A 259,996-nucleotide genomic window follows, 5' to 3' on the forward strand; every position below is an offset into this window, starting at 1 on the left:
TATTTAAAGCCATGATGACGCCGAGCATCGTTGACCAGCACGGTAATACATTGTTAGCTAGTTAGCTGTAGCGTGTGAGGATGAGCACTGCGCTCGACGTGAACCAGGGTTGATAACTCGTCATATAAATATGATTGGAAGGCAAACGCCATGGACTTAGCTATATGTTTGACTTTAGCCAGAGTATCTGAATTTACAATATACAAACAAACATTCCTGAACCTACAGACTCAGAAGAAGCCTCATGTGGAAATAGTGAAGCCACAACCTCAGAGCCCAGCACCCTCAGACAACCTGAGCTCTGCAAACCCCTGAGCTCTGGCAGTGGCAGTGTTATGAGACAGTGTGGATCTATGAATGTATATATAAAACTGTCAAACTGATTCAATTAATCATATTCTGACCCAAGACCTTTATTATTTGCATCATTGGTATATCTGGTTGGCTCCACACTGGAAAATATTTAAAGAAATTTCATGAGATAATACAAACTGCACTCACGCTGACTGCGCTTAGGTTTGCTTTGGAGTCTGTACCTTATCAATCCTGTACACCATTACGTCTGCCTATATACACTACAAAAGTATGTGGACACTCTTATTCCAAAATTATGGGCATTAGTATGGAGTTGGTCCCCCTTTGCTGTTATAACAACCTTCACTATTCTGGGAAGGCTTTCCACTAGATGTTGGCACAATGCTGCGGGGACTTTCTTCCATTCAGCCAGAGCATTAGTGAGGTTGGGCACTGATGTTGTGCAATTAGGACTGACTCACGGTCAGAGTTCCAATTCATCACGAAAATGTTTGATGGGGATTAGGCCAGGGCTCAGTGCAGGTCAGTCAAGTTTGTCCACACCGATCTCAACAAACCATTTCTGTATGGACCTCGCTTTGTGCACTGGGGCATTGTTATGTTGAAACAGGAACGAGCCTTCCCCAAACTGTTACCACAAAGTTGGAAGCACAGAATAGTGTAAAATGTCACTGTATGCTGTAGCGTTAATATTTCCCTTCACTGGAACTAAGGGGTCTAGCCTGAACCATGAAAAACAGTCCCAGACCATTTTTCCTCCCCCACCAAACTTTTTTTTTTTAAATCTTTATTTAACTAGGCAAGTCAGTTAAGAACATATCCTTATTTTCAATGACGGCCTGGGAACAGGGGCAGAACGACAGATTTGAACCTTTTCAGCTAGGGGGTTTGAAGTCGCAACCTTCCGGTTACTAGTCCAACGCTCTAACCACTAGGCTACCCTGCCACCCCATAATGCCAACTTTACAGTTGGCATTATGCATTCGGGCAAGTGTGCATAGTTTGTGTTCACTGGTGGTCAGTCCATTTAACCTGTGTGCTTTTCCTTTCTTTAAACTGTATCAATAGTTGTGTCTTTCGATCGGACATTAGGTCTCACCCGTATACAACCTATAAGCTATTTTCCAGGGGTCGTAAATCCCTAGTCAGCAGCCTATTTTTCTGTTGTTACTTGTTCTTTTGACTTTAATATCTCGTATCTCACACTGCTATATTAGGCTTTCCTTTTTTCTACATTTTTGGACAATTTCAAAAGACAATTTCACTATTGTCTTTTGAATTGGATCTATGGTTAATTCACTTTTGTTAATTGACCATTTGAGTTATCTTGTTCGCATAGAATTACCGTCCTATCTCACCAAACCTATTTTATATCTTCGCCTCTCTTCAATTTAGGAATTTATTTAGGCATGTCTTTTGAATTGGATCTATGGTTAATTTACTACTGTCACAATCGTGAGGAGCAGGAACAGGGCGTACTGGACTGCCGAGGCGCACTGTAGGCCTGGTGCATGGTGCCGGCACTGGTGGTACCGGGCTGGGGACACGCACTTCAGGGAGAGTGCGAGGAGCAGGAACAGGGCGTACTGGACCCTGGAGGCACACTGGAGTCCTGGTGCATGGTGCCGGCAATGGTGGTACCGGGCTGGGGACACGCAACTCAAGGCGAATGCGAGGAGCAGGAACAGGGCGTACTGGACCCTGGGGGCGCACTGTAAGTCTGGTGTGTAGTGTCGGCACTGGTGGTACTGGGCTGGTGACACACACCTCAGGGCAAGTGCGGGGAGCAGGCACAGGATGTACTGGACTGTGGAGGCGCACTGGAGGTCTGGAGTGTAGAGCTGACAACCTGTCCTGGCTGGAAGTTTATTTTTGCCCTGCAGGGCGCTGGCACAGGACGCACAGGGCTGTGCAGACTCACCGGAGACACAGTACGCAGAGCCGGCGCAGGATATCCTGGTCCAAAGAGGTATACTGGAGGCCAGGAGCGCTGAGCCGGCACTCTGCTTCCTGGCTGGATGCCCATTCTAGCCCGGCCAATGCGAGGACCTGGAATAGAGCGCACCAGGCTAGAATAGCGCACTGGAGACACCGTGCGCTCTATCACATAACACTGTGCATGACCAGTAACAAGCTCACCACAGTAAGCACAAGGAGTTGGCTCAGGTCTCCTACCTGACTCATGCAATCACCTCGTAAGCCCCCACCCCCCCCCCCAAAAAAAAAAAATAATATTGGGGCTGCCTCTCGAGATTCTGTGCTAGCCGTGTACCTTTATATCCTTGGCGTTCCTCTATTCTCCGGTATTTTTCCTCGTAGTATTGCCGTTCCACTTTCGCCTCCGCTATCTCCTCCTTAGGACGGCGATACTCCCATGGCTGTGTCCAGGGTCCTGCTCCATCTAATATCTCCTCCCAGGTCCATTTCCTCATTAAGCGCTGTTCCTCCTTTTCACGCTGCTTGGTCCTGGTTTGGTGGGTTGTTCTGTCACAGTTGTCATAATGAGGAGATCAAGGCACAGCGTGATAAGCGCACATAACTATTTTAATGGAAATAGTGAACACTGAACAAAACAACAAAACGAACCGGGAAGCTATATGACTAGTGCAAACAAGCAACTAAACATAGAATATAACCCACAAAACCTAAATGGAAAATGACAACCTAAATAGGATCCCCAATCTGAGACAACAATAAAAAGCTGCCTCTGATTGGGAACCAATTCAGGCCACCATAGACCTACATTTGCCTAGACAAACCAAACCCCATAGATGTACAAAAAACCCTAGACAAGACAAAAACACATACCACCCTCGTCACACCCTGACATAACCAAAATAACAAAGAAAACAAAGCTAACTAAGGTCAGGGCGTGACAACCACATGTTAGTGAACCATTTAAGTTATCCTATTTGCACAAAATCACTGTCCTATCTCACAGCACCTATTTTATATCCCTTGTTAATAACCTCTCTGCCTTTTCTCACAGACCTCAAATATTAAGTTAGTTTTATTTATGGTAGTGCACATAAATACCTGAATGATATTGTTAATACACAAAGTATTAGACCGTCCCGGTGAATCTGTAAAGAATATCTAAGTTCCGATCCTTGATTAATTCTAGGTGTTTAGAATATCAAGTCCAAGATGTCTTAAAATATTCCCCCAAATTTGTGAATAAAGACTTACTGACCATGTCTCAATGTCGGTTGGATCACGTCACCGTTTCTGTCGCATACCAGTTCGCCACCGGCCTGTAAAGAACCCTCAAAGGGGCCAGGTCTTTAATCTACGGATATTTCATCTGCCCATGCACAGTTTCGGTGTCTCTCTGGACCGACAGAAGCAGGTATTGAGAAGCAGGTATTGAGATCCGGCTCGAAGGACCAAATTGATAGGAGAATTTTGTTATCAATGTTCATAAACTTCAATTAACCTACTCAATCTGCAACCCAGAGTTTGTCAGATTCCGGTTGAATGAAGCAGACAAGAGTCCCAGCTTACAAAAAATCAAAGTGTTTATTCACGAGGACGTCCAAGTCCGTTGTACAAAACCATTCATTTTATACTGGCTCCTTACACACATACCTTCACACACAAACAGTAGGTATCCTACGCACATACTGTATCACTACCCAGCCGACAGTTCCATTCCACCAAGATTTGGGAGACCTTGAGAAGTACTCCCTGTCCAATCCCAAATCTCTCAGAGGCCTAGTCAGGTCGGCGCCGAAGCTACGCCTTGCTCAGACAGTCTGTGTTTTTCCACTATACAGACACATGGTTTAACCTAATTCTGACTAAAACTACACACATCAGATTATAATTTTATGATTCTGATCAGTTTCATACAATTACAAGGTTTCAGAGTGAGTTATTTCATCATTATCTTTCAACATTAAATTATTTTATCAGGAACCCTGCTCTACACAATGTTCTCAATGTTCTCAACTATCTCCACTGAGTGCCACTGACAGCCAGACAATTACATTATATGACCTGCTATATATATTGTCTGGCTGTGCTTTTACACCTGCATTGTTTGCTGTTTGGGGTTTTAGGCTGGGTTTCTGTACAGCACTTTGAGATATCAGCTGATGTACGAAGGGCTATATAAATAAATTTGATTTGATTTGATTTGATATGACTTGCTCAGCAACTACACTAGGCTTATATGACTTGCTCAGCAATTACACTAGGCTTCTTCCCAATCTTCTTTCTACTGTGAAACCACAATTGAGATTTCGAAGGGCTCGTACCATGAATGTGATAGATAGCTGCTCAGGTACTGTAATAACAGCATTCTGACTGCTTTCCTTGTAGGAATATTCACCTCGGCGAGGGTTCGTCTTTAATTGTAATAGAACGGGCTGACAGGAAGAAAAAAGGTTGAGGTAAAAAGGGGACGCTCATATTCTGTCGGTTCTACGTTTCTCATTTCAAAGAATGGATGGGCGCTTTAAAGTTCAACTGCCCTTTAAAACCAACTTCTCTGGTTTTAACAGGCTTATGTGTCATCAATGAATTATAGTGTAAAACAAAATACTACAAAGTTGGATAATTTTTGTCATAAAGTCAGTCACGTCCAAACAGAGTTTTTTAAGTGAGTCACGTCTTACTGTAGGTTTGGGTATGCATTACTTACATGCCTACTTTAGGAGAATGATACTGTAGCTAGCGAAATACATCAGCCTACTTTACAATGTGATGTAGCATATCAGAAGAAGATGTGCATAGCTCACGTTAGCTAACTACTTTGCTAACAACAGCTAACTGTAGCCCATTGGCATTTGGGGTCTATACAGGGCAGGCATTTGGATACTAGCTTCCTAGCTAATAATAGGATGTAGCCATTATCTTTCATTACCCGAACTGGCTAGCTAATGATAGCTAGCCAGCCAACTAATTTCAACCCAGATTTGCAAGTTAGGTAGCTAGCTATCTAGCATTTGGGAGCTTCATCTGCTAACCCAAAATAACATGCCAATTCTCATAAAAGTTTATCATGTATTTTCTAGGGTAAAAACAAGTAAAGGATTGTACAAATATAACTATAACTCTAGTAGCAAATAGCTAAATGAATCAGCAAGAATTCAGCTACTTACACAGCTGATTGCAACGGCATCAGAGTTCTGTAGTTACAGTCCCTCTTTTAGCATATAAATGACCTCCAAACTATATGTTATAGCTATATATTTATTGGGTGATGATATTTAATTTAATTCACAGGCTGGTTGATTTGTTGTTCAGCAGCATCATATGGGAAACCTGCTACCACATCAGGAGCAGTTACAGAAGGCTGAGACAATGGCCAGACACCAGTCCCGCTTCAGAATAATGGAGGACACTTGAATTAAATTTGTAACATTTGATCTGGTCAATATACTATCTTCCCTGGAAATCAGCTAACCACCAACGATAATATATTTATTATTTAACTAGGCAAGTCAGTTAAGAACAAATTATTATTTACAATGACAGCCTACCAGGGAACGAACGGTAGATTAACTGCCTTGTTCAGGGGCAGAATGACAGATTTTCACCTTGTCAACTCAGGGAATCAATCAAGTAAGCTTTTGGTTACTGGCCCAAAGCTCCAACCAATAGGCTACCTGCCGCCTCAAATGTAATCAGTGCTGTGTGTATTCACATACAAAACCTTCCTAATATTGAGTTGCTCTCCCTTTTGACCACAGAACAGCATCAATTCGTCGGGGTATCAAAATATTTCCACAGGGATGTTGGCCAATGTAGACTTCAATACTCCAATACTCAAATTGGCTGGATGTCAGTTGGGTGGTGGAGCATTCTTGATACCAAACGGGAGTGTGAAAAACCTAGCAGCATTGCAGTTCTTGATACTCTCAAACCGGTGCGACTGGCACCTACAACCATACCCTGTTTAAAGGCACTTAAATATTTTGTCTTGCCCATTCACTCTCTGAATGGCATACATACATAATCCATGTCTCAATTATTTCAAGGCTTAAAAATCCTTCTTCAACCTCCCCTCTCCTCCCCTTCATCTACACCGATTGAAGTGGATTTCACAAATTACATCAATAAGGGATCATAGCTTTCATCTGGATTTACCTGGTCAGTCTGTGTCATGGAATGAGCAGGTGTTCTTAATGTTTTGTACACTCAGTGTATGTGTATCTTGTATGTTGTAAGTAGGTGCCAATGGACTACTCTTGCACCCGAGTGAGTAATGCCAACCAGTCAGTGCCATGCTGGCACGTGTCCCTCATGAATTAGCTGTGAATCACAGTCTCTGATTGGCTATGTTAAACAGTGTACTGCTAGCTTCCATGACTGTATGGTGACAGTCTCTCTCTCTCCCTCCCTCTGTGATATTAAGGAAAGGGGATACCTAGTCAGTTGTACAACTGAATGCGTTCAACTGAAATGTGTCTACCACATTTAACCCAATCCCTCTGAATCAGATAGGAGCTGGGTCTTATATAGGAGCCAAAGTTCGTGAGAGGAGCCTGGAGTTAATCTATGCTGCCATAACCATCAGGCGTTCGCAAACACCTCGGAAGGGACAAAAGCTGATTACTAATAAGACAGTACATCACAAATGTTTAGTAATATCACCCTTTAATTAGTGTCACTCATCAACACTTCCTAATTTGTTCTACAGACAGGCAGAAGAGATGCTTTCGAAGTCAATCCTCTGATTGAATGACAGGTTGATACTGACGTATGAATTGGGAGAGCAATACAATTATGCAAGACATCTATTACTTTTCATTGTCGTTTGTTATCATTGAACCTAATGGTACTGTATTCTTGTCAGCGAACTCCTGTCTTATTTACCTGGAACTGTTACACTTGAAAGTTATCAATACATTGTTCAGCAATTGCAATCTTCTCATATACTCTGTAGGCTACTGACCAATGCAAAGATTCCTCCTGCATTAAATTGTATACAGTAGTTGGAAGGGACGTCATCACCCACTGGAGACTTTAAAGACAGAACCTCACAAGAGAGCTGTACATGTCAGTGTGAGGTTTGAAAGCCAAATCCTTATTTTTGCTCTAACAGACAAATAGAATGCCATTCTAGTTCTGGTTAGACAGCTGAAGTTGCCATCTAATTTGTTTACTGTGAAATTGCATTTTTTCCCCAAAGTTTAGTAAGGGTTGATAACAGGCTGATTGGTCGACTATTTGAGCCAGTAAAGGGTGTTTTGTTATTATTAGGTAGCAGAATGACTTTTGCTTCCCTCCAGGCCTGAGGTCACACACTTTCCTGTAGGCTTAGATTGAAGAGAGGAGTGGCAATTTTGGCCTCTATCATCCTCAGTCATTTCCATCTGTCACGGTTTTCATGTGGTGAAGGAGAGTCGGACCAAACTGCAGCGTGTATATTGCGATCCATGTTTAATCACACAACGTAAACACGAATAAACACAAACACTACAAAACAATAAACGAACCGAAAACAGCCTATACTTGTGTCAACTAACACAGCACAAGGACATCAAGACACTCACGTCACCTCGCTCCTCTGCTCTCTCCACTGGCTTCCAGTTGAAGCTCGCATCCGCTACAAGACCATGGTGCTTGCCTACGGAGCTGTGAGGGGAACGGCACCTCAGTACCTCCAGGCTCTGATCAGGCCCTACACCCAAACAAGGGCACTGCGTTCATCCACCTCTGGCCTGCTCGCCTCCCTACCACTGAGGAAGTACAGTTCCCGCTCAGCCCAGTCAAAACTGTTCGCTGCTCTGGCCCCCCAATGGTGGAACAAACTCCCTCACGACGCCAGGACAGCGGAGTCAATCACCACCTTCCGGAGACACCTGAAACCCCACCTCTTTAAGGAATACCTAGGATAGGATAAAGTAATCCTTCTCACCCCCCCCCCCTTAATAGATTTAGATGCACTATTGTAAAGTGGCTGTTCCACTGGATGTCATTAAATGTAAATGTAGGACAATCACCCACAATACAACCAAAGAATATGGCTGCCTAAATATGGTTCCCAATCAGAGACAATGATAAACACCTGCCTCTGATTGAGAACCACTTCAGACAGCCATAGACTCTCCTAGAACACCCCACTAAGCTACAATCCCACTAAGCTACCACAAACAAAAACCCATGTCACACCCTGGCCTGACCAAATACATGAAGAAAAACACAAAATACTTCAACCAGGACGTGACACCATCCAAGTTGTCAGGCCGGGGTGGATTGTCATTGCTGACAACAATACTTTTTCCACCTTCTCCACACTCACTTTACGGAATTCAAAATTATAATGCTTGTCTTTATACAGTAATTTGGTCAGTTTTGCATATGGATGTCTAGGTTCAGAATTTGTGGTTGACAGGGCATGCCTAAGTTTGCTAATTTTGCCAATTAACAAAATAATTAGTAAGTAGTTGGCAATATCATTGGGTTTTGTGATGAGTGAGCAATCTGATTAAATGAATGACGGAGCTGAGTTCACTTTTGCCCAAAACTTAATTTAAGGTGCTCCAAAGCTTTTTACTATTGTACTTTATATAATGTATGTGTTTGATAGTATAGTTTATTCTTACTTTAGTCACATGATTTCCTAATCTACAGTACAGTCGTGGCCAAAAATTTTGAGAATATTACAAATTTTAATTTCCACAAAGTCACTACTGCTTCAGTGTCTTTAGATATTTTTGACTGATTACTATGGAATACAAAATTAGCAGGGGATCAAATACTTTTTTCCCTCACTGTACATTTGTTTTATTTGATGACTTTATTATTTAATTCCAAGTCATCTCATATCTGTAGAGCTGCTGCCTATGCTGTCTGACAAAATTATTATTTTGTAGTGCTTCAAAGTAAATAAGGCATACTTTTATGACTGCTGGGGGGGGGGCCATAAAAAACTGATGTTATCAAGAGGGGCCCCAGTGGCTCGTGGGTCTGCCACTGGCTCCTTTTAAAGTTATTTCCTGCAATTCTTTACATTTTGCCATCGGATATAATGTGCTGAAATTCTACACATTTTGCCATGGGGTGGAGGCAAATGTTTCCAGTTTTTAATATGATAACTGATGATCAATGGGCCCTACCCCGGTCGGTATTTCAACCATGTTTAACTTACTAATCTAAAAGAAAATTGCTGACATGGGCTAATTGATTGACTACTGATGCGCAACCAAATTTCTAAATTGCACCTTGTGTATTTTTTATTCTTACTCTCAACTGTAAATTGAGATCCTGACTGAGTCCCCCCCCCCCCCCCCCCCCCAAAAAAAAAATGGTCCACGGACCTACAAAAGGGGGGCCATCCCTGACAGTTGCCCATCCCTAACTTAGATCATATATTTTCAGGGAGAGATACCTTGCGAAGCAACAGTTGCTCCTTATATCAACTCACGAGACCATGCATTCTTCTCTTTTCTGTAGCAGGCATAAAAGAAACACAGACTGGAAAAAATAGATGTGCGATGGATTTTGGCAATTGTAGTTCATTACCACGTTTTATGTGCTAATCTATGTCGAATTTTGGCCATTTCCTGCCATTTCCTACTACATTACACAGTTCAGGCTGGATCTGATTTATCTCTAGAGAAACTACAATGCGGGCATTGAGCTCACAGAAAACCCCAACAAAATGGAATTCAAATAATACAGGTTAATTAGTTGTTTAAAAAATGAAAAATAACCAAAAAATTACCAGAATGTCAGTTAATAACTCAGCACTAGTTTGAAGCTTTTTCTTGAGTGGACTGATGAAACCTCTCTGTTGATATCACATACAGTACATTACCAAGCATTTCACGCATAATATCCAGATACGGACCGTTACCACTTGGTGGTCTATAGCAACTTCCCAACAAGAATAGGCTTTAGGTGAGGCAGAATTTGACATGAGATCCTCTCAAAGCTTTAAATGAATATGACTCTGAATATGTGTGCACATAGAGTGTGCACCACTTCCTTGCTCTCTCTCTATGCTGAGTCCACTGAGCCGTTGGGCCTGCCCTGCTACCTTATTGGATAATGGTGGGCAGGCCTCTTGCTAGCTGTCACTTCAAATTGAGCGGCTGTAGCTCAATGGCTAGAACTCGAATTGCTAGGGGGCTGACCCACATGGGGGGACATGTAGGGACAATGGCGTGGCACAGATTCAAGAAAACAGTTGCTTTCAAACTAGGAATTAGGTGGCTAATTGAGTTAAGACACTACTTCTGCTCATAGATAAGGGGTCTAGGAATTCCACATTGACACATCCAGCCCAAAGCGGGAGGTTTAAAAAATGCTTTCTTAGTCACCAAAGTACCGGAGCAAGACAAGAACGGGTCAATTAAACAACTTCAAAAGTGATCTCTTTGATTTCCACAATGCTTCCCTAAGACCCAGTCACACTCTCCAACCTTTACATGACAACAGCCAATGGATGCAGCAAGACCAATCCGGACCAGACCTCATGGGTTCCAAAAGTATTTGTTTTACTACAAACAGACATGATCTCCCTTCATTACATTGCCTCTCATGACATGAATATTGCCCTTGAAATCGCCAATGCAATCCAGTAAGTACACAACCTTGTTACAGTGCATTCAGTGTGTTGAATATAGGCACATAAAACTGAGGTGCCTCTCGACTTTATATCGACTTAATATCATCCGAGCCTTTGGAGATGCTTATGATATATTTTTCTCTCCAAATGTATGACCTTTGCACTAGGGACTCTTGAGTGGGACCTGACATGAATATTACAAAGTGCAGTACATCAATGAGACTATGAGGCTTGACTGAGATTTTTTTACGGGGTTATCTCTATGACAGTCACCGGCACAGCACTGCTGGAACGGTGCATGTTATTGGAGTTTCCTCGTCATTAGGCGGTAAACGTCAAGGAAATACCACCCATTTAATCTCGCTGGGCGTCGAGCCAAACTACTCTCCTCTTTGATTTTCGTTATTTTCCGTCAGTTCTCTCTCTTTCTTCTTTATTCTCTGTTTTTTTTCTTTTAATCATTTGTCCTTTTTTAAAAACTCTCTCTGATGTGTAGCGGTGGCTTCTATGCCGGATTTTCTCTCTGATATTGTCTCTGTTGCAGTCTCTCGTTCTTTCTTTCTTTCTTTCACTCTCTCTCTCTCTTACCCATAGTAATTCACAGGTTGGTAAGACAGGTCACATGATTACATCCATCTCTCCATTCACCCCTCTCTCCGTCCGTCTGTCTGTATGTTCATCTGTCCATGCGTTCATGCGTCCATCCATCCATCCATCTCTCCATCCCCAGTAATGGCATCTGTTCCTAGTGACACTGCACCTGTTTTCTCTCTGGAGTTCCTCAATGGGTTCTGAAAGGCTTCATAACTCAACAGATTTCCTGCAGGTCATTCAAGCTGTTCATTCCACTACTCACATCATTTCCTCTTCGGAATTGAACTAATACACTGCACAAAAATATAAACGCAATATGGAAAGTGTTGGTCCCATGTTTCATGAGCTGAATAAAAACAATAACAGAAATGTTCCATGTGCAAAAAAAAGCTTAACTTTCTCAAATGTTGTGCACAAATTTGGTTACATCCCTATCAGTGAGCGTTTCTCCTTTGCCAAGATAATCCATCCACCTGACTGGTGAGCATATCAAGAAGCTGATTAAACGGCATAATCATTACACATGTGCACCTTGTGCTGGGGACAAGAAAAAGCAACTTGTGCAGTTTTTTCACACAGATGCCTCAAGTTTAGAGGGAGCGTGCAATTGGCATGCTGCCTGAAGGAATGCCCACCAGAGCTGAGGGGGTGCTGACGAGTATTTCTGTCTGTTATAAACTGGGCCTGGCTCCACAGTGGCTGCACCGCTGACCAGTTATGTGACATCCATAGATTAGGGCCTAATTCATTTACTTCAATTGATTGATTTCCTTACATAAACTTGAACTTAGCAAAATCATTGAAATTGTTGCGTTTATATTGTGGTGCAGTATGTATACAGTATATGGCACTGTTAGTCTTGACATAACCAGCAGTGCATTATCTATTTTATTTTATTTTGTTTTGTCTCCCACGATGAAATCGGGAAGGGGCCTGTGGATCTGTCTCCATTCGACCATAAGTACTTTTGTACATTGGGCGGCAGGTAACGTAGTGGTTAGAGCATTGTGTCAGTAACCGAAAGGTTGCTAGATCGAATCCCCGAGCTGCCAAGGTAAAAATGTGTCTTTCTGCCCCCGAACAAGGCAGTTAACCTACTGTTCCTAGGATGTCATTGTAAATTTAACTTACTTGCCTAGTTAAATAAAGGTTAAATAAAAAACAAATAAAATTGAAGTTATTCACACGCAAAGTCTCAGACAGCACTGGCCCGATTTTGATGAAACACGGGTGAATGACACGGCTTGCCGCAGAGATCAGGCTCAATTTTGCCTCAGGGACCCATAAGGTTCACCATGATGGATTTTCCACCATTTGGAATTTTGTGAAAAACACTTCAAACGTGACTCTTCTGGCACCGAATGAACGATCTGCACAAAACTTGATATGTATCTATGGACAAAGGTTGCTCAACGCAATAATAATAATATATGCCATTTAGCAGACGCTTTTATCCAAAGCGACTTACAGTCATGTGTGCATACATTCTACGTATGGGTGGTCCCGGGGATCGAACCCACTACCCTGGCGTTACAAGCACCATGCTCTACCAACTGAGCTACAGAAGGACTAGTACCTAAAACACTATTGATCAATAAACATTCACGTGGGCGTGGTCTAGCACAAAAATGCATATAAATCAGGATATTTGTATTCTAACACAATTTGGTACACATGTTGCAAACACTGTCAAGACTCAACATATTCAAGAACATTCATATCAGCCTCTTGGTTGCGCTATAACAGGCACGTATTTACATCTCTTGATCTGTTTTACTCAGAGCGCTGAAATTTGGCACACATGCTCAGGGATATAACCCACTCGATATCTCAGACACCACTAGCCCGATTTGTACAAAATTATACTGATTGACCCAAGGATGACCCTGCAGCATTTGTGTTGTAAGACGTGTTTACTGTTCACTTGTTTTTTTTGCGCGTTGGCTGATTTGGTATGATTGGGAATAACATTTGTAGGACTAGAAAATTAATGTACAGATATAGATGTTTACAGGCTGAGATATCAGCTATTCAATCAGCCAAGGAATTTGGCATGAGTCCATGTAATTGATCAACTCCATAGTAGTCTACTAGCTGATCAGCAATCCCCTACAGGAGCTGCATGAGAGCAATCAGCTTTATAAGAGGGGTGTGTGAAAATTACCATCACAGTACTGTCACATACTTTAGCATAAAATCACTTAATGTAAGCAAACCCCACTGTTATCAGTCATCACATGATCATTGCATGATTTCAGTATGTGCATTGAATAACTTAGCTTTAATTTAATTAGATGACTTTGGCATAACATGCCTACAATGAGATTGTGTGGACACATTCCCCTACTATTTTTGCCCATTTGCATAAAGTTTTCAGGTGAAATTCCTTCATATGGGGAATGCATGACCAGAACAGGAACACTCTGGGTGAATCTCTTTTGTAATCAATGTGTCTCCTCTGCCAGCTATGTATACAAGGAGGCAATTTACAGAAAGGGAAAATGCATATTGTAATGTCATACACATGCTCCTCTTACAAACACCAGGTGGTAAAGATTTAACCTTTTGGACACTGCCACATACAATTAACTGGTACCAGTTAATTGCATATGGCAGTGTCCAACGGGCTTCAAAAGACTAGTCATTATGGTTGTGTAGAACCGTTATAATTCAGCCCAATTGCTAGATGTGAAAGAGCAGCTAATGCATTGAGCGTTAATGCTGGTCTTTATCGTTGCTCACCAGCTTTGGTGGATTATTGTGAAGGATTTGTATCCTCTAATTACTTTCGCTATTGATACCAATGACCTTTATAGTTCAGTGCTTTGTCACATGATGTGATTGTGTGTGTGTGTGTGTGTGTGTGTGTGTGTGTGTGTGTGTGTGTGTGTGTGTGTGTGTGTGTGTGTGTGTGTGTGTGTGTGTGTGTGTGTGTGTGTGTGTGTGTGTGTGTGTGTGTGTGTGTGTGTGTGTGTGTGTGTGTGTGTGTGTGTGTGTGTGTGTGTGTGTGCGTGCGTGCAACACTATGGATAATTAACAGTAACACAGGGCTTTCATGTCATGGTACAAAATCAACAACAAAATATTGCATCTGGGCTGAGTGTTTGTCAACATCTGTTAGAAAACTGAACGATGCCCACAGATCGAAAGATACTTGAGCACACACACGCACACCCATATGCACACAGATAAAGTGTCATTTCGAGTGGGATTTGTATGAACATCGAGCATATCTCTTTGAAACGATCACGACCTGAAAGGTGCTTGGAGTCTAATTCTAAGGGCTTTATTTAGTATGTCTGTTGCACATTAATATGGCGCCATAGAACACAGTACCAAAACAATGCCCAGATGCTCAACTCAAAATGGGAATGAATTTGAAAAGGAAAAAGAGATTACACTCTCAAAGTAATATCCAGGCAATAGGATAGCACTTTTCATTGGGTAGTTATTGCATTTAAAAAAACGAATTTCCAGGAAATATGCAAAATTAAGACATGAAAATAGATAATAAAATAAATAAGTAGCAATAAAACCTCCCAGAAAGTGCTTTACTGAGTTGGACAAAGCCTTTCTTTCTCTGGACAAAACTTTTCTAAGGGTGTGGGTCGAACAGTTTATGTTGATATAAATGCCAGAAATGTATAAATCCAATGAGCACAGCTTTGAAATATATATGCTTGTGCAATCACAAGGTAGAGAGCATATGTGAGCTAACATGCTGCAATGCTCACAGAGATTGCTAACCCACTGCTAAAAGTGCCAGGTTGTTGGGTCTTTATGTACATTTAGTTTATTTCTATTAGATTTTTTTTAATGTAACCTTTATTTAACTGTACATAATGTACAAGTCTATTAACATAAGTATATCTAGCTCTCATCTCCCTGTCTGTGCACATTCTCAGCCTGCCACAGAAAAGCTGTCTGGTAAACCTGGGAACAATTAATATTTCAGTCTAAATGGATATTTATAGAAAGAGCCTCCAGGCCTTTTCCTTATAGCTTAGTTCATTAATATCTGACTGCAGCCCTAACATGGACACAGTTTCCCAGGGGGAATGTACAGTGTCTTCAGAAATTATTCTCACCCCTTGACTTTTTTCACATTTTCTTGTGTTATAAAGTGGGATAAAAATGCATTTCATTGTAATTTTGTTGTCAATGATCTACACAAAATACATAACAATATATATATAGAGATATCTATTCAGTGGGGCAAAAAAAGTATTTAGTCAGCCACCAATTGTGCAAGTTCTCCCACTTAAAAAGATGAGAGAGGCCTGTAATTTTCATCATAGGTACACTTCAACTATGACAGACAAAATGAGAAGAAAGAAAATTGAGAAAATCACATTGTAGGATTTTTTATGAATTTATTTGCAAATGATGGTGGAAAATAAGTATTTGGTCAATAACAAAAGTTTCTCAATACTTTGTTATATACCCTTTGTTGGCAATGACAGAGGTCAAACGTTTTCTGTAAGTCTTCACAAGGTTTTCACACACTGTTGCTGGTATTTTGGCCCATTCCTCCATGCAGATCTCCTCTAGAGCAGTGATGTTTTGGGGCTGTTGCTGGGCAACACAGACTTTCAACTCCCTCCAAAGACTTTCTATGGGGTTGAGATCAAAATCTCATGATACATGGCCCCATTCATTCTTTCCTTTACACGGATCAGTCATCCTGGTCCCTTTGCAGAAGAACAGCCCCAACACATGATGTTTCCACCCCCATGCTTCACAGTAGGTATGGTGTTCTTTGGATGCAACTCAGCATTCTTTGTCCTCCAAACACGACGAGTTGAGTTTTTACCAAAAAGTAATATTTTGGTTTCATCTGACCATATGACATTCTCCCAATCTTCTTCTGGATCATCCAAATGCTCTCTAGCAAACTTCAGACGGGCCTGGACATGTACTGGTTTAAGCAGAGGGACACATCTGGCACTGCAGGATTTGAGTCCCTGACGGCGTAGTGTGTTACTTACTGATGGTAGGCTTTGTTATTTTGGTCCCAGCTCTCTGCAGGTTATTCACTAGGTGTGGATCTGGGATTTTTGCTCACCATTCTTGTGATCATTTTGACCCCCCGTGGTGTGATCGTGCGTGGAGCCCCAGATCGAGGGAGATTATCAGTGGTCTTGTATGTCTTCCATTTCCTAATAATTGCTCCCACAGTTTATTTCTTCAAACCAAGCTGCTTACCTATTGCAGATTCAGTTTTCCCAGCCTGGTGCATGTCTACAATTTTGTTTCTGGTGTCCTTTGACAGCTCTTTGGTCTTGGCCATAGTGGAGTTTGGAGTGTAACTGTTTGAGGTTGTGGACAGGTGTCTTTTATACTGATAACAAGTTCAAACAGGTGCCATTAATACAGGTAACGAGTGGAGGACAGAGGAGTCTCTTAAATAAGAAGTTACAGGTCTGTGAGAGCTAGAAATCTTGCTTGTTTGTAGGTGACCAAATACTTATTTTCCACCATAATTTGCAAATAAATTCATAAAAGATCCTACAATGTGAATTTTCGGATTTCTTTTCTCATTTTGTCTGTCATAGTTGAAGTGTACCTATGATGAAAATTACAGGCCTCTCTCCTCTTTTTAAGTGGGAGAACTTGCACAATTGGTGGCTGACAAAATACTTTTTTTGCCCCACTGTATGTGTATATAAATAGAAACTAAAACATTAGATACAGTATGTATTCAACCCCCTAGGTCAATACATGTTAGAATCACCTTTGGTAGTTATTACAGCTGTGAGTCTTTCAAATTTATTTTATTTTACCTTTATTTAACTAGGCAAGTCAGTTAAGAACAAATTCTTATTTTCAATGAAGGCCTAGGAACAGTGGGTTAACTGCCTGTTCAGGGGCAGAACGACAGATTCGTTCCTTGTCAGTTCGGGGGTTCGGGGGTTTGAACTTGCAACCTTCCGGTTACTAGTCCAACGCTCTAACCACTAGGCTACCCTGCCGGCCCCTCTAAGAGATTTGCAAACCTGGATTGTATATTTACCCATCATTTTTTTATTTACTCTTCAGGCTCTGTCAAGTCATTGCTAGACAGTCATTTTCAAGTCTCGACATAGATTTTCAAGCCAATTTAAGTCACAACTGTAACTAGGCTATTCAGGAACATTCAATGTCATCTTGGTAAATAACTCCAGTTATGTTTGCCCTTGGGTTTTAGGTTATTGTCCTGTTGAAAGGTGGATTTGTTTCTCAGTGTCTGTTGGAAAGCAGACTGAAACAGTTTTTAATTTATCCTAAAAAAAACGCTCTATCCCTTGCCGATGACAAGCATACCCATAACATGATGCAGCAACCACCATACCATAGTGATGTGTTGTGTTTCCCCCCCCCCCCAGTATTGATTTAGTGCTTTATTGCAAACAGGATGAATGTTTTTTTCTGATCAAGCTTCCGTATTTTCACACTGTCATTTAGGTTAGCATTGTGGAGTAACTACAATGTTGTTGATTCCTCCTCATTTTTCTCCTATCACAGCCATTTAACTCTGTAACTAGTCTAAAATCACCATTGGCTTCATGGTGAAAACACTGAGCGGTTTCTTTCCTTTCCGTCAACTGAGTTAGGAAGGACGCCTGTATCTGTGTAGTGACTGGGTGTATTGATACAACATCCAAAGTGTAATTAATAACTTCACCATACTCAAAGGGATATTCAATGTCTGCTTTTTATTTAATTTTATCCCATCTACCAATAGGTGCCCTTCTTTGAAAAACCTCCCTGATCTTTTGTTGTTGAATCTGCGCTTGAGATTCACTGCTCGACTTTGGGACCTTACAGTATGTGTGGGGTACAGAGATTGGGTAGTCATTCAAAAATCATAAACACCATTATTGCACACAGTAGTCCATGCAACTTATCATCTGACTTGTTATGCACATTTTTCCACCTGAAGTTATTTAGGCCATATCAAATCAAATCAAATTTTATTTGTCACATACACATGGTTAGCAGATGTTAATGCGAGTGTAGCGAAATGCTTGTGCTTCTAGTTCCGACAATGCAGTGATAACCAACAAGTAATCTAACTAACAATTCCAAAACTACTGTCTTATACACAGTGTAAGGGGATAAGGAATATGTACATAAGGATATATGAATGAGTGATGGTACAGAGCAGCATACAGTAGATGGTATCGAGTACAGTATATACATATGAGATGAGTGTGTAGACAAAGTAAACAAAGTGGCATAGTTAAAGTGGCTAGTGATACATGTATTACATAAGGATGCAGTCGACGATGTAGAGTACAGTATATACATATGCATATGAGATGAATAATGTAGGGTAAGTAACATTATATAAGGTAGCATTGTTTAAAGTGGCTAGTGATATATTTACATCATTTCCCATCAATTCCCATTATTAAAATGGCTGGAGTTGGGTCAGTGTCAATGACAGTGTGTTGGCAGCAGCCACTCAATGTTAGTGGTGGCTGTTTAACAGTCTGATGGCCTTGAGATAGAAGCTGTTTTTCAGTCTCTCGGTCCCAGCTTTGATGCACCTGTACTGACCTCGCCTTCTGGATGATAGCGGGGTGAACAGGCAGTGGTTCGGGTGGTTGATGTCCTTGATGATCTTTATGGCCTTCCTGTAACATCGGGTGGTGTAGGTGTCCTGGAGGGCAGGTAGTTTGCCCCCGGTGATGCGTTGTGCAGTCCTCACTACCCTCTGGAGAGCCTTACGGTTGAGGGCGGAGCAGTTGCCGTACCAGGCGGTGATACAGCCCGCCAGGATGCTCTCGATTGTGCATCTGTAGAAGTTTGTGAGTGCTTTTGGTGACAAGCCGAATTTCTTCAGCCTCCTGAGGTTGAAGAGGCGCTGCTGCGCCTTCTTCACGACGCTGTCAGTGTGAGTGGACCAATTCAGTTTGTCTGTGATGTGTATTCCGAGGAACTTAAAACTAGCTACCCTCTCCGCTACTGTTCCATCGACGTGGATAGGGGGGTGTTCCCTCTGCTGTTTCCTGAAGTCCACAATCATCTCCTTAGTTTTGTTGACTTTGAGTGTGAGGTTATTTTCCTGACACCACACTCCGAGGGCCCTCACCTCCTCCCTGTAGGCCGTCTCGTCGTTGTTGGTAATCAAGCCTACCACTGTTGTGTCGTCCGCAAACTTGATGATTGAGTTGGAGGCGTGCGTGGCCACGCAGTCGTGCGTGAACAGGAAGTACAGGAGAGGGCTCAGAACGCACCCTTGTGGGGTCCCCGTGTTGAGGATCAGCGGGGAGGAGATGTTGTTGCCTACCCTCACCACCTGGGGGCGGCCCGTCAGGAAGTCCAGTACCCAGTTGCACAGGGCGGGGTCGAGACCCAGGGTCTCGAGCTTGATGACGAGCTTGGAGGGTACTATGGTGTTGAATGCTGAGCTGTAGTCGATGAACAGCATTCTCACATAGGTATTCCTCTTGTCCAGGTGGGTTAGGGCAGTGTGCAGTGTGGTTGAGATTGCATCGTCTGTGGACCTATTTGGGCGGTAAGCAAATTGGAGTGGGTCTAGGGTGTCAGGTAGGGTGGAGGTGATATGGTCCTTGACTAGTCTCTCAAAGCACTTCATGATGACGGATGACGGAAGTGAGTGCTACGGGGCGGTAGTCGTTTAGCTCAGTTACCTTAGCTTTCTTGGGAACAGGAACAATGGTGGCCCTCTTGAAGCATGTGGGAACAGCAGACTGGATTGATTGAATATGTCCGTAAACACACCGGCCAGCTGGTCTGCGCATGCTCTGAGGGCGCGGCTGGGGATGCCGTCTGGGCCTGCAGCCTTGCGAGGGTTAACACGTTTAAATGTCTTACTCACCTTGGCTGCAGTGAAGGAGAGACCGCATGTTTTCGTTGCAGGCCGTGTCAGTGGCACTGTATTGTCCTCAAAGCGGGCAAAAAAGTTATTTAGTCTGCCTGGGAGCAAGACATCCTGGTCCGTGACTGGGCTGGGTTTCTTCTTGTAGTCCGTGATTGACTGTAGACCCTGCCACATGCCTCTTGTGTCTGAGCCATTGAATTGAGATTCCACTTTGTCTCTGTACTGACGCTTAGCTTGTTTAATAGCCTTGCGGAAGGAATAGCTGCATTGTTTATATTCGGACATGTTACCAGACACCTTGCCCTGATTAAAAGCAGTGGTTCGCACTTTCAGTTTCACGCGAATGCTGCCATCAATCCACGGTTTCTGGTTTGGGAATGTTTTTATCGTTGCTATGGGAACGACATCTTCGACGCACGTTCTAATGAACTCGCACACCGAATCAGCGTATTCGTCAATATTTCCATCTGACGCAATACGAAACATGTCCCAGTCCACGTGATGGAAGCAGTCTTGGAGTGTAGAGTCAGCTTGGTCTGACCAGCGTTGGACAGACCTCAGCGTGGGAGCCTCTTGTTTTAGTTTCTGCCTGTAGGCAGGGATCAGCAAAATGGAGTCGTGGTCAGCTTTCCCGAAAGGGGGGCGGGGCAGGGCCTTATATGCCCATTATATATCAAAGGGTTGAATTCTTATTGACTTATAGACATTTCATCTTTTAATTTTTAATTCATTTGTAAACATTTCTAAAAACATAATTCCACTTTGACATTATGGTGTATTACATGTAGATCAGTGACACAACATCTAAATGCAATCTATTTAAATGTTTATCGCAATCTCTTCATTCAAAATCATGGACACCCCTACTGACAGTTGTGGCTGCTTTGTGTGATGTATTGTTGACTCTAACTTCTTGCCCTTTGTGCTGTTGTCTGTGCCCAATAATGTTTGTACCATGTTTTGTGCTGCTACCATGTTGTGTTGCTACCATGCTGTGTTATCATGTGTTGCTGCCTTGCTATGTTGTTGTCTTAGGTCTCTCTTTATGTAGTGTTGTGTTGTCTCTCTTGTTGTGATGTGTGTTTTGTCCTGTATTTATATTTATATTGTATTTAGTTTTTATTTTTCATCCCAGGACCCGTCCCCACAGGAGGCCTTTTTCCTTTTGGTAGGTCGTGAATTGTAAATAATAATTTGTTCTTAAAGGGCTTGCCAGGTTAAATAAAGATAAAATTAAAATTAAATGCAGGCTGTGACGCAACAAAATGTGTAAAGAATCAAGGGGTGTGAATACTCTCTGAAGGCACTGTAATTACTTATTTATGATCAGCGCCTGAATAGGGGAATACGAGATTACAGATGAGTTAGAAATGGAAGAGCTGTCACGTTCTGACCATAGTTCTTGTGGGTTTTCCTTGTTTTAGTGTTGGTCAGGATGTGAGCTGGGTGGGCATTCTATGTTGTGTGTCTGGTTTGTCTATTTCTATGTTTGGCCTGATATGGTTCTCAATCAGAGGCAGGTGTTAGTCATTGTCTCTGATTGGGAACCATATTTAGGTAGCCTGTTTTGTGTTGGGATTTGTCGGTGGTTGTTTCCTGTCTTTGTGTTTTATGCACCAGTTAGGACTGTTTCGGTTTTCACGTTTATTGTTTTGTATCCTGTTCATGTTTGAGTTACCTTATTAAATTAACATGAACTCTAACCACGCTGCATTTTGGTCCACCTCTCCTTCCCAGGAAGAAAGCCGTTACAAGAGCATGTAAAGATTTCAAGTAGAATGAACTTAACATACTAATGTAAATGTTCTAACTCTGCATGGGCTCAATCGTCAAGTCTTTGCATAACATGTATTATATGTTTTGTAACTTATTAGGCCCATGTTTGCTTCACTAATTTACCTCTGACTGTCTGTCTCAATGTTAATGTCGACAACGTATGTGTCACGCCCTGACCATAGAGCTTTTTATTCTCTTTTTGTGTAACGTTCGTCTTCCTCCTCTTCTGAGGAGGAGTAGTAAGGAAGGATCGGAGGACCAATGCGCAGCGTGATAAGTGTTTTTATTTTTAACAACGTAATGAACACTGAACAAAACAAATAAAAATGACAAACGAACAGTCCTGTACGGTGAAGGAAAAACACAGAACAGAAAATAATCAACCACAACTCAAGGGTGAAAACAGGCTACCTAAGTATGGTTCTCAATCAGGGAAAATGATGCAGGTTTTCCTACTTACAAAGCATGTAGAGCATGTAAAAATCCAGAAAATCACATTGTATGATTTTTATGTAATTAATTTGCACTTTATTGCAAGACATAAGTATTTGATCACCTACCAACCAGTAAGAATTCCGGCTCTCACAGACTTGTTAGTTTTTCTTTAAGAAATACTCCTCTTCTCCATTCATTACCTGTATTAACAGTACTTGTTTGAACTGGTTACCTGTATAAAAGAAACCTGTCCACACACTCAATCAAACAGACTCCAAACTCTCCACAATGGCCAAGACGAGAGAGCTATGTAAGGACATCAGGGATATAATTGTAGACCTGCACAAGGCTGGGATGGGCTACAGGACAATAGGCAAGCAGCTTGGTGAGAAGGCAACAACTGTTGGCGCAATTATTCGAAAATGGAAGAAGTTCAAGATGACGGTCAATCACCCTCGGTCCGGCTCCATGCAAGATCTCACCTCGTGGGGAATCAATGATCATGAGGAAGGTGAGGGATCAGCCCAGAACTACACGGCAGGACCTGGTCAATGACCTGAAGAGAGCTGGGACCACAGTCTCAAAGAAAACCATTAGTAATACACTACGCCATCATGGATTAAAATCCTGCAGCGCACGCAAGGTCCCCCTGCTCAAGCCAGCGCATGTCCAGGCCCGTCTGAAGTTTGCCAATGACCATCTGGATGATCCAGAGGAGGAATGGGAGAAGGTCATGTGGTCTGAGACAAAAATAGAGCTTTTTGGTCTAAACATTGCTCGCCGTGTTTGGAGGAAGAAGAAGGATGAGTACAACCCCAAGAACACCATCCCAACCGTGAAGCATGGAGGTGGAAACATCATTCTTTGGGGATGCTTTTCTGCAAAGGGGACAGGACAGGACGACTGCACCATATTGAGGGGAGGATGGATGGGACCATGTATTGTGAGATCTTGGCCAACAACTTCCTTCCCTCAGTAAGAGCATTGAAGATGGGTCGTGGCTGGGTATTCCATCATGACAACGACCCGAAACACACAGCCAGGACAACTAAGGAGTGGCACCCGTAAGAAGCATCTCAAGGTCCTGGAGTGGCCTAGCCAGTCTCCAGACCTGAACCCAATAGAAACTCTTTGGAGGGAGCTGAAAGTCTGCTTTTCTTTTGTATCAAATACTTATGTCATGCAATAAAATGCAAAAGAATTACTTAAAAATTATACAATGTGATTTTCTTGATTTTTGTTTTAGATTCCACCTCTCACAGTTGAAGTGTACCTATGACAAAAATTACAGACCTCTACATGTATTGTAATTAGGAAAACCTGCAAAATCAGCAGTGTATCAAATACTTGTTCTCCCCTCTGTATTAAGGTAGCCATTTCCCCATTGTGCTTTGTGGGATCTTGTCTAGGTATAGTTTCCTGCGAGCACTACTTTGAGCGTCACGTTGCGGTTGTTCGCGTTATTGTTTTTCTTCTTTAAGTTTCTCTTCCAAATAGAAGGATGGAAACATACATCTTGGTCCATTCCTTATAACGATCGTGACAGTACGTAGAGATTAATCCACTTCAAACCTAACCATTAGGTATGCGTTCAGTTGGTCACCAACAACAACATTGTCCTGTGACACTCTAAGTTAACTTAGTTAAAGAGTACAATCTAATCTTGTTTTTGTAGAGATCATTCCACTTAAAGGGATTGGAGGAGTTGGTTACAAATGGGAGCATTGTCCTTTGACACCAAATAATTCTAATTTATAGGATTTTGTTAACTTTGCTTTAATAAAACATCCTCAACTTATTTGATGTCTAATTTTAGTAGACAAATCCACTTAAAGGGATCATCTGAGTTGGTCACAAATGGGAGCATGTTCTTGTGACACGCTCATACTGTCTCCTACCGTTGAATCCTAATTAAAAGGATATGGTTCATGACAGGGTCGAAGAAGTTCCTTGTTGAGGAATGAGGCACCGACTGTCAACACTAATGCACATGTAACACTCCCCAGGATCGAGGCAGAGCAGGCTAAGATGTGTGGGGGTAGCTCCAGGGGAAGCAACACCTTAGACCTAGCCCATTAACACTTCTCATCTCTATTACCCACTGAAATGTAATGAGTTGTTTCAGGCACCGCTGTGTTTTGACTTTTACGGTGACAACCATTCGTAGTTACCCATGTACTAACTTTGGTTGTAGTTACTGTAGGCCTACCAACTTTTACAGCTATTCTATTTGCAATTGATTTAGGTCATTTCTCTCATTTCTGCTGTATTAATTGTTGTTTTTCCTTTGATTTTCAGATCATAGAAAGGTGTGCACGAGTACAGAAAAGTACAGTATGTGCCTGCAGCATGTTGAAGTGAATAGGTTCAGTGCAGTACAGTTTCCTGAAAAGAGAATGATTGAGGACCAGTGCTTTTTTTAGTCACAGTACATCTATGTCTATGCTATTGAGGTGATCTTGAACATGCTCATTATTACACCTTCATTGTAAAATATCCACTACAGACCACTTGACCAAGATCCACTTTTTGATCGAAAGATGGTGTAGGCCTAACTAGCCTAGATACAATTAAGTGGTGGAGCAGTTGTGTGTGCAGGCCCTACTTTCTTTCTACAAGTTTTCTTTGGCCCAGCACCTCCTAACAATTGATGTGCATTGTTCTTAGACTGTTATGTCCGGAAGGATCCAATAGGGACAGTCAGTGGAAGATGACCGTGTGCTGGAAAAACAACTGCTCTGTCTCCTGTTGTCAGCTACGTCCCCCCAATTACTTCCTATCCAAAACGGTCTTTGTTCCTGCCTAAACTAAGCTCAATTCCACTTATTTATGAGGGATGTTCTGCCTGCACACTGTCTCTCACTGCTCTAAGCTTTTCATTTCAGTACTGTCAGATGTATTATACTGGTGGTTGCAAAGCTACCATCAGAGAGGAAAACAGTTGTTTGCCCACCATCACTGCTTCACCAGAAGTGTTCTAGCTGCCCATTCGTTGAGCATCATTTAAAAAGGGATTAGCCACGCAAATGAACCCCTATCCCTTTAAGTGGGCTGAAAGTTCAGCAGCAGCTGAGTTCTTCTCTGCTAATTACAGCTGAATGACTGCTAAATTAAACAGCAAATTAGAGACATTTAGAGACATCAGCTGCTTAATATGATTCACAACCAATTTCCTCCTTGATGTCTGTCTCTTCTCTCTATAGCTGCAGATTTTTTTCAGCCTCTACTGTGATCTCTGAGAGATGACGCATTTACTTTTCTTTTAAGACCTGATTCTAAAGGGAGTAGGCTACTGCATACTTTTCAGGATGTAAGTTGACTTTAGGTGGCCACTCCAGGAATTGACCTGCTGCCACTTATCATATATTTCTTGGTGTTGTGGCCGTTAACAATGGTTGTCCAGTCGATTTTTATTTTATTTTACCTTTATTTAACTAGGCAAGTCAGTTAAGAACAAATTCTTATTTTCAATGACGGCCTAGGAACAGTGGGTTAACTGCCTGTTCAGGGGCAGAACGACAGATTTGTACCTTGTCAGCTCGGGGGTTTGAACTTGCAACCTTCCGGTTACTAGTCCAACACTATAACCACCCCAGATGAGCTACATTCTACTATAATAGGCAGATCACACTGGCTAGCTAAACCTTATATCTTTAGAGTATGCCTAGCTTGCCACCTGACTAACACACTAGAATGGTGCATCATTGGTGATTCCAAAGATACCTCAAACCCTGAACTAAAAGAAACCCAAAAGAGTCTATTCATTTACATTCTCAGATACAGAATTGTATCACTGTGTTGTTAGGTTTTTGCAATCTAGGTTCAAAGGCCTTGCTTTCATCCCTTACCCCAGGCAAGAGTGAGAGCTGTGAGCCTATGCCATTATTAAGGGTGGATATTCATTCATGGGCACAGGAAGTGGAATGATCACAAGACCCCACTTATCTGAACTAAGGGCTGATTTGACTTCAAAGGTCCATTCACAGTTGGTGGTATTTCTGGTTCTGAATCCTGGGTCTGCCTCCACTTCTCCACTCTGGACTGTTATCACCTAGTGTGTGTCCCAAATGGAATCCTAGTCCATATATAGTGCACTACTTTTGACCAGGGCCAATAGGGCTCTATATATGAAATAGGGTGCCATACTGTATGGGATGCAACCCTACACTGTTCAAATACCTCTGGTCCAAACCATGAAGGCACCGGCAGCCCCATGTTTTATTCAAATTTGTTATTTTTTTATTTTTAAATATGACCAATAGCTATGAAATGTATCCTTGTGTGTGTGCACTTATGTAAAACCAAAGACCATCAACAAAGGCGGGTAAAGGCTGTTGGGATATTTATTTATAACTCTGAGAACTGATTGTAACTTTTTTGTTCCTCAAAGAATATTAAATACTTACCAACAGTAAATGCATTCAAACAGAATGAATGAGAGCTTATGGCAAATTGCTTTTCAAAACAAATGAAAGACACACGCAAGGAATTGTGTTTGTTATTTTCTAGTTATCTTACAGGAGCGCATGAGTAAGCCCAAAGCTTTTTAAATGTTTTAACACATAATGAAAATGCATAGCAAACACTCGTAATTATTCACGATAACACTACAAATACTTTTCCTTTTCATCGTCTTACGCTTTCTTACAATATACAGTGCAGGAGTATATGGATGTAGTGGAAGGTATTGGTATACAGTACAGGACTGTATGGGGTAATGGAAGGTATTGGTATACAGTACAGGACTGTATGGGGTAATGGAAGGTATTGGTATACAGTACAGGACTGTATGGGGTAATGGAAGGTATTGGTATACAGTACAGGACTGTATAGGGTAATGGAAGGTATTGGTATACAGTACAGGACTGTATGGGGTAATGGAAGGTATTGGTATACAGTACAGGGCTGTATGGGGTAATGGAAGGTATTGGTATACAGTACAGGGCTGTATGGGGTAGTGGAAGGTATTGGTATACAGTACAGGACTGTATGGGGTAGTGGAAGGTATTGGTATACAGTACAGGACTGTATGGGGTAGTGGAAGGTATTGGTATACAGTACAGGACTGTATGGGGTAGTGGAAGGTATTGGTATACAGTACAGGACTGTATGGGGTAGTGGAAGGTATTGGTATACAGTACAGGACTGTATGGGGTAGTGGAAGGTATTGGTATACAGTACAGGACTGTATGGGGTAGTGGAAGGTATTGGTATACAGTACAGGGCTGTATGGGGTAGTGGAAGGTATTGGTATACAGTACAGGACTGTATGGGGTAGTGGAAGGTATTGGTATACAGTACAGGACTGTATGGGGTAGTGGAAGGTATTGGTATACAGTACAGGGCTGTATGGGGTAGTGGAAGGTATTGGTATACAGTACAGGACTGTATGGGGTAGTGGAAGGTATTGGTATACAGTACAGGACTGTACGGGGTAATGGAAGGTATTGGTATACAGTACAGGGCTGTATGGGGTAGTGGAAGGTATTGGTATACAGTACAGGACTGTATGGGGTAGTGGAAGGTATTGGTATACAGTACAGGACTGTATGGGGTAATGGAAGGTATTGGTATACAGTACAGGACTGTACGGGGTAATGGAAGGTATTGGTATACAGTACAGGGCTGTATGGGGTAGTGGAAGGTATTGGTATACAGTACAGGACTGTACGGGGTAATGGAAGGTATTGGTATACAGTACAGGACTGTATGGGGTAATGGAAGGTATTGGTATACAGTACAGGACTGTATGGGGTAGTGGAAGGTATTGGTATACAGTACAGGACTGTATGGGGTAATGGAAGGTATTGGTATACAGTACAGGACTGTATGGGGTAATGGAAGGTATTGGTATACAGTACAGGACTGTATGTCACGAATCCCGTTTCCTGAGTCTGTTTTTTTGCCTGTGTTCTATTCTGGAGTGTTTTTTCCGGCGTCCTGGAACGCACCCTGTTTGGTTGCCGGGCAATGTAGCCAGTTGGGAGTTCTGATTACCCGCACCTGTATCCCATCAGCTATCTGCACACCTGGTCCTGATCATCATCTCTCCTCTTCATAAGCCCGGACCTGACATCCATTCCCTGCCGGATTGTTAGCCATGAACAGTATGTTGTTGCATAGTATCAGCCTCAAGTTGGATAGAATTTGTTTTGTTGTTTTTTTTACGTAGTGCTTGCCTTAAACTTACCTCCGTTTGTTCTGTCTTCAGTTACTCACCTGGATCATTTACCCCATTCCCGCCTGGTCGTCGTCGGATTCCGCTACCCCATTGAATCCACGTTTTTACTCCCATCAACTCACCACTGCTGCCCGCTACGCCACCTGGATATATCTACCCATTCACATTCACTTGTAAATAAATACTCACCTTCTTCCTACTCTCCTTGTCCTGGTCTGCTTCTGGGTTCGATTTTGAAAGAACGTGACACTGTATGGGGTAGTGGAAGGTATTGGTATACAGTACAGGACTGTGTGGGGTAATGGAAGGTATTGGTATACAGTACAGGGCTGTATGGGGTAATGGAAGGTATTGGTATACAGTACAGGGCTGTATGGGGTAGTGGAAGGTATTGGTATACAGTACAGGACTGTATGGGGTAGTGGAAGGTATTGGTATACAGTACAGGACTGTATGGGGTAGTGGAAGGTATTGGTATACAGTACAGGACTGTACGGGGTAATCGAAGGTATTGGTATACAGTACAGGGCTGTATGGGGTAGTGGAAGGTATTGGTATACAGTACAGGACTGTACGGGGTAATGGAAGGTATTGGTATACAGTACAGGACTGTATGGGGTAATGGAAGGTATTGGTATACAGTACAGGACTGTATGGGGTAATGGAAGGTATTGGTATACAGTACAGGACTGTATGGGGTAATGGAAGGTATTGGTATACAGTACAGGACTGTATGGGGTAATGGAAGGTATTGGTATACAGTACAGGACTGTATGTCACGAATCCCGTTTCCTGAGTCTGTTTTTTTGCCTGTGTTCTATTCTGGAGTGTTTTTTCCGGCGTCCTGGAATGCACCCTGTCTGGTTGCCGGGCAATGTAGCCAGTTGGGAGTTCTGATTACCCGCACCTGTATCCCATCAGCTATCTGCACACCTGGTCCTGATCATCATCTCTCCTCTTCATAAGCCCGGACCTGACATCCATTCCCTGCCGGATTGTTAGCCATGAACAGTATGTTGTTGCATAATATCAGCCTCAAGTTGGATAGAATTTGTTTTGTTGTTTTTTTACGTAGTGCTTGCCTTAAACTTACCTCCGTTTGTTCTGTCTTCAGTTACTCACCTGGATCATTTACCCCATTCCCGCCTGGTCGTCGTCGGATTCCGCTACCCCATTGAATCCACCTATTTACTCCCATCAACTCACCACTGCTGCCCGCTACGCCACCTGGATATATCTACCCATTCACATTCACTTGTAAATAAATACTCACCTTCTTCCTACTCTCCTTGTCCTGGTCTGCTTCTGGGTTCGATTTTGAAAGAACGTGACACTGTATGGGGTAGTGGAAGGTATTGGTATACAGTACAGGACTGTATGGGGTAATGGAAGGTATTGGTATACAGTACAGGACTGTGTGGGGTAATGGAAGGTATTGGTATACAGTACAGGACTGTATGGGGTAATGGAAGGTATTGGTATACAGTACAGGACTGTATGGGGTAATGGAAGGTATTGGTATACAGGACTGTATGGGGTAATGGAAGGTAATGGTATACAGGACTGTATGGGGTAATGGAAGGTATTGGTATACAGGACTGTATGGGGTAATGGAAGGTATTGGTATACAGGACGGTATGGGGTAATGGAAGGTATTGGTATACAGGACGGTATGGGGTAATGGAAGGTATTGGTATACAGGACTGTATGGGGTAATGGAAGGTATTGGTATACAGGACTGTATGGGGTAATGGAAGGTATTGGTATACAGGACTGTATGGGGTAATGGAAGGTATTGGTATACAGGACGGTATGAGGTAATGGAAGGTATTGGTATACAGGACTGTATGGGGTAATGGAAGGTATTGGTATACAGGACTGTATGGGGTAATGGAAGGTATTGGTATACAGGACTGTATGGGGTAATGGAAGGTATTGGTATACAGGACGGTATGAGGTAATGGAAGGTATTGGTATACAGGACTGTATGGGGTAATGGAAGGTATTGGTATACAGGACGGTATGGGGTAATGGAAGGTAATGGTATACAGGACTGTATGGGGTAATGGAAGGTATTGGTATACAGGACGGTATGGGGTAATGGAAGGTATTGGTATACAGGACGGTATGGGGTAATGGAAGGTAATGGTATACAGGACTGTATGGGGTAATGGAAGGTATTGGTATACAGTACAGGACTGTATGGGGTAATGGAAGGTATTGGTATACAGTACAGGACTGTATGGGGTAATGGAAGGTATTGGTATACAGTACAGGACTGTATGGGGGTAATGGAAGGTATTGGTATACAGTACAGGACTGTATGGGGTAATGGAAGGTATTGGTTTACAGGACGGTATGGGGTAATGGAAGGTAATGGTATACAGGACTGTATGGGGTAATGGAAGGTATTGGTATACAGTACAGGACTGTATGGGGTAATGGAAGGTATTGGTATACTGTACAGGACTGTATGGGGTAATGGAAGGTATTGGTATACAGTACAGGACTGTATGGGGTAGTGGAAGGTATTAGTATACTGTACAGGACTGTATGGGGTAATGGAAGATATTGGTGTACAGGACTGTATGGAGTAAAGGATGACAACTAACAGGGTGGAAAATAAACAAAGGAATTCAAGTTAATTTCCTAGCTACAGTGTGTTCCACTTCTACATTACATCAGCTGTTGCTCTAGTCCTCTTATTTGTCATAGATAATGAATTGCATTGATTGATATCCTTGACATCTCTGCAAATGAGTTCATCCCGGCATGGTCAGAGCCCCCCCCCCCCACCCCACCAATCCCCCTAAAATAAAATTGAATGTGTCAGCCAGACAGCCACTCACATACTATAGATTACCGATCGCTGCCCATGATGCTGAAATTGCGATATGTCTATGCAGCTGCCTATCAAATTGATGATAGGCTTTCTGTGGTGCCAGGGCATGTAGCCTATAGTTTTGCTTTAGCTAATGGATACAGGTTTATTGGTAGGCCTATTTGGTCATCATTCTCATGTTAAGCCTAACATTTCACGGAGCTATGCACGGTGTCGCAACACTGACATTTAGACTGCTGACCGGCTGCAATAATGTAATTTACTTCAAACAATGCAGATTGTAACAGCATACTAATCAGCTACCAATATTTTATTTTATATACTGTACAACAGTCCTGTATAAGCGTACCTGAACCTGCATGACGTAAGCAATCCTCTTGCTCTCTCCCAACTTGGATAGAATGTTGTGGTGCGTCAAACCAGTCTCTTAATGCTAAATAATACAGTCAGTCCACTCTCAAACACTAGCTTACTAGGGATCGATTCATTATGCAGTATAGCCTACTATCTATAGGTACAGTATATACAGTATTAAGCTGCTATTTAGCTGCAATTTATACACTTTTTTATAAAAATGTAACATCAAACAGTCAAGCAATTTTCCTGAAGTATTCCTTGCTGTCTCTCTCTCTCTCTCTCTCTCTCTCTCTCTCTCTCTCTCTCTCTCTCTCTCTCTCTCTCTCTCTCTCTCTCTCTCTCTCTCTCTCTCTCTCTCTCTCTCTCTGTCTCTTTTCACTTTTCTTTCTCGTAGGAAAAGGTTTCTGCGTCAATACTCTTTCTTTCTACGTAGAGGGCTATAGTGACTACAGTATGCAACTGTGTTGCCTTTTACGGCGGCCTGTAGGCCTAAGTTGCGGGCCTGACTGTTTTCTATACTAAGTATTGACAACCCAGACAGTCTTTTCTGAGACGTGTATTATATGTACATTACGCGGCACACAATTTAAACTGAGTCTTGAATGATGTATGACAAGATAAGGGACTGTTGCTATTGCAGCCACACAACTGAAAAACCCGGTTCACCAGTATGAACAAAATCACAAACCACTTTTTGTTTGAGCCCTCAAGAACCGTTGTCCACTAAAGATGATACTCTGTTTGCATCTACAAATTTATTGTCTGTCCTCTATCCAGACGATCTGTCCACAGAGCTTCCTTTACAGTTAATCTCTTTCCGTAATGTGTTGAGGCCAAGTAAAGCTGTTGCAGAACCAACCCAGCCAGCCAGCAACTGCTTATTTCAAGCACCACTCCCTTCTGCCCAGTTTGTTATGGCAATCAAGCTGTTTTTAACCCTCCCTGTAACTGTCGCTTCTGCAGAGAGATCGTTTTCTAAACTAAAACTAATAAAGGACTACATTAGAAGCATTAGACTATCGGTCTGATATGTGCCTTTGAAGACCTGATTAAGGACCACAATGCACTGGTGCCGTCGCAGACTTGACCACGGCATTTGTTCACTGATATCCCCACACTTTCAATCAGTTCAATGATATATATTTCGAGCACTGAGGCACTTTAATCAGTCACATTCTTGAAGCCCAAGAAACAACACTTAGCTTTCTAGTATATATGTAAATTAAAAAGGTTTATGAATAAGTTATTGGAGGGTTACTGGCAAAATGATGTGTAAAAAAAAAAATTTCACTTCAATGGCAGGCGCATGGGCCCCCCTGCCTTGGCTGCGGGGGTGTCCGGTACGCCAGTGTCATGACAACGCTGAGAAGGATGAGTTCTTCTCCTCTTTTCTGGACTCCTTCCTTTGTGGTTTATAGTGCTATTGATCCAAGCTTCATACAATCTGTGTCTCCAACACATTGCTATTACTGCTGCTGCCTTTCGACTAACCCAGATTTGTCTCCCCTGTTTTTGATGCTCCTATTCTCAAAAAACATTTTTCTTGTGCACAGTTATTTGTGTCATAAGTGAGCATTTTGTAAAAATATATATTCTCTTCTATCCTTCATTTATCTTAAGGCAGATATGAAGTATGTTTGCTGTTTTTCCCAATTGTTTACACACTAAAATTGGCACGAGTGCAAAGGGTCCTACAGTGAGGGGAAAAAACTATTTAATCCCCTGCTGATTTTGTACATTTGCCCACTGACAAAGAAATTATCCGTCTATAATTTTAATGCTAGGTTTATTTGAACAGTGAGAGACAGAATAACAACAAAAAAATCCAGAAAAACGCATGTCAAAAATGTTATAAATTGATTTGCATTTTAATGAGGGAAATAAGTAATTGACCCCCCCTGCAAAACATGACTTAGTACTTGGTGGCAAAACCCTTGTTGGCAATCACAGAGGTCAGACGTGTCTTGTAGTTGGCCACCATTTTTACACACATCTCAGGAGGTATTTAGTCCCACTCCTCTCTTAATATGCTTCTTCTTGAGCCACTCTTTTGTTGCCTTGGCTGTGTGTTTTGGGTCATTGTCATGCTGGAATACCCATACACGACCCATTTTCAATGCCCTGGCTGAGGGAAGGAGGTTCTCACCCAAGATTTGACGGTACTTTGCCCCGTCCATCGTCCCTTTGATGCGGTGAAGTTGTCCTGTCCCCTTAGCAGAAAAACACCCCCAATGCATAATGTTTCCACCTCCATGTTTGACGGTGGGGATGGTGTTCTTGGGGTCATAGGCAACATTCCTCCTCCTCCAAACACAGCGAGTTGAGTTGATGCCAAAGAGCTACATTTTGGTCTCATCTGACCACGACACTTTCCCCCAGTTGTCCTCTGAATCATTCAGATGTTCATTGGCAAACTTCAGACGGGCATGTATATGTGCTTTCTTGAGCAGGGGGGGATCTTGTGGGCGCTACAGGATTTCAGTCCTTCACGGCGTAGTGTGTTACCAATTGTTTTCTTGGTGACTATGGTCCCAGCTGCCTTGAGATCATTGACAAGATCATCCCATGTAGTTCTGGGCTGATTCGTCACCGTTCTCATGATCATTGACACTCCACGAGGTGAGATCTTGCATGGAGCCCCAGGCCGAGGGAGATTGACAGTTCTTTTGTGTTTCTTCACCTTCTCACCAAGCTGCTTGTTGATGGTCTTGTAGCCCATTCCAGCCTTGTGTAGGTCTACAATCTTGTCCCTGACATCCTTGGAGAGCTCTTTGGTCTTGAGAGGGGGTCAAATACAATTATATAACATTTAAGCACCACTCCCTTCTGCCCCAGTAGGGCATTTTTGACATGTGCTTTTCTGGATTTTTTTGTTGTTATTCTGTCTCTCACTGTTCAAATAAACCTACCATTAAAATTATAAAGATAAAAAAAATACAATAAACAATCACACAAAAATAACATGGGGGAACAGAGGGGTTAAATAATGAACAAGTAATTGTGAGATTGAAATCAGGTGTGTAAAACGAAGACAAAACAAATGGAAAATTAAAAGTGGATCGATGGTGGCTAGAAGGCCGGTGACATCGACCGCCGAACGCAGCCCGAACAAGGAGAGGGACCGACTTCGGCGGAAGTCGTGACAGCGAGGCACAATGGCCCAAACCTGTAATTCATTTAGCAGAAACCTACATCAAATCTACAATACTACAATACTGCTTCACACTCAGATTGCAATTCAATAGCAAACATTTAGCAAAACACAACACACTATTCTCTACCTTTGGTACAACCTTCACAACTGAAATGTATTTTGTGCAAATACAAATAAACACTGTTCAACAAGCTAAGCTCAATTACCAATTGATCACTTTCACTCTTCACTTGTGCAAACACTAATTTTGTGAATGCAAAATTAACAATCAGACCTTTTGCGTGAATGAAAAAGACCACAGGTGTTTGGAGAACAATGGAAGCAAACTTGGCAGAGTAAAGAGAGTAAAGGTAAAGGTGGAGGTGGGGGTAGAGGTAGAGGAAGACCAAGAACAAGGGGACTAATCTCTGATGAAATGCGGGCGACTTTGATGTACCATGTGGTCAACCAAAGTTTGACCTTGATAGAGGCTGGGTAGAGAGTGAAGCCCAATCTGAGCAACTTCACCGTAGCATCCATCATCTGGACGTTACAAAATGAGAATAGGTATGTACTGCAGACATTGGACTTATCTACTACTTTTTACTACTTGACAGTAGTACAGCATAAAGCACAGAAACGACTGTAGATTCCAATACATACTGTAAAGGGAAACAAAGTAACTGTTTAATGTATTACTGTATGTATGAAATTAGGAGCTATACTACTTTGTAACAGGTTTGTCTTGTATACTGTATTACTGTAGTGTTTACTGTACTGTATGCTATTTTGTTTTTGTAGAACGCGTCTATTTACAGACGAACAGCAGGCTGCCATTGTGCAAATGGTAGTTGAAAATAATGCCATAAGACTGTGGGAAATCCTAAAACAGATTATCGAAAACCCTGCCATCTTCCACGACATCAGAGTGAGCTTTTCAACCATAGCCCGCATCCTGCATGTGTGTTCCTTTCTTGTTTGAGTATAACACAAATACAGGATAACAACAGCTTAGTCTTTACACTAAAATAACTTCTGCTGGTAGTGTTTTGAATATGTACAATTAGTGTGATCTCGGTTGTCACTAAGTTAGAGTGTGTGTGTGTGTCATTTGTATGCAGAGTTTCATTTTAAGCAGAAAGTACATGATTTTAATTGCTGTGTTTTATTGTGCTAGATGTTTGGGGAAATTGGATAACTGTTTTGTTTCGATTTTTGTGTACCTGAGACGTAGTTTCAGCAAACGTGTGTTTTAACAATTGGGGAAATCTGTAATATGCCAGTGTATTTTTTGACTTACTTTAAGACATTTCGATAAAGAAAAAGGGTTTGGTATTCATGTAACTGTCTGTCTTTGATTGTGTTTGTATGTGGGTGTGTCCCTCCCTGAGCACTAAAATATCTACAGTGCCTTGCAAAAGTATTCATACCCCTTGGATTTCATAATTTTTTTTATTGTGTTACAAAGTGGAATTAGAATTTATTTAATTGTAAACAGAAATGTCAACAATCTACTGAAAATACTCTGTAATGACAAAGTGGAAGATTGTTTTGTTTGTTTGTTTTTGATCAATAAAAATGTAATAACTAAAATATAGTTGCATAAGTATTCAGCCCCTTTGTTTAGGCAAGGCTAAATTAGTTCAGGAGTAAAATGTGGTTGAACAAATCCATAAGTTACATGGACTCACTCTTTGTAAAATAATAGGGATTGACATGATTTGACATGATTTGTGACCCTTCCTCTGACCCCAATACATACATCTGTAAGGTCCCTTAGTCAAGCAGAGATTAAACTACAGAGAGCAGTGATTGGCAGATGGATAACATTATCAAATCAGAAATGGAATATCTAATTAAGCATGGTCAATTTAATAATTATGCCGTGGATTATGTATTAAACCACCCAGACATATCAAATACACAGTCGTCCTTCTAAACTGAGCTGCAGGACAGAAATGAAACTGCTCAGTGACGATACCATGAGTGGCCAAAATGTATCTTGCACCTGGGCTGGAATAATACATCATGGTCTTTCTCTTGTATTTCAAAGATTATGGTACGAAAAAAAATACAAAAGAACGGTTGTTTTTATCTTTGTATTATCTTTTACCAGATTTTTTGAGTGTTATTCTCCTACATTACTTTCACATTTCCACAAACTTCTAAGTGTTTCCTTTCAAACGGTACCAAGACTATGCATATCCTTGCATCAGGGCCTGAGCTACAGGCAGATAGATTTGGTTATGTCATTTCAGGCGAAAATTGAAAGAATTGGCAGATCCTTAAGAGGTTTTAATATAATATAAAATGTAGTCATTGCATAACATTTTCTTCCACTTTGACATTATTTTGTGCAGATTGTTGACACAAAATTACAATTAAATCCATTTCATCTCACTTTGTAACACAATAAAATGTGAAGAAATCCAATGGGTCTGAATACTTTTGCAAGGCACTGTCTGGTCGTCCCTGTTCTGTCTTCCTTGTCATCAGCAGCACCAGCCACCTGCGGGCATGTTTCCTCTCTCATCTCACCACCATCCCATTCCAGAACTATTAAAAAGCATTGGCTTGTAGGCTTTGAGGGCCAAAAGCCATTTTAATTATTTGAATTAGTCTTAGTGGCAATCAAGAGCTAACCTTTCAGACTGCATCATCCCTTCAGGGACGTATGTGTGAGGGGAGGCTTTGCAGGGGTGCTGTGTGTGTGTGCGCGTGTATGTGTACGTACATGCATACATGCTTGTGTGTGTGTGTGCGTGTGTGTGTCTGAGGTTGTGACTGGTCACGGCAGGCCTCTGCACACACACACACAGGGTATTAATAATCTCATTCTCTCATCACCTAACATCAACCAACCGGATGTCAAAAAGCTCTGCTGTGATTTCAGTTGTATTAATCAAAATAATCCAGTAGATGGGATTGATATAGAGCCAAATATGCTCCACAATAATGCAGCAATAAGGTCAAATGAAATAGCAACAACAACACAGTAAACGGGATGAAAGATCGAACAGAGGAGGCAGGAGCAAACAAGCAAGGCAACCACTTCCAGCCTAAGACAAGCATTTCGATTGTTTTGGCCAACGGAATACCGAAATGTCCCCTTCCAAGAAGAAGAGGAGGAACAGGGTTAAATTCACTAGTGTATATCGAACCAGATATTTGCACTCAGATGAGTTTTGTTTGTACTTCATCTAATTGCCACAGGGGACAGGGAACTGATGGGTTGCACCTGTACAAAATGCACATGACATAATGTTATTATCAGTGATGTAATACAGCATCACCTGATTTCAGCTAAAAAGATGCAAAGCACTGCCAAACTGAGGATTTCATTCTTCCACAAGCAGCAATTTCATAGCAGCCACGTCAGATGCAAATTGCCTATGTTTAAAAAAAATCAAAAATAGCTCCCTATTTCCATAGCCTGTGAAACATGAAATCGTTCCACTCTATAATTGCGCGATAATCAATACAAATGTAGGACGTTTACAGATTATTGAGGCACAAGACTTTTATGGGAGCCAATCATTACATTGTTGTCTATGTCCTGCTAATGGTACAGCCAGTCAAGGAGTAAGTCTGCAGATCCATAGAATACAGATCATGTATTCTAAGAAGAGCTATAGCAGGAAGTCAGCATACGGTGCCTGGAGCATACAGATGTTTCTGTCTGTGACTCGGTTTATCATCTATCCCCAAATGGAACAATGACATATTAGTGCTATTCAAGTAAACAAGTTGTACTACTTTGAGATGCATCTCCACCAAAGGGACCCTGATCCATTATGAATACATTATAGCTATAATAAACTTCATAGGTGTTCAAGTTGGAGAGGATTTCAATTGAACCATTATTTTCTAGATCCTTCTTTTTCCATTTCAAAGCTAGGTGTTCCAAGTTCACATATTGATCGTTGTTCAGAGGCCTTTTAGTGGAAACAGAACACTCACCATGCCCATCAATGTTCTGTCTATCATCTGCAGTAACTCACAGCTAGGCCTCTGATAGGCCGTTGTCCTCTGAATGCAGCTGTGGAAACCACAACGTAGTATTTTTCTCTGCTCTAATGTTTCCCCATCCTCTTGTAATGATAGCATATAGTAAAGCACTAGCACACACACATACAGTTGGCAAACACTAGTGAGAAAGATGTGAAAATAGCACAGATTTCTTTTGAGGAGATAGGCTTGGTACTCTAGCACAGCCCCAAGATAGTCAGATTGTACCTTAGAAGGGTGACCCATATCCATCAATGTAGCATATATACTAAGAAGCTGTTTGTGTCTCTATAACTACACTAGATACCATTTTGAGTCCCTTTTATGAAGATCAAGCCCTACTACAGCTGACGGTTTGCATAATTATACATACATGATTTAAAAAACACAAATAAACAGGCTAATGAGCATGCAGTTTCTAATCGTCAGAAAACCCCCATGTGGCTCACAAATGTGTATTACATGGTTAAATGATTAAACAATGATTGACACATGAGCCAACCGCTGAAAACAACTGATCTTAAATTCTTTCCGCTGTAGCATCTCTAAGCTACAGAATGTGTGTGGCTTTACCATCTGGTACAGTAGATCTACAGGTAACTGTCTAAATAAAAGAAACACTTAAGTAAATGAGGGATACAAAGTATATTGAAGCAGGGTCTCACGACGAGAGACGAGTCTCAGAGGAGCGTAGGGGGTTTAAGGGTGTGTGTGTGTCAATTACATACCAAATTACACCATTACCAAATTACACCATTCATGGCATTAATTGACTCATCAAACAATGAGTCAATGACATTGGTGTTAAAAATTCCAAATGATGTTATATCACTTTCCCATGTATCACTCTATAAAAAAATTTTTTAAAGTGGAACCCCTCCTCTAGCAATGTCCGCCTTTATATAATACCAAACATATTGCTGCCTGTCATCAACTGAAACACTTCACTGCGACATCCTAGCTAATCTGTGGAGAGATTAGGATGCGTAGAGTGGAGGAGCACATCGGAGTGGCCTCTTCCTGCTTTTATCTTAGACAAAAGACAGCACCTTCCCAACAGGTTGTTCCTCAGAACAAGTGTTACATAGCTTTGCTCTATTCTGGGTTGTGTCTCATTACGGTTGGATGAGTTTTGTGTGTGTGTGCATGTGCGCGCGCGTGAGCGTACATCAGACAGAATGATGAATAGGTCTTCCGGCCCCCACAATTTCCCTGAGCCTTTATAAAGCAGGTGGCTTCAATCTGCTTACAACAAATATGCCCCATCCAGTATAATGTATGTAAATGTACAACAAGTATGGCATTGATTAGGGTAATCAGATGCACCGACCCAAAGCTCACACATGAATGAGATTTAAACCCATAATTAATTTATGCAGGATGCCAGATTTATAGGTCTAGCTTCTCATTATACAAGTTGATTTGGGGTTCAGGAGTAGTATGGCAGAGTTATTTATACATATGGCACAGTGCTTCCACGGTGTATCTTCTTGCTTATCTCTCACATGCGAACTGGAAGGGGACTAGCCATATGACATCCCGTGGGAGCGATGGTTCCACTGAAGTACATCTGGCAGTTTTTACAGGTGAACTGTTAACATCCCCCTTCCACTTTTTCAAAGTGCTGCTGCATTTATCCAGTCAAGCAACTCAACCTAGTGCCATGGTTGAGGTCAATTGAATTTCAATTCCAGTCAATTCAGGAAGTATACTGAAATTACATAAAAAATTCTCGTCAACATATTTCAATGAGGAAAATGTGGAATTGGAATTTGGTTATTTCTGAATTGACTGGAATTTAAATGGAGTTCACCCCAACCCTGTCTGGTGCACATCTTGTTTTAGCGGAGTAGCCCTACTTATTAAAGCCATTGCACGGGTCTGACTGTGTTGCCAATTATGAGATTGAGATTTACGTTTGCCAAATGTATTTCTTGCTTGGCTTGAAATCATTAGGAGTTGTGGTAGTTAATCTAATTTGGTAATGTACCTCATCTGGTGAATACCTAGCCTGGTATAGTCCCGTCTGTTTCAAATCAAATCAGTGTATTTTGTGTTTGTGTATTTGTCACGTGCGCTGAATACAACAGGTGTAGCCCTTACAGTGAAATGCTTACTTACAGGCTCTAACCAATAGTACAAACATACCCCCACCCACAATATTAAAACCAACGTGTACTTTACACATTTTATTACATTTTTATATATTGCTACTACAAATTTGAAAAATCACAAATAATATTTTATATTATTAATTTCAAACAACAGCATTAACATGAGAAGAACTTACCAGTCCGAAAAGATGACTTCTCCGTCCCCAAAAAATTCCTCCATTTGGGAATCAAAGCTATGCTAGCTAAATGAATCGTCCACCAACATTCTCTGTCTCACTTTCCCGATCAATTTCTTCTAAAATTGTGTGTACATCTGTATATCTCGACTTAGATTTAGCTTTCCCTGACTTAGTCGCCATACTGATTGATATATAAACAGCTGAAGATGCGCTTTACGAAAATAGTGCGTAACATGAGTGGCTCCTTCCAGTATCAATCTTCAATGGCGAATGACCCTCTTTATGCCGGAGTTTGCTACATGGGTTGGTCTTCCAACACATAACCATTACATATTGCCGTTTACCTCAGCTCTTTGGCTATCGACCATGCTAGATTTCAAGACGATCAGTGGTCATTGGGTTAAAATACAGTCAATCAATGACACAGCGGTCATATCATTGGTGCACAATGATGTCATTACTTGTTGTCTTCAAATCGTTTTCTTTCAGTCAATATGTCCCGCGAAATCACCCATCAGTTTGGTTGTGTAACAAACAACCTGGAAAAGTCACGTTTAGTGTGTGTATTTACATCGAATGTGTCGTCGAAAATTGAACGAGACGGAATTCACGACACAAGCGGTTCACAAAATGTTTCGTGTTCGGCTATAAAAATCGATTTTATCAAACAAAAGAGCATTCATTGTGTAACAATGAGCATTGGGATTGCAAACAGAGGAAGATCGTCAAAGGTAAACGATTTATTTTATTGCGCCTGTGCTGGTTGAAAAATCTATATTTTTTATGGGGCTCTGTCCTCAGATAATCGCATCGTATTCTTTCGCATTAAATCCTTTTTCAAATCTGACAACGCAGTTGGATTAGCACGACGCTAGGCTTTCGAAACTTGAGACACTTGTATTTTCATGAATGTTTAATATGACTATTTATGTAGCAATCACCGTATGTTGTCTAATTTAATCCCGCTAACGGGTTCGTTGCGCAGAGTTTAACACAGTGTCCAAAGAAGGGCCAGAGATATACAGAATGGTGTCGTATGCGTAGAGGTGATAAATAAGCATGCCCCACTTAAATAATGTAGAACTAAGAACAGATATAGCCCTTGGTTCACCACAGTCTTGACTGCCCTTGACCAGCACAAAAACATCCAATGGCGTTCTGCATCAGCATTGAATAGCCCCCGCGATATGCAACTTTTCAGGGAAGTCAAGAACCAATATACACAGTCAGTTAGGAAAGCTAAGGTTAGCTTTTAAAACAGAAATTTGCATCTTGTAGCACTAATTCCCAAAATGTTGGGGACACTGTAAAGTCCATGGAGAACAAGAGCACCTCCTCCCAGCTTCCCACTGCACTGAGGCTGGGAAACACTGTAACCACCGATAAATCTACGATAATCGATAATTTCAAGAAGCATTTCTCGACGGCTGGCCATGCTTTCTACCTGGCTACCCCTACCCCGGCCAACAGCTCTGCACCCCATGCAGAAACTTTTGAATCCCACCATACCTTCTCCACTCAGCCACGCTCAAGGTCCTAAACGATATCATAACCGCCATCGATAAAAGACAATACTCTGCAGCCGTCTTCATCGACCTAGCGAAGAGTTTCGACTCTGTCAATCACCTCATTCTTATCGGCAGAATCAATAGCCTTGGTTTCTCAAATTACTGCCTCGCCTGGTTCACCAACTATACCTCAGATAGAGTTCAATGTGTAAAATCGGAGGGCCTGTTGTCCGGACCTCTGGCAGTCTCTATGGGGGTGCCACATGGTTCAATTCTCGGGCCGACTCTTTTCTCTGTATATATCAATGATGCCGCTCTTGCTGCTGGTGATTCTCTGATCCACCTCTACGCAAATGACACCATTCTTTATACTTCTGGCCCTTCTTTTGACACTGTGTTAACAAACCTCCAAATGATCTTCAATGCCATACATCCCTCCTTTTAATTGGTAGTAAAACTAAATGCATGCTCTTCCACCGATTGCTGCCCTCACCTGCCCGCCCGACTAGCATCACTGCTCTGGACGGTTCTGACTTAGAATATGTGTACAACTACAAATAACTAGGTATCTGGTTATACTGTAGATTCTCCTTCCAGACTCACATTAAGCGTCTCCAATCCAAAATTAAATATCGAATCGGCTTCCTGTTTTGCAGCAAAGCATCCTTCAATCATGCTGCCAAACATACCCTCGGAAAACTGACCAACCTACCAATCCTTGACTTTGGCGATGTCATTTACAAAATAGCTTCCCACACTCTACTCAGCAAACTTTATGTAGTCTATCACAGCGCCATCCGCTTTGTCACCGAAGCCCAATATACTACCCACCACTGCAACCTGTATGCTCTCGTTGGCTGGACCTCGCTTAATATTCGTCACCAAACCCACTGGATCCAGGTCATCTATAAGTCTTTGCTAGGTTAAAGCCCCACATCTCAGCTCACTGGTCACCATAGCAACACCCACCCGTAGCACACACTCCAGGAGGTATATTTCACTGGTCATCCCCAAAGTCAATACCTACTGGGGCTGCCTTTCCTTCCAGTTCTCTGCAGTCAATGACTGGAACAAACTGCAACAATCACTGAAGCTGGAGACTCATATCTCCCTCTCTAACTTCAAGCATCAGCTGTCAGAGCATCTTACAGATCTCTGTAACTGTACACATCCAATCTGTAAATAGCACACCCAACTACCTTATCCCCATATTTTTATTTATCTTTTGTTCTTTTGCAGCCCAGTACCTCTACTTGCACATCATCATCTGCACACTTATCACTCCACTGTTAATGCTAAATTGTAATTATTTTGCCTCTATAGCCTATTTATTGCCTAACCTCCCCAATCTTCGACATTTGCACACACTGTATATATACGTTTTTCTATTGTGTTATTGACTGTACGTTTGTGTATCCAGTGTGTAACTCTGTGTTGTTGTCGCACTGGTTTGCTTTATCATCCCCCAAGATCATTCATTCGTTCTTTTGACTGTCCATCAACTCCTGGCTGAACAGTATGTCACAGCCACTGACAAAGTACGTTCCTGCACTCCTTACTTTGTAGTGTAGCAGGAGTTCCATCACTGTAGCATATTCAGGAATTGATTTATGGCCATTCATCTAAAATGCACTTTCTGTTTGTCACAGACGGACAATATTAATATAAGATGAAAGGTGAGTTCCTAATGAGTTCAGGATGAGGGCAGACATTTTTATCAAGAGAGACCTTTAAAATAATATGCACATTTTCTCTAACAGTAAATATACAAATGTGTATTTTACAGTTATAAGGAAGGTGAAATCTTATAGTTAGATGTTTTATCATTTAATTATACTATATTGTAACGAGTGCGCTGAGAGTCGGGAAGCAAGTTCAGGGAGTGAGTGTTTTAATAAATAAAAGAAACAATGAACACAAAACACAAACAACACACTGACATGAAAATAGAGTCAATAACAGCTGAGGAAAGAACTAAGGGGAGTGACAGATAATCAAGGCGGTGATAGAGTCCAGGATGGTCATGAGGCGCAGGTGCGCAAGACAATGGTGAAAGTTTTGTTGAATAAGAAATATAGAACATTATAAAATATTTAATATTTTCACATTTTTCTAATATTTGTACTGTGTACTTGAGCTTGTGTCCTCAAAAGTGACTACATCTCAGCAAGTTATAACTATATGAGGTTATATTTAACTGGTTTAAAGCATGTTGGGAATATACAACACCATACTGTCACCACTTCTGCTGAAGTCGATGCCTCTCCTTGTTCGGGTGGTGTTCGGCGGTCGACGTCACCGGTCTTCTAGCCATCATTGAGCCATTTTTCAGTTTCCATTGGTTTTGTCTTGTCTTCCTACACACCTGGTTTCAATCCCATCCGTTACCTGTTGTGTATTTAACCCTCTGTTTTCCATCATGTCTTTGTCAGAGATTATTTCTTGTTTCAGTTTCATGTTGTTTGTATTTGGTGCACGACGGGTCCTCGTACCCAATTTGTTTCATTTGTATTTATGGTTTTGGAGTTATGTTTTGTTTTATTAAATTACTCCATTTACCGAGTTTATTCTCCTGCACCTGACTTCCCTGCCACCTGTGGTCCTTCTGTAGCTCAGTTGGTAGAGCATGGCACTTGTAACGCCAGGGTAGTGGGTTCGATCCCCGGGACCACCCATATGTAGAATGTATGCACACATGACTGTAAGTCGCTTTGGATAAAAGTGTCTGCTAAATGGCATATATATACCTAGATCCTCTCAAGCTCTGTCAGGTTGAATGGGGAGTGTTGCTGCACAGCTATTTTCAGTTCTCTCCAGAGACATTCAGGTTCAAGTACAGGCTCTGGCTGGGCTACTAAAGGACATTCAGAGACTTGTCCCGGAGCCACTTTAATCCATTTTATAATAAGGCTGTAACATAACAAAATGTGGAAAAAGTCAAGGGGTCTGACTACTTTCCTAAGCCACTGTATAGGGATTATTGTCTTAACTAATGCACTGATGTGGTCCAATTTTACTGCGGCTCTCTAATGATTTATTACCTTTCTTTCTTATTATTCTTTGGAAGGTATTTTGTCTTAACTGCATTGTTGGTTAATGGCTTGTAAGTAAGCATTTCACTCTAAGGTCTACCTACACCTGTTGTATTCGGCACATGTGACAAATAACATTTGACTTGATTTGACTATATGAAATAGGCTGTCAAGAATCACTACATGACCAAAAGTATGAAAACCTGCTCTTCGAACATCTCATTAAAAAATCAAGGGTATTAATATGGAGTTTAATCCCCCTTTTCTGCTATAACAGCTTCCACTCTCATGGGACTGCTTTCCACTAAATGTTGGAACATTGCTGCGGACATTGATGAGGGCACTGATGTTGGGCCAGTAGGCCTGACTTACAGTCAGTGTTCCAATTCATCAGAAAGGTGTTTGATGGGGTTGAGGTCCGGACATTGTGCAGGCCAGCCAAGTTCTTCAACACCGATCTCGACAAACCATTTCTGTATGGACCTCGCTTTGTGCATGGGGGGCATTGTCATGCTGAAACAGGAAAGGGCCTTCTCAAAGCTGTTCCGATAAAGTTGGAAGCACAGACTCATCTGGAATGTCATTGTATGCTGTAGTGTTAAGATTTCCCTTGACTTGATTGGGGCGGCAGGTAGCCTAGTGGTTAGAGAGTTGGGCCAGCAGCCAAAAGGTTGCTGGATCAAAACCCTGAGCTGACAAGAGAAAAAAATGTCATTCTGCACATGAATAAGGCGGTTCCCCCAGTAGGCTGTCATTGTAATTAAGAATTTGTTCCTAGCAGACTTGCCTAGTTACATAAAGGTTCATTTAAAAAAGGGGGCCTTGCCCAAACCATGAAAAACAGCCACATATCATTATTCCTCCTCCACCAAACTTTACAGTAGGTACTATGCATTTGGGCAGGTAGCATTCTCCTGACATTCACCAAACCCAGATTTTTCCGTCAGACTGCCAGATGGTGAAGCATGATTCATCACTCTAGAGAACGAGTTTCCACTGCTCCTGAGTCGAATGGCTGCGTGCTTTACACCACTCCAGCTGACGCTTGGCATTGTGCATGACAATCGTTGGCTTCTGTTTGGCTGCTCGGGCCATGGACACCCCTTTCATGAAGGTCCTGACAAACAGTTATTGTGCTGACTTTGCTTCCAGAGGCAGTTTGTACAGTGTATTTTCCCCATTCTATGCTTGACAAGTAGTTCCCTTATTCCACCGCTTGGCACTGTGTGTAGGCCTAAATTTACGCACACTTTCAAGCGAACATTCATATTGATAAATTTCACACTTTGCGTGGAAATGATCCTATGAGCAATTCACGCACAGATTGTGCCTTCACATGGTTGAAAAATAAGGCCCCTGAACTATAAAGACGGAAATTGTATGTTGTATAATCCACCCTGAAGTCTAGGCTCCCTTTGTGGTGAAACACGTTGATATGCATGAAGATGAATATTGAATGGGAAGGAGAGAGACAAATGGAGACAAATGTGTTGATATCAAATTTGCAATAAAGGCGATATTGTGAGAGCTAGCCAGTTTAAGGGCTTTATACCAATTCCATGGAGTAGATCTCTGATCAAAGGAAATCAGTCATTTGTTGTCGACAATTAATCAAACAGCTGCAGTGGCAGGTAACCTAGAGGTTAAAAACGTTGGGTTCGAATCCCTTAGCTGGCAAGGTGGAAAATTCTGCTGTTCTACCCCCCCAATTAACTCACGAACCCACGGGCACTGATGATATTGATTAAGGACCTAGAAGTGCTCAAATATAATGTTGCACATCAAAATAATATCACTTTATATACGCATCGTTTGTAGACAGGTTTTCAGTGGCATTGCGAGATGCGAAACATGTTTGACAGGTTCTTTCCCACTCTGATCTAAAATGTTGACTGACAGAACGAACAATGTCCTATACGATGTGCTGTAGTCTAGCCTGGTTACAACAGGATGTTAGTACCTTGACCTCACACCTCACTGTCAGTTATTCCTAGTATCTATACGTTTGATGATGTGTCTAGATCTCCCATTTGAATTTCCTCCAAGGGAAATGTGTTTCCAGATATCCAGAACAGATGTTTCCTAAACCAAAGCCGTGTCCTGATTTCATTAGCGTGCTCTGCCCTTCTCTGAACCCTAGATAGAGATACAGTCAGAAGGCAGTAGTGAATCACTTGGTACATGATATCTCCCTTTGTTGCTAAGACAACCAGAGAAGCTAAGCAAACCAAAGTGCGACATCAAACTTTGGATGTAATTAGTCACATCTAATATGGAGTGATATTAGTGTCAACAGAAATGTAATCTTTTAAATATGTTTTCCAAAGGTGTGTAAATGGATAGAGAACACATCTTCAGGAATTGAATAATTGAGTATGATTTCAGTTGAAGCTAAGCTCACTTCCGAATCTCAGATCTCAGCAGATCTTGTGCAGTGTACTTGACTCAGCTCTGTGGAGACTTCTGCTATGGTGACAGGCAGGGTGAAAACCGTTTCAAGGGAAAATGCTGACATTGTCAAAATAACACCTGCCCACAGAATGAGCTCACCCCAGTCTACTCCTCTAAAGTAGAAACTTGCTTGCTGTTTACAAAGAAAAGTCAATCATTGCCAATTAATGACCCTCAACGTTAAAAGACAGTGTTAGACGCTGAGATAACAAACTCGATAGTCCAGCTGTTTTCTCCAGTGGCTCAAATGTGTTGGCATTTGTAACACGTTATGTTACCTTTCATGGGTAAATATAGTTATTTATGAAGTATTACCAACACTTATTTCATTATGTATAAACCTTTCTAAGCATGTATATGTGTTTACTATGGCTTGTTCATTAACGTTATTGTAATATGATACCTTGGCATTGTATTTGCATGTTATTGCAATGATAAATATAGTCACATATTTGGTACTACATTTTAAATTATAATTCATAATAATTTATTTAATTTGGGGATTTTATTTATTTCACCTATATTTAACCAGGTAGGCCAGTTGAGAACAAGTTCTCATTTATAACTGCGACCTGGCCAAGATAAAGTAAAGCATTGCAACACAAACAACAACACATGGAAGTTACACATGGAATAAACAAATGTACAGTCAATAACACAATACAAAATAGTCTATATACAGTGTGTGCAAATGGCGTGAGGAGGTAAGGCAATAAATAGGCCATAGGAGCGAAGTAATTGCAATTTAGCAAATTAACACTGGAGTGATAGATGTGCAGATGATGATGTGCAAGTTGAAATACTGGTGTGCAAAAGAGCAAAAATGTTCATAAAAACAATATGGGGATGATTTGAGTAGATTGGATGCGCTATTTAGAAATGGGCTGTGTACAGCTGCAGCGATCGGTAAGCTGTTCAGACGCTATCCAGGGCGGTGCAGCCAACGGGTTTCTCCACGCATCGCGCCGACAGAAACATACATCTCTCTGGTAAGAAGAGTGGCGGGGGCGTATGCCTCATGACTAACGGGACATGGTGTGATGAAGGAAACATACAGGAACTCAAATCCTTCTGTTCACCTGATTTAGAATTCCTCACAATCAAATGTAGACCGCATTATCTTCCAAGAGAATTCTCTTAGATTATAATCACAGCCGTATATATCCCCCCCCCCCAAGCAGACACATCGATGGCTCTGAACGAACTTTATTTAACTCTTTGCAAACTGGAAACCATTTATCCGGAGGCTGCATTCATTGTAGCTGGGGATTTTAACAAAGCTAATCTGAAAACAAGACTCCCTAAATTTTATCAGCATATCGATTGCGCAACCAGGGGTGGTAAAACCTTGGATCATTGTTACTCTAACTTCCGCGACGCATATAAGGCCCTGCCCCGCCCCCCTTTCGGGAAAGCTGACCACGACTCCATTTTGCTGATCCCTGCCTACAGGCAGAAGCTAAAACAAGAGGCTCCCACGCTGAGGTCTGTCCAACGCTGGTCAGACCAAGCTGACTCTACACTCCAAGACTGCTTCGCGTGAAACTGAAAGCGCGAACCACTGCTTTTAATCAGGGCAAGGTGTCTGGTAACATGTCTGAATATAAACAATGCAGCTATTACCTCCGCAAGGCTATTAAACAAGCTAAGCGTCAGTACAGAGACAAAGTGGAATCTCAATTCAATGGCTCAGACACAAGAGGCATGTGGCAGGGTCTACAGTCAATCACGGACTACAAGAAGAAACCCAGCCCAGTCACGGACCAGGATGTCTTGCTCCCAGGCAGACTAAATAACTTTTTTGCCCGCTTTGAGGACAATACAGTGCCACTGACACGGCCTGCAACGAAAACTGCAGCCGAGGTGAGTAAGACATTTAAACGTGTTAACCCTCGCAAGGCTGCAGGCCCAGACGGCATCCCCAGCCGCGCCCTCAGACCATGCGCAGACCAGCTGGCCGGTGTGTTTACGGACATATTCAATCAATCCAGTCTGCTGTTCCCACATGCTTCAAGAGGGCCACCATTGTTCCTGTTCCCAAGAAAGCTAAGGTAACTGAGCTAAACGACTACCGCCCCGTAGCACTCACTTCCGTCATCATGAAGTGCTTTGAGAGACTACATTTACATTTACATTGAGAGACTAGTCAAGGACCATATCACCTCCACCCTACCTGACACCCTAGACCCACTCCAATTTGCTTACCGCCCAAATAGGTCCACAGACGATGCAATCTCAACCACACTGCACACTGCCCTAACCCACCTGGACAAGAGGAATACCTATGTGAGAATGCTGTTCATCGACTACAGCTCAGCATTCAACACCATAGTACCCTCCAAGCTCGTCATCAAGCTCGAGACCCTGGGTCTCGACCCCGCCCTGTGCAACTGGGTACTGGACTTCCTGACGGGCCGCCCCCAGGTGGTGAGGGTAGGCAACAACATCTCCTCCCCGCTGATCCTCAACACGGGGGCCCAACAAGGGTGCGTTCTGAGCCCTCTCCTGTACTCCCTGTTCACCCACGACTGCGTGGCCACGCACGCCTCCAACTCAATCATCAAGTTTGCGGACGACACAACAGTGGTAGGCTTGATAACCAACATTGACGAGACGGCCTACAGGGAGGAGGTGAGGGCCCTCTGAGTGTGGTGTCAGGAAAATAACCTCACACTCAACGTCAACAAAACTAAGGAGATGATTGTGGACTTCAGGAAACAGCAGAGGGAACACCCCCCTATCCACATCAATGGAACAGTAGTGGAGAGGGTAGCTAGTTTTAAGTTCCTCGGCATACACATCACAGACAAACTGAACTGGTCCACTCACACTGACAGCGTCGTGAAGAAGGCGCAGCAGCGCCTCTTCAAACTCAGGAGGCTGAAGAAATTTGGCTTGTCATCAAAAGCACTCACAAACTTCTACAGATGCACAATCGAGAGCATCCTGGCGGGCTGTATCACCACCTGGTACGGCAACTGCTCCGCCCTCAACCGTAAGGCTCTCCAGAGGGTAGTGAGGACTGCACAACGCATCACCGGGGGCAAACTACCTGCCCTCCAGGACACCTACACCACCCGATGTTACAGGAAGGCCATAAAGATCATCAAGGACATCAACCACCCGAACCACTGCCTGTTCACCCCGCTATCATCCAGAAGGCGAGGTCAGTACAGGTGCATCAAAGCTGGGACCGAGAGACTGAAAAACAGCTTCTATCTCAAGGCCATCAGACTGTTAAACAGCCACCACTAACATTGAGTGGCTGCTGCCAACACACTGTCATTGACACTGACCCAACTCCAGCCACTTTAATAATGGGAATTGATGGGAATTAATGTAAATATATCACTAGCCACTTTAAACAATGCTACCTTATATAATGTTACTTACCCTACATTATTCATCTCATATGCATATGTATATACTGTACTCTACATCATCGACTGCATCCTTATGTAATACATGTATCACTAGCCACTTTAACTATGCCACTTTGTTTACTTTGTCTACACACTCATCTCATGTGTATATACTGTACTTGATACCATCTACTGTATGCTGCTCTGTACCATCACTCATTCATATATCCTTATGTACATATTCCTTATCCCCTTACACTGTGTATAAGACAGTAGTTTTGGAATTGTTAGTTAGATTACTTGTTGGTTATCACTGCATTGTCGGAACTAGAAGCACAAGCATTTCGCTACACTCGCATTAACATCTGCTAACCATGTGTATGTGACAAATACAATTTGATTTGATTTGATTTGAAGAGCTGATATTTAAAGTTAGCGAGGGAGATATAAGTCTCCAACTTCAGCAATTTTTGCAATTTGTTTCAGTCATTGGCAGCAGATAACTGGAAGGAAAGGCAGCCAAAGGGGGTGTTGGCTTTGGGGATAATCAGTGAGATATACCTGCCGGAGCGTGAGCTACGGGTGGGTGTTGTTATCATGACCAGTGAGCTGAGATAAGGAAGAGGTTTACCTAGCAAAGCCGTATAGACGACCTGGAGCCAGTGGGTCTGGCAACGAATATGTAGTGAGGATCAGCCGACAAGAGAATACAGGTCGCAGTGGTGGATGGTAAATGGGGCTCTGGTGGCAAAACGGATGGCCTGTGATAGACTGCATCCAGTTTGCTGAGTAGAGTGTTGGAGGCTATTTTGTAAATGGTATCGCCATATTCGAGGATCGGAAGCATGGTCAGTTTTACAAGGGTATGTTTGGTGGCATGAGTGAAGGAGGCTTTGTTTCGAAATAGGAAGCCGATTATAGATTTAATTTTGGATTGGAGATGTTTAATATGAGTCTGGAAGGAGAGTTTACAGTCTAGCCAAACACCTAGGTATTTGTAAGTCAGAACCGTACAGAGTAGTGATGCTAGTCAGGTGGGCGGGTGCGGGCAGGGATCGGTTGAAGAGCATACATTTAGTTTTACTAGCGTTTAAGAGCAGTTGGAGGCCATGAAAGGAGTGTTGTATGGCATTGAAGCTTGTTTGGAGGTTTGTTAACACAGTGTCCAAAGAAGGGCCATATGTATACAGAATGGTGTTGTCTGCATAGAGGTGGATCAGGGAATCACCCGCATCAAGAGCGTTGATATATACAGAGAAAAGAGTTGGCCCAGAAATTGAACCCTGTGGTACCCCCATAGTTCCCGGACAACAGGCCCTCCGATTTGACACAATGAACTCTATCTGAGAAGTAGTTGGTGAACCAGGCGAGGCAGTCATTTGAGATTTCAAGGTAGACAAAGAGGAATGTGTTTGCTCAAATTCTTCTTCTGATATGATATTGACACTGAACTATTGCCAGTTGTCTTTCAGACAAAATGTTCCTTCTCTATCCTCTAAGATGCAGCATGTTCTTTTTCATTGTTTGTCTTGCTTGAAAGGTCAGAAATGACTGATAGTTTTAGGCCTCAAAGCTAGAGATGTAACCTGTATCCCTTAGAAGAATAAACATCCAATTGACTTCATACGGTATGTACCAAAACCAAAGTACAAAGTCAGTTGGTGGTATTTTTTGGGAGTGTCTGAGCAAATTCATATGTCAATGTGGTGTCATGTGAGAACCCCTTCATCTTGCCAGCATTACATCAACAATTGCTTTCTTATAATACTGTTTATTTTCCAAGATAGATGGCTCAACCCCTGTCTAAGTCCAAGGCCCATACACACATAAAAATGTATCAGTGTGATAAACCGATAGTTTTGCTGTTATAACAGAACCGCTTTAAATCAATATGTTTTCCCGCTTGTCTTAAATGCGGTGGTATGCTCCCCCGTCTGTTTATGTTAGGCAGGGATGAAGATTTACCGGTGTTCCGTCTTTCTTGTAACTGAAGAGTGCTTTTCTACAATGATTAGCAAAGCAGACATGGGACCTATTTTTTAATAGGTCTCATCCACAAAAAATGTCAGACGTCTGCCAACTCAGAGGGTCTCGTAGACAGTGATTGTTGTTTAAACGCTTGACCACATTGCTTTATGTTCTTTCTTTTTTTCTTGGTATCCTTGAGACAAACTACGCGATGGCGGGGCTTTTGAGGTGGAGGGAGAAAATCTCTGTAACTATTGACAGCTTACTATATATTTTCATTTTATATACTCTCAGATTTATATTGTGACAAAAACAACATTTAAGTGTCCCATTAGATACACCCCAATATATTGTACTAGGCTGATTTGATACACATGTTCAATATTATTGTAACGACCGTTGGTGGAAGAAGGTGAGGACCAAGATGCAGCGTGGTAAGTGTTCATCATTATTTTAATAAACTGAACACTAAATACATCAAGGAACAAAAGAAACAACCGAAACAGCTCCGTCAGGTGCAAAACACACTAAACAGAAAATAACTACCCACAACCCATAGTGGGAAAACAGGCTGCCTAAGTATGGTTCTCAATCAGAGACAACAATTGACAGCTGCCTCTGATTGGGAACCATACCAGGCCAAAACCAGAAATACAAAACATTGAACAAAAACATAGAATGCCCACCCCAACTCACGCCCTGACCAAACTAAAATAGAGAGATAAAAAAGGAACTAAGGTCAGGATGTGACAATTCTACATATTTAGGAACATAAGAACATTGTCAACACTGTTATTCTGTAGCTCCCCCTCTCTCAGTGAGATCATGGAGGCCTCAACAAAAACATAAACATATCTTGTGTTTAAGACCTGTAAACAACTCTTTTATAAAACCATCCAGTGCTTGACTTGGACTGAGATATGTACCGGTACTGTTTACATCTGGGTGCAGGAGATCCACAGTATTTGAAGCTTCTATTCGAGGTGTCGGTACTCAGCTTCGGTGAACCACTGCCCTGAAAATATAACCTTGTTTTCAGGAGAAAACAGCCCTATTGAACCCTAATCCTCAATCCCCTTTCATTAAATGTAATTTGTCTCTCATCTCGCACAACAGCGCACACAAATCCATCGAATTGCGTCTGTATCTTATTTAAAGGTTTGAAGTTAGGCTGCTGAAAATAGGTGTAGTAATTGCATTTTTAAATGCTGACACATTGTGATATTCCTCTACCTGGGAAGGAAGGAAATCACCACAGATGAGTCCCCATGCTCAGGTGATACCCTCCGAATGCCTGAGGAATTGTAATGACTGCTCAAAACCTATTTCAGTAATTCCTTCCCCAAAAACATTGTTTTGTCCTGTAAATGCTGAATATGAAGTGTACTGGATGAGATTCCATAACACGCCAATCAATCAGGTAGGTCTTTCGGCCTGATGGCCACTCATCAGCCTTTAAAAAAAAAGGAATATACTGTAATATTTGTACATATAGTAGCTCTATAGTCAACCAATTCAATAAATTCATTAAATGTGGCACATTACAAAACAAAGCAGTTCAATCATTCTCATAGATCATTATATGATGTTAACATCCTAGATTAAGGGAAGGAAGGGGTTAAGGTGTGCATTTCTTAACATTGACATTGAGGTCAATGTTCAAGCATCTTCATGAGTAGACACATACATGAACGCATATAGCCTACCCATATAAATACGTAAACATCCGGTGCCCCTGGACACAGACCAGGACCAGTCCATGTCTGGAAAACCCAGCCCTCAGGCATCCACATATCCATCCTCTCAGTTATTGGTAGAGATGGGCATCAGAAATCAGGCCTGTAAGTGCATCCCACATCTTGTTACGATGTAATTCAAAATTCAGGACAGTTTTTCCAAAATAAGTGTGTCAAGATCAGTTCTGATCCACATTTCCTCTGACATAACATCACTATTCTTCCAATTCAGTGACGTTTAGCGCACATACACGAAAAGGACATTCAACTTGTTTCCAAGATGGTTCAATAGACATATCCAAAGGGATCTATATTCCGATGTTCCATTCCGATAAGGGCTGAAACTGATTTCAATACCATGGACCAGTATCGGATTCATTTAGGGTATTTCCAGATCATATGTATAAATCGTCCATTGCCACCACTACAGAGCTAACATTTGTCAGAACAGTTGTTCAAGCAATCTCATATTGTTGTCATCAAAGAAATCAGAGTCCGTGGAAATGGCCGCTCATCAGCCTGATTGCAAAAAAACATGATGTGTCCTGTTGAGTCAGAGACTGACTCCGAAATAGTTTCCTCGCATCATGTCCTTTCTGTCATTACCACTGAGAAGTCATAGGACTGGATAGATCTACACCAGACCTAGAGTGCCAGATGGGTGGGATTTGCACTTTTGGGACTATTGCACCAGTTGCACCAGGTAATATAAATCAAGCCGATTTGAAGCATCCGCAATGAATTGATTAGGCATGCTGAGCTCCTTCCATCAGATGTATGAATCGGGTGGTTAAAGACCATTGTGTTTGAGAGTAAGAGGTGGATCATGAGGGGTTGGTGGCTGCTGAGTGCTAAATGAAGGAAGAGGTAGATGACAGTGGAGAGGGTGCATCAGGGTTGCCTCTGGGGGTGGATGACAGTGGGGTGGGGACATCATTAATGACTCCAGCTTTCTGAAGCTTATATGGATGATGACGCACATGATGAGTGGTGACCTGCCAACGTCACCGTAGGTGTTCATCTTTATCACAGCGGCTGCTTGCCAGTAAGGTGGCCATATGTCACTAAGCACATGGATGGATCGGCACAGCCTGCGCCCTCTGAGGGTACAGCCCACCTACCCAGCACAGAGGCCTGAGGTCTGTTCAGGAGGGTGAAACTGTAGAACTTAAAACTTAAAAAAAAAACAGAGCACACATAATTGGACGAACTTGCACATTGTTTGGAGTTTTGTGGAACAGAAGAAATGTACCCTAGAACATCCTGAACATTGTATCATATTGTTTGTTGTGGTTTGTGTGCTGTTCAGTACCATTTTAAAAAGAGATTTCACCTTGTCATTTCAATTTAAAATAAAAACTGTAATTTGGAACTTACCTCTGACTCTCTGGTGTCTGTGTTGGTGTGGCCGGTAATCCTAAAACCTGAAAGGAAAATACATATGTTTAGTAACTGTTACAAACCATAAGTGAAAAAGTTTGATCTTCACTGTATTATCTCCAAAGGGAATTCTAGCAAGACGATGGAAGACGTTTGGTGTCTTATGAAATCTTTTATGTCATCGCCTTCATGACAATGCTTGTCTCAAATTAATTTGCTTACTTATCCCTTTTGTCAGGTGAGACCTCTAAACAGGGTAACCAGAGGACATAACATAATAGAAACCAGGGAATCCTTCAACAACCTGCAATTCATTGCTAGAAAACATTTAGGCCTAGGCTACAAGCTGTGATGTACACGGTGACAGTCGGTCTGTATAACAGTGTTATGTTGCAGCTTTCTGGGCGATGTTAATTCACTGCTGTATGCTTATTTTTAGAGCAGTCCTCTTGGAATTTCTTCTCTGAGTTGTTGCAGATTTTTCTCAATGACTTCCCTGAGGAAGGAAGACACCATGCAGATTAGTTCATCCCTGGCACATAGGGCTCTGGTCAAAAGTAACGCACTATGTAGGGCATAGGGTGCCAATTGGGACATAATCCAAATATTTGATTCCTCAGAACAATTAACCAATAGGATAGTCTATAGAAGTACATTAATAGCTTTTGAAATATTTTCTTTTTCTTTGTTGCGGCGGTTGTTGTTGCAGTGAAGTGGAATCAGCAAAATCGAAACGAACACACAATTGCCCCTAAAGCATCCGGCTAGAACTGATGGATAAACCATTCCATATTATAGCTTTAATTTCTAAGGCAGGAGGATCGTACAGTAAACCTCCCGCATGCATTCAACTGTTAAATGGCTTATATTCCCTACTCTCTGTATCCACAACACACCAGACCTGAAGTACTGTCTCAGCTCTGTCAAGGGGATCTCATGGAGAATGCACATTGAATATGTCACTTAAAAAGTATTTCTCTCTTGGTACTATAGGCTTCTATAGTCCATGTCACCTCCTTTCAGTCGTGATTACGGGTGATATTTTTCCAGGATTTGTCCAGGATTGTTCCGGTTTTGGCCACTAGATGCCCCCATTGTGCCTTTTTGACCCTTTTGTTTTCCCTTGTTTCCAGTTATTATTTACACCTGTGCCTCGTTTCCCTTGAATGTATTTAAACCCTTAGCTTTCCTCAGTTCTTTGCTCTGTGTTGGAATGTTAGCACCCAGCCCCAGCAATGCTGTGAACATTTGTTAAGCCAGTTGGACTCTCTTGTACTCTTGTTTTTGTTCTCGTTTACTTATTTTGTATTATCTTTTAAGGCTTTTCCCCTGCTGTACCTACCACCTTGTGGATTTTCCTTTTGACTTCATGACTTTTATCTCTTGGAATTACTTTTGACGTTGTGGATTTATATTTTTGCCTGAAGAACCTTCCTTTCTTACTTTATTAAAACACCGTCTCAAGTACTGCTGTGTCTGCCTCATCTTCTGGGTTCTGCCGAATATTAGTGGCTCAGTTTGCTAAGTGCCTGTTCCTCACACCGGAGACCTGAGTTCATAACCGGGTCCTGACAATATTATGAGTGGGCTGCTCCCCTCTGTCACCTATATGATGTGTGACTGTGAGAAGTTGGAGGGGGTGGTGGGAGGAAGGTAGATGGTCAAAGGTGTAGCCCTGGTTTACACTTCATTAGTATTCAGGCTTCTGCACATATTAAAACCTGGTTTAGTTGACTAATTGGGTTCAAGCACAGGTGGAGACTTTTGTAGGTATTTAAATTGGAGCTGAAGTACAGGAGATGTGTTTTTAGGGGGGTTATTAATATTGGGTTAGACGTGCAGGTGTGAACCTGGTCTGTAAGAATATTGGGTCTGAAACATAGCTGTGGGAAGTAGTTTGGGGGTTCTGTTTTAACAATATAACCCCTAGGTCCTATGGCTATGGGATGAAATACAAGTGTAGACGTGGTTTGTATTAATTTTGAGGCTTTGTCGCTGGCTTAGACCTGATTTATATGAGTATGCGCATGGATTTACATGGTAATGGGGTGTAGGGATACACAAAGCTCACACAGGTAATCTATTTCCCATTCAAATCCTTTCTGGCAGCAAGTTTGTGTTAGTAACAAAAAGGTGAATGGGGCTGGGGCACATGTGTTATACCCCTTCACTATGAGTTTATCTATGAAATTATTAGCGTATACAGGTCAGAAGCCGTAGAACTAAGATGTGCAAATAACAAGGTTGGTATGTGCAGAAAATAGCTGGATATGGGTTATGCTTGGTGACTTTGGAAACACAGGCCTAAGTAAAGTGGGTAACAGGGCTGAGATAGGAAAGAAACAGGGATGAGGTGTATTGGCAAAGGAACTGGGGTCTATGAGTAACAAATTCAAAGATCACTATTTTCTGCATCAAATAACACTATTTTCTGCATCAAATAAGCTTGTTGACTCATCAGCTTGTTGACTCATCGTCACTATTTAGACATTGAGACCACATGTGCATTTGCCTAGCAGTTAAGAGTGTCGGGCCTAGTAACTGAAAGGTTGCTGGTTTGAATCGCTGAGCCGACTCGGTCAAAAATCTGTTCATATGCCCATGAGGAAGGCACTTGTACTTAGTTCCTCCTGTAAATCGCTCTGGATAATAGTGTCTGCTGAATTACTCAAATGTCATGTAAATGTCTCTCTCTACGTTGGTGACCAGGGATCCTTTTGATATATTATTATATTATTATTATTATTATATGCCTATGAGGCCTGGGCTCACACATTGTCCTAGAGAGAAGCATGTGTTGACGACAGTTCTACAGTCTCCATTAGAGGCCCAGGCTTTTGGCATAGTTGGTCAAGCTCTCATTTCTGCAATATAGGATTGTGCCTTCCATAGCACTTGATATACATTGATTGGTAGGTTACACTACTGAACAACAAAAAAATAAACGCAGCACGTTTATGATCCCATGTTTCATAAGCTGAAATCAAATATCATTTTCCATATGCACAAAAAGCTTATTTATCTCCAATTCTGTGCACAAATTTGTCGACGTCCATGTTCGTGAGCATTTCTCCTTTGCCAAGATAATCCATCCACCTGACAGGTGTGGCATATCAAGAAGTTCATTAAACAGCATGATCATTACACAGGTTCACCTTCTGCTGTGGGCAATAAAAGGCCACTCAGTTTTGTCACAACACACACGCACAGATGTCTCAAGTTTTGAAGGAGGATGCAATTTGCATGCCGACTGCAGGAATGTCCACCAGAGCATTTGCCAGAGAATTGAATGTAAATTGTTCTACCATAAGTTTCCTACAACATAATTTTAGATTTGGCAGTACGTCCAACCGGCCTCACAACAGCAAACCACGTGTAACCATGCCAGCCCAGTACCTCCACATCCAGCTTCTTCACCTGCGGGATCATCTCAGACCAGCCACCTGGACAGCTGATGATACTGAGGATTATTTATTTTGGTAATGTGAGGAAGAACATATTCTGTGCCCCTGCCCAGCCAGGACTGGGCAGGGGCACAGCCATGGGTGGGCCTGGGAGGGCATAGGCCCACCCACTGGGGAGCCAGGCCCAGCCAGCCAGAATGAGAAATCCATAGATTAGGGTTTAATGTGAATTTATTCCAATTGACTGATTTCTTTATGTGTAAAATTGTTGAAATTGATGCATGTTGTGTTTATATTTTTTATCAGTATAGATACTTCAAATACAGTCAGAGACACATTGGCTGTTTGTCTCGGTACTCAATACATGGTGTCACCTCGTTAATCAGTATGTGTTGCACCTGTGCTGACTTGTCCATCTTGTTATACGGAAGGTGTTTTACCTGTGCTGGCTCAGGTGATATTTAAGAGTGGCTGGCCTAGTTCTCCAATTGTCTTGAGAGATGTGGAGACTGCAGCTTTAGTTGGCTTTCCCTATTTGATTTCTAGAAAAACATTCCTTTGATCTTCCCTGTTTTCATTTTGCTCAACTTTTTGGTTTGCTTCCTGTCTTTAAGTTTGCTGTGGGATTTTTTTGTTGCCTCTTAGTGGGCAAATTTGGTGGTTGACTTTTAGAATTGAGGCTGTTCTGAGGGCAAAAGTGTGTGCGACTCAATATTAGGAAAATGTTCCTAATGTTTTCTACACTCAGTGTATGATTGAATGTTTCTTGAAGCCTGCAGTTAGTTACTTGAAATAAGACGCACAAAAATCAGCTCCTCCCTCGACGGGATCGATCAACTTCACGTTTAAAGGCTTCGGCCCACCACCTAGCTGGCTAGTTATTTTCATAAACTGAAGTTCAGTTTCATGAAGAGAACAATGTTTCTTGAAGCCTGCAGTTAGTTACTTGAAATGAGACACACTGTAGAATCTTGACAAAACATTACTCAACTATTGAATTCACTGACAGAGAGAGCTAATGAAACACAAATTGACGTGTACAGTAGCTGGCTAGTCTAGTCTCTAACGTTGGCTAGCTTTCAATAAATTGGATAAATGGTCAATGGAGTTACCTCGACAATTTGTATTGAAAGCTGCATATTTGAAGCGCACAGATATATCTTATTTCATTCTAGGAGATAGCTAGCTATCTCTGTTCATCTTCATCAGACAGCAGCTCACATTTTCACAACATGCTGTGTTTACATTGTACTGGCTTGCCTTTATCACGAGGGGTGCGTGTGGGAGTTCTGATTGGTTCCAAGTGTAGTCGTTCGGCAAATTTGCCTGAGTGTTTGAGTTTTGAAATATACTTTATGGTTAATCTGCAAGAATTGAAGGAGCCAACAAAAGTTATAGTCATAATGTTTTACTGTCGTGTACAAAAAACAATCTTCTCCCTCGACGGGATTGTTCAACGTCACGTTTAAAGTCTTCAGCCCACCACCTAGCTAGTTTATTTCATAAACTGAAGTTCAATATCATTAAGGGAACAACAAGTGGCTGCCCAGTCACATGGATTCCTAAACCATTGCTAAGAAAATGTAACATTATTGCAGTTTTCAGATTGGTTACATTGGTGCTAGTGCTACGTAGGAACCAAACTAAAGCTAGCTAGCTACAATCCTTTCTGAAAGTATTCACACCTGTTTTTTTTGTCACTGGCAATACCCCATAATGTCTGTGAAATTGTTTTCCAAAATTTAAAAAAACATGTATAAATGTAAAGCTGAAATGTTCTGATTTACTAAGTATTCAACCCCTTTGTTATGGCAAGTCTAAATAAGTACAGGATTAAACTTTTGCTTAACAAGTCATACGTTGAATGGACTCACTCTGTGTGTAATAGTAGTGTTCAATGTGATTTTTGAATGACTAAATTATCTCTGTACACCACACTTACAATTACCTGTAAGGTCCCTCAACCGAGCAGTGAATTTCAAACACAAAGACCAGGGAGGTTTTCCAATGCCTCACAAAGAAGGTCACATATTGGTAGATGGGTTAAAAAAAAAGCAGACATTTAAAATATCCTTTGAGCATGGTGAAGTTATGAATTACACTTTGGATGGTGTGTCAATACACCCAGTCACTACAAAGATACAGGCGTCCTTCCTTTCTCAGAGGAAGGAAACTGCTCAGGGATTTCCCCATAAGGCCAATGGTAAGTGACTTTTTAAAACAGTAAGATTTAAATGGCTGTGATAGGAGAAACCGAGGATGGATCAACAACATGGTAGTTACTCCACAATACTAACCTAATTCACAGAGTGAAAAGGAAGCCAGTACAGAATAAAACATATTCTAAAACTTGCATCCTGTTTGCAAAAAGGCGCTAAAGTAAAAAATGTGGCAAAACCATTTTTTCCCTTGTCCTGAATACCAAGTGTTATGTTTGGGGAAAATCCAATACAACACCTTCCATAATACCACGCTCCATATTTTCGAGCAGGGGTGTCTGCATTATGATATGGGTACGCTTGTAATCATTAAGGACTGGGGAGTTTTTCAGGATAAAAAAAGAGAAAGGGAATGGAGTTAAGCACAGGCAAAATCCTAGTGGAAAACCTGGTTCAGTCTGCTTTCCACCAGACAGAGATGAATTTACCTTTCAGGAGGACAATAACCTAAAACACAAGGCCAAATCTACACTGGAGTTGCTTACTAAGAAGACAGTGAATGTTCCTGAGTGGCCGAGTTACAGTTTTGACTTAAATCTACATGAAAGTCTATGGCAACACCTGAAAATGGTTGTGTAGCAATAATCAACAGCAAATTTGACAGAGCTTGTAGAATTGCGGAAAGAATAATGGGCAAATGTTGCACAATCCAAGTGTGGAAATCTCTTAGAGACCCAGAAAGACACACAGCTGTAATCACTGCCAAGGGTGCTTCTGCAAAGTATTGACTCAGGGGTGTGGATACATATGCTCAACAAAAATATAAATGCAACATGCAACAACTGAAGATTTTACTGAGTTACAGTTCATATACGAAAATCAGTCAATTGAAATAATTAGGCCCTAACCTATGGATTTCACATGACTGGGAATACAGATATGCATCTGTTGATCACAAATAACTTTTTTTTTTTAAAGGTAGGGGGCGTGGATCTGAAAACCAGTCAGTATCTGGTGTAACCACCATTTGCCTCATGCACTGAGACATCTCATTTGCAGAGTTGATCAGGCTATTGATTGTGACCTGTGGAATGGTGTCCCACTCTTCAATTGCTATGCGAGGTTGCTGGATATTGACGGGAACTGGAAAACGCTGTTGTACACTTCAATCCATACCACCCCAAACATGCTCAATGGGTGACATGTCTCGTCAGTATGCAGGACATCGAAGAACTGGGACATTTTTCACCTTCCAGGAATTGTGTACAGATCCTTGCAACATGGGATCGTGCATTATCATTATGAACATAAGGTAGATGACAGGGCATGGCAGGGCCCTTGAAATTGCAATCTATAAAATACAATTGTGATCGTTGTCTGTAGCTTATACCTGCCCGTACCATAACTCCACCTCCATCATGGGACACTCTGTTCACAACATTGACATCAGCAAACCTCTCACCCACACACGCCATACACACCATCTTCCCGGGACAGTTGAAACAGGGATTCATCCTTAAATAACACTTCTCCAGCATGCATACTAATGGCCATTGAAGGTGAGTATTTGCCCACTGAAGTCTGTGAGGAAGACGAGCATGCAGATGAGCTTTCCTGTTACGGGACAGTTTGTGCAGAAATTCTTTGGTTGTGCAAACCCTCAGTTTCATCAGCTGTCCTGGTGGCTGGTCTCAGACTATCCCGCAGGTGAAGAAGCTGGATGTGGAGGTCCTGGGCTGGTGTGGTTACACGTGGTCTGTGGTTGTGAGTCCAGTGGGACGTACTGCCAAATTCTCTAAAACAGCTGAGGCGGCTTATTCTCTGGCAACAGCTCTGGTGGACATTCCTGCAGTCAGTATGCAAATTGCACCCTCCCTCAAAACTTGAGACATCTGTGGATTTATGTTGTGTGACAAAACTGTACATTTAAAGTGGCCTTTTATTGTCCAAGGTGCACCGGTGTAATGATCATGCTGTTTAATAATTTTCTCTATATGCCACACCTGTCTGGTCGATGGCAAAGGAGAAATGCTCACTAACATGTAAACAAATGTGTGCAAACATTTTGTGATGTGATTATAGAAAATGTAGGATCTTTTATTTCAGCTCATGAAACATGGGACCAACACTTTACATGTTGCGTTTATATTTTTATTCAGTATAAATGAGATTTCTGTATTTAATTTAACAAATGTGCAAAGATTTCTAAAAAACATGTCTTCACATTTGTCATTATGGGGTATTGTATGTAGATGGGTGAGAAAATAAATCATTTTAATCAACTTTGAAATCAGGCTGTAACACAGCAAAATGTGGAATAAGTCAATGGGTATGAATAATTTCTGGAGGCACTTTAGCTACCCCAGAAGTTGCTAATAACATCTGTATAAACTATATTTGTGAGTCACTTTGTTATGCTGCAAACCGAAGTCAATGTACTAGGGACAATGTTGGCAAAATGATTGATTGATCATTTTTCTGTACTTTGACTAGCTAGAATGAATCAGGTGCAACTGTTTGGGATGTGGCTGGCAGGCAGAAGCATTTTACATGTCAAGTAGTGAATATTTATTGTCCCGCAAAGACCCAAACGAAGTTCCATAACCTGATGGCATATCTAGAACAAGACTACAAGATGCCATGTCTAAAACTAATGTTGTTATGATCTAATGTTGTTATGGTCTAATGGTCTAATGTTGTTATGGTCTAATGGTGTTATGGTCTAATGGTCTAATGTTGTTATGGTCTAATGTTGTTATGGTCTAATGTTGTTATGATCTAATGGTCTAATGTTGTTATGGTCTAATGTTGTTATGTTCTAATGTTGTTAATGTTCTAATCTAATGTTGTTATGTTCTAATGGTCTAATGTTGTTATGGTCTAATGGTCTAATGGTTATGGTCTAATGTTGTTATGATCTAATGGTCTAATGGTCTAATGTTGTTATGGTCTAATGTTGTTATGGTCTAATGGTCTAATGTTGTTATGTTCTAATGTTGTTATGTTCTAATGTTGTTATGGTCTAATGGTCTAATGTTGTTATGGTCTAATGTTGTTATGATCTAATGGTCTAATGGTCTAATGTTGTTATGGTCTAATGTTGTTATGTTCTAATGTTGTTATGGTCTAATGTTGTTATGGTCTAATGGTCTAATGTTGTTATGATCTAATGGTCTAATGTTGTTATGGTCTAATGGTCTAATGTTGTTATGGTCTAATGGTCTAATGTTGTTATGGTCTAATGGTCTAATGTTGTTATGGTCTAATGGTCTAATGTTGTTATGGTCTAATGTTGTTATGATCTAATGGTCTAATGTTGTTATGGTCTAATGTTGTTATGGTCTAATGTTGTTATGTTCTAATGTTGTTATGATCTAATGTTGTTATGGTCTAATGGTCTAATGTTGTTATGGTCTAATGGTCTAATGTTGTTATGGTCTAATGTTGTTATGGTCTAATGGTCTAATGTTGTTATGTTCTAATGTTGTTATGGTCTAATGGTCTAATGTTGTTATGGTCTAATGTTGTTATGATCTAATGGTCTAATGGTCTAATGTTGTTATGGTCTAATGTTGTTATGGTCTAATGTTGTTATGTTCTAATGTTGTTATGGTCTAATGGTCTAATGTTGTTATGGTCTAATGGTCTAATGTTGTTATGATCTAATGGTCTAATGTTGTTATGGTCTAATGGTCTAATGTTGTTATGGTCTACTGGTCTAATGTTGTTATGGTCTAATGGTCTAATGTTGTTATGGTCTAATGGTCTAATGTTGTTATGGTCTAATGTTGTTATGATCTAATGGTCTAATGTTGTTATGGTCTAATGGTCTAATGTTGTTATGGTCTAATGGTCTAATGGTGTTATGGTCTAATGGTCTAATGTTGTTATGGTCTAATGTTGTTATGGTCTAATGGTCTAATGTTGTTATGGTCTAATGTTGTTATGGTCTAATGTTGTTATGGTCTAATGTTGTTATGGTCTAATGTTGTTATGATCTAATGTTGTTATGGTCTAATGGTCTAATGTTGTTATGATCTAATGTTGTTATGGTCTAATGTTGTTATGGTCTAATGGTCTAATGTTGTTATGGTCTAATGTTGTTATGGTCTAATGTTGTTATGGTCTAATGGTCTAATGCTGTTATGATCTAATGGTCTAATGCTGTTATGATCTAATGTTGTTACGATCTAATGTTGTTATGATCTAATTGTCTAATGTTGTTATGGTCTAATGGTCTAATGTTGTTATGGTCTAATGTTGTTATGATCTAATGGTCTAATGTTGTTATGGTCTAATGTTGTTATGGTCTAATGTTGTTATGGTCTAATGTTGTTATGATCTAATGTTGTTATGGTCTAATGGTCTAATGTTGTTATGATCTAATGTTGTTATGGTCTAATGTTGTTATGGTCTAATGGTCTAATGTTGTTATGGTCTAATGTTGTTATGGTCTAATGTTGTTATGGTCTAATGGTCTAATGCTGTTATGATCTAATGGTCTAATGCTGTTATGATCTAATGTTGTTACGATCTAATGTTGTTATGATCTAATTGTCTAATGTTGTTATGGTCTAATGGTCTAATGTTGTTATGGTCTAATGTTGTTATGATCTAATGGTCTAATGTTGTTATGATCTAATGTTGTTATGATCTCTAATGTTGTTATGATCTAATGGTCTAATGCTGTTATGGTCTAATGGTCTAATGTTGTTATGGTCTAATGTTGTTATGGTCTAATGGTCTAATGTTGTTATCGTAGAATGTATGCACACATGACTGTAAGTCGCTTTGGATAAAAGCGTCTGCTAAATGGCATATATTATTATTATATATTATATATTATTATATTATTATTATATTAAAACAGTGATTTCCCGGATGGAGAAATGGTACAAACATCCATCATTGCTGAGTGGGTAGAGGACAGCAGGAAGGTGAGTGCCATCTGGTAGCCATGACTGCAGTAGATGGAACTGCAGTGCTCCCTAGCAGTCATGCATGGGGCCATATCTGCATTGTGAATTCACATGTCATTTTATGATTTTTTCTTCTTATCCTTGAGTAAACATTTAAGTATATAGCTTGGACACATTTGTGACTTCCAGGTCAAAAAGGTCAAACTCGGCGATTAAAGAAATCTTCCTTTCCCTTGAGCTCCACTGTGCATAGGAAGTTAATGTACCGCTACCACCAATCCAGTCCTGAAAGCATTTGGTCACAAAAATAACATTTTTTAATGATTTTATTTACAGTTTCTCAATCGCTTTGGCTCATTTTTTTTAAAGCACTCTTAATAACATTCTCTAAACTGTAAGTGCAATTGTCACAAATGTTTTATGGGATTTCACAACTCTATTGCATGTCTGCAAAATGTGGTAACTCACCCAAAACATTGAATTCATGCTTCAACACCTAGGTATTGTGTCAGTAAAGTGGCCAATGCCGCCAAAATGTTTTTTTTTCTTTCTGTCATCGTGTGAGTCGTACTGGTTTAAAATGTTTAGATGTTTTTTCACCACGGCAGTCAACCCTGGTAATGTTTGTTATATACAGCTTTTTAGATACCAATTTCAACAGTAGGTCAAAGTTTACTGGGAAAAGTCTATACTGTACAATACTGTAGTACACAGAAAACTATATGTAAACATAAAATTCACATTTGCATGTCCATTTTTACATATTTCTTACATGTAAAGGCATATATAGTGAACAGAAAACTGGCCACAAAATGGCATCCACGCAAAAACAAATACCCACAACAATGAAAAAACCTGCTATAGTTCTGTAAAAAAAACAATGAATTGTACTTCCTCACAGTATGTAACACTACAAGTTCCCATCTTCTTGGTGGACATCCTGTCGCTATTGTTGGTCTGGCCAGAGATTTGTCAACGTCACATCTGATGTTTTCACATCTGAAATCTCCTTGCGTGGAGCAACCATCCCCTGCAATGTCCTCACAAGCAGTATTAATGGCATCTAACAGGGACATCTGATCTTGTGTCCGATAGTCATATATTCCACCTCCATGCTGAAAAAAAACTCTATCGTATTCAGGAACGGGGAGCATGGTGGAAGGAACTCCATTGTTATCCTTTCATGCGCAGAAAACAACTTCCCCAACAATGTTGGTTCTGGGGAAGCTGACATTATCAAATCAAATCAGATAACATCAAATCAAATTATGGCCACCATCCTCCCCATCTCTTTTGTGTTCTGGTACCAGGTGAAGTTGAGTGTTATAGGGCCCAATGTGTGGAATATGTGTGCTCACACCATTCTCAGAAATGGTAGCACACATTTTAATATTGCCCCCACGTTGGCCTGGTGTGCCAATTGTGGCTCGCAATGAGATTGCGGCCACGTCTCCTGCCTTTGGCCAGATTGAACCCAGCCTCGTCCACAAAAACAAGAATGTGGGCCATTTCATGTCCTTCCAACTACATTATTCTCTACATAGTAACACAGACACAAAATATAAATTGAGTTTTGTACAGCCTATTCTAGAATCAGACAGTTCAGTAAAGTAGAAATGTTTTCTGTTCTTATGGGTATCTACAAGTTCAAGAAGTATATACAGGCATCATTGAAGTACAGAATTCCCTCCTAGTCATTTGATTTTTTTTCACAACTCTGTTGATATTTGCGAAGATATTGTTGTCATTTAAGATTGCACTTTGGATCTCTCTTAGCCTGATGGAATGGTTGGCTATGACCATGTTGCACATTTCTTGTTCTTGTTGATGGCTGAATACTGCTGCTCTGCCACCAGCAGAGCAGCAGGTCGTTGTGCAGTCCTATATATGACACGTAGAATTCACAAATAGATCATGTTACAGAAGTATATTGTATTCAATTTGTGCTGTATTGCTGTATATTCCTCATACATATCTTACAGTACATTGTCATTTTCAGACTTGCATTTACCTTTACAATAGTGGCTGTATTGTTGTGAATTAAATTATGTAACAAAAGTTTAAAATATATATATATATATATTTAGCATGTAGCATGTAGCTGCTGTTCAGGGTTGTGATGTTCCTCCATGTACAAAAATGGTAGTGTTTGTGCCGTGGGCAAGCTCCATATATATGCTTCCAAACTTGATTGGTAAGATTGTGATTCCTATTTCATTACTATGTCACCTGGCACCAATTTAGCAGACATCACAAACATTCCATGTCATAGATAATTATAGAAAATACCTGTAAGTGCATCGAGGACGTTGTCCCCACAGTGACTGTACGTACATAAACCAACCAGAATTCATGGATTACAGGCAACATTCGCACTGAGCTAAACAGTAAAGCTGCCACTTTCAAGTTGTGGGACTCTATCCTGGAAGCTTATAAGAAATCCTGCTATGCCCTCTGACGAACCATCAAACAGGCAAAGCGTCAATACAGGGCTAAGATCGAATCATACTACACCGGCTGCGATGCCCGTCTTATGTGGCAGGGCTTGCAAACTATTACAGACTACAAAGGGAAGCACAGCGGTGAGCTGCCCAATGACACGACCCTATGCTCGCTTCGAGGCAACCAATACTGAAGCATGCATGAAAGCGTCAGCTGTTCCGGACGACTGTGTGATCACGCACTCCGTAGCCGACGTGAGTAAGACCTATAAACAGGTCAACGTTCACAAAGCTGCGGGGCCAGACGGATTAGCAGAACGTGTGCTCCGGGCATGTGCTGACCAACTGGTAGGTGTCTTCACTGACATTTTCAACATGTCCTTGATTGAGTCTGTAATACCAACATGTTTCAAGCAGACCACCATAGTCCCTGTGCCCAAGAACACGAAGGCAACCTGCCTAAACCTGCCTACTATAGACCTGTAGCACTCACGTCCGTAGCCATTAAGTGCTTTGAAAGGCTGGTAATGGCTCACATCAACACCATTATCCCAGAAACCCTAGACCTAATCCAATTTGCATACCACCCAAAATGATCCACAGATGATGCAATCTCTATTTCAGTCCACATTGCCCTTTCCCACCTGGACAAAAGGAACACCTATGTGAGAATGCGATTCATTGACTACAGCTCAGCGTTCAACACCATAGTACCTTCAAAGCTCATCAATAAGCTAAGGACCCTGGGAATAAACACCTCCCTCTGCAACTGGATCCTGGGCTTCCTGATGGGTCGCCCCCAGATGGTAAGGGTAGGTAGCAACACATCCGCCATGCTGATCCTCAACACTGGAGCCCCCCAGGGGTGCATGCTCAGTCCCCTCCTGTATTCCCTGTTCACCCACGACTGTACAGCCAGGCACGACTCCAACACCATCATTAAGTTTACAGACGACAACAGTGGTAGGCCTGATCACCGATAACGACGAAACAGCCTATAGGGAGGAGGTCAGAGACCTGGCTGGGTGGTGCCAGAATAACAACCTGTCCCTCAAAGTAACTAAGACTAATGAGAGGATTGTGGACTACAGGAACATGAGGACCGAGCATGCCCCCATTCTCATTGACAGGGCTGTAGTGGAGCAGGTTGAGAGATTCAAGTTCCTTGGTGTCCACATCCCCAACAAACTAGTATGGTCCAAACACACCAAGACAGTCGTGAAGAGGGCACGACAAAGCCTGTTCTCTCTACTAGCGCATGGCAAGCGGTACCGAAGTGCCAAGTCTAGGACAAAAGGCTTCTCAACAGTTTTTACCCCCAAGCCATAATACTCCTGAACAGGTAATCAAATGGCTACCCGGACTATTTGCATTGTGTGCCCCCTCCCAGCCCCTCTTTTTCGCTGCTGCTACTCTCTGTTTATCATATATCCATAGTCACTTTAATTATACATTCATGTACATACTACGTCAATTGGGCCGACCAACCGTCTGCATTGTGTCCTGCCACCCACCACCCGCCAACCCCTCTTTTACGCTACTGCTACTCTCTGTTCATCATATATGCATAGTCAATTTAACCATACCTACATGTACATACTACCTCAATTAGACTGACTAACAGGTGTCTGTATGTAGCCTCGCTACTTTTATAGCCCCGCTACTGTATGTAGCCTCGCTATTGTTATTTTTCACTGTTGTTTTTATTTCTTTACCAACCTATTGTTCACCTAATACCTTTTTTTGCTCTATTGGTTAGAGCCTGTAAGTAAGCATTTCACTATAAGGTATAAACTTTGATTTGATGTCTGACAGATTTTGATAATTTAATGGATCATGTTGCATGTGATTGTTCACATGATTAAAGAATGAGTTGTGAAGAGTGACATTTTCACTGAGAATCAATTAATCAGTTTTGATCAGCAAGCCATGTGCACGTAGTAATTGTGCAAATTGTAGACAATTTACTTACTCTTTTGCACACGTGCCAAAACTTGTGAAATTTGCTTAAATGAATAAAAAAATTACATCTGGTTTGAACAAGAAACTTATTGTTCAGAGATTTTAAAATATTGCTTTGAAAAAAAATATTCTAATTCGAGAATTGAGCCAAAGCGATTGAGAAAACTGCAATAAAGGTTTAAGTCTATAGCTTGGATGTATTTGTGACTTCCAGGTTTAAAGGGTCCCCCCTCCCTGTTTTTCCACATAAACATGGTTGACTGAAATTTCCAGCCCTCACTCTTTGAGATAGCCTCTCGGGAGGACATTTTGGAAATAATCCCTGAATATCCCTACTGATTTAATGTCCTTCTGGTCATAAAGAGCCAGTTGATGATGAAGAATGGACTAGAAGACTGGTCTGGACTGGAGTATCCTCTCTGTCCAGCGTCCAACACAAACCTGTTTTCCTGTCAAAACAGGGAGAAGATAACAAGTCTCTCTCCAGCATAAACAAGCTGAGGGATTTATTGAGTGCCTGCTAAATTTGTTGGTTCCCCATTATAGAAGATCCTCATTCTTGAAATAATAATGAAAACACATTATGTATGTGAGTGGAGTGTCATTGCATAGTATGCCTACAATACATACCTGGAACTCAGCAGGTACAGTATATGACGGGCAGAGAGGTCTAGCTAAATATTACATCATGTTTAGCAAGTCTATCCAACACCATGAGACAATGAGTATGTGTTGTATTTCAACTTGAACTCTTCACAGTGATATGACGCTTCAGGGAGGATCCCAAGTATCACCGTAAAGTGGTTCCAAAGAGCCAATGTCTCTCATCGAGCTCATTGTGATTGGTTAATGGGATGTGTAAGCTCCCATGGCTGTTCCAGTGACATCTCTGGGGTTTGTGTACTTTGCAGTATTCCCACTATGTCGAGCATGTAGTTTTACCACAGAGGATAGCGTTTTTTTTGTAACCACTTTGTCAAAAGTGACTACATGTAATATGTAGCATGATAAAGGCTACCAGAATGTTGTGAATAATTGTGCAAATGTATCTGCTTTTCTCTTAATGATGAATATAACATTTGACAAATACGGACATGATGGTTCTCCATGTGCTGAACGTGTCCATTTAAGACGGTAAGTTGATGAAAATTGAACGTAAACATTTTGAACAGTTTGGAAAAAAGGACAGATCAAGAACTATTGAGCACTCTGTTCCAATCAGTGGCTTTATAGATATAGACAAGCACAGCTCCTCAAACTGAAGCAACTGAATGGAGAGGAGTGACCGATAGAAGCCCTAATATTCTGTCACAGTTCACTGTAAACCCTCTCTAGGCTTCTGCTGATGATCACCGTCTACCATTTAGCCATAGGAAACACTCTCACACAATTGACCAGTTGAACAACACCCATTGGCGACACTACCATTTATTCAGCAATTAGATCCTGGTCCAGTGTCATCGTGATGCGGACCGAGAACGGGAGACCTTGAAGGCCGGGAGCCTCAACCTTGATCGTTTTCTGAGGCATGCGACTTGCCTGCCAACATAAACTTCTCTCCACTTCAGCTCTTATTTCACTGTAATGTCCGAATACAATACTGAGCGAGGCGCCATAGGATTGTTTTGTGTTCCGCTGGATCACTGCTTTTTCTCTATCCAGCAGCCTTGCCTCTCTTGCATTCTTCCTGTCTCAGTGTCTCTTTCTCTCTCTCTCTCTCTTGTTGTATCGTAAGTCACATATAAGAAATATGAACTAACGCATTGTACAATTACTTGGCTTTTCATTCCATCTTTATAGATTCACATGTGCCCTTTAAAAAAAGATCATGGATACTCTGAGTTGTTTTGATTAGGCTCAATGGAGCAATGGAGCTCTGTTTTAAACGAGTGCAGATGTTACCAAGGTGATGTCAATTACGTGCAGACTTACTGTAGGAGAGGGATTCGCCGTCTTTTGGGGATGAAGGGACTCTCAAAAGCGTGTTTTTAGCACAGTTTATTTGCAAAACAAATCTGGAGCACTACATCAATGTACAAAAGAGGTTAATGAACTACACTGTATTTTGAGAGAGGACCTGACGAGTGGATGATCAGTTCAGTTAAGTGTTGTAGTGCTGGGCTGGAGTAAAAGCCTGCTTACTGAAGGTCACCAGAACAAGGTCCGGTGAGTACTACTACAGTATATCTGACTGAGTTGGTGATTTTTCAAGGAAGCAATGTTGCCCTCTAGTGAAAATGGTCTTTAAAAGCATGCTGTTCAACTTGTCCTTTTGAGCGTGTTTACTGGCTTTCTGAAAGCCATCTCCCATAAAAAAGGCAAACATGGGCGTAGGCTGAATCTAAAGGAATGTTATGTCCAGCAACTCCGAAACAACCCTTTGGTGATCCTCCGTCCAGCTCCGACATTGAAGGTTTAAGAACACATGCAGACATGTACGCACACACACATTTTAAGCAGTCATCCATCTCCCCACACTATGCTCTTAAACCCTTTTCTCCTCATCCCTCATTTCCATTAATAATATTAAGGGTGTTTGACTGACGCATAGCTAATGATTTCACGAACACAACTTAAACCGTATCGCCGCTGAATGGTTATTTAGCGTACCAAACATAGCATGAAAACAAGCTAACATTGACATTTTGCCACATCTATGATGGGCTTACTACAGCACACAAGCCTTGCCAGTCGTGCAATAAGAAAGTGTTTATGATTCCTTCATTAGATTAGTTTAACTGCAATAAAAATAAATAAATAAAAACCAGAGAAGCTCGATAATAAATTCCCTGCTTCAGAAAACACTCTTTTTCATTAACGTCTGACCATTTCCATCCTCAAATGGTGCTGGCAGTGTGCATTACGACTTCTGACTCGGCTGCCAAGGTCATATAGCCATCAACAAAATAAAACTTAGCTGCTAAATGATGTTGGCTGCGTCGCAAATGGCACCCATAGCCCTTGGTCAAAAGTAGGAGTGCTCTATGGACACTGGACAAAATAAGTGCACTATGTAGGGTGTCATTTGAGACGTAGGCTGTGACTCAGTGTTTCCAGCCCAGTAGAAAGACATAATGAGACAATCAGACCATGAACAGCACATTGGAACAGGTGTCATCGGAACTAATCACGATTTACAAGCCGTTTGCATTTGGCGTAACCCAACCCAGGACAGGCCAGGGGCCCCCGAACAGGACCCATGTCAATGAGATCGTTGTGTTTTGTTTGAAGGTCCCCCAAGGTAGAATCCTACACAGCTACAGTGACTTCGGAAAGTATTCAGACCCCTTGACTTTTTTCCACATTTTGTTAGTTTACAGCCTTATTCTAAAATGTATTAACAAAAAAAAAATCCCTCATCAATCTAGACAAAATCTTCTTGGGTATGCCGCTACAAGCTTGGCACAACTGTACAGCTATTTTTAAGTCTCCGTTCATCTTTGTCTCGATCCTGACCAGTCACTGCCACTGAATAACAGACCCACAGCATGATGCTGCCACCACCATGCTTCACCGCTGCAGAGATGGTTGTGTGACCCTGATTTAGCCCACTGCAGTAAAAGGTTAATGAGGGGGAACACCTTAATCGGTATAAGACACCGGTTTGTGACAGGCCACCCATTGGATTGGGTCATGAGCAATAGAATAGACCAGGCAAAATGTTTAAAATATATATATATAAAATGTCATTACAATAAATACTTAGGACTACAATCACATTACTGTCACTTTTAAAGCAAATGTCATATATTCATTATCATAACAAATCTCCTGGTGAAGCCACCTTCATCAAAAGTATGGAGGAGCACAGGGAGTGGTGCTTCGAGCAAGAACTACAAACGATAGCCTACAACCCTGAACACGGCGTTGCACCATGGCCACGCTCCTGCTCCCCGCACTGCCCTAACAGCTGTGCACCACAGTTTATATAGGAGGCAGAGGGTGTTAACTGCAGTGAAAGAGACAGTAGTTTAGGGGATGCTCCAATCAGGAGGGTGGTTAAAAAGTTCAGACCTTTAGGACAATCAGCAATCAATTAAGGTCAATCATTTGTGAGAGCATGCAAATATCAGTGGAAATTCTATTCATAGAAGAGCTAAAGTCCACCCTATTATTTATTGAACTGCATTGTTGGTTAAGGGCTTGTAAGTAGGCATTTACAAGACCCTGCTAGGTAAAGTCCCGCCTTATCTCAGCTCGCTGGTCACCATAGCAGCACCCACCCATAGCACGTGCTCCAGCAGGTGTATTTCACTGGTCACCCCCAGGGCCAATTCCTCCTTTTGGCCGCCTCTCCTTCCAGTTCTCTGCTGCCAAAGACTGGAACAAACTACAAAATTCTCTGAAACTGGAAACACTTATCTCCCTCACCAGCTTAAAGCACCAGCTGTCAGAGCAGCTCACATATCACTGCCCCTGTACATAGCCCATCTATAAATATCCCAAACAATTACCTCATCCCTTACTGTATTTATTTATTTATTTTGCTCCCTTGCACCCCAGTATTTCTACTTTGCACATTCACCTACGGAAAACAATAAAATAGAGTGATTTTAATTGCTATATTGTATTTACTTCGCCACCGTGGCCTTTTAATTGCCTTTATCTCCCTTATCTCACCTCATTTGCTCACATTGTATACACACATGTTTTGTGTTGTATTATTGACTGTATGTTTGATTTACTCCATGTGTAACTCTGTGTTGTTGTATGTGTCGAACTGCTTTGCTTTATCTTGGCCAGGTCGCAGTTGTAAACGAGAACTCGTTCTCAACTTGCCTATCTGGTTAAACAAAGGTGAAATAAATAAATACATTTCACGATAATGTCTACACCTGTTGTATTATGCGCATGTGACAAATACAATTTGACTTGATTGGACATATACACACACGCCTTTATAGGGCCTGTGGTGCTTCATAGATGGGAGGCCTGTCAGAAACTCATGGAGCTCGCTGGTTCTCACTCCATCAGTCAAAATAATGACTGATGGCTTTAGGCGCCACTGCCAATCAGCTCTTACAACTGAGTTATGAATGATTAACAGCAAACATATTAATACTGTACATAAATTCATGAAGGCCAAGACATTTGTACAGTCTAAGGGTTTGGGGCCCTGAACAAGACTGGACATGATAGCTCATCTCACCCATGGCTCTTTCCGAATGATTTTCTATGATGAATTGGCACTAAAGAGTTTCACATGGGCATAGAGGGAACACTGGGTTGTTTGTGGGCACAGATTTTTGGCGCTGGAGAAAAACTGATAGCCCAGGCAAACGCATGGCGCCAGAGTGTAGCCTACCAGACACCTCTTCTCTCTAAAGTAGGCCAACGAGATGCAATGTCCCCGTCCTTTAGAAAAATATATATAAAAGAAGCAGTGTAGGCCTACCTTTGAGAGATGTTGGAATATCGTTCACATTTTATAATCCTCCTGTTTTTTAGTTCACAGGGTAAATATGTTCCCTTTTGGCAGCAATTACAGCTGTGAGTCGGTTGTACAGCTGTGAGTCAAGATGGTTGTTGATCATTGCTCGACAGCTTGCCGTACATTTTCAAGACGAATTAAGTCAAAACTGTAACTAAGCCGCTCAGGAATATTCACTGTCATCTTGGTAATCAACTCCAGTGTGTATTTGGTCTTGCATTTTAGGTTATTGTCCTGATAAAAGGTGCATTTGTTTCCGTGTCTGAACAAGCAGACTAAACCAGCTTTTCCTCTTGGATTTTGCCTGTGCTTAACTCCCTAGTCCTTGCCGATGACAAGCATACCCATAACATGATGCAGCCACCACCATGCTTGAAAATATAAAAAGTAGTACTCAGTGATATGTTGTGTTGGACTTGCCCCAAACATAAAGCATTGTATTCAGGACAAAGTTAATTTCTTTGCCAATTGTTTTGCAGTAATACTTTAGTTCCTTATTGCAAACAGGATGCATGTTTTCAAACAGGCTTCATTCTTTTCACTCTGTCATTTAGGTTAGTATTTTGGAGTAACTACAGTGTTGTTGATCCATCCTCAGTTTTCTATCATGGCCTTTAAAGTTCCCATTGGCCTCATGGTGAAATCCCTGAGTTGTTTCCTTTCTCTCTAGCAACTGAGTTAGGATTAATACAATACTGGCCTCTTGCTAGATTGATGACTAAAGCCATAGATAAATGCATGTCAGCTCAACTGGATTCATAACTATTGCTGAGTGTTGAATTATACAAACAAAAACAGAAATATGTTATTTGGGGTCTCCTCACTGCTTAATTTTCATGCAAGGAAAACTGGGTCCGGTTTTGTAAGGGTTAAACACCATATGACGTGATTAGAAAAAATCTGGGCCCATCATAGCCCATATAAAACAATTTCACAACTGATTTATTACAAGGGTCCGCAGTTGTATCTGGTTAGGTTAGCCTACCAGATCAGGAAAAACTCTGGGCCCCATGAACATAACCTCACGCCTCAAAATGTTGCGATGGTATTGACGTTTATATTTTAAACAATAGGTGGTGGGAATGGGCATCCATACACTAGTGACATCTGCTGGTCAGGAATAAATATAAGTCTATTTGATGTTTACCAGTTCCTTCAGAAAGTATTCACACCCCTGGACTTTTTCCACATTTTGTTATGTTACAGCCTATATTTGTCTAAATATTTAGAAAATAATCAAACATTTTAAAGCTGAAGTTTCTTGAGCCAATACGTATTCAACCCCTTTGTTATGGCAAGCCTAAATAAGTCCAGTAAAAAAATCAATTTTGTGGAACTAGTTGCTCTCGTTCAGACTCACCCCAAATCAAAGCCTTCAGTGATTGTCCAGAGGTTCAAACTTAACTTCCATTTTCAGAAATCAGGTCAGTCTGTTGCTAACTTTGTTGCTGAATTATGTGAGCTCTCTGAACATTGTGAGTTTGGGGCTATGTTATAGAGGACATGCTCCGTGACTGATTAGTCTGTGGCATTAATGAGGACAGCACACAGCGCCGTTTGCTGGGAGGAACACTGACTTTCAAGAGAGCATTGGAACTATCTCAAACGGATGGAAATGGCCGCTAGTAAAATATTCAAAAGACCAACAGCGTCGGTTGTGCAGTGCATCAGGTGACAAGAGGCGGCAGGAAAAAGGGGAAAAGCAATGGAAAGTTTCAGATGTGGGGGAACACATTAAGCGAACAACTGTAAGATCAAGGATACGGTCGATCACAATTGCAGCAGAAAGGGATAATTAGCTAAACAATGCATGGGTCCTGGGAGCAAGCCAGATGGTGGGCAGATCATGTTCACAGCGTCGAAGCAGTCAGCAGCGCACCACCTAGAGAACGCAGGGGAAGAATAGCATTGTTCCTACAACATGTTTAATGTGAGTGAGCTGCGTGCAGAGCCTATCGATGCTACAGCGGAGGTAGATGAGGATGGAGGTTGACACAGGGGGCCTCTACCTCTGCTATCAGTGAGGAGACCTACAGACAAATGTGGGGCTGGAAACGGGCTTCTGCCCTCACACCGGCAGGAATCAGACTGTGTACATACACCGGGGAGACCATACCATTGCTGGGGGCTCTGGAGGTGGACATTGCATACAACAGCCAGGAAGCGAGAGCACGGCTCCTGGTGGTAAAAGGTCATGGCCTTAGTTTACTAGGGTGTGACTGGCTCACCAAAATACAACTGAACTGGCGTGAGAGAACACACACACACACGTGAGATTTTCAAAGATGAACTGGGCACACTACAGAGCACTGCAGATAAGCTGTTCGTGGATCCTCAGGCCGAGCCTTGCTTTTTCAAGCCCAGGACAGTGCCATACACCACGAAAAAGAAAGTGGAGTGTAACGTTTTTCTTCCGTTGAAGGAGAGGAGGACCAAAATGCAGCATGGTTAGAGTTCAACATGTTCAATCAAGACCGTACACGAGAACACTACAAAATAACAAAACAACAAATGTGAAAACCAAAACAGTCCTATCTGTTGCAATGACACAAAGACAGAAGACAATCACACACCAAATATCCAAAGAACATGGCTGCCTAAATATGGTTCCCAATCAGAGACAAGGATAAACACCTGCCTCTAATTGAGAACCAATCTAGGCATCCATACACTTCCATAAAAACCTAGACTAGGAACACCCCATAAACATACAAAAAACCCTAGACCAGACAAAACACATAAATCCCCCATGTCACACCCTGACCTAACCAAAATAATAAAGAAAACAATGATAACTAAGGCCAGGGCGTGACATTGAGGATGAGTTGGAGCGGCTGCAGGAAAAAAAACATCATTACTCCCATTCAGTTCTCCCACTGTGCAGCTCCAATCGTTCCCGTTCTGAAAAGTGATGTCACGGTGCATATATATTCCAGTGTGTCCCATGGCCATGCCAATGTCAAAAGTGAGTCTAGAGTCGAATGTGTTAGTGTGACCACTGCATGGGGAGTATTGGCAGGCCATTGAAAGTTCAGAACCCAATCTCATAATTTAATCTCTGTTAGCTACAAACTGAGACAGAGTCCTCTTAACGTTTCTGGGGAGTGGAGAGGAGAGGGACTCGCAAATAAGTGGGTCATCATCGGATACATGGGGAATGGGCCAGGCATGGGAAACAGATTAGGCACACGTAGCCATCTGAGAGAATCGGTCCCATAGAAGAAAAACAAGTTGCTCGACCTTTGCAGAAAAGCAAAGGAGGAGGGAAAAGTAATAGGAACAAGTGCACAACACCTTAGATTCTGTTGCTGCCAATTCCCTGTGATGGTGCCATGGCACACGTGACTGTCACAGTCCAAATCCCCTATACCCATTTATCCATTAGTGGTAAGTACTGAGGGCCACTCAAAGCTGTTTTAATCAGGGAAGGGGGTGCATAAAGGAATTCTTTGTCAGTAAGGAAGGCAGGAAAGCATTCTGAAAAAACCTACACTCGATCCCTCCGATGTCAACAACTACTCTTGAACGTGCCGTCCTTGGCCAGCTCTCCCGCTATCTCTCTCAGAATGACCTTCTTGATCCAAATCAGTCAGGTTTCAAGACTAGTCATTCAACTGAGACTGCTCTTCTCTGTATCACGGAGGCGCTCCGCACTGCTAAAGCTAACTCTCTCTCCTCTGCTCTCATCCTTCTAGACCTATCGGCTGCCTTCGATACTGTGAACCATCAGATCCTCCTCTCCACCCTCTCCGAGGCTCTGATCAGGCCCTACACCCAAACAAGGGCACTGCGTTCATCCATCTCTGGCCTGCTCGCCTCCCTACCACTGAGGAAGTACAGTTCCCGCTCAGCCCAGTCAAAACTGTTCGCTGCTCTGGCCCCCCAATGGTGGAACAAACTCCCTCACGACGCCAGGACAGCGGAGACAATCACCACCTTCCGGAGACACCTGAAACCCCACCTCTTTAAGGAATACCTAGGATAGGATAAAGTAATCCTTCTCACCCCCCTTAAAAGATTTAGATGCACTATTGTAAAGTGGCTGCTCCACTGGATGTCATAAGGTGAACGCACCAATTTGTAAGTCGCTCTGGATAAGAGCGTCTGCTAAATGACTTAAATGTAAATGTAAATGAGACAAGGAGGCAGGAATCAGTAGAGATGATGGAGGATATCAAATCAAATCCAATTTTATTTGTCACATACACATGGTGAGCAGATGTTAATGTGAGTGTAGCGAAATGCTTGTGCTTCTAGTTCCGACAATGCAGTGATAACCAACAAGTAATCTAACTAACAATTCCAAAACTACTGTCTTATACACAGTGTAAGGGGATAAAGAATATGTACATAAGGATATATGAATGAGTGATGGTACAGAGCAGCATACAGTAGATGGTATCGAGTACAGTATATACATATGAGATGAGTGTGTAGACAAAGTAAACAAAGTGGCATAGTTAAAGTGGCTAGTGATACATGTATTACATAAGGATGCAGTCGATGATGTAGAGTACAGTATATACGTATGCATATGAGATGAATAATGTAGGGTAAGTAACATTATATAAGGTAGCATTGTTTAAAGTGGCTAGTGATATATTTACATCATTTCCCATCAATTCCCATTATTAAAGTGGCTGGAGTTGGGTCAGTGTCAATGACAGTGTGTTGGCAGCAGCCACTCAATGTTAGTGGTGGCTGTTTAACAGTCTGATGGCCTTGAGATAGAAGCTGTTTTTCAGTCTCTCGGTCCCAGCTTTGATGCACCTGTACTGACCTCGCCTTCTGGATGATAGCGGGGTGAACAGGCAGTGGCTCGGGTGGTTGATGTCCTTGATGATCTTTATGGCCTTCCTGTAACATTGGGTGGTGTAGGTGTCCTGGAGGGCAGGTAGTTTGCCCCCGGTGATGTGTTGTGCAGACCTCACTACCCTCTGGAGAGCCTTACGGTTGAGGGCGGAGCAGTTGCCGTACCAGGCGGTGATACAGCCCGCCAGGATGCTCTCGATTGTGCATCTGTAGAAGTTTGTGAGTGCTTTTGGTGACAAGCCAAATTTCTTCAGCCTCCTGAGGTTGAAGAGGCGCTGCTGCGCCTTCTTCACGACGCTGTCAGTGTGAGTGGACCAATTCAGTTTGTCTGTGATGTGTATGCCGAGGAACTTAAAACTTGCTACCCTCTCCACTACTGTTCTATCGATGTGGATACACACACACACACACACACACACACACACACACACACACACACACACACACACACACACACACACACACACACACACACACACACACACACACACACACACACACACACACACACACACACACACACACACACACACACACACACTGTAGTTGTCACACCCTGACCATTTGCTTTGTATGTTCTATGTTTTGTTTGGTCAGGGTGTGATCTGAGTGGGCATTCTATGTTGGATGTCTTGTTTGTCTGTTTCTGTGTTTGGCCTGATATGGTTCTCAATCAGAGGCAGGTGTTAGTCATTGTCTCTGATTGGGAACCATATTTAGGTAGCCTGTTTGGTGTTGGGTTTTGTGGGTGATTGTTCCTGTCTTTGTGTTTGTTACACCAGATAGGGCTGTTTTTGTTTTTTTGTATGTTGTTTTATTTTCATATTTATTAAAGATGTATCAAAATAACCACGCTGCGTTTTGGTCTGCCTCTCCTTCAACAGAAGAAAGCCGTGACAGTAGTCTCCCTGTTTTCCATTTGATGAATAATGTCCTACTATGACATTCCCTGTCATCTACATTCATCCCTATCTCCACATGTTGTTGAAACACCATCTCTCCATATCATATTTTACACAGTTATCCCTGTCCTGACTCAACCAGCCTCAGGTACTGTATCAATTTCCATGACCTTGGTAGGAAACGATCTCTGCAGGGGAATCTCAGTATAACTGTACTGCCATTGTTCCTAACTGACCTTCACATGCTTTACTGTGGTCGTGTTTAGTTCCCTCACCCTCTCTTAGTCACCCTGTTACACTAAAGCTTCCCTGGCCACTCTCTGTGATGAGAGAGCTCCCTTTGAGGGGATTAAAAATGCCTCTCTCTTGGCATGCTTTACCTGCTACGCTGGCTTAAAAGGCTGTATCTGGATTGTTTTTTGGGTGGACAGTATCTTGATCAGTTTATTTAAAATGATCTTAAACTCTGGTTGACCCCAGGTCAGGAAAGTACAGCTTTTCGATTCATCCCAGGGCACCACTAATTGCAAATCAGTTAGTTGGCTTTGGCTTGTTCAGCTCAATCCTCAGCCACACTCCTCTTCTACCTGGAAGATAGAAAGCTTCAGGTAACCATTTAATCCTCTCTGGTGAAGGACTTTTCTTTGAGAAACAGAGGCAAGGGGGAATGTGAGAGGGTTGGAGGAAGGAAGAGGGGAGACTCCCCAGCTGCAAAGAGAGACCAGAAGTTAGCGCCCCCTCGCTAGTGGCCGCTCATTACCTATGGGTAAATCTGTGGCCCCCCGGAAAGAAGACACCACTCGACATTTACCGGCAGCCATCTGAGAGTACAGGAAAGCAGAAAGCCAAAACATGCATTGGCTAAGCTAAGCCTCCCCACCTCACCTCACCTCCACCCTTACCCACCTTCAGAACACATCACAATACAAGCAGTATACTGAGGGGACCGGTAAATAATCGCAGCGGGGAAAGAAAGAGGCCACCTTCCTGATATATGCGTCACACAGCGGTAGATGCCCCCCCTATATAGGTTCCCATTGCAGTCCCTTGTGGTTGTTTGGTTCTGCTGCTGCTGACTCCTGGATGTGTTTCATGGCAGAGCAACAAACAAACAGAGAAACAGGACAACAGAGAGACAGAGATTCATTCATCCATCATGCAAGTCCTTTCCAGTCTGGCGTTGGTTCTGAAGAACATTTGGACACTTTCCTTCCTCCGGGATCTCCTGTGTGAATTTGTGGGCACTGCCATCTTCCTCTTCACCAGTCTGGCCTCAGTGGTGCTATGGCCCCAGCTTCCAGCCTGGGATGGGAGCCTCTCCAGTCCCACCAGTGATTATCATGTCCATGACTTGTCCTCAGAGTCCGACCCATCCCTTCTCTCTGACTCCCAGCCCCTCTCCCAGTGCCACCCTAACCCCCTGCATGTGGCCTTGGCATTCGGGGCCTCCGTGGCTGTGGTGTCTGTGTGCCTGGGTCCTGCTACCTCTGGAGGAGGGGTCCACCTGAACCCGGCTGTGACTCTGGCTCTGGCTGCAGGACTCAGGGTGAGCCCCTGCAGAGCTATCCTCTACGTGGGGGCACAGCTCCTCGGTGCACTCTGTGCTTGTGCACTTCTCATGGGAATGGTGCCTGCCCCGCTCAGAGGGCATCTGGGGTTGAACGAGGTCACGAGTCACGTCTAATACATTTTTATTTGATTCTAGGTTGTAGTGAAGTATTGTTTTTCTGTAGTATTGTAGCTTCCGAACAGTCATTATTAGAAATGCTTTGCCAAAAAAGTATTTGTATTTTTGTATGGGCTTAATTGATTATGGGTGTTTATAAACATTTTAACTTAATGAATCCAGGTCTGATATCTGTAAAAAAAAATATTTTTCCAGGTAGGCTTGGGTGTCCACCCATGCCAAGCCTTCACAGTGGAGACAGCCATCACCTTTCAGCTGGTGGTCTGTGTCCTCGCCACGTCTCGACCCACATCAGCCTTCCACCTCCTGGGTCCTGTAGTGGTCGGCTTGTCTGTCGTTCTGGGGAATCTCGTGGCAGTAAGGAAGATGCCAGATCCTATTTGTGTTTGTTTAAATTCTGTCTGACCATAATAGAGTTTCTATGGGTAATTTGATGGATTTTGTCTATTAAAACATTTTGTAGATCTTTACATTTTTCCTATGACTTATCTTTTGATTTCATTCCCCCCCCCCTCTCTCTCTTTTTCTCCCCCTCTCTCTCTTTACCTTCAACCTTTGACCAGATTGGGTACACTGGCTGTGGGATGAATCCTGCTAGGTCTTTTGGTCCAGCTGTGGTCACTTTAAAATTTCAAAACCATTGGGTGAGTCTGGCCAAACACAAGTTGACTCCATGAAATTACAAAAGTATATTGACACTATTTACTGACATCACACCACAGTTCACACATACAAATCTACTTACAAAAAAAAGTGTCTCTCTCCTCTGCAGGTGTATTGGGTGGGGCCGTGTGCGGGGGCATTACTAGCTGGCCTACTACATGACTTGGTGCTCTACCCACGGTGGGGTTGCCCTGGCGACTGGTTGGCTGAGTTTAAGGAACTGTTTCCCAAGGATCCACTCAAACAGCCCACCACCTTGGAACACACAGTGGAGTAGAGATGGAGGCAGTTATCCTACCATTGTCTGACCATTGACCAAAGGGGACCACACACACCATTCTCTGATATCTGACCATTTGCCACTGGTGTACACAAGTGGTCATGCTAGCTGGGTCCATCGTTGAGTACCACTGAGTGAAGAAACTCAACATTTGTACACATCTACAGTATTCCTGCACATCTACAATGTAGCTATGATAACATACTCTGCTGTATTCTCTGGGAGACTGCTTTCTCCTCTCTTTTCCTGAGTGTACTGGATAGTACCCTTTCTGGCCAGTTATCTGATATTTCAGAACTGAACAAAACACTAATCCACCATCTCAGGTTCTTCACAATCATGTTGTTTGTCAGTTTGACTTCACTTTGTGCATCTGTGTACCTCTCTGAGATGTTAAACCATCCATAGAAGCAGATCATGTCTATGCAGACCAAAGCCTGGACATGTCAATGAGTGTCCAAGGCGATTTCATTCAGGTCAGTTAAAGTACGGGTACCAGCTGTATAATCATTGACATTATGCGACAGATCACTATAATATGTGTTTTTATATACCACTATCATGGTGTTTGTCTTGTTATACATATTTAAATAACGGCTGTATGACTCGGTAAAATGTTCTTTATTATATCATGAATTTTACATTTGTTTTTCACTATATTGAAACGGAACGTAATGTTTTTCATGTCCTCTGTGCAAGAGTTTATTAAAGCTGAAAACCGAACTGAGTTGTCCTACGGTGTTTACATGGGAGGGGGGGGGGAGTGTAAAGTGGGTGTGAAGCTACAGGAGTCATTTTGTGTTCGGTCCACTTACATGTTCCATCTGTTTCCATGAAATGTCATGCCCTGGGGAGGACTCATCTAGGAAGGAAGGGCTTGGGTGGAATTGACCAGTGTCTCCATAATCTCTCAAACCCAACAACCCAGCCCTGTGCGTGTTTCTGTGTGTCTGTATCTGTGTCTGTGTGTGTCTGTGTCTCTCTCTTTCTCTCTGCCAACGGTGAAAAAAAATAGAAGAATGTGTATTTGGATCTACGTCACGATAGTTTTATACCTTGGTAACGCGCACTCTTGAATCGTGTACTTATTTTTTTCATTTATGTACTATGAGACATTGTTTACGGGTTAATATAACACTATAAATATATGTCCCAATGTGTCTGAGAGCTGCAGTTCTGTTCTGACAGACTGACATCTCTTCCCTTCATGTCACAAAATATTCTCTGCAAAGTCCTATCTGCAGGAAACAGTTAGTTACACTCCACTCAACACAATGCAATGAGAGCCGCAAATACATTTTGCCTAGCAAGAAAAAAAATCCTTCAACTCACATCAACAACTCTGCCCTATCTATGACAGCCCTCTCGGCGTTACTGTGTAAGTTCCCCGACTTGCGAGAAACAACTGAAGATAAGAATTACTCACATAGGAAGAAGACATTTGGATTCCAGTTTCATTGGCAGTGAGGGAGACATAGAAGAGCTATGAAAAAGATGGAGGAACACCGGATTCATAGATCAATACAAATGATGGGTCTCCTGCTATTTGCTCTCCCACATTACTCTGACACCTTAAATCTAAACCTGGTTAACTTCACTGAGTTCTCTGGCCCCGAGGGAAGCTTCTTTGGCTTCTCTGCAGATTTCTATCAGTTTAGCAACAAAACGTGAGTATTGCAATATACTATTTGGTAAGTTTTGGCTTTGCTTCATTCAGTAAGCTTTGCATCATTTTTATGGTATCTGTTAAACTACACTGTATAGTTAAAAGTATGTGGACACCCCTTCAATTTAGTGGATTCAGCCATTTCAGCAACACCCGTTGCTGACAGGTGTATAAAATTTAGCACACAGCCATGCAATCTCCATAGACAAACAATTGCAGTAAAATGGCCTTACTGAAGAGCTCAGTGACGTTCAACGTGGCACTGTCATAGGATGCCACCTTTCCAACAAGTCAGTTTGTCAAACTTCCGTCCTACAAGAGCTGCTCTGGTCAACTGTAAGTGCTGTTATTGTGAAGTGGAAACATTTAGGAGCAACAATGGCCCAGTCGCGTAGTGCTAGACCACAGGAACTCACAGAACGGGACTGTCGAGTGCTGAAGCGCGCAAAAATTGTCTGTTCGCGGTTGCAACGCTCACTACTGCCTCTGGGAGCAACATCAGCTCAGGAAGTCTGTGTTGGGAGCTTCATGAAATGGGTTTCCATGGCCAAGCAGGCGCACACAAGCCTAAGATCACCAGAAGGAATGCCAAACGTCGGCTGGAGTGATGTAAAGCTCGCCTCCATTGGACTCTGGAGCAGTGGAAACGTGTTCTTTGGAGTGATGAATCACGCTTCACCATCTGCAGACCGACAGATTAATTTGTGTTTTGCGAATGCCAGGAGACCTGCCCAATGCATTGTGCCAACTGTAAAGTTTGGTGGAGGAGGAATAATGGTCTGGGGCTGTTTTTTATGGTTTGGGTTAGGCCCCTTAGTTCCAGTGAAGGGAAATCTCAACGCTACAGCATACAATGACATTCTAGACGATCCTGCGCTTCCAACTTTGTGGCAAAAGTTTGAGGAAGGCCCTTTCCTGTTTCAGCATGACAATGCCCCTATTGAAATCCAGGCTGTATCACAACCGGCGGTTATTGAGAGGCCCAGCGTTGTCCGGGTTTGGCTGGTGTAGGCCGTCATTGTAATTAAGAATTTGTTCTTAACTGACTTGACTAGTTAAATAAAGGTTACATGTAAAAATGTCAACAACAACAACAAAAATTGACAAAGCGAGGTCCGTACAGAAATGGTAACTCGAAATCGGTGTTGAAGAACTTGACTCTCCTGCACAGAGCCCTGACCTCGACCCCATCGATCACCTTTCTGATGAATTGGAACGCCGACTGCAAGCCCGGCCTAATCACCCAACATCAGTGCCCAACCTCACTAATGTTCTTGTGGATGAATGGGAGCAAGTCCCCGCAGCAATGATCCAGCATCTAGTGGAAAGCCTTCCCAGAAGAGTGGAGGCTGTTACAGCAGCAAAGGGGAGAACCTCTCCGTCTTAATGCCCATGGTTTTGGAATGAGATGTTTGACCAGCAGGTGTCCACATACTGCGGGTCATGAACTGTATATATGCTGGTATTACTCTCATATTAAATTGGGCAAGGTATGTGGAATTTGAATGGCTTTTCATTAGATTCTTGTCTGAAATCCCAAAGAGAATATTTGAACCATAGTATTTTCTGTCCCACAGCATCAGTGTTGTGGTTGGGGCCCCTAGAGCCAACACCAGTCAGCCAAGAGTCACTGAGGCCGGGGCTGTGTATCTCTGTCCCTGGGCACAGACAGGAGGGGCCTGTACTACCATGACCTTTGACACAAAAGGTAAGTCCTATTCATGCATTTCTCAATGTTTTCTAAAGCTGTGAACATATTATCATACTGTAGATCAGTAAGTAAGTAAAGAAGATATTTATTTATTCTGGGCTCAATTACAAAAAAGGTTGACAAACTGAGCTGTCTGATGTAACTACAGGTGATGAGGTTTATCCTCACCAGAACTTAGTGATAAGCTCTTCAAAGTCCCACCAGTGGTTTGGTGCTACTGTGCGATCCTCCGGAAACTACATTGTGGTGAGTTTTCCCAGCCGTTGTGGCACAATACTGTTACCACTCTCTCACTCTTTGAATTCTCATAAACCAGTCACTCATTTTGCTGTGAGTCTGAAGGCTGCTGTATACAGTCACTGTGCAGTATAGAATGCATCAGATATCAATCCTCTAAATCTTTTACAGAACCTCTTTCCCTCCCTCAATTTATTTTCCTTCCTCTCCCAACCACCGATCCCCTCTCTCTTTCTACCAATGTGTGTATGCCGCTTCTTAATTTGACTTTCTTTCTCTCGCGGTTCTCTTCATCACTTTGTGTTACCCTTCTCTATATCACGTTCCTTCTCCCCCTCTTTCTCTTTCTCTCCTCCCTTCTCTCTCTCCCTCCCTCCCCCTGCGCCAGGCCTGTGCCCCCCTGTTCCACTGGAATGTAATAGACTTGGGGGAACGTGAGGAGGCCCAGAACACTCCAGTGGGGACCTGCCTAGTGTTGAATACACTGACGGGGGAAACGGTCAACTTCTCCCCCTGCAGAGACGTCATGACTGAGAAAAATTACAAAGCCCTGAAGTACAGTAAGAGATATTAGTCATGCCAGTAGTACCTGTACAGTACAGTAAGAGATATTAGTCATGCCAGTAGTACCTGTACAGTACAGTAAGAGATATTAGTCATGCCAGTAGTACCTGTACAGTACAGTAAGAGATATTAGTCATGCCAGTAGTACCTGTACAGTACAGTAACAGGTTCCTCTGTTGTCCACTCAAAACTTAAAGGCTGCATTTATACATGCAATCCAATTTTGATCTTTTGCCACTAAATGTTATTTTGACCAATCAGATTCGGCAAAATAACAGAATTGGGCTGCCTGTGTAAACACAGCCAAACAAGCATCTTGTCAGAACTCTTTTAGTAATTGAATATCATTCTCACTGCTATGCCACAAAACACCTCGGGTATTCCTTCTTAAAATAGCAGTTGACTTCATGTTCAAACATTTGCCTGCTGGTCTTTCTTTCTACTCTGCATGTTTTCATCTTTGATCCTCATCTTGATTCTCAGCTACCGACAGACGATACTGTGAAGTGGGATTTAGCTCTGACATAACAAAGGTGCCCGCCCTCCAAACATTTCTCGTCAAACTTTTTATTTTTGACTCATATAATGTTATATACTACACAGCAATGTACAGTAGCAGAGTAGATAAGTTAGATCCACATAGTTTATGATACTGTAAGGTAGTAATTACACCAACAGTGTAATGATACCATCTATAACAATAATTTGATTTGTTTCTTGCTGTACTATTCTAGGAGGGAAGGCTCCTTATCGGTGCTCCTGGAGGCTACTATTTTCAAGGTAACATGTGCCATCTGGTGCCATTATTAGCCTGGTTAAACTAGATTTCACGCTACACCTGAGGTAAATCTGCCTGGGCATAAAATTGGTGGGGCATAACATTTGCTGCTGGGGCATTGGAGCTGGATGCCACACTTTCGGAGGCTGCTGGGGGCTGGGGAGTTGGTTGCTTCCGCTGCTGGGGCATTGGAGCTGGATGCCACACTTTCTGAGGCTGCTGGGGGATGGGGAGTTGGTTGCTTCCGCTGCTGGGGCATTGGAGCTGGATGACACACATTCTGAGGCTGCTGGCGGATGGGGAGTTGGTTGCTTCCGCTGCTGGGGCATTGGAGCTGGATGACACACATTCTGAGGTTGCTGGGGGATGGGGAGTTGGTTGCTTCCGCTGCTGGGGCATTGGAGCTGGATGACACACTTTCTGAGGCTGCTGGGGGATGGGGAGTTGGTTGCTTCCTGCTGCTGAGGCATTGGAGCTGGATGACACACTTTCTGAGGTTGCTGGGGGATGTGGAGTTGGTTGCCTCCGCTTCTGGGGCATTGGAGCTGGATGACACACTTTCTGAGGCTGCTGGGGGATGGGGAGTTGGTTGCCTCCGCTTCTGGGGCATTGGAGCTGGATGACACACTTTCTGAGGCTGCTGGGGGATGGGGAGTTGGTTGCTTCCACTGCTGGAGCACTGAACAAAAATGGGGTGGACAAACACTAAAATACTAAGAACAAGAAATATAAAATGTCACCATTCATGGTTCTTAGGCTGGTGGCTTCCGTAATTATGGTGGCTTCCATTATTGCATTGTTCAACACTCATATGATAAATGTATCCACTAATAGCCCTGTTGTTGGAACGTCTCCGGGAAGGTTGATGATGACTGAGCATGATTAATTATCATATTGTCATATAGTCTCGCCAGACCTAGGGCAACAACATGTCAGAACATTGTTAAAGTGGGAGGCAACCTGCCTGATTAATTTTACAAATGTTACTGAAAATATTATGAAATAAATATGTATAAACATTACTAAAGTGCCTTCTCCAAATGATGGTTGCGGTGTTTAACCTTTCTGTTGCAGGTCAGATCATCAGTGCAGGACTGCCTGACATCGTCGACAGTGCCAAGAGCCAGAATGCCAAACCTTATGTGGCAGGACAAACCCATTCCCCTGAGACTGGTGGATACGATCATTACCATGGTAAGAGGGTGACACGCAAGACTTGTAGTCTAATGCAATGGTTTTCAAGCCTCTTCTCAGAGAGGCCAAGATGTTTCACAATTCTGTTGCAACCCTGAACTAGCAAACCAAATTCACCGGATTAAGTGCTTGATGATTAGTTGTATCAGGTGTTCTAACCCGAAGAGAGGTTTGAGAACCACTGGCCTAAAATACTCAGTACAAAGATATTCAGTGACATTCTTCTCAGTTCAATAAACCCGAAAGGTTTCGCCAACAGGGTATTCTGTGGCCACTGGCGAGTTCACTGGAGACTCAATACCAGGTGAGAAAGTTCCCGTCAAAAGTGTCCACACAACCAGGTAATTACTAGCCCGGTCCCAGTTTGTCCTATCATTCCGACTCATTGTCATGCCAAACATTTATTCATGTTTTGCATGACAAAGAATGGCAAGAAAATTGAATATTAGCACATAGCACTAGAGAATAACACTTCCTACATTTTATGTGCCTGGTGGTGATGGTGACAGCTGTACAAAACCTTCAAACATTTACATTACATTATATTTAAGTCATTTAGCAGACGCTCTTATCCAGAGCGACTTACAAATTGGTGCATTCACCTTATGACATCCAGTGGAACAGCCACTTTACAATAGTGCATCTAAATATTTTAAGGGGGGGTGAGAAGGATTACTTTATCCTATCCTAGGTATTCCTTAAAGAGGTGGGGTTTCAGGTGTCTCCGGAAGGTGGTGATTGACTCCGCTGTCCTGGCGTCGTGAGGGAGTTTGTTCCACCATTGGGGAGCCAGAGCAGCGAACAGTTTTGACTGGGCTGAGCGGGAACTGTACTTCCTCAGTGGTAGGGAGGCGAGCAGGCCAGAGGTGGATGAACGCAGTGCCCTTATTTGGGTGTAGGGCCTGATCAGAGCCTGGAGGTACTGAGGTGCCGTTCCCTTCACAGCTCCGTAGGCAAGCACCATGGTCTTGTAGCGGATGTGAGCTTCAACTGGAAGCCAGTGGAGAGAGCGGAGGAGCGGGGTGACGTGAGAGAACTTGGGAAGGTTGAACACTAGACGGGCTGCGGCGTTCTGGATGAGTTGTAGGGGTTTAATGGCATAGGCAGGGAGCCCAGCCAACAGCGAGTTGCAGTAATCCAGACGGGAGATGACAAGTGCCTGGATTAGGACCTGCGCCGCTTACTGTGTGAGGCAGGGTCGTACTCTGCGGATGTTGTAGAGCATGAACCTACAGGAACGGGCCACCGCCTTGATGTTAGTTGAGAACGACAGGGTGTTGTCCAGGATCACGCCAAGGTTCTTAGCGCTCTGGGAGGAGGACACAATGGAGTTGTCAACCGTGATGGCGAGATCATGGAATGGGCAGTCCTTCCCCGGGAGGAAGAGCAGCTCCGTCTTGCTGAAGTTCAGCTTGAGGTGGTGATCCGTCATCCACACTGATATGTCTGCCAGACATGCAGAGATGCGATTCGCCACCTGGTCATCAGAAGGGGGAAAGGAGAAGATTAATTGTGTGTCGTCTGCATAGCAATGATAGGAGAGACCATGTGAGGTTATGACAGAGCCAAGTGACTTGGTGTATAGCAAGAATAGGAGAGGGCCTAGAACAGAGCCCTGGGGGACACCAGTGGTGAGAGCGCGTGGTGAGGAGACAGATTCTCGCCACGCCACCTGGTAGGAGCGACCTGTCAGGTATAACGCAATCCAAGCGTGGGCCGCGCCGGAGATGCGCAACTCGGAGAGGGTGGAGAGGAGGATCTGATGGTTCACAGTATTGAAGGCAGCCGATAGGTCTAGAAGGATGAGAGCAGAGGAGAGAGAGTTAGCTTTAGCAGTGCGGAGCGCCTCCGTGATACAGAGAAGAGCAGTCTCAGACATTTGTCAGTAAGATACAAAAGGTTGAAACATTTCTCAATAATGAATTCATTAAGTCTGTTTTACTGTGTTTTAAATCCAGTACAAGTATTTCTTTTCTGTTACAGATTATGTGGTTGGAGTGCCGAACGATCGCAACACAGCAGGCTCAGTAAGGGCTCCCAATGGCGTCATGATAATTTACTTTTCATATTAATTTATTAGAGAGTGATCTAAGCTAATGCTGTGGCTTTGTATCCAGGTCAAAATCTATAATGGACACACGTCTGGCTTTTTGGGAGTTAAACGCACATTCTTAGGCTCTCAGGTGAGACTGCATTTCCATCATTTCCATCACATTTTTATTTTGATTGACTTGTTTACAGGAGAGTGATGAAGAAGTGTCTGTACAGATATGACTTTGTGTTGATATCTGAGTCATGAGCAACATAAGTCCACTCAAAACCACATGCAACTTTCATCTTGCAGGTGGCCTCTTACTTCGGCCACAGCGTTGCAGTGACTGATATTAACAATGATGGGTATGTCAGAACTCTCATACTTACTTTTTTTTTGGAAGTATTAAACATGAATTAACCACCTGATAACATCTAAGCCACTGGTTGTTGGCTTGGTGTCTCAAGGAACCATGAAAGAGAGCTCAAATGTCCAGCCATTCTTGCTCTGTCCTCTGTCCACTACAGAATAGACGACATCCTAATCGGGGCGCCCCTCTTCATGGAGCATGTGTCGGGCCAGCAGTTGCAGGAGGTGGGACAGGTGAGTGAAAACCTGATGAGTCCTGTGTGTTCTAGCACATGGGAGCATAGTGTGCAGTCTAGCACATGGGAGCATAGTGTGCAGTCTAGCACATGGGAGCATAGTGTGCAGTCTACATGGGAGCACATCTAGCACATGGGAGCATAGTATGCAGTCTAGCACATGGGAGCAGTCTAGCACATGGGAGCATAGTGTGCAGTCTAGCACATGGGAGCATAGTGTGCAGTCTAGCACATGGGAGCATAGTGTGCAGTCTAGCACATGGGAGCGTAGTGTGCAGTCTAGCACATGGGAGCATAGTATGCAGTCTAGCACATGGGAGCATAGTGTGCAGTCTAGCACATGAGAGCATAGTGTGCAGTCTAGCACATGGGAGCATAGTGTGCAGTCTAGCACATGGGAGCATAGTGTGCAGTCTAGCACATGGGAGCATAGTGTGCAGTCTAGCACATGGGAGCATAGTGTGCAGTCTAGCACATGGGAGCATAGTGTGCAGTCAGCACATGGGCACATGGAGCATAGTGTGCAGTCTAGCACATGGGAGCATAGTGTGCAATCTAGCACATGGGAGCATAGTGTGCAGTCTAGCACATGGGAGCATAGTGTGCAGTCTAGCACATGGGAGCATAGTGTGCAGTCTAGCACATGGGAGCATAGTGTGCAGTCTAGCACATGGGAGCATAGTGTGCAGTCTAGCACATGGGAGCATAGTGTGCAATCCAGCACATGGGAGCATAGTGTGCAGTCTAGCACATGGGAGCATAGTGTGCAGTCTAGCACATGGGAGCATAGTGTGCAGTTTAGCACATGGGAGCGTAGTGTGCAGTCTAGCACATGGGAGCAGTCAGTCTAGCACATGGGAGCATAGTGTGCAGTCTAGCACATGGGAGCATAGTGTGCAGTCTAGCACATGGGAGCATAGTGTGCAAGTCTAGCACATGGGAGCATAGGGAGCATAGTGTGCAGTCTAGCACATGGGAGCATAGTGTGCAGTCTAGCACATGGGAGCATAGTGTGCAGTCTAGCACATGGGAGCATAGTGTGCAGTCTAGCACATGGGAGCATAGTGTGCAGTCTCCATTCACCTTTTTTTTACACCCAGCTCCGAGACAATGGATGTGTGTAATCCTTTCCCAGGTGAGTGTGTACCTGCAGAGAGAGCGCTCCACCTTCCACTCCAAGCCAGACCAGAAGCTGACAGGTTCCCAGTTGTACGGACGCTTTGGCAGCACCATCGCCCCCCTCGGTGACCTAGACAAGGACGGTTTTAACGGTGAGGCTCTGATATACAATAATTTGACTTACAATATAAGTATCTTCCCTTCTAATATATTAACTGCCTCAGGGGCAGCAGAATCAGTAGTATCTGATTTTCTGGGTAACTTAAACAAGGCATGATATTAAATGTGAAAATATCCTCTTCAAAACACTTTGTTTCCGAAAGGAGATTAATCTTTTAGTTAATGATTCCCTCTTGAAATGCTACATTTTCTAATGGTGAGGAATGCTTTTGTCATAGCAGTGTTTCAATGCACTCCGTCCGTGGATTACTCATCAATCACTATAAAGTGTTTCTGTCTCTCTCAGATGTTGCCGTGGGAGCCCCATCCTCGGGCGTTGAAGGGAGGGTTTTCATCTACATGGGGACTAGTGATGGACTGTCTCCCCAGTATACCCAGGTCATCGAGAGTCCCTTCCGGTCCCTAGGCTCTCCAGCACATTTTGGCTTCACCCTGAGAGGGGCCACTGACATTGATTCAAATGGCTACCCAGGTTAGTCTGAAAACGAACTCTTCGGAAACTGTAGGCTTGTTTACCTTGATTTAGAATAGATGTGGATTTGATTATATTGGGTGTTGTGATTTGACTTTCTGTTTTGACTTGAAGTATTTGATTCTAGCCCAAAAAACCTGAAATAATAATCTCATCAAGATTTGAGAAGTTATGGAACAACAAACCTTACCCCGGCCAACAATTCCCAACAATGTCCCTACCTCTCTTGTTAAGCCACAGTGTCAATCCTGCCAAGACCACTTGGAGATGTCAACCTGTAAGATCACGTGGAGGTCACTCTCTTCCCTTACAACTCCACAATCAGCCTCTGGCGCAGTTCAACAACAGCAGCAGCAACGATTTCTGTTGTCTTTTTCATTGTAGTTGACTACTACCCAAGGACAAATTGCCACTACTTAACAAAGTCCTTTCAGTCCCAGTAAAAACGTCCTCTGACATGTTGTTTGTCTCCCCTCCCCCTGGAGACGAAGGCAAAGTTTCTCGGACACACGAGAGAGAAACGGAAAGGTCACTCATCCAGTAGAGTGGCCAAGAATTTGTCGGGGGAGAGCACTAAAATGGAGATACATTTAGTGTCCCTTGGAGACTAGTGAACTACTCTCAACACAGCAATGCTTTTTTGATGTGCAACACCTCTGGCTTTTAAAGACACTCATGGCACTCTTTGTCTCTTGTTCCCCCAGTGAGCCTGTTACAGTTCAACTCTTTGAGACAAACTGGTCACTGTGAAAACTTCAGCTGACCTCGTTCCCTGAAAATAGTTTAGTTTCCGACTTTAAGTTTCTTAGGAGTCACTGTGATATGAAAGCAGAGGTCCTGGCTGTTACCAAAGGGCAATCAATCCCATGGACTATTTTTTGATAGCACTTTCTCATGAAAGGGTATCAATCATGTCATTTTTTCCCAAAGCTGTTTCATGACTTTATATTTCAAGACTAGAGAAATAAGCGCTTGCAACTTGTTATTGTCAATCTTTGTTGCCTCACAGATCTAATTGTTGGTGCATGGGGAGTCAATAAGATTGCCGTGTACAGGTACAGTAGTGTGAGACAAACAAACAGTTTATTTGTTACTGTAAATTAACTTGAGAAATGTTACCTGGAGCAAGATTAACATTTGCATTCGCAATGTACCCACACCGTCTAATTCTCTGTTTGTGTGGGGTGGTACCAGGGCTCAAGCCGTGGTGATGGCCAAGACCCAACTCTCCCTCTACCCTGACTTCCTGAACCCAGATGTGAAGGAGTGTCAGCGCCCCACCACCAACGAGCCTGTGGCCTGGTAAAGATTCTGCTCATACCAGAGTATCATACCATTAGTGTGGGCATTATCCATAGCCGTGGGAAGTTGTTTGGGGGTGCGGGTGCTGTGTTAATTATGATGTATATTTGATATTTTTGTATTTTCAAGGGGTGGTTTCAAGGGGTGCTGAAAAAAACAACATTTTGCCTGCCCGACAAACACTATATCGGTCCGCTAATACAGCACGATTAAAGGTCCAGTGCAATACTTTTGTGACAAATTTTCTTTTCAATCAATATTATTTTTTATTACAATTTTCAGGGGGTGCTGCAGCACCCAACTGGGAAGAACATTTATGATGGACAAATGTTGGTGGGCACGGCAAACATGCACGTGTTGTCACTATGCAGAATTGCTGTAGTATTTGTTCTTGTAAATTCAGAATGGCATTATGACTGATGCGGTCTGTCTCTCTCCTTACAGCTTCACAGTTATGATGTGCATTAGTGTGTCTGGCCACAGCATTCCAGAGGAGATAGGTAGGAGACGCATACTGAATTAATTTATTCCTGTGGAAACATACACATTCTCCTTGAGTTTGAGTTTTCTGTTTGTTCAAGACACTAAATCCACTCTTGTAGTTCTAGATGCAGAGCTTCAGCTGGACAAGATGAAACAGACAATGGCCAGGAGAACCCTATTGCTGCAGACCAATCTGCCCCAAGAGTATTTTCAGCTAACCATTCAGAGAGATGTGGGAGTGGTCTGCAGGAACCAAACCGCTTACCTACGGGTGGGTTGCTTGTGCCAGTTTAGCCAATTTATAGACCTGTATTTTGGTTTACAACAGTCAGTGCTCAAAACCTGAAATAAAACCATAATGGTGCAGCAGTGTTCTTATCAGGCTGATGCCCCCAAGTGGCCATTCACTGAAGTGACACTACAACAGGCTCCAATCACAATACCATTAGTAACCTCACAAAAAGGTTGTGACCACTGCCATTGTCAGTGGCAACAGACAAACCTGAAAGAGGAATAGATTTATATTGCCTTAATACTACGTGATCCACTAAACTGCAGTAGATATTTACTGAATTTCAACTGAATTGAGGGTTAATTGCATCAATGTGGTCCTTCTGTAGCTCAGTTGGTAGAGCATGGCGCTTGTAACGCCAGGGTAGTGGGTTCGATCCCCGGGACCACCCATACGTAGAATGTATGCACACATGACTGTAAGTCGCTTTGGATAAAAGCGTCTGCTAAATGGCATATATTATTATTATATTATTATGTCAGTACTGCGTCCTGTCTCTCTTTCCAGCATGAGTCAGAGTTCAAGGACAAGCTCAGCCCCATCTTCATCTCCTTGAACTACAGCCTGTCCAACTCCCAGGAGGCCATGCTGCATGGACAGAGAGCTGTGGTCGCACAGGTGACATCACCCATTACATTCTAAATGTATTAAAACATTTTCATTTGCAAAGGAATAACATTTATAAATGGTAATTACACAGTCGAAACATATGAATTAGCGTAGGTGTTTGTTTCTTTGGGTATAAAAATGTGTGTACGTGTCTGTGTGTTGTGCAGACCAGGATCATTCTGGACTGCGGAGAGGACAACATCTGTGTCCCTGACCTGAGGCTGACTGCTGAAGCGTGAGTGTCAAACTCCCCTGAGTTCCTCATCACTCAGTCGTGTCATCTGTTTTCTTGGTCATTCTACATGTTCAGGATTTTGACCAAGTAAGGTCTCGTGGGATCAGTGTGCGGAGAAAATAGGGTTTAGTTAGAGCATGTTATTCCGGTCTACTAATACAACCCTTTGACCCATCCTCAGCGGTACTGACCGTCTTCTGATAGGGGATGACCACCCTGCCCTGCTGGTCATCACAGCAGAGAACAGAGGAGAGGGGGCCTACGAGACCGAGCTGGAGATACGCCCACCAGCCAACACACACTACCAGAGTATGGTGACTGACAGAAAGGTGACTGTGACTCTCCTGTTCATAATGAAAGGGAATTGTTAACAGAGTGGCATCAACTGTCCCACACCTGCAGGAAAAACTACGAGCCCAGAGTTTTGCTGGTTAGGTTATTTGGTCGGCATAGCCAACCGGCCCGACGTAAAACACACTGTCTGCATCTGAAATGGCACCCTACTCCCTATATTGTGCACTACTTTTGACCAGAGCCTCATGTCTGAGTGTGCCATCTCTCCCAGGGCTTCAGCAAGTTGATTTGTGCTCAGAAGAAGGAGAACCAGATGGTGGTGATGGTCTGTGAGCTGGGGAACCCTATGAAGCAGGGCCAGAAGGTAACCACCGTGTTATTAAATATAGTGTAAGTAAATACCCTCGCAAGTGCCTTGCATGAGTCAGAACGGCTCATTGGAGCAGGAGCCTATCTCCTGTTTCTGTAGCATGAGGCAGCTTGATGGACAGGACACTAATCTATCACCTTAATGCTGTCTGAGTGCCAAGCAGAGACTCATTGGGTACCTTTTTCACAGTCTGTAGTATAACTTCGCCGGGGATCGAACTCCCAACCTTCCAAACTCTGGCCGGACACACTGAGTTGGCATGGAATTACACATAGAGTAATAGTGCCGTTCTGGATCGTCACTGTCAACGGATGTGGATGACATGTGACTGTGTTTGCAACAGCTCTGTCAGTCTGAATGATACAGTACAGTATGTTCTTCTCTCTGTCTGTCGTAGCTCCTGGCCGGTCTGTTCTTCAGCGTGGGGAACCTGGAGGAGGTGGAGAGTCACGTGTCATTCACATTACAGATCAAAAGGCAAGAACAACACTTTCATCGCGTCTTGTGGTTTGAATGCCTTCGATGCTACCAAGGCTTTGTTTTTGTATTTTTAATACAACATTTTAATGGGGAAATTCAAGATCACTAAAGTTAATGTTTAGTGTAGAGTGATCAGCACAATGTAAGGCATATTTAGGGTCTTTGAGATACACATGGTTTACATGCTTGTTAATCAAGTTGTCTGTATTTTAGACATTCAAGGTGTCAGCTGAAGGTTCATGGCCTTTCTGATGACACAAGGGAAATGGTCAACATTCATTCAAGCTTCTTCCTTCCTTTATAATCTCTAGCAAGAACAGCCAGAACCCTGAAAGTAACGTGACCCATCTGAGGATTGATGTCAGCGCTGAGGCAGCTCTGGAGATGCGGGGGTGGGTGGGCCTTCCTTCATTGTCCTCCAATTATCCTCCAATTATCATCAGAGCCATAAACTGTGCTGTTTTGTGCTACCATGGAAATGAGCACTCCTCCTGACTCCCGAGACACACTTTCTGTGTGACAATTCCGAGCTGCCTTCAGAGCTGCCAATCCAGACAAGTAGCAGACTGAATATCTAATATCCAAAAAAGGGATGAGTGATGTTTGCCAATTGGAAGATGTTGTCCTAATAAGAGCGTAATACAGTACAGTAACACCTTGGTTTCCTCTTGTCCTTGTAGTTATTGGCTTTCCCAGGACACTTAGTTACTAATTACCACTAGGACCAGGCTAGTGTTATCAGTGTTGTCCTCAGCCTTTGGTCCACCCTTGTAACCTGTTGTTTTTTTGGACAGGGGCTCCTCTCCACCTGAGTGTGTCCTGCCCATTGCCAAGTGGGAACAGAAGGAGCATCCTGCTGACCTAGAGGAGGTTGGCCCTCTAGTGGAACACGTCTATGAGGTAACTTTTTTCATGGTTCACTCGGAAAAGAAACAGAGCATTTAAGACATTTGTCTCTCTGAGGTTGGTGCAGTTTTAAGGTCAAAATGCGTAGCATCTATTTGAAGAGTCCATAAGGCCCTTATAGAGTATGTTTTGTATATGTTATGTCATGTATAAGCAAAGACAATGAGATCCAACTTAGTGAGCGAAATCTGAAACATGTATTTTTGTTGTTGAAACACTCAGTTGAGAAACCTGGGTCCGAGCACGGTCAACGCCAGGGTGCAGGTAGAGTTCCCTACCCATCGCCATGGAGACGTCCTGCTCTATGTGTTCGCCAATGCTTCTGAGGATTTCCTCACCTGCCACACTGACTCCCCTGACATCGACCCATATCAGGTGAGAGAGGTAGCATGATGTGGCCCTGCAGTGTGCCAGACAGCAAATCTTTCTATAGCGGGAAAAACAATGTTGTTTTTCCATGAATTATGTTTCATTTAAAAGGAAATCACTATTTTATTTGATATTTGCCTTAAATAGAAGCAAAACCAGATTTTCTATTGTTCTTTTGATGGTGTTTTGGTCATATGAAATTGGAGTACACTCTTTTGTTTTGGCAGTTGGTGAAGACCGGGAATGCTACTGTTGGTAAAGTGTATAAGGTCAAACAGAATGAGGTGGCACAGCAGGAGCCTCAGCGCAAAGAGACCGTTCACGTGGTAAACAAGTGTCGCCTCACTCTATTAACATAATGACATGAATCAGTGTACTTTTGACAGCAATACAATCAAACTGTCTTGTCTTTACTTGCTACTGTACGATAGGCTAGTTCCTTTTTGCTGCAATTTCAGGGACAACTTGCAATATTCTATATGTGCCACAAGAGGGGGCTAAACAACAAAATATTACATCTCATGTGGATGGGTACATCCCGTTGATGTGTAATGGGGGAAACAGGTTGACTCAGTTAGGTCTGTTCCTCTCTCTATTTCTCTACAGAACTGCACCAGTGGAGATACCTGTCTGAGGTTTGTGTGTGAGGCCACAGGTCTGGAGAGAGGCTGGAGCGCTGTGGTGAAGGTGATGTCTCGACTCTGGGTACAGACCTTCCTGGAGGTGAGAGGGAGGGAGGCAAGAAGAGGGAGGGAGAGATAGGGAAAGAGAGAATCACAGTGACATATTTTCCACACCATTTTTCACTATATCTGCATTCATAGGTCTAAAGGAAAAGCGCTCCAAGACAGCTCTGCATAATTTTGAGATAGCATTTTGTTAGATCTTACTTCTTTGACATTATTCCGTAATGATTATGGAACCCTCATTCTGTTTCCCCTAGAGGCCCTATGAGAATTATGTTCTCCACTCTACAGCACGCTTTGAGGTTATAGATATGCCCTCCAAGATCCAGCCTGAAGAGCTGCCAAGTGGACAGGCTGAGGTAAAAAAATAGATATAAAAAAATTGACCCTTTCCACTAGTGTGAAGACAATACTTATTTACTAATGACATAAACGACTAACTTGAGGCACATACACAACCGTATATCACAAAGTAACCATTTCCTCAGTAGTCATTGGACAGATTTAATTGGAGCCAGTTGACCATGTGTGTATGTGTGTAGACCCAGACCAGTGTGGTGTGGAGGGCTCCTGATGGAGAGAAGGAAGTGCCGGTGTGGTGGATTGTTGTGGCTGTGGTCTCTGGCCTCTTCCTCCTTGCTCTGCTAGCACTGATCTTCTGGAAGGTAATGTACTGACATCGTTAAACCAGCAGGTGGCGCAAGATTGGGCCCTATAACTGGGTAGCATTTAGAAGGTGCTACTCAGCTATCATCTAAGTATCGATCACTCAGTCTTTTTTAATGATACGTTTTCTTAAAATGGAGACAATTTGGAGGTGACAGAAAGGAGAATGTCTTCAATGACACACGAATTAAACCGGAATCGGGAAACAATATGTGTAAATGTAAATGTTTTGTGTTTATGCTCCAGGTGGGGTTCTTTAATCGTAACCGTCCCCCGTGTGATGATGACGACGATGCAGAACACCTAGCTGGGGCTGGACAGTCAGAATACGCTGAGATGCCCACAAACGCAGAGGACAAGCAAGCATAAACAACTGCTGTATCACCCTGGAAACCCTGGAGTTTTATGTATTTATTTGGTTTGACACAGACGCCCACACGTTTTCCGAGTGTTGAACTGTTTCACATGGTTTGTAAATGTTGCTGTGGGCTTCTTGTTTTACTCCCTATAACTGCACATTTTCTAAAGATGCACCCTGAAGATGTTTTTTTTTTTTAAAGGTAACTTATAGCTGTTGCATTTTGTGTTAAAATAATCATATAATCGCGATTAAACACTTTGTGTCCTTTTGAAGCCAAACTGGCATTCCAATGTTCACAGAGGGGATATCCTTGTTAGTGTGATGGCATCGGCCTGCTCTCTAAGCAACCATTGTGTTGGGGAGACCATCATGACTCACTGAAGGCTGAGCCAGCTTCCTGTTGTTGTAGAGGGGAGACCCTAGTGATAATAACACTCAGACCCGCCAATCATGTGTTTATAATTAAAAATAATAATAAATAAATACCCAGATATGGCAAGAAAAGTACAATACTTATTACACGTGCATTGGTATTTTGTTACATTGACATTTTATATGAATTTCAAAACAACTGCAAATGAATAGCGGCTCTTGTACATGCAAATAGATAGATAGCCTACTTTTAAGTGATATGGAACACTGTGTTCTTACATTTGTCATTACACCGTCCTCCTAATAGGGTTCGAGATGGACTTATAAGGGCCCATAGACCTTCATAGGGGCCCATCTGTGAACACACTCTACTTTGGTACCATTAGGGGGCGATCACGACCACCCACTAAGCAGAGCAAGCGTCCCCTCCCACGTAGGACAATGGAATTGTGAAGCGACTCCGGAGCGCGAGCAGAGCAAGGAGTAGGCATCCGAGGCAGCGTGAAAAGGGAGCAGTCAATGCCAACCTCAAAAGCAATATGGATGAATGGCCACCTAAGTGGAATTGGTGATGTCGCAGTGAGAATGCCACCACCGCACATATCACGTCTTCTTTTTCTCTTTCTTTTTCTCGGCAATCTCTGGGAAGGACTTGCTAAATCCATTCCGGACCAGGGAGCACTTGGTGAGTTACTCGTAGAGATTCGTCAAGGTTCGAGTTGAGGGGAAAGTCTGTGATGGCGAGTATGATAAGCTGCTATAGCTAACGCATTGGATGTTGTTATTATTCGTGCCCCTCTCAGTGATGAGGTTGTGTTATTATGTAACCGTCGCATTTATTCAGCTATAAATGTCTACGCACGAATGAATACAATGTAGTCGCTGCATGCTCTGGTCTTGTGGCTACTTCATTGCAGAATAGGAAACAAAGGATACTGACGTGCAGCACCCTCCCCTGATGGGCCATCTGTAGGTTAAATCTGTAAATCAATCTAATTTAACGCTAGGCAATATATCCGATCAATAGCAGTTGCATTATTCCGTTACGATGTCCAATAGCAATTAGGCTATGATGAGGCGTCAGCTTAGTTCAAACTTCTATCCCTGCCCGTTAACTTTATGTAACTTTGGAAGATCCCAACTAGATATTTTCAATTAGCAAACGGTCAATTGTCAGACACCAATGGTTAGTAGAACTTTTTTTTTTTTTTTAAATCTAAATCAATAAAATCATTCCATGTGAGAAAAATAGGCCTATAATATATTGTGCATTTGTGACTGCGAGATGGTCGACAAGCTTGTTTTGGCTACTGTCATTTGCACGCACCCATTGTTGACATTGTTCTTCTTGTTGTTGTTGTTATGTCCCAAGAGGCCTCATGAATGACCAAAGGACATTTTATAATTTCAACAATGTTTGTTTTGGGTTCACAGTACTTTTGACACATTTCATTTATCCTGTTTCAAATCAGTTTCTCAGCAGGAATCATTTCACCATTTTATATTATTATTATTATTATTATTATTATTATTATTAAAAATAGGCTGTCCTGAGTCAGTAGACTATGGTTTGCAATGAAACAAACTGATATAGGCCTGCTGCCTGTCATTGTAACTGAACAGGAGAAAGAGGGACTTTCAAGGTGCTTGAAGTGGATGCTAGTGTCAATGCTTGGTAGTGATTTAGACCCCCTCTCCCATACAGTTCCCTATCCTTCAACTGGTCCAAGCACGGTTTAGTTCAGATACTTTCAATATGTTGCAATTCCTTGTAGATGCCTCTTTTTATAGCTAAGCAGGCTTTTAAGAAGTCGTGTCCGCTATCTATATTTCATTAGCTGAGCTGTTTCCCACCAAAGAAGCCTATTTCTGGAAGATGTGCTTATTGCTTAGTGCTTTGGACAAGACTGTCAAGATGGGTAGAGCTTCTTAACCCATACATGTCAAATTCAGTGTCATTTAATAGTTTAGCTTCTCTAATCTTATCTATGAATAACCATAGATTATCCATGTGAAGACCACTAGTTTCACAGACTGAGCAAACTGGTTGTGGTTGGTCTAATAGTTTGTCCTTGCAGTATAGCTATATAGATTCAACTTTCTTGAAACACTTTCAAATGGGAAATCACATCAAAGTCGCTAGCACCTTGTTGTTATACCATGCTATTACACTGTGGGTTGATGGAAAGGATCCCAACTGGAGAGACAGGAAATGTTGATTCGTTCATTTGAAGGTGTTGTCGTCAACCATATTGATTTGTCAGACGATGTTCTTTCATTACTTTATCATGGAGCTCATGACCTCAATCTCCCCTCAGAAGTAGAAGTCCCTTTGAAGCAGTCAGAGAGTTTCCCATCCGAAGCGAAGTTGAGTCGCTGAAAGAATTAGGCTTTTGTGGATTGAACTGAGGCCGATGGGAAAAAGCTGGAGTGTCTTTCTTTTTTTAAATCGCAATAGAAGTTCCTTTCTTTTAACAGCTCAGTAGCTCAGCAAGAATGAGATGAATCACCACAGCCTATTAAAAAAAAAGTATCATATTACCAACGAAATGCTTGGTCTAGGAATTAAAAGGAAATTATTTCAGAGATCAGTGGAGGGTGATGCTGTGGACAAAGTCTAATCATGACCGACTGTCGTCTTGTCAGCTCAGCTCCTCCTGACGATTCATATTTAGTTATGGGTAGGTGTTTGGATACGTCCCAAATGGCACCCTATGTCCAATATGCCCGGGTTAAAAGTAGTGCACTTCATAGGAAATAGGGTGCCATTTGGGATGCACCACATTTTCCGGTGCACACTCTCTGCAGCATCAGTAATCAAGGCATACATATTAATGGATATACTGTTGAAATGTATTATGTAGGGATTAAACCTAGTCATGGGGATGTTCTCTATTCATCATTTAGTCTGATAGCACAATATTCAATGTAAGTCTGATGTCCCCAGAGAGCAGGTTTGTATGGTAGAAGAGAAGGATACTTAGACATACTATATATGAAAATGGTCGCATTTTTCTTTCAAACAAATTTGACTTTTCACTGACATTAGAAATCCTCATATCTGAATGATTGTCCTGAAAAGGAACTTTTGATTCCAGGTCATCTTCAGTATGATGTTAACCGTGATCTTGGTTTGTCTTAACATTATTCCATGCTGAATTCTGAGATCAGAGTGACTGAGTGGAACGTGTCTTCTCTTTGTCCTCTCTTCGTCACTTGATGTTGTTGCCATTGTAATCTGTCCATGGTGAGTCCTGCCCCTTCCCCTCTCAGTGACCTCTATGTTGTCTCCTACCCAGTTGAGGCAGTTTGTCACGAGTCCATTTGTGGCTTTCTTTTGAAGTTCGTGTTTATCTGTCTTACAAGAGCCAGGTGCTGTCTGTCATTCAGACAGAGTTACTCATACGGTTGTTGATGCTTCTATGGTACGAATCCTTGATTTTTCAAACGTCTGAGGCGTATTGCTAGCTACTTAGCGCCTGAGGTTGATTTTTTTTTTTTTTTGCGAGGACGGAGGCAGTGTTGCTATTGTTGAGTTCAGGGGTTTATGTAAAAGCATCAGCTGTGTATACTTGCAGACTGTGCCCACGGCCCAGAGCAACAACCAAAGCATGAAAAATGTGTGTTATTCTTGGGCTGTTTCTGCATGACCAACACCTAACTGTTCTAATCGGTCTGACAACCTTTGCAGCCTGCCCCGGTCTGCGGACAATAGCCGGCTGATTCCTGTCCAGGCAGAGGTCATATGTGAGCTGACTGCCATGGATTTGTGTTGTCTGTACCCCCCCATCTTTCTCCCCAATGCCGCTGGGCAGGTGAACCATACAAGCTCAAATTCATAATTGTTCAGATTCGTAATTGTTTGGCAGAACAGTCCCTTCTGTGCCCTGAGATCTAGGTTTTATTGTGTTTTTATTGAGCAAAATTATACATTTTCTTGTTTGTTTTCTATCGATGTCATGGGGTAATTTAGTGACAGGGTGGTTGTTCTGCATAGCTACACTTCAGGGGTAGTCTGTCCAAATCTATACACTGCTGCACTTTGAGCCTGTTTAATTTAGGACAACTATTCACATGAATAAAACATTTTAAAGACACGTGATCAAGGTATAAATTGATACTTATTTTAAAATACATTCCATTTTTGGGCTAAATTGTGGTCGATTTGCAGTGTACAAAGTATTATAATTAGGTTTCCGCCCCATACGCTCCAACAAAAATTGTCGGTTGTTGTTTTATCTTTTTAGGCCTCCAGCATCCATATAGATTTTACAGAGTTTTTCCTTCATTGTGGTCATTGGGGACCCCTTTTTTTCTGATGGCTTAGGGCGACAACCTCTCCAGGTCATATTATTTGACGAAAAAAATCTTGTGGACCTTTTGAAAATCTCAAAATGTAACATCTGGTTCAATTGTGATGTGAAAATGCTGTCTCACTAATCCGTCTGGGGGAAATAGCAGGCAGTGTAGAGTCGGCATACACTTATGTCAAATATGGAAGCAATGTCAAGAAGGGGACAGTTGTAATTAGCAATTCAATCGTTTCTTTTTAATTATACATTCTACTGCTGGGAGTGGAGCTGAGACACGGGCAAATGAGTTGGTTTCTACTGAAGAGTCGTAGCCTGGTCCATGATCAGTTTGTGCTGTCTTGCCAAATCATATGGTCACAATGACCATAGGAGTTGGCAAGACAGTACAATAATGATCTAGGACCAGGCTAGAAAGAGTGGGTCTATCTGACTCAGGAACTTGCTCTGACTGACATCCTGTATTAGGATTCAGAGCACCGTGCACCAGGACCAGCCAGGCTGTTTTGCTGTAGCGGTAGACTATGAAGGGGGGCTGGCTGTCTGCTGAGGAATTTTTGCCCAGGCAGCTGTACAGTGGGAGGAATCCGACTGTTGACACCTAACACCCTCTCTTCTCTCAGAGGAGACTAGTAGAGCTGTCTGGACATAGCATAGTAGCACAGCATAGCACCCCTTTGGAAATATAGACTGCCTAACACACCCGGCGCAGTCCTGCTACGACAGAGACACGCCCTACTCATTGAGTACTCAATCTTTTCTTTTATTCTATAGAATGTCTTTATTGGTTGTTCTTAAAGCACAACAAAAGTCATGTCCGTACATGGATTACTTCACAGCAAAAGTCTTCCATGGTTTTTGTGTGCAGGACACAGGTTAATGGTGCTTCTTGTTTTTTTAGACCATACAGTACTGTGTATATATAGGTGGACCGTCATTCAAGTTATACACACATGCACTTATTCTTCCTAGGCTGATGATAGCATATTTGAACAAATAGCATTTGTACTGGCCATTTTGTTGACACAGGTCACATTTTTTTGTTGTTGAAGTCTTTTAAGACCAACAACTGTTTCTTGTTTCCGCACAATGGGTGGATCCCTGAACCGTGGCTCTTTCCTCGAATTCTTGCCTTGTGATTTTATTTTCCTCCTAATGACAAGTTTATTCTGGAATGAGATTCATTTACTCCACAAGTGAGCCTGATAAAAATCTAAACAACCTGCCTTGTCTCGAAACAAGGACTGCCAGCAAGCAATACCTAAATACACTGCTCAAACAAATAAAGGGAACACTTAAACAACACAATGTAACTCCAAGTCAATCACACTTCTGTGAAATCAAACTGTCTACTAAGGAAGCAACACTGATTGACAATACACTTCACATGCTGTTGTGCAAATGGAATAGACAACAGGTGGAAATTATAGGCAATTAGCAAGACACCCCCCAATAAAAGAGTGGTTCTGCAGGTGGGGACCACAGACCACTTCTCAGTTCCTATGCTTCCAGGCTGATGTTTTGGTCACTTTTGAATGCTGGCGGTGCTTTCACTCTAGTGGTGGCATGAGACAGAGTCTACGACCCACACAAGTGGCTCAGGTAGTGCAGCTCATCCAGGATGGAACATCAATGTGAGCTGTGGCAAGAAGGTTTGCTGTGTCTGTCAGCTAGTGTCCAGAGCATGGAGGCGCTACCAGGAGACAGGCCAGTACATCAGGAGATGTGGAGGAGGCCGTAGGAGGGCAACAACCCAGCAGCAGGACCGCTACCTCCGCCTTTGTGCAAGGAGGAGCACTGCCAGAGCCCTGCAAAATGACCTCCGGCAGGCCACAAATGTGCATGTGTCTGCTCAAACGGTCAGAAACAGACTCCATTAGGGTGGTATGAGGGCCCGACGTCCACAGGTGGGGGTTGTGCTTACAGCCCAACACTGTGCAGGACGTTTGGCATTTGCCAGAGAACACCAAGATTGGCAAATTCGCCACTGGCGCCCTGTGCTCTTCACAGATGAAAGCAGGTTCACACTGAGCACATGTGACAGACGTGACAGAGTCTGGAGACACCGTGGATAACGTTCTGCTGTCTGCAACATCCTCCAGCATGACCGGTTTGGCGGTGGGTCAGTCATGGTGTGGGGTGGCATTTCTTTGGGGGGCCGCACAGCCCTCCATGTGCTCGCCAGAGGTAGTCTGACTGCCGAGATGAGATCCTCAGACCCCTTGTGAGACCATATTCTGGTGCGGTTGGCCCTGGGTTCCTCCTAATGCAAGACAATGCTAGACCTCATGTGGCTGGAGTGTGTCAGCAGCTCCTGCAAGAGGAATGCATTGATGCTATGGACTGGCCCGCCTGTTCCCCAGACCTGAATCCAATTGAGTACATCTGGGACATCATGTCTCGCTCCATCCACCAACGCCACGTTGCACCACAGACTATCCAGGAGTTGGCGGATGCTTTAGTCCAGGTCTGGGAGGAGATCCCTCAGGAGACCATCCACCATCTCATCAGGAGCATTCCCAGGCGTTGTAGGGAGGTCATACAGGTACGTGGAGGCCACACACACTACTGAGCCTCATTTTAACTTGTTTTAAGGACATTACATCAAAGTTGGATCAACCTGTAGTGTGGTTTTCTACTTTAATTTTGAGTGTGAATCCAGACCTCCATGGGTTGATAAATTTGATTTCCATTGATAATTTTTGTGTGATTTTGTTGTCAGCACGTTCAACTATGTAAAGAAAAAGCTATTTAATAAGAATATTTCATTCATTCAGATCTAGGATGTGTTATTTTAGTGTTCCCTTTATTTTTTGAGCAGTGTATATCGTTTGACTTGCTATATAGTTTTCAGTTTGGCTAGGATACTCACAGTTTATATCCAACTTTCCTGCCCTTAGTAATGGATGAATTTCTGCTCCTTGGAAAATGTGATATTTGGAATGGCTTCCAGTAAGAAACCATATCAAATCCTCTGTGGATTGGCATTTAAAACTAAGTCCCCTCATTATTTTATGTTACTATTATCTCACTTGTGTTAAATAGGCTTCCACATTTTAATATGGATTATGTTTGAGAACAGTTGACTCATTTGGCATGTAAGCTTATTTGCCACACATACCCGTTTTATAAAAATGTCCAAGGAGAATTTGCTTCCATATTCCCAAAATACAGTTGGCACACAACGTATTTTGTAAAGAAAGAATGACTCAAAAAAACTGGGAAGAAAATAACTTTTTTTTCAACACTCTAATCCAAAGCGATTTACAGGAGCAATGAGGGTTAAGTGCCTTGCTCAAGGGCACATTGAAAGGTTTTTCACCTAGTCGGCTCAGGGATTCGAAACAGAGACCTTTCAGTTATTGGCTCAATACTCTTACCTGCCGCTTTATGAAATTGCAAAGAAAATGAAAAACAGTTGCAGGAAATTATGGACACAACAACCCTTTCTCGGTGTGAGGGTGAGTGAGCTACATCGTCGCATAACCGTCATATCTTTCCTTGATTTTATTATGTTAGGTTAAGGCATGATCAGCCATAATTCAATTGTGAGATACTGACACTGTACACGGTTGTTGTATGTATGTCGGTGCCATATACCGTATGGAGATACTGTATGAAAGGCTCTGTGTATGTAATTCACCTCCACATGCAAGTTTCTCTAGCTACTCCTCTTAATCTTCTCACTGACCACATGCAGTACAAGCCAATGTGATGTCCCAGGCCAGCTTTAAACATCTGGGCTAGGCTGCAGAGATCCAAAACATCTGGACATGATGACCAAGTTGTATTACTGCATCCCAGCAAGCTGCCGTGGCCTCACTCTGACCACAGATTATTCCGAGTGTAACCAGATCGTGCAATTGTGTTTTTTTTTCTCCCTTCCAGCAGCTGTTTGATTCAGATACCACTCTTTTTGCTCAGAGTGCTACGAGTGCCTGAACACTGTAGATTCAACTCTTCTGTGAGTTATTTATTACTATCCAACACAAAAGCTTTCGATACCATTAATATGTACTAGCTGGGGTTTTGTGTGGGCGAGGGCGAGCGTGTTCTTCGATGATTGCCATGGTAACAAATTGCCCGCATTCGGCCTGTTGTGTAGACATCAGGTGCTGTGGAATTGTGACTGTTAACTATGGAAGTATCGTTCATTTGCACGCCACTCATTCATGTGGTGAAATCATGTGATTTCTATTGGATTGTTCACCACTTCCTTCTGGTGCAAATGAGCGGAAACAATTACTGTTACCCAGCAATGAAAAGTAGTGACCCCCTTAATGAAATGAATCAGTGTTCATAATTACAGATCAGAAATGACTATTGGTTTCATATGGAGCAGGGTGGCACCGGTAAAGAAAAAGCAGGGACGATGCATTTAACTCTGAGTGGATTGTAACAGTTGTGTTTCTACTTCATCAATCAGAAATGGTGCCATCTGTTTGATTGGTGTGTATTATCCTGTTTTCTCATATCAAGAGTATTTAGTGTCCTCTCCTTTTTCCTCTGTGGTAATCAAGGGGACTAGCCTCTTGTCACTGGGATCCTGGCTCTCAGGGAGAGCACAGTAGGGGGAACTGTTTGTGGACTTTGGCGTGGAACTGTGTTTTCCTGTACTAGAACAGCCTTGATGTGTCCTGTGAGTCTGTGCTTCCACATGGAACAATGTCTTGCACCAGGGCCAACATTGTCTGACCGGTGGATGGGTTTCCTCTCTGGGGATACTAAGCAGTAGTTTATGACACTTGGAAATCAGCCATATCAACCTGTGTGTACTTTTCATTTCATCGAAACTTTTACTCATGTAATGACAAGCTAAGCTATCATAGCTTGCAGAGTTAGTCAGAAACCTCCACGCATGTTACGACAAAAGCAGCAAACCATTCACTTTCTAAGCTTATCTTATGCTGGAGAGGAGCTGTAATTATTCTGAAATGTCTTGCTAAAGATGAAGTGCTTTTGGGGCCCTGCTTGTGTGTAACCAAAGATAGCATTTTTAGCATGTAGGTGGTAGGGTTCAAGCTGAAAGTCTCATCCAAAGCTTTAACCCAACTTTAAGGACCCCTAACAACCTTCACACACCATATATCTCTCCCTCTGGGCCTTGGTAGATAATGGTGTTGAGGCCTGAGAGAGATCCTCTCTACTGATGTGCTCCAGCTGTGGACCTAACCATGGACCCCCCCCCCACCCACCATGTCTCTCTCTCTTTGCTCTCTCTCTCTCTCTCTCCCCCTCTCTGTGCAGCCTGAGGAAGTCCATCATGATGACTTCCAGCAGGTCAATGCGAGTAGGGAGGAGGTGATTTGGTTTGATTTATCTCCTCTTAACTCTCTCCTCGCCCTTGGTACCTCTACCTCAAACCCTTTGTGTTTCATTTGGGTTAAGAGTGAGTCAGTCTTCTTAGATCAAAGAGTTTCCAAGGAGGTTTGACCTTGCTCACAGCAGAAGGACAGACTGTGATTGTGACACGTCAGCCTTCCATCCTATCTGCCCTCTCAGGAAACTCACCCAAACAGTTTTACAAGGCTGTCCAGATTGAGGAAGCCCTTATGGGGAAAACCCCCCACCAGATTTCACATATTTTGCACATGCAACAATTAATTTTGTAATGTTGTTATTATTATAAATAATGTAAAACCATGTGGTTTTGGAAAACTTCACATGAAATTCTGTGAAATCTGACTATGTACTCTCTCATCATTGATTACATTTTTTTAAATCTGAGGGTTTTCAAATTGCTGAGAGAAGTACAATTGATCAATGATGAGAAAATTGTCAGATTAACAAATAACTAAAAAGGCAGTGCAGACGGCACTCATTTGCTACATGCAGAGATGTACTGTATGATAGGTAATGAATGTGTAGGGGACTTTGAGAATTCTACAACAACATAAAGTATTACCGGTACACAGTTTAGCTCAACAGTGTGCCATTTAGCTTGAAGCTAAAATCCTTCATTGAAACAATACCAAAGCTGTCACTCCACCTGTGTTTTGGCGAAAAGCTGAGCAATGGGCCTGGAGAAATGTAACCCACTCTCAAATTCGTAGACAGAGCAAAATTATATTTTTAGCCATGTTTTGTGGCTATACAGTGTTTGTTTACATTTGCTGTTTACAAACATTGTAGTAAAACGAGCTTGTATTTTGGGTTGAACTAAGCTGATGAGGCATTTATAAGTTAAATTCTTCAAGAATCAATGGGTATATACAGTTGATGTCGGAAGTTTACATACAGCTTAGCCAAATACATTTAAACTCAGTTTTTCACAATTCCTGACATTTAATCCTAGTAAAAATGAGGTTAGGATGACCACTTTATTTTAAGAATGTGAAATGTCAGAATAATAGTAGAGATAATTATTTAAGCTTTTAAGTCTTTATTAACTAACATTCCCAGTGGGTCAGAAGCTTACCTACACTCAATTAATATTTGGTAGCATTGTTTTTAAATTGTTTAACTGGGTTCAAACGTTTCAGGTAGCCTTTCACAAGCTTCCCACAATAAGTTTGGTGAATTTTGGCCCATTCTGTTATGCTGGTGAATGAGGACCCAAAAGCGACTTAGCGAAAACAGAGTCTTTATTCCAGTAACTGGCAAAAGTATACTCCTGGACAATATAAGAAGAAAACAAAACATGAAAAACTAAAATCCACTCATAGTGATGAGGACAGACTGGAGACTCGACCATTGACTGCAGGTTGCCTCGGGAAGGCACCGACCGTAGCAGACTTAGACACCTGCTCACACGCAGCATCTGAAGGAGACAAGACACGACAGGGCGAGACAATGACACAGCACAGCGAACATCATATAAGGATCCGACAAGGACAGAAGCGGAAAACAAGGGGAGAAATAGGGACTCTAATCAGACGACAAAATAGGGGACAGGTGTGAAAAGACTAAATGAGTGAGTTAGGAGAATGAGGAACAGCTGGGAGCAGGAACGGAACGATAGAGAGAGGAGAGAGAGGGAGGGGGAGAGAGAGGGATAGAAAAAGGGAACGAACCTAATAAGACCAGCAGGGGGAAAACGAACAGAAGGGAAAGCATAATGACAAGACAATATAAGACAAAACATGACAGTACCCCCACTCACCGAGCGCCTCCTGGCGCACTCGAGGAGGAATCCTGGCGGCAACGGAGGAAATCATCAATCAGCGAACGGTCCAGCACGTCCCGAGATGGAACCCAACTCCTCTCCTCAGGACCGTAACCCTCCCAATCCACTAAGTACTGGTGACCACGTCCCCGAGAACGCATGTCCATGATCCTACGTACCTTGTAAATAGGTGCGCCCTCGACAAGGACGGGGGGAGGAAGACGAACGGGGTGCGAAGAAAGGGCTTGACACAGGAGACATGGAAGACAGGATGGACGCGACGAAGATGTCGCGGAAGAAGCAGTCGCACAGCGACAGGATTGACGACCTGGGAGACACGGAACGGACCAATGAACCGCGGAGTCAACTTACGAGAAGCTGTCATAAGGGGAAGGTTACGAGTGGAAAGCCACACTCTCTGGCCGCGACAATACCTAGGACTCTTAATCCTACGTTTATTGGCGGCTCTCACAGTCTGCGCCCTGTAACGGCAAAGTGCAGACCTCACCCTCCTCCAGGTGCGCTCACAACGTTGGACAAACGCCTGAGCGGAGGGAACGCTGGACTCGGCGAGCTGGGACGAGAACAGAGGAGGCTGGTAACCCAGACTACTCTGAAACGGAGATAGCCCGGTAGCAGACGAAGGAAGCGAGTTGTGAGCGTATTCTGCCCAGGGGAGCTGTTCTGCCCAAGACGCAGGGTTTCTAAAAGAAAGGCTGCGTAGTATGCGACCAATAGTCTGATTGGCCCTTTCTGCTTGACCGTTAGACTGGGGATGAAAACCGGAAGAGAGACTGACGGAAACACCAATCAAACGACAGAACTCCCTCCAAAACTGTGACGTGAATTGCGGACCTCTGTCTGAAACGGCGTCTAACGGGAGGCCATGAATTCTGAACACATTCTCGATGATGATTTGTGCCGTCTCCTTAGCGGAAGGAAGCTTAGCGAGGGGAATGTGCCGCCTTAGAGAACCTATCGACAACCGTAAGAATCACAGTCTTCCCCGCAGACGAAGGCAGACCGGTAATGAAGTCTAAGGCGATGTGAGACCATGGTCGAGAAGGAATGGGAAGCGGTCTGAGACGACCGGCAGGAGGAGAGTTACCTGACTTAGTCTGCGCGCAGTCCGAACAAGCAGCCACGAAACGGCGCGTGTCACGCTCCTGAGTAGGCCACCAGAAGCGCTGGCGAATAGAAGCAAGAGTACCTTGAACGCCGGGATGGCCAGCTAACTTGGCAGAGTGAGCCCACTGAAGAACAGCCAGACGAGTAGAAACAGGAACGAAAAGAAGGTTACTAGGACAAGCGCGCAGCGACGCAGTGTGAGTGAGTGCTTGCTTAACCTGTCTCTCAATTCCCCAGACTGTCAACCCGACAACACGCCCATAAGGAAGAATCCCCTCGGGATCAGTAGAAGCCACAGAAGAACTAAAGAGACGGGATAAGGCATCAGGCTTGGTGTTCTTATTACCCGGGCGATAAGAAATCACAAACTCGAAACGAGCGAAAAACAACGCCCAACGAGCTTGACGTGCATTAAGTCGTTTGGCAGAACGGATGTACTCAAGGTTCTTATGGTCAGTCCAAACGACAAAAGGAACGGTCGCCCCCTCCAACCACTGTCGCCATTCGCCTAGGGCTAAGCGGATGGCGAGCAGTTCGCGGTTACCCACATCATAGTTGCGTTCCGATGGCGACAGGCGATGAGAAAAATAAGCGCAAGGATGAACCTTATCGTCAGACTGGAAGCGCTGGGATAGAATGGCTCCCACGCCCACCTCTGAAGCGTCAACCTCGACAATGAATTGTTTAGTGACGTCAGGAGTAACGAGGATAGGAGCGGACGTAAAACGCTTCTTGAGGAGATCAAAAGCTCCCTGGGCGGAACCGGACCACTTAAAGCACGTCTTGACAGAAGTAAGAGCTGTGAGAGGGGCAGCAACTTGACCGAAATTATGAATGAAACGCCGATAGAAATTAGCGAAACCTAGAAAGCGCTGCAACTCGACACGTGACCTTGGAACGGGCCAATCACTGACAGCCTGGACCTTAGCGGGATCCATCTGAATGCCTTCAGCGGAAATAACAGAACCGAGAAAAGTGACGGAGGAGACATGAAAGGCGCACTTCTCAGCCTTCACGTAGAGACAATTCTCTAAAAGGCGCTGGAGTACACGTCGAATGTGCTGAACATGAATCTCGAGTGACGGTGAAAAAAATCAGGATATCGTCAAGGTAGACAAAAACAAAGATGTTCAGCATGTCTCTCAGTACATCATTAACTAATGCCTGAAAAACAGCTGGAGCATTAGCGAGACCAAACGGCAGAACCAGGTACTCAAAATGCCCTAACGGAGTGTTAAACGCCGTTTTCCACTCGTCCCCCTCTCTGATGCGCACGAGATGGTAAGCATTACGAAGGTCCAACTTAGTAAAGAACCTGGCTCCCTGCAGAATCTCGAAGGCTGATGACATAACGGGAAGCGGATAATGATTCTTAACCGTTATGTCATTCAGCCCTCGATAATCCACGCAGGGGCGCAGAGTACCGTCTTTCTTCTTAACAAAAAAACCCCCACCCCGGCAGGAGAGGAAGAAGGCACTACGGTGCCGGCGTCAAGAGAAACAGACAAATAATCCTCGAGAGCCTTACGTTCGGGAGCTGACAGAGAGTATAGTCTATCCCGAGGGGGAGTGGTCCCCGGAAGGAGATCAATACTACAATCATACGACCGGTGAGGAGGAAGGGAGTTGGCTCTGGACCGACTGAAGACCGTGCGCAGATCATGATATTCCTCCGGCACTCCTGTCAAATCACCAGGTTCCTCCTGAGAAGAGGGGACAGAAGAAACAGGAGGGATTGCAGACATTAAACACTTCACATGACAAGAAACGTTCCAGGATAGGATAGAATTACTAGACCAATTAATAGAAGGATTATGACATACTAGCCAGGGATGACCCAAAACAACAGGTGTAAAAGATGAACGAAAAATCAAAAAGGAAATAGTCTCACTGTGGTTACCAGATACTGTGAGGGTTAAAGGTAGTGTCTCATATCTGATACTGGGGAGATGACTACCATCTAAGGCAAACATAGGCGTGGGCTTCCCTAACTGTCTGAGAGGAATGTCATGTTTCCGAGCCCATGCTTCGTCCATAAAACAACCCTCAGCCCCAGAGTCTATCAAGGCACTGCATGAAGCAGCCGAACCGGTCCAGCGTAGATGGACCGACATAGTAGTACAGGATCTTGATGGAGAGACCTGAGTAGTAGCGCTCACCAGTAGCCCTCCGCTTACTGATGAGCTCTCTTTTACTGGACATGAATTGACAAAATGTCCAGCAATACCGCAATAGAGGCACAGGCGGTTGGTCATCCTCCGTTCCCTCTCCTTAGTCGAGATGCGAATACCTCCCAGCTGCATGGGCTCAGTCTCTGAGCCGGAGGAAGGAGATGGTTGCGATGCGGAGAGGGGAAACACCGTTAACGCGAGCTCTCTTCCACGAGCTCGGTGACGAAGATCTACCCGTCGTTCTATGCGGATGGCGAGTGCAATCAAAGAGTCCACACTGGAAGGAACCTCCCGGGAGAGAATCTCATCCTTAACCTTTGCGTGGAGTCCCTCCAGAAAACGAGCGAGCAGCGCCGGCTCGTTCCAGTCACTAGAGGCAGCAAGAGTGCGAAACTCTATAGAGTAATCCGTTATGGATCGATCACCTTGACATAGGGAAGCCAGGGCCCTAGAAGCCTCCCTACCAAAAACTGAACGATCAAAAACCCGTATCATCTCCTCTTTAAAGTTCAGGTAATTGTTAGAACAATCAGCCCATGCCTCCCAGATAGCTGTGCCCCACTCTCGAGCCCGGCCAGTAAGGAGTGATATGACGTAAGCAACCCGAGCTCTCTCTCTTGAGTATGTGTTGGGTTGGAGAGAGAGAACACAATATCACACTGGGTGAGAAAGGAGCGGCACTCAGTGGGCTGCCCGGAGTAACAAGGTGGGTTATTAACCCTAGGTTCCGGAGACTCGGCAGACCAGGAAGTAGCTGGTGGCACGAGACGAAGACTCTGGAACTGTCCAGAGAGGTCGGAAACCTGAGCGGCCAGGGTCTCAACGGCATGACGAGCAGCAGACAATTCCTGCTCGTGTCTGCCGAGCATAGCTCCCTGGATCTCGGCGGCAGTGTTATGAGAATCCGTAGTCGCTCGGGGGTCCATTCTTGGTCGGATCCTTCTGTTATGCTGGTGAATGAGGACCCAAAAGCGACTTAGCGAAAACAGAGTCTTTATTCCAGTAACTGGCAAAAGTATACTCCTGGACAATATAAGAAGAAAACAAAACATGAAAAACTAAAATCCACTCGTAGTGACGAGGACAGACTGGAGACTCGACCATTGACTGCAGGTTGCCTCGGGAAGGCACCGACCGTAGCAGACTTAGACACCTGCTCACATGCAGCATCTGAAGGAGACAAGACACGACAGGGCGAGACAATGACACAGCACAGCGAACATCATATAAGGATCCGACAAGGACAGAAGCGGAAAACAAGGGGAGAAATAGGGACTCTAATCAGACGACAAAATAGGGGACAGGTGTGAAAAGACTAAAAATGAGTGAGTTAGGAGAATGAGGAACAGCTGGGAGCAGCAACGGAACGATAGAGAGAGGAGAGAGAGGGAGGGGGAGAGAGAGGGATAGAAAAAGGGAACGAACCTAATAAGACCAGCAGGGGGAAAACGAACAGAAGGGAAAGCATAATGACAAGACAATATCAGACAAAACATGACACATTCCTCCTGACAGAGCTGGTGTAACTGAGTCAGGTTTGTAGGCCTCCTTGCTCGCACACTCTTTTTCAGTTTTGCCCACATTTTCTATAGGATTGAGGTCAGAGTTTTGTGATGGCCACTCCAATACCTCAACTTTGTTGTCCTTAAGCCATTTTGCCACAACTTTGGAAGTATGCTTGGGGTCATTGTTCATTTGGAAGACCCATTTGCGACCAAGCTTTAACTTCCTGATTTCGTGAGATGTTGCTTCAATATATCCACATAATTTTCCTTCCTCATGCTGCCATCTATTTTGTGAAGTGCACCAGTCCCTCCTGCAGCAAATGTCCCCTTCATGTTTGGGATGGTGATCTTCAGTCTGCAAGCCCCCTTATTCCTCCAAACATAACGATGGTCATTATGGCCAAACAGTTCTATTTTTGTTTCATCAGACCAGAGGACATTTCTCCAAAAACTACGATCTTTGTCCCCATGTGAAGTTGCAAACCGTAGTCTGGCTTTTTTCATGGCGGTTTTGGAGCAGTGGTTTCTTACTTGCTGGGCGGCCTTTCAGGTTATGTTGATATAGGACATTTTACTGTGGATATAGATACTTTTGTACCTGTTCCTCCAGCATCTTCACAAGGTGCTTGCACTTTTCGCACCGAAGTATGTTAATCTTTCGCCAGGTCGCAATTGTCAATGAGAACTTGTTCTCAACTTGCATACCTGGTTAAATAAACGTGAAATAAAAAATAAATAAAATAAATTCTCTAGGAGACCGATCGCGTCTCCTTCCTGAGCGGTATGACGGCTGCGTGGTCCCATGGTGTTTATACTAGCATACTATTGTTTGAACAGATGAACGTGGTACCTTCAGACGTTTGGAAATTGCTCCCATGGATGAACCAGACTTGTGGAGGTCTACAATGTTTTGAATATCAGAAGCTTATAAAGCCATGACATAATTCCTGAAATTTTCCAAGCCGTTTAAAAGGCACAGTCAATTTAGTGTATGTAAACTTCTGATCCACTGGAATTGTGATACAGTGAATTATAAGTGAAATAATCTGTCTGTAAACAATTGTTGGAAAAATGACTTGTGTCATGCACAAAGTAGATATCCTAAACGACTTGTCAAAACTATAGTTTGTTAATAAGAAAGTTTTACTGACTCCAACATAAGTGTATGTAAACTTCCAACTTCAACTGTATCATTAAGTCCAAAAATGGATATAGCAACTAAGGATTCCAGCTTTTTTTTTAAACATACCATTTCATTACCTACCTTACCAAAACAACGTGTGAAATCATATTTTCACATATGTTGAGCTGAAATGTTCGCGTGAAAACATAAGACACGTGTGATGTACATTGTTCACGTGTATTCAATGTAGAGTTCACATGATACCACCACCTTTTCCCATATGAGGAGAATCCCATTTTTCACCTCGCATATGAATTGCAGTTTTACAAGAAACTAGCATTTGTTGTTTACAAACATTGTAGTAAAACAAGCTTGTATTTTGGGTTGAACTAAGCTGATGAGGCATTTAAAAGTTATGTTTTTATAAGTTAAACATTCAAATGTTGTCATGTGTAGTTTCGTGGTATCACATGTTGAAATGTTGCATCCCCATTTATTTCACATTAAATCATGTTTTCACATGTGCTCAAATATTTTCACATGTGTAGTTTCTTGATATCGCATGTTGCTTTTACATTTTGTCAAATTATCGCATTAACTTCACATAAGATCACGTGAGATTCATGTGGTTTTTCCATAAGGGAAGTTCTTACCCCACGTCAGATACAAGTTCTACGGAGCTATTCATCAGTCAAAGTGCTCCACCATATCAAGCAGTCTCGGGAGAGCTGTCTGTCTGACTGACTGACTGGATGGAGGGCCCAGAGTCTGCTGGCTACTGATGAGGGTCACAGGCAAGGACAGACATTCCTGCATGGCTGTGGTCTGTATGCTCCTGCTCCCCCCACCTCTCTCTCCTTTAACAAACAAGACTGCTATCTCTCTGTGACGGAGCCCTTGTTACTGAATTGCATTCTGGAACAATTACTGCTTGCACTGAGACCACCTGATAGTGAGTGTGTAATCGATGGCACATTTTAACAAGAAGAGACCGCAGCAGTGTGTATAGGTATCGGGACAGAGGAGCTAAAGACACACAATGAAGATGATCTCCATTTTACACCCTCGTTCAGTGGAGGCATCCTCCTCGGTGAATTTCATAAAAATAGTGAAACATTAAAGTTATCATTTTTAGATTCAACTATACTGAATATATTCACATCACCAAATAATTTATTAAAACTAGAGGTCGACCGATTATGATGTTTTCAATGCAGATACAGATTATAGGAGAACAAAAAAAGCCGATTTACAAATAAATGTATTTGTAATAATGACTAATACATCAATAAAATAAATGTAGCCTTAAATAAATAATGAAACATGTTGAATTTGGTTTAAATAATGGAAAAACAAAGTGTTGGAGAAGAAAGTAAAAGTGCAATATGTGCCATGTAAGAAAGCTAACGTTTAAGTTCCTTGCTCAGGACATGAGAACATATGAAAGCTGGTGGTTCTTTTTAACATGAGTCTTCAATATTCCCAGGTAAGAAGTTTTAGGTTGTAGTTATTATAGGACTATTTCTCTCTATACCATTTGTATTTCATATACCTTTGACTATTGGATGGTCTTATAGGCACTTTAGTATTGCCAGTGTAACAGTATAGCTTCCGTCCCACTCCTCGCCCATACCTGGGCTCGAACCAGGAACACATTGACAACAGCCACCCTCGAAGCAGCGTTACCCATGCAGAGCAAGGGGAATAACTACTCCAAGTCTCAGAGCAAGTGACATTTAAAACGCGATTAGCGCGCACCCCGCTAACCATTTCACATCGGTTACACTAGCCTCAATCTCGTGAGTTGATGGGCTTGAAGTCATAAACAGCGCAATGCTTGAAGCACAGCAAAGAGCTGCTGGCAAAACGCACGAAAGTGCTGCTTGAATGAATGCGAATGAGCCTGCTGGGGCCTACCATTGCTCAGTCAGACTGCTTGATGAAATCATAGACTTAATTATAACATGACACATAGAAATACGAAATACATTAATATGGTTGAATCCGTAAACTAATCATCTCGAAAACAAGACGTTTATTCTTTCAGTGAAATACGGAACCGTTCCGTATTTTATCTAACGGGTGGCATCCATAAGTCTAAATATTCCTGTTACATTGCACAACCTTCAATGTTGTCATAATTACGTAAAATTCTGGCAAATTAGGCAGCCCAATCTGTTGCATATACACTGACTCTGCGTGCAATGAACGCAAGAGAAGTGACAATTTCACCTGGTTAATATTGCCTGCTAACCTGGATTTCTTTTAGCTAAATATGCAGGTTTACAAATATATACTTCTGTGTATTGATTTTAAGAAAGGCATTGATGTTTATGGTTAGGTACACATTAGAGCAAGGACAGTCCTTTTTCGCGAATACGCACCGCATCGATTATATGCAACGCAGGACACGCTAGATAAACTAGTAATATCATCAACCATGTGTAGTTAACTAGTGATTTATGATTGATTGATTGTTTTTTATAGGATACGTTTAATGCTAGCTAGAAACTTACCGTGGCGTACTGCATTTGTGTAACAGGCGGGCTCCTCGGAGTGCAATGAGAGGCAGGTGGTTAGTGCGTTGGACTAGTTAACTGTAATGTTGCAAGATTGAATCCCCGAGCTGACAAGGTAAAAATCTGTCGTTCTGCCCCTGAACAAGGCAGTTAACCCACCGTTCCTAGGCCGTCATTGAACTTAAGAATGTGTTCTTAACTGACTTGCCTAGTTAAATAAAGATTCAATAAAGGTGTCAAAAAAAAACTTGAAATATGTCCTAATTAATCAGCCATTCCAATTAATTGGTCGACCTCTAATTAAAACACACTGTTTTGCAATCAAGGCCTACAGTAGCTGCCGGAACTCTATAGGGTAGCACCATGGTATAGCCGGAGGACAGATAGTTTCCGTTCTCCTCTGGGTACATTGACTTCAATAGAAAATCTAGGAGGCTTATGATTCTCACCCACATCCAAAGACATGCACAGTAATTATGACAACTTTCAGAGGACATCCTCCAACCTATCAGAGCTCTTGCAGGATGAACTGACATATTGTACACCCAATCAAAGGATCAGATAATGAATCTAGCTAATTTGCACAGCAGTGCATAAAACGAAGAAGCAAGAGAGAGAAAGAGCTAGCTACATTGCCTTGCGAAAGTATTCGGCCCCCTTGAAATTTGTGACCTTTTGCCACATTTCAGGCTTCAAACATAAATATATAAAACTGTATTTTTTTTGTGAAGAATCAACAACAAGTGGGACACAATCCTGAAGTGGAACAACATTTATTGGATATTTCAAACTTTTTTAACAAATCAAAAACTGAAAAATTGGGCGTGCAAAATTATTCAGCCCCCTTAAGTTAATACTTTGTAGCGCCACCTTTTGCTGCGATTACAGCTGTAAGTCGCTTGGGGTATGTCTCTATCAGTTTTGCACGTCGAGAGACTGAAATTTTTTCCCATTCCTCCTTGCAAAACAGCTCGAGCTCAGTGAGGTTGGATGGAGAGCATTTGTGAACAGCAGTTTTCAGTTCTTTCCACAGATTCTCGATTGGATTCAGGTCTGGACTTTGACTTGGCCATTCTAACACCTGGATATGTTTATTTTGGAACCATTCCATTGTAGATTTTGCTTTATGTTTTGGATCATTGTCTTGTTGGAAGACAAATCTCCGTCCCGGTCTCAGGTCTTTTGCAGACTCCATCAGGTTTTCTTCCAGAATGGTCCTGTATTTGGCTCCATCCATCTTCCCATCAATTTTAACCATCTTCCCTGTCCCTGCTGAAGAAAAGCAGGCCCAAACCATGATGCTGCCACCACCATGTTTGACAGTGGGGATGGAGTGTTCAGGGTGATGCGCTGTATTGCTTTTACGCCAAACATAACGTTTTGCATTGTTGCCAAAAAGTTCAATTTTGGTTTCATCTGACCAGAGCACCTTATTCCACATGTTTGGTGTGTCTCCCAGGTGGCTTGTGGCAAACTTTAAACAACACTTTTATGGATATCTTTAAGAAATGGCTTTCTTCTTGCCACTCTTCCATAAAGGCCAGATTTGTGCAATATACGACTGATTGTTGTCATTTACATTACATTTAAGTCATTTAGCAGACGCTCTTATCGAGAGCGACTTACAAATTGGTGCATTCACCTTATGACATCCAGTGGAACAGCCACTTGTACAGTTGTCCTATGGACAGAGTGTCCCACCTCAGCTGTAGATCTCTGCAGTTCATCCAGAGTGATCATGGGCCTCTTAGCTGCATCTCTGATCAGTCTTCTCTTTGTATGAGCTGAAAGTTTAGAGGGACGGCCAGGTCTTGGTAGATTTGCAGTGGTCTGATACTCCTTCCATTTCAATATTATCGCTTGCACAGTGCTCCTTGGGATGTTTAAAGCTTGGGAAATCTTTTTGTATCCAAATCTGGCTTTAAACTTCTTCACAACAGTATCTCGGACCTGCCTGGTGTGTTCCTTGTTCTTCATGATGCTCTCTGCGCTTTTAACGGACCTCTGAGACTATCACAGTGCAGGTGCATTTATACGGAGACTTGATTACACACAGGTGGATTGTATTTATCATCATTAGTCATTTAGGTCAACATTGGATCATTCAGAGATCCTCACTGAACTTCTGGAGAGAGTTTGCTGCACTGAAAGTAAAGGGGCTGAATAATTTAGCACGCCCAATTTTTCAGTTTTTGATTTGTCGTTCCACTTCATGATTGTGTCCCACTTGTTGTTGATTCTTCACAAAAAAATACAGTTTTATATCTTTATGTTTGACGCCTGAAATGTGGCAAAAGGTCGCAAAGTTCAAGGGGGCCGAATACTTTCACAAGGCACTATATATATCTGTTTTCTCACTTTCACTCACAGTACTTGATCCCCTGCTGATTTTGTATGTTTGCCCACTGACAAAAAAAATATCAGTCTATCATTTTAATGCTAGGTTTATTTGAACAGTGAGAGACAGAATAACAACACAAAAATCCAGAAAAACGCATGTCAAAAATGTTATGAATTGATTTGCATTTTAATGGGGGAAATAAGTATTTGACCCCCTCTCAATCAGAAAGATTTCTGGCTCCCAGGTATCTTTTATACAGGTAACGAGCTGAGATTAGGCGCACACTCTTAAAGGGAGTGCTCCTAAACGCATGTTCACAGAAGCAATCAATCAGATTCCAAACTCTCCACCATGGCCAAGACCAAAGAGCTCTCCAAGGATGTCAGGGACAAGATTGTAGACCTACACGAGGCTGGAATGGGCTACAAGACCATCACCAAGCAGCTTGGTGAGAAGGTGACAACAGTTGGTGCGATTATTCGCAAATGGAAGAAACACAAAATAACTGTCAATCTCCCTCGGCCTGGGGCTCCATGCAAGATTTTTGCATTTTTTATTTATCTGTTATTTTACCAGGTAAGTTGACTGAGAACACGTTCTCATTTGCAGCAACGACCTGGGGAATAGTAGGGGGATTAATGAGCCAATTGTAAACTGGGGATTATAAGGTGACCATGATGGTTTGAGGGCCAGATTGGGAATTTAGCCAGGACACCGGGGTTAACACCCCTACTCTTACAATAAGTGCCATGGGATCTTTATTGACCTCAAAGAGTCAGGACACCCGTTTAACGTCCCATCCGAAAGACAGCACCCGACACAGGGCAGTGTCCCCAATCACTGCACTGGGGCATTGGGATATTTTTTAGACCAGAGGAAAGAGTGCCTCCTACTGGCCCTTCAACACCACTTCCAGCAGCATCTGGTCTCCCATCCAGGAACTGACCAGGACCAACCCTGCTTAGCTTCAGAAGCAAGCCAGCAGTGGTATGCAGGGTGGTATGCTGCTGGCAAAGATCATGGAGTTGCAATGATCATGAGAACGGTGAGGAATCAGCCCAGAACTACATGGGAGGATCTTGTCAATGACCTCAAGGCAGCTGGGACCATAGTCACTAAGAAAACAATTGGTAACACACTATGCTGTGAAGGACTGAAATCCTGCAACGCCCGCAAGGTCCCCCTGCTCAAGAAAGCATATATACATGCCCGTCTGAAGTTTGCCAATGAACATCTGAATGATTCAGATAACTGGGTGAAAGTGTTGTGGTCAGATGAGACCAAAATGGAGCTCTTTGGCATCAACTCAACGTGTTTGGAGGAGGAGGAATGCTGCCTATGACCCCAAGAACACCATCCCCACCGTCAAACATGGAGGTGGAAACATTATGCTTTGGGGGTGTTTTTCTGCTAAGGGGATAGGACAACTTCACCGCATCAAAGGGACAATGGAGGGAGCTGAAGGTTCTAGTTGCCAAACGTCAGCCTCAACCTTAATGACTTAGAGAAGATCTGCAAAGAGGCGTGGGCGGTATTGAATGTGTCATTGTCTGTCACCTTGATTACTCAAATGAATTCCCTTGACCTGTGTACCTACATTATAAACTTTCATTCATATGCTAAGTTAGATTGTTGCAACCTCATGATGGGTATAGGGAAAATTTCTAGCCTAAACCTATTGACGTTACATTGAGCTGGGTGAATGGAATATGAATGACAGTAATATTCTGTAATAGAAATAAGGCCATGCTCATAATAAAATTAAAAAACTTCTCCCTCATCTTAAACAGTCACCGACCGGCACTGTCCTCGTTCACCCCCTAAACCTCATTGTTAGAAACCCTCACGTATGCTTGAATAGGTTTGTTAGTCATGTCTGGCGAGGCTAAAGAAAGAAAGTGTGTGAACGTTGAATAACAGATGATTTCTATTCAAATAGCCTACATTACCTCAATCAGCAAAATCACCAATTTATATTGAGTTGTGTAGTGTGAGCGAGGTGTGAAGTGACTAGATGAGATTTGGCCCGTAGCCAGAATGAGATGGCTCAGATCAGATCGTGGTGGGTAATGTGTGTGTTAAACAATGGAATGGAAATGAGCCTACTGCACATACAGGAAGAGCTGGCTGTGAGCAAACATGGAAATGGGACGTTGTTGGATTGCAGGAATTACTTACCTTCCTATTCCAAGGCCACCCTGCTGCTCAGCTTCCCTCAGCCTTTTCTGAAAACCCATCTGCAGAGGGAGGAAGGGAAGGAGGGAGAGGGAGGTGGGGGAAAAAGAGGTACCAGAGGGAGGGAGAGAGAAAGAGGAGTGAGCGAGGGTGGGGGAGCCTATTCTCATTGACGAAAGTTGAAGGAGCACAATGCAACAAGATTTTAATTGACATATGTACATACACTTTTCAATTTACATCACATCTTTGCCTTACCTTTTGTTGCAGCTGGCAACATGACATTCTTGCTCTGCAGCTCCAATTTGCCTTAAACATCAGAGTAGCCACTAGCCGATAAACAAGTGTAACGGAGTTAAAAACCTGTTATGGCTGCAATCGGGATAAGTGTCATCAACAACCGCTGAATAGCATAGCGCTACATACAATAAATATTACTATAAATATTTATATTCATGAAATCACAAGTGCAATATAGGAAAACACAGCTTAGCCTTTTGTTAATCCACCTGTCGTGTCAGATTTAGAAATGTTGCTTTACAGCGAAAGAAATCCAAGCGTTTGTGTAAATTTATCGATCGCACGATAAAACATTAAGTACACTTAGCATCAGGTAGCTCGGTCACGAAATTCAGAAAAGCAATCAAATGAATTGTTTCCCTTTGATGATCGTCGGATGTTTTCACTCACGACTCCCAGTTACACAACACATGTTCCGTTTGTTCCATAAAGATGATTTTCATATCCGAAATACCTCAGTTTGTTTGTCACGTTATGTTCAGAAATCCACAGGAAAGAGTGATCACGACAACGCAGACGAAAATTCCAAATAGTTTCCATTATGTCCACAGAAACATGTCAAATGTTTTTATAATCAATCCTCGGGTTGTTTTTAAAATATATAATCGATAATATATCAAGCACAAATGTCTTTCACAATAGGAGAGGGAAACAAAATGGCTGTCCGAATTCTGTTACGCAAGCAAAACTCATGTGACCACTTGACGCAATGTTATCGTTCTGGCTCATTTTTCAAAATAAAAGCCTGAAACTATGTCTGAAGACTGTTGAATCTGGTTCATATCCCTTTAAATCCAGCAAAGGGAGGCTATGGAACATGGAGTTTTCACCTGCAACATCAGTTATGTTATACTCAGACAATATTTTGACACTTTTGGAAACTTTAGAGTTTTCTATCAAATACTAATAATAATACGCATATATTAGCAACTGAGACTGAGGAGCTGGCCGTTTACAATGGGCACCTTTTCATCCAAGCTACTCAATACTGCCCCTGCAGCCATATGAAGTTAGGAATGTGCCATAAGCTCACTTCAGATCTTGCTTGAAATGTTGCGGATAGAGCCATCCAATCAGTAACTTTGAGGTGTACCAAACTGTTGGTACGTTGTCAAGGAGTGCGGTAACGTGTGTTACAAAGCAGAGGATCACTGGTTCGAGCCCAGTATGGGGCAATTAGACAGTGGAGGAAGCTAAGCACACTGATCCTCGCAAGCAACTTTTCATCTGAAACAACACTTTTACACTCTTAAATAATACAACCAACCCATATTACACTCTTGAATATTGCAACAATTCACAACCATATGCAAAAAATTAAAGGGTTTATTTCTTGTTCATACATGCATTAAATGAGCTTGCATAGCTGGCTAGCTAGTAACGTTTGCATATCAAACATGAATGTTGACCCCTCATACGAATATAAAGGTACAGTAACTATCATACAGTGTCGTTCATAGTATAATAGCTGCAGAGCTTGCTTGGTAGCAAACTAAACTAAATTATTTCTGCATTCTCCTTTGCTACATCAGCTAGTTAGCGGAATGCTGACGTTAGGGGACATTAGCTGAACCATAGCTAGATAGCGCTTAGGCCTACATTACCACTTCAGCGTATTACATGAAAGGCTCACCCATTTGAATGTTATATTGTCTTTGTGCATCTCTGAGTTATGTTCTATTGATTCTCTGGGTAATTTCATGTTGTTTTCATGTGTATCTGAAATATTGGCATTCAAGCAGGCACACTTCACGCCAGTATGACATAGCACTGATTAAGTTGCTCTCACTACACTGGAAGTTAATAGGAATACGATTTTTAGATTGAGAAAACATCTTTCATACATGTCATATTTCAATACTGGCTGATATCATAACTCGAGAGGATGTCTTCTCTCGAATAAGCCATTGATCATATTTTTGCGATATTCCTATCTCAAGAAATGTGTAATTTAATGGAGGGTCGAGCACATTTTTCCTACTTGTCTGCCTCTTTAGTCCAGGCCAGGGTGCATTGCATGGTGCCGTTGCCAGAGATATTATAGAAATGAGATAGGAATCCAATGAATGAAGGATTGTATAACGCCCGACTGGTCGACCAATCGCGTTCATGCTGTGCCACGCGGTTGCTAAACTAATCTCGAAAGTACGAAATTGAATGATTCCAACGCTATACGATATTACAGATAGCAAGTTAATTATCTCACATCTCAGAAAAGAGGTTGACGAAATTCATGCACATGTTGGGTTTTTGAGCTAGCGCTCAATAGACTCCCATTCATACCTTGAAAGAGAGCGCTCCTTGTCCCAGAATCATCCAGAATGCAACGCGTGACCATTGGCGTATCATTTTCAACGTTTCCGATCTCCTCAAAAGTGTATCTACCGTGGCGAATGTTAGACTCCACTTTGAGAGGCACGTTGATCTGCAGGTTGAACATGGTGAGATTGTAGAGTCCTAATTTGATAGCTGTAAAATTACCTAAACAAACTGCGCTAACTAGCTACTTTACATTCTGAATTTGTCTTTGGTATTGTGTGTAGTTACATTTGCTAGCGAGTACGAACAATAAATAAACCCTTTAATTGTTTGCATATGGTTGTGAATTGTTGCAATATTCCAGAGTCTAATATTTGCAAATATAATATATGTCTATTAATTTCAGTTGTTTCAAAAACATTGCTGTGCTATTGCAATTTACACAGCACTAGTGTTGGGCTCAATGAGATAATTATGTTTATATTGCCCTGCTTGGAGAGGAGCGAGTGTCGTACACAACCTCACGACGTAGTGGTCAAGACTTGACAGGTTTGCAAGTTTACATTACAGTAATAAGTCCATTCTCGGGATTTTGTTTGATACCTCTCGAGAATTTCCTTCACCTTTCATCAATGTAAATAGAACCAAAGAGATATGTACCAGAGAGTGTGGTTGGAAAGTTAGCGGGGGAGGGGAGGGGGGGTACTGTACTGTAAGCCAGTTCAGTGTCAGGTTTAATATGACATTTAATTTGCATCTCCTTGTATTTCCTGCCATGATTTCATCCTTTTGGCTCTGTATCCTCAAAAATCAAGGAGGCACTCTCAACAACCTCAGCTTGCTGCATTGGCACAATAATATTCTGCCTAGCACTACAGTATATGGTGGACCACCAACAACCTACTGAAGTCACAGAGAAAGTGTTTTTGTAATCTGGGCACATAGAGGAATTGAGTACCCCTATTGAGTACAGGTTCATACAATGTGATTTCCCGCATAGCTTCATGTGGGTTGTTGTGTTTGTTGATTCATGTTGTATGTTAATTATGGAGATGATATCATCTTCTCGGTATGGCACCATGGAATCACTGGGCCTTGTCCTCCGTGCTAGATGGAGCTGGCAAGCGACCCATTTTCCCAAAATTCTTATCTGGGGACACCTCATAGCAGCCTGCATCAATTGAGCCATTGACCCGTTTAGAATCGAAAGAGTTTTCTGAAGGACGCTCTGGAAAATGTGAACTGGGCCAATCAATGGTCCTGTGAATTGGCTAGCCGTACACACTTTTTAAATTGTTTTATTTATTTCACATTTATTAAACCAGATAGGTTGTTGAGAACAAGTTCTCATTTACAACTGCGACCTGGCCAAGATAAAGCAAAGCAGTGCGACATAAACATCACAGACACACACACACAATTCTGCATAGTGTTATCCCCTACAGAGTCTGTATCACGGTAGGTTGAGAGAGAGTATCACAACCAATAAAAGCAACTGTTAACTTCCTGTCAAAAGACCTTGGACTGTGTGTGTGTGTGTGTGTGTGTGTGTGTGTGTGTGTGTGTGTGTGTGTGTGTGTGTGTGTGTGTGTGTGTGTGTGTGTGTGTGTGTGTGTGTGTGTGTGTGTGTGTGTGTGTGTGTGTGTGTGTGTGTGTGTGTGTGTGTGTGTGTGTGTGTGTGTGTGTGTGATCTCATGATCATGAGAGAGGATGTTTTCCATGGAATATATTATTGAACTGAATAACTAGAATTGTACTGAACAGCTTATGAGGAGTATGCCTGTATGATCCAGGTCATCACCATGGGTACTAGAAAGCACATGGTCATAGCAGTGGAATCAGCCAGCAGTTCTGCCCCTCCAGACAGTTTGGCTGGGGTTTGGAGGATCAATCGAATCTGATGGCAGAAGTCCCAGCATGTCCTCATAGGGTCGGGCACTGTACCGCTAAAATCCATGAAATGCTTTTTGATCTCATGCATGGTAAACAACGATGAGTCATCATGCCTTGTCAGCTGAGAACTAGAACACCTGAACAGAGACCAGCTTGCCCAGTCACCTACTTTGTGTAGGGTAAGATGACACTTTCATTTTTTAAATAAGAGCAACACATTTCCTATCGTTAGCTGCAAGGGAATTTAGAAATTACAACCCAGCTATATGTGAAAAAGCAGAACAATCTGCATGTTCTCAGATTGTACGATGGCCTACAAGTGTAGCCTCCAACTTTTAATCAAAACCAAACAATATTTTGTGCGTTCACTGCAAATGATCCTGTTGATTTCTGATTTAGTTTGAATAATTGAATCATTCTATTTCCTGTCTCTTCACAGAGGTGCTCATCAGAGTCCAGGTGTTTGACAACAGCGACCTTTCACCTCTGGCAGAGGCTGCAGTGGAGGTTTATGGGAACCAGTCTAACTTGGCATCCAGCAAGGCTGCCAAAGATGGTGTCGTCATGGTCACCTTCCTGTACCGCCCTGGCACCTGGGTCATTGTCACAGCAACAAAACAGGGCTTTGTCACTAACTCCGCCCCCTGGCATGCCAGCCGCATCCCCTGTAAGTATTGCGTTTCATCCCTAACATATCACTCTTTCACCTCAGGAACGAAAATAATGTTGTGTTGTTGTGGTTTACCACCATTCCATCAAAGTCTTATTCATGCTACTTTGTGCGATCACGTTATGAGAACTTAGCTTTGTGAGGAGTATGTTTTAAATACTGATGGTTAAACTATGCAAGTAATTGAAGAATTACCAGAATCCTTTGGGACGTTTGATGGAATCCAACAAGCCGTCTCTGCCAATCTATCCTCTGTGGGGTGGGGACAGTCCTACCCAGTTGTTGTTTAACCTCAAATCCCCGCCCCATTTCCCCTCCATTGCCTTCTCCTCTCTGGGTCCACTGCCAGGGAGTTATCCATGTAACACAGTCTGCAGTATCTCTGTGTCCACCCGCCCACCCCATCTCACCCAGTTGTTGCTGTAGTTATATCCCACCCTCGGAGCTGCAAATTCAGCGGTAAGGGAAAGAGCTGTCCTGTCGGCACTAGCGGCTGGAAGCCACTTAGCTGTTAGTGCTGGTTTACTTTTAGCATTAGAGCCAAAAAGTGACAGGAGCCCGGGCCTGTATGAACTGAACTGTATTTTGTTTTCCACCATCCACCCTTAAGAGTTAAGCAACCCCATGGTTGCATCATGGGCCCTGGTCAAAAGTAGTACACTACATAGGGAATAGGGTGCCATTTGGGATGCAGGCAATGGCTTTGGTGTTTTTAGAGCATATCCTCTCTGACATGGCACTGGTTCTTGAGGGTAGAATTGCATGGATGCCGTCATGCCATGGATAGGGCTGTGACTTTTTTTTTTAAAATAACCGTGTTATCGTCAATTATGGATGAAGCCCGGTCATGAAAAGAAAATAACCGTCATAACTGTTTTAATATATTTTTTTAATCAATTTCATATTCAAGTGGACATATTTTACACAAAAGCCGCAAAGTAAAAGTAATCCTGATTTTACAAATAACAGCCAATATAAGGACAAATGAGAGGAAGAAAAACTAGCCAGTTTTAGAATTTGATGTTGTGGAACAAACAGCTAACTGAAGATGGGATGGCCAGGCAATCAAAAAGAAGACGTGCGGTAGGGTTGGGCGGTATCCAGGTTTTCATACCGTCATAGGTTTCTGTACCATACAGGGGTATACGGTATTACCAGAAGTGCACACAAGGGCTGCTATTTACATTAATTTTTTAATGATATATTTTTGGGACGCACAAAACAATTTAGGCAACAGGGCTCTTGATTCAGGAGGGGATTTAATGTCTCTGCTGTAACCAAGAAGCTTGATATTGACCACTTAGCCACTTAGCTAACAAATGAGAAAAACCAAATGTAAAGCTGGACCCCTGAGCTGGATATAATTTATTTTACACATTAGATTTGTTATAGTTATACTTAACTTATAATCAGTGCTTAATTTGACGCGGATCCTGCCGTGACAGATTTGACTCAGTTTGTTCCGGCACCTATTTGCACAGATCCGGTACCTCTCACGGCATTGTTTCACAGTTCGCACTATAAACATTCTAATAAAAGTGATCAGAGTTAGGTCAAGCTGCCTCCTCGATATTTCTACCGCCCACTCAGAAATAACATATTGTCAAAGCGCAGCGATCCTTCACTGATTACAGACCTGCTCTCTCATTTCTACATAGAGGTTATGGGGAAGGTCGGTGGGGTAAGTAACTGATCTTGACACAGGTCTTGGTAGTGGTGATCAGCTAATGAAGAGGTCCCTATGTAATCTTGTTACTTAGCCTAGGTTAGTCATATTCTTACTGAATTTGAAACGTGGGAAAGCCAAATAAAAAATGGATAAAGAAAGACAATCGAGTTTTATGACAATTTCAAGCCCAAAAATAAAGAGAAAGATGGTGAATCGAACCCGAAACCAGCCGGAGAACGGTCAGTGCCGGAGGAGAGGAATGAGGGGATAATTGCTCCTGATCGCAATGCCTTAGCTAGCAGCGCTGCTAATCCCACCAGTTCAGCACCACCACAGGCATTTCCGCTAGCTAGTAGGTCTACTGTTGAATCAGACTCGGCGGGAGAGGGGGACTGGGGAGGGTTTGGGGGACAGGGAATCCACCGACGAAGTGCTTGGAGCAGGTGCAGTTTGGACGGAAGCTCAGTTCAAGAACAAGCAAATGTATAACTCCTGGTGTTTCATGCAAAATTCAAAGGTGGGCTGTACAACATGCAAAAAGGTAGGGAGCTTTGGTCTAGAAAAGACTAGAGGGATTAAATTAGCAAAAGAGTAGATGGAATGTACAGTAACATACCTGAACCAAGGTGCGTTTGATGGCAGCAAGCATTGTAGACAAGGTTAAAGAGGGTGCCCAGGTTATAGTTAACATTCAAAATTGAAAAATAGACACTACAGCCAGAGTCTTCCAAACATCCTTTACAAGGAGACTAAACATCATGGCTTTGAGAAATAACGTACTGTCAGGAGTTAAGAACCAGTGTGTCTTTAATTATTTGTAAAACATGTATCTTTGGTCAAAGTTTATGATGAGTATTACTGTTATCTGGCGTAGCTCTCTGTAATTACTCCAGATATTTTGGAGGCATTTCTGAACATGGCGTCAATGTAAATCGAGGTTTGTGGATATAAATATGCATATTATCAAACAAAACATAAATGTATTGTGTAACATGTCATATGTGTAAAATGATGTCATATGAGTGTCATCTGATGAAGATTATCAAAGGTTAGTGATTCATTTTATCTCTAAGTCTGCTTTTGTGACTATCTTTGGCTGGGAAAAATGACTGTGTATTTTTTTGGGATTTGGTGGTGATCTAACGTAAATATATGTTGTGTTTTCGCTGTAAAACATTTTTAAAAATCGGACACGATGGGCAGATTAACAAGATGTTTCTTTCATTTGCTGTATTGGACTTGTTAATGTGTGAAAGTTAAATATTTCGGAAAAAAATATTTTTGAATTTCCCAAGCTGCCTTTTCAGCGGAATGTTGGGGGGTGTCCTAGACAGGTTAAATTGACTTGCCATGGGGAGAGTCATTGTGGGAGATTTTGAAAACCCAGGTACATTTTTCCTTTACAAACTAGGCCAGTCCAAGACATTTAAATGTTTCCCCTTAAACCACTTGAGTGTTGCTTTAGCAATATGCTTAGTGTCATTGTCCTGCTGGAAGGCGAACCTCTGTCCCAGTCTCAAATCTCTGGAAGACCCGAAGCCTTAGCTTTGTGCTTAGGGTCGTTGTCCTGTTGGAAGTTGAACCTTCACTCCAGTCTGAGGTCCTGAGCACTCTGGAGCAGGTTTCCCTCAACTTCCCTGTATTTAGCGCCATCCGTCATTCCTTCAATTCTGACTTGTTTCCCAGTCCCTGCCATTGAAAAACATCCCCACAGCATGATGCTTCACTGTGGGGATGGTCTCTCGGGGTGATGAAAGGTGTTGGGTTTGCGCCAGACATAGCGTTTTCCTTGATGGCCAAAAAGTTCAAATTTTAGTCTCATCTGACCAGAGTTCCTACTTCTATATGTTTGGGGAGTCTCCCACATGCCTTTTTGTGAACACCAAATGTGTTTGCTCATTTTTTCTCTTTAAGCAATGGCTTTTATCATGTGACACTTAGATTGCACACAGGTGGACTTTATTTAACTAATTATATATTCTGAAGGTAATTGGTTGCACCCAATCTTATTTAGGGACTTCATAGCAAAGGGGGTGAATGCGTATGCACGCACCACTTTTCTGTTTTTTATTTTTTAGAATTTTTTGAAACAAGTTTTTTTTTTGCTCACTTCACCAATTTGGACTATTTGTGTATGTACATGACATGAAATCCCAATGAAAATCCATGTAAATTACAGGTTGTAATGCAACAAAATAGGAAAAACTCCAAGGGGGATGAATACTTTTGCAATGCACTGTATTACTCAAGTATGTGGGGTGTTCTGCAGTGACATCTAAAATGCTTTAAATTAATCAGCACCTTGGAGAGCTCTGTCCATTTCACCACCGTAGATAGTAGTCTACTTGGCTCTTTAGTTTGCCTGCTTCAGATGGGATGGAGCCTTACTGTAGCTCTTTCCTCCATTATATCAACTGCAGCATACCTTCTTTTTTTTAACCTGCGCTCTCTGATACTTTAGCCTGCATTCAATGGCATATGGTCATAATGATTTAATGAGAAACTATGTCCATCCAAGTGGTAACTAAAAAGACGAGGTTTTTCTTTTTGTTTTCTCTTTTTGTATTTCTTTTTGTGTTTCTCATTTTCACAAACCCTTTTAACCTCTTAGCGTCCCCTGAGACGTCTGCGTCCCACCCAGCCATCAGGAAATGCAAATGCACTACGCCAAATGCTAATAGCACTCGTTAAAACTCAAACGTTCATTAAAACTGCCGCTGGGGCGGCAGCGTAGCCTAGTGGTTAGAGCGTTGGACTAGTAACCGGAAGGTTGCGAGTTCAAAACCCCCGAGCTGTCAAGGTACAAATCTGTCGTTCTGCCCCTGAACAGGCAATTGAAAATAAGAATATGTTCTTAACTGACTTGCCTGGTTAAATAAAAGTAAAAAAATTTTTTAAAAAAACACAAATGCAGGGTGCTGAATTAAAGCTACGCTCGTTGTGAATCTAGCCAACAAGTCAGATTTCTAAAATGCTTTTCGGCGAAAGCATGAGAAGCTATTATCTGATAGCATGCAAACACCCCGAAATACCTGAAGGGGACCTAAACAAAATAATTAGCGTAGCTGGCGCAACACAAAACGCAGAAATAAAATATAAAACATTCATTACGTTTGACGAGCTTCTTTGTTGGCACTCCTATATGTCCCATAAACATCACCATTGGGTCTTTTTTTTAAATTAAATTGGTCCATATATACCCAAAATATCCATCTATGAAAAGTGTGTGATCCAGAAAAAAACACTGTTTCAAAACGCAACGTCATTTTTTTAAATTAAAAAAGTTGCCTATAAACTTTCACAAAACACTTCAAAATGCTTTTGTAATCCAACTTTAGGTATTAGTAAACGTTAATAATCTATCAAATTGATCACGGGGCGATGTGTATTCAATAGCTCCACGTCTTCAAATCATGGTTGGAAATCTCTCTTCCAAAACATCCTGTCGTAGACCGGATGGTATGGGGTTTCTCTTCTTCGTTTGACCAAGGAACAACCTCTAGGCAATTGCCAAGACTGGCGACATCGTGTGGAAGCTGTAGGACTTGTAATCTCGGAGCCATCTATTTTGCTGTGCCATAGACAATACATGCAAGTGGCGCATTGATATTTTTTCCACTTTTTGGTGATCAGTTTTCCTTGGGCTTTTCGATGAAACGCACGTTCTGTTATAGTCACAGCCGTGATTTAACCCGTTTTAGAAACGTCAGAAGGTTTTCTATCCACACATACTAATCATATGCATATACTATATTCCTGCAATGAGTAGGAGAATGCTGAAATGTTGCGCGATTTTTAACAGAATGTTCGAAAAAGTAAGCCATAGGCTGAAGAGGTTTTAATTGCTCTTTCATTTCATGATTTCATGCCTGCATTTGTCCCTAGCCATTGTTGTCTCTGTCAACAAGTTCTCTCCACAGAGCACACACACTGTCAGCAGACCTTAACATTGTCTATTTCTGTATACCCATAATTCCAAACTTCATTGTCCTCAAGTTATCCTCCTGGGCCCTGCCTATTAACCCAATTAATTTTCCATGGATTCTGGAATCATTCTGAAGTGAACTGGATTGATTAAATTAACTTCACTTGGAATATATTTCATAATATATGTATTCTCTATAGGTCTATACTATAATCCTTTTCTTTTTAATTACAGTATATCCATATAAATTCCTGAGCCATTTTAACAAGGCATTATATGGAAATTCGAGAGGGCTGCAGAGTGCTGACAACAGAACAGAATCATGTCTTTGATGATTGTGATAATGAGAATCCGCTCAGTCTGTTTGCACTTCACAAACTTTATAGACACTTAAGCCATTATGACATTGCAGAAATCTGAAGGGGGATGCTAGCCTGGTCCCAGATCTGTTTATATAGTCAACTCATACGGTCGTTTATCATAGGGTAGGATTTGGCAAGACCGCACAAACAGATCTGGGGCGAGGCTGGAGATATACACCATTGTGTCCACATCACAATAACTACCATATATTAAAGAATATGGTAACTGTTAACGTACTATAACCATGACTCAACAATCTGAGAGGGGGTCAGCCATGCATCCTTTGTCCCTTATGCTTTTAAACCCAAAATGCCTTCCCCCTTAGAGAGATGTCTCTTCAACAGTCTCCGTCAGTAGTGTTCTGTTTATCACTGACTTTGTTCGCCCCTCTATTCTTCTCGTATTTTATTATCGTTGGTCTCAGAGAGACCAAATGTTTTTTTTTTAACTGCAGTGTCCTACAGCCCGACTAGGCTATCCCCTCCAGCCCTTCTATAATCTGTGGTTGTCATGCAAGTCCCAGGGATGGATGACTCACTGCCATCGCTCAAATCTTTCCTTGTGCAGCGAGACAAGGTGTCTCTTGCTCACAGCTCTTGATTGAATCAGCTGAAGTCAGAGGACCGAACCCAAACTGAACACAACCTGGAAGGATGGATGATAACACTGGTGTCTTGGAGGCATTTTTGCATTGCTTTCTTGTTATGTTGACTCTCTTTCCCCTAATGTGGATTCTCTCTCTCACTTTTCCCATCTCCATCTGTCTTTCCTCCCCATCCCCCTTCCCTTCTCCCCTGTGTCAAATTCACACAAAAAATGTCTCCCTCTGTTGCACAGTCTTTTCTGGCTCTAGCTCTGGCTCTTGTCTCTCCCCCCATCTGTGCCTCAGGCCCAGTGCTGTATATGCTCTGGTCTGACAAGCAGTCACCTTCCCTTTTCTCTGCTTCCCATGGTGGAGAATATTAAGCACTGTGGGATCTGTGTGTGTGTGTGTGTGTGTGTGTGTGTGTGTGTGTGTGTGTGTGTGTGTGTGTGTGTGTGTGTGTGTGTGTGTGTGTGTGTGTGTGTGTGTGTGTGTGTGTGTGTGTGTGTGTGTGTGTGTGTGTGTGTGTGTGTGTGTGTGTGTGTGTGTGTGTGTGTGTGTGTGCATGAGAGAAAGGGACGAATGTCCCAGTTCTCTCAGTTAAAGAAGCGTCTATGAACCTGGGCTGACGTAACCTGCCAGGCTCACGCTAACTGTAGCTCTTAGCTCTTGGAAAGCATCCACCCACACACAGAGCATACTCATACAGCCTAATAATTCAAGCTGCAGGGAACAGTGTAAACACTGCATGCTGCATCAACTCTCCTTGTCAACAACAGTGACTTCAATACAGACATCTGCACACAAAGCTTTCCCTTTATGGAGTGATCAGCATTTAACATGCAATACACAGTCTATATCTTACCAAGCTGTAGATATATTGTGCATCCAGTATAATAAAATATATAATAATAATTTGAATTATTGTCTTTTTAGCAGATTGTATCAAGCACATGACAACTGTATACCAATTGACGTATGCAGATGAGTGTGCACTTTTACTGTGAGGATTTGTGCAATGAAAAAAGTCACAAAAAGCTTGATAAATGTCTTGATGTCTCTGCTGCCTTATGCACACAGGCTTATAGCTCAGGGGGTACATCAGTATCAGCAACACCCCGATTCTTCTCAATAACAGATTTTAAAAATACATTTGACCCTTTATTTAACTTGGCAAGTCAGTTCAGAACAAATTCTTATTTTCAATGACGCCTAGGATCAGTGGGTTAACTGCCTTGTTGAGGGGCAGAACGACATATTTTTACCTTGTCAGCTTGGGGATTAGATCTTGCAACCTTTAGGGTTACAAGTCCAACGCTCTAACCACTAGGCTACCTGCTTCCCCAATGGGCATTAACCTGGTTAACCCAGACTGAACACTGGTTAATTCATTCATGGTTCAGTCTGGTTAAACCAGGCTAGATAGGCCCTGGGCACTGCAGTTTACTCCAGCCACCATGCTAATGTGTCCTTGAGAGTAGCCAGCACTTGCTACATCTTCAGAGAATCCAGACAGCCCAAGGCTACACTGGTCAGTGGGTATAGTCAGATCCCTAGAGACAGATGTGGGATAAAATGTTCTGGAGAAAACAATGTCCAAATACCACACAGTTGAGTTGTAATTTCTGCTGATGCTAAGCCAAGTAAACAATGCCATTCAATAACCTTACTCTACTTCAGTGGTTCCCAAACTGTGGGGCGGGAATGGCCCCCAAAAACTCAGTCCTACTTTCAACTTACTCCTGAAAGTTGTGATAGTATAGTGCGCAAGGTGCAATTTTGAAATTGGGTAGTGCATCAGCAGTTTTCCTCTTGTCAAGTCAGTTATTACAGAGCGCTAATTTGTAACTTAGAAATGTCCAGATCAGCTAAAGTTTTTTAGAAAAACAACTGTTATTGCTCATTGCCACTCTGGTTGCAGACACACACACACACACCTCTCAGTCTGCCTGTCAGGGAGGGAACTCTCAGGTGGGATGCACTAGGATTTCCTCACCACACGTATATAGGATCCTCTGTGGACCGCTGAGTGAGGTGGCCTGGTTTCTTTATATAACCCCACGCTGGCTGTATTTTTGTCTTGCTGCAAGGCTGGAAACACTTTGAAGGGAGCAAAATAGGTCATGACTGTCACTCTGTGTTTGATAAACATTGTTTTGTTATGCCTGGGAGTGGGGGGGGGGGACAAAACGGCAGCAGTCAACAGAGACAGGTGTCTGTCTGATTGATGACAGATCTGTCATACCTAACTCTCTCTCTCTCTCTCTCTCTCTCTCTCTCTCTCTCTCTCAGTGTATGCTACAGTCAGCCTCTACCTGCTCCCCCAGCGGCCTGCCACCCTGATCCTGTATGATGATGTAGTCCAGGTGCTGCTTGGATCCCCAGGTGAGTCTCTACATACTATACGTGCCTGGTCCTGTATGTGGTTCTGTATGGCTCAGTTGGTAGAGCGTGACACTTGCAGCACCGGGATTGTAGGTTTGTTTCTCGGGGCCCACCCTTTACTTGGCTCACCGCGCTCTAGCGACTGCAGAATGACTGGTTGTCATTTGAACGGTGTTTCCTCCGACACATTGGTGCTTCTGGGTTAAGCGAGCGAGTGTTAAGAAGTGTGGTTTGGTGGGTTATGTTTCGGGGGGACGCATGACTCGACCTTCGCCTACCCGAGCTCATTGGGGAGTTGCAGCGATTAGACAAGATCGTAATCATGAAATTAGGGGAAAATGGGGGGGGGGGGGTTAAAAATTACAAAAGTAAAAATGTTGATGGCTGACAATACGCTACTACTACTAGCTACATTGACTAGCTAGGTTCACAATGTAAACAAAAACAACTTGTGAAATTACAGGATCATTTAGAACAACCACTAGCAACAATTTAAAGGTTCATTATGCAGAAAATACTCTGCCATTTCAGTTTGTGACAACAAACAGAGAATCTTTGTACCATCTATACTATATATTATTTCAATAACCCAGCTTTTTGAAGCTGGTTTACAAAACAAATTTTAAGAACAGGATGCACAGAAATCTACCTCTTCTTAGACTTGCTTTCAATGAGACTGACAGATCTGTAACTCTTGAGAATTTGGTCACGTCGCCCAAAAAGTGACATATTGCAGATTTAATGAGTACCTGCGAAAAACTGGACCAAAGCTATTGTACTTACGCATAATCGTATAGAATAAAGATGCTCTCCCTCTCTGCACTTCTCTGATCTCGAAAACAATGCTCGGTGTAGCAGGTAAAACACAACACAACCCTTGTAGTGGAGCTGAAGAGTAATTGGCAGAACAAATGGAGCGTGCTGTCCTCTGACAAAGCGGGCCTCTCTGTATTCAAAGTCAGTTACATCACTAATACATCACTCGGCCGCTACACTACAGCAAAAGAGAAACAGGCTTTTATTGTCTAATCAGCTAATCACAGCTCTAAATTGTGTGTGTACGCGTGCGTGTGCAGATGGTGTGTGTTGTGTTTATTACCCCACCGGTAAATCAATACAGAAAATGAAGCATCCAAACGAAATCGACCTAGATATACAGCACTCTTATCTGCCTCGAGGCATTTCTAGGCAAACCAAACAGGCTGTAAATGTCTTCCAGAATTTACACCGGTTTATGAATTGGCTGGGTGTGCAGTCCATGCTTTGTTCATCTCTATTAAATCAATTCAAGAAAGACCTATAGATTCACTGGTCGTTGTTCCATATGATTTCAATAATTGCTTTCACAGCAGCAGCGGCAGCAGTGCGTACTATTGTTGTGTTGTTACAGCCCACATTGTGGGATGTGATAAACGTGATAGATACTGTCTGTTTAGTGATACCCTCTGGGTGTGAACATCTCATTTAATCACATGTATTTTTAAAACCCCTTTTCACACCAGCAGTTGTCACAAAGTACTTTACAGATACCCAGCCTGGAATCCAAAAGAGCAAGCGATGCAGAGTTGGACGCACAGTGGCTAGGAAAACAATCAGGACATGCAGTTGGGGGTGTGTCTGTTGCTGGGTAGGAACAATACCCAATCATTTTAGAAAATGTTCCGTCTTTCCCTCTGTACTCCTCTTAAATATACAGTACGAGGTGTTAGCAATAGGCACAGTGTACACCTCCCTGTCTTCTCGCCATCCTTCTTCCTCATTCTCGTCATCTCTGTCAGTTTCTCTGCTTACGCTGCCAGTACGGTGCTGTACGTGGTGCCACAGCCCTCAACGTCCTGTCACCTGTCCAGTCCAAGGAGTGAGCCAGAATGATGTAATCCGCTCCAACCAAGGCCCCTTAAGAAAGCTGTACATGCGACATGCTCCCACTTTCTCTGTAGATCATGCTCTCTCTCTCTTTCTCTCTTCCTTTCTCTCTCGCTTTCTCTCTCAGACCCACACAACACACATTCTCTTTACTGTCGATCAACTGAATCTCCATACCTCCTAAATCTCTCTCTCTCTCTTCCCCCTCCTCTCTGAACTGTCAAGCCCAGGGCCCCTGATGCAGCGGTTTTCCCTTGTCTCCTTAACGATCCCAGAATCCGGGACTGACGTGACTGTATTTGTGCGCGTGCGTGACAAGATGAGAGGCATTTATTGTGACTGCAGCACATTGATTTTTGGTAGCAACGGCCTCAATGAGAGCCCTGTCTGTCCACTTTATTTATGCCCCAGACAGTTTTCTTTATTCCTTTGCTATTCCCTCTGTCAAAAGGGCCTTTCATGCCATAATTGACTACATATTACACCACCCCCCCTGTGGGGTTTTAGTAGTGTGTTGGTGATTTATGTGGCGAGGAGAGGCATCCTTTACTTGTTCAATTGATTTGGGTCTACCTGAGGTAGTTGTATGTACAACTGTTGTGCAAACTTAACCCACCAGACATGTCTTTTCACTGTCCCCAAATTCAGAAAAAAAACTCCCTTCCGTCTCATCTTGCTCAAATCAACAGCCAGCCTGGTTTACAAAAACCGATAAAGCAACACCTCACAATGCCTCTCCCCCATTTTACCTAGATATTTTGTGTGTACTGTATGTATTGATATGTAGGCTGTGTGTGCCATTTACTTGTATTTATGTAGTTCTGTCCTTGAGCCGTTCTTGTCTATTAATGTAATCTGTTTCATGTTTTGTGCGGACCCCAGAAATAGTAGCTGCTGCTTTTGCAAAAGCTAATGGGGATTCTAGTAAAATTGGAAAAAAATACCTAACCAGTTCCAATGACCAGATTGCCCCTGTGTTCTTAGTTAGTTAGTCAGGTTTGAATAATACTTTAATTGAATCAGGATGAGAACTCTCTTGTTAACACGTTGGAGCATCTGGCAACTTTTATAGAGGGACATGAATGGAGGATGTGGTCGTTTTGCTGACACACACACACACACACACACACACACACACACACACACACACACACACACACACACACACACACACACACACACACACACACACACACACACACACACACACACACACACACACACACACACACACACACACACACACTCTCTCCCACTCTCTCTCTCTCAATGCCTCCAGGGTAGTCTCGCTCAGTCAGTTAAGCGAGGAGCAGTTTAGTACGTTTGCTCTGCTGTATCTTTAAGCGGTAGAGACGAGTCTCCCAGGAGGACCAAGCATGGTAGTGTGTCGCGACGAGGGCTCTAGTATCAGGGAGAAGACAGACAGTAGATCCCTGTGCTGACGGATAGGAACTGATGAGAGGCCATCTGAAAGTGCAGCTCTCAGTGCTGAGGCTAGTCACCATGGAGACGACCCGGTGGCAGGAAACTAAAGTGTTTTGAAGAGGTGGAGGAGTGCCAGTGTGGGGGGGGGGGTACTTTTTAAGCTGTGTTTGACAAAACCCAAAATGCTGTGTTTGGTAGAATGAGATTGTTGGTGTGACTGTGTACTTGAAAGCATGCAGCACGTGATTGGTGTAATTAAGCTGTGTAATCACAAGGTATGTTAGCTATTTAGTAAACATTGTAGCCTGTTTGAGTGTTAGTGCATTCTGTGTTATTGCCATTATGGTTGAAACATAATTTTGTTACATTGTATATTGAATCATCTTTACAACGTTACCCACTTAACACTATCTTTGCCCATAAAAGTCTCTTGGGTCAGGCGTCATGATAATGCATTACTGGCGATAAAGCAGTGTTACACACAATTCATTGGAGCAACACGGAAGGCAAAGTTATCCCCTCGACAGTCTTTTGGTGGAGGCATATGCAGGCTCTGAAGGTATTATGCTGCGAGTGGTTGTTAGCCAGTCATAGGCCCTAGAAGTGTGTCTAAACCTTTACTCATCTGGTTGTGTGTCTTATCTGTGTGCTTCATGATAGGAACCATAGCAGGGATATGAACAAGGCTGTTTCTCAGCTATGGCATTGAGCCTGATGTGTCCACATCGACAGGAAAACCTCCAGGGAAGTGAATTGGTAAAAGAAATGGGCAAACACATATAGTGTCAGCAGTAAGTGACTATAACATAACTAACACAAATCATGCTGCCATTCAATCAATCACTGCATCCCAGCTGCACTTCTAACTCAAATGTCATGCCTTTACAACACACACACACACACAACATTATGTAAATTTAGAGCGGCCTCCGCGTCTGGCATATGCTGCTCTGTGGTGGCTACGCTCGGTGATCCCACTTTCCCGTCATGCCTCCCTCCATATGCTCTGCCTTGTCCATTTTTGTTTTTCTCGATGTTCTGTGATGTCTTACCGAACACCTGGGCCTTGTCCGTTGGTATGGAAACAAGGGAACAAAGGGTTCACTAAAATCACAACTTGTTCTATCTCATTCCGCTGGTCTCTAAGCCTAGCCATGTCGCAGCATCAAGCCATTTTATACGTTGATTAGTGCCGTGTCATATAGCACAAGTATTCAGCAGCACCCATTTAGTACGAAGCTCTGTCTTTGAGTCTGGATGAGGTAGGAGCATACATTTTTGTGAGCATGGAACATTTCTGGGATCTTTTATTTCAGCTCATAAAACATGGGACCAACACTTTACATGTGGCGTTTATATTTCAATTCAGTGTGTGTATATATACAGTTGATGTCGGAAGTTTACATAGACTTAGGTTGGAGTCATTAAAACTTGTTTTTCAACCACTTCACAAATTTCCTGTTAAACAAACTATAGTTTTGGCAAGTTGGTTAGGACATCTACTATGTGCATGTTCCAACAATTGTTTACAGACAGATTATTTCACATATATAATTCACTGTATCACAATTCCAGTGGGTCAGAAGTTTACATATAACCCAAACCGGCTGCGCGCATGCGCCATCGCATAGTGCGCCATCATGCATAAATGTATTTGATTCCCCCTACACCAAACGCGATCACGACATGCAGGTTAAAATATCAAAACAAACTCTGAACCAATGACATTATTTTGGGGACAGGTCGAAAAGCATTAAACATATATGGCAATTTATCTAGTTAGCTTGCACTTGCTAGCTAATTTGTCCTATTTAGCTAGCTTGCTGTTGCTAGTTAATTTGTCCTGGGATATAAACATTAGGTTGTTATTGTACCTGACATGCACAAGGTCCTCTACTCCGACAATTAAACCACACATAAAACAGTCAACAAAATTGTTTCTAGTCATCTCTGCTCCTTCCAGGTCTTTTCATCTTTGAACTTATATGGTGATTGGCATCTAAACTTTCATTGTATTACTACACTGACCGGCAACACAGTTCGTTATTCAATCACCCATGTGGGTATAACCAATAAGGAGATGGCACGTGGGTACCTGCTTCTATAAACCAATGAGGAGATAGGAGAGGCAGGACTTGCAGCGCGATCTGCATCAGAAATAGCAATGACTTCTATTTTAGCCCTTGGCAAGTCAGACGCTCATTGACACGCGCGAGCAGTGTGGGTGCAATAATTGAATAACATAGATGCCTAAATTTATTTTGCAACGCACGTGACGCGAGTGGTGTGGTAAGCATGTAAGTTGACTATGACTTTAAACAGCTTGGAAAATTCTAGGAATCACACAATGCAGGGCACCGCCATTCATTAGTCACCTCTAATGGTGGTACCCCCTCAAGGTCAAAAGCACTCAGTTGTATGCCTGCACCTTTATTTCAGAAGGCAATGCATCTTCTATGCATGGCCTTACTTTTTGTGAGTGAATGAGTAATTACATTATATGGCCCAATGAAACTCCAACACGCTTTGTGAAATGGAGTGCAGTACTTTTAACTGATGAATGGCTGGGTGGAATGAATCGGTGTCCTATTCCCTCTGGGGATCTCTTCTTAATCTTACTCAACCAGGCTTTCAGCAGACATTTCGTTGATGGATGACCCATGTTCTCTCTTGAGACCCCTACTGCCACTCTCCCCCTTGATTCCTTTGACCCCTGCAACCACCCCACCACTCCCTCCTTGGCCCTTCCCTCCTCTCAGAGCAGAACCCAAGGAGTGACCCAGTCTGCCTGCCTCTCAGGGCCATTGCAGAGTCCTTTTGAGGTTTGTTTGTGTGAGTCTTCAAACTCCCCTCTCCTCAGTCCTCTTCTCTCTCCAGCTTTCCTTTATGCCATTGCTTCCTCCTCAGTCTGGCTGGGATCCTGCTCTGCTTAACAGACGGGCACTGTTCAGAGCTCCTCATGGCAAGAGGACCCAGAGAGGACCACCTGTACCAACCAATCAGCTCTGTGTTTTCTAGAGCCATGCCCCAGATCACGTCCCTGCCCTGGGCTAGCTTTAGTGAAGGAAAGGCAGCAGCTTGGCCCCTCTGGTGGAGGGGGGCTACAGAAAGGAAGGAGCAGAGGCAGGAAAGGGATGGTGAAGAATAAGAAGTTAAAGCACAGCTCCACCAAGGAGCGGTCTGGCTTCTATGAGGAAGTCCGCACTTTACAGGTCCATATATACTGAACACAAATATAAACACACCTGACAGGTGTGGCATATCAAGAAGCTGATGAAACAGCATGATCATTACTCTGGTGCACCTTGTGCTGGGGACAATAAAAGGCCACTCTAACATGTGCAGTTTTGTCACACAACACAGATAATGTCATGTTAACTTCTCTACCATAGGGATGTCCATGATAGCAGTGACAAGTTTCAAGTTCATAGACTACTATGGAGTGGATTTACAGTGGTTTAAATGGACATGTAAAATCAGATTTTTTTTTATTGGTCTGTAACTCTTTTGGCCAATCCCTTAGCTTTTTTTTCTCAAACTATGTTAAGCCGTGTACGATTTAGACTCATTTGGTCATATGATTCATGAGAGGAAGATTTTTTTCAATCATATTTTTGCTAGTGTATGCGCTAATAAGTATCTAATGGTATAGTGTGGCCATCTTTGAATGCATCAGCGTTATTTTCTCAATCTCTTTAGGGACTATTGTGATGAGTCCAAAGACCAACTTTGGAGTGAATCTGACTTTTACTCTATGAGAAGACAAATGTTTTCTGATTATTTGAAGCATTAGCGCTACATAGTCCCAAAATGTTTTTTTTTTTTAAGATATCAATGCCAAACTTAATTGTTCATCATGTTAATGTCTTTGATCACGTAAAAACTCTCAGGTTGAAGTGGATTTACAAAGGATTTACACTGAACACAAATATAAATGCAACATGCAACAATTTCTAAGATTTTACTGAGTTACAGTTCATATAAGAAATCAGTCAATTGAAATAAATTCATTAAGCCCCTAACACGCTGTCATACGCGTTGATCCAGAGCATCCCAAACATGTTCAATGGGTGGCATACTCTGGTGAGTAAGAACTGGGATATTTTCAGTTTCGAGGAATTGTGTACAGATCCTTGCGACGTGGGCGTCCGTTATCATGCTGAAACATGAAGCGATGGCGGTTGAATGGCACAAAAGTACGCCTCGGGACCTCGTCACAGTAACTCTGTGCATTCAAATTGCCATTAATAAAATGCAACCGTGTTTGTTGTCCGCAGCTTATGCCTGCCACCGCCACAATGGGGCACTCTGTTCACAACGTTGACATCAGCAAACCACTCGCCCACACAACGCCATACACCCAACGCCATCTGCCCGGAACAGTTTAAACTGTGATTAATCCGTGAAGAGCACTTTTCTCCAGCGTGCCAGTGACCATCGAAGGTCAGAATTTGCCAACTGAAGTCGGTTACGTCGCCGAACTGCATCAGGTCAAGACCCTGGTGTGGACAACGAGCACGCAGATGAGCTTCCCAGGTGTTCTGCGGTTGTGAGGCTAGTTGGGACATACTGGTAAATTCTCGAAAACTAAGTTGGATGCAGTTTATGGTAGAGAAATTAACATTAAATTCTCTGGCAACAGCTCTGGTGGACATTCATGCAGTCAGTATGCCAATTGCACGCGCTCTCAATTTGAGACATCTGTGCACCGGTGTAATGATCATGCTGTTTAATCAGATTCTTGATATGCCACACCTGTCAGGTGGATGGATTATCTTGGCAAAGTTGATATGCTCACTAACAGGGATGTAAATAAATTTGTGCACAACATTTTAGAGAAATACATTTTTTGTGCGTATGGAACATTTCTGGTATATGTTATTTCAGCTGGGACCAACACTTTACATGTTGCATTAATATTTTTGTTCACTATAAATGGACACACAAAATCAGATTTCTTGATTTATCAATAACTCAGCCATATCTTAACCAAGCTTTTCTCAAATTATGTTAAAAGATGTACCATGGGCCTACATACCTGAATGTTGTGTTATTTGCACTTATGGTTCATGAGAAGAAGTTCCACGATGGAGGAAAATCTATCCTGAAAGACCTAATGGGTCCAGCTCAGTTAATCCCTACCATTGTGACAATGAGTCGTCATAATGCTGCATCAAATGTACATGATCCTAGGGGCATTGGCAAACAAAATGTAAGTAACTTCATTTATGTGCCCCTAATTGCACCGAATACTTCTGTTTATCCTACAGCTATTGTATGCAGTAATCATGAGCCTATGATCCAGAGTTACTGTTAGCATGAGGTGGTGTGCCCTAGTAGGAAGACCACTTTGTGCAGCTCACCCTGCACTACCAGCTCCAATGTAAATAACACGAGTAAGTCTACTTCTGATAAACTTACCAGTAAAGCATTAAAAACAATCAAGCAACCCAGAAAAGTGCTCAAAATAGCCCATAGTAACATAAGCAGCCTGAGAAAAAAGGCCCATGAAGTCAAGAACTTGCTTGTAACAGATGACATTGATATTCTGACTATCTTTGAGACTCACTTAGATAATACCTTTGATGATACAGTCGTAGCAATAAATGGTTATAACATCTACCGAAAAGACAGAAATGCCAACGGAGGCGGTGTTGCGGTCTATAGTCAGAACCACATTCCTGTTTAGCTTAGAGACAATCTAATGTTAAATACTGTTGAAGTAATATGGCTACAGGTTCATCTGCCTCACCGAAAGCCCATTCTTGTGGGAAGCTGCTATAGACCAAGTGCTAACAGTCAGTATCTGGATAATATGTGTGAAATGCTTGATAATGTATGTGATATCAAAAGAGAAGTATATTTTCTGGGTGATTTAAATGTTGACTGGCTATCATCAAGCTGCCCACTCAAGAAACTGTAACCAGTGCCTGCAACCTGGATCAGGTTGTCAGTCAACCTACCAGGGTAGTTACAAACAGCACAGGAATGAAATCATCAACATGTATTGATCACATCTTTACTAATGCTGAAGAAATTTGCTTTAAAATGGTATCCAAATCCATAGAATGTAGTATTCACAATATAATAGCCATATCTAGGAAAACCAAAGTTCCAAAGGCTGGGCCAAATATAAGAGGTCACACAATAAGTTTTGTAGTGATTCATATGTTGATGATGTAAAGAATATTTGCTGGTCTGTGATGTGTAATGAGGAGCAACCAAATGCGGCACTTGACACATTTATGAAATTGCTTATTCCAGTTACTAATAAGCATGCAACCATTTAAGAAAATGACTATTAAAATTGTTAAATACCCTTGGCTAGATGAGGAATTGACTAATAATATGGTTGAGAGGGATGAGACAAAAGGTATGGCAAACAAGTCTGAAAGCCCAACTTCCAAAAAATCATGTGACTTAATAAACTATACTTTGAAAGAGATAAATTATATAAAGAATGACAGTAAAAAGCTTTGGGGCACCTTAAATTACATTTTGGGGGGGGGGGGGGGACTCGGCTCCATCATTCATTGAATCAGATGGCTCATCACAAAGCCCACTGATATTGCCAACTGCTTTAATGACATTTTCATTGGCAAGATAAGCCAACTCTGCAGCTGACGCTACACATCCAAGTATATCGGACCAAATTATGAAAGACAAGAATTGTACTTTTGAATTCCGTAAAGTCAGTGTAGAAGAGGTTAAATAATTATTGTTGCCTATCAACAATGACAAGCCACAGGCTCTGACAATCTGGATGGGAAATTACTGAGGATAATAGCAGATGATATTGCCACATCTTCAATTTAAGCCTACTAGAAAGTGTGTGACCTCAAGACTGAAGAGAAGCTAAAGTCATTCCGCTACCCAAGAATGGTAAAGCCCCCTTTACTGACTCAAATAGCCGATCAAACAGCCGGTTACCAACCCTTAGTAATCTCCTGGGAAAAAAATGGACCAGATACAATGCTATTTCACAGTAAACAAATTGAATACAGACTTTCAGCATGCTTATATAGGGAAGGACACTCAACAAGCACAGCACTTACACAAATGACTGATGATTGGCTGAGAGAAATTCATGATAAAATTATTTGTAGGGGCTGTCTTGTTGGACTTCAGTGCAGCTTATGACATTATCGATCATAGTTTGTTGCTGGAAAACGTATGTGTTATGGCTTTAATGTGGACAAATAGTTACTTGTCTAACAGAACACAGGCGGTGTTCTTTAATGGAACCCTCTCAAACATAATCGAGGTAGAAACAGGAATTCCCCAGGATAGATCTTTAAGCCCCTTGCCCTTTTAAAATGTTTACTAACGACATGCCACTGACTTTGAGTAAAGCCAGAGTATCTATGTATGAGGATGACTCAACACTATACACACTATATACAAAGGGAGGGAGGGGAGAGAGAGAGAGAGAGAAAGGGAGGGAGGGGGAGAGAGAGGGAGGGAGAGGGGGGAGAGAGGGGGGGAGAGGGGAGGGAGGGAGGGAGAGGGAGAGAAAGGGAGGGAGGGGGAGAGAGGGGCGGGGGAGAGAGAGGGAGGGAGAGGAGAGGGAGAGAGAAAGGGAGGGAGGGGAGAGAGAGGGAGGGAGGGAGGGGGAGGGGGAGGGAGAGAAAGGGAGAGAAAGGGAGGGAGAGAAAGGGAGGGAGGGAGGGGGAGGGGGAGGGGGAGGGGGAGGGAGGGAAAGAAAGGGAGGGGGAGAGGGTAGGAGAGAGAGAGGGAGGGGGAGAGAGAGAGAGGGGGGGAGAGGGGGAGGGAGGGGGAGAGAGGGAAGGAGATACTACAATACAGCCGGCCTGGGGTGTTCAGTATAGTATAGACCCTCTGCATGGACATGCTCGCCTGGCTGTCTGCACAGATCAGGCCCCATGGTCACCAAATACTAATCATATTAGACAAGTGGCACCGTTACGAGGGGCCAGTGTATTTTTAGGCCTCTTTTTTTCCCCTTGTGGCAAGCCGAATCAAACTGGGAGAATGGGATTATAGTATGACAGGCAGGTAGACTGTTGTCCAACCTGCAGGGTTAGTCTCTATTGTCTTACTATAGACCAGCAAATCCTGCTAGCCGTCACAATCCCTGAATGCTGCTACTGTATGTGTGCTGGTTGTCATTTCAATTTGAGGGTTGGATTGATCCCGTGGTTAGGTTCTGTATAATCTGAATAAATTATACATAAATAATTTAGTCTCTCTAAAACTGTTTTGTGGGGAGGAAATATTGTTATTCTATTATTACTAGTATTATAAACAGTACTATCTATATTCCATGAAAACTGTCTACAACTCTTCACTTTGTATTATCCCATTTCATAGGCCAATATGATTGCCACATCAATGCCGTAAACCTTATACTGCTTGTTCAGTTGCACCCCCCAATCTCACAGACTCCTTCTCTCTCTCTCCCCTCCTTCCCCCACTTTCTCTCCTCTCTCACCCCTTCCCCCTCCAGGAGTCAAAAACCAGCCATGGATACAGCTCCAGAGGAAAGCAGTGACTCTGGCCCTCAACTCTACCAACCCAGAGCTCTCTGCTGTGCTGACCTCCGCACAGAGTCAGTATGAGATAGGAGGTTTCCCCTACCCATTGGGCCTGGAGAGCAATGCCACCGGTGAGAAATAGAGGGAGGGGGTGGAGGGTGGTTTGGGACAGTGGAAGAAGAGAGGGAGGGAGGGGGGGGGGGGGGCAGGAGGATTGAAAAGGAGAAGGAAGGTGGGAAACAGGAGATGAGATAGGAAGAGAAGGATGGATGGAGGGGAATAAATGGGTAAAAGACAAAATGCAGAATTGCTCAAGTGGAAAATCCAGAGATTTTGACCAAAAATAGATTTCTGTCAAAAACTCCAAAATTATGAGGAATGATGGCAGGAAACCATGGGAGAAGTATGATTACATAGTATTATGTCTGAGTGTCATGAATGATGAGAAGCCCAATGCATAGTGTCTGTTGGAAAGACTTTTCTGACAAGTGTAAACCAGGTCAACCATGATGATGATGATGCCTTAGAATGGTGAACAAACTGTAAAATGCTGAGGGTGAATATTGTGATGTTTGCATGGTGATGGTAGTGTTGGCGTTATTTGGGTTGAGAGGCGTGGTAGCGAGCCTTGTTTGGGATTCTCTACTGTCGGGTTCCCCACCACACTGGTGTTTGGTCTAAAGACCTTTGCGTCGTCTCTCCCCAGGGGCGAACAGTAGCTGGGTGGGCCTGACTGCGGTGGCGGCGGTCAATGCCCAGCTCTTCAGTCGTAACGGGACCCGTGTTCAGGTGTGGGACCCCGTCCATATCTGCATCCCCCTGCCCTTAGACACACCCCTGCAGACAGCCACCAGTGTCCCCGTGTGGAGGTACGACGACAAGACAGGTAAAGGGAACCACCCACCATCATAGCTGACCAATACCGAGAGCCCTCCATGTACAAGTGTCATCAATCTGTTTGATAGAGTGCTGTCAGTTGAAAATGGTTTCCCTAAAAAAAAAACGTCCTTGTATACAGAAACATCCTCGTACATACTTTAGCCAGTTTCATTTGTTCATCAACATTGGGCTTACTACTATACTCAAATACATACATAAAAATGCCTGTCAATAAAAAAAACTGCCATTGATAGTAAGCCACCGTCTGTCGGAACACAAATCTAAGGCATATAAATGGCAGTGGTCTGAGCTTGGAACGGGGTGAATAAGAGGAACCTCCAGTCCATCTGCGCTAACTGTGGATGCCTGGACTCCCAGCTGGTCACAGGTAGCCTGGTTCAACCAGACCGAACGCTGTGCCCAGCAGTGTTTTCCTCAGTTCAGTGTGGTTTACCCAGGCTAGCTGATCCTGTCTCACATGGGTTAATCCTCTTCCGCGCTGCTTCTCAGTGCCTAAAACATCGCAGTTCACTTGGCTGACAGTACTGTTATACAACTGCTGTGCATGCTTTCATAGGGAGGAGCCACACAATGCTCTCCATCTCTTTCTCTCTCTTACACATCTCCCTCTTTCTCACTCTCTCTCACACACACAAACACACTCTTTCTCCCGTTCATTCTGTTTCTCACTCTCTCTTTCTCTCACATACACACTCTCCCTGCCTCTCTCTTGCTCTGCATCTGCCTCCCTCTCTCTCCCTCTTGCTTTCTCTCTCTTTTGAATTTTTTATTTAAATGTAACCTTTATTTAACTAGGCAAGTCAGTTAAGAACAAATTCTTATTTACAATGACGTCCTACCCCGGCCAACGTTGTGCGCTGCCCTATGGGACTCCCAATCACGTCCGGATGTGATACGGCCTGGAATCAAACCAGGGACTGTAGTGACGCCTCTTGCACTGAGATGCAGTGCCTTAGACCGCTGCTTCACTCAGGAGCCTCCTTTTTCTCTCTCACGCACACACTCTCTCTGCCTCTCTCTCTTTCTCTCTCTCTCATACACTCACTTTCCTCCGTTGCTTTATGCAGTGGTGTAAAGTACTTATGTAAAAAATACTACTTAAGTAGTTTTTTGGGGTATCTGTACTTTACTTTTATATATATTTGTTTTACTACTTTTACTTCTTTACATTCCTTAGGAAAATATTGTACTTTTTACTCCATACATTTTCCCTGACACCCAAAAGTACTAGTTACATTTTATGAATGCTTAGCAGGACAGGAAAATAGTCAAATTCACACACTTATCAACCGAACATCCCTGGTCATCCCTACTGCCTCTGATCTGGCACACTCACTAAACACACATGCTTTGTTTGTAAATTATGTCTGAATGTTGGAGTGTGCCCGTGGCTTTCCGTAATTACAAAAAAACAAGAAAATGGTTCCATCTTCTCTGCTTAATATAAGGAATTTGAAATGATTGATACTTTTACTTTTGATACTTAAGTATATTTTAAACCAAGTACTTTTAGACTTTTATTCAAGTAGAATTTTACTGGGTGACTTTTACTTTTACTTGAGTTATTTTCTATTAAGGTATCTTTACTTTTACTCAAGTATGATAGTTGGGTACTTTTTCCACCGCTGGCTTTATGGAACCGATGCCTAAAAACTCCAGACCAGGGTTGTTTCTTGTCCTGACAACCGGTCCGGACGTCCCATGGCAGCCATTGTTCCAGTGTGTCTGAACCGGAACATGCAGATCACTGCAGCTCTCATTGACATGCCTGGCATTTCCCTACCGAGATTCACATTACCATAACTATGCTGAAGAAACCCTGGTAAACACTTCCTATGACTGTCCTCTTCATTACGCAGTATGGATTTAGTCATAGATGTTTATGAGCAGTTATTAGTGCCTATGTTGTGCATTATTATGCATGATTCGTAGCTCAGGCGTTCTAAATGTGCTTATAATGCATTATGAAGAGGGTATTCATCGGAAGTGTTACCAAAGCCACGGGCCTATTTCTACAGATCTCCATGATAACCTCAACTTCTTGGAAGTTGGATGTCAAGGATGGGACAGTACACAATGGACTGAGAAGAGCAAGTCTAATGAATAAAAAGTAATAACCAACCAGACACTTGCCCTGTCTGGATATGTCTTCCCAAGGGTAGATGATGAAGCACTTATCTGGCAGGCTCCATTTGGATTCCCGGGGTCCTTCCATGATTGTATCTTCAATATGCATGCACAACTCGGAACTATCGCATTTAGAAATCATGGACATGCACTGATCGGCAGATCCCAATGATGCACAACAGATGGGTGTGTCATTCCGATACCATAGTTGTGGGTTCAATGTGCAGCAAACATGAGAACAGGCTTTGTGTGAACATCCCTTTTTTAACACCCTGTGGGAAAACTGCAGCTGAAGAGTGTTGTTGTCCTGAAGCCTGATGATGTGATTAGGCCTGTTATGTAGTTCCAGGAGGCATGGGACAGAGGAGGCAATGTTCCTCACCTCTCTGGTCCTATGTTGCCATGGTGACGTGTTATGAGATGCAAACAGAGACACAGATGGACGGAGGAGGGAGGGAGGAGAGGTTTTGAAGGGTTATTGTTTTTGAGTAGAGGAGAAAGGGGACAACAAAGCTGTGGTGGAAGGAGAGATTTTGGATAGTGGGATGAGCTGGTCTGTTGGAGTTAGCTGTAGGCTATTGCTCACATCCTGTCAGGGTGGCTAAGATGACTGAGGATGAATGGTTGTGAGTGCTGTCCCTAACGTTCAGTGTTGGGACAAAACAGGTTACTGCCAATTGACTAGGCACCCCCCACTAACAACAATCTCTCACTCTCGAGCTCCATTAAGTGGCTTATATTGTGGGTATTTGTGGGTGTTGAATTTAGTAGTTTGCTCAAATTCGATGCGTGCAAATGTTTTACTCTGTACCGTAGCTGATAGTAAATGGAAACCAAAGCTTTACATTAAAACCCAAAAGAACAATATAGCACAGGATTTAAGCAAACTGATCAGTCAAACAGAGCGTTGCAGCGTTAGGTTCATGCATTATTTAACTGTATGGGTTTTTATTCAACCGTCCACTAAGTGGGAGGCCCAGAGCTCATATCTCATTATCTGCATTGACGAACGAACAGTTAGCTAGGTGGTGAGAGGCTTACTGATTATAATGTGGACACCAGGGTGGATGTGTTGTTTAACCGTGTCATCTCTAAAGGGGTCACCTCTAATTCCACCATACACACACACACACACACACACACACACACACACACACACACACACACACACACACACACACCACACACACACACACACACACACACACACACACCCCCTGCTCTGGGGATGTGGGCTTTTGCTTAAGAGGGGAGAGTGCCCCCCACTGACCCTCATGTAGTACTGCAGCAAGTGGTGTCCTACATTATGTCTCGAGTGCTCTATACAGTATTTCACTATATATTGTATACATAAAAGCGGGTTCACTTCTGGAGAACAGCGCGTAGGTATAAGGAATTCTTTTTTTCCGTCATGGTTTAGTTTACGTCCAACGAAGTCACGTTCTTTCCCTGAGTTATCCTGAGTTTTCCCTGACCTATGCAGAAGCAGTAAACCTGAAAGTTTCTACTCAAAACAAATCAAGTAACATCGCAGGTTCACCCAATGTCAACAAGTACTAGACAGGTAGAATCCCACACTGAATCCCACACAGAGCAATAAAATAAACTCCCATGGAGCTTTAAGATCAGTGTTGAGTAGAGAAATGGGCCTCTAGTCTAGTATGCCCAGGGGGTCCTCTAGATTTATGAGTTACTGTAAGTCTGGATGCCTGGGCCTCTCTTCCAGAGTTAGGTTTTACACCAGATTTCTCTCTCACACACACACACACACTCCACTCCTCCAGTGTGCCAGGTTACACTTGCAAGACTTTGTGCTAAGGCTTTAAATCCACAATGTGTTTTGTAGATGTTTGGGGCAGAAGGGGAGGTTTGGGAAACCTGCCAGGAGCACTCGGAATACTCTAGCAAATAGAATCAGGTGCTGCCATGGAAGCCTTTAGTTGGTGGGTACTGTAGTGTACTGTGCCACTGTGACAGATCTATCAAGGAAGAGCTAAATGGGTTGTAATGCCAGGCTGCTGAATGTCAGTCTACATTGAGACTGAGAGGAAATTAGATTTTAGAGTGAAACATGGAGAAGATGAATATTCATTGGACGTGGGTGGATGGCCAGAGTGAGCTGCTGCTGAAGAGAGAAATGGATTTGTTTCGGACTGAATCACACGTTTGTGTGTATGTGGGTGTGCGTGCGTGCAGTCTGTGCATATCCATTTGCACATATGCATGACACTTGAGTACAAGATAAAATGCAGTGTGATGATGAGTCAAAAAAGTTTAATCAAAGTTGAACATGACCCTTTCGTCAGGCGGGAGGAAAACTCTTTCTCTCTCTCTGTCCATGATGACCCCTCCCATGTGATCTCCTCCCATCCTCCTCCTTCAAGGCGTCTTTAAAAGGGAAAGGAGGAGGAAGAAGGACGACACAGTGTTTCTTGTTCCATATAGCTCAGGAGACTCTAAATCAGAGGCGCCATTATCTCTCCAGACTCAGCTGTGTGTCTGTGTTTGTTTTGGAGACTGATCACATGCATGCACACACTCTGTCAGGGGGTTGTGGGGGGTGGCTTGGAAATCCCCCTGCCTTATACTGAGGAGATAAACAAAAGCCCCTACTACTGTTCATCAGTGTGCATGGCGACCCCTAGTGGTCGACATACAGAACTACATCCATGGTCGAGCACTTCCGAGATAAGTGATCTGGCATGACACACATTCACACTTCAATTCACTCTCACCTCCCTTTTACCCTACTTTAGAGGATTGTTGAGTGTGTTTCTATTCACACCACTTAGGTTGTGTTAATTAGAGCTTGGCTCAATATGTAGCCTAGAAGTCCTATGTTGACTTCTCAGGTGGTTCGATGTTTGAGGTTGTGGATGCCAGATCGTCTATTAATGTCTAAAAATAGATGTACTGTAGCCATTGGGCAGTAAAGCTGGCCGAATGGATTTTCAGGCCTCCGTCTGTATTCACAAAGCGTCAGTAGAAGTGCTGATCTAGGATCAGTTTTGACTTTTAGATCATAATGAATAAGATGACCTGATCCTAGATGAGCACTTTTAATTAATACAGGCCCTGGTTGTATTGCTGCTGTGATGACAAAGGCAATATATTCACAGACTTCGCTTGCCTGGGGTATTAGCACTAAAAGAGTCCAACAAATGTTTGTAGTCTAAACAGATGATATTGATCTAATAGTTATTTAAGCTAATAGTTGTATTGCTTATTCGAATTGAAAGGCAATATTATGTTTATTTTTTTCAAATATGTTATTAATCATAAGCTATGACATTTTTATTTTAGACCACTGTTTGCATTCTCCCCTACAATGTGTTAAAATCATTCAGGACACTTGCATAAGTAAATCAAATCAAATCAAATGTTATTTGTCACATACACATGGTTAGCAGATGTTAACGCGAGTGTAGCGAAATGCTTGTGCTTCTAGTTCCGACAATGCAGTAATAACTAACAAGTAATCTAACTAACAATTCCAAAACTACAGTCTTATACACACAAGTGTAAGGGGATAAAGAATATGTACATAAAGATATATGAATGAGTGATGGTAGAGAGCGGCATAGGCAAGATACAGTAGATGGTATTGAGTACAGTATATACATATGAGAAGTATGTAAACAAAGTGGCATAGTTTAAAGTGGCTAGTGATACATATATTACATAAAGATGCAGTAGATGATATAGAGTACAGTATATACGTATACATATGAGATGAATAATGTAGGGTATGTAAACATTATATTAGGTAGCATTGTTTAAAGTGCCTAGTGATATATTTTACATAATTTCCCATCAATTCCCATTATTAAAGTGGCTGGAGTTGAGTCAGTGTGTTGGCAGCAGCCACTCAATGTTAGTGGTGGCTGTTTAATAGTCTGATGGCCTTGAGATAGAAGCTGTTTTTCAGTCTCTCGGTCCCAGCTTTGATGCACCTGTACTGACCTCGCCTTCTGGATGATAGCGGGGTGAACAGGCAGTGGCTCGGGTGGTTGTTGTCCTTGATGATCTTTATGGCCTTCCTGTAACATCGGGTAACCTAACATGTAGGCCTAATCATAACCTGCTTCTGTGTTTGTTTTCTGCAAAGTGAAAATGCTAACGAGAATGACAGAAATTAAAACTATTTTAGGAGCGGGAGGATGATGTAGAAGGTGACCTTGGGTGTACTGTGGGCAGAGGTCTCCCTGTCAAGACGCATTAAGCTACTGAATCCTGACCCTCTCCTCAGGGCACCTGGCATCATGGGAAATGGTTCTTCTCTTCTTCTTTTCTCTTTTTTTTGTGACCAAGTTTTTATTTCTTCTCTTTTTATATATTTTTTTCCCCCCTCGCCCCTCTTTTGTTATTGTGGTTATGGTCGGAAAGCATCTCCCTGGACTCAAAGCTGTCTTCCTTCCCTGGATCACGTTATTCGCTCATCATTTGTGTATGTTCTGTACAGACGAGCTACGCATCACTGGATATGAATGCATAACACCGCTGGCCTTACAATGTGAAGTAATAGATTCACAGCACACGTTTAGTTCAGTACAGTAACTGTGGAGCTGTTCCATCTGCTCACTCCAGGATTACAAAGAATATACTGTGTACAGCGGGGAGAACAAGTATTTGATACACTGACGATTTTGCAGGTTTTCCTACTTGCAAAGCACATAGAGATCTGTACATTTTTTATCATAGGTACACTTCGATTGTGAGAGACGGAATCTAAAACAAAAATCCAGAAAATCACATTGTATGATTTTTAAGTAATTAATTAGCATTTTATTGCATGACATAAGTATTTGATCACCTACCAACCAGTAAGAATTCAGTTTTTTCCTTAAGAATCCCTCCTGTTCTCCACTCATTACCTGTATTAACTGCACCTGTTTAAACTTGTTAGCTGTATAAAAGACAACGGTCCACACACACAATCAAACATACTCCAACCTCTCCACAATGGCCAAGACCAGAGAGCTGTGTAAGGACATCAGGGATACATTTTAGACCTGCACAAGGCTAGGATGGGCTACAGGACAATAGGCAAGCAGCTTGGTGAGAAGGCAACAACTGTTGGCGCAATTATTAGAAAATGGAAGAAGTTCAAGATCATCAGTCAATCATCCTGGGTCTGGGGCTCCATGCAAGATCACACCTCGTGGGGCATCAATGATCATGAGGAAGGTGAGGGATCAGCCCACAACTACACGGCAGGACCTGGTCAATGACCTGAAGAGAGCTGGGACCACAGTCTCAAAGAAAACCATTAGTAACACACTACGCCATCATGGATTAAAATCCTGCAGCGCACGCAAGGTCCCCCTGCTCAAGCCAGCGCATGTCCAGGCCTGTCTGAAGTTTGCCAATGACCATCTGGATGATCCAGAGAAGGAATGGGAGAAGGTCATGTGGTCTGAGACAAAAATAGAGCTTTTTGGTCTAAACTCCACTCGCCATGTTTGGAGGAAGAAGGATGAGTACAGCCCCAAGAACACCATCCCAACCGTGAAGCCAACAAGTTCCTTCCCTCAGTAAGAGCATTGAAGATGGGTCGTGGCTGGGTATTCCAGCATGACAACGACCCGAAACACACAGCCAGGGCAACTAAGGAGTGGCTCCATAAGAAGCATCTCAAGGTCCTGGAGTGGCCTAGCCAGTCTCCAGACCTGAACCCAATAGAAAATCTTTGGAGGGAGCTGAAAGTCCGTTTTGCCCAGCAACAGCCCCGAAACCTGAAGGATCTGGAGAAGGTCTGTATTTTATGTCATGGAATAAAATGCAAACTAATTAATATAAAATCATACAATTCTGGATTTTTGGATTCTGTCTCTCACAGTTGAAGTGTACCTATGATAAAAAAAATTACAGACCTCTACATGCTTTGTAAGTAGGAAAACCTGCAAAATCGGCAGTGTATCAAATACTTGTCCTCCCCACTGTATATGTGATTATCCTTGAAATTGTTGTGTACAGGGATTATGAGCATGCTTTGGGGAAAAAAGAAATTGGAAATCAGTATTGTTAGTGCAGAGCAGGGATACTCACGCAAATACACTGCTCAAAAAAATAAAGGGAACTGAAATAACACATCCTAGAAAAAAATTATCAATGGAAATCAATGGAAAATTATCAATGGAAAATTATCAATGGAAATCAAATTTATCAACCCATGGAGGTCTGGGTTTGGATTCACACTCAAAATTAAAGTGGAAAACAACAATACAGGCTGATCCAACTTTGATGCAATGTCCTTAAAACAAGTCACAATGAGGCTCAGTAGTGTGTGTGGCCTCCACGTGCCTGTGTGACCTCCCTACAACGCCTGGGCATGCTCTTGATGAGGTGGCGGATGGTCTCCTGAGGGATCTCCTCCCAGACCTGGACTAAAGCATCCGCCAACTCCTAGAGTGTCTGTGGTGCAACGTGGCATTGGTGGATGGAGCAAGACATGATGTCCCAGATGTGCTCAATTCGATTCAGGTCTGGGGAACGGGCGGGCCAGTCCACAGCATCAATGCCTTCCTCTTGCAGGAACTGCTGACACACTCCAGCCACATGAGGTTTAGCATTGTCTTGCATTAGGAGGAACCCAGGGCCAACCGCACCAGCATATGGTCTCACAAGCGGTCTGAGGATCTCATCTCGGTACCTAATGACAGTCAGACTACCTCTGGCAGGCACATGGAGGGCTGTGCGGCCCCCCAAAGAAATGCCACCCCACACCATGACGGACCCACCGCCAAACCGGTCATGCTGGAGGATGTTGCAGGCAGCACAATGTTCTCCACGGCGTCTCCAGACTCGGTCACGTCTGTCACATGTACTCAGTGTGAACCTGCTTTCATCTGTGAAGAGCACAGGGCGCCAGTGGCGAATTTGCCAGTCTTGGTGTTCTCTGGCAAATGCCAAATGTCCTGCACGGATGTTGGGCTGTAAGCACAACCCCCACCTGTGGACGTCGGGCCCTCAAACCACCCTCATGGAGTCTGTTTCTGACCGTTTGAGCAGACACATGCACATTTGTGGCCTGCTGGAGGTCATTTTGCAGGGCTCTGGCAGTGCTCCTCCTGCTCCTCCTTGTACAAAGGCGGAGGTAGCGGTCCTGCTGCTGGGTTGTTGCCCTCCTACGGCCTCCTCCACGTCTCCTGATGTACTGGCCTGTCTCCTGGTAGCGCCTCCATGCTCTGGACTCTACGCTGACAGACACAGCAAACCTTCTTGCCACAGCTCACATTGATGTGGCATCCTGGATGAGCTGCACTACCTGAGCCACTTGTGTGGGTTGTAGACTCTGTCTCATGCTACCACTAGAGTGGAAGCACCGCCAGCATCCAAAAGTGACCAAAACATCAGCCAGGAAGCATAGGAACTGAGAAGTGGTCTGTGGTCACCACCTGCAGAACCACTCCTTTATTGGGGGTTTCTTGCTAATTGCCTATAATTTCCACCTGTTGTCTATTCCATTTGCACAACAGCATGTGAAATGTAATAATAATAATAATAATATATGCCATTTAGCAGACGCTTTTATCCAAAGCGACTTACAGTCATGTGTGCATACATTCTACGTATGTATTGTCAATCAGTGTTGCTTCCTAAGTGGACAGTTTGATTTCACAGAAGTGTGATTGACTTGGAGTTATATTGTGTTGTTTAAGTGTTGTGTTCCCTTTATTTGTATATATTTTCAGTTTTGGGAATATATTTTGGAGTGATAAGTATCTTAATGGAAATCTACACACACACATCTCTTAAATTGTTAAGGAAGTTGACGTACAATGTTTAATGTAATTCCTACTCTACTACTAACTAATTCTGCCCTCATGCTGACTTCAACAGGACTCTGGGTCAGGAAAGGTACCGGATACATCAAGAAAGAAGGAGCACAGCTTACATGGAGTTTTGTGGCCAACCAGCTAGGATATTGGCTGGCTGCCTTTCCCTCAACCACAGGTACGGTAACTATGTCCAGAGATGGGCAGTATTTCCGTTACATGTATTTGAAATATGTAGTTAAATGACTTCTGAGTATTTTGCTATTTGTATTACAATGGGCTGAAATACAGTCCAGTGTATTTTGGAACAAGATACTTTCGAGAGCTGTAATTTGTATTTTCAATTTTTTGTCTCCCTTTCACCCTGCATTGGTATCCGAAGTCTTATGGCACTATAATTTTGCTATATTCATTTTCACACATACATTTTGGTAATTTAGCAGACATTCTTATCCAGTGACTTACAGTCCCTGCATTCAACTAATCTAGATAAACAGCATATCACAGTCATAGCAAGTAAAACGATTCTGTAACCATTACTGAGAATGTTGTTGCTGCACGGGCCAACTACTTGCAAATTTATTTTCTTGTTTTAAAATACATAATACATGCATTTTAATTAAATACATTTCAAAATACAAGTATTTCGTAATTTATTTTTGATACATAGATTTTTATGGTATTTTGTAATGGTATTTTGTAATGGTATTTTGTGATTTTTTTACGATGTCAACAATGTTGACATAGCTCAGGTTTGCATCATTCTGACATTTTTTTTCTACAGCCCCACTGTAGGCCCCCTACTGGCGGCCCTTGGGTGATTTTATTTGGCCCCCTAAGTTTTCTAAGCAAAAATAAATTGTTTTTCATTTTGGAAATCTGTTCCGAAGTATTCCCATGCATAATAGAGAGACATATATGATTGTATACAAATGTATGCAAGGTTTGAAATGATTATGCTTTAGTCTGTTTGAACCTTTTTGAGGTCAATTTGCAGTCTACTGATTATTTCTAATTATGTTACAGCCCCCTGACCATCCGCAAAAAAAAAAATTAAACGTCCCGCGGCTGAATCTAGTTGGTGATGCCTGTCTTAAGACTATGTCAATATGAGATAGAAATTGAATAATGAACACTTGTTTGTGCACTCTTGCGAAGAAACTGTGTAGCTAGGGGTTGTGGTCTGTCCATTACAAAGCTTTTTATAGGGAGTCCTGTTGCAGACTTGGCCCATCCTAGTATTATTATTTATCACTATAACAAATTTCTGTGAATTTACTGCTAAACATTTTGTTAGCTGTTGTAATTCTATATTAATGTACAGTACTCTAAAGAGCAATGCATTATGGGGGCTCAACGGCATTCCGCTACACGGCGGTAAAATTACAGTAGAGTACTGTATTACCTGTTTTGCTGTATATTTACAGCAGCATAATGTGAATGATGGTATATTGTGGGAAAATGTTGTGGGCGGGGAAAGAATCTCGTTCTATTTAAAATATTTAAAAGCATTCCTTGTAATACGCTATATTTGTTGCACCCATTAGTGAGAATGCTGTACACCATAGAATACACTACCATACCGTATTTTTTGGAAACTTAAAAACCTTGACCTGTAAATTGACAGTAATTTACTGACTAATGTGCTGCCAGGAATTTACTGTAGTACAGTACTTTTCGCTACACTCGCATTAACCTCTGCTAACCATGTGTATGTGACAAATAAAATTTGATACTAGATTGTATTTTTGGAATCTAAAACCTGTTCCGGTAATCTACAGTAAATGAACAATATTTGGCTCATTAACATATTCCGAGGCATGCCTTGTAAGTAGCTATATTTTCTGCACCCGTTAGTAAGAATACTGTACCATCTCAACTAATATGTGGTAGTAGTGCCCTAACAATTGAATGTGTATAGGGACAGGTCAGAGTGGCAGCAAGTCTTAAACCTTTACTGTTTGAGTGTTTTGGCAAGTCTGTTTTGCCCTGTAATCGCGTTCCGAGATGTATCACTTTATCAGAAGCACATGATCAATGACGTCCGAAACTTCATTTTTTTGTCGAACAACCACCTGATTGGTTTTGGTAGAAGACGTCATCTATATAAGTTGTCTGTTCTAAATTATTTTGACCAGCAGGTGCCACTGGTGTACACTGTGTTGATCAAAGCCTTGAGTAATGAACCTGTTTTTGACACAATTGGCTGGAAAAGCCTCAATGCTACAAGAAGCTTCGTTTCCCGCCCACTACTGTAATCACGGACAGTTTGGAAGCCTTTGTTTAGGCCTCTAGAAGTGCAAGTGATATAAAACACCAAATATTCATAAATATGCTGTAATATACACATACCTAGCAGCCAACCTGCTTGCACCACTCCCATGTAATTGCAGTAAAATACCAATATTACGTTTACAGTAGCATTTACTTTCTTACTGTACTGTATCGTTGCTCTGATATTACAGTGACTTACAGGAACCTAGTAGCAAGTTACTGTGAATATTACAGTAATGTCCTTGGCACTAGCCAGATCTGGGCAAAGATATATCAAAAGGTATCTTGTTACAAATAGAAAATACCTTGAAGACCAATGTATCCTTAACTACAACACCATTCTCAGTAACAGTTACAGAAACATTTTACTTGCAATGACTGTGATATGTGTTTTGTTTAATGACTGTAAGTTGCTCGGGACAGAAAAGTCTGCTAATGACCCAAATGTCAATTTTAAAAAGGAACACATGCAAAGCAAACTGCTGGGTATTATTCTAGTGAGTTCCACACTCAAACTATTTGTTTGGGGGTGGAGCTCATTAGAATAATACCCAGCAGTGTGTGTTGCAATTGTTCATTTTTACATTTACATTTTGGTAATTCACTCATCCAGAGTGACTTACAGTGAGTGCATTAAACAAGAATGTTGTTGTAATTAAGCGGGCTACTTGCAGGTTTATTTTTGTATTAGAAAATACAAATACATGTATTATAATTAAACTGTTACACAATACATGAATTGTACTTCAGGCCAGTGAAATACAAAATGATTGGTATTGAAATACCTAACAGATATACTGCCCATCATTGGCGCTAGCTGCCTGCACTGTAAAGACCACATGTAGCTGTAGTCAGGTGTAACAGTAATATTTTGTACATTTGTGTTTCAGTAAAGGTCCTGTAAATCTGTGCTGACAGTATTTTACTGTATATTTACAATAAGCTACAGGCTACTGTGCTGCCAGTAATTTACTATAAAAATGACAGGAAATGTTTTACAGTGCACCCCTATGTTGCAGGCTCAGCTTTGAACCCCATGGGCCTGCGAGACATCACCACCTACCACACTATCTTCCTCCTAACCATCCTGGGCTCCATGGCTCTGCTGGTGCTGGTGCTGCTCTGTCTGCTGCTCTATTACTGCAGGTTGGTATCAGGCCCAATGCGTCTCAACTCAGGTCCTGGAGTAGTCAGTCCCAGTGTGGCACATTTTTGTTCCAACCCAGCACTGCTTTTGAACTAGCTACTCTGAGTCATCAAGCACCAGGTTTAGGGTAAATTCCATTTAAATTCCAGTCACTTCAGGAAATACACTGAAATTACAATGCCAATTCTCTTCAATGCTTTTCAACAAGGAAAATTTGGAACTACTTTCTGAATTGAAATGGAATTGACCCCAACCCTGTCAGGCACTTGCTTAGTTGAATCTGTGGCGTTATTACTGGCCTTGGTCCAAAGTGTAAGATAAAAATATAACCAATCCGGGACTCTTTTTGTTGTTTAATTTCCTGTTTACAGGGAGTCAAATTTGATACATGGATGTGTGTGTTTGGTTGCATTCTCCCTTTAATCCTTCCCTGTTTTGTTTTAGGCGGAGATGTCTGAAACCACGGCAGCAGTACCGTCACGGCAAGATGCAGGTCTCCTCCGGCATGGACGGCTCCAAAAGAGATCAATGCACCTCCATGTCCCACCTCAACCTCATCAGCTCAGGCCACATCCACATCGACACAGCTTCCTCCACCGGTGGTGACCCAGACGCCCTCAAATCAGACCTGTCCTCCACACGGGATCTCCACAGCTCCAGGGAGGATTTCTTCCGGCACACGCCCCCAGGAAAGGCCCAGCGCCACTCCAAGGTGAACACGGACAGTATCACCAGACGTGGCGGTGGGGAGAGTTTTCCCATGAAGGTGACAACACGCTCTACTAACACTAACAACTTGGACCCTCAGCTGCTGCTCCACAATGACACCCGCAGCTTCAGCTCAGCGGAGGATAATACCCATGATCCTCGACATCGCCACAATCACAACGCCAATGACAACCAGGCTTACTCCTCAGATCCACCATCTCCACCACCTTTACTGCCTCCCTTCGCCGGGCACTACCAGGAGTACTCTGGCCTGCCCCCGGAGTACTCAGCGTCCCAGACCGGGGACCTCTTAGCCAGGCCCAACTCTCTAAACACCCAGCCTGGCCAGCTCATCTTCTGCCACTCCATGGACCAGATGAAGGAAAGCATGTACCGGAGTGTGGTGCCCACGCTGGTCATCCCGGCCCACTACATGCGCCTGTCGTCGGACCTGTCGGCTGTGGAGCAGGCCTTGGAGAGGCAGCAACAGATGCAGCATGACATGGAGGGAATCCAGGTTAGCATGACTCTGCCCAGGCAGCAGGGACAGGTACACCAGAATCAGCAGCAGAAACCACAGAACCAGCAACAACAGAATCATCAACAGGAAGACGAGGAAGGGGAAGAACCAGGCCAGCAGAGGGAGGACTCAGAAGGACACTCCAACTGGGCCTCGGACCCTAACGCGGCTCCAGTCCACATCCCGGTCCTGTTCAATGATAACACCATATCTCAGATGAACGGAGAGCTGCAGGCTCTGACTGAGAAGAAGCTTCTGGAGCTGGGGGTGAAACCGCACCCCCGGGCCTGGTTTGTCTCCCTGGACGGTCGCTCCAACTCCCTGGTTCGCCACTCCTACATCGAGCTGGGGGGAGACACTCTCAGCATCCCTGGAGGAGGGGGGGGTGGAGGAGCCACGGGGAGTCATCATGACAACCGAGTAGACGTCGCTCGCGAAGCCAACATGAAGCAGCGGAAGGGAAAGGAGGAGAGGAAGGCCAAGGAAGCAAAGGAGGCTGCAGCTGCGGTTGAGAGGAAGGGTCACGCAGGGAAGACCTATACTAAACTCCCCTGCATCGACACCACAGACCCCCCCAGCAGCAGCAGCGAGAGCCAGGCTGCCATGTACTCTCCAGAGGACAATTCTCTGGCACCGCTGCTGGATGAGGCCCCGGAGACGACCCCCCGTGGGGGCACGTTCCCCCGGAAGAGCCGTAGACAGGATAACAGCGCCCGGACCAGTACCACCACTACCACCAGCGAGGTGACATGCAGGGACTCAGCCACCAGCCCCGAGGATGGGGAGGATGCCGATGATAAAGACGAGGAGGGGAACAAGAAGAGTCCCTGGCAGAAGCGCGAGGAGAGACCCCTCATGGTATGGAAGTAAGATATACCTAGGGCTCTCAGGGAACATTGAGCTACAAGAGAACAGGGGGAGAAAAACCACTGTGTCAATGAACGCCTAATTTCTGACTGTGTCCCTTGTAGATTCTCTACAGAAAGAAGAGCAGAGAATATGAGAGTTTGTCTTGGAGAACCAAGAGAAAGACGTGTGTGAAAGAGATTATGAAGTGAGAATGGAAATCAAACAAAGAAGCACAATTGTCACATGAGTCGAGAAAGGACCAGGTGTTTTGAAGACCCAAATTTGCTTGTAGTCATCACAGAGATCAGTAGCTATATCTGCATCTCTAAAAACATCACTGAGATCGGTAGATATATCCGTATCTCTAGAAATTTCACATGGCTGTGGATTTATTTATTTTTAAAATCATGATCCCTAAGCATGTAGATGGGAACAAATGGGAGAGTTCCTCTGACTGGTTGGTATTCTGAGATTCTTGAGAAATGCTCAACAATGTTTTTCTCCACTATGCTGTTTGTAGAATTCCTTGGAAATGTTACCTATGTGATTTTGCTGTTACCTTAGCATTAACCTCAAGTCATTTTTACAGACCTTTTGGGAGGTGTCAGCTGGCCAAACAGAAACTTTTGATTCCTATGGAAAACCAAGACTGTCGGCCAGAATTGGAATGAATTAGTATATATTTTTTTCAACTCTTTAATCTTGTTTTTTTTAACAGATTAGATGGCCTTCTTTTTATGACTGAGTGGTACTTAATGTCATTGAGGAGTCAGATCAATGTATTAAACATTGGAAAAAAGGTTGCTGTTGTGATTGTGAAATCCTAATAAGTATGTCCTAGAACCCAGGGTTTACAACAATGTTGTTGTTTCATTTTGTACTCTAACATTTTCCTTGGAGATAATGGCAGAAAACCACCTCCACGTTACTATCACTGAAGCCTGGAGGATAATGCAAACCGTTTTGCGTTGCCATTTTCCTTACTGACAGAAAATGTTAGTCATGTTTTTTTTCTTCCTTTACTAACCTGCTGACCTGGTGACTTGTAACATTAAAATCTATGGAAGCATGTACCTGACAAAAATTATTTGAAATGTTCATTAAGCAGTATGGCTGGAAACAAATTAGAGCATCACAGAAAGGTTTGCTAGAACATGTTTGTTAGCTTAGCATTGCAAGTCTGTACCTTTTGTTGCAATATCAATTTAAAGTCAGACATGGATTGGATGATACCGACATGTAAGACATTAGCTTAAAAAACAGAATAATTGGGTATTATTGCTAACTTGAAAGATGTTGTGAAAGGAAAAGACACTGAGTTGACTGAGTGGAAATCACAATGACCTAATGGTCCCATAAACTGTCCAATATTATATTGTCAGTAATCTCCACTGGCTCATATTCTCAAAACATCTAATCATTAGCCTTCAGATCAATAAGACAGGAATCCATCCAGGTTTTCTCAGACCTAAAAATGTTCATGTCCAACAAATCACACCAAACAATTAGTCTCTTAAGTGCCTTTTTTTAGCATAAGGCCTCGGTATGTTAACCTAGCAGTTGTACCGTTGTACAACCATTCAGAAAGCAACTGGCTAAACCTGGGGTTTAACACATACTCTGTAACATGGTTTTTCTCATTATTTTCAGGTTACGATATTGAGTCGTACACAATGTTAAGCTATCGTTAGCTAATCAACTTTGATTTAAACAAACAGTACACAACCTTGACGATCAGGGGTCATTTGAAGGCAATCAAGCCATACACACACTATCAGGTTTATGAAGTCCAGTTGAAGTTCTATCACGTTGCCTTGTGGACTAATATACAGCACGGCCTAAAGGAAATCAGGTGTAGGGCCTTGCTTGAGATGCACAGCAATGGTCCTCTTCATTTCAAACCTGCATTGTCACAATCCCTGTTTTAAACTCACTGTTTTGGGGGGGGGGGTAACAACACTGTCACTGCTCTCTCTCTCTCCCCCCTTTCTCCATTCAAAAGTATGTGAATGACCCTTGAAAATCTCTTTTTAAAGTTTGACACTTTCCACATTTTGAGTTACTGAGTTGATACAAGTATGTGAAGTGGTTTCCCTGTGGTTTGAGACTCAAGATTACAACGAACATGCATGTTCCTCTTCTCATAAGCATTTGTGGAGTTGTGGTCTTTTTCCAGCTTCTCTCAACTTCAAAATGGTTTGATGTTTTAAGCTTGCAGAATTGAGCCACCTGTCTCTGTGAATTAACCAGCTCAGCTCTGATATGGAATTTCCTTAGACTATTTCAGAGAGAGATGTTATGTTTGTTTCTTTTTTGGGGGCCAGGGTATGTTTTTGGGATAAAGTTCATGTCCGATGTCATTTTAAGGGACATGAACACTACTAGTTATATTGGCCCTACGAAGCACTACTGAATAGTGTGTTCTATGTGGCGTCATCAGAAATTGACATCAGAAATTGTTCTGAGGACAAGGATAATACTGTTGTTTGACGTCTATAAACAAGACAGTCAGAGCTTTGAAAGTGGGTCAAGTCTCTCCACCCCTGTCAGTGCAGGGCAAGCCACTGATGAAACTACCCATATTAGCAAGTGCAGCATCTGTGACTTCTGACAAATCACAGCCTACCACACGATGGTGTCATTGCTAGAAACAGTGTACATTGGGTGTGTTGTGTTCTGATTAAATATGAATTGAGAAAGTTATTTTTGTTAACTTTTTTTTACAGTTATTTTTATATATGTGAATGCCTGGCTAATCTTAATTCCTATAGGCTTACTGTTTGAGTGCTTATACAAGGTCTGTTGTTGTCTCCTAGGAAACAGACAGAGGGATGATGTGCTGTTATGGTAAACTGGTGCCACCTCCTTTCCCCCTCAGATCTATATTTCTGAGGCAAATCTTTGCTAACTTTTATTGCTTGTTATTAATAATGTTAATATACAATCCAATAATTAAAGCATTTAACAAGTCATCTGCGTGCTTGGAATATGTACCGTGTGCGTGGCATCAGCAGCTCACTTACAAATGTTTTTCTATGCATTTATTGTCCTAATGTCATTCAGTTAGCGTTGAAGAAAAAGCAATAGGCTTATAAATCTATATTTTTTTGTGGTAATGTCACAATTTCTCATGAAATATAATTTTACGTTGGGATTTGTAGGTGGCTCTTTAGGCCCTGGACTAAAAACTCAGTCTGTAAACTACTTGAACATACATTCTAGATTTATAACCAACATAATGCATAGTCATTAACCATTTTTGCCTCAGTGAGAGCCAGTGCGAATAGTTATCCGCCAGGTGGCACAGGCCTCTCCTACACCGTAGACTGGGGAGACGAACAGATTGAACAAAGCAGTTGATCCCATTTGTAAATCAGGAAGAGATCGCTGATTAGCCATGCATATATTGAATATGTGAGCCTGTAGTGAGTGGGCTTGTGTTTCTCCACACTTCAAGTTCTAGCGTGTACGTTTATTTTTAAATAGTGATTTTTTTTGTGTGTTATTGAATAAGATCATGTTTTCTGTCAGGAGCGCGCCTGTGATTGTCGAGAGTGAGTGCGCGTCAAAAAACTTGACTGCGCCGTATGCGCGCGCTACTCACAAGAAATGCTTGTCTGCTCGGCTTATTTCTCTCCACCTTTCAGATGAGAAAGGGCTATATAGGGAGAAGGGGAAGAGGTTGTTTTAGGGAAATAAATTAGCTTCAAAACCACAGAAAGCAGACACGGGTGGAAGGCTTTGGCAAAGGGGCAGAGCAGATACTAGAATACATTAAACCCGAGTCAATCCTGTTCCAACGGGCAGCGTTCTAATCATACCAAGGTCAATACACCGAACGAGCGCACAAACCCACGTATTTGAACGTATTAGGCTGGGTACTGAATTCGGAGACGGGGAAATCACCACCAGAAGCTGAAGATGGAGGGGGTGATGCAGGGGATGCAGGCATACGGAGCGGGGAAGGCTGGAGGAGCCTTCGACCCTTTGACGTTCTTTCAACAGCCTCAAACTATCCTTCGGCTTGTGTGCTGGGTGAGTGGTAATGTTTTGTGTTGTTTATTTGAGCATGTCGTTTTAATAATTCGGGCATCTGTGTGTGTACAGCGACATATCTACAAACATTCGAGAAATGTGTAGGATTTAAAAGCAAACCGATTGATTCCTAGGATTCCTAGGTTAACCCCATAGGTAAGGCTATATACCCTGTTTACGCACACATTTGAGTGGAAGGGCGTTAATGGGGCGCACAGAATAAATATTGTTTTCATACTATCATAATATTTGACTACTGACTATAGCTACCTTGTCTCGAAAACCATTTGTCTTCAATTAAAATGTTTTGGCTACCATTGAAAAAAAGACCCCTATTTTATTAGCTACTAAATGTCAGTTAAAGTGGCAATCAGTAGTTCAAACAATTCAAAGCCACACACCCAGCCACTATTACCCCAAAAAGCTGAGGAATGGAGCGGAAGTAATGTAACCACTCTCAAATTCATAGACAGAGCTATGGATCCAAGGACTGACCATCCATCCTATTAACATTCTAGTTTTAACCATGTTTTGAGGGTATTGATTGTTTGTTTACATGTACTTTGTTTACAAACATTGGAGTAAAAAAAGCATATATTTTGGGGTAAGACAGTTGAACTAAGCTCATATGGTATTTATAAGTTATACTGTTCAAGAATCAATGGGTACATATCAATAATTTGTTTGTCCAAAAATGGATGTAGCAACTGCAGATTTCCCCTTTTTAACAGGCTGCGTTTACACAGGCCAACCTGGAATCAGGTGGTAGACGTAACATAGTAAACAAAATCCGGGACATTGAAATAAGCATGATTTGTTACTAATTTGTTGATGTCATCTATTTCGAATGATATGTTACGAATTACAATTCGTGTGATATTTTACGAATTGCAATTAATACAATGTGTTACGAATTTGCAATATTTATGATATGTTACCAATTCCAATTTGTTGTGGCTAACATTAGCTAGGTAGCTAGCTAGGTGGCTAACGTTAAGGATTGGTTTAAGTGTAACCTGTGTGAAACGGCTAGCTAATTAGCGGTGCACGCATTTTAATCGGTGACATCACTCACTCTAAGACCTTTAAGTAGTTGTTTCCCTTGCTCTGCAAGGGCCACATCTTTTGTGGAGCAATAGGTAACAATGCTTTGAGGGAGGCAGTTGTTGATGTCTTCAGATGGTCCTTTGTTCGAGCCCGTTGGAGTGAGGAGAGAGATGTAAGCAACACTGTTATGTTGGTGTCGGATCACTGGTTGCAGCGGAAAAGGAGGTTGTCAAAGGGGGAGGAGTAAGTGTAACTGGGTGAAATGACTAGCTAGTTAGTGGTGCGCGCTAATAGCGTTTCAATTGGTGACATCACTCGCTCTGAGAACTTGAAGAAGTTGTCTCCCTTGCTCTGCAATGGCTGCGGCTTTTGTGGAGCAATAGATAACAATGCTTCATGGGAGGCAGTTGTTGATGTGTTCACAGGGTCCCGGAGAGGGATAGAATCAGCACTGTTACATAAGTATGGGGTTAAGGATTGGAGTTGGGTTAGCTAACATGCTAAATAAACTTAGCAAAAGAGAAATGTCCTCTCACTGTCAACTGCATTTATTTTCAGCTAACTAAGCATGTGTAAATATGTAAATATGTGTATGAGCATAACAAGATTCAACAACTGAGACATAAACTGAACAAGTTCCACAGACATTTAACAGAAATTAAATAATGTGTCCCTAAACAAAGGGGGGGTTTGTAAGCGGGACAGCGCCCCGCTTACAAAAGCATACAAACATTTTCCAACCAAGTAGAGGAGTCCCGAAAGTCAGAAATAGAGAGAAAATGAATCACTTACATTTGAAGATCTTCATCTGGTTGCAGTCACAAGAGTCCCAGCTACGCAAATGTTTGTTTTGTTCGATAAAGTTCCTTTTATATCCCAAAAACTCAGTTTTGTTGGTGTGTATTGTTCAGTTATCCACTGGCTCAAAGGCGGTCAAAACAATCAGACAAATACATCCTAATAGTACCGGTAAAGTTAGTCAAAACGATGTTTATAATTAATCCTCAGGTTGTCAATTGTCTAAATAATCGATAATATTTCCCCCGGACAATAGTGTATTCAATAGAAAGGAAAAAGAAGGAAGGCCGTGCAAACCAGCACTACACGCTTCCCCAATCCCCTCACAGAAAGGTCTCATGCTTCTTCATTTTTCAGAAAACAAGCTTGAAACAATGTCTAAAGACTGTTGACATCTAGTGGAAACCATGGGAACTGCAATCTGGGTCCTAACCCATTAGATACGCAGGCATTCAATTGAAAACCACCCACATCAAAAATGTCCCACTTACTGGATGGATTTTCCTCAGGTTTTCTTTTTCTTTGCATTCTTTTTAATATATATATATTTTTTTATTATTAAACATGTTTTATTTATTTATAATAATGACAATTACAACAATACTGAATGAACACTAATTTGAACTTAATATAATACATAAATAAAATCAATTTAGCCTCAAATAAATAATGAAACATGTTCAATTTGTTTTAAATAATGCAAAAACAAAGTGTTGGAGAAGAAAGTAAAAGTGCAATATGTGCCATGTAAGAAAGCTAACGTTTAAGTTCCTTGCTCAGAACATATGAAAGCTGGTGGTTCCTTTTAACAGGAATTATTGGACCATTTCTCTCTATACCATTTGTATTTCATATACCTTTGACTATTGAATGTTCTTATAGGCACTTTAATATTGCCAGTGTAACAGTATAGCTTCCATCCCTGTCCTTGCCCCTACCTGGGCTCGAACCAGGAACATATCGACAACAGCCACCCTCGAAGCATCGTTACCCATCGCTCCACAAAAGCCGCGGAACAACTACTCCAAGTCTCAGAGCGAGTCATGTCACCGATTGAAACGCTATTAGCGCGCACCCCGCTAACTAGCTAGCCATTTCACATCGGTTACACCAGCCTAGTCTCGGGAGTTGATAGGCTTGAAGTCTTAAACAGCTCAATGCTTGAAGCATTGTGAAGATCTGCTGGCAAATCGCACGAAAGTGCTGTTTGAACGAATGCATATGACCCTGTTGCTGCCTACCATCGCTCAGTCAGACTGCTCTATCATATATCAAATCATAGACTTAATTATAACATAATACACAGAAATATGAAATATTATTGTTACATTGTACAATCTTCAATGTTATGTCATAATTGCATAAAATTCTGGCAAATTAGTTCACAACGAGCCAGGCGGCCCAAACTGTTGCATGTACCCACCCAGATTCTGCGGGCAATGAACGCAAGAGAGGTGACACAATTTAAACTGGTTAATATTCCCTGCTAATCTGGATTTATTTTTGCTAAATATGCAGGTTTAAAAATATATACTTCTGTGTATTGATTTTTTTTTAAAGACATTGATGTTTATGGTTAGGTACAGTTGGCAGTTGCATTTTCCTCTCTCTTCTCCAGGGCTTAGTCACTAGGGGCCCAGAGAGGGGAGAGGTCAGGCTTGTCTTCATATGTCAATGTATCTGTTAAACCATGTGATGCTATGAAGAATATCAGAAGGGGAGGAGGACAGAATGGAGGCTTTTCTTCTTATGGGAATGTGTCTAAGTGTCGTTTGTCTGAGGTTGCCCTTATCTTGACCTATTATATGACCTAAGAGGCTCACTGTCTCTGTGAGCTTGTCCAGGAGGGTTTGTATTTGAGATGGGAGTATCTAGAATTGACAATTGATATATGCCATTGGATGAGGTAATGTTTTGGTCCTAAGTGGTACCAAGAACGAGATTAGAATCACGTCTAAAGAGACCAAACTGAACGATAATTTATAGCTAATGCTATTTAGCTATGGGATACTCACCTTTCAAGTAAAATATTCTTTGTGAACTGTTCCTGAGATCTGTGTTAGGTGTGTCTTGGCTATAAATTATACTAAGAATTGTTTTGAAAGCACTCTCGGAGAATTCATTTATAGACACTGAATTGATCTGAGAGTCACCGGGCTATGGTGAAGCTCATATATAATTAAAGATGGACTTTATATAATATAACTCTGACTTGTGTGTGTGTGTGTGGTTTGCTCTTTCAATGTTTAGTAATACAGGAAATTACCACGACACTCACCGTTGCCGCTTGCTATAGACCACCCTCTGACCCCAGATGTGAATTGATTGCCCCCCATCTATCTTCTGAGCTCGTGCTGCTAGGTGACCTAAACTGGGACATGCTTAACACCCCGGCCATCCTACAATCTAAGTTTGATGCCCTCAATATCTCACAAATTATCAATGAACCTACCAGGTACAACCCCAAATCCGTAAACATGGACACCCTCATAGATATCATCGTAACTAACTCGCCCTCCAAATACACCTCTGCTGTTTTCAACCAAGATCTCAGCGATCATTGCCTGCATCCGTAATGGTTCTGCGGTCAAATGACCACCCCTCTTCACTGTCAAACGCTCCCTAAGCACTTCAGCGAACAGGCCTTTCTAATCGACCTGGCATCCTGGAATGACATTGACCTCACCCAGTCAGTAGAGGATGCCTGGTTATTCTTCAAAAGTGCCTTCCTTAAATAAGCATGCTCCATTAAAAAAAAATTAGAACCTGAAATAGATATAGCCCTTGGTTCACTCCAGACCTGTCTGCCCTTGACCAGCACAAAAATATCCTGTGGCGTTCTGCATTCGCATCGAATAGCCCTTGTGATATGCAACTTTTCAGGGAAGTTCGGATCCAATATACACAGGCAGTTAGGAAAGCTAAGGCTAGTGTCTTCAAGCATAAATTTGCATCCTGTAGTACAAACTCAAAAAAGTTCTGGGACACTGTAAAGTCCATGGAGAATAAGAGCACCTCCCAGCTGCCCGCTGCACTGAGGCTAGGAAATACTGTCACTACTGATAAATCCACAGTAATTGAGAATTTCAAAAAGCATTTTTCTACAGCTGCCCATGCTTTCCACCTGGCTACCCCGGTCAACAGCCCTGCGCTCCCCACAGCAACTCGCCCAAACATCCCCCACTTCTCCTTCACCCAAATCCAGATAGCTGATGTTCTGAAAGAGCTGCAAAGTCTGGACCCCTACAAATCAGCTGGGCTAGACAATCTGGACCCTCTCTTTCTAAAAGTATCTACCCGAAATTGTTGCAACCCCTATTACTAGCCTCTTCAACATCTTTTTTGTATCGTCCAAAGATTGGAAAGCTTCCGTGGTCATCCCCCTCTTCAAGGGGGGAGACAATCTAGACCCAAACTGCTACAGACCTATATCTATTCTACCCTGCCATTCTAAGGTCTTTAAAAGCCAAGTTAATTAGGTGCCAGTATTTTCACGTCCGGATGAAAAGCGTGCCCAATGTAAACTGCCTGCCACTTGGGTGCTGAAGCTAGGATATGCATATAATCAGTAGATTTGGATAGAAAACACTCTGACATTTCTAAAACTGTTTGAATAATGTCTGTGAGTATAACAGAACTGATTTGGCAAGTGAAACCCCAAGCACAATCCATCCAGGGTGATTTTCTTTGAGGTCAATCTGTTTTCCATAATTTTTCTATGGTAAGCCCTTTTAAATAGGAATCTGGTTGCAGTTCCTATGGCTTCCACTAGATGTCAACAGTCTTTAGAAATTGGTTTATGTTTTTCTTTTGAGAAATGAAGAAGTAGCCCTGTTATTTCCATGTGTCACTCCAGGTGGACTCTAGTCTTTTGGTGCGTGCGACCTGGAAAACGCTTCACTTTGTTTTCGTCCGGTATTGAACACAGTTCATCCCGTCTTAAATTGTATCGATTATTTAAGTTTTACGATACCGAAGTTTGGAATAGGAACGTTGTTTGAAATGTTTGGACCAAGTTTACAGGTAACTTATTAGATACTTTGTAGTCATGTTGGGTGATTTGGAACCGGTGTAATTTCTGAATCAAGCGCGCCAAATAAATTGACATTTTGGGGATATAAAGAAGGAATTTATCAAACAAAATGACCATTTGTGATATTTCTGGAACATTTTGGATTGCCAACAGAAGATGACCTTCAAAGGTAAGGTATGAATTATATCGTTATTTCTGAGTTTTGTGTCGCACCTGGCTGGTTGAAATGTAATTTTCATGTGTTTGTATGCGGGGTGCTGTCCTCAGATAATCGCATGGTATGCTTTCACCTTTTTGAAATTTGACACTGCAGCTTGGTTAACAATAAGTTAAGCTTTATTTTGATGTATTATACATGTATGTTTTGTGAATTTGTATGAGTATTTCTGTTTTTGAATTTGGCGCACTGCAATTTCACTGGATGTTGTCAAATCAATCCCGTTACCGGGATCTGAGCGGGAAGGGATCACTAAGAAGTTAACAGATTACTGACCTCCCTCACTAGCTCCCTCACTGCACCTAGCTCATCTGTAAATAGCCCATCCAATCTACCTCATCCCCAAACTATATTGATTTATTTATTTATCTTGCTCCTTTGCACCCAAGTATCTCTACTTGCACATTCATCTTTTGCACAACCTACCATTCCAGTGTTTAATTGCTATATTGTAATTACTTCGCCACCATGACCTATTTATTGCCTTACCTCTCTTATCCTACCTCATTTGCACATGCTGTTTATAGATTTTTCTACTGTATTATTGATTGTATGTTTGTTTATTCCATGTGTAACTGTTGTTGTATGTGTCAAACTGCTTTGCTTTATTTTGTCCAGGTCGTAGTTGCAAATGAGAACTTGTTCTCAACTAGCCTACCTGGTAAAAAAACAAACAAAAAATGTAAATGTTCACTTTGGCCACATTTAATGGATTTTTTTAGGGGGCATTATTGTCATACAAGGGAGCATTGACGGGCCAGCAATGCCACCAGGGAATCCGAGCCCTGGTAACCATACCAAATGTAACCTATAAAACTAATTTGAGAGGCCCTGATTTTTGTTTACTATGTTACGTCTAGTCTGAGACCAACCTGCACAGGCAGCTCAATTCTGATATTATTTTTTTCTCACTAATAGATCTTTTGACCAATCAGATCAGCTTTGTAAGACTATCTCTTTAATGTTATTGTTATTATGGGACTCTTTGTGCAAAATTAGTAGTGACAAGGCCTTTGTAGGCTAGTATTTACAAAGACCATGATCAGCAAGCTTAGGATTTAAAGAGTTAGTAAGGACAAGGCTTTGTAGGCTGAGATTACAAGCTCAGGTACAGTGGCGGCACGAGCCTGGCGCCTCGTCAGTGTCTGCGGACCGTCAGGTTCAATCACTGGAGCCAAAGATTCCTGTCTGCTATAGGCTAGGTTCAATTACAGGGGTGGCAGGTAGCCTAGTTGTTTAGAGCGTTGGACTAGTAACCGGAAGGTTGCATGATCGAATCCCCGAGCTGACAATGTAAAAATCTGTCGTTCTGCCCCCGAGCAAGGAAGTTAACCCACTGCCATTGAAAATAAGAATTTGTTCATAAACTGACTAGCCTAGTTAAATAAAGTTTTTTAAAAAATGTTCAGGTTCTCAGGCCCTTAATGTTGCAAACAGATGTAAATGGCATGAAGGCTATTATTTTGTATCTAAACTAACTAGAGAGACAAAAATAATACATTTTCTCTTGTTCTGGTGTTTCATTTAGATCTGAGAAATGACTTGCATAATGAATGATGTTTCCAAATAGTCCTAATCAATAACTGTAGTAATCGATAGCCAAGCCTAAAATACAGCATCTCTCAAGAGTGTGTGTCTCTGTGATATGTGTGAGTGCAGGGATGGAAAAAATTGACAAAATATCATAAAGATCCATATTAAAATAAACAAAAAAATGCTTGTAGTTTGAAATGTATTTAATTAAAAACATTAATTTGTTATTTTTAAATACAGAAATAAATGTGCAAGTAGCCAGCCCAAACAACAACAACAACAACATTCTCAGTAATGGTTACAGAAACAGTTTACTTGCTATGACTGTGATTTGTGGTGGATCTAGTTGATTGCAGGGACTGTAAGTCACTGGATAAGAGTGTGTCTGCTAAATGACCTAAATGTATACGTGAAAATGAGTATACCTAAATTAACTGCAGAGCACACTGGGTATTATTATTATTATTATTATTATTAGCCTTTTTGGGGAGGGGGAAGGAGGACATTAGAATAATACCTAGCATGCTTTGCAATTGTTCATTTTTACATCTACATGTATATTTTGTTCATTTATCATCATGCCATAGTGCCATCGGACTTCTGATACCAATGCAGGGTGAAAGGGGAGCCACAAAATGGTGCGCCGGTGTAGAAAAGTATTTTGCATTTTGAAAATACATATTGCAACTCTTGGAAGTATCTTGTTACAAAATACATTGTAGTGTAACCCAGTGCAATACAAAATGACAAAATACTCAGAAATAATTTAAATACATGTAACAAATACTGTGTATGTCTGTCTGTCAAGCATAGTGATTAGAGAAAAGGTGTACAACACTATATAGGACTGCAGCATATTTGATGTTCATCAGATTGGGGTGGCAACTCCAATGATCATGGAGGTTTTATTCCTCATTCTGCTACGATCCAGAAATGTGTGATCAGAACCTGCTTTCACGAATACTAAGGCAAAACAAAGATGGACACCAACACATTTGTCTTGGAGAGATCTGCCATTGTATATCGAGAAAGGGAATGTAAGCTCAGCCACTCCCATTTTAAAGTCTGCCATTGTAGCCCTGCGTGCTGTGGTGATGATGATAGGTTGGTATTAACTTGTTGGCCCACAGCTCTCTCTCCAGGATAAGGGAGGCGCCCCCCTGACCGAGTTCCTGATTGGCTGATTGAGATCTGCTGCGTTGGCATGACGACTGTCAGAGACCACCGGCAAGATGTCACCAGCAAGCACACTCATGAAAGGGATGCAGGGAGGGAGGAATGGGGACAAATAAGAGGAGACTTGCTCACGACACAAGTATGTTATTCACCAGAGGAAGGGGATAGGGACGGTCTTCAGAATGTCTGGATCTTTTATATCATGGCAACCTTGTAACTAGGGGTGTTATAAGATGTACTAAACTGTCACGTTACATGATCTATCATCCCCTTTTTAGTTCAGCTTTCTTTTCCTTGTCCTATCAAGTGCTGCCTTTTCAGTGTGAAGCCTTTGTCTGAGCAAATAGAATAGTCATGCTTGCGGGTCATGAGGGAATGTGGAACGAGTTGTCTTTTTTTTCTTCATTCCATGGAAGCAGTCTCTGAATAACATGGTTATTTTTCTCTGCTACTCCTGTTAATGTTGTCACTGGGATCTGTCGAGTAATATTGGGTGATGCATGATGGTGTCCAATTGGGAAATGCCTGTCACCAGATCAGTACAAGCTTTATTGAGCTAATTGATGAAGGGGACCTGGAAATAGAGAAGCATGTTCTTTGGGTGGATCTCTGGTCCTGGAAGGCTGCAATGTCTGCTACTTTGTCAATGTTGTTACCTTGTAATTAGCAACTGATGCTTAGGTTTGGTAAATCAAGGGAGTGTAGTTTCTATTTAGTCAATGTGTTTAATTAACCAATTAGGCACAGAGGCTCAAATAAAAAAATAGACACTTATACCCTATTCACAATACTGAGCAGAGCTGAGCCAGACTCTACTGCACTGGCCTGATGACGCATCCACCACAGTTGATGGAACTGTATTAGACAAGACTGTGTGGGTGGATGGCATGTTCATTCAGATGTCTGAGTCACTATAGCCAGAGCACTATTAGTTCATTTCCACAGTCAGGCTTTGCACCGGTGTTTGGCAGTAATGCTGGGGACCTTGGGACTGATTTGAAATGTTCTCCAGCCAAAGAGGAATGTATGTTTGTTGGTTTGGTATGTAAGATTAAAAGGTGACCAGGTTTGGATGTTGAGCTTTTTTACCTCTGCAGAATGTTGCTAGTCCTGGTCCTTTTGACTCTTGCTTGCTTTCCAAACCATGTTCAGTAGGGAGAATTGTAAAAGAAAATGTGGAGTTGTCACCTGGAACTTGTTTTGTTTTACGTTGCAGAACGTTTTGCTACGGTGTGTCCTGCTGAAAGCCACAGACTGTTCTTTCTTATGCCACATGGCAAGCGGTACCACTGCACAAAGTCTGGAACCAACATGACCCTGAACAGCTTCTACCCCCAAGCCATAAGACAACTTAACAAGACTGCTAAATAGCTAATCAAATGGCTAGCCGGACTACCTAGGTTTCCTTTTTGTTGTTTCACTAACTCTTTTACACTGACACACACCAACTTTCACACTCACCACATACGTTGCTGCTACTGTTTTATTATCCATCCTCTTGCCTAGTCACTTTACCCCTACCTACAGTGCCTTGCCAAAGTATTCGGCCCACTTGAACTTTGCGACCTTTTGCCACATTTCAGGCTTCAAACATAAAGATATAAAACTGTATTTTGTTGTGAAGAATCAACAACAAGTGGGACACAATCATGAAGTGGAACGACATTTATTGGATATTTCAAACTTTTTAACAAATCAAAAACTGAAAAATTGGGCGTGCAAAATTATTCAGCCCCTTTACTTTCAGTGCAGCAAACTATGTATATATATATATGTGTGTGTGTGTGTGTGTGTGTGTATATGTGTATATATGTATATGTATATATGTGTATATGTGTATATGTATATATATATGTGTGTGTGTGTGTGTGTGTGTGTGTGTGTGTGTATATGTATATATATATATATATATATATACACACACACACTATGGTACAGCAGCTAAATGTCATTCTAAAGCTACACTTCACCACCACAATACCAATGCTATCTTTCTCTTCTCTTTTACGAGCACTACGTTCTCGACTAGCCATGTCTTTTCCTTCCCTCTCTCCTTGTGCTTTGTGTGACGATGATTCGCTGCGATGTGGAGAGGACCTCTGAGTCTGTGTATGTGTGTGCGTGCGGCTCGTTGGAGCAGAGCTCTAATACAGTTACCCAAAACAACAATGACCGTGTCATTGAGTGTGGTTTTCACACTTGTTTTTAGATAATAGTTGTCCTGCCAAAACCAGCATCTGGATCTAGACGCTCTACTGGGCACAGGGTTTTTTCGCCACAGCCTTTTAGGTGCAGATGGACTGGGACATGTTATAAGGACTTATGATGTAAGTAGCTGAGGCCAATCTACTCCGAGAAGACTAGTGGAGAACATGGACATCACTTAGCTTTCCAGGGACATGGTTGTAGTGGTGTGTTCAAAAACACTGTTTAGCCTTTTGTTTTGAAGTTGCAAGTGCCAACCTTGCTCCAGCAATCGGTTTTCATTTTGTAACTGGTTTTCGTTCTGTTTTTACTGTAATTAGTTAACATTGTTCTGTTGATATTTCCATAGCAAACATTGGGTTTGAATGTTGGTTTGATGGAGGTGCCTTTTCCTCCTGTGTTTTTGTTGAGCTGTATGCTAGCTATGCGTTCAAGTGTAAACCTGTAACCTCATGGTAGGCCTATATTCAGCTAGTCATCTCTATGTAGGGAGATGGCATTTCTGGTTTCCTGGTAGTACTTATGTGGGCATTAGGATGGAGAAAGACTTCCAGTCTTGTGACTCAAAGAATCTGACAGTCTTGGTTGCTCCGGCTCGCTCTCTCTCTCTCAATCTCTGTGTGTGAACACAAGGTCACGGAGATTAAAATGGAATGATTGTGGGGGAGGGCAGAAATGTGGTGCCTGGCCAGCAAGTGGTCTGTGTGATAGTGTGTGTGTGTGTCCATGTTTGTTTGTCAAGGACTCCTTTTGTGTACTTCTGTATCAATGGTACTCCATGATGGAGGAGACCACACTGACGACTGAAGGAGACTAGCACAAGCAGATTAATTGAGGGGAGAGAGGGCATCCAGTGCAGTCTGCTCACAGTATTGCTATGACAGCACGAGTGAATGGGCTCTGTTGTAGCTTGCAGCAAAGCTAAGGGGCTCTAGCTGTGATTGTGTGCATAGCCTGATTGACTGGTAGGTCTGCCTGAAAGACTCAGACTGTAATCCAACAGGATGTATGAGATGTATTTAAGTTGTAGTGGTACAGAAGTGAAATTGTAACAGACAGCCAGTGCTGCTCAACTTGAGAAAGTCATGCATAAGCAGTTGTATTATTTTTTTGATCACATGATACACACACTAAATCCCATCAGGAGCATAAAAGGCCTACTGCTAATGATCACAGGATCAGGATCCCACGTGGTGCCAGCCACAATGCCTGCCTTCATATGTCTGTGAGGTGCTGGGGCCTTGTGTTCCAGACAGGACTGAGAGCGGTGCTGCTAGCCTGGTAATTATAGATCGGAGTAGGTGAATGGACCAGGAGGGAGACCACACCAGCAGACAAAACTAGAGAGTAGGGAATTCACAGATTTATGAAATCCTGACCAAAGATCATGTCCACAAGCAGAACCGCTATCCTCTTTGCATTGTCAAAGTTTGTCATATGCACAGGCTACAGTGTAAACGGTGCAATGAAATGCTTACATTAGGAACTATAAAGCATGGTTAAGAGGAGTTTGGGATGAGAAACGAGGGCAAAGGAAGACTATCGCTATTGCGATCAAATAAAGCAGGAAATTATGGAGCAGATTTTTATTTAACTAGGCAAATCAGTTAAGAACTAATTCTTATTTACAATGATGGCCTACCCCGGCCAAACCCTAACCCGGTCGACGCTGGGTCAATTGTGCGCCGCCCTATGGGTCTCCCAATCACAGCTGATTGTGATACAGCCTGGAATCGAACCAGGGTCTGTAGTGATGCCTCTTACACTGCTACACCACTCGGGAGCCCAAAATAGCAGCCATGGGTCAGTACTCTTTATTTATTTATTTATTTGTTTGTTTTAATTTTCAGAACATGGAAGAAAGGAGGCAACGATACAATCTTCATATAAATACTGGACGGCTGAAACTAGGCATTGTGAGATGCTAACAAGCACGTGAGCACTTAAAGTATTGAGAATGTAATACCGCTTCTGTCAAAGGATCTGGTTATATAGTCTTTATAGTTTTCGGCTGTCAGTTCACCTTGTACCCTTCAGAATGTAATAACATGAAGTGCCCCCTTGCTTTCTCTTCTCTCAAGGGATCTGGTTATATACAGTAATCTTTAGTATTCAGCTTTCAGTTCGCCTTGTACCTTCGACATATTGTGTATATACAGTCTGTATACACACTATATAGTGTATGTTTCGAAGGTAGCATATTCACATTGAATGAGTATCAGTTTAGTCAAAGAGCAGTGAGCGTACAACACTCAATTGGTTATGAGCCTGAGGTGTTGGGAGTTCCTGGCAACCAGGGTGGGCCAGCTTCAGCACAGCTAATAATGGTTCAATGGGAAAGATGCACATTGAAAGCAGGCTAAAGGCCATTACTCTCTAGCTTTCTTTTCCTCTCTAGCTTTCTTTTCCTCTCTAGCTTTCTTTTCCTCTCTCTCTCTCTTTCCTCTCTCGCTCTCTTTCCTCTCTCTCTCTCCTTCCTCTCGTACATATGGTGTTTTTATCCACTCATCTGGATGCTTACCAGCCACGATCCATCAGATTCCCACGCTTCACTTGACAGATGGCTGGGTAACCATCACACACACTCACACTGTGTATAGGGAATTGATTGACAGCAAATGGAAAAACTCTGCCGAATTACAATCCATTCTGTAAAGGCACTACAGTGTGTATTTTCTGATCAAACACACACTTGCGGCTCACCAAACACACAGTATTACATCAGAGATGCTCTATCATACCACCCCACCCCCTCGTGCATGCTCTCTCTCTGTCTTCCACACACACACACACACACACAAACACACACACAGTGCTGTCTGATGAAGAGGCCAGCTGTTAAAACTAGGGATGCACCGATATGACATTTTTGGCCTATATCCCGATATCTGATATTTTCCTTGACAAAAAATTCCAATACAGATGTTTAAAATTGTAGCAGACTTTTTAGCATTCTAGTACAGTTAAAGACCAAAAAGTTATTTTGTTGGCATTTACGCATGTCCCCATTACCAGTAAAACCTAATCAAAACCTATCTCTTCCACTTACTTGCTGTGCTGTTTCGTTGTTCAGTCTTTTCATTCTCAACCAGGATTTCATCATACATGTCAAGCAGTGAAGTTTCAGCTCTCTGTCCATGGCCTCTTCTGTCGTCACATCTGCTGCAGATTCAGTTGATGAGTTTATTTCTCGAGACAATTGTTCGAATGGAGCTTGGAATGTGTTCATGTTCTCAAATGCCATTGAAATGGCAGCAGCGGTATGAAAACTAGCACATACTTGAGCATGCAATACGGCTTTCCTCAGTACGAAATCCTCGCCGACCCACTGTGCTCTGACTCCGCATGCTCATGGGGCTGACATTGCTGGTCCAAATGTCAGTTGTGAAGCTAATAGCAGTGATGCCCATAGCAAGTAGCTCATGGATGTGCGTTTCAACACTACGGTGTAACTCCAGTAGGGAAACATCTGAAAAATAGCGCCTACTTGGTAGTGTGTACCGGGGCTCGAGGTGCTCGACCAGTCGGCGAAAGCCAACATCATCCACGAAAGAGAACGGTTGATTGTCAAGGGCAGGGGTTCTTCAACTTTATCAGTCTGGGACCCAAATGAGAAATTCTGTGTTTTTCTGGGACCCAAGCTTAGGAAAATTTGCAACTAAACATAAATATCAGTACATTTAATTGCCCTTATGCCTAAAACAAATGCAATATAGACAAAAACAAATAACAATGAAATTAAATATGTATTCATGTTTATTTTCCCCCATTAAAAACACTCCTATATCTGTCTAGGTTGGAACTATTGCTGTTAAAATAAAATAAATCATTTTCATTCTGAACTGGAATAAATGGATTGATCACATCACACAGATGAATAACAACACACACAAGCTTTTTGATAGTGTAACCCTAAGTAACAGTACAGATGAAAAATGATCAGGCCTACTGTACTTCTTACTGTAGAAATTATTGTTGAAAACAAGTCTAGGTTGGTACTGTTGCTGTTAAAATTCAATACATGTTTGTTTATTCTGAACCGAATAAACTGATTGATCACATCCAGAAAATAAACACACAGTCCTAATGAGAGGTGTGTGGCTGGTTGAAGTTTTTAACGAGCTTGTCTATTCTGGGCTCCGTTTTTGACAGTGCAACATTGAGGTCATACTCAGCAATGAGGTCGTTTCTGCGCTTGTTCTTTAAGTATGTCAGTGTTGAGAACCCTGACTCGCATAGGTATGTGGTACCAAACTGGATCAGAACATCTGTTTCCCAGTCAGGCGGGAGACTACTTCCTGCTGTCGATGAACAACCCAGAACTGAGTGTTTGCCTCAAAAAGCATTTTGCATCAATCAATTTATTATTGTATTTTAACAGCAACAGTTCCAACCTAGACTTGTTTTCAACAATAATTTCTACAGTAAGATGTACAGTAGGCCTGATTGTTCATCTTCAGCTGTACTGTTACTTAGGGTTGCACTAAGTAAGTAGCTAGCTTGCTTTGGCGAATGTTAGCTTTTAGCTGTGTACAAGGCCAGGGGATTGTTTGAAAGAGAAACTCACATATGAGTACTATGAGTTATTAGTACTCCCATATTACTGCGTATCATCACCTGTTATAAATGGACAACAATTGCCTTGCTAGCTGACTTTTCCACTGTCGAAGCACTGTTTCCTGACGCATTATGCCCTGTTCTGAAATAACTCCTTGTGGATGTTTGGTCAGGACGTGTCGTTTTATTAATTTGTTCATTATGCGAGTCTCATTACTAAGCAATTCTACACACAATACACATTGTGGGCGCTCCTCGTTATAAGTGTGTATGAAAGAGACCGAAACTAATCGCTGTATATGCCTTTCATGACAATTGAACTCAGTCGTAACTTGTGGCTAGTATGAGTACATTTGATGCTAGCGGTGAGTGGGAATGACAAGTCAGTGGCTGACAGCACATCTGCTGCCTGAACGACTGCGCTACATCGTGTGTGTTGCGGAGTGATCTTCAAGAAGACTGCATAAAAAAGATCCGGTAAACCGCGAAGCACACCCGCATCTCCCTCACACTCTCGCAGGTGCCAAACTGAGCAGAGGCCGCTGTTTAAGCAGAAAGAGATCTGAACAGAGAGTGCAGATGCACATGGCCAAATCAATTCCAATAATTAATGAAACAATTATAAATGTAGACTGACACATCGCGAACCACCAGGTCCGCGACCCATTTTGGGTCGCTACCCATACTTTTAAGAAAGGCGGAACAAGGGCAATGAATGCCATTATCTTGTCATTTCAGTTGCCTCGCTGAAATGTTCATACTCTTTCAAATGACTGCTCGACTTAGTGTGCACTTATTTTTTTTCTGCTTTTGTTCTAAGTAGCTGAACGTCTGGGGGTGATGCACTTTTAAATTAGTAATTAGGTTTATGGTATTGAAATATTTCACTCTCCCCTATGGAAATAATAGCAGCACAAACGTTGCATATGTTATCTTGTTTTTAAACTTCAAAATAGATCCACAGAAGAGACATCGTGGGCTAGGTTATGAATACTGTGTAGCGCTGTATTTTTCGTGGCGTCATTGCGTCATCTACGTTCATATAGGCATGCACGTCAGCTTTGACAACTGTTTTGTAGGCGGATGTTGGCATTTTTAGCTAATCTCGACCGATTTTTCCACTATACTTACCGCTATATCGTGCGTCCCTTTTTAAAAGCGCAGGGCTTTGCCAGGACGGCTCCCACGCTAAACCCCTCACATACCTAGTGCTGGATGGGGAACTCTATATACAGACACACGGACGGACGGACGGATGGGTATGCATGTGGTATATAACACAATATACACACCCCGAGTGGAGTCAGCACTTTGCACAGCTCCTTCAGCGAGCAGGTGCTCAAACTGACATTGGAAAGAGAGAGAGAGAGGGCTATCATCTGATCGTTGATGATTGATGGAAATATATATTTTACAGTTTTTGATCTATGTTTTATGCTTTCAAAGATAACTTCATAATATTCATAGTCTTATAACTCATGATATGGCTAGTGGCGTGTGTGGATATTTTAGTATATGGTGGTTAAACTAGACTACCTGTGCTGCCGATTGAGGAAGGGATTTAGTTGGGTCGGAGCGAGGGTCGTTGATGCAGCTGCTCCTCTCTTTCAGCCTTTCTCTGCTGCGTGTAACCAGACGGAATATTAATAATAATGTTTATCAAACGTTATGCAGCTGAGGCAGCACTGTTTAAACTAGTTGGCTTGCCACACACACTTGACCGGTGACCTCATTTTAAACCATGCATGTTTGCACGCCCGATATCCAATCTCAGTACAGGGCAGACCATCCGGTGCAACCGACGGACCGGTTTGGAGGTGGCGCACTTGACAACATCAGAACGACTTGTGGGCAATGGGTTCAGAACAACAACGACAAAAACGTATACATAAAATAATAATTATATACCACCACGCAAAAGGGCACTTGGCGAGTGGGAGTTCAAAGAGGCATATGCTGGGCACAGGTTGATTCTATCTGTGCACGTGCCTGAGCGTAATAGATGCAAGTAGTATACACAAGCCCCCTAATATCATTCCGTCTCATCATCAACAAAACAAACATCAACCCTGACCTGAACCTAGATTAAAGCAGTTGGGACTACTCCAGTATATGAGTCATCTTTCTAATGTATGTGAATGAAATGAGTAGAGGTTTTTAATGCTGCTATAATGCTAGGTGGTTTTATGATGTAGTTACTGGCGTTGGTGCAAGAGGGGCCAGTTTTGACTTTGCTTACTGTTTCACATTGTGTCATTAGGATCTTCCTTCATCGACACTCATGTCAGATCAGGTCCTGTCATGCATGTATCTGAATGTAGACAACTGGGTACAAATGTGGATGTGTAGGTTTCTGGATTCACCTTACCCCAAAGTGTCAGTTAGCCTAATTGATGTGGGTGGTGCGACGATATGATCATGTTGTGTCTTCTCTGCATTACGCCATACATTACTACAGTGCATTTGGAAAGTATTCAGACCCCTAGGCTTTTTCAACATTTTGTTACGTTTACAGCCTTGATTGATGAGGAGAAACATGTATTTAATTCACACACAATACCCTATAATGACAGTGAAAACAGAAAACATACCTTATTTGCATAAGTATTCAGACCCTTTGCTATGAGACTCAATTGAACTCAGGTGCATCCTGTTTCCATTGATCATCCTTGATATGTTTCTACATCTTGTTGGAGTCCACCTGTGGTAAATTCAATTGATTGGACATGATTTGGAAAGGCACACACCTGTCTATATAAGATCCCACAGTTGACAGTGCATGTTAGAGCCAAACCAAAGCCATGAGGTCGAAGGAATTGTTTGTTGAGCTCAAAGACCGGATTGTGTCGAGGCACAGATCTGGGGAAGGGTACCAAAAAATGGCTGCAGTATTGAAGGTCCCCAAGGACACAGTGGCCTCCATCATTCTTAAATGGAAGACATTTGGAATCACCTAGACTCTTCCTAGAGCTGGCCACCCGGCCAAATTGAGCAATTGGGGGAGAAGGGCCTTGGTCAGGGAGGTGACCAAGAATCTTATGGTCCCTCTGACAGAGCTCCAGACTTCCTCTGTGGAGATGGGAGAACCTTCCAGAAGGACAACAATCTCTGCAGCACTCTAACAATCAGGCCTTTATGGTAGAGTGGCCAGACAAAAGCCACTCTTCAGTAAAAATCACATGACCGCAAGCTTGGACTCTGACCATGAAAAACAAGATTCTCTGGTCTGAAACCAAGATTAAACCCTTTGGTTTGAATGCCAAGTATCACGTCTGGGGGAAATCTTGCACCATCCCTACGGTGAAGCATGGTGGTGGCAGCATCCTGCTGTGGGGAATTTTAGCAGGGACCGGGAGACTAGTCAGGGTTGAGGGAAATATGAACGGAGCAAAGTACAGAGATCCTCGATTGAAACCTGCTCCAGGGCGCTCAGGACCTCAGACTGGGACGGATGTCCACCTTCCAACAGGACATCAACGCAGGATTGGCTTTGGGACAAGTCTCCGAATGTCCTTGAGTGGCCCAGCCAGAGTTCAAACATCTCTGGAGACCTGTAAATAGCTGTGCAGCGACGCTCCCAATCTGAGCGAGCTTGAGAGGATCTACAGAGAAGACTAGGAGACAGTCCCCAAATACAGGTGTGCCAAGCTTGTAGTGTCATACCCAAGAAGACTCGAGGCTGTAATCACTGCCAAAGGTGCTTCAACAAAGTACTGAGTAAAGGGTCTGAATACTTATGTCAATTAGATATTGAAAAAAACAAGGTTTTACTTTGTCGTTGTGGGGTATTGTGTGTAGATTTTAGGAAAAACATTAATTTAATACTGGAGCTACTGATTTAGCCGGGGTCTTCTCCTTTGCATTTCTCCTTTTCTCCCTACTCTACCCTCTCTCTCCTCAATCCACTTCTTTCTCACACCCTTTCTATATTCCCTTCCTCTCTGTTTCCCCCAGCTCTTCTCCATCGTGATCTTTGGCTGTATAGCCAACGAGGGCTATGTGAACCGGCCTGACGAGATTGAGGAGTTCTGCATCTTCAACAGGAACCAGAATGCCTGTAACTACGCTGTGGGGATGGGCACCCTAGCTTTCCTAAGTTGTGCTGCCTTCCTGGCCCTGGATGTCTACTTCCCCCAAATCAGCAGCGTCAAGGACCGCAAGAAGGCTGTGCTTGCTGACATCGGAGTGTCTGGTAAGCTCTGGAGTGTAGTTTCCCCTAGGCACCGATCTAGGAACAGCTTCTCCTCCCCCAAGCCTAGCCTTAACCATAACTATGGTCAATTCAAAACTGAACACAGATCACTGTCTAGGGACAACTTCACCCCACACAGGAAGAATGTTGTTTTGGCTTGTTGGTGTGGGTCTACACTATCTTTGACTGGGGGTTGGTGGAGGTTATTGTGTGTTCGTTAACAGCAAAGACGGGTTGTTTTAGTTGAAGTTGGTCACGATAAGAGTTTGTGTGTTTGGAGGCACGTGGTTATTCTGGGGGCTCTGTGGAGATTCGGTTCAGAGGTGGATGTGGCCTTTGTCTTTAGCCTTTCTAAACTCTTAGGAAACACTGATCAATACATGGACATTGATAAAGGTCTTGTTTCTTCATTAGGTGTGCTGGGGCCCTGTCTGTATAATCCCTCCTTCCTCCTTTCCTTGATGCAATCACTCCGACGTGACTGGATTGGTGTAGAAGCAAGCTCTTCACTGCATTGCTCTCACAAATTATATTATATCAAGGAAAAGATTAAAGAAGGATGCATATTAATAGTATTGGAACAGAGCCCTGGAATATGAATCACCACTCTAGGACATTGGCAGACTTGAGTACTGTAGGTGCCATTTTGTATGTGCATAGGTTCCCCCCTCTGGTTAGTTGTGGTGTGACTGATATACCCTAATATACTCGTTATGAACTTAGAGGCTCGGTTTTGATTACTGTGAGGCTTGTAAAATGGTTGCAAAATATGTTGTCTATCAGTAGTTGATCTAATGTTTTTATGTTGTTGCATGACCAGTCTGTTATTGGCATGACATTTGTAATCTGCTATTACTGAGTATGTTACATTTTAAGAGCAGATTTCTTTCTTTAGTTTTACCACCCATAGTATCAATGGTTTCTGTTTGTAATTCTCCCTTTCTTGATCTCTATCTCTATCTATCATTGCTTCCTTCCTGTAGCATTCTGGTCATTTGTCTGGTTTGTGGGGTTCTGTTTCCTGGCCAACCAGTGGCAGGTTGCCAAAGAGGAGGACAACCCTTTAAGGGAGGGCGCGGACGCAGCCCGAGCCGCCATTACCTTCGCCTTCTTCTCCATCTTCACCTGGGTACGTACAGTACAACAGCCCACCATTTAATTAACCTTCCTGTCTGGAGTAATGGCCATTTGTGCATCTACAATATAGAAAAGATTATGTATATTACACAAAATGTATTCATATCACATTTTTCCATCAGTGCCCTTCAAATAAATTGGTTACGTAGCGCCTCTGCCTTCTTCATCAGGCTCTAATTCTGCTCTGTCTGAAGCTTGGTCCTAACATTCTGCTCCTCTTTGTCAGTCTTAACTTACCTCTGTTTAACACTGCTTTTCTTCATCTTTAGAAGTGTCTACTGTCTCTGTTTTTCTGCAGTTTTGAAACCTGGATCTCAACATTCTCTCCTTATTTTCTCTTCTCCTTTTGGGTCTGTTTCGATTTCTCTTTTTCTCAATTGCAATCTTTGTCTATGCTATATTGTTGTCCACAGTAACGTCTAATCTCTGCCTTAGCTAGATCTGAACTAAGTTTCTCCCTCTTTGCCAATTTAATCTTTGCTTCTGTCTTTTTAAAAAAAGCTTAAGGTTTTTGTTATAAAATTGTACTTTACGGAAGGATTGTATCTGGTGAATATTGGAGTCATCCTCACCACCCTTTCTACCATAACTGACCCAGTCCCTGACCTGTCTGTCTCTCTCTAGGGTGCTCTGACACTGCTGTCCCTGGAGAGGATAAAGAGAGTGTCGTTCGAAGAAGAGTACAACAAACTGTTCGTTCCGCAGCCCACACCACCACTAGCCTAATGATAGATATCCTGACCCTCATCCTTAACATTATTTCCCTCACAGCAACTTCCCATCCAGGCTGTCTGAATGATATCTTCCTTAGATGGCCAAACACCGTGAAGGAGTACCTTGTATTTGTTTACTAGCTAGGATATGCTTGCTGGATTCAGATTGCACTTCCAAAGTGCCTTGACATTGCCGGACATTAGTGTCTTTGTGGTGTTAAAACAGTGGTACTGTTGACATATTAGGTTCTCATTGCCTGGCATAGTAATCCACTTGATCTATGTTTACCTTTGCTGGTTGTCTCCATATATTTTTATGGAAAGTATTATTTTGTTAAGAACTTTTTGGTGAAATCATTTGATTTCATGGTACCATTCAAATTAGAATGAACATTTTCTGTAGAGCCACTTTGCATGGTTGGGGTAAATTCCGGAAATTATTAGATAGTGACAAATATTTACAGCGTTCATACCAGTTTGACCCCAGACCTTGATAGATTGTCTCTTAGATATGTAGTAATTGTTAATTGTTCACATTGTATTTCAATGCCAAAACTGCAAATCTGTGAAGTAAAAGCCTAGCTATGAACTCTGTTGACCTCCTTTCCCTAATCTAGCCTTATGCTCCCCCATACACACATGCCACAGTTGTAGCTAACTACTACAGCTTAATGACGTGCCTTTAGTGTTACCTGATCCAGCTGGCTGCAACCACTGTGAATCTTCCTCTGTTATTTTGTATTATGAGTTAGGATTAAAATCAGATTTTTAAAATTTTGTTTGGATATTTTTGCCTTGTATATGACACTGGGATAATTTGTGAATGTTTATTATTAAATCGTTGTTGTTGTGTTGAAAAGACAAAACAAAGACGGTGCCTGATCAGGTGAAAGGTTACTCGCTTCATTCCAAGACCACTCACTGTAATCTGTTTTGACACACCCCACTTAAAGCCGACTAACGGATTTAATCCTCCCGCTCTAACATTTTCTCTCTTCCTTCCTTCCTTTCTCTCTCGTTGTCCCACCATTCTTATCATCTAACTACCATTCATCCTCCTAATCTTACTTCATACCTTTTTAATCAATGGCATGCTACCTGATATACCCCCCCCTCCCCAACTATCATTGGTTGAGTCGATCGTGTCATCTCATTCTGCCCATCTGTCATATTCAAATCCCACCTACACAACCCCATGTCTCTACCTTTCCTGTTTATCCCCCCTACATATTGTTTTGCTATTGCTTTCATGTTGTTGCCCATCCCCTTTCCAATCGCTCGCTGCCCCTTATGGTCTGTGCTCCCTCTTCCCTTCTCCACGCATACATTATTTTGCCATCGCCTCTATACTATTGCCCATTCCCTTTTCAATTGCTCGCCCGCCCCATAACACCCTCTCTGCTCTGAAGGCGGTGCAGGCCTTCCTGGGCTTTCAGAAGTACAAGCTGGGGGCTGACTCGGCCCTCTTCTCCCAGGAGTATGTTGACCCTACCGCCGACCCCAACGCTGCGGCCCCCATGGGCACTGACTACACGGGCTACACCGCCGACATTGACCCCGCGGCCAGCACAGAGCTAGCCTTTGATGGCTCCACTGGCTACCAGGGCCAGGAGTACTGAGCCAGAGGGCCAAGGGAGGAGGAGAAGGCCCAGGGAGGGGTATTTGGCATCAGGGGTGGTTTAAGGGGACATGTTTGTGGTTTATGGGACATGGGGTGGCTTAAAGGTAGCCATGTCCCAGATCTGTTTGTGGTAGGTGTGATAATGAAATACAGAGCCTTCAAAGTATTCTAACCCTTTGACTTTTTACACATTTTGTTGTGTTACAGCCTAAATTTCAAATTGATTCTATCACTGGCCAACACACAATAGCCCATAATGTCAAAGTAGAATTATGTTATTAGAAATGTTGACATTATTTTTTTTTTATATAATAATAATTTAAAGCTGAAATGTCTTGAGTCAATATGTATTCAACCATTATTTATTTTATGGCAAAAAGCCCAAATAAGTTCAGGTGTAAAAATGTGCTTGGTTTGAGCATGGGGCAGTTATTAATTAGAATTTGCATGCTGTATCAATACACCCAGTCACTTCAAAGACACAGGCATCCTCCTAACTCAAGGAATCATCAGAGATTTCACCACGAGGCCAATGGTGACTTTAAAACAGATTTGAATGGCAGTGATAGGGGAGAACTGAGAATGGATCAACAACATTGTAGTCACTCTATAATACTAACCTAAATGATAGAGTGAAAAGGAGGCCTGTACATAATTAAAATATTCCTGTTTGCAATAAGGCACCAAAGTAAAACCTGCAAAGAAATTAACTATGTCCTGAATACAAAATGCTATGTTTGGGGTAAATCCAACACAAAATAGCACTGACCACCACATTATTCATTTTTTCAAGCATGGTGGTGTCTGCAACATGTTATGGGTATGCTTGTCATCGGCAAGGACTAGGGATTTTCTTTTTTTTAATAAAAATAAATGGAATAGAGCTAAGCACAGGCAAAAATATTAGAGGAAAACCTGGTTGTCTGCTTTCCAACATAGACTGGGAGACAAATTCACCTTTCAACAGGACAATAACCTAAATCACAAGGGCAAATATACACTGGTGTTGCTTACCAAGATGGCATTGAATGTTCCTTAATTGCCTAGTTACAATTTTGACTTAAATCAATTTGAAACTTTATGACAAACTTGAAAAGGCTGTCTAGCAATGATCAACAACTGACTGGACAGAGCATGAAGAATTTAAAAAAGATTAATAGGCAAATATTGTACAATTTAAGATGTGCTAAGCTCTTAAAGACTTACCCAGAAAGACTGATAGCTGTAATCGCTGCCAAAGGATATAACATGTATTGACTCCGGGGAGTAAATACGTATGTAAAATAAGGTATTTCTGTATTTCATTTTCAATACATTTCCTAAACTTTTTAAAAACATGTTTTAACTTTGTCATTATAAGGTATAAGGTACATTATTTGATCAATTTTGAATTCAGGCTGTAACAACGAAATGTGGAATAAATCGAGTGCTATGAATACTTTCTGAAGGCACTGTAGGAGTTGGCAAGATAGCACCAACAGATCTGAGACTTGAGTACCTGACAGGGACTTTGGGTGGCTGACTGGGTGGAACAGGATCATGGGTTGGCATTCACTGTGTGTGTAAGTGAGTGCTACAGCATTGCCGGGGGAGGTGGAGGCAGGGTATGGGGGAAAGCGAGGGACTTCTTAGAGGCCATGGTCGGTGTCTGGAAGCAGTTTGCCTTTGTTTGTGTGGGGGGGGGTTGGATGCAGTTTTGGTTGGCCGCTTCCATGGGATCAGACAGAGTTCTAACCAGAAGAGGGGTTCTTTTCTGCAGCCTTACTTCACTTCTGTGTGTCCCAATTGTCCACACTTCTCCCAAAGTGTGCACTTGCATACTCTCCATCATGGATAAAATGGGATTGGTGTAAGCATTGGCTGGAAGGAGTTTCCACCAACCCTTGATGGGGAGTGCGCAGGTGCTCACTTTGGGAGAAAGGTGGAGAATCAGGATGCAGTCTTGGAACTCATACACCCCTATACTCTCACATATATCAACACAAATTAAAGAAGGAACTGTAGGAATACAATTGATGTGCATAACTACCTGATGATTTAGGTGATGAGACCAGAACGACACAAGTCCTACGTAACACCACTGTGTTTTGTGGGCCTCCACTGTGGCCCAGTCATTGCACAGAGACCTAGGACCTGCTTGCCATATCTTTTCTGCCAGTTTAGCTTTCTTTGTTTGGTGTCTACTCGTGGTCATGGAGGACTGCATTGTTTAGTGTTTTTTGCCTATCTATGCCAAGTTAACAGCCAAGCCAAACCTACTGTTAACAGTGCTAAATCTGAAAGGTTATCCCATCATACAGGCCAAAGGACAGGGTATGACATACAGGAACTGAATAACTAACAGTAAAGCACAACTATAGACAAGCCACAATTACACATATTGAGCTGTTACAGATGTGTAACCAAACACTATAACGATGACGTGTAAGCACCAATAAAGAAGACAGACGTACATAACCAACTTAAAAGCCAAGTCATTTTCCGCCATGCACCAATGTTGACAGCCAACCAAAATGTGACCAACACTGGCTTGACACTAGTAACTGACATAGAATATGTCCTTAAAATCAAAGTGAGAATGTCAATTGCATACTCCTGTCCTCTCTCCTCACCTTCTCAAAACCTATTGGAGGAGAAAATCAGAGGGGTGGGGTGGGATCTCTCATTTGACTTAGCACTAGAATACCAGCAGTTGATTTCAGACAGACCAGTGCTTGTTATCTCTTCTTTCATGCCAACAGCTGAAGACCTTAGTGATTTCTGTTTCCAAATGTTCGTAATGATCCATGTATGTTTGACTGAGAATTGTTTTCAAGGCAAAACATGCTCAATAATTGTATATACATTTAAAAAATAGTTTGACATTTTTAAGTATATATACAGTACCAGTTCAAAGTTTGAACACACCTACTCATTCAAGCGTTTTTCTTTTACTTTTTACTATTTTCTACATCGTGGAATAATAATGAAGACATCAAAACTATGAAATATCACATGGAATCATGTAATAAATATATTTTATATTTGAGATTCTTCAAAGTAGCCACCCTTTGCCTTGATGACAGCTTTGCACACTCTTGGCATTCTCTCAACCAGCTTTGTGAGATAGTCACCTGGAATGCTTTTCCAACAGTCTTGGAGTTCCCACATATGCTGAGCACTTGTGGCTGCTTTTCCTTCACTCTGCAGTCCAACTAATCCCAACCCATCTCATGTGTGTTGAGGTTGGGTGATTATGGAGGCCAGATCATCTGATGCAGCACTCCATCACTCTCCTCCTTGGTCAAATAACCTTTACACAGCCTGGAGGTGTGTTTGGGTCATTGTCTTGTTGAAAAACAAATTATAGTCCCACTAAGCGCAAACCAGGTGGAATGGAGTATTGCTGCAGAATGCTGTGGTAGCCATGCTGGATTTCTAAATAAATAACTGAGAGTGTCACTAGCAAGCACTCTCACACCTCCTCCTCCATGCTTCATGGGAACCACACGTGGAGATCATCCGTTCACCTATTCTGCGTCTCACAAATACATGGCGGTTGGAACCAAAAATGTCAAACTTGGACTCATCAGACCAAAGGACAGATTTCCACCGGTCTAATGTCCATTGTTCATGTTTCTTGGCCAAAGCAAGTCTCTTGTTCTTATTTCTGTCCTTTAGTAGTGGTTTCTTTGCAGCAATTTGACCCTGAAGGCCTGATTCAAGCAGTCTCCTCTAAACAGTTGATGTTAAGATGTGTCTATTACTTGAACTCTGTGAAGCATTTATTTGGGCTGCAATTTCTGATGCTGATAACTGTATTAAACTGATCCTTTGCAGCAGAGTTAACTCTGGGTCTTCCCTTCCTGTGGCGGTCCTCATGAGAGCAAGTTTCATCATATCGCTTGATAGTTTTTGTGACTGCACAAAGTTTCAAAGTTCTTCAAATGTTCCGGATTAACTGACCTTCATGTCTTACTACATGATTGTGTTATTTCATAGTTTTGATGTCTTCATTCATTCATCAAAGACAAACCCTTGAATGAGTAGGCGTGTCCAAACATTTGACTGGTAATGCATATACTACAGATATTATGAAAAAACAGGACATTTGTATTTTGTGGCATACATAGCAAATGTGTAATTATATATGTATGAAATAACATTTTTAATACATTATTATTAACCAGATATTACTATGTTATAAGCTTAGATAATATATTGTACCTATTAATAAAATAGCATATGTCTATATGTATTAATGCATTTAAAGCGTGTGTGTTTCAAAATAACTGACATCTTCGGCTTTCACTTTGTGAGGTACGGCATTGTTTTCTGAATCAGGAAACATTTTCTTTGTCTTACTGTTTTACTGTTGCAAACCTTTCTGGGGCGAAACATTTAGGTAAAACGTTCTTTGGATTGTCTGAAGTAGATGGGTTGTAGATGGTCACTAGATGTTCAGTAACTGTCAACAACATTTCAACTAACTATTCACCAACCCTAACATTAACCATAATCCTAACCCTAACCGTAAACTTATAGCAGACATTTGCTTATCAACAGCTACTTAGTTGATACTATAACCATCTGTAGTTCATCTATATGGGGCTATAAAAATAAAGTGTGACCAACAATTATAAAGATAAACTGGGCTAATGGGACAAAACTACCAATTTATATAGACATTGTGTAAAAATTACGTGGTCTTTGTGTGCTACTAGAGTTGGAAAAAAAATTTGTTGTAATGCTTTTGATGTAATGATTTTTGATTAAATTAATCAGATAATTAATTAGGGATGAATGTACATAATTATTTCCTGTTTGTTGCTTGTTTGTGAAAGATCTGATGTAGATGTGGTGGACTTTGTCGGGAGACGATCAAATAAAGGAAAAGCTGTGGTATGTTTGAACTTGAGTGCAATTATGTCTGTTTATTTATGTGGGTTTTACTCTTTCAAACCCAGCGTTGAAATATGTCTGGTGTTAAACTTTGTGGCTGATATGATTCTCTACTGTCTGATCTTCTTCTTGATACCACAGCATCCAAAAAAGAACCTGACCAAGGCAGTGGACAAGCGGGAACCGAACGAGGGTTTCTTGGGTTTCTCTGCAGCAGCTGAAACTACAGATCAACATTAACAAGAGATCAGTACTCTGACAGGCCTGTAATAGCTGTTGTCACCTGTATTTAAATAGTACACGGATTAACACAATTCCCCACAATGGATTTAGCTGATTTCCACACACAATTAAAAGGTAACCTGCAATGTGAGCATTTGTTATGTTAGGAAAAAAATTACCATGCAGGGGTGCCACTGAATTATTGAATTTCTTTCCTTTACAAGGCTTGGATGATTTCTTCTGGCTTTTGTTCTGAAACTTCGCTGTCGTCGATAGAGTTGTAGGCACCTTAGGCTGCTGTTAACAGCAGAAGTACAACCTGACATTGACTTGACATTCATTTGTTTGCTATACTGTAGTTTTCGAATCAATTCATTGAAATGAAGACACTTCAATGTATTTGAATGTATAATAGTCTGTGAGATATTGTGATAACAGTGTTGTTACCTCAATGGGAGTCCCCTCAGCAGTGTGGCAGCATGGGATGCAGTACCAGCCTTTGTGACCTGCTGCCCCTGTCCTGCTCTTAGTTACGGCCATGTTCTGACGGTTAGCTGTTAATGCAGCATTGTTAGCAGAGCTGAGGTTTACCACCGTCTCCAGTGAGGCCAGTGAGGAGGCATCTGATGCCTTGAAGGAAGCCTGGCTGGTAATTGACTGCCTGAAGGATGAGGTGCTGTGCTCTGTGTCAGCTGAGTCCACTGATTCAGCTCTGCACTCGTCCAGTTCCCCTGTCATCCAAAGGGAGTCAGGGTTCTTCTCACAGCCAGTGACATCACTATTAGTGGCCTCAGCTTCAAGACAATACTTAGACGAAGTCTCTGACATCATGGCCGGCATCATGCAAGCTGGAGATGTACAACAGTTACATCACAAAGACAATGGTGTCCTTATGTCATGTTGATACCATCAATACTCTATACATGCATATATCTTAAAGAAATGTGACAGTGCTATGGTTGTGCACCATATAAATACCATGTTGTTAAAGTGAGATTTTTTTTCTCCAGTACAGAAATATCTGACTTACTAATCATCTTAGCATTGTATGGACACTTTATGGACAGGCCTATGTTGATCAAACCAAATATGCTTGTACAGATACCTTACCGTTGTTTGAAGTACGTTCAACCTCGTCATCATCACAAGCCTCTTGGAGACGTTCGTCCACTCTGGCAGCAGTCTGATCAAGCTCAGCCTCATCACGACCCTCTTGGAGATGTTCTCTGACACTGTCAATGAGCATGTCAGATAGAAGAGCATTGATGGTTTTCCTAGAGCTGGGCTTGATGATGCCCACTTCGCCTGACTGTTGTGTGATTGTGGAGTCATTATCATTCTCCAGGCATGCACTACTGCTTCGGGAGAGGGTGGGAGAGACCACCCAGTTCCTCTCTTCCATGCAGCTGTAATCCTCCATGAAAGATTCCACAGGAGGGCTGTGTGGAACACTCAGGAAGGTCTCCAGAAGGTTCTTGACCGCCCCCTCCACAAAGCTGTAGAGGAGCTCATTAGAGAACTCTGTGGACAAGTCAAGGCCTCCACTCCGGTTGTCAACTGTCGTGTATGAAAAACACTTTCTCACAGACTTCGTCTTCGCCATTTTAGACTCCAGGATCAGTTGCGCCACGTGCCAGATCAGTTGCTGAGAGAAGCGGCGGAGGTTAGGACTCCGAAGGAACCCCGCTAGGTCCTTGGAGTCCAGGAAGGCACGCATGGGGCATGTATACTGAGAGCCCCCACTGGATGAGGTGGACCTTCTGTCCATTTTGGGATTCACCAGATCCACGATGGAGGAAAAGATAGAGTTGGCGGTGATGTTGGCCTCATAAGCCATGTCTTCATCTTGGAGGGAGATGTGGTTCTTATCCACAGCTATGTTTGAGGAACACCCTGGAGTCTCCATTGTTCTGTCTGGGATCAGCTCTGAGGTCTCCCTGGTTACAGCTGGGATCAGCTCAGAGCTCTCCATGGTTATAGCTGGGATCAGCTCTGGGGTCTCCATGGTTCCATGTGGGATCTGCTCTGTGGTCTTCAGGGTTACAGCTGGGATCAGCTCTGAGCTCTCCATGGTTATAGCTGGGATCAGCTCTGGGGTCTCCATGGTTCCATGTGGGATCTGCTCTGTGGTCTTCAGGGTTGAGTTGTCCCCCTGCACCACAGGAAACTGGGCATCTAGCATCAGCAGACTTTTCAGGGTCACCATCACAGAGTTGACCAGGCTTTGGCTGATAGCCTTTTCCAACTCTGGCCTGGCGACCTCTTTGGACAGAACAGCACCAATATTGTCCTTTAGGCTGTGCAGAACAACAGACAAAATGTTGCTGGCTGCCAGGCTGGTAGTGGGAGTGGTGCAGCGAGAGCCTAGTGACACAGCTTCACACAGCTCAGTGGATCCAGAGGCTTCGTCCTCACTGCCCTCTGTGATGATCTCCTCCACAGCCATGATAATCCTCTGCTTCACCTCAGGAGTGAAGAACTCATCTGGACTCTGACGATCAGAGGAGGAGGAGGCAGTACTTTGCCCTGACGTCTGGCTGCAGTGTGAGGAACATGAGAGAGAGGGAGCCCTGCCTGTCTCTTCCCCAGCTGTCAGGCAGCACTGCGACTTCTGACACAGCGGTGATGGAGGAGACAGGGTTCTGTCATCAGTGAAGCCTAGAGATTTGTCCTCCAACACAGAGAACCTGGCGGTGCTGTACGCGCTGGTCACCATGTCTGAGCAAATGCGGCTGATATGCTCGTCTGAGAGGAAAGACCCTGGGTTGATTCTCTGTCCAATGTCAACCATCTCCAAGCGACTCTGACTTTCAGAGCTTTCTCTAGCTGCAGCTACAGCAGAATTCAACACCATGGGGATGTTCTTAAGAATACCTGAGAGAAGAGCCCCCATCTCAGGGTCGCTGGTGCCTTCTGATGTCATAGTCCAGACCCCCTGTAGAACCACAGCCAATACCCTGCTGGCCATGTGTTCTAACTCAGCATCCGTCCTCACCTCTCCACCTAAAAGAGATCCAAGGGGCTGTCTCCCCAGAAGGCGACCAGTAGCTTCACCCTGCCCTGTGAGGAAGCTGGACATTTTGTGGATGATTCTCACTCTCTCTGGGAGGCACCAGAGTGTGGAGGTGTTGTTGATGTTGATGGGGCCTGTAGCAGCGAGGCCTCTGATGGGGTCCTTCTCTGTGGATCCTGCTTGGTGCTGGAGGAGGTCCTAGAGGATCTGGAGGTGGCTCTGCTTCTCAGAGCTTTGCACAGGGAGATGGAAGGGAGGAGAACTTCAGTGGTGGTGGTCAACACCCAGTCGATGATGCCATCCGAGGCGTGACTCAGGTCCTCCAAACTAATCTGAATTTTGAAGAAAGGAGCAAACAAAAACATTTCAGTGGAGGATCCATTTTAACCAATGTGTTGTTGAGACGTTGAATCAATTCATAACGCTTTAGTCGGCAATGAGATACATGGGAACCTTTTTCAATGTGACTGAAAGGATAGTTACTGAAATCTCTGAACTAATATTTTATATTAATAACTAATACCTTAAAGGGGCAGTAGAAACATTAACAAAACAGAATGCCCCTGTTTAAAAAAAAAAGCTGAGGGATTGGTTTGGAGAAATGTAACCACTTTCAAATTCATAAATAGAGGATGCCAAGGATTATCCATGATATCAAGACTATTGTTTTGATCATGTTTTGAGCCATGTTTTGGGCCTGTTTTGTTTACATTTACTTTGCTTACAAATATTAGAGTAAACAAGATTATATTTTGGGTTCTGATGGGGTACGGCAGTCAAGCTAAGCTCATGAGACATTTATAACTTATGTACCCATTGATTCTTGAAGAATATATCATTCATTTATAAGTTCAAAAATAGATATCGCACCAACTGATTGCCCCTTTAAACTCTACACAATGGTTAGACTCACCACACCATGTAGACATTCATTCGCGATCCTCTGTTCTCTGAGATTGTCAACAGGGAGATTATGTAGTTATAATTACCTGCACTTCGTTCATTTGTAACATATTTCACATTAGGCTTCTTATTATATTACATTTAATTAAAATAAAACATTTTTATTTTTTATATTTTTTTAGGGAACTTCTTTTGTGGAGTGGTTATACACAATAAAAAACTACACATATAAAAACAACATACATACACTGTAACTGAACTTACTCCGCAGACAGTTTCTGTAGTACACTGAAGCCCTGTTGGGAGCGCTGTTTGCTTGGTTTCTGAGGACGTTGCTCTCCACTGACTCTGGATCCAGAGGCCACTGCAGTCTGACTTGTCTCCCTACAGCCAGAGGAACTGGACGAAGACTGGAGGTGGACAGTATCATCATTCATGGGTGCATTCCAAGCGGCACCCTATTCACTATATAGTGCACTCCTTTTGACTGGGCCTGTTCAAAAATAGTCAGGCCCTAGTCAAAAGCAGTGTACTACATAGTGGATAGCTTGCCATTTTAGACAAAAACGTGTGACTTGTGAAAAAACTATTTGCAGTGTATATAAATTACATTTCTCACTCCAGTCAAGCAGCCCAACACTTACATTAATGGGCAAAATGTCAGAAAACTGCCAGTTGTACTTGAGTAAAGTGATAAGAGAGATCAAGTGCTGTCAATTAGCTGATAGATAGGCAGATTACTAAACCATGCATCTGCTGTTACAACAATGAAACATTGTGTGCTACTTACAGTTCTATGCTGGTCCTCCAGCCCTGGGACTTGAGGGTTTGTAATCAGTTATATAGGCAACTGGATTTTTTTAAAGAAAAGTAATTTGCGAGAAAAGCTAAAAACAAGAGAACATCATCTTAATCTCATAATTTATCATTATTACTCATGGGATCTCTTGAATTTCTCCAGTTGTTGATCCAAGGACCTAAAAATATACTTAAACTATAGGAATCCACAACAGCCTACAGATAACAAGATCTGCATATGTGAGAAAAGTGATCGATAAACCTATTTTAGAATACAGTTCATGTCACTAGAACTTTAGAATTGTATTTCACTAGAATTATATTTCTATGGCAATTGCCTTTGTGACGTCACTGATAAAAACCCAAGTGGAGGTCGCGTGCGTTCGCATTGATGTGAGTAGCTTTATCGGTGTGAGCCCATTATGGAAATCAATCACCTACCATCAAGTCACAACACTTTCGGTTTCTCAATTTAGTTTCTCATAATTCAATACTCAAATATTCCCTTATCTCCGCTAGATGGAGGCAAAGCTTTGAAGTGAATTTGCAGGTGGCGCTCATACTAGATTTATATCACATGTTCTGTCTGATCTAAATAAATACATACTTCAGCGAAAAAAACAACAACTGAATACATTTACGGTAACACTTCCTTTAAACACACTAGTACACCACAGAGTACATGTAATATCTGCATAAGTACAATGTAATTACTATGAGTTACACAGGATATGGCCTTTTCTACAATTACTTAGGCCTACTACTCATTACTACTCATTACCAAGTGAAAATACATACAAACAATAGATGAGCTTCTTCTTTAGTCAACTTTTTTTCTTGCAAAAAAAAAGTTGTTTTATTGTTTGTTACATTTTTATTGTTAGATTAATGATTTGATTAATTAGATTAAACCAAGATATAACATCAAAATAGCTATTCTAGTGGTGAATCAAATATAATATAATAATAATATATGCCATTTAGCAGACGCTTTTATCCAAAGCCAGTATACATTCTAGCCTATAGATCATGTGTGCATACATTCTACGTATGTGAGTAGCCAGATAGCTAATTTAGAAAAATTGGATTGTCTTTTTCTCCTCTTTTTAATATTTACAAGTAACAATGGAAATCAACAACTCTGTCTCTGTCTTCCTTTGTTTCTTTCTTGTCCTAGAGTCTGCGACCATGTGAAAATCTGCGGTAGAGAAGAAGAATGTATGACAATTTAGCATTAGACACTACGTTACCCTATGCTAGTTATCATCATCATGTGTTCAATCGTTTAGACCTATAGCTAGAGAGGCCTAGTGGTTAGAGCATTGGACTAGTAACCGAAAGGTTGCAAGTTCAAATCCCCGAGCTGACAAGGTGCAAAATCTGTCATTCTGCCCCTGAACAGGCAGTTAACTCACTGTTCCTAGGCCGTCATTGAAAATAAGAATTTGTTCTTAACTGACTTGCCTAGTAAAATAAAGGTAAAATAAAAAATTAAATAAAAAGCTACCTAGCTAGTTCTTGTGTTATCCTGCATATTATGTTAGGGTACTACTACTCTGTGTAGTGTGCGTGGGCAATAACTAATTTTCCCCTTCTAAACAACACCATTTTTAAAAACTTTGGTAAAGGGTAAAGTCTACTAAACTTAGTCCACTGAGTCTGTTTGTAACATATTGTAGTCTTGGGAACAGAAAACTGTATTGAGATTGACTGTTTAATCAGCAGAATGTCCAGTTCCATCTCGCTCCTTATCTCCCACTGCCAGCTACTGAGCTTCCTATCCCCACCATATTTGTCTGGGAGAGGAAACGCCAACCGGATGCTTCACATTTACACTTCCGGTGAAACAGCTGGGCCATTGTGGCTTACTGGTGCTCTTCCATGCCGTCCCTAGGAGGGGTGCGTCACTCGAGTGGGTTGAGTCACTGACGTGATCTTCCTGTCCGGGTTGGCGCCACCCTTTGGGTTTGTGCCATGGGGGAGATCTTCGTGGGCTATACTCGGCCTTGTCTCAGGATGGTAAGTTGGTGGTTGAAGATATCCCTCTAGTGGTGTGGGGGCTGTGCTTTGTCAAAGTGGGCGGGGTTATATCCTGCCTTTTTGGCCCTGTCTGGGGGTATCGTCGAATGGGGCCACCGTGTCTCCTGACCCCTCCTGTCTCAGCCTCCAGTATGTATGCTGCAATAGTTCATGTGTCGGGGGGCTAGGGTCAGTTTGTTATATCTGGAGTATTTCTCCTGTCTTATGCGGTTTCCTGTGTGAATTTAAGTATGCTCTCTAATTAGCTCTTCTTTCTTTCTTTCTTTCTTTCTTTCTTTCTTTCTTTCTTTCTTTCTTTCTCTCCTTTATTTCTTTCTTTCTCTCCTTTATTTCTTTCTTGCCCTCTCTTGGAGGATCTGAACCCTAGGACCATGCCTCAGGACAACCTGGCCTGATGACTCCTTGCTGTCCATCGTCCACCTGGTTGTGCTGCTGTTCCAGTGTCAACTGTTCTGACTGCTCCTAATGAACCCTGACCTGTTCACCGGACGTGCTACTTGTCCCAGACCTGCTGTTTTCAACTCTCTAGAGACAGCAGGAGCGGTAGAGATACTCTGAATGATTGGCTATGAAAAGCAAAATGACATTTACTCCTTGAGGTGCTGACCTGTTGCACCCTCTACAACCACTGTGATTATTATTTGACCCTGCTGGTCATCTATGAACATTTGAACATCTTGGCCATGTTCTGTTATAATCTCCACCCGGCACAGCCAGAAGAGGACTGGCCACCCCTCATAGCCTGGTTCCTCTCTAGGTTTCTTCCTAGGTTCTGGCCTTTCTAGGGAGTTTTTCCTGCCACCATGCTTCTACACCTGCATTGCTTGCTGTTTGGGATTTTAGGCTGGGTTTCTGTACAGCACTTTGTGACATCAGCTGATGTAGGAAGGGCTTTATAAATACATTTGATTGATTGATTGTTCTATCTGCACTAACACTAATAAATTAGTGTTTAGCTACATTGAAAAGGAACTCACGTTACTCATAGTGTGTGTTGACACACCTAGCTGGCTAGCTATGAATGACTATGGCTTTTCAAGTCACTCAGAAGTGCTATTTGCAGAGTTTATTTTTTTAAGCTATTCCCCAGTGACCAAAAACATATTGCCCGTATGCTGCTTTGGTCTGTCAGCTGTTTAGAGTCCTCATTGCTTTGTTTTTCAGGTGTGCACTGGCATTGATATTCTCCATGTCGTCCGTGGCCACAAGAAGTAGACCATTTATTTAGCTTTATTATTTTTATCAATATTTTTGTTCTTTCCTGGATCAGCTGATGATGATCGACAATATCACTAGACAACTAGCCTTCAGCTAGACACCAATACACATCTAATCCATCCAACAAGTAGGCTATGAGCCATGACAGTAGCCGAGGCCTTTATGTAGTTGACTCTTTCGGTTAGAAGCATTCGATTTGACAGATTTGTGTGCCGAGAGAACGGTGTTTACTGGGCTGCGAAACATAATTAAATGTTAAGTAGGCATAGTTACACTTACAGTGCATTTCTCCATGATCCATGATCCAGATCTCCATGATCCAGCATTCCTATTGGGTTTAAGTTCAATGCTCTAATTCTATTGTTAAATGCCTAATAATGATAAATAATATGGCCATAAATGTCACTAATATAAGGAAAGAAAGGTAGTGTTTTATGACACACAGACAGGAGGCTGCTGAGGGGAGGACGGCTCATAATAATAGCCGGAAACCATGTTTGCTGTATTTGATACCATTTCACCAATTTCACTCCACCCATTACCACGAGCCCGTCCTCTCCAATTAATGTGCCACCAACACACTGTCTGTGAAGACTCCAAGCATATTTTACTGTTTACAATGCCTTTATCAATTCATTGTCTATGTTTCTAAATGGTGGTTGTGTGATGACAAGATATAACTGCTAAAACCGTGTGATATCTTAATAGTGCTTTCAAGACAACTGGGAATTCTGGAAGAAAACAAGGTCAAATCATGACGTCGATGATCTTCAGGTCGGAAAGTCGGAGTTCTAGAAAGATGCCTGTGTTTCTGACATTCAGAGTTGGATTACCAGTCAAAAAATGTTCCCAGTATGAGCTGTTTTTTGTTTTTTTGTCTTGAACATGCTGAAGTTGGGATTTCCGAGTTCCCAGTTGCTTTGAACGTGGCCTCAGCAGCTTTATCTGAAACCTGTGTGTGTTCATGTGTGTAAAATTGCCTCGGCTGTGAGTGTAGGCTGCTAGCAGTGGTGTAAGCCTAGTGGAGGGTAAACGCAGTAAACCCACCTTTTTCAGAAAAATGCATGAAAAGTAGAGAGAGCGTTAAGCATGAGCATCATCCACATACCAATTGTTTTCCAAACTTTGCTTTTTGTGTCAGCAATTAGACATTGTTCTTAGGGCTGACAAGGTAAGAATCTGTTGTTCTGTCCCAGAACAAGGCAGTTAACCCACTGTTCCTAGGCCGTTATTGTAAATAAGTATTTGTTCATAACTGACTTGCCTAGTTAAATACATTTTTTAAAAACATTTATTCGGAGTTTACACACCTATTTATTTTACCACACTAGGCTACATCACTGGCTACCAGTAGGCCTATTTGAAGTTCAAGTTCGGATGTTGGCATTATTTTGGAGTGGATGAATATACTTTTTGAAGTGGTTTGTTTGACAATCAGATAACAAAAGCTAATTCATCCATTAAATTACATATTTACTATTAGGACCATTATAAAAATGTGCTACGAGTTCACCCAATCATAGCCGCGGGAAGCAGGGGTGCTGAGGGTATTGCATCACCCCTTGAAAATATCAAAAGAAAATATATATTTGTCAAAATTATTATAATTATTTAAAAATTAATTTGTTAATGGTTTATTCTCAAAAGTAGTGCACTGGACCTTTTAGTAGTCCTGTATTAGCGGGTGGACAACATTTTTACTGAGGATATTAGTTTCCAGCCCGGGCTAGTTGAAAATGTGTTTAACTAGCCTGCTGGCTGGTGACATTTTGTCTTATCTAATATCTCAGGGCACAGACTTTGCACCAGGGCAGCTGGGCTAGTAAAAATAGTGGTCTACTAGCTCAACTGGCCAGTGCCCAAAATCCTTATGTTCCGTTCCAAGTGGGGAACAAGCGTGATTGCACATTGGATGATGCCTTCTCAGCTTGGATGAGTAGTATGTTGATATTTGTTTCTTACTTTATAAGTGTTTACTAAACAGTACATTCTAAATAGTATATAGTACGATTAGTACGCAGTATGCAGTTTAAGTCAATAGTAGGCAAGGCAGATTTTGGACAAGGCCACAGTGTTGCCTTCTAAAGCCAAACATGAATTTGTAATTTTATTGAACAAGCTTTTTCAAATTCAGCTCAATTCCAGCAAAGTTTGTTGAGTGAACAAACATTCATACTATAGCTAAATTTCTTGTCTTTCTGAAGTCCACCCCACTCACAAGAATAACACTAATCAAACCATGTTTAGGTTGTTTATTTTACAGTGAAGGCAAACGTGAATTTGTATTTTGACTCAAGTTTTTATACATTCAGCTCACTGTTAGCAAAGTTTGTTGAGTGAACAAACATGAACACATTAGCTACATTTATTGTCCTTCTAAAGTCTACCCAACTCACAGAATAGAGCTGATTAAGCAATTGGTTAAGTTGTCTGTTTTACAGTGTAGTTGCAGTGACTCAATCAACCACCTGTCAGCCCAGTCACTATTATTATCCCATCTGATTGTGATTAGTACACTAGCATATGGCTGTATAACCGATGCTCAAAGTTAAAGTTGAGGGAAACAATGTGTTGCGTGTATTTTGACAAAATATACACTTTATTCTTATCAAAACATAATTTGACATGTAAATCATTTTTACCTGAAAGAAATAGATCACAAAAAGACTGTTCTTTTTGCAAAATTAATCCTACTTTAAGTTAGCATATTCTGTCAAATGAAAATATAACGTTCCCTTATATAATGTGTAGCTTTTTTCCAAAGTACAATCCACATTAGTACTGAAAAGCTGATTTACTATCATTTGATTGCAGTATCGTTTAGTTTTTAGGAGTTTGAAGAAAATATACATTTTGTCATATTTTTGTGGTAAAAACTGCCATTTAAAGGGGCAGTACACCATCATTTAAAATATACTTAATTTTATTGAAAAAAACGTGATTCATCCATTGATCCTGAGAGACAATGACCAAAAATATGGCTTAATTGTCTTTATTTACTTACCCCACAGCCAACTGTAGCTGCTAGTGAAACAATGGGAGTGTTAGGGCCTATAGCAGGATGCGTCAAAAAGCATGCCCAAATCCTCAAAATCACTTCAAACCAAATGTTATAGCAACCAAAATACCATAACAAGATGTACATATAGAATATTCTGGGATATTATTGGAATTATTGTTTTTATATACCATTTTCCATATAATATCTATTTTTTGGAGAATACACACCAATACAGCTCTATATGTACATTCAAAGGGTAGTTTATTTCTGTATTACACTCCTACCAAGTATACATTCCACTGACAGACTTTTATGAGCTGTTTTGACTTCAACTAAGTATATATCTAAGGTAACTTTTATTTGTACAAGGTCATACCTAGTTATAACCATAGGTGAGTACATAACCTTGTCTACTCGATAAAAAAAGACGAGTCTACAGCAGGCCCACTTACAGCTGTAGCCTACACACTTCAATGTAAAATATCAACTGTCCGTTCACCTGTTCAATTCTACTGTATGTTTGCCTATAAACCGCGCTCCCTTTCGTTGCAAAACATAACATTATAATATCTAGTAGGCACAATTAAAGATGCGCATGGTAATTTGTTGTACGTTTACTTTGAGAATACGAACTCATCATGGCCAGAAAAGGTGAGGCATTTATTTTGTAATGCTTATGATAGTGTGTATGCATTATGTTTATACATTAAAGTGTCTTCTCGAGAATTTGACGTTACAGTATTCAGATGCACTAGCCTAAAAAATGTCTACATGATTTTCATCAAAGGCTATCTCATAGTCCACTGAGTTCCCACTCATTTAAAATTGACCACCAGCTCAAGAACATGCTTCATCTGAACTTTAAACACCTGTGACATCATTTTAAAATACTGTATCACATTTCCTTACAAGAACAAGTATTTCCATCTCTCTTCCTGAGAAAAGGGTTTTTGTAGATGACAAGTATGTAGCGGTAGACCCTATCTTGCCCATTGATTGTGTTACAGAAACAGTGCCTTGTTACCACGCTGGTTGCTTAGGAAAGAACCAGCCAAGGCTGACAAAGTAGCTTGTAGTCTCTTGTTCTCCTTTCTGACTGTATGGACCTTACACCTTACACTGTAACAAATTGCTGTACATTTAAAGCATTTTTTACAGTTAGCTACTGTAATTCTATATTACAGTACAGTACTGTAAAGAGCAATGCATTATGTTGGCTCACTGGCATTCCAATTTACAATAACATTTTACAGTAAATTAGTATAATTCTGTGGATTATGGTGCATTGTGGGAAAATGTTGTGAGCGAGGAAAGAATCTCTGAATCATTAACATATTTTGAGGGGGGCCTTGTAAATGGCTATATTTGTTGCACCCCTTAGTGAGAATGCTGTACCCCACCATAATACAGTACCATACCATATATTTTTAGTCTAAAATATTTTTTTCCTGTAAATCTAAAGTAATTTACTGTAATTCAGTACCACCCCACAGAATACAGTACCAGATTTATTTTAGGGGGAGTGCAAAACTCCTTTTAAACACTAGTGGGTGCATGCTATTGTTGTTTCGGGCTCATTAACATATTTTGTGCCTTGTAAGTGGCTATATATGTTGCACACGTTAGTGTCTTCTGTAACAGTTGACTTCTGCAACCGTAAAAGCCTTGGTTTCATGCATGTTAACATTAGAAGCCTCCTCCCTAAGTTTGTTTTATTCACTGCTTTAGCACACTCTGCTAACCCTGGTGTCCTAGCCGTCTCTGAATCCTGGCTTAGGAAGGCCACCAAAACCCCTAAAATGTCCATCCAAGTTGGAGAGTGTGCTTGCAAACAGACAATGAACACTCACAAGCACATTTGACTTAACCAAGTAATGTGACCAAACCATACACCAGTCATTTAAGGTTGATATACATGCGTGGTCTGTTGTACATATTTTTTTAGAAGGGCAAGGCCCCTTGTTTAAATTTGTCCTGGGCCCCCTACTGGCGAACACCTGACCTGGCAAGTGGCAACACATTGCCATGAGTGCTTGTGCTCTAAATTTCAGCAATTGTTACTGGTCAGGCAAGTCATTTAAGCTACTCAGGGGTGTCAAAACATTCGTGCCATTCATGCTTCGTTGTTGGTGTTGTTGATAGGATGATCATAGGATTATAACCCTAGGGATAGATTATTTAAGACAGATTTCAGCTTGATGGATGTTCATGTATGATACATGTGAATGGACAGAATGTGTGCTTTCATGTCCATCTGGGTTCCCGTCTACTTTCTCTACCACAGTTAGAATACAACAGAGCACAATCAGACCTGGAGTGACTAAGGGGGCAGTTGGAATTGAAGAGGGGGCACAATTTTTGTTGCGTTCTTGCTTTGGAATTATGTTGAATTCGGCTTATATCACGCTATACCACAATAAACATAAAGTTCAAATGCGGAGACTCCGAGATCATTGAGCGCTTTTGAAGTGACAGGTTGGTGTGAAATCCTTTGCCTGTATCAGCACAATGAACAGCGTAAGGGCATTTTGGTAATGAATATAGGCTATAAGATAGATAGGCTGCTTGTAATAGGTGAATTACCCTATGTGAATGTAGGCATGCACACAGCTGTATTACCAAAATATTGCAAACTAAATGTTGAAAGCAGGAGCCTAGTTATTCATGCATGCAAACAAAAATACTGAATAGCACTTTGGCTTACAATACCAACACAACTGCAAATGCGAACGAATACGAATAAAACAGTGGTATCTCGTAGTAGGCCAGGTAATCAAAATATCAGATCGATAAAGTCATGGCACAATCTATATTTAGGCTAGTTACATTAACAGTAAACGAATGCAGTAAATAAAAGACGAATGGTTTTAATCTTTTTCACATCTAGAAAGTCGGCTCTCTGGGCCTCTACCAGTTGGCTGTTGCGTTCACTGAATCGTTCTGACATTTCACCAATGACAGCATCCAACGTGCTGAAGAACAGTGTTTTACACTCAGTCTTTACTCCTCTGTCTGTGTCGGCCTACTGTACTGTCCACCACGTATTGCTGGATATTATACTTACATAATGTTGTCATTTGCTTGGGGCTCGTTGTGCGTCAGTACCACAGGCACTGCACTATGCCCAAATGGCTTTGAACTCGATGTTACACCTCAGCTTCTCGATGCACTCCAACGCACTGTGGACCACTTTGACTCTAGTGTAAAGATCTGTTGCTTTTGCCTCGAGTCATTTGTATGGAGGATCGAAGAGACTGAGGATTCTGTGCACCATGGGGGCTGTAAACCTAAATTCGGGGTCTGTCACCACCTTCAACAGCCCTCTCTCTAGCCTCTAATCTTACTTATGTGTTGTAATATGATGTCAGAGGAACTTCTGTGACATCATCACATCACAAAACTTTTAACACCCCAATTGACACAGTATCCAGGTGTCCGTTCCACGTTTTTATGGTTTCTGCAGTGTACACCGCAGAACATTGCGTGAACTACTACTAAGTGAAGCTTGTTTTCCCCCGCTTTTTATGGAAACTCAAGGAGTCATACCTATCCGCCACAGTGGCTTTTCATAGCCCCTCTACACACACTAGGGTGCGCTCTGTCCATTGTGCTGACACAGCGCAGCGGAGATACAGATATTGCGAAAACCTGTCACTCAATTATTTTAACCCATTTGCTATTTTTATATAGGGACATAAAACTAAAACTGAGGGGGCACAAGTTTCAACTGAGGGGCCTAAGCCCCCTTTTGCCTCCTTGTGGAGCTGGGTCCTGTCACGTGTGCTCCGTCTCCAGCCTCAAGGTCACCAGGCTGCTCACGTGTCACCATCGTTACACGCACCTGCGTGTCGTCAGACTCAACTGGACTACACCACTTCCCTGATTACCATCCCTATATACGTCGTTCCCTTTGGTTCCTTTCCAATGGGTCATTGTTTCTATACCTGCGTCATGTCTGCGTTGTCCGTGTTTCTTATTTTGTATTATGTTGTGTTTATTTATTAAAACACTCACTCCCTAAACTTGCTTCCCGACTCTTAGCGCACATCGTTACAGGTCCAAGCTCAGTGTGCTGCATAAGGGAGAAGTTGAGCATGTGCGTATGTGTGTGTGATTGCCTGCCTCCACAGCAAATTGGCCAGTGTTATCTAGCGTTGATTCCATAATTAAATATACACTGCATTCAGAAAGTATTCGGACCCCTTCACTTTTTCCACATTACAGCCTTCTTCAAAAATGTATTTTTAAAAAATGGTTTTCCTCATCAATCCACACACAATACCCTATAATGACAAAGCAAAAACAGGTTTTTAGATTTTTTTTTAGCAAATGTATTAAAAATAAAAACACTGAAATAAATTATTTACATAAGTATTCTGCTATACTAACTCTCAACAGTAAGTTGAAAACCCGACTGAGTTCCTAAAAAACAATAATAATAATCTGAGTCAAGCAACCGTTTTGTGTCATGAGCCTCCCCTCTCTCTCTCTCTCTCTCTCTCTCTCTCTCTCTCTCTCTCTCTCTCTCTCTCTCTCTCTCTCTCTCTCTCTCTCTCTCTCTCTCTCTCTCTCTCTCTCTCTCTCTGTGCATTGTTGTAAATTCAGTTTGGTAGCCTGGTGGTTGTTGTCATTTCATTCATTGTTGAGGCCACCTGCCGCTGTTTGGAAGCTCTACCAAATAGTTCAAACAATGTAGCGTAACAGAGTAGTGCAAGTATTGGAGATGTTGAAAAGAGAAGAGGGAGTTCTAAATCGGAAATAACACTTACCAACAAACCAGCATGGCTAGACTTTACCGGCAAGGGAGGTACTGTATGCTTAATGACATTCTCTCTTTCTCTCCTGCTCTTTCTCTCCCTCTGTCTCACACTTTCTGTTTTTCTCTCCCTTTCTCATATTTTACTTTCATGTGCTCATGTGCAACTGCTTTAAGCTGCATTTGCTAAAGGGTATTTCAACATACTCTTTATTACAACAGCATATTTCAGTGTTAACACAGTAAAACATAACAGTTTTATCTAGCATTCAGGTTCCCTTATCACATCATAGACATCTTTGTTACTGGTTGTACAATCTTCTATTGGTGTGTAAAGCCTAGACTTCCTGGTCCCACATCTGTTTGTTCTATCATGTCAACTCCATTGCGGTCAACCCGAACTGCTGCTGTGTCAACCCAACTGACAATTTCAATAAAAAACAACTGACGGTTAAATTAACTCAACTAACTTGGTCAAAATGACCCAGCATGTGTTCTGTCCAATATTTACCCAGAGCTGGGTTACCAAATAACCAAATAGGGTTGTTTGTAGCCCAGCATTTTTTAGAGTGCACAAACAGACCTGCACAGTCTATAGACTCCCTATGATGACAGCTGTACTCATGGGGAAATTGAGTTGTGGGTGATTGAACTGGCCCTACTGCTCAGTTCAACTTCCCTTTTCTTAAGGAAAGCCTTACCGTCAAGCCCTGATAGGCACTCTGTCACATTTCCACATTAACACGGGCTGTGAGACCATGATTTGTGATTTGTCATGGGGATATTTTTTGGCTAGCTACGTGTGGTTTGCTAGCTAAACAATGCCACTTTATATAATGTTTACATACCCTACATTACTCATCTCATATGTATATACTGTACTCTATACCATCCACTGTAGGGCCATTCGGCCATCGCGCATTCATATATTTTTATGTACATATTCTTATTCATTCCTTTACACTTGTGTGTATAAGGTAGTTGTTGTGAAATTGTTAGGTTAGATTACTTGTTAGATATTACTGCATGGTCGTAATTAGAAGCACAAGCATTTCGCTACACTCGCATTAACATCTGCTAACCATGTTTATGTGACAAATACCATTTCATTTGATTTGATATTTCATGGGGTCTGTGGGTCATTCTCTCAGTATATTGTGGTCCAGGAGGTGGGGTTCATATATATATGATCTGTTTTTATGTACTAAGTTGAGGAGACCAAATTACTTGGTGTTACCTTAAATGATAAACTGTCATGATCAAAACATATGGTTGTAAAGATGGAGAGAGGTCTTTCCATAATAGAGAGATGCTCTGCTTTTTTGGCACCACGCTCCAATAATCAAGTCCTGCAGGCTCTAGTTTTGTCTTATCTTGATTGTTGTCCAGTCACGTGGTCAGGTGCTTGCTCTTCATTGTATTCAAAGGGCTAATATAAAAACGATTACATGCCAGTCTATCTTGGCTAAGAGCTGAGGAGAGACTGACCACATCACTTCTTCTTTTTTTATAAGAAACGTTAATGTGTTGAAAGTTCCAAGTTGTTTGCAAGTCAACTTACACACATCTCTGGCACACACACTTACCCCACCAGACATGCTACCAGGCGTCTTTTAACAGTCCCCTAATCCAGAACAGAACAAATTCAAGAACCAACCTATACCAAGATGGAGTAGCAGTGCGGATGTGTTTGTTGTTGTCCCATGTAAATTTGGTCTTTTTCATGTTTTTTTGTTGTATATATTTCAATCTCTTTTTCCATTTTTCTATTAAATATACCTTCCGGCAACCTGCCTCACCCAATGTTTTACGGATCTGCTATTTTTAGACGTTATAGCTAGAACCTCCATCAGACGCGAGCTGTCAGATGCTAACCAGCTAATTAGCTACTAGCTATTTAGTCATTGTTAGCCACTGCCTTTACCTCTAACTCAGACACCAGCCACTTTTACCCTGGATAATACCAGCCAGTCTGCACAACGCGATATCAACCCTGAGCTTTGACTGCTTTTCTGACTGCTTTTCTCCACCATTACTCCAGATTACTCCATTACTGGACCATTACTCCAGATCATCGCAGCTAGCTAGCTGCTACCGATTGGCCCAGCCCCGAAGCTAGCCTATGAGCCAGGCCCATCTCACGGCCTGCTCAGTGGACCCTATGATCACTCGGCTACACAGCTGATGCCTCCCGGACTCTTCACTACCACTACTAGAAGCCACTACATCGCCGGATTCCTGCCGTAAGATCTGGCCCTTTGCATCGGATCATCGCAACTAGCTAGCCCCTTGTCCCGAAGCTAGCACCTCGAGCCAGGCGCATCTCCCGGCTAGCAAAATAAATTACTCCAGCTACAATACCTCTTTTGCCAATTGGCCTGGACCCTTTGTCAACACGGAGCCTGTTTCAGTATGATATGTTGGATAAAGGAATAAAGACAGACACTAATGTCAGGTTCAATAGCCTTGTTTGTGCATTGTACAAATCCCTACAACTGGAGTCCGGGAAACAGTCCGGCTAGTCGATTACCTATCAACTAGACTCCGTAACAGAACCCCGCCAATCCATCACGACTGGTCTGCCGATGTCCCCTCAACCAACCTCTTTCGGACATTGGTGAAGACACTTCTGCTAGCCCCGTCCTGCTAACTTTATGAACACCATGTCTCCCACTTGCTAGTGTAGTAACAGCTTCCCTGTTTCATCTAGCCCTGTGTGTAGTTAGCTGACCATCTCTGCCCATTCATCGCTATTTTACCTGTTGTTGTTGTCTTAGCTGATTTAGCTGTTGCTCTCTTAGCTAGCTCTCCCAATCAACACCTGTGATTGCTTTATGCCTCGCTTTATGTCAATATTCCTTGTATACTGTTAGTAGTTATTTATTTTACTTTTATTTAACTAGGCAAGTCAGTTAAGAACAAATTCTTATTTTCAATGACGGTCTAAGAACAGTGGGTTAACTGCCTGTTCAGGGGCAGAATGACAGATTTGTGACCTTGTCAGCTCGGGGATTTGAACTTGCAACCTTTCGGTTACTAGTCCAACACTCTAACCAATAGGCTACCCTGCCCTATAATTGATTCTATTTACTGCGGAGCCCCTAGCCCCTCTCAACATGCCTCTTTTGTCCCACTTCCCACACATGGGGTGACCTCACCTAGCATAACTAGTGCCGCCAGAGATGCAAACTCTCTTATTGTCACTCAATGCCTAGGTTTATCTCCACTGTATCCGCACCCTACCATACCCCTGTCTGTACTGCCCTCCCAAGCAAAAAGGCAGTAACTGCTCATAGCGTGGAACTGAGAAAAATGGCTTCAAAGTTTTTTAATTGTCCAGCCAAATTAATTCTAGGGAGATCATTGGAGATCTGTTGCCTTAGTATGAGTAATTGTTTTTATTCATGTTGACCCTGACCTCTGACATGACCTTTGACCCTTAAACGGCAGTAATTGCCTTCTTCCATGGCATGATATGTTATAAATTGCATAGTAATACCAAAGCAAAGAGCAGTATCTGCCATTTTCATTTGTTAGTTTACTATAATTCTCATTGCATCCTTTGTGTCTTCCACTAAGATACCAGTTGCATTTACGTAGAAATGTCGCTCTGGATAAGAGCGTCTGCTAAATGACTTAAATGTAAATGTAAATGTAAATGTAGGTTCTGCATCAATCACATTACATACTGTGTTTGACAAGTAGCCCATGTCTTGTTATAAGAATAAATGTGAAAAGCAGCACTGCAGTTGTTTAAATTACATGAAATGGTTGCATGTCTTGTAATATAAAATTATGGAATATGATAGAAGTATGACATAGGGAAATATAAATGATAAAAATGACCATGTGATTGCTAATAAAAACATTTTATTCGTATTTTTTCAAATGACACTTTTGAATGAATAAATAAATAACAGCTTTAAGAATACATTTTAAATATATTACATTTCATTTTTAAGTAAAAGTTCTTCAGTGCTTTTCCATATCACTCCTCATCCTCAAGAATGCTGTTCACAACCAAGGCATTCCAGAACTGCCTTCGATTTGCAGGCATCAGAGGACACATCTTGGTGATTATGTCCATCTTCTTGGACTCTTCTATCCCTCTATCCTGTGTACGTAGTGTCGAACTTGTCTCTAGAGTGACTTTCTTCATGATAAAGTCAAGCTCTGTGAAGTCCTTTTCTTCATGGGAAACTTTGCAGTAGAGGCTCCTGGATCCATGCCTCAACTGGATCTCAGCCATCTCCGCCAGCTTTGGTGCTGCTGCCTTCTTCAGCTTGACGATGGAATAGCCAGCTTTCCATGCCAGGATGTTTTCCTTTTCACTTCGACCACCTCCACTTTGCCTGCATTGGAAGTGGCGACCACATGGAGGCAGTCCCCGAAGTCGTACACCACACTTCCTGGTCGTTCTTTCATTTATTATTCCACGCCATGGTGGAAACTGTCTGCACTCATGAAGGTGTGCTCTGGCTCGAAGAACTTGAGGGTGATCTCCTCCATCAAAGTTGCGTCAGCATTAACAACACTCACCAGTGATGTTAGTAGGCACCAGTTTTTGATTTGAGAAGTGCAGTTATCCACCCAATACACTGCATGCTTGACATCTCTCTCCCTCTCCAGTGCTGTTACGTAAGATGAAGTGATGTCCTCTGCCTTCCAACCAGCTGTTCCTTCATGCCATTCCACTGAGATTGTTTTCTTCTTCTTTTGAGACTTCTTTTCACTGGTGGCGAATGTCTCATGACAGCATTGTTCACAAGAAGAATCGTTGCCTGTTTTCACACCTGGCATGCGAGGGAGCATGATGACTTTTTGTATATCAACGCTCCTCACAGACCAGTCCTCAGGCCAATCTTTCTGTGGATCAGCCTGGTAATGGCTTCTGCTCTGCCTTGCAGACTTATGTTCCTCATATTTCATACATTGCATGCAGTCGGGGTTGGTGAAGGTGAATTCAGGTGCTGCATGGCTGTTGTCTTGGCAGGCTTGGGTTTCCATGGCCTCATTCTCCCTGTGCTCCATCTACAGATGATAACCCTGCACCAAACAGAGCTCGCACTCCTCCTCTTCAAGCGTCACAAAGCTGATGTTCCTTCCCTTTACCGCCTTGCGATAGGTTTCGTAACCACAGCTGGCATCTTTGTTCTTCTCCATGTAGTCATTATGCATGAACCGAATATTGACGTCACTAGGGAGGTAGAGGCGATGTCTGTACTGGTTGATTTGGGGATGGAAGGACGCAATGTCTTGCAGAATTGGATTCATGTTCAATTTGCTCGCTGAAGCTTTCTTTCCCCTCTGATCCTTTGGTGGAATCAGTTTGGTGGCGATTGACATGCCCATCATCATGACAATCAGCCTGTCATTTTTGGGGTGGTAGCCCAATGTTGTCAGAAAAAACACTTTGCACACCTGTTGTGCAGAACCGCTCTGGTTTGGTAGATGGTACAGAAACGACCTGCTGCGTCGACTGTCAGCGTCAACGGTGATATCTTTCTTGGATTGCTGTGCCACCATGTGGAAGATCTATGTCCTCTTCTCGTTATACTTCATCTCCCAATACCTTTCCCATATTTACTTTTGCCTACCCTCTGAAATATTCTGAGTACGTTGGCTCTTGTATTTGGGACCAAATGGCTTACCCATTGGTGAAATCTTGGATTTCTTGTTTGATAGGTTGTCTGGAGTTGTGTCCATAGGCTCAGCTGCCACTTGTGCTGGAACATCCAAAGGTGGATGATAATCTTCATCATCATCATCGGAAATTGATTTCTCATCTGAGCTGTGTTAACAAACCTCCAAACGAGCTTCAGTGCCATACAACACTCCTTCCGTGGCCTCCAAATGCTCTTAAATGCTAGGAAAACGAAATGCATGCTCTTCAACCGATCGCTGGCCCCACCCGCCCGCCCAACTAGCATCACTACTCTGGACGGTTCTGACTTATAATATGTGGACAACTACAAATACCTATGTGTCTGGCTAGACTGTAAATTCTCCTTCCAGACTCATATTAAGCATCTCCAATCCAAAATTAAATCTAGAATCGGCTTCCTATTTCGCAACAAAGCCTCCTTCACTCACGCTACCAAACATACCCTTGTAAAACTGACTATCCGACCGATCCTCGACCTAGGCATTGTACTTTACAAAATAGACTCCAACACTCTACTCAGGAAGCTGGATGGAGTCTATCACAGTGGCATCCGTTTTGTCACCAAAGCCCCATATACTACCCACCACTGTGACCTGTATGCTCTCGTCGGCTGGCCCTCTCTACATATTCGTCGCCAGACCCACTGGTTCCAGGTCATCTATAAGTCTTTCCTAGTTAAAGCTCCGCCTTATCTCATCTCACATGTCACCATAACAACACCCACCTATAGCACTCGCTCCAGCAGGTATATCTCACTGGTCATCCCAAAAGCCAACTCCTCCTTCGGCCGTCTTTCCTGCCAGTTCTCTGTTGCCAATGACTGGAATGAATTGCAAAAATCGCTGAAGTTGGAGACTCATATCTCCCTCACTAACTTTAAGCATCAGCTATCTGAGCAGCTTACCGATCGCTGCAGCTGTACGTAGCCCATCTGTAAATAGCCACACCAACTACCTCATCCCCATATTGTTTTTATTTACTTTTTTGCTATTTTGCACACCAGTATTTCTACTTGCAAATCAGCATCTGCTCATCTATCACTCCAGTGTTAATTTGCTAAATTGTTATTACTTTGCTACTATGGCCAATTTAGTGCCATTTCCTCCTTACTCCATTTGCATACACTGTATATAGATTTTTCTATTGTGTTATTGACTGTACTTTTGTTTATCAAATTAACAGCAAACCTGCTAAAAAACAGATACCACCTCACAGCACAACGCCTCTCCCCTATTTGACCTAGATATGTGGTGTGTATGTTTTGATAAATCAAATCAAATCAAAGTTTATTTGTCACGTGTGCCAAATACAACAGGTGTAAACCTTACAGCGAAATGCTTACTTACAGGCTCTAACCAATGGTGACAAAAAAGGTGTGTGTGTGTGTAAGTAAGTAAAGAAATAAAACAACAGTAGAAAGACATTTGAAAAAAGAGTAGCAATGCTATATACAGACACCTGTTAGTCAGGCTTATTGAGGTAGTATGTACATGTAAGTATCGTTAAAGTGACTGTGCATATATGATGAACAGAGAGTAGCAGAAGTGTAAAAAGAGGGGTTGGGGGGTGGGGGCACACAATGCAAATTGCCCGGGTAACCATTGGTTATCTGTTCAGGAGTCTTATGGCTTGGGGGTAGAAACTGTTGAGAAGCCTTTTAGTCCTAGACTTGGCACTCCGGTACGGCTTGCCATGCGGTAGTAGAGCAGACAGTTTATGACTGGGTTGGCTGTCTATGACTGGGCCTTCCTCTGACACCGCCTGGTGTAGAGGTCCTTGATGGCAGGCAGCTTTGCCCCAGTGATGTACTGGGCTGTACCCACTACCCTCTGAAGTGCCTTGCGGTCGGAGGCCGAGCAATTGCAGTACCATGCAGTGATGCAACCGGTCAGGATATGTAGGCTATGTCTGCCATTTTAAAATGTATGTAGTTCTGTCCTTGAGCTGCTCTTGTCTATTGATGTTCTCTATTATGTCATGATTTCTGTTTCATGTGGACCCCAGAAAGAGTAGCTGCTGCTTTAGCAACAGCTAATGGGGATCTTAATAAAATAACAAAACTACGATAGGTCTATGTAGCTGTGAACTTCCTCTAAGAGTGCATCCCAAATAGCACCCTATTCCCTTTATAGTGTACACATTTTGACCAGGGCCCATAGCACACATTGTCTGTTCCCCTTTTCCCATTTTCCCCGGACTTTCCAGTTTGGTCTGTTATTCATTCTGACTTTCACGGAAGCTTGTGTTGTTGATGGTTGCTGTTAGACAAATACATTGTCAGAGCAAATGCACTTATTTCCAATGCACAACACTGTAGCCTCTGCATTCGTGTGTGGGCAGGGATGTTATGTAATGATGATCATTTTTCCCAGACACAATACTAGCACTGTGGGACTGCCCTGGTAGCCTATCCGCAACCTTTGTAAGGAAGCAGCACACCGGAGGATCAGGTGTGTGTGTGTAACCCTAAGCTAGAGAACCAGAAGAAATGAGCAGAGCAGCAGGTTGGAGGGTATGTGGGTAAGGGAAGGGGGACAGGAGGAGGGGGAAGGTTTGGAGAAGGAAAGTATTGTAGTGCACTGTGCACAGAGTAACAGAGAAAAGAGGGTGACATTTGAGCATGGTGAGTGGGAGAGAATAGCTTTCATTGTACAAAAGGGCACTTAGGCTGGCTCTCTCTCCAGAGGATGAAGCTGAGACTTCCTTGTTACAGACTAATGTTTAATGTGTAACTTCTATGACTTTTATGAAAGCAATCACATGTCCTCCACTGCCTGCAGATTTGTAAACAGTCCAAGGTCTCATTCACATTACCCAGGAATTAACATGTGATGTGCCACCACATGCACCCTCAAATATCTTAACGATCAGTCACTCACCTACAGTACACTAATTCCATGTGTGACCAATCAGCAGAATTTCACTCACTGGAGATCAGTAAGGAGGAAGACGTAGTCATATTTACCAGCACTAGTGCTCTGAATAGGTGGCCAACCCTAAGGTGTGTGCTGCAATGAAGATTGTACCCCGTTTCACATGCCCTTCTTTATCCTTATACGTCTAAGTAAGCTCCTAGAGCAGCAGGGTTACGCTCAAACAAAAGTCTTGGCTAAAAACAACTCAATTTGGATTATTTGGTAAACCAGCACTGGGTAAATTTTGGACAGAACACACGCTGGGTTATTTTGACTCAGCCAGTTGGGTTGCGTGAATAACCCAAATGTTGGGTTGTTTGGATTAACCAAACACGGGTTAATTTAACCTTCAGTTGTTTTTTGTTTTTTAACCATCCGTTGGGTTGACACAGCAGCTGGGTCTTTTTTCATGTAAACCATCGGTTATTTTCAGAAATTGCGGCCTATTAGAAAATTATTTGTCACTTGTTCATCATGTACAATGCAAATAAAAATGCGCCTTGAATATTTTTGCACATTACATATTCTCATTTAAAATTCATAACATTTATTATTTCCATACCCCAACAGTGAGATATGCAAAGGCTGGATGAACTCTTACACTAGTGTAAGCCTCATCAAAGCTTCAATAGTTTCAGTGTTCAACCTTAAAATGTGATAACAATACAACAGAACAGATTGGGCCTGCTGTATTTATGTGACAGTAAAAACATGCTCCCCATGAAGGGTTTGAGAGAGTGATAGTGTATACTAAACTTGTGCATTACTTTCTATCTACGTGATGTGTACAGTATATATGGTACACTTTATTTGAAGGGTCTGTAATAAATCATTGCTAAGGAATGTATAAGTTGTGTTTTCAGCATGTGTTAATCATTACTCTCACATGTATAAACCATTTACCAGTCATTAGTAAAGTTATATTGGTGCCGGAGGAGATGGCTGTCGTTTTACAGGCTCCTAGCCAATTCTGCTATTGTATGTTTTTTTCACTTTTATTTGTAACTTATTTTGTACATAATATTTCTACCACTGTCTCTTATGACCAAAAAGATGCTTCCGCATATCAGAACAGCGATTACTCATCTTGTACAGGACAAAGAGTTTTTCTTAAACGAGTCGGAGGTGAATCAGACACCGGACGAGGCCCAAATCCCTGTCTTTCGCAATGAAGAAGAGACGGAGATACAGGGGTTGTAGGTCGGGGTGCCTTGTAAGAATCCGATGGTGAGTGGGTAACCCGCCTCTACCATCAGTCCTACTAGCCAACGTGCAATCATTGGATGATAAACTGGACGAGCTCCAATCAAAACTATCCTACCAACGGGACATTAAAACTGTAATATCTTATGTTTCACCGAGTTGGGGCTGAACAACGACATGGATAACATGGCTGGGTTTTCCGTGCATCGGCAAGATAGAACAGCTTCCTCCGGTAAGACAAGGGTTGGCGCTCTGTTTCTATTTGTAAATAACAGCTGGTACTCAAAATCTAATATTAATGAAGTCTCTAGGTTTTGCACGCCTGAGGTAGAGTATCTCATGATAAACTGTAGACCGCATTACAGCTACATTTGAATTTCTGTACAAAATGGTATATCATACACTGCATTTGTGAAAACAATGGGAAAGTAATTTTGCTTTGAAAGTTGATCAACTTGTCAACTCCCTTTTGAGAAAACTGTCAATTATGTTATCCAGAGCGTTGGTGACTGCAACTGTGCTGTCAGATTGTCCGTTTGTATATTCAGAGTGTTTCGCGTTCAGAGCACACTGGACTCTCTGGCCAATAGTAAGGGTTGTTCCGAAAGCTCTGAATTCACAACGACAGTCAAGCAACCAAGCTAACTGGCTAACATTGGCTAGCTACTTCCAGACACATAATGAGAGAACACCCCACTCTGACAATTTTACTCCCCCTAGCAGAGCTGGTTAGGCAGTTTGCATGTCATCCAGAGCGTTGGTGACTGTATTCATCTATATTTTTCATTGCTGTCTATTTACCACCCCAAACCGATGCTGGCACTAAGACCGCACTCAACGAGCTGTATAAGGCCATAAGCAAACAAGAAAATGATCATCCAGAGGCCGGGGACTTTAATTCAGGGAAACTTAAATCTGTTTTACCTCATTTCTACCAGCATGTTACATGTGCAACCAGAGGAGAAAAAAAACTCTAGACCACCTTTACTCCACAAACAGAGACGGGTACAAAGCTCTCCCTCGACCTCCATTTGGCATTTATATCCTCTTGATTCCTGCTGCTTACAAGCAAAAACTAAAGCAGGAAGTACCAGCTCAATGCGGAAGTGGTCAGATGACGCAAATGCTAAGCTACGGGACTGTTTTGCTAACACATACTGAAATATCTTCTGGGATTCTTCCGATGGCATTGAGGAGTACACCACATCAGTCACTGGCTTCATCAATAAGTGCATCGATGATGTCATCCCCAGAGTGACTGTTCATACTGCAACCAGAAGCCATGGATTACAGGCATCGTCCGCACTGAGCTAAAGGCTAGCGCTGCCGCTTTCAAGGAGCGGGACTCTAACCCGGAAGCTCATAAGAAATCCCGCTATGCCCTCCGACAAATCATCAAACAGACAAAGTGTCAATACAGGACTAAGTTTGAATCGTAATACACCAGAACCGATGCTCGTCGGATGTGGCAGGGCTTGCTAACTATTACGGACTACAAAGGGAAGCACAGCCCTGACCTACCAGATTAGCTAAATTACTAAGACTAGTCATTCAACTGAGACTGCTCTTCTCTGTATCACGGAGGCGCTCCGCACCGCTAAAGCTAACTCTCTCTCCTCTGCTCTCATCCTTCTAGACCTATCGGCTGCCTTCGATACTGTGAACCATCAGATCCTCCTCTCCACCCTCTCAGAGTTGGGCATCTCTGGCGCGGCCCACGCTTGGATTGCGTCCTACCTGACAGGTCGCTCCTACCAGGTGGCGTGGCGAGAATCTGTCTCCTCACCACGCGCTCTCACCACTGGTGTCCCCCAGGGCTCTGTTCTAGGCCCTCTCCTATTCTCGCTATACACCAAGTCACTTGGCTCTGTCATAACCTCACATGGTCTCTCCTATCATTGCTATGCAGACGACACACAATTAAACTTCTCCTTTCCCCCTTCTGATGACCAGGTGGCGAATCGCATCTCTGCATGTCTGGCAGACATATCAGTGTGGATGACGGATCACCACCTCAAGCTGAACTTCGGCAAGACGGAGCTGCTCTTCCTCCCGGGGAAGGACTGCCCGTTCCATGATCTCGCCATCACGGTTGACAACTCCATTGTGTCCTCCTCCCAGAGCGCTAAGAACCTTGGCGTGATCCTGGACAACACCCTGTCGTTCTCAACTAACATGAAGGCGGTGGCCCGTTCCTGTAGGTTCATGCTCTACAACATCCGCAGAGTATGACCCTGCCTCACACAGGAAGCGGCGCAGTCCTAATCCAGGCACTTGTCATCTCCCGTCTGGATTACTGCAACTCGCTGTTGGTTGGGCTCCCTGCCTGTGCCATTACACCCCTACAACTCATCCAGAACGCCGCAGCCCGTCTGGTGTTCAACCTTCCCAAGTTCTCTCACGTCACCCCGCTCCTCCGCTCTCTCCACTGGCTTCCAGTTGAAGCTCGCATCCGCTACAAGACCATGGTGCTTGCCTACGGAGCTGTGAGGGGAACGGCACCTCAGTACCTCCAGGCTCTGATCAGGCCCTACACCCAAAAGTTGAGGCCTTTCTACTGACTCTGAAAAACACCAAAAGAAAAATGTCCCGGGCTGCTCATCTGCGTGAAAGTGCCTTAGGCATGCTGCAAGGAGGCATGAGGACTGCAGATGTGACCAGGGCAATAAATTGCAATGTCCGTACTCTGAGACGCCTAAGACAGCGTTACAGGGAGACAGGATGGACAGCTGATCGTCCTTGCAGTGGCAGACCCTGTGTAACAACACCTGCACAGGATCGACACATCCGAACATCACACCTGACAGGTACAGGATGGCAACAACAACTGCCCGAGTTACACCAGGAACGCACAATCCCTACATCAGTGCTCAGACTGTCCACAATAGGCTGAGAGAGGCTGGACTGAGGGCTTGTAGGCCTGTTGTAAGACAGAACCTCACCAGACATCACCGGCAACAACGTTGTCTATGAGCACAAACCCACCGTCGCTTAACCAGACAGGACTGGCAGTGCTCTTCAAGGACGAGTCACGGTTTTGTCTCACCAGGGGTGATGGTCGGATTCGCGTTTCTCGTTGAAGGAATGAGCGTTACACCGAGGCCTGTTGTCTGGAGCGGGACTGATTTGGAGGTGGAGGGGCTATCATTTTCTGGGTCGTTGCAGGCAATCTCAACGCTGTGCATTACAGGGAAGGCATCCTCCTCCCTCATGTGGTACCCTTCCTGTAGGCTCATCCTGACATGACCCTCCAGCATGAAAATGCCACCAGCCATACTGCTCGTTCTGTGCGTGATTTCCTGCAAGACAGGAATGTCAGGAAGAGCCTGGATCTCAATCCCATTGAGCACAACTGGGAACTGTTGGATCAGAGGGTGAGGGCTAAGGCCATTCCTCCCAGAAATGTCAGGGAATTTGTAGGTGCCTTGGTGGAAGAGTGGGGTAACATCTCACAGCAAGAACTGACAAATCTGGCGCAGTCCATGAGGAGGAGATGCACCGCAGTACTTAATGCACCTGGTGGCCACACCAGATACTGACTGTTACTGTTACCCCCCCCCCCTTTATTAGTCACATGTCTGTGGGACTTGTTCAGTTTATGTCTCGGAATCTTGTTATGTTCATACAAATATTTCCACATGTTAAGTTTGCTGAAAATAAACACAGTTGACAGTGAGGGAACGTTTCTTTTTTGCTGAGTTTATAAGCAGATAACCTGATTTGCCTATGCCCAATATTAACTCTACACCGCCATGCCCAGCATGCAAAATGGGGTTAAAGCTAACGTAGCCAGACTGCCTGCAGTCCATGTCGGAAAACCACAAGCAAAAAGGCAGTTGGAGCACTAGTCTTTCAGTGAGTGGTGGCTTTTAATTGAAAACCCAAACAGGTTAACAATACAGGACGAGATCTCAAAGAATAAGAAATTGGTAACTGAACCCCCTTTGTGTTTTGTATGCTATTCCTGGACTGTTAAGGGTGCTACATACTTTATGCAAATGCAGCGGTGGAGCGTCATTTTCTATGTAGTTCTACTATTTTTGTTCAGGGCTCACATACACAACGCTGTGTTGCCCAGATAGTGTAGCGGGTGGTTTCTTCTTTTTTCTTGGTTAGGTTCTTCTGATTTCCTGTTTAGTTTCCAGATACTTTTTTTTACCAGTGTCATTTATTAACAATGGGTGATGAGATAAAAGGGTTCAAATCTACTATAGGTCATGCTTTTTAGTTTCTTTATGCCAAGTTGTTGTTTTACTTTATGTAAATAGTTATTGATGAGCATGCATACAATGTCAAAACAACCGGAGTGATTATGTGGGCCTGTTAAGTAACCAAGGAGTTTAAACTTCCATTTTGCTAAAGAGTTTTGTTAATGTATCTGTTTTTCAGGACAAAGATGCGACGACACAAGGTCTTTCTCTTCGCCACATTGGCCTTGTGTGTCCTCTCCCTGCTGCAATACTGCAAGGCCCTCCACCACATGCTTATGCTGAGAGAGCTGTATACCTCCTCTGTCAACCTCGAGGCCCTGGGCTTCCTCTGGAGAGGGAATGTTCGCTCAGGGATGAAGCCTCTCCCTGGGTCTCGACCCTCCAACACGGGCCTGTGGGAACCAGGGGATGACCAGGGGAATGCGGAGGTGGAGAGATGGATTGGGCATGGCGGTGAGGTGAGGGGGCAGATGACATGACTTTCCCTATACATTGTTTTGGGTCTATATATTACATTGTCATTGATATGTTTGATTTTCCTCCTGTTGTTCTCCCACTCAGGACCCATGGGGTAAGGAGCAGCCTGACTCAGGGAATGTAAACAGAATGACGGTCACTCTCCCAGACCCCAAGGGACCATGGGGGGAACTTCACAAACGGAGCTTCCGTCTTCGCGATGACCCCACCCCATTCTTTGCGCGCACCAAGTCTGGAGCATATTGCTTCCGAGAGGGTACGGAAATGGCTTTTCTCAAAGACGACTCAGGACAAACGGTACAAGCAGCACGAGAGGGCCAGCGTAAGATCCTGCATGCACAGCAAGAGGAACCCAAGTCAGCCCAGGGGAAATACGCCTGGGGGAAAAGGCTGGTGAAGTGTATGTGTCGTCAAGGCTGGCACGGCCCTCACTGTGGCATCCCCACCATGGTGCAACACTCCAACCTGCCCACTAAGGGTAGTCTGATGCCCAGGATGGTTCCACGGAGGGTGATCAATGCCATTAACATCAACCACGAGTTTGACCTCCTCCACGCCCGCTTTCACGAGCTGGCCGACACTGTTGACCTCTTTCTGGTGTGTGAGTCAAACTTCACGGCCTATGGAAATTCCAAGCCACTGCACTTCCTGCGCCTTCTGCTTAACGGGACGTACAACTACATGCGCCACAAGATCCTCTATGTTTTCCTTAATCACTTCCCTAAAGGTGGCCAGCAGAACGGATGGATCGCTGACGACTACCTGAGGACGTTTTTAAGCTATGACGGGATGTCCAGAGTACAAGGTGCCAGGCCGGATGATGTCTTCCTCATCAACGATGCAGACGAGATCCCTGCCCGCGAGGGCATCCTCTTCCTCAAACTCTATGACGGCTGGACGGAACCTGTGTCCATCCACATGAGAAAGTCCCTTTATGGTTTCTTCTGGAGGCAGCCTGGGACACTGGAAGTCCACTCCGCCTGCACTGTTGCCATGCTTTTTGCCGTCTACAATGGAGACGGGATATCACTGAGGCGTAGGGATTACTACTCCATGCCGGGTTTCCGGAACTATCAGAGGGAGAGTGGACACATCCTGGTGCAGTGGTCCATTGGGAGCCCCGTCCACTACGCAGGCTGGCACTGTTCCTGGTGCTTCAGACCAGAGGGAATCTCCCACAAACTAATATCTGCCCAGAATGGAGACTTCCCCCGCTGGGGCGACTATGTGGAAAAACGAGACCTGAACTACATCAAGAGCTTGATCCAGACTGGGGGATGGTTTGATGGCTCGGTGGGGGAGTACCCATCCACAGACCCTAAAGAGCCTATGTACGCACCCAAATATCTATTAAAGAACTTTCCACTGTACCGCTACATACTTGAGAACCCATATGTCTGAATCTGGTAGAAAACCGGTAAGGATTATTTCCTCATTGTTGATTTCAATGGAAGGATTTTTAACTTCAAGGGGTGTTGTCTGAACACAACTATGAAACCTCCACCTATGCCTCTGATTGAAGGGCAGGCCCTCCACTTCCTGTCTGAAGAAGAAGTAGCTAGTGGTTGAGAGGGAGTGTAATGAGTGACATCTGAGACTCATTCTATCCGATTCTATCCCTTTTCAATCACAATATTTAAATGATAGTTAAACAATCCTCAATGACAAAGGCCCCTTGTACTCCAGAGCATTCAAGGACCGGTTTATGTTTGGGACATTGACTTTTGTACAGTTCCTAACTGTAGGCGTGATGGCAGACAGGTATATATATGTATAAAATATCTATCTGATGATGGCCAATGGCCAGTGATACTGCAGTTTTCCCTCAGTCAGATCAACAATGTGCTTCTAGTGCCACCAGTTGTGCGTTTCCAGAGACCTCTGTGAAGAAAGAGACCTGAAAAACGATCAGTGCACTTTTCTGTGGTGGTGGTAAAACTGGTGGTGGTAAAACTGTGTTACTGTGTTTCGAACAACACAGGGAAATATAGCGGGAAAGGGAAAGTCTGTTTTATATTGTTTAATACAAATTCAGGTTTCCCTCACTAATGTGCGCTTGTCTTAAACGTTGCTTAATTTGAATACACAACTTTCTCATAGCCTTCTTGTAAACAGATTGTGTATGGTTTACAGGTGAATAAATGTGAGGCCAAAAAGAATATGTCATTAGAACCATGGAATCAGGCCAAACAATTGTCACATTGTTTTTAGACATTTCTGTCATTTGTGTTCATTGTTCATTGAGAGAGAAAATTATTGAGAAACAAAGTCAATTTCTTCTGCTATGGTCTCGTGATTCACATCACGTCTGGTAATTCAATCTGTTCTAGACACTCAATTTGACATGTATATAAGCCAACGCAATGGTTTCCTTGGTTTCGTCCTTAAAAAAATGGATTCCAATTCTTCAACAACCAAATAACGAACATGATAATAATATTCCTACAGATCTTAGGGACATATCCCCTGTGAATAGGATGTACAGCAATGACAATTATTCATGTATTCATGCTGAGTTAAGAAACAACAGACTGTCTGCCATCAATCGGATCAGCCTTCGATACACTGCAAGTCATTTGTTCCTACCTGAATTACAATAGAGTCACTGAGAGGCCTATTCAACAGAAACCAGTGCGTCAGCAAAACAAAAGCCAAATGTTTATGTTGTGAATATCTTAGTTTGTTCTTGTTTCGCACTGCAGACTATGTTTTGTTGTGTAGCTATATGAACCCAAACCTACTGGCAGTAAAAACAGTTACAGGATGACATGAATACAGACAGAAGTGCATAAAAAGGAGTAATTTATTAGTATACTTTAACTTAAATTTTGAGTCATTTATTACATGTATTACTTTATTAATCATGCACCTTTATTTCCAGATAAACTTACAATGTTAGGAAGGTTAAGACTGTTGTTTACTGTTGTTAAATCATGTCATGTCAATGTGGACACTTTTGTTCAGAATTAGCTTTAGCACTTCCTTGTCTTGGGAGAATGAATTTGGGAATAAGGAGATAATAATAATTGATTGGTGTATTGACAATGTTTCTCTTGGGAATCTGATGCTTCGTCAATTGATGCTCTGACTTGCAGTTTGCACACATTCTCTCACAGCCTTTAAAATGACTTACTCTGAACTCTGATACACCTCTTGTTTCTCAACCCCTCTCGTTCCTCAATCCATGTTTTGATTATTCGTGCACTCAACTTTTAAACTCCCTCTGCCCTATTGTGTGTGTGTGCGTGCGTGCGTGCGTGCGTGTGTGTGTGTGCGTGCGTGTGTGTGTGTGTGTGCGTGCGTGTGTGTGTGTGCGCGTGCGTGCGTGTGTGCGTGTGTGTGTGTGTGTGTGTGTGCGTGCGTGCGTGTGTGTGCGTGCGTGCGTGTGTGTGTGTGCGTGCGTGTGTGTGTGTGTGTGTGTGTGTGTGTGTGTGTGTGTTCATGCGTGTCTGTGTGAATATGTATTTTATCTATCTTGTTAGAAATTATTTGTAAGGTTCCACTTTTCTATATCTTTCTATCTGGAGTCCACATGATGAAAAGAGGGACTTCCACAGTGGCTACATTTAAAGGCCAGAATCTCAGGAATATTAGAGAATGGCATGAATGGCAACTATACAAACTGCACTGTTGTTTAAGGTCCACAGCATGTTTACAGCAAAAAAAATGCCTTCGATGTTGTTGACTTTGCTTTTTTCGGGGGATTTCTTTTGTAATTTCTGGATGGTGTCCAATATTTCTTTGTACAACTATGAGGTACTACTCCTGTGTTCTAACTAAAAAAAGTTGTTGTTGAAGTAAAAATCAATAACTAATCTTATGTGACTTATTTTGAATCTTGTGCAAGTCCTGAATCTTTTCCTTCATCAATCATTCCACTATATATTTGTATTGAAGTAGTACGTCCCAATGTGGGACATTTTTCAGAAATAGCTGTTCAGTTGACAAGAGTCAAAGTTAATCTGTTCATAACCTAGCATTACCTACATACTATACTACACTGTAATTACACTGTGCCAGCCCAACGACCATGTAAAGACACAGGTATTAATTAATAAGGACACGTTTTGTTTCACCAACTTGTTTCAAATCCAAAAGTGATTATCAGAAAACGCATTATGGTACAACCTCTTGAGTCTAGACAGGAATACCACACTGCCAGTGACTCCGGTTAGGTATGTCTTTCCTAAAGCAATGTATAACGAGACTAGATGCCTTCTCCATGCCTGAACTCTAGATGGCCGTCTGTAAGAAAAATATGAATTTGAATGAAATAATTCTGGGAGATTATTGCGGCAGAATTGACAGGGCTCTCTTTACTGTAACATGGGACTTTTTATTCAATACAATTTTATTTAATTAACCCTAATTTTACTTGGTAAATTGACAGAGAACACATTCTCACTCACAGCAACAACCTGGGGAATAGTTACAGGGGGAGGGGAGGGGGGTGAATGAGCCAATTGGAAGCTGGGGATGATTAGGTGGCCATGATGGTATGAGGGCCAGATTGGGAATTTTGCCAGGACACCGGGGTTAACACCTCTACTCTTACAGTAAGTGCCATGGGATCTTCAGTGACCATAGAGTCTGGACAACCATTTAATGTCCCATCCATAAAATGGCATCCTACACATTTTATTTATTTATTTATTTATTTTTATTTCACCTTTATTTACCCAGGTAGGCCAGTTGAGAACAAGCTCTCATTTACAACTGGGACCTGGCCAAGAAAAAGCAAAGCAGTCGACAAAAACAACAACACAGAGTTACACATGGGATAAACAAACATACAGTCAATAACATATTAGAAAAATATATGCACAGTGTGTGCAAATGTAATAAGATGTAGTAAGATTAGGGAGGTAAGGCAATAAATAGGCCTAATAGTACTGTGCAGCCGTCTTCATCGACCTGGCCAAGGCGTTTGACTCTGTCAATCACCACATTCTTATCAGCAGACTCAACAGCACACTGTGCTAACTAAACTCCAGATGAGCTTCAATGCCATACAACTCCCCTTCCGTGGCCTCCCAACTGCTCTTAAATGCAAGTAAAACTAAATGCAAAATCCCCTGCAAAGGTCTACTATTGACAAGAATGATCTGTCAAAGACAAAGGGGATGGGGGAGGTTTACAGACAGATCTTTGAGATGAGGAAGGGAGTTTTGGTTGTGCAGGGTTGTGCTTAGAGACAGTAAATGTATTGTTGAGTATGAGAGAGATTAAGAGGTCCCATTTCTCTTTAATCTCCCATACACACTCATTCCTACTGTGTAAGAACTGTCCTCCTAAGACTTTTCACATCTTCTTTAGCCCTCCAGCCCATTCACTTTGTTGACTGATCTTTCCTCTCAAAAGCAGCTCCCAGTGTCCCTCATTGTCCCTAAACAATATGCTAGCCGTTCCCATACAGTGGATATCTTTACCAACAAAGGTATGTTGCCCTAAGTCCCTTCCACAAAAAGTGTAAAATGCTAACACCACAACCATGTCTTTCCAGGACATGTGCAGTACCAGCAAATCTTCTGCAAGAGGACCAAACAGTTGGTGGTTAAGAAGCCCTACCACACTTTTGTCAGAGTCTAATTTAGCTGGCCGTTCACCGCAGAGAGGACAAGACCATTCGCCATAGGCACAAAGAGTTTCAGCTTCCCCAGCAAACCATGCCGAACACCATTACCAGTGTACCGAAGCCGGATAAAGGACTATGGCTGCGTTTACACAGGCAGTCCAATTCTAGTCTTTTTTTCACTGATTGGTTCTGCAAAATATCTGGTATGAAAATATCTGATGTGATTAAAACCAATTACTAGAAAAAATATCTGAATAAGACCATGTAGAACCACCATAAAATAAATACTGATATTTTCTATCAATCTTCTAAATGTGTCTGCCTTGATGGAGTCACAGAAGATATTTATATAACCGGTACAGGGATCTCTAGCTTCATACAGATGCTAGACATTCAGATATGTACAAGGAATGTTTATTTGTCAAAATCTAAACTACAGAGGAGTGTACACTATTTAATGCTAACTCAAAAAAGAGAACTGGGTATTCAACAATAATGTTATATGGTAAAAGTAACATTTAAAAAAATTGTATGAACAGTGTAGTACAGTTCAGTGTGTCCAATTGTGTCTCAAGTGTAGAGACACACACGTACAGAGAACAGTAACTACAGATGATTTCACCAGATAATGTGATTTACCCAATGATTTTAGCAGACTTTTTGTCCTTTATTAAAATAAACACTTTTTTTGCTCCATGAAGTGTTTCAGGAGTTGGGTGCAATTGAATCAGTGAAGGTAACCTGTAGTGGACTTGTTGATATTTGTTTGTGTTTCTTCTGACCAGAGGGAGCGAGTGCTCCGTGTCATGCAACTTGGGTCAAGATCTGTTTCTTGCTTTGCTCTTAGGAACAGGGCACCATTGAAAGTAGGGATTTTTGGGTGTAGCGTTAAGTGTGGAGAAATTGAAGTTGAAGATTCTTGGTGTTTGCGATGCCTGCCGTTTGGTTAGACGCATGACCCGGTGGTTGAGTGTGGTGAAGCAGAGGAGCCACTGTCAGTCATTTTGAGTTTTGAGTCTTTTCCAGATGAAGTCATGTTAGGATATATCAGTTATCCTGTTAGAACTTTGTGGTAAATGTGCAGGATGGGATTTGTGTAGTTTCGGTGAAAGATGTGTGTAAACTGTAGGGGTGACCATTTATCTGGGGATCGAAAGTGTCAGGTGTAAGAAAGACAGGTTGAGGTGGCTAGAGTCAGAGTAGTGTGCAGCTGGTGTCGTATGCTGAGGCAGTAAAGGAAGTAGAGGAGGATGGGTCAAGGGTGAGGATCCCTGTGAGTAGTAATTCTGTTTCAGCACAGAGGCATAGGCCAAAGAGTGATATATGCTTCAGTAAGTTTGGCTTCTTAGCGTTCATAGCAATGGTCATCAACTGTACCTCAGAAATGGGACATAAATCACTGACAATAAATGTTGTGGTGGCAGCTGCAGAGAAATATTTGGGTGTATGAGATTTGACTTTGGAAGAATGAAAGGGTGTATTGAGTGGTAGTGTCCTGTCCTCCCAGGCCTTTGGAATTATGGTGGCAAAATTGGGGTGAGCTGTTGTAGCTGCTCAAGGTTTATGCTCTGTTCTGTATTGAACTGTGATGCTGTGCATTTCGTAGACTCATGTTATGTCTGCACCCTAACACAAGGTCATTCTGTTCTGGAACTTTTGCTTGTATATAATAACTTGCGTAAACAATATGATTGTAATATCACCTCCCACTATATAAGGGACATAAAACCATTTACTCTTCAAATCAAATCTAATTGTATTGGTCACATACATATGGTTAGCATCTAGCATCTAGTTCTGACAGTGCAGCAATATCAACAACTAATCTAACAATTCCACAACAACTACCTAATACACACAAATCTAAGTAAAGGGATGGAATATAAAATATATGGATGAGCAGTGACTGAGCGGCATAGACAAGAAGGCGCTATTGCGCATGGCCACGCAGTCATGGGTGAACAGGGAGTACAGGAGGGGGCTGAGCACGTACCCTTGTGGGGCCCGAGTGTTGAGGATCAGTGAAGTGGAGATGTTGTTTCCTACCTTCACCACCATACTGACATTTCGCTTGTTTTGTTACCTTGTGGAGGGAATACCTACAATGTTTGTATTCTGCCATATTCCCGGTCATCTTTCCATGGTTAAATGCGATGGTACGCACAGTCAGTTTTGTGCGAATGCCGCCATCTATCCACGGTTTCTGGTTAGAGTAGGTTTTAATAGTCACAGTGGGTACAACATCTCCTATCACTATTATACTTTAAATGAGTCTCTGCCTATTCTTTGGATTGAGTTCTCCACTAAAGCATGGTGTAGGAGCAGATAGGGTCAAAGTAGTGGAATGGTTTATTGGGTTTTTAATGGGTGTAGGGTTAGTTGCAAGCGTGTTTTTTTTTTGTATATTTTGGGGGGGTTTCCGTTTTTTCTTTTTGTAGTTTTTCTTTTTCCCTTTTTCCCATTTTGTATCAAGTATAATGGATGTATATTGTAGTCCAGTTGATAATGCAACATATTGGATGCCAACGGCCATTAAACTCCAAAGAAGAACAAGAAAAGGAAGCAGGGTGTATCATTTAGCACAGAAGCCTGACCTGCCTTCCTCCTGGGCAATTATGTGTGAAACACGTCACTGTCCTAGAAATGCCTTGGACATGATGAAAACAGATTTCCCCCAGGGTGAAATCCACCTTTAAAAAAGGTACTTAAAATATATGAAACCACAACAGAAAACGTGTAGTCTACAGATAACAAAAGCTGCGGATGTGAGAAAATGGATTGATAAACCTATAAGAATGCAGTTCATGTCACTCAATCGAGAATTCTATTTATGTGGCGATATTGCCTTTGTGACTTCAATATTCAAAACCTAAGTGTTGGTCCGTTCACATTGATGTTATGATTAGACTGCTCGCCATAACACAGACAATGAGCTATAATAAGAAGGTGTGAACCCATTAGGGAAATCAATCACCTTAAAGCAGGGCTGCCCAACCCTCTTCCTGGAGATCTACTGTCCTGTAAGTCCAACCCTAATTTAGCGTATCTGATTCAGCTAGTTAAGGTCTTGTTGAGCAGCTAATTAGTAGAATCAGGTGTGTTAAATTAGGATTGGACTGAAAACCCACAGGAGGGTAGATCTCCAGGAAGAGGGTTGGGCAGCCCTACCTTAAAGTCACAAAATCTTCACGGTTTCTCAGTTTAGTTTCTAATGATTCACAACAGAAATATTCCCTTATCTCTACAAGATGGTAGCAGAGCTTTGAGGTGAATTTTCCAGTGGCGTACAGACTACATTGAAATCAGAAGTTCTGCCAATCTGAATAATTACATAATTCGGCGTAAAAAAATAGATATAAATATTTTCTAAAAAATCAAAAAAAATCAAAATCAAATTTTATTTGTCACATACACATGGTTAGCAGATGTTAATGCGAGTGTAGCGAAATGCTTGTGCTTCTAGTTCCGACAATGCAGTGATAACCAACAAGTAATCTAACTAACAATTCCAAAACTACTGTCTTATACACAGTGTAAGGGGATAAGGAACATGTACATAAGGATATATGAATGAGTGATGGTACAGAGCAGCATACAGTAGATGGTATCGAGTACAGTATATACATATGAGATGAGTATGTAGACAAAGTAAACAAAGTGGCATAGTTAAAGTGGCTAGTGATACATGTGTTACATAAGGATGCAGTCGATGTTGTAGAGTACAGTATATACATATGTATATGAGATGAATAATGTAGGGTAAGTAACATTATATAAGGTAGCATTGTTTAAAGTGGCTAGTGATATATTTACATCATTTCCCATCAATTCCCATTATTAAAATGGCTGGAGTTGGGTCAGTGTCAATGACAGTGTGTTGGCAGCAGCCACTCAATGTTAGTGGTGGCTATTTAACAGTCTGATGGCCTTGAGATAGAAGCTGTTTTTCAGTCTCTCGGTCCCAGCTTTGATGCACCTGTACTGACCTCGCCTTCTGGATGATAGCGGGGTGAACAGGCAGTGGTTCGGGTGGTTGATGTCCTTGATGATCTTTATGGCCTTCCTGTAACAACGGGTGGTGTAGGTGTCCTGGAGGGCAGGTAGTTTGCCCCCGGTGATGCGTTGTGCAGTCCTCACTACCCTCTGGAGAGCCTTACGGTTGAGGGCGGAGCAGTTGCCGTACCAGGCGGTGATACAGCCCGCCAGGATGCTCTCGATTGTGCATCTGTAGAAGTTTGTGAGTGCTTTTGGTGACAAGCCGAATTTCTTCAGCCTCCTGAGGTTGAATAGGCGCTGCTGCGCCTTCTTCACGACGCTGTCAGTGTGAGTGGACCAATTCAGTTTGTCTGTGATGTGTATGCCGAGGAACTTAAAACTAGCTACCCTCTCCACTACTGTCACTACTTTCTGTTACAGTTTGCGAGCAAACACACACACACAAAATTGCACAGTGGTAGGCCTACTTCTGCTGACTGTTTTGAATAACAATTTGAATTTATTTGACTTCATTTGAATTACCTGCGCTGTAATTTCTTTTTGAAAAGATATGATTTCAACGTACAATTGTAAGGCAACCAACTGCAATAGGATTGTGAGTTTGCTCAACTTTTGTTAATCAAATTTTTAGCAAACTCACAATCCTATTGCAGCGGGCTGTAAATTCTTTCGTTAAACACATTTTTTCCTTTTTTTGGGGGGGGGGCAACAGGACAATGCAAATAGTCTGGGTAGACATTTGATTAGCCATTCGGGAGTCTTATGGCTTGGGGGTAGTCTGTAATAGTTTGCAAGCCCTGCCACATCCAATGAGCATTAGAGCACGGTGTACTATGATTCAATCTTAATCCTGTATTGACGCTTTGCCTGTTTGATGGTTAGTCGGAGGCCATAGCAGGATTTCTTATAAGCTAAACTTAGAGTCCCGCTCCTTGAAAGTGGCAGGTTGGGATATGTTATTGATGCAATTATTGATGAAGCCACTGACTTATGTGGCGTACTCAAAGCCTTTGGAAGAATGCTATTGCAGCTGGCTGCCTTTTATTTGTACATTGAATCAACCTCAATGCCATTTTGTTGAGCAAACTCACAATTCTATTGCAGCTGGTTGCCTTAAAATTGTACATTGAATCAACCTCACTGCTTGCAAAGGGAAGTGTACGTTTCCTATTGGAATCCACCAAGAGTGGGAAAACCAACAATTGAAACTTTGAGAATGACTACCATGGTAGTAATAATTATTTTTGAGACTTCCTAAATCATATAAACTGGAACAGCCATCTCAAAAAGTTCAACTCCTAACAGGTTGGAATAGTTGAGAAAAATGTATGTTATTTATGTTTGTGTGGAATAGGATTAATCAACCAATCAATGTACATGTAAAAACATATTGCAAAATAAATATTATGAAATAGAGCATGCTGGGAAATATTACGATGATGTGAGTGCTTTTCAACAAACATACATTTGTAATTTTACTCAACACGTTTGTTCAAATTCAGCTCCCTTCGAGGAGAGTTTGTTGAATCAACATACAATTGTAAGGTAATCAGCGCAATAGGATTGTAAATTGGCTTAACATTTGGGCATATAGTTGACCCAACATACAGGCCATGTTCGAATACCCATACTTGTGTCCTAAATAGGAGGCCTTTTAAGTAGGCAAAAAAATGTAGTTATATAGTATGTGAAATTAGAAAAATCAAGACTTTTAATGCCCGAATGTCATACTAATTTCTAGCAGAGTTCCTTGCAAACTATTGAAGAAGAGAAACATTTGTTCAAAACCACGTTTGTTCGAAAACAGGTTACGCTCTCTACAAAAATGAACGAATCGTGGGGAACAGAGATTGAAATTAAGCTAGTGGCTAGTCCTGTTCAGGCCGGGCTAGTTGAAAATGGGCCCAACTAGCCTGTTTGCTAGTGGCATTTCGTATTTTCTAATAGCTCAGGGCACAGATTTTACACCAGGGCAGGTGGGCTAGTAAAAAATGTTGGTCGACTAGCCCGTGCCCAAAATCCTTAAGTTCCATTCATTGGTGGGGAACAAGCGTGATTGCGCATTCGATGATGCCTTCTAAGCAATGTTCCCTGTAATGTTTTTTTTTATCATTGAGCAAATTTCAGGTCTGCTGAGTGCAAACAGATTATTCAAGCCTGTCTCAAAATACAACACTGCCCCTGTAAGACAACAAAAAAACTCTTTACCTGACTCGCTTTTCAAAGATGTCTAGAAATGAACACGTTTTGTGCTCTTGTAGGAAGCAATCACAATCATCATTGCTGACTACAAATGATATATAACTGGGCTAATAACCCACTAACTAGCAAAGGATATGAACAAATGTACAAATGTGCACACGTCGCTACATGTAGTTCTCTTGATCTCAAAACAAGCACATTTACCCACAACCGCTGATGCTGTAAAAACAGTCCAGTTCAAAGTGAATGGCACAGATCCGTATATGGCAATGGTCTATTTGCATATAGCAGCTCTGATTGGTTATGACGCACTTGTCTGTGTAGAGCATGTGCCTTTCGATGCAGTAGAATCCTACTCCAATGCGTTCTGTTTTCAACAAAATCTCTTGTATGGTTAGCTTTGTTTCAGTATGTTGCATTTAAAGTGGCTACTATTGCATTGATTCGATCACAATTCCCACAGTAAAGGGAAACGTTGATAGTGTTATCTAACGGGTAAAACTCTAGAAAGTTGGTTGAAGTACAATCTCATGCTTCTCTGAGTTTAGAGGGAACATTGCTTCTCAATATAGATGTCTGGTCAAAAAGAATATGACTTTGTTGCCGCCCATAGCATTGATTGTTATAAAATAATAGCCAATCAACGTTGACCTAAACTAAGTGAGCTCAGCTGTGAGTGGCCCTGGAAAAAAGTGTCAGGGGAAGCCTGTTTGGATTTGGCTTCACACCAATAACATCACGTAAGGAGCTAAATGTCATCGACAAAAACAACTTGAATTGTTACATTTCGTTGTGTTGTTGTCCTCCGGTGACTAGCTAGCTAAAATGGTCCCTTTCCTAAATTAGCCTATTAGGGGATAGGGATTTGGACTTATTTCTCCGTACTGGCCAATGATTAAAATGGCGATTCTGATCCAACCACAAATTCATATATTGTATCCCTAGCCTGAGAGGATGAAAGTTCAACATGTAATAGCCAGATCCTATTTAGCTTACGTTGATTGGACTAAATCATTTTTGGTATCTTTTATTTGTCAATGTATTAGACTAAACATAGGGGATTAGATGATGTTGACATTTTGAAGCTGGAGGCAGCATCTGTTTTCTTTGTGACTTACAGTAACAATCCGTGGTTCTAAATCAGTGGTTATTTAGTAGTCCGAAAATGTTGGAAACTTGATCACGGGGTAGGTTATGTAACTGTTTGTTCCATGCAACATAGTTTGTGGACTTCATCGGACAGATGTTGCTCTCCAGTTTTGGGATGAAACAAAGGTGTGGTTGAATTTATTCTGCCACTGTGTCTTCTTATTGTCTCAGCCTTTGGCCTATATATCACAGTGTCAAGGCATATCAAATCAAATTTTATTCGTCACTTGCGCCAAATACAACAGGTAGTACATGAAATGGTACAGTGAAATGCTGACTTACGGGCCCCTAACCGATAGTGCATTTTCAAAAAATATGGATAAGGATAAAAGTAACAAGTAATTAAAGAGCAGAGGTAAAAAATAACAATATATACAGGGGGGGCGCCAGTATAGAGTCAATGTGCGGGGGCACCGGTTAGTTGAGGTAGTATGTACATGTAGGTAGAGTTAAAGTGACTAGCATAAATAACAACAGAGAGCGGCAGTGGTGTGGAGAGGAGAGGAGATCATGTACTCTTCCTTGGCAAATAAAAGTGGGGTTCAGGTATGAATCTCTGAGACATTCTTTTTCAGTCATATCAATCTTCATTATGTGAATGATGCTGTGTCTGCATGTATGTATTACAGTTAAGACACTTCAACAGTGTTTACCACTCCTGCTCCTGGGACATCAATGATTACACATTGTAGCTATGCAATAGACTAGAAACATTATTTATTTGTAATTCATATATACAGAACAAAACTATGCATATCTAACTCCCTTCATCTGCATTAATCTGAGGACAAGGATAGTATTTCAATGAGATACTAAATTTCAACCGGAGGAGAATGTGAAACGCTTTATTGAAAGAAGTTCATTATCCAGGTGTTATAAATACATAAATGCATTATAAATATGATAATTGTCACGGCTGAGGTCGGCTCCTCTCCTTGTTCGGGCGGCGTTCGGAGGTCAAGTCACCGGCTTTCTAGTCATCACCGATCCATGTTTCCTTTTTCCTTTTGTTTTGTCTTGATTACGCACACCTGATTTCTATTCCCTTATTATGCTCCTTATTTAACCTCTCGTCTACCTTTCTGTTTTATCCGTGATTGTTTTGGGTGTGTGTGTGTTGGAGGGTTTTCTCATTATGTGATGTTTCCTTATTATGTGATGTTTCCTTGTTGGAGATATTCTGTTTTTTTTTTTAAATAATATTTTGAGTAAAGACTTTTGTGTTTTTCCTCAAACCTGTGTCCTGCGCCTGACTCAGACCACGAACCCAGCACATTGTTACAATAATTGTAATATTATAAATACAAGTTCAATCTGTACTTCAATGCACATATGGTGTGCATTATAAAACGAGGAAGAAAGACGAGGTGGGGAGAGAGGTGTAGAAGACAGAAAGGGAAAGAACAACAGCAGTCACTAACCATATCTACATGTACATACTACCTCAATCAGCCTGGCTAACCGGTGTCTGTATGTAGCCTTGCTACTTCTATAGCCTCGCTACTGTATATAGCCTGTCTTTTTACTGTTGCTTTATTTCTTTACCTACCTATTGTTCACCTAATAACTTTTTTTGCACTATTCGTTAGAGCCTGTAAGTGAGCATTTCACTGTAAGGTTGTATTCATCTGTTCACCTGTTGTATTCATCGCATGTGACAAATACATTTTATTTGATTTGAGACAGCATGATTCATGAATTACAGTGCTACCCTATTATACATCAAACTTGCCAGTATATTAACTATAGGCTATCTAACTACCCATTATTTATTATTCTGGTCATGCTTAGCTAAATGGTATAGTCGTTGCGACTTCCCAATGGACATTCGGGTGCTTTTGTAAATTCTACAGGTTGGACAATAGAACAAGTCCAAATTCACCCAAGGCTGAAAAACAGTTTAAGAACGTTGGCTAAACTGGAACACTAGCAAGTGCTCATAGCAAATTAATGGAATCGAACGTTCGCAAAGCCTGTTTTGACTGCAGGGATTCTTAGAATTCCATAAGTGTATCTCTTTTTAGTTTACCACTACAATCTGTTCGTCGGACAAAACTGGAAAAAAACTACTTGTGTAGAAAGTAAATAACCACACCTCGATGGTGTCAACTGTGCTTATGTCTGCGTAATGGAAAAGTGGGGATTTTTTTTTTTACTTAGACTATTTCTGGTCTAGCGATTGATGACAAACAAGCTCGCTGCCCAGACTTTCAGAATTACAAATAGAAGATTCTCCTGATTAAAATGGTGCACGTGTAACAGTTTTGCTTCCGTCCCTCTCCTCGCCCCTATCTGGGCTCGAACCCTCTGCAAACAGACAACAGCCACCCTCGAAGCATCATTACCCATCGCTCCACAAAAGTCTAATATCTACACGGATTTCAGAGCACTCTCGTCTGAATGCAAAATATTTTTTTTACTAGCGCTCAACACCCGTTGAATATGGCCGGTGTCAGTAAACGTTGGTAAAAAAAAAAGCGTAATTGTTTCCAGTAGCACATTTACAGTCACCAACTCTCTGGTTAACACTAAAACTGCCTTATCAGCTCTGCTAGGGAGAATAAAATGGTCAGCGGGGTCTCAATTGTGTCTGGACGTAGCTAGCCAACCCTACTCCTCACCGGAAAGTACAGTGTGCACTCCGAGAGCAAAACGGTCTGAATTTACAAACTGACCATTTTTCTCTGAATAATAACACCATAATGTTAATCAAATTAAGTAACACAAATTTTCTCATCTATCCCTTGTACTATGTTATTACAAAAAAGGTTTTAAATTCTCTGGTAATGCCATTACGGAATACTATCAAATGCTTCTCAAAGATGCCTCTGGTGGTCAAACTAGCAATAACTTGCAGTAACAGAATAAATGGCTGAGAATTAAATGACGTGCCACAGAATGCTGCAGCAGCACTCAGGGTGTGCTGGAATATGACACAATTTTTAAAGGAGGAACCACTGTAGAAGTAGTTTAGCTCGTGTCACTGGGCAGCCTTCAGCTGTGCTTCCCTTTGTAGTCTGTAATGGTTTGAAGGCTCTGCCACATCCGACAAGCGTCAGAGCCAGTGAAGTATGACTCTATCTTAGTCCTGTATAGCGGGCATAGCGGGATTTCTAATAAACTTCCGGGTTAGAGTCCCGCTCCTTGAAAGCGGCAACTAGCCTTTAGCTCTGTGCGGATGCTGTCTGTAATCCATGGCTTCTGGTTGGGGTATGTACGTACGGTCACTGTGGGGACGACGTGATCGATGCACTTATTGATGAAGCCAAGGACAGATGTGGTGTACTCCTCAATGCCATCGGAGGAATCCCAGAACATATTCCAGTCTGTGCTAGCAAAACATTTCTGTGGCTTAGCATCTACTTCATCTGATGACTTTTTTTATTGATCTAGTCACTGGTGCTTCCTGCTTTAAGTTTTTCAGAAATCAGGAGGATGGAATTATGGTCAGATTTGCCAAATGGAGGGCGAGGTAGAGCTTTGTATGCGTCTCTGTGTGTGGAATGTAGGTGGTCCAGAGTTCTTTTCCCTCTGGTTGCACATTTAACATGCTGATCGAAATTTGGCAAAACTGATTAAGTTTCCCTGCATTAAAGTCCCCGGCTACTAGGAGCGCCACCTCTGGGTTAGCATTTTCTTGTTTACTTATGGCGGAATACAGCTCATTCAATGGGATCTTAGTGCCAGCCTCTGACTGTGGTGTCTATGTAAACCGCTACAAAGAATATAGATGAGAACTCTCTCGGTAGGTAATGTGGTCTGCAGCTTACCATGAGAAACTCTACCTCAGGCGAGCAATAGCTCGAGACTTCCTTAGATATCGTGCACCAGCTGTTGTTTACAAAATTACATAGACCGCCACCACTTGTCTTACCAGGCGCCGCAGTTCTATCCTGCCGGTACATCGTATAAACCAGCCAGCAGTATGTTGATATTGTCGTCGTTCAGCCACGACTCAGTGAAGCATAAGATGTTACAGTGTTTAATGTCACATTGGTAGTTTAAACTTCCCAATACCGTGTCCATTTTATTGTCCAAAGATTGCATGTTTGCTAGCAGAATTGAAGGAGTGGGTGTTTATTCGATCGCCTCCGACTCCTCAAAAGGCAGCCCTCCCTCCGGCCTCTCTTTCACTGCCTTTCTCCGAACTCACAGGTTATAGAGCAAACAATGCAATTACCACAACACATCGATTGTTATGTGTTTGTTTTTTCCCTGGCTTGGCTTCCCCGCTCCGGAATAGACTTGAGTGTGCAGTTTTATTATGTGCATTATTTTACTTAATATGTTACATATGTTGTCTTGGTATTTGTTGTAAGTTCATGCTTACATGATTTTCACCAAAGGACACACTAATTATTATTGTAGCCTAGTGGTTAGAGTGCTAGATCAAATCTCTGAGCTGACAAGGTAAATCTGTCGTTCTGCCCCTGAACCCATTGTTCCTAGGCTGTCATTGAAAAGAAGAATTTGTTTATAACTGACTTGCCTAGTTAAATTTTAAAAATTATGAACATTGTGTGATTCTGTAGCAGCTGTCAAATTCACTGTATTTTGTTGTGACTTCGTACAACCCTCTCTCGCTGCTGTTTAGAGAACATTTGGCACTATCTGACTAAGCAGGGTCTGTTTTCTTTGCGACTTACTTTAACTCTCCGTGGTCCTAAATCAATAGTTGTTTATAAATCAAATGTCGGGAACATTAACTTGCTTGACTAGGCTGTAGGTTTATCTAACTGTTTGTTACTTGCAATATCTTTTGTGGACTCTCCGGTTTTGTGATGAAACAAAGGTGTGGTAAAATTTATTCTGCCACTGTCTTTTTGTCTCACTCTTAGGCCTTTATATCACGTTGTCAAGGCATATTAACGAACAGGTTATAGAGCAAACAATGAAATTATCACCACACATAGTTTGTAATATGTCTTTTATTTCTGGCTTGGCTTTTCATTTTACCCACGCACTGCTGTTGTCCAAGACTTGAATGTGCAGTTTTATTATGTGCATCTGTAACTTAATATTCCTTATTTTACACATGCTGTTGTGTTGGTATTTGTTTTAAGATTATGTGTAAGTATATGCTTACATGATTTTTACCAAATGACATTGTACCTGTCGATGACATTATAAACACTGTGTGGTTCTGTAGCAGCTGGAAAATTCACTGTATTTTGTTTCGACTTCATGCAACCCTCTGTCGTAGATAATTGTTACAGAAATATAATACTGTCTATAGAAATATAATACACTCAGAAGAACTTTTGAATTCAATGTAGACTTCAATACAAGTTATTAAAAGCCGTGCTGATCCGCGGAATAGCCGCCGCTTCTTAACACTGCCTCTGCTTTTATACATACATAGTATTGGGGTACATCACATATGTAAATAAAGTTTACTCCCCCTTAGTATCTGCTTTTGGTTACAACGATGGCAGAACTCTTTCCATGTTCTAAAAATAATGTATGTACTGCATGCCTATGTTTTACGTGTTAGTCATCAGTTATCTTGCCTACATCTGTCATGCAGGTGAAAGAGGACCCAAAAGCGACTTAACAGAAACAGAGTTTATTCAAGTCCAAACAGGGAATAACAGAAATCCTCTAGTCTGTAGAGGGGAATAACAGGAGAAGCGGCCACAGACTGCAGGTCGCTTCGGGTAGGCGCAGGCCGTAGTTGACAGAGACACCTGCTCACACGCAGCATCTGATGAAGGCAAAAAACACGACAGGACAGGGCGATACACAATCACAGCAAAAACACGACAGGACAGGGCGATACACAATCACAGCACGGTGAATTCTAAACAAGGAACCGACAGGACAGGAACGGAACACAAAGGAATAAATAGGGACTCCAATCAGGGGAAAGGATCGGGAACAGGTGTGGGAAGACTAAATGATGATTAGGGGAATAGGAACAGCTGGGAGCAGGAACGGAACGATAGAGAGAAGAGAGAGCGAGAGAGTGAGAGAGGGAGGGGGAGAGAGAGGGATAGAAAGAGGGAAAGAACCTAATAAGACCAGCAGAGGGAAACGAATAGAATGGGGAGCACAGGGACAAGACATGATAATAAATGACAAACATGACAGTACCCCCCCACTCACCGAGCGCCTCCTGGCGCACTCGAGGAGGAATCCTGGCGGCAACGGAGGAAATCATCGATGAGTGAACGGTCCAGCACGTCCCGAGACGGAACCCAACTCCTCTCCTCAGGACCGTAACCCTCCCAATCCACTAAGTATTGGTGACCCCGTCCCCGAGAACGCATGTCCATGATCTTATGTACCTTGTAAATAGGTGCGCTCTCGACAAGGACGGGAGGGGGAGGGAAGACGAACGGGGGTGCGAAGAAAGGGCTTAACACAGGAGACATGGAAGACAGGATGGACGCGACGAAGATGTCGCGGAAGAAGCAGTCGCACAGCGACAGGATTGACGACCTGGGAGACACGGAACGGACCAATGAACCGCGGAGTCAACTTACGAGAAGCTGTCGTAAGAGGAAGGTTGCGAGTGGAAAGCCACACTCTCTGGCCGCAACAATACCTTGGACTCTTAATCCTGCGTTTATTGGCGGCTCTCACCGTCTGTGCCCTGTAACGGCAAAGTGCAGACCTCACCCTCCTCCAGGTGCGCTCACAACGTTGGACAAACGCTTGAGCGGAGGGAACGCTGGACTCGGCAAGCTGGGATGAGAACAGAGGAGGCTGGTAACCCAGACTACTCTCTGAAACGGAGATAACCCGGTAGCAGACGAAGGAAGCGAATTGTGAGCGTATTCTGCCCAGGGGAGCTGTTCTGCCCAAGACGCAGGGTTTCTGAAAGAAAGGCTGCGTAGTATGCGACCAATCGTCTGATTGGCCCTCTCTGCTTGACCGTTAGACTGGGGATGAAACCCGGAAGAGAGACTGACGGACGCACCAATCAAACGACAGAACTCCCTCCAAAACTGTGACGTGAATTGCGGGCCTCTGTCTGAAACGGCGTCTAACGGAAGGCCATGAATTCTGAATACATTCTCAATAATGATTTGTGCCGTCTCCTTAGCGGAAGGAAGTTTAGCGAGGGGAATGAAATGTGCCGCCTTAGAGAACCTATCGACAACCGTAAGAATCACAGTCTTCCCCGCAGACAAAGGCAGACCGGTAATGAAGTCTAAGGCGATGTGAGACCATGGTCGAGAAGGAATGGGGAGCGGTCTGAGACGACCGGCAGGAGGAGAGTTACCCGACTTAGTCTGCGCGCAGTCCGAACAAGCAGCCACGAAACGGCGCGTGTCACGCTCCTGAGTCGGCCACCAAAAGCGCTGGCGAATAGACGCAAGAGTGCCTCGAACACCGGGATGACCAGCTAACTTGGCAGAGTGAGCCCACTGAAGAACAGCCAGACGAGTGGAAACAGGAACGAAAAGGAGGTTACTAGGACAAGCGCGCGGCGGCGACGCAGTGTGCGTGAGTGCTTGCTTAACCTGTCTTTCAATTCCCCAGACTGTTAACCCGACAACACGCCCATAAGGAAGAATCCCCTCGGGATCAGTAGAAGCCACAGAAGAACTAAACAGACGGGATAAGGCATCAGGCTTGGTGTTCTTGCTACCCGGACGGTAAGAAATCACAAACTCGAAACGAGCGAAAAACAACGCCCAACGAGCTTGACGGGCATTAAGTCGTTTGGCAGAACGGATGTACTCAAGGTTCTTATGGTCTGTCCAAACGACAAAAGGAACGGTCGCCCCCTCCAACCACTGTCGCCATTCGCCTAGGGCTAAGCGGATGGCGAGCAGTTCACGGTTACCCACATCATAGTTGCGCTCAGATGGCGACAGGCGATGAGAAAAATAAGCGCAAGGATGAACCTTATCGTCAGACTGGAAGCGCTGGGATAGAATGGCTCCCACGCCTACCTCTGAAGCGTCAACCTCGACAATGAATTGTCTAGTGACGTCAGGAGTAACGAGGATAGGAGCGGACGTAAAACGTTCTTTTAGAAGATCAAAAGCTCCCTGGGCGGAACCGGACCACTTAAAACACGTCTTGACAGAAGTAAGAGCTGTGAGAGGGGCAGCAACTTGACCGAAATTACGAATGAAACGCCGATAGAAATTAGCGAAACCTAAAAAGCGCTGCAACTCGACACGTGACCTTGGAACGGGCCAATCACTGACAGCTTGGACCTTAGCGGAATCCATCTGAATGCCTTCAGCGGAAATAACGGAACCGAGAAAAGTAACGGAGGAGACATGAAAAGAGCACTTCTCAGCCTTTACGTAGAGACAATTCTCTAAAAGGCGCTGTAGAACACGTCGAACGTGCTGAACATGAATCTCGAGTGACGGAGAAAAAATCAGGATATCGTCAAGATAGACAAAAACAAAGATGTTCAGCATGTCTCTCAGAACATCATTAACTAATGCCTGAAAAACAGCTGGCGCATTGGCGAGACCGAACGGCAGAACCCGGTACTCAAAATGCCCTAACGGAGTGTTAAACGCCGTTTTCCACTCGTCCCCCTCTCTGATGCGCACGAGATGGTAAGCGTTACGAAGGTCCAACTTAGTAAAGCACCTGGCTCCCTGCAGAATCTCGAAGGCTGATGACATAAGGGGAAGCGGATAACGATTCTTAACCGTTATGTCATTCAGCCCTCGATAATCCACGCAGGGGCGCAGAGTACCGTCCTTCTTCTTAACAAAAAGAACCCCGCCCCGGCCGGAGAGGAAGAAGGCACTATGGTACCGGCGTCAAGAGACACAGACAAATAATCCTCGAGAGCCTTACGTTCGGGAGCCGACAGAGAGTATAGTCTACCTCGAGGAGGAGTGGTCCCCGGAAGGAGATCAATACTACAATCATACGACCGGTGAGGAGGAAGGGAGTTGGCTCGGGACCGACTGAAGACCGTGCGCAGATCATGATATTCCTCCGGCACTCCTGTCAAATCGCCAGGTTCCTCCTGAGAAGTAGGGACAGAAGAAACGGGAGGGATGGCAGACATTAAACACTTCACATGACAAGAAACGTTCCAGGATAGGATAGAATTACTAGACCAATTAATAGAAGGATTATGACATACTAGCCAGGGATGACCCAAAACAACAGGTGTAAACGGTGAACGGAAAATCAAAAAAGAAATAGTCTCACTGTGGTTACCAGATACTGTGAGGGTTAAAGGTAGTGTCTCAAATCTGATACTGGGAAGATGACTACCATCTAAGGCGAACATGGGCGTAGGCTTCTCTAACTCTCTGAAAGGAATGTCATGTTTCCGAACCCATGCTTCGTCCATGAAACAACCCTCAGCCCCAGAGTCTATCAAGGCACTACATGTAGCACCCGAACCGGTCCAGCGTAGATGGACCGACAAAGTAGTACAGGATTTTGATGGAGAGACTTGAGTAGTTGCGCTCACCTGTAGCCCTCCGCTTACAGATGAGCTCTGGCTTTTACTGGACATGAATTAACAAAATGTCCAGCAACTCCGCAATAGAGGCACAGGCGGTTGGTGATCCTCCGTTCCCTCTCCTTAGTCGAGATGCGAATCCCTCCCAGCTGCATGGGCTCAGTCTCAAAGCCAGAGGAGGGAGATGGTTGCGATGCGGAGCAGGGAAACACCGTTGATGCGAGCTCTCTTCCACGAGCCCGGTGACGAAGATCTACCCGTCGTTCTATGCGGATGGCGAGAGCAATCAAAGAGTCCACATCTGAAGGAACCTCCCGGGAGAGAATCTCATCCTTAACCACTGCGTGGAGTCCCTCCAGAAAACGAGCGAGCAGCGCCGGCTCGTTCCACTCACTAGAGGCAGCAAGAGTGCGAAACTCAATAGAATAATCCGTTATGGACCGTTCACCTTGGCATAAGGAAGCCAGGGCCCTAGAAGCCTCCCCACCAAAAACTGAACGGTCAAAAACCCGAATCATCTCCTCTTTAAAGTTCTGGAACTTGTTAGAGCAATCAGCCCTTGCCTCCCAGATAGCTGTGCCCCATTCTCGAGCCCGGCCAGTAAGGAGTGAAATGACGTAAGCAACCCGAGCTCTCTCTCTAGAGTATGTGTTGGGTTGGAGAGAGAACACAATCTCACACTGCGTGAGAAAGGAGCGGCACTCAGTGGGCTGCCCGGAGTAGCAAGGTGGGTTATTAACCCTAGGTTCTGGAGGCTCGGCAGGGCAGGAAGTAACAGGTGGCACGAGACGTAGACTCTGGAACTGTCCAGAGAGGTCGGAAACCTGAGCGGCCAGGTTCTCCACGGCATGGCGAGCAGCAGACAATTCCTGCTCGTGTCTGCCGAGCATGGCTCCTTGGATCTCGACGGCAGTGTAACGAGCGTCTGAAGTCGCTGGGTCCATTCCTTGGTCGGTTCCTTCTGTCATGCAGGTGAAAGAGGACCCAAAAGCGACTTAACAGAAACAGAGTTTATTCAAGTCCAAACAGGGAATAACAGAAATCCTCTAGTCTGTAGAGGGAATAACAGGAGAAGCGGCCACAGACTGCAGGTCGCTTCGGGTAGGCGCAGGCCGTAGTTGACAGAGACACCTGCTCACACGCAGCATCTGATGAAGGCAAAAAACACGACAGGACAGGGCGATACACAATCACAGCAAAAACACGACAGGACAGGGCGATACACAATCACAGCACGGTGAATTCTAAACAAGGAACCGACAGGACAGGAACGGAACACAAAGGAATAAATAGGGACTCCAATCAGGGGAAAGGATCGGGAACAGGTGTGGGAAGACTAAATGATGATTAGGGGAATAGGAACAGCTGGGAGCAGGAACGGAACGATAGAGAGAAGAGAGAGCGAGAGAGTGAGAGAGGGAGGGGGAGAGAGAGGGATAGAAAGAGGGAAAGAACCTAATAAGACCAGCAGAGGGAAACGAATAGAATGGGGAGCACAGGGACAAGACATGATAATAAATGACAAACATGACAACATCTTTCTTCCTGTACCCTGCTGACCACAGCACGTTCAGCTGTCATGAATGCACGTATGGTCTGGGTTAATGTATTCCTACAAAAATAGAGTATGGTCTGGGTGTCATATGGCCTGGATATCATCTTCTCTTAATGTGCATATCCTTGCTACTTCAGCCTAGCAGCCAAACCTATCTACATGCAATGCTGAGCTTTCTTCAATGGTTTGCTCCAACATAATTCCCCCTCTGAGACTGAACAGTCTCACATGAAAACACTTTAAAGAACACCAAGAAGGATGAAGGCAAAATTAACATCAGCTATATACATACAAATAGAATATGAAATGTTTATGAATATGTCACACATCCCAACTGGACCAAACTTCTCCAATCAATAACACACATAGGAGTAAAAGATACAGTTGGAAACAAAAATAAAACACTTTCAATAAATGAATATACTGTGAAAAAGCAATGAGCATGTAGTACATAGCCTTGCCTGAGGTTATCTCAGTTATGTAGAATTGAGAGCAAATAATACCATGAATATGGTTCTGTTAAAATAAACTTCATGCAGTTTGTAAAAGTAATATGACATCATTCTAAAATAAAACATCTTAACATGATCCTCCCTTGCAGACACCTCTCTAACAAACTATTTTCAAAGAGAACCAGACCTGTTAGAAGATTGAGGACATGGTCCGTAGACACTTGTAACCGGAATCCCTTCTGTTACCTAACATGTTAACAATGATCCTTATTGTAGAAGGCAAAACTAACTTTTATTAAACAAAAGGATATATATTTATGGATATATATATTACAAATAAACACAACACAAAACATTTGGCTTCCTAACAGACAAGACTCCCCTTTCTGCTACATAGCACAACAAAGGAACAGCGTGATGACTACGTGCTCTATCCATTAGGTGCAGTGTTATTGGGAATAAAGGTGCAACATTCATCTCCAAACATGACACAAACACCTCCTTTTTCTGCTAAGAGCCAATTGAGAGCTTGTCTATTCTGCCATGTCATTCTACTGGTTGCCTCTACCTGTTCTCCCAAAGCTGTCAATGCAGAGTCAGTATAATTAATGAGTCTTTGTTGGTTATAGTAAATATAATTAATCCACTCTAAGTTCTTATTAGGTGTTATCCACAGGAATATTGATTCAAATCCTGACTTAATCTCATCTCTTGCTTTGTACTCAATAGGAACACCTCTAGGTTGTCCTTTTGCATCTAAATAGACCTTGGGGTCAGATTTATATTCCCTCCTTACTCTATTTTTTGTATTTTGCTTAGACTCACCAGGATCCCATTCAGTGACACTTATCTGTTGAATCAACCTAACTCTTGCACAAAGGTCTGTCCATCCATTTGGTAATGTTGCCCTTAACCTTTGCCCTCCACATACCCAGAAGAAATCTGCCACTACCATAGTCTGTTCTTCATACGGTGCAATTAATGGTAGCTCTAGAGTTTGATTTTGACAATCGTCATGAACAAATACTTTTCCCTCCCAACTACCAGCTGCTTGATAAATAGCCCTTTCTGGAGTGTCTGCATTCCAATTGGTGTCCTTAGTTAAGTGCCATGTGATCCCACATTTACCTTTAAACTTTCCCATCTCATTCTGTCCTTTCGCGCTGTTAAAACATTCATACGGTTGTTGATAATCTCTTTGATATTTATATGGGCCTCTAACTTCTGTGGTTCTACCCGTATATCCAATATCTTTGATAGGATGGATTACCCAAATATGACAAACATTCAGCTGGATAATAAGGCCTTTCTGATCTACTCAAATGACAACAGTTTTTATTGAAGTCAGCACAGTCCCTATAATCACAAGGATTAGGTACCACCACTAATTCTCTCAGCGGTGAGGGTGCACATAATAAGCAATTTGTCAGTTTTAATTTTAATGCTGTATATTGAGCCCATTTATACCATTCATTTTTTTACTAAAATCTTCAATGATTTGTCCTTGTACAGTTCTAGGGTTAAAGTATCAGTTGGAGTTAGTCTCAGTTGGAATCTCAATGTCCTTTTCTCGAGGTAGATTGATAGTTTGCTAGAAAGTTCCAAATGTCAGTAAAAAAAAAACTCCTGACCCTGATGCTTCGGGTTTCTTTGTGGGTACAGTGGACTGCTTGGTAAGAGCAGTAGACATTAGCCTAGTGGTGACTACCGTAGTCTTTGTAACAGCTGCCACTGTTGTCGTTGTTCTGGTTGTCACAGGCTCCTCCTGTTTAGGTATTGGCGTAGGACCAATTCTAATAACAGTTAAACTACTTCCTTCAGTTAACCTTGTTATTGCTATTTCAACTATAAATTCTTCACCTTTAGCATGTTCGATCTTATTCAAGGTAAGCAACCACTCATCTTCTTTTTTGGTTACCGTCAGGTCACATCCTTTCGGGTCCCAGATGACTTCTCCCTTTGTCTGATGTGTCCATCCACAGAATGCAGTCTCAGGCAGAGGTTTGATCCTCTTGATTGAGATTGACTTCTGTTCTCCTGTTTCTGTTATGATTTGAGGTGGAACAGGAATGCTAACCTTGTCAGTCTTCTTAGATCAGCGGGTTCCTCTCTTCTCTTCCTGTTTTCACCATACTGCTTAATTGTGCGTGAGTCTGTTGTTCCTGTACCAGTGTTTACTGTTGCCCTTGTCATGGCAATGTCATTATTCTTTTGTTGTTCTAATTTCAATTGTCTGTTACGGGGACCATTCAAGGGCTGAAAAGTCAATTGTGGGGAAATCCTCCTCTTCTTCAGCCTGCAAGACTCTTCCTTCTCCTCCTTCTTGTGGGGTCTCCCTTTGTCTTCCTTCCCCTGGAGTTCCCTCCTCTGACCGGACTAGGCTTCCATTTGGAAAGGCATTGATTTCAGGGAAGAGTTGTTCCCATTCTGTAGGTGGTATTTTGGGGTCCCACTGTGGAGAGCTTCTGTCAGGGAGGTCTGCCTCAACAGGTATGTCATTAGGAGTAGCAGGCATGTTATTTTCCCCCAACCCTGGACTCTCTGGCCCCACAGGAGAGAATATTGATTGTTTGCAGGCTTTTTCTCCAGTGTTGTGTCTCCTTCGTCCTTTTCTGGGTGCAGCAGACAGTGCATTTGTCGTATCCTGGCTTCCACTTGGTCTGCTGGTTCCTTGGCTCCTCCCCGGCGTCTCAATCTCCTCTGCTGCTCTTGCTCCTTCCGGGCTCCCGCCTGTTGAATCAGCATCCTCGTGTTATCGCTGTGCGGTTGTCTCCTTGTTTCTGATGGGACTCTGGTGCAGTGGTTCAGATGGTACCAAGTCTGACTTCCTTTCACTTGGACGGTCGTTCTTGTTGCTCTGGACACTTCGTAGGGTCCTTCTCTCCTTGGCTGATCCCACTTTCTCCGGAACACTCGAATGTAGACCAGATCTCCTGGTATCACCTGGACAAGGCCACTTTGGTCCCCTTGGATCATCAGACGTGGAACCTCTCGTCCTGGTTCAGGTTCCTAAACATACGAAGTACAAAACATAACAGTATTGACAATGTTATGTGTTATGCATAAATATATTCACGAATACCGAAATCTGAGACATGACAATTCCCACTCTCTATTCACCTGACTCTATGCCTCCAGGATGCTTTTCTGCAGCCCTTCACCAGGCCAGGCAGTTCAGTCAGAGACAGTGAACAGCCACACCAGTCATCTGACCAGAGCAG

At 42.6% G+C, this 259,996-nt stretch overlaps 6 protein-coding genes across 8 annotated transcripts; 5 read left to right on the top strand and 1 right to left on the bottom strand.

Moving 5' to 3' along the window:
* Window positions 1-83,909: 83,909 nt before the first annotated feature.
* On the top strand, window positions 83,910-85,380 carry LOC123999746 (aquaporin-5). Its single transcript, XM_046305776.1, has 4 exons — window positions 83,910-84,419; window positions 84,636-84,797; window positions 85,004-85,084; window positions 85,213-85,380. The coding sequence occupies exons 1-4, from the start codon at window positions 83,910-83,912 to the stop codon at window positions 85,378-85,380; spliced, it is 921 nt and encodes a 306-aa protein (XP_046161732.1).
* Window positions 85,381-86,789: 1,409 nt separating this feature from the next.
* Window positions 86,790-103,510, top strand: itga2b (integrin, alpha 2b). The gene is made up of 31 exons (XM_046304033.1): window positions 86,790-87,050; window positions 88,627-88,757; window positions 88,909-89,006; window positions 89,386-89,557; window positions 90,045-90,094; window positions 90,296-90,341; window positions 91,414-91,533; window positions 91,793-91,837; window positions 93,517-93,560; window positions 93,651-93,716; window positions 93,878-93,930; window positions 94,093-94,168; window positions 95,306-95,441; window positions 95,756-95,941; window positions 96,951-96,996; window positions 97,136-97,243; window positions 97,688-97,743; window positions 97,846-97,997; window positions 98,526-98,636; window positions 98,795-98,862; window positions 99,044-99,191; window positions 99,428-99,520; window positions 99,924-100,003; window positions 100,318-100,398; window positions 100,801-100,906; window positions 101,135-101,287; window positions 101,509-101,607; window positions 101,888-102,004; window positions 102,225-102,326; window positions 102,510-102,632; window positions 102,880-103,510. Exons 1-31 carry the CDS (start codon window positions 86,869-86,871, stop codon window positions 103,000-103,002), a joined length of 3,171 nt encoding a protein of 1,056 aa, XP_046159989.1. The 5' UTR covers window positions 86,790-86,868; the 3' UTR covers window positions 103,003-103,510.
* A 268-nt stretch (window positions 103,511-103,778) lies between these two features.
* On the top strand, window positions 103,779-172,849 carry LOC123998837 (protein FAM171A2-like). The gene is made up of 8 exons (XM_046304034.1): window positions 103,779-104,051; window positions 132,635-132,862; window positions 141,698-141,790; window positions 153,549-153,707; window positions 154,283-154,462; window positions 164,446-164,559; window positions 167,675-167,801; window positions 168,247-172,849. Exons 1-8 carry the CDS (start codon window positions 103,886-103,888, stop codon window positions 169,898-169,900), a joined length of 2,721 nt encoding a protein of 906 aa, XP_046159990.1. The 5' UTR covers window positions 103,779-103,885; the 3' UTR covers window positions 169,901-172,849.
* A 436-nt stretch (window positions 172,850-173,285) lies between these two features.
* Window positions 173,286-198,798, top strand: syngr1a (synaptogyrin 1a). 2 transcript variants are annotated; one of them, XM_046307090.1, is made up of 4 exons: window positions 173,286-173,914; window positions 193,435-193,672; window positions 194,656-194,801; window positions 196,932-198,798. In XM_046307090.1, exons 1-4 carry the CDS (start codon window positions 173,801-173,803, stop codon window positions 197,139-197,141), a joined length of 708 nt encoding a protein of 235 aa, XP_046163046.1. In that variant the 5' UTR covers window positions 173,286-173,800; the 3' UTR covers window positions 197,142-198,798. The 2 variants fall into 2 exon arrangements, with proteins under 2 accessions (XP_046163046.1, XP_046163047.1); XM_046307091.1 differs by lacking the exon at window positions 196,932-198,798 and adding an exon at window positions 195,434-196,912 and having other exon boundaries at window positions 173,300-173,914.
* A 3,236-nt stretch (window positions 198,799-202,034) lies between these two features.
* LOC124000455 lies at window positions 202,035-206,236 on the bottom strand. 2 transcript variants are annotated; one of them, XM_046306813.1, is made up of 5 exons: window positions 206,173-206,236; window positions 203,357-205,591; window positions 202,694-203,094; window positions 202,426-202,543; window positions 202,035-202,247 (listed from the first exon to the last, which is right to left on the bottom strand). In XM_046306813.1, exons 2-5 carry the CDS (start codon window positions 205,323-205,325, stop codon window positions 202,135-202,137), a joined length of 2,601 nt encoding a protein of 866 aa, XP_046162769.1. In that variant the 5' UTR covers window positions 205,326-205,591; window positions 206,173-206,236; the 3' UTR covers window positions 202,035-202,134. The 2 variants fall into 2 exon arrangements, with proteins under 2 accessions (XP_046162769.1, XP_046162768.1); XM_046306812.1 differs by lacking the exon at window positions 202,035-202,247 and having other exon boundaries at window positions 202,301-202,543.
* Window positions 206,237-217,814: 11,578 nt separating this feature from the next.
* Window positions 217,815-235,792, top strand: LOC124000490 (beta-1,4-mannosyl-glycoprotein 4-beta-N-acetylglucosaminyltransferase-like). Its single transcript, XM_046306877.1, has 3 exons — window positions 217,815-218,026; window positions 232,148-232,427; window positions 232,531-235,792. Exons 1-3 carry the CDS (start codon window positions 218,001-218,003, stop codon window positions 233,845-233,847), a joined length of 1,623 nt encoding a protein of 540 aa, XP_046162833.1. The 5' UTR covers window positions 217,815-218,000; the 3' UTR covers window positions 233,848-235,792.
* The last annotated feature ends 24,204 nt before the right edge of the window (window positions 235,793-259,996 follow it).

This window comes from Oncorhynchus gorbuscha, linkage group LG16, assembly GCF_021184085.1.
Source record: "Oncorhynchus gorbuscha isolate QuinsamMale2020 ecotype Even-year linkage group LG16, OgorEven_v1.0, whole genome shotgun sequence".
NCBI classification, from domain to species: domain Eukaryota; kingdom Metazoa; phylum Chordata; class Actinopteri; order Salmoniformes; family Salmonidae; genus Oncorhynchus; species Oncorhynchus gorbuscha.

What these genes read in the sequence shown, in the direction of transcription:
- LOC123999746 (XM_046305776.1), top strand. Translation starts at nt 83,910, where the DNA reads ATGCAAGTCCTTTCCAGTCTGGCGTTGGTTCTGAAGAACATTTGGACA. An exon ending in TTCTGGGGAATCTCGTGGCA is followed by an intron (nt 84,798 to 85,003) that starts GTAAGGAAGATG and finishes ACCTTTGACCAG; the next exon opens with ATTGGGTACACTGGCTGTGG. An exon ending in TAAAATTTCAAAACCATTGG is followed by an intron (nt 85,085 to 85,212) that starts GTGAGTCTGGCC and finishes TCTCCTCTGCAG; the next exon opens with GTGTATTGGGTGGGGCCGTG.
- itga2b (XM_046304033.1), top strand. Translation starts at nt 86,869, where the DNA reads ATGAAAAAGATGGAGGAACACCGGATTCATAGATCAATACAAATGATG. An exon ending in TTAGCTCTGACATAACAAAG is followed by an intron (nt 90,095 to 90,295) that starts GTGCCCGCCCTC and finishes GTACTATTCTAG; the next exon opens with GAGGGAAGGCTCCTTATCGG. An exon ending in TAGCACTGATCTTCTGGAAG is followed by an intron (nt 102,633 to 102,879) that starts GTAATGTACTGA and finishes TTTATGCTCCAG; the next exon opens with GTGGGGTTCTTTAATCGTAA.
- LOC123998837 (XM_046304034.1), top strand. Translation starts at nt 103,886, where the DNA reads ATGCCAACCTCAAAAGCAATATGGATGAATGGCCACCTAAGTGGAATT. An exon ending in CCTGGAGAGCAATGCCACCG is followed by an intron (nt 153,708 to 154,282) that starts GTGAGAAATAGA and finishes GTCTCTCCCCAG; the next exon opens with GGGCGAACAGTAGCTGGGTG. An exon ending in TGCCTTTCCCTCAACCACAG is followed by an intron (nt 164,560 to 167,674) that starts GTACGGTAACTA and finishes CCTATGTTGCAG; the next exon opens with GCTCAGCTTTGAACCCCATG.
- syngr1a (XM_046307090.1), top strand. Translation starts at nt 173,801, where the DNA reads ATGGAGGGGGTGATGCAGGGGATGCAGGCATACGGAGCGGGGAAGGCT. An exon ending in TCCTTCGGCTTGTGTGCTGG is followed by an intron (nt 173,915 to 193,434) that starts GTGAGTGGTAAT and finishes TGTTTCCCCCAG; the next exon opens with CTCTTCTCCATCGTGATCTT. An exon ending in TCTTCTCCATCTTCACCTGG is followed by an intron (nt 194,802 to 196,931) that starts GTACGTACAGTA and finishes TCTGCTCTGAAG; the next exon opens with GCGGTGCAGGCCTTCCTGGG.
- LOC124000455 (XM_046306812.1), bottom strand. Translation starts at nt 205,325, where the DNA reads ATGTCCAGCTTCCTCACAGGGCAGGGTGAAGCTACTGGTCGCCTTCTG. An exon ending in TGAACGTACTTCAAACAACG is followed by an intron (nt 203,095 to 203,356) that starts GTAAGGTATCTG and finishes GTACATCTCCAG; the next exon opens with CTTGCATGATGCCGGCCATG. An exon ending in CTGAGGGGACTCCCATTGAG is followed by an intron (nt 202,544 to 202,693) that starts GTAACAACACTG and finishes TGCTGTTAACAG; the next exon opens with CAGCCTAAGGTGCCTACAAC.
- LOC124000490 (XM_046306877.1), top strand. Translation starts at nt 218,001, where the DNA reads ATGGCTAGACTTTACCGGCAAGGGAG. An exon ending in AGACTTTACCGGCAAGGGAG is followed by an intron (nt 218,027 to 232,147) that starts GTACTGTATGCT and finishes TCTGTTTTTCAG; the next exon opens with GACAAAGATGCGACGACACA. An exon ending in GGATTGGGCATGGCGGTGAG is followed by an intron (nt 232,428 to 232,530) that starts GTGAGGGGGCAG and finishes TCTCCCACTCAG; the next exon opens with GACCCATGGGGTAAGGAGCA.